The sequence below is a fragment of the Mobula birostris genome, chromosome 8, assembly GCF_030028105.1.
Source record: "Mobula birostris isolate sMobBir1 chromosome 8, sMobBir1.hap1, whole genome shotgun sequence".
In the NCBI taxonomy this organism is placed as follows: domain Eukaryota; kingdom Metazoa; phylum Chordata; class Chondrichthyes; order Myliobatiformes; family Myliobatidae; genus Mobula; species Mobula birostris.
Window position 1 is genome coordinate 140,772,934 of NC_092377.1, and position 288,358 is coordinate 141,061,291.

The following is a 288,358-nucleotide window of genomic DNA, read 5'->3' on the forward strand; positions in this document are numbered from 1 at the left end:
CTTTGCCCTAAGTACTCATTCCCTCTACCAGCAGCACACAGTGCTTCCGTCTATAAAATACATTGCACTTTTTGCTGAAATTACCCTAACTGCACCTTCCATACCTAAGAAGACAGCTCACACCACTGCTGCTGGCCAGCTAAATAGAAGGAAGGAACACTACCAGTGATGCCAATATCCTTGATGTGAGCAAGATGAAATGCAAATAGCAATATAGTGAGCTTTGCAATGATTGGCTAAAATTGCTCTTCTGGAGGTAGAAGATAGAACAGTACAGCACAGGAACTGCTCCTTTGGCCCACACTGTTATACTGAACCAAATAAATTAATCAACAGATGGCCAACTAATCCCTTCTGCCTATACATAGAACATAGAACATAGAATAATACAACACGGTACAGGCCCTTTGGCCCACATTGTTGTACCAACCCTCAAACCCTGACTCCCATAACCCCCCCACCTTAAATTCCTCCATATACCTGTCTAGTAGTCTCTTAAATTTCACTAGTGTATCTGCCGCCACCACTGACTCAGGCAGTGCATTCCATGCACCAACCACTCTCTGAGTAAAAAACCTACCTCTAATATCCCCCTTGAACTTCCCACCCCTTAACTTAAAGCCATGTCCCTTTGTATTGAGTAGTGGTGCCCTGGGGAAGAGGTGCTGGCTATCCGCTCTATCTATTCCTCTTAATATCTTGTACACCTCTATCATGTCTCCTCTCATCCTCCTTCTCTCCACAGAGTAAAGCCCTAGCTCCCTTAATCTCTGGTCATAATGCGTACTCTCTAACAGGCAGCATCATGGTAAATCTCCTCTGTACCATTTCCAATACTTCCACATCCTTCCTATAGTGAGGTGACCAGAACTGGACACAGTACTCCAAGTGTGGCCTAACCAGAGTTTTATAGAGCTGCATCATTACATCGCGACTCTTAAACTCTATCCCTCGACTTATGAAAGCTAACACCCCATAAGCTTTCTTAACTACCCTATCTACCTGTGAGGCAATTTTCAGGGATCTGTGGACACGTTCCCCCAGATCCCTCTGTTCCTCCACACTACCAAGTATCCTGCCATTTACTTTGTACTCTGCCTTGGAATTTGTCCTTCCAAAGTGTACCACTTCACACTTCTCCGGGTTGAACTCCATCTGCCACTTCTCAGCCCACTTCTGCATCCTATCAATGTCTCTCTGCAATCTTTGACAATCCTCTACACTATCTACAACACCACCAACCTTTGTGTCATCTGCAAACTTGTCAACCCCCCCTTCTACCCCCACATCCAAGTCGTTAATAAAAATCATGAAAAGTAGAAGTACGTGTCCATATCCTTCCATTTCCTCACATTCTTGTGTCTATCTAAATGTCCCTAACGTACCTGCCTCTACCACCACCCGAGGCAGTGCATTCCAGGCACTCATCAGTCTGATTAAAAACGCTTGCCCCTCACATCTCCTTTGAAAGTATTTCCTCACACCTTATATGCATGCCCTCTTGTATTAGACACTTCAACCCTGGCGGGGTGGGGTGGGGGGAGTAAATGATACTGTCTGTCTACTTTATCTAGGCTTGTCGTAATCTTCTATCAGATCTTCCCTCAACCTCCGTCGTTCCAGAGAAAACAATTCAAATTTGTCCAGCCTCTCATTATAGTACTGGATCTGTGAAGTTTGCTGAAGACTTTTCAGCTTTCTTGATTAGGCATTTTCAGACTATGTTAACCATGAGGTGATCATCTTGTAAAGTCAGAGAGAGATAGAGCATGGAAACCAGTCACCGATCCTTCAACTCACTTAGTCCGCAGTGACCATCAATCACCTATTTGCTCCAGCCTTGAATTAATCCCACTTTATATTGTGTCACATTCCTGTCAACTCCCACACAGATTCTGCCACTTAGCTACACATTAAAGGCAATTTACTATGCTTAATGTACCTACCAACTGGTAAATTGATTTATTATTGTCACATGCACTGAGGTACAGTGAAAAACTTCTCTTGCATGACTTCCATACAGATTGTCTCATTACAATAGTGCATTGGGGTAGTACGAGGGAAACCAGTAACAAGATGTAGAGTGTCTGCAGATGCTGGAAATCAAAAGCAACACAGTCAAAATACTGGAGGAACCCAACAGGTCAGACAGCATCTGTAGAGAAGAATAAACAGTTGATGTTTCAGGCTGAGATCCTTCATCAGGACGAGAAAAGAAGAGGAGATTATCAACAATAAAGGCAGGCATTGGTTCTAATTCCTTTTCCAAATTAACAATTGCACCCACTCCTGGGACACCATGTTGATTCATCTGTCCACACCGCTGATGAGGGTTATTCTCCTCCCCACCTGACCCCTCCCACTCCCACAGGTGATGAATCTTAAACTGTGGTCCTTCCCCACCGGGCCTTCGCGGTGGCCGCACCAAGCTTGAGTGCGTCCATCAGCACGTACTACCGCAGGTGAGAGTGAGCCAGTCGGCAGCCTTCAGTCACGGACATCTCCATGTGCTGGTGGACCACCAAGTTTCGGGCAGACCAAAGCGTGTCTTTCACCGAATTGATGATCTGCCAGCAGCACCGGATGTTAGGAGATAAACCAAAATATGTTGGTGTAAAGAGGGGAAGTAATAAAGTCGAATAAAGTGTTTCAGTTACAGTGAAAGCAGGTAGACAATAAGGTGTGAGGTCATGACAAGGTAGATTATGAGGTCAAGAGTCTATTTTATTGTAGTAGAGGACCATTCAATATTCATATAACCATGGGTTAATTACTGCTCAATAAGGCTAGAGCAACCACAGGAAAGTCAAGTGCCACAGGGACAGTGTGCTAACACGACACAGGTGGTAGCAGAGGTCGGGATTGAACCTATGGTTCCAGCACTGAGAGGCAGCAGCTCTACTAGCTGCACCTGTACTACCCATTTGATTATAGAGCGGTGCCAACACTAACCCATCTCAAAATTATTGTTACTCTGTGGGGCCAATAGGAGATAAAACCAATCTTGTTTTCTACTCTGTGATGGTACATTCTTTCCTTATATATACATAGACAGATAATTCCAAGACAATTTTATACTGCACCCCTCCCTACAATATTGGGTGGTATCTGCCACTCCGCTTAATAGCTCATGAAATTATGAAATCAAAGGTTGCACTGAAGTTAAGCAGAAGCCACGAGAACATTTTTTCTAAATGCTAAATCAAAGAGCAGTATTTGACAAAGCTTTAAAGGGAGTGACAGAGATGGAGAACAAAGAGATTCAGGGAAAAGAATTCCAGAGATTAGGATTCGGGCACCTAGTGCCATCCTTTATGATTGGATAAAAGAAGTGAGGGGATGAAAAGAAGACAGTTAGGATTCTAGAGCTGAGGGAGGTCATAAGGAAATAGGATGTGGGAGGTGGGGCAACCTGAAAAGGGGCTTTGTGCAGAAAATTTTGTCAGAACAAAATTAATGATTTTTTTCTGATCCCTACACCACTCGCAGGAGCAGGAGTAATGGAGCTGTCTGTTCAATGATTAATTAACCAACTAAGTGACCACTAAGTGATCTTGTCAAAGTTGCTGGTGAACGCAGCAGGCCAGGCAGCATCTATAGGAAGAGGTACCGTCGACGTTTCAGGCCGAGACCCTTCGTCAGGACTAACTGAAAGAAGAGGTAGTAAGAGATTTGAAAGTGGGAGGGGGAGGGGGAGATCCAAAATGATAGGAGAAGATGGGAGGCGGGAGGGATGGAGCCAAGAGCTGGACAGGTGATTGGCAAATGGGATATGAGAGGATCATGGGACAGGAGGCCCGGGGAGAAGGAAAGGGGGGGGAGAAAACCCAGAGGATGGGCAAGGGGTATAGTCAGAGGGACAGAGGGAGAAAAAGGAGAGAGAGAAAAAGAATGTGTGTACAGTATATAAATAAATAACGGATGGGGTACGAGGGGGAGGTGGGGCGTTAGCGGAAGTTAGAGAATTCAATGTTCATGCCATCAGGTTGGAGGCTACCCAGACGGAATATAAGGTGTTGTTCCTCCAACCTGAGTGTGGCTTCATCTACTAACCTCATGTCTTTGTGATACAGGAGGAAACCAGATTTCCTGGACGAAACCCTTATGGTCATAGGGAGAATGTGCAAACTAGTCAGCAACTGAGGTCAGGCTCAAGCCCGGCTCTCTGGAGTGGTGAAACAGAAGCTCTATAGTTCAAATCAAATTCAGATTCAAATTTAATTATCATTCAACCATACACAAATACAGCTGAACGAAACAGTGTCTGTCTCAGGCTAAGGTGCAAAACACACACAGCACATGAATCAAGATAGTGAGCAAAGGAAGAAACAGTCACACGAAATAAAAACACACATATCTGCCAAGAAGTGTTGAAGACCTAAATCATGCAATACGTAAAAGAGTGATTTGTATAGAAAAAGATAGGGTAACTGCTGGCTTGAGCAGTCTGGAAAATTCACTAACACACACAAAAATGCAGGAGAAACTCAGCAGGTCAGACAGCATCTATAGGGACGAATAAGCATTCAATGTTTTGGGCCAAATCCTTTCATGAGTCCTGATGAATGGTCTTGGCACGAAACATTGACTGCTTAATCCTCTCCATAGATGGTGCCTGACCTGCTGAGTTCGTCCAACATTTGTACGTGTTACTGCAGATTTCCAGCACCTGCTAAATCTCCTGTGTTTATGATATGACACCTGCCTGGGTTATTGAGAAAAGCCACAAAATCTGAAATCGGAAACAGAAATTCTGGGAGTTTATGACCGTCAGAGTACCTAGAGGGGGTCCAGTAATTGAAAAGGAAAGAGTGAAATATAAGTTTTCTTTCACAGTCGGAGTAACTCTGCATAGAATGGTACAGCACAGAAGAAGGCCCTTTCAGCCCATCTCTTCCAAGCCAACCATAAAACCTACCTGCATTAAGCACATATCTCTCCACACCTTTCTCTCTAAGTACTTATCCAAATACTTTTTAATGTAACTGTATCCTCCCACTACTAATACTTTTGGCAGCTCTTTTCAGATAACCACCCCCACTCCCCGCCCTTCTGTGTAAAACATGTACGTCTCAGATCTCTTTTAAATTTCTCCCTTCTCATCTTAAGCCTGTGTCCTCTCCTTCAAGACTCCCCTGCCCTGGAAAATAAGACTCTGACTAGTTATCCTGTCCGTGTTTCTCACAATTTTGTAAAACTCTATTAAGTTACCCCTCAGCCTCCTGTATTCCAGGGAGTATAAACCCAGCCGGTCTAGTTTCTCTATGGCTACAGCTCTCCATTCCAGGCCGCATACTGACAGTTCTCTTCTCATTCTCTCTATTGCTACAACATTCTTGCTATAATGCGGTGACTAAAACTGTACACAATACTCTGAGAGTGGTATAACTAATGTTTTGTACAGCTTCAATATGACAACTCACTCCTATACTGAATGCCTCACCCAATGAAAGCAAGGATGCAAAATGCCTTTTCATTTGGTTTGCCACTTCCAGCAAAATTTGGACATGCACCCCAATGTCTCCCTCCACATCAATGCTCCTATGATCCCTGTTATTTACTCTATGTGTGTTACTAACATTCGTCCACCATGAGAATGATGACCTACCCCCAGGAATCAATATTGTCTACGGAACAGATGGCAGACTTTTCAACCTTGCCCGTCTCAAGTCCAAAATGAAGACATCCATGAGTTCCCTTATCGAGTTCCAATACTCAGGTGACAACAGTGTTGCAGTTTTTTCAGAAAACCACCTACAACAGATTCTGACTGCCTTCAACTGTGTATACACGAAACTTGGACTTACCATCAATTCCAAGAAGACTCGGATCGTCTATCAACCATCACCAATTGAGACAAATCGGATAGAACCATCAATCCAACTTGGTGAAACAACCCTGGAAAACATGGACCACTTTCCGTATCTTGGAAGTCATCTCTCCTCCAATGTCGACCTTAATGACGAGATCCAGTATCATCTTAAATACGCTGGAACAGCTTTTGGACGTCTCTGAACAAGAGTCTTTCATGATCGTGACATCCGAACAGACACCAAAATGTTAGTGTACAAAGTAGTGGTAATCCCAACGCTCCTGTATGCATCAGAAACCTGGACAATATACCAACGACATCTGAAGGCACTTGAAAAGTTCCATCAACGCTGTCTTCGAAACATCTTAAATACCAGTTGGGAAGATAGAAGAACCAACGTCAGTGCGCTAAATGAAGCAAAAACAGCAAGCATTGAAGCCTACGTCATCAGGAACCAACTAAGATGGAACGATCATGTTGTTCGGATGAAAGATGAACAACTACAGAAACAAATCTTCTACTCCCAGCTTAAAGAAGGCAAACGTAAAAGAGGCGGACAACAGAAGAGATTCGAAGACGTCTTAAAAGCCAACATGAAGAAATGTAACATCGACATCAACAATTGGGAAATCAATGCCAAGGACAGGAAACTCTGGCAAGCCATCATCCGAGAAGGAACAGCAACTTTCGAAGCCAACAGATGTGCAGAATTAGAAGAAAAGAGAAGAAAATGGAAAGAGAGGCAGCAACAACCAAAGCCCGATCTGCCATCTGGAACTACCCGTCCTGAATGCGGAAGAACTTTCAAAACCAAGATTGGACTCATAAGCCACTTGAGAGCCCATAAGTAGATCAACAGAACGAAGATCGTCATCCTTGACCTTGAGGGATAGCCATGACAACAACGACGACGTTACTAACATTGGACTTCACAAAGTGCATTTCCTCACTCTTGTCTGGATTAAATTCCATCTGCCACTGGTCCATCCCACCTTCTCACTAATCTGTGTCTGATTGTGTTCTCAGATAATCTTTATCTTTAGATTCTTGATTGGTCAAGGCATGAAGGGATAGGGGAAGAAGGCAGAAGACTGGGGCTGAGAGGAGAATTGGATCAGCCATGATAAAATGGCGGACCAGATTCGATGGGCCAAATAGCCTAATCTGCTCCTGTACCTTATGGTCTTTTTCACTATCGATGACTTCACCAAGTTTTGTGTTATCTGAGGACCTCCATTGGTTGGGATCGACATTGAATATTGTGGCCTAGCTGCCTATGTGATATACAAGCCAGGGCAGTACAATATGGAGAACAGTCTGTTGCCATGCAACAAGCTCCCCCTCGCCGTGCAGCCAATGAATACAAAGGAACGCAGAGACCGATAAAATTTGGCACCAGTGGCATGGGAGGAGTTGCCAGTCAGCATTAACATTGAGCTCAATGTAGGACTGCCTTAGGAACTCCAGCTCCGGATTTTTCTTCAGAGTTTACTCCTGAAACCTTCCCCATGATTGGGTAGAGCTGCAAGGCAGCAGAGGTTTGAGATCATATATTTCCTTCTCCGAGATGAGCTGCCAACCACAGCTGATGAGCCCCATCAGCCCAAAGTGACCAGTTTTAAGGTGCTCTTGCCCCGTTCCTGTTAGCAGGTCTTTGTAGGGAAGCCACATGTGAAGGCTAGGAGTTGGGCTTTGTTAGTAGAGGCCATTTGAGATGCATGCCATTGGAAGCATTTAACAGGTAGTGGGAACCTGTCCCCACTACTACCACCAGCTATGGCAACCTTAAAGAAAGGGTCATCTACAATCTTACTAATCAGACCACCTGACCTGCATTTGCATCCATGTCACTTATATACTACACACAACAAAATCCCAACACCAGTCCCTGCAGTACACCGTTTGTTCCCGACTTCCAGCCAGACGAATATCCATCCACCTCTACCCTCTTTCCTCTATTCTCATGCCAATGCTGGATCCAGTTTACCAACTACCTCGGATCTCTTGTGCCTTAACCCTCTGGACCAGCCCACCATGTGGAACCTTTTCAAAAATATTATGAAAGTCCTTGTCTCCCACACCTACCACTCTGCCTTCATAAATATCCCAAGGCCCCTCTTCAAAAATCCTGATCCAATTTGTGATACATGATCACCTGAGCACGAAACCATGCTGACTCCTTTTAATCAGTCCCTGATCCCGAGAATCTTCTCCAACACCTTCCCTCTCACTAATGTAAGGCTCACTGGCCCATAATTTCTGGCCTTCTTTCTACCACCCTTTCTGAAGAAATGAATAATATGAGCCATTCTCCTATCCTCTGATACCTCACCCATGACTATCAAAGATATAAGAATCTCCACCAGAGCTCTAGCAATCTCTTCCCATGTTTCCTTTAGCACCTAGGTTAGATCTACCCACAAGAGCTTTCAAAAATATTTCAAACTCTTCTTCCTTCCCAACATGCTCCAGAATTCTCCTGAACTCTCCTGACCTTACATCCTTCTCCTTGGTGAATATCGATGAGAAGTGTGCAAAAGTCCCCTCGCTAGGGATTGCATAGGATCCTGATGTGACATTATTCTGAAAGATTTTGCAGAGGAATGCTGGCGCTTTACCTGTCCTCCTACATAATTGCTTTTAAGTTCATTTCAAACGTCTGCATAAGTGGGAGCCCAATACCTGCTGATAGTTTCTCTTTGATGTTGGACATCTTACAACATAGGCAGTCAAAACTGCAGTAACTCCACAACACTTAAGTGGGGGATTTGTCTGAACAACAGACTCCAGGTTGGAATGGCTACACAGTGGTGTTGTTTTGATTAATGTCGAATACATCTGGTTTTATGAGGACTAAGGTAATTGTCTCAAAGCTCAAAATTGAAAGTAAATTTATTATCAAAGTACACATATGTCGCCATATACAACCCCGAGGTTCATTTTAGGGATCCATAATAGAATAATAACCATAATAGAACCAACAAAAGACTGCACCAATTTTAGGCATTCAACCAGCGTGCAAAAGACAGCAAACAATTCAAATATAAAAAGACAGAAATAACAATAATAAATAAATAATAAATATTGAGAACATAAGATGTAGAGTCCTTAAAAGTCAGACCATAGGTTGTGGGAACATTTCAATGATGGGGCAAGTGAAGTTATCCCCTTTGGTTCAAGAGCTTGATGGTTGAGGGGTAGTAACTGTTCCTGAACCTGGTGGTCTGACCCCTGAGGCTCCTGAACCTTCTTCCTGATGGCAGCAGGTAGAAGGAAGTATGACCTGGGTGGTGGGCATCCCTGACAATGGATGCTGACTTCCTGCTATAATGTTCCATGTAGATGTGCTCATTGGTAGGGAGGGTTTTATCTGTGATGGATTGGGCCGTATCAACTAGTTTTGGTAGGATTTTCCAGTCAGGGTCATGGGTGTTTCCATGCCAATAGTTTTATTATTGTCACATGTACCAAGATACTATGAAAACTTTTATTTGCTTACCATCTTGTTGGATCATTCCATACATGAGCATAATGCAGGAGTACAAAAGGGAAAAAAATAAATCAGAACACAATTATGGAGAAAGTGCAATGCAGATAGACAAATAAAGTGCAAAGGCCATGATGAGGTAGATTGAGAGATTAAGAGTCCATATTTAGTGTATAAGAAGTTTGTTGTAGAGTCTGATAACAGGGGAATTGAAACTGTCCTTGAGACATGTTTCATGCTTTCTCAAGCTTTTGTATCTTCTGGCTGCTTGCAGGGGGTGGCGGGGAATGAAAAAATACACAGGGGTGGATAGGGTCTTTGATTACTTTGGCTGTCTTTTCAAGACATCAAGGAGTGTAGACAGAGTCAATGGGGGTGAGACTAGTTTACATGATGTGCTGGACTGTGTTCATAACTCTGAAAAATCTTGCAGTCATGGGCAGAGCATTTGCCTTCCCAAGAGTCGATGCATCAGATAGGAAGCTCTCTTTGGTGCATGTGTAAAAATTGAATTTGATCATTTTTAATTGCTTTTGGTTAATAAAATTATTTTCTTCCATAACAATTCTGATATTTGTTTCCTTGTTTAAGTAGTTTTAGAAAACCTTTTGGAGACAACAAGGGGGTCTCCTGCATCACTCACAGCTCCAGCGACTTCAGTTAGATCCTGACTTGGGTGCTGTCTATGTGAAATTTGATGGCAAGGACTTCCTCAGTCATTTTCATTTAATTCAAGTGTAATTGTCATTTAACCACACATGAGTACTCATGAATACAGCCAGACCAGACAGCGTTACTATGGAGTCAGGGTGCAAAGACAAAGGTTTATTCCTTCCGCTACCATAAACATGTAATGCTGTATAACAATGGTGATATGTGGCAAATTATCCTCAGCAGAATATTCACATCCAAAGTCTTAACAGGACAAAATCACGAGACAGGTAGCCTACCAGTGACACCTAATGGTGGCATTGGTGGCTCATGTTTCACACCTTTCCTGTTCCAAAACTCCAGAACGGCATTAAGGATTGGGACTAATCTAGAAACAGAAGAGCCAGGTTGAGGATTTCTGCTGTCACTTTCATTGGGAAGAAGGTATTGAGAAACATAGCGTAACACGGAGATATACTCGTTTCCTCTCCACATCATTTAATATGCCAAACAGAAAGTAAAACTGACTTGCAAGCTTATGCTATATTGTTTATTAGGTACAACATAATGGCCTGGATATTTAGTATTGCAAGTCCACAGGAACAATGCCTCCATTGAACACATTGTCTCACTATGTTGTTCCAGACGAAAATGAAACCCTTGAAGTTTTTTTAAAAAGATTAAATCCAAAATGTGTTAAGTATTTGTGTGCTTTGTAATAGTTATTTGTCAAATTTTCATTTGAAAAGTTGTGTAAATTTGTTACATCAGTGAAGGGGTTGGTTGAAGTTAGTGGGAGACCAATTGCAGTAGAACCGAAACTTGCCCCATGCAATGCAACTCTGAGGGGAACAACGGGTTTGTAAGTTTGCAAGACTTTTTGGCTTGAATTTTTTATCTTGCTGATGCAATGGAATTGTCTTCTCGTCCCCATGGAAGCACCAGGCACCAGCAGTAGCTATTCACCAGAAGTTTTGTGGATGTTTTGTGAACAACTTAATCGTCTCTTGAGATGGAGGAAAATTTGGAAACTTGTCCAGGAACCAGATCCATTTCAGGTGACTGTCGGCATAAGACCCACTAGAATTCCAACTCGACAGTTGAAGGATTGAACTAGAAAACTTTATATCTTAGTATATAATTCAGTTGAGCTGGAGAGGTCCATAGATACACATTCTCCTTAATAGGCTGCATTGGCTTTATTTTTTATTAATGTGTTGGGTGCTCTTATTCATTATACAGTGAGTGTGTGGCTTATCAACTGCCTTATGCAAATTGTAGGTTTTTCTGTGAAAATTGAATGGTCACCCTAACTTGTGTCATCAAAGGGGAGTGTAAACTTGTATAATTAGTATCGCGCATGCCCTGTGAGCAACAACCTCACCCTGAGTCATAAGATGTAGGTTTAAGGCTCCACTCAGATACTGCAGCATTTAATTCAGGCTGATACATTTGTGAGGGAATGGTGGAGTACTGTGCTGTCGGAATTGGTTTCCTTTGAACAAATACTCAGCCAAGACACATCCTGCCGTCTCCAGTGGAAACAGAAGATCCAGGGGTCATGAGTTTAAAGAAGAACAGGGGGTTTCTTCCTAGCGCCCAAGTCAACATACCATATGTCCCTCATCCAACACATAAACCAGATCATCTTATCATTGTTTTAGTACCATCTGTGAGAGCTTGTTGTGCACAGAAAGACCTTGCTCCCTGTTTACAATGTTGACTTTGGAGCAGCCTCAGCTGGTGAATAGAGCACAATGCATTTATTTAATGCCATTCATCATTTCCCATTGATTTTACTTAAGGAACAGAACACATGTCTCACCATTTGGTATTGTGACCAGCGTGCACTCAGTTCAGAACAGTCATTTTCAAATCTGCAGTTGCCAGCAATTTTTTTTTGGGTTGCATAGCAGAATTGATCAAGCTAGTTACTGCAGGTCATGAACTAAAGGAAAGAAAATTCTTTCTAGTGAGTAATTCCAACTAAAATCACCATGCTTAACAAGCTCTTTATGTTTAATAATTACTAAAATGTGAGAAATCTGCCATGCAGACTTAGTATGGAGCAATCTGTGGCATAAAAAATGTTTTACTGATGAATATTTCATTAAAAACAGAAGAGTCTATCATTTATTTGTCTCTCCCCCTACATCATCAAAAGCAACACAAAAGGCGTTAGACTCCAAGGGAGTCAATGCTGCTTTGACATTCCCATTAACTGCATCAATGCGACTGTGATAATTCAGTCCAGTACGTTTATGTGTAGACTAGGAGCAAGGTGTTGGGCACCTGAAATATGGCTGAAGGAGGTAAAACTTTGACAAACCGCTATCGATGCGCAGTAGAGCATGTACTGACTGCTTGCATCATGACCCGGTATGGAAATGCCGATGCCCTTGAACAGAAAAACCTACAAAAATTAGTGGATACAGCCAAGTCCATCACACGTAAAGCCCTTCCCACCATGAAGCACATCTACAAGGAACCTTGTTGCAGAAAAGCAGAATGCATCATCAAGGTTCTCCCACATCCCAGGCCATGCTCTCAGGAAGGAGATATAGCAGCCTCAGGACCTCCAGGTTCAGGATCGGCTATTACTTCTGAACCAATGGGCTCTTGAACCAGAGAGGATAATGTCGCTCTACTTCACTCACCTCAACACTGAACTGTTACCACATCCCATGGACTCACATTCGAGAACCCTTTGTCTCATATTCATTGCTAACTTATTTATCATTACTATGTTGTTTGGCTTCTTCTTTTTGTATTTGCACAGTTTGTTGTCTTATGCACATTGGTTGTTTGTCTGTCCTTTTTTTTGCAGTTTTTCATTGATTCTATTGTTTATTTGTACTTACTGTGAATCCCTGCAAAAAAAAAGAATCTCAGGGTTGTATATGGTGACATATATGTACTTTGATAATAAATTTACTTTGCAATTTTTGACCTTTAAACTTTAGTTTTATTTCATGCTCACAGTTATGAATGTGGGCTAAGCACGCGTTCTTGAGGTGCACCTGTGCTGATTGTCAGCAAGGTGGAGATGTTATTTCCCGTCTGCACTGACGGTGGTCTCCTGATGAGGAAGTCAAGGATCCAGTCGCTTGGAGGGATTCTTCTCTCCTGGGATCCTCTAAATCCATGAGACCAGTGGCGGCGTACACAGCCACTTTGCTGAGTATCGCCAGTCTGTCAACCATAGCCTCCTTGATGTCCTGGTTGTTATCCATTTCAATTATCTTCCCCATTCCCTCACTGACCTATCTGACACTGGCCACCTCCATTTTCTGGATGAGGTTAGGCACAATCAAGAGGAACAGCGTCTCATATTCCCACTGGGCAGTCTGTAAGCTTTGAGCATAAACACTGAATTCTCCAATTTCAGGTAATCTAATCCCCTCCATCCCTTCTCTTTCCCTCTGATATTCCCACTTTGTTCTAACTCCACCCGCACCCTGAGCCTTCCATCACCCGGCTTCTTTCCCATTCTTTCCCCTCCTCCACCCTCTCCATCTGCCCAACACTCAGATCTTCCTCCCACTCTCCCATTCCCTAACTTTTCTGATCTGCCCACCTCACCTACTCTGTTGTGCTCCATGCTTCACCATCCTCTCCTATCAAATTCCATCATTGCAGCCCGTTTTTGCCTCCACCGACACTTATGATCTGCAAACATGCACAGATCCTCACCTTAGGGCTACAAAGCTTAAATTAAGCGAATCAATTTGAAATAACGAATTTCTCATCCATCGAGGTTGTTGTGATGTCTTTGGTTTGTCAAAAAATATCTGTGTGCTTCATTAATGCCCTTTGGGGATGGAATTTTGTTGTCCCCAATAACCATCTATAATGGCTTACATTGCCAATGAATTTTATTGAAGTTTCACTGCAAGAGCAATAAGAATAAATTATTATAGAACCATCTATTGTCATCAAGGGCTCTAAATACTCCATTTCACAACAGCTAAGGATTTACCTAGATTGAGAGATTTGTCCACTGAGTAATTACCATTCTCAACAGATTCAAACCTTTCTGACAACATTCAACAGCCTATAAACATGAACACCAGATGAGGCCAACATGATTTTGGGCCCGTTGACATCTGTTCAAGCGTGGGCAGCTGATGACCACTCATTGTCCTCCCTCAGTTGGTGAATAATTGAACAGCAGTTGAAAAGAGCAAGGAAAAGAGCAGAATGTATTCAGGGACTATTTCTCATCATTAATGGATATACTGGTCTGACTGTACTCATCTATCAAGAGCTGGAATGGATTCAGTGAGCTGAATAATCTTCTATTCTTTGATCCTAGAATTGTGTGAGTGGCAGGTTTCATTCCCTTGCAGGATGTCCTTCAACCAGTTTGACAGTTATGTTCATCTCCATTGTTAATATGTCTGAAATCCAGCTTCTCCTGGTCTAATCATTGGTTATCTAACTACAAGGTACTCCATGTACCAGTGAGGGAGATTCAGCCCTTGTCCTGATGAAGGGTCTCAGCCCAAAACGTCGACTGTACTTCTTCCTATAGATGCTGTCTGACCTGCTGCGTTGCACCAGCATGTTGTGTGTGTTGCTTGAATTTCCAGCATCTGCAGATTTCCTCGTGTTTGAGTTTGCTTATTTACTTCTTTTGGTTAACTTTGTCCATACAGGCTACCAGCTGGGCTATCCCATTGGTGCTGTTCCTCTCCATATTTCTCTGCATCCTTCCAGCATATTCTCTTTTCTGTGCCTATCAGCACCCCTTTTGCTACTTACTTACACGAAGTTAAGATTTACAGTAGCCAATTCATCAAGTTGTACAGAAAGAAAGCATGCCTTTCAGCCAATCACAACCAAACATCTGATTGCAGGCTGTTCCTCTGGTTACAAACACTCAGCTTATGCTCACCACTGCATATGAGCAAGCTCCCATAATGTTATTATAGGAGCCTCCAGCCTGATGGATTGAGCGTTGATTGTCCCATCTTCTAGTAATTTCTCCTCCCTCTCTCTTTTTCTATTCCCCACTCTGGTTCCTCTCTTACCCCTTCTCTTCTCCTCACCTGTCCATCACTCCCCTCTGGTTTCTCTCTTTGTTCACTTTCTTCTACAGTCCACTGCCCTCTCCAGCCAGATTCCTTCTTCCACCTATCATCCACCAGCTTCTCATCTCATCTATCCCTCCCTCACCCACTGCCTTCACTCTCAGCCGGTCTCACCTATCATCTGTCAGCTTGTACTCCTTTCCCTCCCCCTACTTTCTTATTCTGGCTTCTGTCCCCTTCTTTCCAAGACCTGATCATGGGTCTCAGCTAGACACGTCAACTGCCGATTCCCCTCCATAGACGCTGCCTGACTTACAGAGTTTCTCCATTACTTTGTGTGTGTTGCTTAAGATTTCTAGCATCTGCAGAATCTCTAGTGTTTATTAGTAAATTCATATGGACAGTGAAACTAGTTCTCTCTCCCTCTACTTCAGTAATTGTTCTTTCTTATCAGTTTTCTATGCTTTTGATGCCATTTGTTACAATATCATGGAGGCATGGTTGCTAGAGTGAGTGACTGTCTCCCTGATGAACAAAATCAACTGATGAAAGTCTGGAGAAAAGGAACTTGTTCATTACCCGAGAATGAACTGTACACACACCCTGCATTAATGTTCCCACATTCAACTCTGTTTCTCCTAGATTCCATCACTCACAAACACACCAGAGGCAATTTACAACAGCAACAAACACAAAATAGTGTTGGACCTCAGCAAATCTGGCAGCAGCTATGGCGGGGAATTAAACCGTTGATGTTTCAGGCCAAGAAGCTGTGTCTGCAATTTGCAGCAGCCGGTTAACCCACTAGCCCATTCTTCTTGGACAAATATAGGAGAATACCATCTAGGGAAACCCTCATGGTGAGAGGGAGAACATGCAAATTCCGCACAGAGAGCATACCGGGTCAGGACTGCACATATGCCAGTTGCATCACCTTGCCACCCAGTCAATAAAGCACATTAACCCACTGCCACATCCATGGGGTATAGTTTGTCACTTTTTGTAAATTCCGTCAGGCTTGCTTCTGAACGTAGTTATCTGATCTCTCAGTTATCAGTGACTTTCCATGTTTCAATCAATAGGTCTGAAAATCAAAAGAGCAAGCAACAAGTTCTGCACAGAACCATTGGGTGCAAGTGACTACAATTAGATTAAGTGTAAAATTTGCATCATCTCCCTAGAATGCATTGGAACCTCTGGCCATGTGGGAAGTGCAGATGCTGGAAATCTGAAAGCAAAACAGAAAATTCTGGAAATACCCAATTATTCCTTCATTAGTTTCATTTCTGTTCTGTGTACAATCATTAACTTGGAGATACCCATAATAGTATCAGGGTAGATGAGAATATTGGTGATAGTCCAATGCAGGTAATTTGCTCAGAAAAACAGCTTAGAAAATTGGTAGGCAACAGGGAATTCACATTATTTGTCAATGCTTGCTTTAGTGGAAAAGTACGATTGTGTTCAATATCACATTGTGCAGTTGGAAGAATTTTCTTGCAGATTTTGATCACACTCCCCTCCCCCGCCCCGCTAATGCAAACCTGCTGTCTGACACTTTAAATAACCACACTATGCTGGCAGTCAGCATTTATATTTGAAGTGTGCCTGTTGCAGTTTTAACTTAAAAAAAAATTCTCAATAAAATCTTCAATGATATGCTGCTGAGATTTAATTGTTGTGTCAATGATGATCCAAATTTTCAGTGCCAACTGTGGAGAGAATGGTTGAAGGTCAAGATCATTGCAACTCCAATTAAAGGGTCCCAGTGTGAAGATGCAAGACACTGCAGAAGATATAGAAGATAACGTCTGGAGCGAAAAACAAATTGCTGGAATAATCTAGCAGGACTAACAGCATTTGATGAGGAAAATGGGCAGTTGTTGTTTCAGGCTGAGACCTTTTATGTGGTCTGATAGTCAACATTTCATGAAGGGTCTTGCCTCGAAAATTGGGTCTAGTGCATAATCTCCAAAACCAATGTGGGACAAAAGACCAGTTGGGATGAAGGATCTGTATCTGTGATGTATGACTATATGATGCTAATTATTAGACAAACTCAGCGAGTCAGGCAGCATCCAGAGAGGGAAGTGTACAGTTGTACACGTAAAGGCCCTTCTTGAAATGTTGACCATCCAGAGCAGATGAAGTGTCAGCCTGAAGCATCAATTGTCCAGATGTTTTTGGTTTCTTATTCTCTACTATGCTGTGATTGTGTCTTTTGGAGCTAGGTCCTCTGATTATAACAGCTGATCGAGTACCTGTCACCTACCTCCCTTTGCTTATTCCCAACTCTGGTTCATGAGGTTCAGGAGGGGGTCTGTGGGCTGTTTCTTTCTCAGCATTAAAAGGGAGCGACAAACAAGAGAAAATCTACAGATGCTTGAAATGCAAGCAACACACACAAAATGTTGGAGGAACTCATCAGGCTAGGCAGCATTTATGAAAAAGAGTAAACAGTTGACCTATTAGGCCAAGATCCTTCATCAGGACTTGAAAAAGAGAGGGAGGGTAGAAGGGAAGCAAAAATATAGCTGAAATGTTTGCTTAACTGTGCCATTTTCATAGGTGCAGAACAGCAGAGAAACTGAGCCTCCAGGTTTTGGGCATAGTTCATTCTCACATCGTTTAGACTGTAATTTTCATTCCATAAATTTTGCAATAGAAGAGGACTGGAATATATTTTGGCCCATAGTAGCTATTAATCTTTGCACCTAACTCTCCTCTTTGCAATGATATTTGAGTTGGTCTAGCACAGCTTGTTTCTAAGAGACCAGTATGAGACAAGGAAGCATTTTGTGTCTCATTTCTAATTCTGTAGTTTTATCAGTCTTGGGATATTTTATTGGACTAACATCCAGAGGTCTGGGTTGTCATTGCAGGGAGACGAGATGGGATCCCTATTGGCCAGCTGCAGAGTTTACAAAGTACTGGAAACATACAGCAGGCCAATTCTGAGACCCTTCAACAGAACTGGCAAAATTCAATCTGATCCCAGTCCACCCTCGACCAATAACCAGATCGTCATTAATCCAAAGGTAACTTGAACATGAATATTCATAATTTTTTTTCCCATTCCCTGTCCATAAAGAATCCGTAAACCTTGGCTGAAAAACTCATGCCTTGCTATTGAGCAAGAGCAAAAAGGCATGGGGTTATGCTCAGAAAATCATTCTGGTCAGGATAGTTCAGAGCTGGACCTGACCCAAACCCATTAAATATCCACTACTATGGACTTCCATCTAGCACATCAAGATTCAGGCTATGTAGACCAACTCCAGCACAATGATTCCATGCAGCTGGAATATTTAAAGATGAGTGAACTTTCTAGATCTTCAAATATGTGCGTGCTATATTCTAGTTTGATTTTGTCCTCCACTGAACCAGTTATCTGCTGATGTAATGCTCTTACACAGCACATTATAGTTCTTTTGCAGCATCTCAGGGCTGAATAGAAAGGCTGATGGTGGATATGTGAATATGTCCAAAACACCTGCCTTATCTTGAGTTGCTGGGTCATTCCACCTTGCTAGAATCACTGAAGGTTGCAGCTTTCATGTTACGCTGTACCAATTCTGAACACTTTCAGCTTGTTTCATTGTAATCCTGGATAGGTACTGCTACCTGGTGCTGACTAGGGCAGCCGTCCTCGCAAACACCCCCTGCAATGCATTTCTTGATTCAACCATTAACTCTGACATTGGTGGCAAGTTTTCCCCACTGCTTTTTGCTATGCATATATACCTACCTTGTAGTCAAAGAATGATTATTGCCTTTTGCAATGCAGAATACATTATAATCAGAGGTACTCATGAGATGAGCAGGGTCAGCTGACTGGAGCAGATCTCGAGCTGAACCAAAAGTGCATGAAGAACTGAAAGTCTGATCTTAAATTTTATTCACTGGGGTTTTCAGGGTCTGTGAATGTGACACATTCTGCCAAATGTGAAGGACAGAATGATGAATTTCTCAACTTTTCTTCTAAGAGTAAAGACCATTCAATCAAAGGAGCCAGCATTCTTACAGCATTTCCATTACTCATGTCCCCATTTGTTTCACTGTAACATATTCTCTCTCACATTTCCTCAGATATCCCGACTCTCCTGCCATGCACTGAAACCAATGGTAGTATACAGAGGCTAATTAGCCTACCAACCAGGTACGTGGTAAGAAATTAAAGCATCTGGAGAAACCCAGGTGATCACCGAGAGAATATGTCACCTCCACAATGTAACATCTGTGGTCACAATCGAACCTCGGCTTCTAGAGCTACAAGGCAGGAGAACTATCAGGACATAGTGATGTAGGAATTTGGAGAAGATATGAGCTATCTGGCCCTTCAGACTTGCTTTACCATTCATCAAGATCATAGCTGATGATCACAACCACTTAAGCTACCAGCTCATAGGGTCTGCAGATGCTGTAATCTGGAGCAACAAAAATAACTATTGGAGGAACTCAGTGAGTCCTTCAGCATCTAGAGGGAAATGGACAGTTGACACTTTGGGTCGAGACCTTTCAAGTGAACTCATGATTGAGAGACTTGACCAGAAGTGTCAACTGTCCCTTTCCCTCCATGGATGCTGACTGATCCAGTGGGTCCATCCAGCAGCTGTGCTTCGCCATACATTGTCGAGATATGGAAAGAGTGAAAGATATGTAGATGCTGTGAGAAAATGGTTTTCCCTGCAGAGGGTGGTATTGATCTGGACTCACTGCTTGGAAAGCAAAAGAGTCAATGGGGTTTTCAAAATGGATTGATAGAGGTAATGAAGGAAAACAATTCCAGTTGGGAAGAACTGAGAACTGAGAATGAATAAATTCCTCTGTGAAGTACTGACATAGATGATGGGCTAACGGCCTCCTTCTGTGCCATGATCATCTTATCATGACTAAGCTGTATGATGTTCTCAACGATCCTTACTGTAGATGGAGTTATAGGGTTCTACAGCATGGACACTGGCCCTTCAGTCCAACTGGTTCATTCCAACCAAGATGCCCTTTTAAACTAGCCCCATTTGCCTATGTTTGGCCCATGTCCTTATCAATTTCCTATCGACGTACCCATCCAAATTTTTTTTTTAAATGTTGTTATTTCACTTCTCCGAATGCTTTTCCCACATTTGCACCTCCAGTGTGAAAAAGTTGCCCTTTAGGTTCCTATTACATTTGTTAAACCTATACTTTCTTGTATTTGATTCTGCAACCCTGGGGAAAAGGTTGTGTTCACCTTATCTATACCCCAATGGTTATGTACACCTTCATAAAATCATTCCTCAGTTTTCTGCACTCTGAGGAATAAAGTCCTAGCCTGTCTACCCTCTCCTGTATACCCCAATCCCCCAAATGCTGGCAATATCCTTTCTGCACTCTTTCTAGTTTAATGACATCTTTCTTATAGGAGGGTGACAAAAACTGATAATAATAATCCAAGTGCGGCCACAGCAGTAACTAATACAACTGCAATGTAACATGCCAACTTCTGTACCCGGTGCCTTGACTGATGAGTGCCAGTGTGGCATAAGCATTTTTCACCATCCTCTCTACCTGTGATTCCAGTTTCCGGGAAAGTTGCTGCATAATATTGCATCAGCACAGTCCACAGTGCACCTATTGTTGAAGATATTCATACATTGAGCCTGATACTTTCAGCCTAGACGCAGGTTTATTTTCTTTAAAGAGAGGTACAGTGTGAAGCTGGGTGATGGGGTGGAGATAAGACTCTACCAGAGGAGGTGCAAGGTGCTCCTTCCCTCCACTAGCCTGCAGGTCAGCCTTGGACAAGATACAGCACCTGCTTAACCCCTGCCCCCTCCACCCCCCGATCAGGGTCATATGAAGCCGTGGGAGCAGGTGGTGAATATCACAAGTCCTGGTTATACAACCACAATCGCCTGGCGGACAATCCTTGATGGGTATTGTTAACTTCTGGGGTCACCCATTTTGTAAAGACACTGCCCAGAAGAAGGCGATGGCAAACCACTTCTGTAGAATTTACCAAGAACAGTTGTGGTCGCCCACGTCATGCAACACCGCACATAATGACTGTGTCGGTGATGGTGTAAAAGATTATCCAGTAAGAATGATAGCATATCAGCAGATGCTGAAAATCTAAAATATAAACACAAAATGCTGGAAATACTTAGCAGCTGAGGCAGCATCTGTGGAAAACAGAGTGTGCAAGGAATTCTAGTCAACGCTTGCCAATGGCATGGTGTAAATGTGCAGCTAATTTCCCTATCTTCTTTGCAGCTCATTAGAGCCTGGCAATGCAACTCCGTACAAACAATTCTGAAGTGAATTTCCTCTTTGGGTGCAGGTGAGATGAGTATAAAACTGCCCACCTGTGTTGGGGTGCAGCAGTATCACTCCTACCTCCCATTTTATGTTGCGTGTATTTTTGTTTCCTCCTCAGCTGTGTTGAATTGAACAGACTAAAATGAATATGTCCTTTCCTTCAAATGTCAGACAGAGGATTAAACAACTCTTAACATTTTGGTTCGATACATATGCCATTAATTATTATAGAATTACCTGGAAAACTAGTTGGGCTTTAAAATATGGATCCACTTTAGTTCAACATCACTCGATATAGCAACTGCTTCCATCTGTATGAAGACTGGCTTTCAGTTGTGAGGCTGCAGTTGTAAAATTACTTGGTTTCATCTTTGAATTTTGCTTTACTCTTTTCTTAATGGAATGATAAACTCTCAGTTTATAACTTTCTCCCTGAAGTGGTATTTTATAAAGATAATCCCTGCTTTCTCCTTTAAAGTTTTCTCCTGGTCTTGTAAGCTTGTAGTGATTGGCACATGGACATGAGCCCAAAATGTAGGCCTATTGATGCAGGGAATCTCCTTTGTATTCAGCTGTGGTAAGTACATGTGTACTTTCCAAGATGTACCTCAGCACCAAATCTTTCTGTAAGTTGCCAACTGAACTCATTACATTGATGTGTGAGCTTTCTCTTCCTTGTACTTTGGTTCGCTTTGCTGGATTGCCTTTCATGTCAAAAAAGAGCCTGACGTCATTTGGCGACCCCTACCCTTCCCCTGTCTCCTATTTCCTTTTGACACAGAGAGGGGAAACTTGGCCCACCAGGGCCATGGCAGCTCTCACTTATTGCCCAGTAACCTTTTCTCTGCTATTTTTTCTCTCCCTGCTCACATACACTCGGAGTAATATTGATGGTTGTCCATTGTGCCTGACAATGACCGGAAACCTGTGTGGGAACGTTCTTAAAGTGGGAAAGCCATTGCACTGGGGCAGTTCCACTCTCTTGACATCCAGGACCAGTGGTATGAACAAGCATCACAAACGGGGGTCTTCCTTGGTTGCAGAGGATGACCATGACATCTTCTGTGCCTTGTCATGCCATTCGCTCTCCATGAAGCATTGCAGTACCGCCTTCCTGGTCATTGAACCTCATTGTAGATCTCATCTGCCCAGTCCACCGGAGCTGATATTACATGCTAGAACAGCCATGTCACTATCTCACCAGAGTATGAGGCTGCTGGCTACCCTCACCTGCAGGGGTACAGCAAACTGTTTAATCTATCAGTATGTCTTTGGAAGGTAGGAGGAAACAGGAGCAACAGGGGAGAACCAACACAGTCAAAATGGAATTCAAGGTCAGGAATGAACCCACATCTCAGGAGCCCTGAGTCAACAGCACTACCTGTTGCACTGTTTAATCTATGCTGCAACGATACATCAGAAGCTATTCTCAAAGTGATCTAAATAAATACCTACCAATATTTTGTTGGTTCTGCCTATGAGACCAAGGAGCTAAATGATTGAAAGTTAGGGAGTGGTGGGTATGTGGAATAGTTTGTAAGAACCAAGGTGCATCTTCCCAAGCAGCAAAGTAGTTTTAAAAGATTAGGAAACAAAATTCAATTTTCAAACCAATTTATTTTTAAAAAGCAGGTCTACTTACAAGGAACTACAAATGAAGCAGCTCTTTAATTGAACAATTATCCAAAACCGTGTGACATAAGACCAGTTGAAAGCAATAGTTATCCAGATTCCTTTTCATGGCAGAATGATATATATTCACTGTGCACTTAGATCAAGAATGCAACATGTACGTATTTAGCTATGTGTCTATGACCTTAATTCTTATGACTTTGAGTAAATGAGCTGATAGCAAATTGAACCAAAATTAAAAGAGTTCAGTGTGATATTGAAACACTGCATACCATTACTTTGCTGAGAAAACATAAATCTGGAAGAAAATAAATGATTATAAAGCAAAAAAAACAGAAACAAAACACAAAAAAAGAAGCTGCTGATAGCTAATTAAAATTTACAAGGCTTCATTTTCAGTACGTAAAAGATTTCTTGAGAAGAACCAACAGCAGTGAAGCTCAATGTCAAAATGTTTTGCCTATCGTTGTGTCTTCAAAGCTACATTAACAAAAGTCATTTCTAACTGAAGCTTCTCCTAAGTTCCTTAATTTGTTCATTACACAGGATTCATTCCCCAAATTACTCATAAATGCTAGGTGAACATTCAAGAGGTTCAAAGCTGTCAGCCGTAATAAATGAACATAGCAGTCTTTGGACGCTGCCCAATTTCCACAGCACATGAATTTTGATGAATATTTTAACTTCAAAAAATATTTTGCCATTGTGCAGAGGAAGAAAGTGATGATTAGCTATTAAGTCCAAACTGCAACAGTGAGCATTAGAAGTTTGGAATTTTGGCAAGGTGCCAAGTGGTTTTGCTGACTACTCTGTGCATACCCAGAGTCCCTGAGCAAGTCTGACATCTCCAGGGGGGGGATTGCAGCACACTGTAATCTTGGCTGACTGCTCACGGTCCAGGCAGGACTGTATAACTCAATAAAGTTTCCGAGCCTGTTCTTGTTTGCATTTTGTGATTCTCAGGGGGTTGCCCAAAGTACTGGGTGGTGATATGTTGGTGGGGGAGAAACTGCAACAGCTCTTGTGATATTCCAAACATTATCCCTTTTTTTCCAACCGTTCTTCTGGCAGATGTTAGTTCTGACACCCTGCCCCTCCCCCAATTTTTTTTTGTACAGCCTCAAACTTGGTTAAAAGCCTCAGAATTCATCGTGGTACCTTTTCCTCTCAGCTTGCCCCTCCTTGCTGGCGTATTAGTCTATGCTATCATACTTATCAACAGAAAGAAACATACAAAGAATCATGTTTATTATACACAGCAAATCTAAAAAGAGGAGGAAAGAAACATAGTTCAAAGAAAAAAATCCATCCTATTTTATTGAGGAAAAAGACATTTAATTTGTTTTTTTAATGAAAGCATGTGCAAGTTCAGATGTTTGATTTAAAGAACAGGCAGATAATCATTTGAAGACCCCTTGGTATGTGGGACACACATGAGTCTTCATTTTCTTCACAGCTTTTCTCACCTCCTTACTCTTTTTATCCCACCTATGAATAACCGTCAGGAGGTTCTGTTTGTTCACCTTGCGGCCCATGATGAGGAAGTTACTGTTCAGGTTATCCAGCTGGTGGCAAGGGCAGTCTGCGCCATTCTTAATGTACAAGATAAGCTTCTTCAGGTCTTTTTTCTTCAGTGGCCCCAGCTTCAGAGGCTTTTTCTTCTTCTGCGGTATGATCTTTCGATCACCGTTCTCCTTCTTAACTTCCTTGATCTTCATTTTAAGAGCTGTAAAAGAGTGATACAGTTATTAGCTACAAGCGGTCTTTCTGGGAGAGCTCAGTGAGTTGAATAACATCTGTATAGTACAATTATTAACTGAGGTAGAGGGAGAGAAGAATGGAATAGAAATGGTGAAGATTTTTTTAAATTGATCTTTCAGTGGAAGATTAGATGGCGTTCACCTCCAAATGTCCTCTCAATTTACATAGAATGGGAACTTTAAATCATAGGTGGCTATTTGGAACATCTTGTCCATGCTAGGAAAACAGGTTATTCCAGCTTTTCCATATTAGATTGTAATTTATAGGTTATGGCACATCAGTTGTTAGAGATCCTCCCTAGGGTACAATTCTGTTCTATTATTTGCAACTGGAACAAAGCACAAGTCAAAACTGCAGCTGCGATCTCAGCTCTTGCATGACAAAGATATCTGCAGCCTCCCAAAGACCAGTAAATCCATCTGTCCGGTCTCCCAAATACGAGGTAATTTACATGGGTTTTGTACATAATTCAGGTCTTCCTAAGCTAGCAAGGACCTGTCCATATAAATGTGCTGAACATTTTTGCCTCCTCTGCTCTTCTGGGCAATCAGTTCAACATTACCAAAATGGTTTGGTAGAAAACTTCTTCCTTGATTTCTCTTTACTCCTTCTACCAATTTCCCAAGCCTCCACCACTGAGTTATTGACCTCTCTGCTAAGGAAAATATGCCTTTCCTGTCTAGGCTTTTCATATACCATTGGTTAATCTTGCCTCAGCCTCCATTAATTCAAAGAAAGCAACACCAGCTCACATCTTATTTATGTAAAAGTCTCCAGGACTGGCAAAGTCCTTGTGATTCTCATCTGCACCGTCTCCAGTGCTCTAGTAGCCACACCCTGATGAATTAATTGAATATTTAATCAGTTGCCAAGGACTTTTTTTCTTGTGAAATTCCAGTTTGGCTACTAACTATAATAGAGACGCTTTGGATCTTAGGCAAATTATTCTATTCAGCTAGGGTTTCAAAATAATTTATTTTCAGGGGATGGACTCAGGCCGGTTTTGAAGAAACTTAAATACACAGTCTACAAAGAGCTTTACGTGGCCATATCTTCATCCATCTTCAACAGCTCCAATCAGGCCTGATAGTAGTGTCAGTCCATTGGACTTAGTCTCTAAAATTCATTTCTTGGAAACTCCAGGTGTACTGCAGCATACAGTCGCTATCCTGTAATGTTATTTTTTTAGGTCAAAACTGGGAAAGTGGGAAAGCAAGATAGCTTTAAATTGCTGCAAGTTGCTGTGATTGGTAGAAATAGATAGAACAGTGGAAATATCTCTGAGGAGGGAAGTGCTTATGGTTATTCTGCCTGTTTAAGAGCCATTTGGTTGATTGATTGATAAGAGCAGTTACACAGAGAGAGAGAGAGAGAGGGAGAGAGGGAGAAAGAGAGAGTGTATAAAGAGAGGGAGAACGAAAGAAAGAGGGGAGAGAGGGTGAGAGAGAGAAAGTGAGGGAGCAGAGACAAGAGCGATAAGGAGATCGGGAAAATGAAAGAGTGAGAGAGAGAGGAAGGAAAGAAGGAGAAAGAGTCAGAGAGAAAGAGACAAAGATGGAGATATAAAGAGAGAGAAGGGAAAAATAGTGAGTAAGTGGCAGAAAACAAAGGGCCACTTGAAAGGTGAGAAAGGTAGGTCAAAAATGTTGCTGGAAATTGAAAGCAAAAGAAGAAGGCAGGTCAGTCGGGTACCGGAGAGAGAAAAACTGAGTATTACAGATACATAAACTTCAACACAAATGGTGAGTACTCATGCAAACAGAAGAAAAAAATGTTGAATTCTGTTTTCATTTTAGATTTTTGTCATCTGCAGTTTTTGATCTTCATCATCTGCTAATAATGACACTGTGATTATGAAATGCAGAAATTGGAAATAAAGAAGATGGATTGAAAGGTTTTAATTAAGAATAGAATAAAACCACAGTCTACAAAACCACATGGAAAGTGGTTTCTATTAAGTAAATAAGACAAACAAGTTGGATAAATAGATGTCTTCTTGCACAATGCGCTTAGAACTGAGACTGGATTTTCATTCCATAACATATGTGACAGGGACATAGATACATAGCTGCTGTAACAATAACAGATTGGCATTACATGGGATCTTATTAATTAAAATTTAACTCCAAGCCAAGTTAGAAGGTTTTATTTTAGAAAAGATGCCTTCTTCTTGTTACTACTATCAGAGAGGAGGTACACTATGGGAGCTTAGTCACAATTAATATCTGAACGGTATATAAATCCATGAATACAACCTCATAATTCCTTTTTTTCACTGTTTATTTATTTTGTAATTTATTGTGATTTTATGTCTTTGCACTGTACTGCTGCTGCAAAACAACAACTTCACATCATATACAATTGTGATAATGAACCTACTCTAATTCTGATTCTGAGATGGGAAAACAGAATTTGGGATTTGCCGCGTGGACGCTGTTCCCTTTAAGCTGCACGAGTGCGTGGCCACGCAGTAATTGAAATGCTCCCGTGCACGTAGCCTTTGGTGCATGCAGCTGGAATTTTCTTTCATAAAATATATAATTTAGAAATTATGCTAATATGATTTTGAAATCCATGTTAATATAATTGTGAAGTTATAATTGTGAAGTACCCTGTAATTAATCATGTTAATCAATATAATCCATAAATTTTCTGTAATTAATGTACCACAGCCTTTACTTTGAAGCATTTTAGGGCTTCAATGTAATTACATTCTTAATATTTCAGGTTACAACATTGTTAGAATTTGTAAGAATATACACAGGATGGAAGTCAATAGCTCATTGTTAATAAGTTGCCCGCCCTGCTGAATGCTGATGCTGTCTAGTCAGTATATTCATACAATGCACATTACAAAAAAAAATCCGCACAGTTTTCAGCCCTTATAAAAATTTCCTTCTCAGTGCAATGGCTGGTCCACACAGCTATATAAAAAAATTAGAGAGGCACACGTTGTGCTTCAAGGCATAACTGCTACAGAGGAGCAATCAAAATTAGAGGTGGAAGGTTATGCCCAAGGAGTGAGAGTGTTATAATGCTAGGGGGGATCTAGGCAGATGAGACCATGTAAAGAGGTAGCAATGGACTCGGTGGCGTTGCTAGTGGAGCACTGGAAGACCCAGGTTTAATCCTGAACTGGGATACAGTCCGTGAAGGGTTTCCATCTTCTCCCTGTGACCACATAGGTTCCCCTGGGTACTGTGGTTTCCTCGCACATTCCAATTGCGTGCGGATTAGTAAGTTAATTGGCCACTGTAAATTTCCCACAGTGTGGAAGCAAGTGGTAGAATCTGGGTGGGGAGTAGATGAGAATGTTGGAAGGATAAAAATTGGGATTCATGTAGAATTAGTGCTTTGATGGGCAGGGGGGCAGTTCTTCCAGCATTATGTGCGTGTTTCTGATGGTCAGTGCGGACTCAGCTGTCTGAAGGTGTTGTCTTTGTGCTGTATGACTCCATGATCCTGTATAACAAACACCCAATGATCAGGCCTGAGCTATGACATGGGCAGTAAAACTTAATGTGACCTTTGAGGAGATGAAACATTGGGCAGCGTTAAGAGTTGAGGATTCTTGCAGTTTACACACGAGTGACGCCAACAATCCACAGCAGTAAGCTCAACAATCTCTTCGCAAAATATGCTTTTTCTTCAAAGTATTGGAAAGCTTATAGTTACATTGCTGGATAACATTTTGATTCCTTACCACTCGTGCTAAAATGTTATTAGGGTTCTTTCCTTTAATATTTTTCCTATTTCCTGAATATTATGGAGTTATAAAGCATGGTTTTGGTTGTTCTGGTCTCTGTGTTCCCTATTTAAATTCTCTATTTATTAACAAACCAAATTAATGATATTTATATACTTGTACATTAAAATAATGAAACGTTTCTGAAGGAGAAGGGTAATGTTCCACAGTGTAGTATTGGAGTGCCACAAGAAAGACTGGTACAAGTACCGGCAAAGAGTCACAGCAGTGTACTGGCCCACTGTGCCCATGCCAACTCCCAAGAAAGTAATCTGGAGTATTGCACCTTATCTCTCTTTCACCTATCAGCTTCCCTTTGATTCCTGTCCCCATTACCTTACACTAAGGGGTAATTTACCTTTACATGCCATCAAGATGTGGGGGGACATGAGCACTATTGGAAGCTCTCCTGGTCACAGGAGAAACTATAAACCCCACAAAGACTGCAGCTGGGTTCAGGACCAACTCTTGATCGCTAGAGCAATGAAGCAGCAACATTTCCTGCTAGACCATGAAAACTAATTGCAAACTTTATTGCTATATTGCTGGAATTCAACTTGGAAAAGTGTGAAGTGATTCACTTTGGAAAGTTGAATTTGAAGGCAGAATACAGGGTTAATGGCAGGATTCTTGGCAGTGTGGAGGAACAGAGGGATCTTGAGATAGATAGATTCATAGATCCCTCAAAGTTACAGTGCAAGTTGAATGGGTGTGGAGTATCGTGTGTTGGCCATCATTCATTGGGGGACTGAGTTCAAGAACCACAAGGTAATGTAACTTTTTGTAACCCTTGTTAGACTGCACTTGGAATATTTTGTTCAATTCTGCTTATCTCATTACAGAAAGAATGTAAAAGATTTAGAGAGGGTGCAGAGGAGATTTACCAGGACACTGCCTAGATTAGAGAGCATGTCCCAGACCTAGAGGATAGGTTGAACGAGCGAGGGCATTTCTCTTTGGAGTGAAGAAGAATGAGATGTGACTTGACAGAGATGTACAAGAGGATACGAGGCATAGATCAAGTGGACAGCCAAGAGACTTTTCCCAGAATGGAAATTGTTAACAGTGGGCATAATTTAAGATAATTGGAGGAAAGTGTAGAGAAATGTTAGAGGTAAGTTTAAATACAGAGAGTTGTGTGCATGTGATATGTCCTGACGAAGGTGGTGGTAGAGGGAGATACATTAGAGACATTTAAGAAACTCTTAGACAGACACATGGATGATAGAAATCCGAGGAAAGGGTTAGATTGATCTTAAAGCAGGTTTAAAGGTTAGTACAACATTGTGGGCTGAAGGACCTGTACTGTGCTCTGGTGTACAATGTTCTATCTCTTGTACAACTGAACCTAACATTCCATTCTGCATTCAATGCTCTGATGACAGCTGGTGGCAGGGGGGTGTGGGTGAGAATGGGAATGGGGCCAAGTTCGTGGAAATGGTCTCTTTGATCAGTCATGGGATAACATCTCGGACCATCTGGGCCTGGGGATGAGCTATGGCTGGGGGGAGAGTGGCGGTATCAATGGAGGGGCACTAGGAAAGACTTTCCTATGTTCCCATCTGGTGCTGCACTATGAAGGAGAAATTGAGCTTGTCGCACCAACACATAACGTAGATTCTTTTCCCGTGCATTGAAGATTGATATTACTTGGTGGACGCCTGATGGTGAAACCCTTTCAGAGATGCACAAAGGACTTAGAATCATAGAAACAGGCCGTTCAACTCAACTCATATGGTGCCTACCGAGCAAGTCACATTTGCCCTCATTTGGTCTATACCCCGCTAAGCTCTTCCAATCATTTTACTTAACCTTTTAAATGTTGTTATTGTATCTGCCTCAACCACTTCCTGCTGCATCTCACTGCATATGTGCACCATGCTCTGTGTGAACTTCCCCCTCAGGTCACTTTCAAATATTTCACCTCTCACCTTAGACCTATCCCCTCTAGTTTTTACTTCCCTTCCTTCGGGACAGGGGTCTGTGCATTCATCCTATCTAGATCCCTCATGATTCTATCCATCACGAAGCTCCAAGTTTAATTTTTGGATTTACAGGTAAGAACTCAATAACAGTGGTTAGATCGTTTCACTATGGCTTAAATGCCTTTTCCCGTGTGTGACACGAAGACAAACAGTGACCCAAATTTCTTGATCGTGAGCCGATCACTTTCACACTGTTGTCCTGTGGGACCATACTTCCTTTCAGTACAAATAATTTCATTCATGATGCCATGAAAAAATAATGGCTATAGTGGGTTTAATTTTCATACATGTTGGTTCCATATTATTCCATTGCTTTCTCCTATGATTTGCATGTTAACCTGTTAATTATTGAACTGAATAAGTGGAGGAATTGAATGCTGCGTCCTATTTGTAAAGTAAAGTTTATATTCCTAGTGTGAATAATTAACTGAGTTTAAATTCAGCAGTGGCAGTGTTAGGATTTGAACTCAAGTTTCTGCAACAATCATTCAAGATTCTGGATTCTAGGCCCTAGAGTTTATGCTGTTAGCTTCCTTCAATCAAACAAGGAAGTTTGATATCCTTGGGGCCTGACAGTAGGAAGACTGTCGCTGCCCACAGAGTACCAGCCCTTGCATGGAAGTAATTAATGGTCTGGAGCACAGTAGAGCCATTAGAGCGTGAGAAGGTGGGTTGCAAATGCAGGACAGAAGTTCTTTAATTGATCCTATTGTTTTTTGTTCAATTCTTTGTGTTCCACCCCACACAACTGAAACCTCAGTGCAGTTGTTACATGTTAGTGGATTTCAATTGCTACTGTGCACTAATTAAGTAGTGTCATTATCCACAGCTGATTTTGTAAAATCGTCCTCCTGGGAGAGAGACTGTCTTGCGGGGAGTCCATATCTGGAAAAACTTAAATGCACAAAATAAAGGAAGGTTTTTCAGTGTATATGCTGTTGTAAGCAAAGAGGACTCCCTACCAGGAACACAACTCCATAAAACCAGATTTTCAGGCTTATAAAAATTAGTAGCTTATGTCTGGAAGGCTTGCTTCAGGACAGTTTTTGAGGAATAGTGAGGTTTTTTGCATTGTAGCACTGCTAAAATCAATCCAAAAACTTTAGCTTTATAAATTATTTTTTGCTGGGTGCTGTTAAAAAAGAGAAGCATAGAGGTTATGTCCTACTGTGCTGAGTTATGTCTTCAAGAGGTACATCCTTGAAACCAGCCCTTCAGTCTACCAAGTCAATGCTGAACATCAACCATCTACTTACACTCTTTCTACACTGATTCTACTTTTTCTGTTCTCCCCACATTCTTATCAACTCCTCCCAGAATTAATCCCATTTAGTGTAGCACACAATGGCCAAAGCTTCCTCTTCCCCAACACTGGACCATCAGCACTATCTTTACACTGTGCAAGAGGAGTGGAGCTCACTAAAGTTGGGGCTTGGTATAATTGTCTGATGAATGGTAAGGTAGGTGACTGTGTCATTGCCACCACCAACCAATGAGGTATCCAGCTGCAGTTCAGTTCACGACATCACACTTTTGGAAAGAGATCAAGGCTTTTGAGAGGTTTCAGAGGAGATCGAAAAGGAGCAGAACAGGGATGTCAGTAATGACTGGGTATATTGGCGCTAAGTGGGTGACCATAAAACATAGGAGGAGAATTGGGACATTCAGCCCATTATGTTGAGGCCCTATAAGGCACGCATGAGACCACACTTGGAGTATTGTGTGCCATTTTGGGCTCCTTATTTTAGAAAGGATATACTGACATTGGAGAAAGTTCAGAGAAGATTCATGAGAATGATTCCAGGCATGAGAGAGTTACCATATGAGGAACATCCGGCAGCTCTTGGGCTGTATTCCCTGGGGTTCAGGAGAATGACGGGGGATCTCATAGAAACATACCAAATGTTAAAAGGCCTGATCAGATTTGATATGGCAAAGTTATATCCCATGGTAGGAGATTCTAGGACAAGAGGGCATGACTTCATGATTGAAGGATGTCCCTTTAGAACTGAGATGTGGCGAAATTACTTTAGTCAGAGGGTGGTAAATCCGTGGAATTTGTTGCCATGAGCGGCTTTGGAGGCCAAGTCACTGGGTGTATTTAAGGCAAAGATAGACAGGTTCTTGATTAGCCAGGGCATCAGAGTGTATGGAGAGAAAGCAGGGGGAGTGGGATGACTGGATGAAGTGGATCAGCCCATGATTGAATGGTGGAGCAGATTTGATGGGCCAAATGGCCTACATCTGCTCCTAAATCTTATGGTCTTATGGTCTTATGTCTATTCTGCCAGTCTATAATGGCTGATTTATTATCCCTCTGAACCTCAGGGCAGATTACTCAGAGGCATGAAGTGCTTTGCTTGGCTGACGTTAGAGGAAATGCCTTCCATGACATGGAGGCTAGAAAGAAGATCTTGGCAAAACAAAATGATATGAGGTGAGAAGACTATAGTTTTTTTTATTGTGTTGCTTTATCCTGCAATTCACTGGCAGAAAGGATGGTAGAAACTTACTCATATTTCTCCTATTTTCTTGTCGCTTGGACAGTAAGATGGACTCTTATCATTATGATTTTATTGTTTACCTGCACCAAACGTTTTCCATGGCTGTTCTACTTTATTCTGCATTCTGTTATTGTTTTATGTTGTTCTACTTCAAAGTACTGGGTAATGGTTTGATCTGTTTGAAGTGAATGCAAGGCAAGATTATCACTATATCTCGGTACATGTGACAATGATAAACCAATACCAATTCCAATAACAAGGTAAGGTAAGGTCTGAAGTGAGGGTGCTTTTGTGTGGAATGGAAGACATGGAATTAAACAAAAGAATGACTGCATTCACTAACTTTACATCTCTGTAGTTAACGGTGAGCTTAAAACCAAAGATACATAAGGCAATGTTGCAAGAGCTGGTAAGTGGGAATAATATAGATAGGTAGCTGGTGGCTGACATAGAGTCATAGAACACTTCAGCCCAGAAACAGGACATGTTAAGAGCACATGACATGGACATATTAAACCAGAAGAGCTGCTATCCTCTTTTATGACTCCATACGTCTTTGTATGCCATTTGGCCTTTTGAGTTCATGCTGGTGTGGCAGTTGTGATAAGGCAAGGGTTAAAAACAATATCCAGTCAAAGATGGCAGTGTATAGTCAACTGAGACAAGGGAGATCTTTGACATGAAACTGCTGAATCTACCCTTGCTTACTACAGACAAGGTAGGCGAGGATGACTGCGGCTGTGTATATTCAAACTCTGTGAGTGGAGCCCCCGAAATGAGACCCTTTCTAGAAATAATTTTGAAGTACATAGCTGTGAGACTCTTATAGAAAGATCTTTGAAGTACATAGCTTCCCTTTACACAGTGGGGGAGGGGGATACAGAGACAGATGAGATAAAAATATACAGAAGGATGTGAAACACATCCAACCACTAAGGGCTAGTTCCTTTGCTAACTTCAAAGTGACATCGGTTGTCACCTTGTAGTTTCTATTGACTTTTAACACCTCTAACGTGAAAGACGATTGATCTTGCAAGTAAGGATAGCTTACATATGTAAACATACACAATTTACCCAGATGGTCAATATCTATAACTGATAAAGACAATTCTATATAAACATCGCATTTTTATTTTCAGACTTCAGAACAGTGTGGCGACAGGGGCCATGGCGTTCTCCTCGTGCACAAGTTAAATAAAGTATGGTTGGGTCATAAGAGTGCGTGTGTTCAGGGTCCAGTTATTAATTTAATTTTATTATCAGTGACGGCACAGGCTCTCGGAATATCTACAGCAGTCCCATTCCTCCGCTTATTTCTCTGTAGCCTTTCTCACTCACATGCCCTTCAACTCCCATCTGTTCATTCTGCCCCAAACACGTAACAGGGGAAATAAAAGGAGCTGTCAGAGCAAGACCTTGTGGCAACAGGGAAAATTTGCAAACTCTGCACCAGTGCCAGGTGAAATCAGGATCCAAGCTAACTTTCTGGAGCTGTGATGCGGCAGCAAAATGATATTTGATAAATGTTTGACAGGAAAAAGTGGAAGAAGGGAGAATGAATGGGCTGAGCACTTTGCACCATGTTGTGTGGCCTTATAATTATTATCCTCGCCACTTCTTTCTCTTCGCAGTATCAATTAGTTCATTGAGGAAGAAGACAAACAAATTTCACACAGCAGGAACAGTAGCATAAGAAGCAATTGTTCCTTTAAGTCTGCTCTATCATTACTAATTTTCAGCACCATTTTCCAGCACTGACCCCATATCCCTTGATTCTCTTAATGCCCAGAAATCTTAAATTTAAATGAACTCCATGACTAAGCGTCCAAGGCCACCAGTAGAGGGAATTCCAAAGATTCATGATTAACTGAAGTAAGTGATTTTTACTCATCTCGGTCCTAAATAATCAAATTCTTATTTCCAGTCTGTGTTCCCTGGTCATAGATGGAGTGGCACAGTAGTGTAGTGGTTTGACCCAGTTTCAGTTCCCATCACTGCCTGTAAAGTGTTTGCACATTCTCCCCGTGAATGTTTGGGTTTCCTCCGGATGCTACGGTTTCCTCCAACAGCCCAAAGATGTATCAGCTGGTGGATTAATTGATCATTAGACTGGGATTAAATCGGGGGATTACTGGATGGTGTGGCCTGAGGGAAGGGCCTATTCCGTGCTGTATCTCAATAAATAAATAATTTGATTCCTCAGCTTTGGGAAACCTTTGCCTTTCACTCAATCTGTCACAATTTTGCAAGTCTTAGGGAGGCCTCCTCTGAATTTTTTTCCAAACTCTAAGACACCTACCATGTCTGAAACCAGTCTAATGATCCTTTGCCTACCAGCTCTCTATGACAAGTGCATCCATCCTTTGGTAAGGAGACCATAAGACCTTACGATATCGGAGCAGAAATAGGCCATTCAGCCCATTGAGTCTGCTTGACCACTGCAGTGATGACTGGTTTATTTCCCCTCTCAACCCCATTCTCCTGCCTTCTTCACATATTTGAAGCCACTACTAATCAGGAATCCACAACTGACTGCAGTAATGAATTCCACACATTCACCCTGTGCTGGCTGAAGAAATGTATCCTGATTTCTGTTCCAAAGGGATGTCCTTCTGGGGTTCCACCCAAGCATGGAGGTGAAGACTAAAAGGAACGGCCACATGCAATTGCAGAATAAGACTTCCTTACTCCTGTAATCTTACCCTCTAGTAATAAAGGCCAACAACTCATTTTACTTTTTAAATTCCTGCTGCATTACTGTTGGTCTTCAACAACTTGAGTACAAAGACCCTCTGAACATTAACCCCGTCAGGAAGAATGGCAGCAGTACCCACATTAATGGAGCTGCAAGCTGTTATTAGCACTGCATCAGTAAACCAGCCAGCATAATCAAAGACTGTACCCATCGTGAGCATGCTCTCTTCCCCTCTTCCATTGAGCGGAAGATACAAAAGCCTGATAGTTTGTACCACCAAGGTAACTCTGCAGAACTGCAGTTGCCAACTATGTAGGTTATTGCAAACTTTATTCATGTCTGTGAGGGTGTCATGTTCACCTGAAAATATTGGGGTTGCTTTCTTCAATTTTTTTCTTCAAAACTCTGAGTATATAGTCCATGCTATCTCTTCAATGCAGTCCATGATCCTGAGAGGACCTGGCTCGGTGGGTCAGGTTCAATGCAGGGTGGATGTATGATCAGATGGGATGCCTAGATATTCAGAAGGGCTGGTAGAGTTTCCTCCACTCTGACAGAACAGCTTAGTAGTTCCTCCAGTTCAGGATGATTTACTGCATGTTTCTTCTTTCTTCATTCGTGATGACATGCATGAAGCATAGCATGTCTTTTGTTCCAGTTTTCTGAAAATGCCTTCCTGTCAGATCAGCCACAGAATAACCTGGAAGACCTTGTGCTCAATGTGGATTGGTTGTAATCAGATGTAGCTTTTAATTTTATACCTAGAAACACATTTTTATAGAACTTTTGAAGATTTAATTAAATGCTGTTTGGAGATATTGATAAATTGGCTGATATATTTACAACGTAATAAAACTTGAGCACACATCAAAAATTCTTCATTGGCTGTGAAGCTCTTTGGGACATCTCAGTGTTAGGAAAGGCACTACATCAATGACAACCTGTCCTTTCCCTTCTCATTAAGCATGTTCTCTTCAGGATTGACTGATTAAATGTTCTAAATGTAACTTACTTAAGCCAAGGGCATCTGCTGTCAGGTCTTTCTCTTAAAATGCGTGACGTTACTGTGGCAAATCAAATCTACAGTTGGTTTTTGTACAACACACTTTTCAGACTGCACACTGGAGAAAAGAAACAAAATTATATTTGGCAGATACTGGAAAGCCACTACAAAGTCTCATTATTATATTTTTTTCTTTCTGGGCTTTGTTTGCTTCCTAATTGCAAAGCAAAAGGTACTTGCAATGTCTCTGGAGGCATCTGATGAAAGAATCACTAAAGCTTTGAATGAGATGCAGACATTGACCAGTGTAACATTTAACTACACAATAGTGTAGTAGTGCCTCCAGAAAGCAACAAAAGAAGCAAAGACAGGTGTAAACCATTCAGTCCGTCGTGCCCGCCCTACTTACAAGTTCAGATCTGCTCTTTTACCTCAATACTACTTTGCTGCTCAAACCCCTATCTCCCAATCCCCTTGGTATTAAACAGTCTGCTCTTGAGCAACTGAGTATCCACAATTCTCTTGGGCCCAGAATTCCAAATATTCACCAATCTCTGCTTGAAGAAACTTCATTTCATCTCCATCCGGAGTGGCTGACCCCTTAGTATGTGACCCTGACACTGGCCAGGGGGAAATGTCAACTCCACATCTACTGTGCTGAATCTCTTTTGAATTTTGTACATTGCAGTAAGACCCCTCTCAATTTCCTAAAATTAAGAGAGTATAAGCTCAGGCTGCTTAATTTCTCCTTACCCAACAAACTTCCTATCCCTGGAATTAATCTGCTCAAACTTCATTGCACGCCTTACGTTGAAAGCATATCTTTCCCTCGTTAGCAAGACCAGGCCATGCACAATACTCCAGATGTAGTCTTACCAGGGCCCAATATAGCTGGAACAAGGCATCTATTGCACTCAAACCCTCTTGCAATAAAGGCCAGTGAATAATTCCATTCCCAATTGCTTGATGTACCTGGGTGTTAACTTTCAATAAATTGAGTACAAGGATACCAATGCCTCTCTAAAGTCCACCGGGTTAGAAACTTTCAGCATTTAAAATAACACCCACTTTCAGCTTTCTGGTGTCCTTTGGGCCAGTGTAATGCACTCTACCTACTGAACCGTGTCTACGCCCAGCTGGACAAGCCAGCAAGCACTGTGAGGGTCATGTTTTTTGACTTCTCCAGTGCGTTCAACACCATCCACCCTGCTCTTCTGGGGGAGAAGCTGACAGCGATGCAGGTGGATGCTTCCCTGGTGTCATGGATTCTTGATTACCTGACTGGCAGACCACAGTACGTGTGCTTGCAACACTGTGTGTCCGACAGAGTGATCAGCAGCACTGGGGCTCCACAGGAACTATCTTGGCTCCCTTTCTCTTCACCATTTACGCCTCAGGTTTCAACTACTGCACAGAGTCTTGTCATCTTCAGAAGTTTTTGGATGACTCTGCCATAGTTGGATGCATCAGCAAGGGAGATGAGGCTGAGTACAGGGCTACAGTAGGAAACTTTGTCACATGGTGTGAGCAGAATTATCTGCAGCTTAATGTGAAAAAGACTAAGGAGCTGGTGGTAGACCTGAGGAGAGCTAAGGTACCAGTGACCCTTGTTTCCATCCAGGGGGTCAGTGTGGACATGGTGGAAGATTACAAATACCTGGGGATACGAATTGACAATAAACTGGACTGGTCAAAGAGCACTGAGGCTGTCTACAAGAAGGTTCAGAGCCGTCTCTATTTCCTGAGGAGACTGAGGTCCTTTAACATCTGTCGGATGATGCTGAGGATGTTCTACGAGTCTGTGGTGGCCAGTGCTATCATGTTTGCTGTTGTGTGCTGGGGCAGCAGGCTGAGGGTAGCAGACACCAACAGAATCAACAAACTTATCCGTAAGGCCAGTGATGTTGTGGGGTTGGAACTGGACTCTCTCACGGTGGTGGCTGAAAAGAGGATGCTGTCTAAGTTGCATGCCATCTTGGTCAATGTCTCCCATCCACTACATCATGTACTGGGTGGGCACAGGAGTACATTCAGCCAGAGACTCATTCCACCGCGATGCAGCACAGAGCGTCATAGGAAGTCATTCCTACCTGTGGCCATCAAACTTTACAACTCCTCCCTTGGAGAGTCAGACACCCTGAGGCAATAGGCTGGTCCTGGACTTATTTCATAATTTACCGGCATAATTTACATATTACTATTTAACTATTTATGTTTCTATTGCTGTTTATTATTTGTGGTGCAACTGTAACGAAAACCAATTTCCCCCGGGATTACTAAAGTATGACTATGACTATGACCAACAAGAAAGGCTATATAAGGACTAAACAGAATGAGAGAGAGTGCAGCACATTGGAGGCTGCTTAGAAGAAAAACTTGTAGAACTTGCAAAGGATGACCTTATAGCACTGTTTAAAATTATGAGTGGCATAAATAAAGTGGATGCCAACAACCTTTTCCCCAGGGTAAGGGAAGCCAAAATTAGGGGGCATGGGTTTTGGGTGAGAGGGGAAAGATCTTAACGGGACCTGATGGCTAACCAAAATCTCAAGGTTGTATAGTGTATACATACTTTGAATCATCGGACAGTTCGGAAACTCCTGCTGTCATGAGAACATGTTATTATGCAGCTGCCGTTCTGTAGGGATTGGGCTTGGGAAGCGCTTGTTGCTGATTGGTCTGGGTTGACCATGTGCTATTATTGTGTGGTCAGCCCAATCCAATCACATCTGGAAAACGTCATGGTGCCGTGCACACAAATTGCTGTCTACAAGTAGCTTATTCTGTGGTCGGCACATAGCCTAGCTAGTTATCAAATCACCCACAGCTGACCCCACGCAGAACTCACCACCCAGTCTCCACACGCATGTGTTCCAACTGCCTCCTCTATCGCTGCTCTCCATTTGAACTGAAATCCAAGTTCACATCCATTCCTAACTCCCTGCTCTTGGGCAATATAGGGGATCCATTGTAACCATTAATTTTTCTCACTACATGAATGAGTTTACTTAGTAGTGGAATGACATACCCTTGAGATAAATTCAATACAGAAGTGAACTGATTTGATAAACCCAGCCATTTTCTTTCCAGTCTCAGTGTCATAATTCAAGACAAACCTGAGTTCTGAAGTTTTGCTGAAATGCATAACGATGAAAATAATCTTTGATTACTGGCTATTACTTCAAGCTGGGCAAAGAGCATCTTGCAAACTAAGTGGCAAACTCATCACTCTTCTGCAGGATTCAGTAGTCTTTGGAGTGTTTACAAATGTCAATACAATTCAGATAAAATTCTGCATGCATTTTCTCATACTAATTTTTTAAAATACAGGGAATGATATAGATTCATGTAGTCTAACAGCCCTTTTCATCCCACCGTTCCATGCTGATCAAGTGACCATCTGAGCTAATCCCATCTGCCCATATCTCTCGAAACCTTCACTATCCATAGCACCATCCAAGCCCCTTTATAATGGAGTTAATATATCTGCCTTAACCACTTCCTCTGGTGGCTCATTCCATGTATGGACCACCGTCTGGTTAAAAATTTTGCCCTTATGTTTCTATTGAAAATCTCCCCCCTCAATTTAAATCTATGCCCTCTAGTTCTTGATTCCGAACCCTGAAAATAGAGTATGTGCATTCACACTATGTGTGCTCCTCATAATTATGTGCAACTCTGTAAGGTTACCCCTCATCTTCCTGCACTCCAAGGAGTAAAGTCCCAGTGGCTCAGCCTCGCCGTAGAACCAAATTTCCTGTATCCTGGAACACCTTTATAAACCTTAACTGTTCCACTCCATGATGGAGTTAACTTGCCACAATTATGCTGTGTTCTGATAATGTATTTCCCCTACAAGGCAGAAACTGTTGGGAAAGGGCAATTATATACACTGCTATCCAACACTAGCTTTGATATCTTACAAAGGAGCGCCACTCACGAAGTTCCATACAAACCAGCCCAAAGGAGGGAGGGAACGTCGACTCAGACCCTGAGAGGCCTGCATCGGGCAATTTCTTGCCTTACAAGGTGCAGATTGGAGATCTGTGTGGGGCGCCACTCCTTGCACAGACACTAGAGCAATGTGTGGTTAAGTGCCTTTCTCAAGGACACAAACACGCTGCCACAGCTGAGGCTTGAACTAGTGACCTTCAGATCACTAGACAAACGCCTTAACCACTTGGCCACGTGCCCAATCACCATCCTAAACATCCACTCCCTCCATCTGTGGCTGTGGAGTGTGCTTTCTAGAAATGCAGTGCACTCACTTGAGCTACACTTCATATACCTACATCCTCCACCACTAAGAGCTAAGATTGCTGATGGATGAAATCACCTACCTCCTCAGGTCTCTGCCAAGTTGCAGCTTCAAAACTTATTGCTGGTCTTGGTCAGGTATAAGTGCTGGAACCCAAAGCATTGTGAGAACTCCTTTACCAGAAGGGCCACAACTGTACAGGAAGGTGATCCACCAACACCTTCTCTTTGCCTATGAAGAACAGGCGATATGAACAGTGTAAGCCCTAGGCACTGAAGCAAGCCCAAACCAGAGTGTTGAGACTGGCATCAGGTTCCCAATCTCATTTGACGTATGAGTAGGCCATTGTGCCCAATTAGCCCATGTGGCACTTATGCTCCATTTGAACTTCACCCTGTCTCCGCTCATCTACTTCTACAAACATATTCGTGATAGGGAAGCGAAGAGGTGAAATATGCATCAAAGGGGGCAAGGAGTTTATGTAATCATTTGAACCCCTTTGGGGCCAACAACATCGATGTGAAGCTTTTTGCTGTGCAAGTATGTGCAATGGTCCAAATTGTGCTTCAAACAGCACTCCTGATCATGAATACTTTTCGTAGGCTTTTCCATCCTGGGCCAATGCTCCTTGCATTTACTTCATATTGAACCCTGGAACACATGCCACCCAACTTAACGATGGAAGATCTGTGTAGTTTATTATGTTGATGATGTATGACAGCCCAAGTGCCCAGAGATTATTGTTTCATCATGTGGATTGTTGACTCGGCAGATCGCTGCCCAAAGGATACTGCAATTTCCGATACAAAGCAATTTCACCCTTGCACAGGAAAATAACAACACCGACTTGTATTTATGTAGCAACTTTAATATATTGAAATACCCCAGGCATTTTGCAGATGTACATTCAGACTAAAGTATATCGGCGGTAAGCCAGAGAAGGCACTATTCCAGCAAAGAGCAACAGTTAGTCAAAAGACAAAAGTTTCTTACAGGAGAGGCACTGGTGTGCATTGTACTTGTCTGCACTCTGCGTTCTAAAGGCCTGTTTTGATGTGCACTCTGTACCACCTATGTTCATGTAAGCATGTGCTAACATTTGCTGTGCAGGAACGTAAAAACCTCTTGACCCTCTGTCTGCAACCACTTACAATGTCTCTTGTGCTTTGGTGTCTGCCTTTTATAATAAAACACAGCTGTACTCCTCAACACAGATTTCAAAATCTCCAAGTTGTTTAAAATATATCTGCAGAAGAAGAATTTGTGGTTACATTGAGGGTTTACTGAATTCAAGAGAGGAAAGGAAACAAGGCATTTTTTGCAATGCAACTTATATTACAACTATTTGGCAACATCATTTGTTTGCAATTAAGCAACAGTGATGTAACATGCGGCTTGTGTGTGAGTTTGTAGTACTAATACAGAACTCTTGCACAGATCCAAAGGTAGTTTTGCAAATTGTTTTACGAACACAATGACGTTCCTTAATTTTCAGTGTCTCAAGCATAAGTGTTGTCTTTGGAATTAGGAATTAATTGTGATTATTGAGTTATTTTACTTCCAATGAGAAATAAGGTACCACAGCATTTGTGCTCAACAATGAGAAAATGGCACTTTTCTCTAACATTTGTAAAATGAATTGCAGAATTTCCTGTGCAATGCCTACTGCTCTCAAATTTCGGTTCATCGGGATCTTTATACCCCAGCAACTGTGAGGTCATCAGGTTGACTGCGCAGCCAGTCGCACAAAAGAATCCCCATGGGCAATAAACTGGGAAGCCATAAGCACAATTTTAACTAAATTATGAAGTGTTTTACAGAGACCGAAATCAAATTTTGATCACAAACGCATGATGAAAGTGGGTGAAGAATGAGATAAAAATTTAAATATCTGAAAAACAGAACTTTAAATCTCAAAGTTCAAAGTAAATTTATTATCGAGATTCAAAATTCAAGATTCATTTATTATCAAAAAATGTATAAATTATACAACATTGAGATTTGCTTGCTCACAGGTAGCCACAAAGCAAGAAAAGTGAAAGAACTCAATTTAAAAAAAAAATAGACCATAAGATCATAAGACATGGGAACAGAGTTGTGGTATTTGGCCCATCTAGTCTGCTCTACCATTCAATCATGGCTGATCATTTTTTCCCCTCCTCAATCCATTCCCTGGCCTTCCCTCTGTAACCTTTGAATCCATGTGCAATCAAGAATCTATCAATCTTTGCCTTACATACACCCAACAACCTGGCCTCTACAACTGCCTGTGGTAACAAATTCCACAAATTCACCACCCTCTGGCTCAAGAAATTTCTCAGCATCTCTGTTTTCAATGAACGCTTCTCTATTCTGAGGCTGTGCTCTCTTGTCCTAGACCGCCCCCATGCTTTCCAGATCAGCTTTGTCTAGGCCTTTCAGCATTCAAAAGATTTCAATGAGAACCCCCCTGCCCTTCTAAATTCCAGCAAGTACAGATCCAGAGCCATCAAAAGTTCCTCGTATGTGAACCCTTTCATTCCCAGATTCATCCTTGTGAACCTCTCTGGACTCTCTCCAATGCCAGCACATCTTTTTTTGGATAAGGAGCCCCAAAACTGTACACAATACTCAAGGTGAGACCTTATAAAGCCTCAGCATCACATCCCTGCTCTTGTATTCCAGACCTCTTGAAATGAATGCTGACATTGCATTTGCCTTCCTCACCACCGACTCAATCTGCAAGTTAATCTTTAGGGTGTTCTGCACAAGGACTCCCAAGTTCCCTTGCATCTCAGATTTTTGGATTTTCTCCCCGTTTAGAAAATAGTCTGCATAATGGAAGAACTTGATATGCAAGAGAAAGAAAAAAAAACAAATCATGCAAACAATTGAAGCAAACAACAGCATTCCTAATCAAAGTGGGTCCTCAGGTGCGAACCCTGGCACAAGTCAGAGTTGGTCCAAAGCCTCAGTTATCTGTTCTCCTGCTAGTGGACATGGAGCACAGCAGTTAGATAGTTTGGAATCCCATGAAAATCTTAATTGTAATAAAAGTTAATGTATCCAGATCCTAGAATACAGAACTTAGAACTGTACAGTACAAGAACTGGCCCTTCAGGCCATGAAATCCGTGCCAACCATGATGCCAGTTTAAACTAATTCCATCTGCCTGCATATGTCAATTTCCCTTCATTTTCTTTCTTTGTTCATGTACCTTTGAACACTGCTGTTGTATCTGCTTTCAGCACTTAACTAGCGCCTACTATTAACTGATTAAATATATAGTTGTCCTGCACACCTCCTTTAAACGTCCCCCCTCAGCACAAATCTACTGTATGTCTCTTAGCATTGGACATTTCTACTCTGGCAAAAAGACGCTATCGGTCTATACCTCTCATAATTTTATAAGCAGATATTTGGTTGACCTGCAGCCTCCTAATGCTATCTGTGAGAACAGTTTGCGTATAGGAATTTTCACCAATTCACTAATCATGCCAGAGAGCCACTGTAGCCTCTGTGACTGCAAGCCATTTGAAAAGTGAGGAAGAATAATAAATGTATTTATTTATTGAGACACAGTGTGGAATGGGCCCTTCCAGCCCTTCAAACCGCAGTGCCCAGCAACCCCTGATTTAGCCCCAGCCTAATCACGGGACAATTTACAATGACCAATTAAACTACCAACCGGTACGTCTTTGGGAGGAAACCAGAGCAACGGGAGAAAATCCATGCAGTTATGGGGAGAACGTACAAACTCCTTAAAGGCAGCGGTGGGAATTGAACTCAGGTCACTGGTACTGTAAAGCGTACTAAACCACTGTGGTACAAAATGTTTTTAAAATCTTTCTGTCAGAACAAACTAATTGTGCTTCACTGGGGCCTCATGCTTGATATTGTTGTGTTTTAAACTACATCTTCAAGGAAAAGATTTTTAAGGTATTACTCCAGATGGTGGAATTAGTTTCATTGCATTCAATTCCCAGATCACTTGGAGTAAGTAAATCTGTGCTAACACTGTAATAGAGAAATGTGGATATCATTGGGTTAGATAAAGGAAACTAAAGGAAGCTCCTGCTGTTACTATGCATCCCTCCCCTGCTGAATATTACTGGTGTGTGGTAAACTGGATGGAGATGATTCTGAGATCTTTACATCCACCACCAACAAGTTAAGGAGATTCACGTATGGCCTTTGGGACAAAGGAACAAAACAAATACAAGGAACATGCATTCAAATGAAACAACATCCAGCAGAAGTGAGAAGCGCTGGGAACCATATTTATTTATTCAGCTACGTGATTGACAGTACAGGATAAGGCTCCACCGACTGCAACAGATCAGCGTCTGGAAAGAGAAAACTGTGATGTTTCAGGTGTTGCCCTGAAGAGTCTCAGAAGCCTCCGCCCCCGACAGATGTGATTGGTATTTGATTGACGCAGTAAGATTCAAAAAACAGCTTTCCACAAAAATGAGCAGTAAAGGGGATAAAGGATACAAGAGCGTGAAAGTGTTTCATCCCACTCCATCTACTGCAGCTTTCTTTATGTATTGTACTTTGATTCAGACAATTTGAGCTCATTCAACAGCTTTATGATGCCAAATGGAAATGCTCGTTGGAATTAACCGTAACACAAGATGAAACCTAATTCCACCGCAGCACATCACTTGGAAGTTTTAAGATCCAACACATGCTGCTGGATCTACTGGGTTTTCTGTCATTTTCTGTTATATTTCAGATTTCCAACACATTTGGCTTCAGAACTTGCAGTACAGAGCATTCCATCTCTGCGAATATCTGTGCTTCACATAAGCCTCACCTCACTAATACATCATCTTCCTCTGCAATATATCCTTATGCTTCTTCATATATTTTTCTGCTTTCCCCGTTATTGGCATATGCAATTTCCTTCACTCGATGTATGATGTTAAGATGAAGAATGAATTGATTTAAACATAATGAGATTTGGGGTGCTTTAAAAGTAAGGCAATTGTTATACTTGGAAAACAGACAAGATTATTTTAACTCCACAACATTTAAAGGTTTTAGGAGCCTGTTGCTTTTTTGTTGTATACAGACTGTCTCTGGGTAATGAACATGTTCCATTTTTACAGATGTCCATAAGTCAATTTTGTCCATCAGTCATAAAATACACAAAATCGTTTGATATGTCAATCATAGCAGCACAGTTCTGCAGTGAATGGCATCAAAAGCACTTAAAGTTGATGGAAAAGAAAGAAAATTAGTTCTATTGCTCGTAGAAATGAATATACAGTATGTTAGACATTTGAATTTAATAATATTACAGGAGCTCAACTAAACATGGTATTGTCTGTAAATTGGAGTTGCACCCGGGGATGACCTGGATATTTAAAACTTGTCTCTGAGAAACCTTGAGTGCAATAAATCTTCTTTCCATCTTTCATGGAACTTTCTCCATTGTAGTCACTCTCACTGAGATAGTATTTGCTATCTCAATTTCAAAGATTAACTTCTTTGCCCACTAACTTGCTACATAGACTGGGTCTGTTGTCGAGGCATCACAGTTGCCGGACATGTATCTTTTGAATCCTAGTGTGTAACTTCCACTCAGTAATCCTTGTGCAGGTGGGTGGCCCATGGGCTGTCAAGGAAAGCATTTCATAAGCGGGGCTTTATGAGATGGAACGCACAAAACATTTTATGGGAGTTATCGGATATGAAACCTGTGCAATGCAATTAATAGCCTGAAACAGTCTTCTTGCATTTTTTTCTTTTAATATTCTGAAGAGCGATGTTGGCTTCAGAGGTTTACGGGGGAGTGTTAAGAATAGCTAAGTGCTGGTACTGTTCGTTCTAAGATTGTGGGTACATATCTCATTCTAGCAAAGTACTGTGCAGTGCTAATAAAGTGCTGTTTTATTTAATCCATACAGGATATTGGATAAGAACACTGACTGATAATCTATTTAATTATTTATTTAGAAGTACAACATTGACCAGGCCTATCTGGCCTAGAAACCCACCTACTTACCGCTAGCCTAGTTACTGAAAAATTTACAACCACAAACACGGGGAATTCTGCAGAAGCTGGAAATTCAAGCAACACACATCAAAGTTGCTGGTGAACGCAGCACGCCAGGCAACATCTCTAGGAAGAGGTACTTTAAATGACAATATCAAGCCTGCCTCTACCACTTCTACTGGAAGCTTGTTCCACACAGCTACCACTCTCTGAGTAAAAAAGTTCCCCCTCGTGTTACCCCTAAACTTTTGCCCTCTAACTCTCAACTCATGTCCTCTTGTTTGAATCTCCCCTACTCTCAATGTAGATTGAAGATATGAAGATATGAAGTTATCTCCCCTACTCTCAATGGTATTGGGGATATGAAGGGAACAGGAATATAGAATTGGATTAGGAATTAACCATGATCATGCTGAACAAATTGAAGGGCCAAAAGACATACTTGAGAAAGGTCAAGGAGTTCTTCCCTGGACTGAAGCAACTTTCATTGACAAGCAATTGGGGGCATGGTGGAGAAATAGAAATGACAATATTGCAATATTAGAAGTAACACACAAAATGCTGGAGGAATTCAACAGGTCAGGCAGCATCTATGGAAGGAAAAGGAAGGCGGATGTTTCCGGTCAAGACCCTTCATCTGGAATCAGGAAATGGAGCTGGTAGATATGTTGGACAATATGGAGGTGGAGACAAGTACCATGAAGTACCGATGGCCGTGGTAACAAGTCTGGCTGTGGGTGTTGTTGTGTATTTATTATTTCAGTAATAATTGAGTAATATTCTTTGATTGAGTACCCTTTGTTTGTTTAAATAATTCATTACGGATTATATATAAAAGTACGTAAATGGCATACATCATCAAGCCACCACGTCATATACGTGCGCGTCTTGCCTAAAGTAAAAAATTAAGCTATACTCACATTGCTGGCTCCCTTGCTTTCCTTTCAATTAATTTTGTTTTAGCATTACAAAAAAATTGTAAAGTGTGGTTGAAGAGCAGGAGAGCAACAGCGATCACAGAGGGTGAGCAATGAGAATGAGTATCACAAAACTGCCGTCATCAAGATGAGGAAAACATTTTCAAATATGGCATCACTTGGAGAGACTTTGCAGTGGAGTAGCAAAATGGAGATCCAAGAGATTCTGGAATCTGGAGAAACAAACAAAACACTGGGGGAACTCAGCAGGTCAGGCGGCATCTATGGAAGGGAATAAACAGTCAATGTTTCAGTTTAACTGAAGGCTCGACAGAAAACTTTGACTATTTTTCTCCCATGGATGCTGCATGATCTGCTGAGTTCTCCCAGCACTTTGTGTTCGGTTTTGTGTGATTAGAAACTTGCATGGTCTCAATGGGCTGAATGGCACCCCCATGACTTTTTGAAAATCTGATGAAAACTGTTGTTCACCTTTTGTTTGTGGCACTTTGATTCGGGCATACTGATTGCCGAAATTAATGCCAACTGAACCTTGCAGAATGTTCTTGGGTATCCTGAGAATGGGAAAATTGTGAGAAAAGTACAAATTGTGTTGCTTTAGTCATTTTTTTCACTGCCCCAGTAAATGTTCTATAAAAATACAAAACATTAGTCCTAGAACATTGAAAAAATTAACACTCACAGTCTTAAACTTACTTCTTGCATCACAGCATATACTCAAAATGACACAATCCCATTCAGCTTTAATTAATTTCTCAAAAGTTTAATTAGACCAAGGATAATTGAGACTGAACAGCATATGAATGTGTCCCTTCCAGTCAAAGTGAAACAATAAAAGTGTGCTGTTTTAAAAAATCATGCGTAAATGAATAGAAAAGATTCTTCCAATTTTAGTTGTGATGGGTATGTGATTAATACAAATGCACATTTGAATCTTCGGCATACGTTGGTGAAAATGATCAAAAATATGGTGGTTATTATTTAGGCTAGTGTACTAAGGCAGGACCTGTACAATTCCTGACAGGTGCTGCAAGAGAAGATTCTGACTGTTGTTTATCACTGAAGATTGACCACGGAACGTAGAACGGCATGGCACAAGAACAGGCCCTTTGTCCCACCGAGTCTGCCCCTCGATTCCCTGCCTGTTCATTTCTCTGTCTAAGTGTCTCCTAAACATTGCAGGTGCATCCTCTTCCACCAAGAGCAATGCAGGGAACCAGCCTGAGTCAAGTATCCTTTTAAGAGACTCACCACATAACCTCCGCAGATAGCGATGTCAGGAGACAAGGCAGGTGAGGAGGGAGGAAGCCATATTACAGGCTCTTTGCTGTTATCATCAACATGATCTCAATTTTTCTTTCTTTGAGCAGTGAGTCATCAGGAGTATGCAAAAGCAAAGTTAGGGAAGGGCATAGGTGAGCTGAGCTGAGGGGATTGATTTTATTTTATTTAGAGATGCAGCACTGTACCAGGCCCTTCAGACCAAATGAACCCAGGTCACTCAATGACACCCAATGGTGAATTAACCTACTAATGCATACATCTTCAGAATGTAGAGGAAACCTTCACGGTCACCTGAAAACATACAAACTCCTCACAGATAATGCTGGAAGTGAACCTGAGTCATTAGTGGCGTACTATCGTTAGGCTAACCACTACGTTAGTCACCTCGCATCTGAAGGCACACTTCACATCTGGCCCCTCGAGTTTATGTCAAAAAGTAAGTGTGGAGTCACCAGGAAGTTGCAACAAGGCAGATAATTACATTTACCATATTTCACTGCACCTAGAATTTTAGTTGTTTTAATCAAATCCAGTTATAAAAAAAATTAAACAAAACAGTTTTAAGATATCTTGCTTCATCACGTGAGCTTCAAAAGGCCATCAGGATACTCCGAGCAAAACCTCAGGATCTGCCAAATGAAGTCTAGTCTAGTGACTGGCTTTTCCTTACAGAGGAGCTTCTTTACAGAGGAGGCACAGTTCAGTTGGCCCTCGCCATTCAAATCAAGAAAGTGCAGTGTACAAATGCCAGGAAGTACATGCTTGAGTAATTATAAATACAGAATAAATGGGTTAGCATTTCTTATCGATCCCTGAAAAAAATTGCAATACTTTTCTCACCATAAATGCTGCCTGGCATTGTGGATAGTTCTGATTTTATTAATTGAAATGTATGGTATCACAACATATCTTAAACTTAAATGCCAAAGATCAGACAACTTTTTTTTAAGAGAGTTTAAAAAGATCTTTATCAAACAGCAGAATTTGTACAAAAAGGTTCTGCACTTTCTTACACTATTGCTAAATCAATACGGTCACAGACTAAATGTATTCCTGAGTCCCGACTCCAAAAACGCCAAAAAGAGAATGTGTGTGGGGACTCAGTTAATATATCTTCAAATGTGCAACAGCTGCACAGCCTTGGCGATTGCTCAGAAAACAGGACTCTTTTGTGTTTCTTACAAAATGGAAGAAAATTGATGGAAAATAATTTGCAACATGTTGTCTATCCCCACAACAGGAATGGTAAAATCCTTATAAGAAAGCACACTGAATGATCGTCATCCATAAAAGAACTAACTTTAACAAGGTGACAGGTATTAGAGTGCTGCGTGTTATAAACTGGTTTTAAATTACATTTTGTTTTTCCATCTGCTTGGTAAATTGTTGTTTTTAGTTAACTTAGAAATCGTTTTAAAGATGTAAAACAGACTCCGGTGTGCAAAAGGAAAACACTGACATAAACATACAAATGAAAAATGGTTGTGCATTTGCGGGTTTGGTGCCTAGTTAGTGAATATAAAAAAAAAGATTCTGCTTTCAATCAATCAGAGTTGTACACTAAGGCGTCACATGCACTTATTTCCAAAGATACACATCTGAGTTATGTGTTAGCCTGGTTTCCATCTTGTGTCAGCACACAATTCCAAGTTACTTTCAGATGGAAGTGAAAAATGTCCATGATAAATTACATAGACTGCTTTGTCTCTATTAAGCACACCAACTTCAACACATAGATGCCTCTTATTTGATAGAAATTGTCAACATTAAGCATCATCAATTTAGACCCCGATGGAAATGTCATACTAATTTATTTTTATTAATTGGCTCCATTGCAGAAATGCAGTTGCAAAGTGCCTCTCTGCTTTAGTAGCTAGTGTGTTAATCCCATGCATCCTGATTCATATAATAACAATATAAGTGATTATTTCACTCAGGATAGGCAGAGGATGTAAGTGAGGTTTGCTTTGGTAGCCCTCTCAGCTCTGGGACTCACTCCAGAGGTGTCTAACACGTTGGAGGAGTGCAGCCATGTTAGAGGTGCCTTTAGGATAACATGGGATACCCACACAGAATTGGCCTCAATTTCAAAGAGCAGGGGTGCTGGCCAGTAGCTCTCACTAACCAGTTTATATAGTCAACATACCTTGTACAAACTTTTGCGAAATAATATTTTATCCATTTAAGACACTGGTGAGCTAAAGACTGATTTTTTTTCTCTCTCACATGGTTGTGAGCCTCCCATCCTCAAAGATATATGTGGTCAAGGAGGTGAAAGGTTACAGGGTAGCAGGAGTAATGGATTGAGGTTTCAATCACATCATCTATAGTTTTACTGAATTACAGGCTTTTCCTTCCGCTTATTTTCATATTCATATGTAAATACACCAGCACCTTTTGCCTACACTTTATCTGTTTTTCTGGTAAACCTCACCACAGAAAACCTGTGGGAGAGACTATATCTCATTAGCCCCATGGAGCATGAGAACACATACCCAAGCTGGGAAACTGCCAGAGCTCACATATGAGTTAGACAAGTATACTGGTAAATTATGGGACTCTGTGAAGTCAGGTGAAAAAACCTCAGTGGACATCTTACTGAAGAAGGCCATGTATAGTGAATTTGACAAACATGCCAATGGTTCAGGATTTCTTGTCAACAAGAGCATCAAGAACTCAGTACTCGGGTGCCGTCCAGTATTCAGCTTATTTCCATCCACCTTAGAGCAGCACCTTTCAGCATCACAGAAATACAGGCTGATGCACCCACAAATGGCCATGAAGTTGACCATGTAGAGGAAGTCTACACCCAACTCCAGGGTGTAGAGGTGGACAAAAAGGACATTCTAATCATCCAGGGGACTGGAATGCCAAGGTGGGTGCTGATGCACCAAAAGACTAGAGGGAACTCTGCAAACCCTCCTGTAGAGCAGTAACCAACGAGCGAGGATTACACTTACTGAAGTTTGCCAGCTTCAACAACATGGTGCTGGTGAACACTCTTGGACAGCACAGGCCTTCATGGCGCTGGACCTGGCATGCGCCACGGTCGATTACATACTGGTGCAGAACCGGTTTTGGTCTGTGATCAGGCAAGCCACAGCAAGGACGTTCCCAAGTGATGATATTGGAAGTGACCATGACCTGGTGATAAGGAACTTTAGAATCAGACTAAAGAAAATCAAGAAACCCAAGAACATCAGAATGAAATTCAACTTGGACAAACTGAAGGACTCCTCCGTCGCTGACTCCTTCAAAGCTACAGTTGATGGAAAATTTGCGCCACTGCTGTTGCTTGATGAAGATCTGAAGCATTGACAGCTACGTTCAATGAAGTGATGACAGAAACAGCCAATGAGATACTTGGAAAACACTGCTGGCAAACCCAACCTTGGGAACGGAGGAGATCCTGTAAATGTGTGGCACTAGAAAAGACCTGAAGAAAACTAAGAACAAAACAACAGGAGCTGTAGCATACAGAGAGATCAGCAGGAAGATCAGGAAAAACATGATCTAGGCCAAGGAAAAATGGATTGAGAGACAGTGTACAGAGATAGAAGATGCCCTGTTGATGTTGGGTGTATTTCTTGCATTTCCACGTGTTCAAGAAGGCATTCTATAGGGCATGCCATGATGCACGCTGGGCCACAGTGAAGATTACAACCTGTGCCAGGAGGTGATCTAAACCATCACGCTACCCTACACCACAGCTAGCAGGCGGTACTTGTTCATGGCACTGGAGAGTGGTTCCATACCTCATTAAGAGTCCGACAAGGCTGCCTCCTTTCACCCACGCTGTTTAACATTTTCCGGGGCAAATAATGACAGATGCCCTGGAAGACCATATTGGCACAGTCAGCATCGGAGGACAGATTATAACCAACCTCAGGTTTGCCACTGACACTGATGGGCTGGCAGGAAGTGTGGATGAATTGACCTGCTTTGTGAACCGCCTAGACGATATATCTACCAGATATGGCATGGAGATCAGCACAGAGAAAACCAAGCTGATGAGAAACAGTGACTGCGACAAAAATCACAGTTGGTGATTAGAACTAGGGTCAAATGTTTCAAGTATCTTGGCGCCGTCATCGACCAAGAAAGATCAAGGCCTGAGGTCCTTGCAAGAACAGCCCTATCAACAGCAATGCTGGCTAAACTTAAACCAAACTGGAGAGACAATAACATCGCTCTCAGATCCAAGTTGAAGTTCATGCATGCATGTGTGCTCTCCATCTTCTTGTATGCATGAGAGTCATGGACTTTGAACTGCAATAGAAGATCCAGGCAGTAGAAATGAGAAGGCTCCTCGACACCTCCTATACAGACCATGTCTCAAACGACGAGGTAGGAAGAAACATCACCCAGCACATGAGACACAATCAAGATCTACTATCCACAGTAAAGAAGAGGAAACTGAGATGGTATGGCTACATAATAAGATCAAATGGACTCTCAGAGACCATTCTTCAGGGAACAGAGCAGGGGAAAGTAAAAGGGGCAGACAGAGGAGGAAATGGACAGACAAGATTGCAGAGTGGACCGGGGAGAGCTTTGTCGCAACCCACACACTCACCAACCATGAGAGATGGAGGCAAATGGTGCAGTACTCATCTGTACAGTGCCCCTACGATGCAGGTGGGTTGTGAGATGCGTAAACATAACTGTTATCTAGTTACAATATTTTGGGAATGGTGAGAGCTGCTATATAAATGCATTTTTATCACAAAAGATGCAAACAGAAGTTAAAGGTTATTAATAATTTTAAAGTTGTTAATTGGTGCACCCATACATGATGTTCTGTGTGATGGACTAAACATGTCAGCAGGTGATTTGTTCCTGAACATGAATAAAGACAATCTCAATCATTAAGTCCCCATTAAGGAGAACGGTCAACAAGTTAAGCACTTAGGATTATTACTCCCAGAATGTAATTTCAAGGCTGAGGTGTTCCTTACAGGCAGTTAAAAAGAAAATGGTCTATGACATTGTAAGTTTAAGCTAATTGCTGCTTTGAGGTGGAAGAGCCAATAGCAATGCAATATCACACTTCTGAGAGAAAAATTGGGATGAGAAATTTGCCATGTGGAAAATTGCAGCTGTGAAACCACATCCCAGTGCAGCTTCAGGTATAAATCACAGAAGCCACAGTCTGTAGAGAGATGTGTTATAAAGGGAAGACTTCTAAGATTGCTTCTGAAGTACTTTCAGTTTGAATGGAAAAAATAAATAATTTCTGGTTTTCTTCTAATTATCATGATAGAGCAATGTTGCAAAGTTTTTATTTGTGGTCCTGTTGGTCAGTGTAGAAACCATAGCATGCATAGCTAAACGTGATCAGAGACAAGGATAACTGCTGGCTTCAAAGAAAGACCAATAAAAATATTCAGCACTGTACTGCAGTGAAATAGAAGCTATTATTTCTGTTTTTTTTTTACTGAAGGCCATTTTTAGTGGGTTTACAACCAGACCTGAGGGCCAGCGCCTCAAAATAGGAAGGTTGTTATTCAGGACAGAGATGAGATGAAATTTCTTCATGAAGAGGGTTGTGACTCTGTGGTTCACTGCCCAGGGGCACTGTGGACGTAACTGAAAGATCCGGATTGAATGGACTTGGAAAGGACGTTTCCATTAGTAGGAGAGACAGGACTCTCAGGGCACAGACTCAGAATAAAGGGAACTCCCTGTAGAACTGAGATGAGGAGGGATTTCTTCAGCCAGAGAGTGGTGAATCTGTAGTATTCATTACCAGAGGCAACTCTGAAGGCCAAGTCACAGGGTCAGTTAAGGCAGACACTGATCAGTTCTTAAATAGTGAGGCGGTTGAAAGTTTCAGGGAGAAGGCAGAAGAAAGGAGTTGAAAAAACACAGCCTTGATTGAATGACAGAAGATTCAATTCTGCTCTGATATCTTCTGGTCATATCGTCGGTGAGTTCATTCAAGATAGAGATTAATAGATAAAGTGGATAGAGGGAAGGTGTATAGTTACCAATATAAACATTTTGCTAACGTTACAAGTTTAACTAATTTATGCCATTTGAGTCGGTAACTTTCTTTCTGTCACATTGCTTACTACACTGGCTCGCTTCCACTATCATATTGAGTTAAAGCAAGAAAGTTCCATAACCTCATTGAATGGTGGAGCTGGTGTGAGGGGCCAAATGGCCGATTCCAATTTAATTTCTTCCTCCGGAAAGCTTTCAGTGGATTCCATGTCTCTATGGAGGGCCTGAAGTCTGTCTCTTTGTGTGAGAGAAGGGTTCATGTCAACTCTGCCTCATCGGTTCAAGATTGACTGTCTACCATCCCACTGCCCCACCCCCACCACCTAGATATATTTTCCTGAATGAGTTCTTGATCATTATTCTGATATCCTGAATGGTGATAACAGAGGTAAGGCAGAACTGCTTGGTCTAGTAGTAGTCAGTCAAGATCTGACAAGCGGGGATCTGTTTTTGTCCTTTTCAGTATTTGGGGATTTAGAGTGGATGTGATTTCTTATCGCAAAACGATTAAGTTTAGTTAGACCATAGATCATTGAACTGTACAACACAATACAGGACCTTCGGCCCATGATCTTGTGCCAAACATTTAACTTTCTCCAAGATCAATCTAACCCTTCCCTCCCACATAGACCTCCATTTTCTTTCTTCCAAGTGCCCATCAATGACCTTCAGCTTGTTAGGGAAAGGGAAGAGGTGATAGACAGAAGCTACAGGGAGGTAGTCACCTGAAGACTACAGGAGACAGGTAAATGGATGACTGTCAGGAGAGGGAAGGGAGAAAATCAGATAGGGGAGAGCACCCATCTTTCTGTCCCCCTCAACAATAAGTACTCCATTTTGAATACTGTTAGGGGATAGACCTACCTGGGGGAAGCAACAGCAGCCATGCCTCTGGCACTGAGTCTGGCCCTGTGGCTTGGAAGGGTAGGAAACTTAAGAAGATGGTAGCAGAAATAGGGAACTCTATAGTTGGCAGAACAGAGAGGTGATTTTGTGGACGTGAAAAAGAAACATGAATACCAGGCCCCACAACGTTTCTGAACATATTCACAATATCCTGAAAAGGGAGGGTGAGCAGCCAGAAGTCATGGTACATATTGGTACCAACAACATAGGTAGAAAAATGGAGGAGGTCCTGAAAAAAAGAATACAGGGAGTTAGGAAGGAAGCTGAGAAGCAGGACCTCAAGGGTAGTAATCTTGGGATTGCTGCCTGTGCCACTCAACAGTGACGATAGGAATAGAATGAGGTGGCAGATAAACGTGTGGCTGAAGAATTGGAGCAGAGGACAGGGATTCAGATTGCTGGATAATTGGGACCCCTTCTGGGGCAGGTGTGACCTGTATAAAAGGGACGGGTTGCACTTGAATCCGAAGAGGAGCAGGGGGACAATTCTTGCGGGCAGGTTTACGAGAGCTGTTGGCAGTAGTTTAATCTGATATGGCAAGGGGATAGGAAACAGGAATATAGAGCTGAGGATGAGCCAGCAGGTTTACAAGTAGATGATGGGTGTAACACGTATGTAAGGAAGGACAAACCAATGATTGGGTACAAATGCAGGCAGAGCAAAGAGTTAAGTTGTTCCACAGAGGCAAAATTCAAAAGGGCAAAGAATGCAGGACTGAAGGTGCTGTATTTAAATGTGTGTAGCATTTGGAATAGATTTACTAGGATGTTGCCGGGTCTTCAGGAGTTGAGTTACAGGGAAAGATTGAACAGGTTAGGACTTTATTCCTCGAAGCGTAGAAGAATGAGGGGAGATTTGATAGAGGTTTACAAAATAATGACGGGTATAGACAGAGTAAATGCTAGTAGGCTCTTTCCACTTAGATTAGGAGAGAGAAACACGAGAGGATATGGCTTTAGGGTGAAAGGGGAAAGATTTAGGGGGAACTTCTTCACTCAGAGAGTGGTGGGAGTGTGGAACGAGCTGCCATCTGACGTGGTAAATGCGGGCTCACTCTTAAGTTTTAAGAACAAATTGGATAGATACATGAATGGGAGAGGTCTGGAGGGTTATGGACTGGGTGCGGGTCAATGGGACTAGTGGAATAAAGTTTCGGCACAGACTAGAAAGGCCGAATGGCCTGTTTTCTGTGCTGTAGTTTTCTATAGTTCTATGGTTCTAAGGTGGATAAACTTGAGGCGCAATTAGAGTTTGGTCAGTATGACGTTGTGGGCATCACTGAGTCGTGGCTACAAGAAGGCCATAGTTGGTAGCTTAACATCAAAGGATATACTTTGTAGTATTGAAGCGACAGATGGGAAGGCATAGGTGGTAGCGTGGCTCTATTGGTATGAGATGGAATTACATCTTTAGAAAGAGGTGACATAGGGTCAGAGAATGTCAAATCTTTGTGGGTGGAGCTAAGAAACTGTAAGGGTAAGAAAAACCCTTTAGCCTACTCAGGGAAAGGCTTTCTTAGGTGGGATGTTGTGTAATAACCCAGTGATCATGATATAATTGATTTCATACTGCAGTTTTAGAGGGAGAAGCATGAGTCACATGTATCAGTATTGAAATGGAATAAAGGGAATTACAGAGGGATGAGAGAGGAGCTGGCCCAGGTGGATTGGAGGAAGATACTGGTGGGGATCACGGTAGAGCAGAGATGGCTGAAGTTTCTGGGAATAGTTCACAAGGCACAGGATAGATATGTCCCATAGAAGAGGTTGTTCTCAAATGCCAGGGCTAGGCAACTGTGGCTGACAACAGAAGTTAACAACTGCATAAAAATCAAGGAAGGGACATACAAGGGAGCAAAAGTGAGTGGAAAGTTGGATAATTGGGAAGCTTTTAAAATCCAACAAAAGGCAAGTAAAAAGGGGATAAGAAGGGAGAAGGGCAAACTAGCCAATAATATAAAGTAGGATACTAAAAGTTTTTTCAATTATAGAAGCAGTAAAAGGGAGGTGAGAGTTGATATTGGACCACTGGAAAATGATGCTGGTGAGGTAGTAATGGGGGACAAAGAAATGGCAGATGAGCTTAATAGGAACTTTGCACCAATCTTTACAGTGGAAGACACTAGCAGCTTGCCAGATGTCTGTGAGCATCAAGTCGCAGGAGTGAGTGCCATTGCTATTACAAAGCAAAGAGTGACAAGCAAACTCAAAGGTCTTAAGGTGGGTAAGTCACCTGACCAGACGGACTACATCCCAGAGTCCTGAGAGAGGTGCTGAAGAGCTAATGGATGCATTGGTCATGACTCTTCAAGAATCACTTGATTCTGGCATAGATCCGGAGGACTGGAAGATTGCAAATGTTGCTCCACTCTTTAAAAAGGGAGGAAGGCAAAAGAAAGGAAATTATAGGCCAGTTAGACTAACCACAGTGGCTGGGAAAGTGTTGGAGTCTATTATTAAGGATGAATTTTCGGGGTACTTGAAGACCAATGATAAATTAAGTCAAAGTCAGCATGGGTTCTGTAAAAGGAAATCTTGCCTGACAAATCTGTTAGAGTTCTTCGAGGAAGTAACAAGCAGGGTGGACAAGGGAGAGGCTGTAGATGTCATTTAGTTAGATTTTCAGAGGGCAGTTGATAAGGTGCCTCACATGAGGCTGCTTAACAAGATGAAATCCTGTGGCGTTATAAGCAGCATTATTGTAGACCAATCACACCCTGGACATCACCTGTTCCAACTCCTTCCTTCTGGTAGGTGCTTTAGATCACCGTATGCCAGGACAAATAGGTACAAGAACAGTTGAATTTTAGTGTATTATAGACCAAGTCCACCTGTACATACACAGGTACACCTCATTGTATATAGTTCACGATTATTTGCACTATTGTTATGTTTGCTTTTTGATTCTGTACAGCGAGAACTCAGGGAAACAGGCATCAAATTCCCTGTATGTGTCCACATACTTGGCGATAATAAAGGATTCTGATTCTGATTCTGAAAGATACTGGCATGGATAGAGGAACAGCTGACAGGCAGGAGGCAGTGAGTAGGAATAAAGGGGGCCCTTTTTGGTTGGCTGCTGGTGATTAGTAGTGTTCCTCAGAGGTCAGTACTGGGACCGCTACTTTTCACATTGTTTGTCAATGATTTGGATAATGGAATTGATGGCTTTGTGGCAAAATTTGTTGATGATACGAAGATGGGTGGAGGGGTAGGTAGTGCTGAGGAAGCAATGCGATTGCAACAAGACTTCGACAAATTGGAAAAATGGATAAAAATGTGGCAGATGGAATACAGTGTTGGAAAAGGTATGATAATGCATTTTGATAAAAGGAAAAATAGTGTGGACTATTCTCTAAATGGGGAGAATATTCAAACATCAGAGGCACAGAGGGACTTATCCCAGAAGGTTAATTTACAGGTTGAGTCTGTGGTAAAGAAGCCAAATGCAATGTTGGCATTTATTTCAATTTATATTATTAGAATATAAAAGCAAGGAGATAATGCTGAGGATTTATAGGACACTCATCAGCCACACTTGGAGTATTGTCAACAGTCTTGGGCCCCATATCTCAGAAAAGATGCATTGTAATTGGAGAGAATCCAGAGGAGGTTCACAAGGATGATTCTGGGGATAAAGATGTTAACATATGAAGAGGGTTTGGCAGCTTTGGGTCTGTACTCACTGGAATTTAGAAGAATGTGGGGGAATCTCATTGAATCCTACCAAATGTTAAAGGGACTAGATGGGGTAGATGTCGGGAGGATGTTTCCTATGGTGGGGTTATCCAGAACTAGAGGGCACATCATCAAAATTAAGGAGTGACCTTTTAGAACAGAGGTAAGGAGGATTTTTTTTTTTAGCCAGAGAGTAAAGAATCTGTGAAATGCTCTGCCACAGACTGCAGTGGATGTCGTCCATGGGTATATTTAAAGCAGAGGTTGATAAGTTTCCTGATCGGTCAGGACATCAAAGGATATGGCAAGAAGGCAGGTATATGGGGTTGAGTGGGATCCGGGATCTGCCATGATGGAATGGCGGAGCAGACTCAATTGGCTGAATGGCCTAATTCTGCTCCTCTGCCTTATGGTCTTATGGTCTATCTAAGAGACTCTTAAATGTCCCGGATGTATCTGCCTCTGCCACCACTCTTGACAACAAGATCAACAAGATCCACGAACCTACACTCTGGCATACCACCCCTCCCCCTGCAATTCTTTCCTTCCAACGCCTTAATGTTTGCCATTCCCATGCTGGGTATCAGTCTCTGACTGTCCACTCGATCTGTGCCTCTTATCATCTTGTGCACCTCTATCAAGTCACCTCTTTTCCTCGTTTTCTTCAAAGAGAAAAGCCCCAGCTGGCTTAGACTATCCTCTTAAAACATACTCTGTAATCCAAGCATCCTTCTGGTGATTTGGTACATCGGATAATCCAGCACCCTTGCGATTTACGTAGTGCTGAACTAATAGACCTTCTGGACTTTTGAATGTTGATTGTAGTAGAAACCAAGTACATTGGTTTCACTTTTTCTGCACATTACACATGAATGTAATAAACTCCCTGACAGACCCAGTGAAATTAAAGGGAGCAGGAGATATAGAATAACTCAATACCTTGGCTCCACCAACAAACGCACCCACATTTCTGACCTGTGATGTTCTGCACCCCAAACCCAGACTTGGCCACACACCCAGTAGTCTCAGTACAAACCCATGTTGTCCACTGCAGACAAATAGGTGAGCCAAACACTGGACCATCAAGCTTTCTATACAGTGGGATACCAGATTATTGGACTTCTGCATTACAGGGGCTCTTACACATTTGCTCTCTAATTCAAGGAGAAAATCCCCACTCTCCTGTCTATCTAATGAGCAAGGCTACAGCCTGACCATGGAAGCAGTGTGATGAAAGACGCTAACTCGGTTCCCAGTCTACACAGCAGCGCCTGATCAGAGTGTAAGAAGGGAAGGCTGAGTTACTGTTTTGCTGATAAATAAAGTCCAGTTCACCTGCGTAAAACAAGCAAACCACCACTGTGGCTGCAAGCAGCAGTGATGAACATATTGTATTCATTACACACTTCATCATTGTGTTTGTCTTTTGGAAGATCGTTGCACTCATCAAATAGACTATCAAGTCCCCAACGGATTCATGACAGCATAGCGGAAAAACTAAAAAGAATTATCCTTTGGAACTCCGTAAAATAAGGGACTGAAATGTTGGGAATATTCTGACTTTGACCTGAATGACTGAGATAAGTAATAATGATAATAATTCTGATAAAATTTAATTCTAGAAGCACAGCTGGTCAAATCTGTGACAGACATAGAAAATCCAAGCTTTGATCATAAGACCATTCTGCATGGCCAGGAAAATGAAAATAACTGTAGGTGCTGGAAATCGGAAACTTAAATAAAAAGAGAGAAAATGATGAAAACATTCAGCGAGTCAGGCAGCACCTGTGGAAAGAGAGAGCTAACATTTCATCTGACCAATGTAGTGTCTTTAATCTGTGACTGTAAATCGGTTTCTCTTTCCACAGATACTGCCTGAGCTGCTGAGTATTTCCTAGATTATCTGGCCGTACTCTGAGGCTTTTTTTTGTCATGCTTGCTCGTGAGATGTGGGCGTTGCTGACAATGAAACTATTTATTGTTCATTCCTATTTGCCTTTAAGAAGATCGAGGTGAGATGCATTCTTGAACTGCCACTTCCTTCCTGGTGAAGGAATTCCCAGTCATATTAGCGGGGAGTTCCAAGATTTAGGCCCAATGACAAAATAAAGCTTATACGGGCAGCACAGCAGCGTAATGCTTTACAGAGCCAGTGGCCTGGGTTCAGTTCAGCTGTCGTCTGTAAGGAGTTTGTATGTTCTCCCCATGACCACACGGGTTTCCTCTGAGTGCTATGGTTTCTCTCACATCCCAGAGACGCATGGGTGTAATTTGGGCCTGATGGGCTCGTTGGGCCAGAAGGGCTTGTTACCATCTGACTGACAAGCAAGTTGCAGAGGAACTGGAAGGCAATGATGCTCCCGTATGCATATTGCCCTTGGTCAGTTGGTGGCAGAGGTTGTAATGTTGCACGTGCTATTAGTTGATGGTACAAACAGAGATCATCCTTCGGGTAGTGGATTATGTGCCAGGCTACTTTGCTCTGAATGTCCTTGGGCTTCTTAACTACTGAGGAATGCCCTCAGCTAGAACACTGTGGAGTGAAAGATGGTGGAAGGGTTAAGGACCCTATAATTGACTTCAGGCAGAATGTGGATCAAATTAGTACTGGCGTCTGCTGTAACTTTCCGTCCGCCACACTTGCGTGAAGTGATTGAGGCAAAAGTGATACCACTTGTGGCGAGGTCAAGCAGCTCACTGATATCTTAATATTTCTTTTTTTGCACAATTTTATTTATTTTGTAATTTATAGTAATTTTATATCACTGCACTGTACAGCTATTGCAAAACAACAAATTTCCATTTTCACATCATATAAGACAGTGATTATTCTGGTTTTGATTCTGATATGTCCTGGAATGTTTATGGAATCAGATGACAGGGTGCGCAGAAGGGAAGAAGTCAAAAATTACCTCTTGAAGAAAATGGAACAAAACTCAGGCTTGAGAAAACCACAGTTGTCATGATTAGAATATTTAGTTTCTGAATTCTGTACAATAAGGGATTGAGATTTGAAGAGTATTCTGATTTCTGCCTGGAAGAAGGAGATAGGTAAACTTCACTAAAATTAAGTTCTTAATGAAGGTCAATAATCCCATTCAAATGATTGGACTTAGGGCTAAGACGATAGTCATTGTTGGTATAAGGATGAAGGTTCAGATGTGAAGTTTACTTGGCCCTTCAGCTGCGTCTATTCCAGTGTTACCCCTCAGCGTTCAAAGCAGAAGGTCAAGTGTGCTGGCAGTTTGACCACCAGTGCGTTCATTACTCTGGGCTGCAGAGTTGAGATGAAACCAATTGTGGAGGAAAGGACCAGCAACTGTTCTGTGTAGAACTACCTGGCCATGGTTCAAAGTTTAAAATACAAAGTAACTTTGAATTCAAAGGCCCGGAATCCTTGGCTTTACTTGTTGCTCGGCAGCCGGGGCGGGATCGAAGCACTCGGCAGAGATGGTGCTCGGTGCTCGGTGTCGGAGGGCTGGTCAGAGGCTCGAAGTTTTCGAACGGACTCAGAATTGGACTGTGGTCGGGTGCTTCCAGGGTGCTGCATCAGCAAATTTGTGGCGCTGGAGGCTCATGGCAGGGAGAGTTTCTCCCTTCTACCATCTGCGTGAGATGTGGGGCAATTGGGACTTTGAGACTTTTTTTTACCGTGCCCATGGTCTGCTCTTATCAAATTATGGCATTGCTTTGCACTGTTGTAACTATATGTTATAATTATGTGGTTTTTGTCAGTTTTAGTCTTGGTCTGTCCTGTGATACCATACTGGAGGAAAATTGTATCATTTCTTAATGCATGCATTTCTAAATAACAATAGATGAGGACTGAGTGTCCTCATAATCTAATCTAAAACTTTATTATCAAAGAACATATATGTCACCGTAGACTACCCTGAGATTCACTTTGGGTGCCACGGTAGTGTAGCAGTTAGGGTGATGGTGCTACAGCTTGGGGCTTTGCAGTTCGGAGTTCAATCCTGGTGTCCTCTGTAACGAGTCTCAGTACGTCCTCATCCTAGAATGTGTAGGTTTTCTCCAGGTCCTCCATTTTCCTCCCACAGTCCAAAGGCTTACTCGGTAGGTTAGTTGGTCATTGTAAATTGTCCCACGATTAGATTATGGTTAAATCGGGGTTGTTGTTGTTGGGGGTTGCTGGGTGGCGTAGCTCAATTATAAGGAATAAAATTTTCTTGCAGGCAGACCATACACAGTAGAGCAAAGAAATACAATAGGATCAATGAAAACTACACACAAAGACTGACAAACAACCAATCAGCAAAAGAACACAAAATGGGCAATTACAAAATAAAAAGTCAATAAATAATATCGAGAATGTGAGTTGTAGAGTCCTTGAAAGTGAGACCATAGTTTCTGGAATCAGTCCGGCATTGAGTTTAGGGAAGTGATCTGCACTGGTCCTGGAGCCTGATGGTTGAAGGGTCATTTCTACCCCCAAACTTATTGGTTTGGACCTTATGGCTCCTATAGCTCAAGCCTGGTGGTGACAACAAGGAGAGATCATGGCTTAGATGGTGGGTGTTCTTGATGAATGAGGCTGCTTTATTGTGGCAATGCTCCTTGTGGGTGTCCTCAATTTCCTTTTGACAGACTGGGCTGTGTCCAACATATTCTGTTCAAGGGCATGTCTTGGTGAAAGATATGTTAGAAAGCAATCTCCTGAGATTGCAGAATGAACTCAGTTCCTGCTGTGTGCTCACCTTGATAATTAGAACTCCCTCCCCTAAATCCAGTTCCCCAGAAATGAAATTTGTGACTTGTGATGATACACAGCTATATATTGCCAAAAGTCCCCAAAACCACTCTACTAATTTTGGCATTGCCATTTGGCTGCTAATTTGCTTTCTCCTCTCTTTGCAACAGAGCCTTGAAATTTCTTCTGGTAAGATATGGGATAACTGAATTGCTGCAGAATAAAGGGCGGTCATTCATCCCATTGCTTCTATGCTGCTCCATATAGTGTAATCCTATTAGTTCCATTCCCCTGCTTCACTGAACCTCTACAAGATATTCTCTTTCAGTGCTGACTCAGTTCCTCTCTGAGAGCATAGAATGATTCTGTTTTCACCAGCCTTACAGACAGCAATTTCTACTGATTTTGCTTTATCTACCCAATCCAAACCCATCGCAATCTTCCTTATCTCCGTCAATATTCTCTTCAAACATTCTTGCTCCAAGGAAGACAACCCTAGCTTCTCTGGTTTAACTTCATAGTAGCTGAAAAAAATTGCAAGGGGATTTAAGTCTTTTTCCCAAATAAAACATTCAGGTCATTTAAGTTGATTTCAAACAGTGTTTCGGGTTTTCCTCATGCATTTTTATTTTGCAAAGCCTTTGAATTTTTCTTTAATCTTGCTTTTCAGATATGTGCCCAATCTCACAGTGAGATAGTTGAGTAATTAGGTAGGTGCTTTATATTATGATGATGCCAACAAGAGCAGACATCTGCTTTTGGAAACACAATTAAAAGATCAATAGTGGATTACTTATTGTGTGCAAATGCCATTGAAGGAATTAATCCCCAGTGCAAGGTTCAACTTCTTGCTTTTTGATAAACTTAGATAAAGGTTAGCTCTAGGCAGAGCTTTTATCAATCTAACATTTCATTTCACTATAACAGAATCAAAAACAAATTGTGCATGTTTCAACTAGTCAAGGACTGATCCTTGAACAAAAAATAATCTCTCAGCACACAGTTAAAATAAAATAGTGTGGCACGTTGTCAAAAGCCTCTTGCGTTTAAACTCTGGGGAGCAGCTTAAACAAAGATCAGATTTCTTACCAATGAAGCATTGTTGCAGCCAGAACTGATTGGCCTGTTGTAAATCAAAACAAGCCTCCAACAAGAGGAAGCTTATTTTCATCATATTAATTAATCAGTTGCACATTGACTGCGCTGAATGAGTCGTATTATTGTCTGGTATGAGTTACAACTTGCCTTATCTTATTAGCAAAAGCAAACTGGTGGATCAAAAACAAAACAAAATGCAACTGTTCAGATAGCTTCGCTCCCTCTTGATACAATACTATGCTGTAGGATAGATTTCCTTGACCTTGGCCTGTGCGAATGATGAACCTTTAAGAATCATTGAACCGCTGTGGCCAGATGGCAATGAAGGAAGGAGGTACAGCGGCCTCAAGTCCTGCACAATCAGGCTCAGGAGCAGTATTATCCCTCAACCACAAGACTCTTTAACCGTAATGGATAACTTCATTCATCCCAACACTGAACTGATTCTACAATCTATGGATTCAGCTTTAAGGAATCTACAACTATTTATTTATTGATTATTTATATATATTTTTCTTCTTTTTATTTGCACAGTTTACTGTCTTTGTACTTTGGTTGTTTATCTGTCTTTGTCTTTTGCATTGTTTCCATTGTGTATTTTTGTATGTACTGTGAATGCCTGCAAGAAATAGAATCACAGGACAGCATATGGTGACATATAAGTACTTGATAGTAAGTTTACTTTGAACTTTGAGAGACTTGATAGAGGTGAACATGATTGCTATGGGTAGAGTTTGAGTCTGATGGGTCAGAGGAAGCTGCTCCTGGATGATGAAGGTTCATGGATTGAGGGGAACAAAGTTTAGAGGAAGATAAACATCTTCTGATTGGAGGGAGTTTAGGATATGGGTTTCACTCTCAGCAAGTTGGTGGTGGAAACAGACTCGAACAGTACTCTTGGAGCAGAGTTGGATCTGCACTGAAGGGAGAGTGTGTCAGGGCTACTGGGAAGCAGGGGAATGTGACTGATGGATTACTCTACCAGTAAGCAGTATTAAGTCCATATTGGAACCCAGCAGGCAATCCTAACGTACCTCTGCTTTTTCCCCCAGAGCTCTGCAAATGATTTGCCCTCAAGTGAGATCCAATTCCATTCTGAAGTTGCTGACTGACACACATCGAACCTTAAACATGGGTGGTGATCTCCAAACATCTCCACTCTCTGCATAATAACCCCTCTCCAGCCCATTTACCTTGCTGAAATCATAAACTTATGTTTATTTGTTATTGATGGATTTGCCAATTATATCAGCTTCTTAATGCACTAGCGTAGTGGTTAGCATTATGCTTTATGTGTAAGTGTTCAGAAGATCGGGGCTCAGTTCCTGCTACTGTGTGTAAGGAGTTTGTACGTTTTCCCCGTGACTGTGGGTTTCCACTGGGGACTTTGCTTTCCCCCCAAATTCCAAAAGATATACGGGTTGGGGAAGTGTTATGGGCTTGCTACACTGGTGCTGGAAGCATGGTGACCCTTGCGGGCTGCAACAGCACATCCCTGGACCGTGTAAGTCATTGAAGCAAAGCGACGCATTTCACTGTATGTTCCGATATACATGTAACAAATAAAGCTGATCTTTAGTAAACTTATCTTTCCCCTCTATTTACCCTATTTAAACCAGTCATGATTTGTACATCCCTAACCCTCAAAGAGAAAGGAAATTTTCACGGAATCAATGAATCAGAATTTCAATTTATAAAATATTTAAGCTTAAGAGAAATTCTTTATATGTTTGAGCATTCTTTGCAACAGTCACAGGGTCTGGACTTGTTGCCAGCAGAAAGATGGCACTGTTAGATGGAGTGCTCTACCAATGAAACAGCGAGCAGACAGGCTTAGACAAGTGTCAAACCCATCAAGCACCAGAATTCCAATACAAGCAAACGTTAAAAAACTTGATGAAAGACTGTTTTTAAAAATCAACACTTTTAAAAGGTAAGAAAAAATTGATACACTTTGTAAGTTGTTAAACTAACTCATTTATTTACCTAGGCACCTTGCACCTGCTCCTGTCCATTGAGTTACAGAGTCAAGGAAGAAACAGTGCATAAAACCCACTCTGTGCTGAATGTCAGCCTCTCATTTACCCTTATCCCACTTTATTCTCCCACAATCCCATCACCTCCCTCCAGATTCGCGGTCATGCTCTTGGTATAATTTACAGCAGCCAACTAAGCTACCAACCCACACACCTTTGGAATATGGAAGCACATGGCAGAAACCCAAATGGTCACAGGGACAGAAAGCAAGCTCCACACAGACAACTCCTCAGGTCAGGGTTGAACCTGGATTGCTAGCATGGTAAGGCAGCATCTTGACTAGCTGCACCTCTGCAGTGCACCAATCCATAGCTTTTTAAATGGGCGTAGCGGTAGTAGTAGTGCAATCACTCGAGTTGAGTATGATGTTCTTCTAAGGACTTGTCTATGGTGGGTCCTCAGATGGCTGTAGAAGCTGATCCGGGATGTACATATCCTGGTGCAGTGTGGGCAGGAGTAAGTGGTGCTCTGGTTTTGGGCATAGCCTGGATTTGACAGCCGTTTTATCTCAGGAAACAGGCTAAGGATCTAACTTCCTGAAATCTGCTCACTTTTGGATCCTGATTTGCTCTGCTCAGGGCTGAGTGGACGGAACGGCTGTTCTCAAGTGCTTTCTCTTCCCTGGTCCCTCAATTATGAAAGCAGCTTCATAATTGCTGGTGAAGGGGATAATTGCGAGAGAATGACCTTCTCCTCCTTTGATTGACAAATTCAGGTCTTCAATGCTTTGTGAAGGCTAATGAGAATAAACTGCTGTAAGAACTCAATGGGTCAGGCAGCATCTGTGGAGGCAAAGGGATTTTTATTCCTTGACCTCCACAGATGTTTCTTGACCTACTGAGCTCCCCCAGCACTTTATTGTTTTGCTCCAGTTTCCAGCATCTGCAGTCTTTTGTGTCTCTGCTTTCTAAGGGCTTCTGGTTTGGAAATCAAATACGCCTGAGTATGTGAAACCCCACTCCATCACATGGCAATTGTTATGTTGACTGAGAAAACAGATTCCTTCCTAATTCTGCATATCTATTACAGTCTGGTTTAGCATTTCCATACCAGCCAGCACCAAGGTGAAGGAGCCTGCTTTCACTTGACAGAGTTAAAAACGCATCTTAGATTGCTACCTCAGCAGAACTCCTGAATGAGCTCATTGTCCTTATTCTCTGCCAACCATACATTATCCTGTACACAGTCAATTGTTGCAGCCATTTTGCAAGCAGAAGAAATTTTATATAATCTCCCTTTGAGTAGCCGTCTCCTCTATATATTTAAGCAGCAGAATTACACATCTGTTTGTCATTTTACAAATAAAGCTCTGACCTAACTCAATAAAAGGAAGATGAAACAAATATAGTCAAACATTCAAGCCCTCTTTCACAATTGCTGGAATCTTTGCCATGCAGCATGACTGCTGGTGGAGCCTTCTTAACTTAGATCAATCATTACTTGGTTGCTATGGGAGACCGGTGTGGTTTCTAAGCAGGCCCAGGACAACAAGAGATAAAACAATATCTCCAATGATTTGCCAAGTAAATGTCACCATGTAGAAGGGGTATAAGATCAAGATTAAGCATCATAATTGAGCTGACTTATCAAAAATCACATAGCTGGAATCCGATTAAGGCGCTGGAAAGATACCACCAAAGTTGTCTCTATAATAGCCTCCAAATTGACTGGAAGGATAAGCAAGGCTTCAGCAGTGCACCTTTCCTGATGAATATCCATCACATTGAGACCCCAAGCTGGTTATGTTATACAGACACCATCTTGAGGTCAATCATCCACTGATATTTCACTGATTTCACTAATCCCAGCTCTGGTGGCCCTTTATGCTCTTGCTTATCACCTTCCAGTGTCTGGCTCTGAACTTCATGCCCTCTTCCTCCAATTCGGTCCACCTGCCTTGCACTTTTTTCTGCTTTTTGTCTGTCTCAATCTATCGTCCACCTTTCACTATCACCCGATTCCATTCCTCCCTCCCCCACCTAGTGCAACCTGTCCATCATCTTTCACCCCTCCTCAGTCCACCAATCCCCTTCCAGCCCTTTTCTCACCACTTCCCCCTCTCCTCTCCAACCAGCCATCATGCCTCTCTGCCCTCAGTCCTGATGCAGGCATCTGACACAAAATATTGACAGTCCTTCGCTCCCACCCCTCCACAGATGCTACTTGACGTGCTGAGTTCCTCCAGCAGATTGCTTGTTGCCCCCAGATTCCAGCATCTGCAGTCAACTTTGGACCCACTGAACCATTATATTCTGAACTCTGTCACGGGAAGAGATTTGCACATGGAGAGAGGAAGTGATTCAAGGATTGGTTCAAGGTCTTCTTGAAAACAGACCATCATCCCCATAAATTCCTGGGAATCCCTGAGCCATGACCATTCAAAGAAGGAAAAGAGCTTTCAGGACGGGATTGGCAATCTGGAGTCCATACATCAGGAAAACAAAAAAAAAAAAACAAAACCAGGATAGGACCCTGTTTTTATACATAGAAAAATACAATTTTATGCAGGAACAGGAGAAAATCTGCAGATACTGGAAATCCAAGCAACACGCACAAATACTGGATGAACTCAGCAGACTAGGCAGCATCTATGGAAAAAAGTACAGCTGACACTTCGGGGCTGCTGAGTTCTTCCAATATTTTGTGTCTTATGCAGGAAAATGGGATTAGTGTAGTTGGCAGAAAAAGTTAGTATGCAGATTGCGTGCCAAAGAACCGGATTCTGTTCTCTACAACTCTAAGCATTTATAAAACAATATATATTAGATTATGGAAAAGTAGAGGGGATTTGGATATTCCTGGGACACTAAAGGCAATGACTCAGTTTGATAAGAGGTGAGACGACCATTTTGTCGTGTTGGTAAAGATGAACCTGATTAACAGGACAAAACCTCACTGTGTTCCATTATCATCTCAAATGTTAAACTGCATATCTCTCTCCACAGATGTTCCTGAATAATTCCACCAAACTATGCTCTTACTGCAGGCTTCCAGCTTCCCAGGGTTTTGAGAGAAACAAGAAGCCAAGTTCAGGTTATGCTTAAGTTGAACTCAGTCATTTCGTATGATGAGAAGAGATATGGAAGCAGGTGGAAACCAAAATGTCCCCTCAGGGCTGATCCGCCATTCAGGAAGATGAACATTTTACAACTACATATACAGGCCTTGGTTTCTCTGTGGTCTAGTATATCCAAACCTTCGACTGGGTGGGAAAGCAAACTTTGGTTGAGTGGGTAAGGGTTGTACTCAGACCTTAGTTACAAACTGCATCAATGTGGAACATTATGTTAGAGTACAGACCTTTTTCTCCCACAATGGTTTGCTGACTTTTTAACCTACTCAAAGACCATTACACCTTTCCTTCCTACTTAGCCCTCCATTTTACTGTCATTCATGTGCCTAACTAAGAACTTCTTAAATGCCCCTAACATATCTGCCTGTACCACTACCCCCAGCAGGATATTCCACACACTCACTACTCTCAGTGTAAAAAAACTTACCTCTGATATCACCCCTATACTTTCCTCCAATCACCTTAAAATTATGCCCCTGATATTAGCCATTTCCACGCTGGGAAAAAGTCTCTAGCTGATCATTCAATCTATGCCTCTAATCATATTGTACACCTCTATCAAGTCACCTCTCATCCTCCTTCACTCCAGAGAGAAAAGTCCCAGCTCGCTCAACCTATCCTCCTAAGACATAAGCTTAAGCTTTGATACACTTGGTGACTTTCATTCGCTTGGTAATCTGGAATACTTTTAAATATAAACTCTGGAAAAAAAGGGCAACCTTCCAGATCTAAATTAATAGTGCATCTAATGGAGGCTGAGGCTTTCATGTTATGGTCCTCCTAGTCCATTATGTGTTGTGTTGTCACTAGCACTTCATGAAGAGTAGCAACTAATGTTTGGAGAATTTTCATTTTTGAATCCCCAACAAACAGATGACTTAAGGTTGGGTAAGAACCAGAAATTAATTATTTCACAGATCCGATGCTAACAGACCAATCTCTGGGATTAACAGAGAGAATTGGGGTGGACTGCTAATAATGTTCCAGGACTTGACTCCCAATTACTCATGTAACCTGTCTCCAATATCACACCCTCCTACAGCCATCACTGAAGAGTCAAAGCTGTTGGATGGGACTACCTTGACACTCAAAGACTGGATATTCCAAATCTCTCTTCCAAAGAAGATTCGTTCTCCTTCAGTCCCCTGTGTTCAAGAACAGAAACCTAACAAACCCAAGCTTCCCACCCCTTACGATTCATGCCCTCATGTCTATAATACAAGCAGCTTTTAAAGATTCCTTATCCCACTGGGAATCAAATCCGAAGAATCAGACTGATTTCCAAAGATGATAACGGGAATAAGTACATGCAAGGTCGGACCTACCTGGGAGGCAATGGTTGCCTGTGGCCTGACGTTACCTAACTAATGCTTAGTTAAGGCAAATGGTTTTTGAAGTGCGTTGTAAGCTCAGGATAAGTTTCCACAAATCCATCGTTTGATGAAATTTTATCCTGTGCTAAAATTTCTAAGCCTTTTTTTCCATAACATGTCAGTAAAATAATATAACAGCGGAGGACAGCCAGTGACATGAAAAATAGTCAGGACCATACAAAATGCAGTATATGTGTAAGTACATAAAAGTGCTGTAAACTGGCAGAATTACTGTGGAGTTATGTCCTTTTGAGATACGGCCATGTCAATGTGATGTGCAACCACTTTAGATTGCGAGCATCATGTTTTTTTTACGAGAACATTCAATACTCTATATTATTTTGGCATTTGGCAGTATACTCTTTTGCAGTTTTGTTCTTCTCCTTTCCCTGAAGGCATGCAGCACTATGCAACAAAATTGTTTTAAATTGCCCAAAGATTATGTTGAAGCCTTGAGTTTGGATGTTTAGAAGTCGGCAGTCATTTGTGACTCCAAATTCATGTATAATCACAGTTGAATATTCTTGCTGCTGCTGACTGATGGAGCAGCCCTGTAAGAAATGCGGCTCCTACTGTAACTGTGGCAGAAATAAATCATCAGCAGAAGAGTTGAGCTAACGGTTTCGTATCCAGATATCTGGATGCGGAAGTGAGTTTCAATCACATCATGCAAATGGATAGGTTAAACTGAACATAAAAAGAATTAATCTGGATCTTAAAAATTTGATCTCAGTAATGCTAACAATGGAAATACTAGATTAATGTAAAACCTATCTGGTTGCACTTAGAATAAAGACTTAGCCTCAGTAATATGAGCATGATGCAATCATGAAGAAGGTACACCAGTACTTCATTAGGGGATTGAAAAGATGTGTATATCACTGAAGACTTCAGCAAATTTCCACAGATGTCCAGTGGAGAGCATACTGACTAAGACTCGATACTCCAAGGTACAGGACTGCCAGCTCCATCAAGGGAAGAATCCACTCTACCACTAAAGACATCTTCAAATGGTGGTTCCTCAAAAAGGCAGCATCCATCACTGTGGACCATCGCCATTTTCTGTAGGATATGCCTTCTTCGCATTACTACCTGCAGGGGGAAGGCGCAGGAGACGATCTACACTCAGTGTTTCAGGAACTGCTTCTTCCCCTCTGCCACCAGATTTCTGGACGGTTCAAGAACCTATGAGCACTACCTCGGTGTTCCTCCTTTGCACCTTCTATTTTGCACTTTTGTTTTGCAACTTAAGAGTAGGTTTTATGTCTTATGCTGTACTGATGCAGAAAACAACAATTTTCATGACATATATCAGTGATAGTAAACTGATTCTTATTCTGAAACTACGGGATTGTCAGAAAATCAGATCTAGTTAACCTTGACTTTCAGGGCTGCCCTAGAAAAGTTGAGTCTCTGTGTAATGTCAGTGGTTGGCTCCTAACTCTTCCTTTGGTTTTAGTGCAATGAGAAATATACAATAAATTTGGGCTTTAACTAAAACTGAACATAGAATACTACAACGCAATATGGGCCCTTCAGCCCAGGATGTTGCACCATTCATCTCCTTATTGCTTTTCATCCAGTTACTAATGCTTAGGTTTGATTCTGTGGCCATATTTCAACCTCTAATGCCTAGCAGTTGTCCTCCATGGTGAATAAAGTGTTGCTGAAAATGACATAAGGGCTTCCTAGCTGGGTATTGTCTCACACACACAATCTCTATGCATATGCTGCTTCCGGTACCTGAGATAGTGACCAGAACTGAGAATAGTGCACATGATCAGCTGATGCAACAACCCTGTCCACCTCTAGCCCTGGGCACTGAGACCATCTTGATACCTTTTTTGGTCGCATTGTCTGAGAAAATTTGCTTTTGCAAAGTCACTAAGCGCATTGGAGGAATTTGTCACACAGATTGTAAGGCCTAGAGGGAAATGTCTCTGCTCTCACTCTGATCAAAGGCATCAACCTCTCTGAGTAATGGCAGGTGCAGGAACTTGCATCTGTGTCAATAATACACTGCCAATAGTCAAATGATCAGAACTCACTGAAGCAGACCAACAGAAGTGTCCACAGAGCGAACTAGGTAGGAAATAATTTGCCAAACACTCATAAAGCCTGACTTCTAAAACATGACTGAGAGGAGATAATCATAACTTCTCACAATTGTTTCCACTCTGTGACAGCAAGTTGTTCTATCAAAGGTCTTTATTGATCCTTTCATCTCAAGTGGAACCTAGAGTTACTTTTCAGCTGCTCTGAAAAGATTTTACTTCCTTGAGTCTGTGTCACTTCAGAGACTGCAGGATAATTATTGGAGATACTGTAAAATCTAGTGTACTAACCTATTTTCTGAATGCTTTGGGGTGATAAAGAAAACAAATTACATCTGTGTAAATTGTCTATACAAAAATTAACCTTGATGGAATTTAAATATAATTACAAAGGATTATTTTTATGCTTATTCACATTCTGCTGAAGTTTACCTGAAAACATGAAATTCCTCGAAGTCCCTTAACCATCAGGCTTTTAAGCTGATGGGGATAACTTCAGTCAACTTTACTTGAACTATCACTGAACTGTTCTCACAACCTATGGACTCACTTTCAAGGACTCTTCATCTCATTTTCTTGATATTTATTGCTTAATTTATTTCTCATTTGTATTTGCAGTGTTTGTTGTCTTTTGCACGTTGGTTGTTTGTCTGCCCTGCTGAGTGTGATTTTTCATTGATTCTATATGGTTCTTGGATTTAGAGTACGCCTGCAGGAAAATGAATCTCAAGAGTTGAATATGGTGACATATACTGTATATACCTAAATTTACTTTGAATTTTGTGTTTTAAAGCTATAAAACGTAACTTTGGATGGTATTAACGGAATAAATTGGGATTCAAAATTGAATTAAGAGCTTTTTTCATTATTTATCTAAAATTTATAAACGGAAAGATAAATTTATTTGAAACAAACGCTAAGAAATTCCTGGCCCTCCAACAGTTTGGAGGGCCAGGAATTGTGACTTATGCTTTGCATTTTATGGCTATCATAAGCTTTGGCTATTGTTGTAGAAAAGTGGAGCTATCACTCCAGAGGCTGCGTCTCACTGTTTCTCCGTGCTACCCCACCACAAATGTGTGATCACCACCTCTCTCAGACCTTTGTTTTTTGAACCAGCAAGCTGCAACATTCCAGATTCTGGAAACATCAAGTTTCCTTTGTTCTCGGTGAGGAATGCAGTCCGATCCACATGCAATCTGCAATGATTGACAGCTTCTTGTTTTTTAAACTTTCCAACCCACAGAATTATCCATTGAAGATCTGCTCCTTGCTCCCAAAAGCTTGGCACTACAGGCACATCTGGTAACTCTGCTTGGATATTTCAGCAAATGTACAAAAGAGTCCAACTAGTCCTACTCCTTCTCCCTTTCCCCATTGTGCACAAGTTCCTTCCTTTCAGGGATTCTTTTGAACACCACCATTGAATTGGTCTTCATTACAACCCTTGGCTGTGCATTCCAGATCCCAACCATTGACTATATAAAGATCTCTTCCTTGTGTTAGTTCTTACTTACTCTTGTCTGCCACTCCAGATTTAGTGAGCAATTTGGAAACCTCTTAAGCTCCAAATTTTTATGCAAGGAAATGGGAAAAAACCTCAGCATCCCAGAAGTTGTGCCTATCCCAATTTTTAACTCAATTTCTTTTTAACTTTTGATGTGACCTCTTCTTATTTCATCTGTTTTCCCCTTGAAGTATTCCTCCTTCCTTGGATGGTGACCACACTTTACAGTACTTAGGTTCAATTTCACCTCTAGGTCTTTGCTTAGATGGCATTTCCACAATGTCTGGTCCTATAAACATCTTCCGTTCAAGGTCTTTCAATTGGCATTGTTGGTTCGTTATCAGTTTTATGAGACCTACACTGTTAAACTTCCCATTGTAAAAAGAGAAACAACACAAATTGATTTCTCTTTTTAAGTTAACCAACTCAGTACAGACTGTTCCATTTGGAAACCTCATCACTTTTCAATCTCTGCTCCACAAAACCCATCATTTTGTCTCAATCTTCCAAATCGGAATAGCCAGGATCCTTCACAGTCTCTGCCAAGCTCCATCTGCAATAGGAAATTTCAGATGGAGATCTCACCATCTAATTCAATAGGAGATAGATGGTGAGATCTCTGGAAGGATCCATTTGCTCCAAGGATATTATGAAATGTCAATGGAAGTTACATTTGGAGCAAATGTAACTTCCATTGACATTTCATAATATCCTCGTCTTGTCAACAACCAAGCATATTCTGTACCATCTCAGTTAATCTATCCTACTGGCCTTCGTCATTAGGAATTCTTCAGGTGCTACTCCTCCCACTAGACAAGTGAATCTCCAAGCAAAAAACTTCACCCAGCAAACAACCTACTTAAATTCCTTTCTCCCCACAAATTCCGCACAACCCAGTGAGTTTCTCCAGCAGTTTTTATTTGTCTGTTTATTTATCTTTTGAGATACTGGGCAGAAATAGGCCCTTCTGGCCCTTCAAGCCACACTGTCCAGCAACCCCTGACTTAACCCTAGCCTATCGCAGGACAATTTACAATTACCAATTAATCTACCTACAGATGCGTCTTTGGATTATGGGAAGAGACCGGAGCATCTGGAGAAAACCCAAGCATTTCATGGGAAGGACAAACTCCTTACAAATGATGTTGGAAATGTTACTCTGAGTTCCAGCATCTCCAGTTTCCTGTAGTTCTACAATATTTGAGCAATTAATTCTAACCCTTTAGCTCTTAATCACAGACAAATAACCTCTGCCTTCTATTTCAACTTCTACAAGTTATTTTATAAAAAAAATTTACTTTGTTTGACAATACTGTGTCACAAAATATGTTGAAGGAGAGACATAGGTGATGACATAAAGGTAACAGTCTATTGTAAATCCAAAATCAGTTTATTCAGGGGAAAGATAAGAGGAAACAGAAGCTGCAACGACCTTTCCCAATCAACACAGGATAATTTCTCCAGAAAATCTGAGAATACGGTTATACACAAATTGTCAGCAAAAAAAAAGCACAATCACTGTTAATCACTTATACCAGTGTGAACTCCAAGCATGACTGACAAGAGAATAAATCATTTCCATTCTGCCTACATTGGCAGTACATGCAGTCCTTTAAAAACTGCAACTGAGATGTGGGCCATGAAGTAAAAAATTAAATCTACAAGTATTTCCTTGGAAGAAGAAAATCCTCAAACGGTAAAGCAATGTGCGACATGATTCATCTCTGTGATGAAGGCAAGATGTTTTCCAACTGTGTCACATGTGCAATGTGGCTCAGTGGATATTGTAAAGCTGAATAGCTTCATGGTGTAGTACAATACCCAATCCACCCAGCGATCTCTAACTATAAGAGCTAATAATTTGTCTAATGAATAGAAAGCTGGTATTGCTGAAATGTCTTGCATATTCATGTGTTTATCTAAGAGCTTCTTGAACACCTCTCATTCACCAGCAATTTTGATGTGTGTTGCTTGAATTTCCAGCATCTGCAGAAATCCTGTTGTTTACCTCTCTCATTTCTGCCTTTACCACAACCTGTGGCAGTGCATTCCAGGCACCCTCTGTCCTCTATCCTCCAAGAGGACCACAACTTGGGTTTGGAGGCTTGTGTGCCTCAATGACCAATAGAGTTACGTTGGCCGGAATCAGGGCTTGTGCTTTGGCCCTTGGTAGGATCACCCATGCCAAACAGGTCAAAGGGTAAAGGCCAGACTAAGGGTGGTCCACTAGTCCTCCAGGTTTGGGGATTCAGCTCAGGGTTGATAATCCTGACTGGTTGAAAAACAATAGTTATGGAAACAGCAATGAAGAATCCTTCTGTATAGACAGAGATGGAGGATCTCTACTGCTGCCCTACATGCCAGTGCTGTAACGGGCATTAAGTATTTACAATTCTCTGTGTAAAAAAAATGCCCTGCTCATTTTCTTTGAACTTCACCTCCTCCACCTTAAATGCATGTCCACTAGTCTCAGACATTTTCACCCTGAGAAAAAGATACTGGCGGTCTACCCTACACGGGAAAATCTGTAGACGCTGGAAATCTACAAAATGCTAGAGGAACTCAGTGGGCCTGGTAGCATCTACAAAAAAGAGTACAGCTGATGTTTCGGGCTGAGACCCTTTGGCAGGACTGCTGTTCTCCCTATCTCGGCTTCTCATAATGCCGTAAATCAATTATTTTATCACATTTTGTACTTGGTTATTATTTTATGCACAGTACTTAGAGAATTGTTTCAGAGATAGTATTTAAGGAATTAGTGTTAGGGAACTGAAAAGATGAATATTTAGATTAGGTTGCCACATTAAGAATGCATAATGGATCCCTCAAACATGAGGCCACATGGCCAAACTTTGCAGGACCACACATGTACACAGCTATTCAAGTTGTCTGTGTAAACTCACTACAACGTGTCCAGTGTACATCTATCTTAACAGAAGCAAGAGTCCTGACTTGTCAGCTGTAAGTTTCTTTAATTGACTGTGTACAGTATACTTCTCATACCCATTCTGGCATTGTGTTTAAATCTCCACTACTTCAACCCAGTAAATTCAGTCCCTTGGTGTATGAGAGTTGCCGCTGGGACTTGGGTCAAAAGAGATCACGATCAGTCAGTGAATTCTGGGTCTGCTTGTATCAAGCCACCAGGACAGAATTACGCATACAAACCACCACATATTTCTATGTACTAAGACGTGTGTAAAATGAGATCGCAAAATCATTGTTGAGACTGTGTTGTTCAAGCTTCATACGCTCCACAGCTGGATAAACTAAATATTTCCCCTTTCTTCCCGGTCCTTTTCCAGCTGTTGTGAGTGATAAGCCAAAGGAGCTGAATTTGCATGCACAGTTGAAATGAAATACTGCTTATTCTGGTGCAGGTTAATAGCCGATACCTCTGCTCCTCACTCAGTCCCACACACATTGTTAACATTGCTTTGTTCCTCCTTCAAGCTTATGTTGCCTAGGTTTGCTCGTCACTCCTCATTCATTACAATAAAACCAAGGGAAAAGAAAGAAAAATTGTTGAAATTGCTGATAAATGCAAGCTGACATATAACTTCACACAATCATGTAAAGCAATCATGCACATTGTTACAAATCAAAATCCCTCGAAAGTAGCTCTGCACCTATGAGCTCTAATCATGTTTCTAATGCTATAATTTATCTTATAATGCATGTCAGCTGCCTCCTTTTCCATTGCTTTTGATAACATTCGTGTAGTATACACACAAATTGTCTCTGTATCGACCATAAACCTCAGACCATAGTGGTACTGTACGTAGGAGTAGCTCTCCTGGAACCTGGGTTCCATGAGGCCGTAAGACATCGGAGCAGAATTAGGCCATTTCGACTTGAGTCTGCTCCGCCATTCCATCATGGCTGATTTATTATCCCACTCAACCCCATTCTCAAGCCGTCTCCTCAGAATCCTTTGACACCCTGACTAATCAAGAACCTACCCATCCATGCTTTAAATATACTGAATTACCTGGTCTCTGCAGCTGTCTGTGGCAATGAATTCCGCAGATTCACTACCCTCTGGCCAAAGAAATTCCTCCTTATCTCTGTTCTAAAGCAACATCCTTCTATTCTGAGGCTGTAGCTTCTGGTCCTAGACTCCCCCACTACCGGAAACATCCTCTCCACATCCACTCAATCCATACCTTTATATAGTTGGTAGATTTCGGTGAGATTCCCCCCCTCATTCTCCAAAACTCCAGTGTGTACAGGCCCAGAGCCATCAAATGCTACTCATCTATTAACCCTTTCATTCCTGGGATCATTCCTGTGAGGCTTTTCTGGACCCTCTCCAATGCTGGTACATCCTTTCTTAGATAAGGAGTCCCACACTGCTCACAATACACCAAACCCCGTCTGACCAATACCTTACAAATCTTCAGCATTACCTCCTTGCTAGTCCTCTAGAAATGAGTGCTGACATTGCATTTGCTTTTCTTGTTAGCATCCTGATCTCTGGTGTTGTCTATGTGGAGTGTGCACGTTCTCCCTGTGACTGCCTTGGAGTTCCTTCAGCTGACCTGGTTTCCTTTCATGTTCCAAAGATGTATGTGTGGGTGGATTAATGACCCCTAATATATTGGTGAGTAATAGAATCAGGAGTGTGGAGGAGCTGATGGAAGCCTGCAAGAGAGTAAGTTGTATAGAAATAAGTCCGGAAATGGGATTGCTGAGGACTGGCATAGATATAATGGATTGAGTAGTCCTGTTATGTCAGAAGGAATTCTGAAATATAAAGAATAAATCTTTCCTGCAATCCTGAACAGTCACATGTAAGTATGCATCTTCTCTTGGACAATATTCTCTGCTTAATCCTTCAACCCCTCCTTGTTTTTTCAATTTTCATAGCTGCTGACCGAGTTTCTCAGTCGTCGGTGTAAAATGAGCCCATATTATCCAGCCATTGCTGTTTTTAGGAAGCGGAACTCAGAACACTGCACTAGCAGGAAATCGGAAATAAAACAGCAAATGCTGGAAACACTCAGCAGGTCAGGCAGCAGCTAGGGAGAATGAAGAAGAGTTAACGTTTCAGGTCAATGAGACTTCATTAGACCTTTCTCTGCTTCTGTCTACATAGTGCAGAGTTACAGCATTGATACTGATCCTCAACCCAACTTATCTATGCCGACGCACCTAGTCCTAAATTCCTGATTTATATTTACCTCTAAGACCCACCCCTCCATGTACGTTTGTACTTCTTAAAAAATATTGTACCTGTCTTGACCACTTCCTCTGATAATTTGTTCCATATACTCACCATCCTCTGTGAAAGAATTGTTCCTCAGGTCTTTTCTAAAACTTTCCCCTCCCATCTCATATATTAGCACTTAGTTTTGGAAGTCCCTTCCCTGGGGAAAAAAAATCTTACCATCCCTCTTACCTATTTCCCTCATAATTCTAAACATCTCCATCAGGTTGCCATCATTCTGCTTTGTCCAAGGAGTAAGTTTATCTCTCCCTCTAGCTCAGGCATGCTGGTCACAAGCAACATCCTTATAAATCTTTTCAGCACTCTTTCCAGTTTAACCACATCTTTTCTATACCAGAGTGAACAAAACTGTACATAGTCCTCCAATTGTGACCACTCCAATGACATATGCAACTGCAATATATTGTTTGAACTCCTAGACTTGTCCTGACTGATGAAGGCCAGCATGCTAAATGCCCTTTCACCACTAATAGTTATACTAACAGTAATAGAGAGATACAGAACAGATAACCAGCTCATTCAGCCCACTGAGTCCACAACAGTGATTCATCTACACAACCCTACAGTAATGCACTTTCATGAGGAATTCTGCAGATGCTGGAAATTCAAGCAACACACATCAAAGTTGCTGGTGAACGCAGCAGGCCAGGCAGCATCTCTAGGAAGAGGTACAGTCAACGTTTCGGGCCGACACCCTTCATCAGGACTAACTGAAGGAAGAGATAGTAAGAGGTTTGAAAGTGGGAGGGGGAGGGGGAGATCCAAACTGATAGGAGAAGACAGGAGGGGGAGGGATGGAGCCAAGAGCTGGACAGTTGATTCACCTTCCCGCAGAAACTCCCACTCACTCACACACTGGGAGGCAATTTACAGTGGCCAGTTAACCTATCAATCTTTGGGAAGCAGGATAAATCCAGAGTGAACTCCTGCATGCACAGAGAGAGTGAGGACACACAAACTCTATACAGACAACACCTGAGGTCAGGCTGGAATGCATCAGAAGACCAACCCATCGCTTTTTCAGCCATTTCTGCTGATTAGAGGATATTGCTCTGAAAAAGATGAGCTGAAGTGTTTGCTGTATTCTGACAGTGAACACACTCAGCTGGTTCCTCAGTTTTGAAGCAACAGGGGATAAAATGTTTACATTCCACAGAAGAACAAGAACATTCTGATAACTAATCTTCAGCGCATTGCATCACTTATTTCATGGAAAATAGGGACTAACTGACGTTGTAACATTAACAATGAGATACAATGCCAATTTTTGCAATATGTAATGAATGCCAATTAATATTTTAAAACTTCAGCATGCAAAAAAAAACTCACTTGCCTTGCAAGACTAGTCTTCACTTGATGCTTCGGTATTCCTTTACAGTATTATCCATTCACCAGAGTTCTTCCTTACAATATCATTATTTAGTATGATCAAGTAATTGTCCCCAAGAGACTCCTCTGAAGACACACAACAATGCTCAGGTTATTTTGCTGTCAGTTCTTGTGCTGAAAGAGCATTCCCCCTGATTGCTGTAAGCTGATGTCTTAACATCAAGTCTTTGAACCTTCATTGAAATGCAGCACTGGGCTATCATTCTCTACTCTATGTTCCCTGCATTGGCGAAGAGTGTGTGGAACACGAGACCATTCTTATATTTGAATAACCTCATGTTTCCTTGGGATAAGGCCAGTTGGTCCAGCAATGATATGCTGTCATTCAGAATAATCCTACCAATCCATTCCCTCGGTTATTTTCCTGGTAACCCTTTCCCTTTCACGTTCCAATTAACTTTCTCTGGATTCTCTTATCACCCATGTACACTAGAGACATATCGTTTACTAGTTACCTTACCAACCTTAACACTTTGGGATGTGAGAGAACTGGAAAACCTAGGAAGACCCCCATAGTCACAGCAGCCGATGTCAGGATCAAACCTGGGCCATTGGCGGTGTCAGGAAGAAGCATTACCTGTTGTGCCAATGTGCCACCTTTATCAGGCAGTGGGTTTGCGAAATTATGTTGAGTGACCTCAATACTTAAGCTGTCAATGGAGATACTTTCTTCATTATTGTAGTGGTTCACAAGTTAATTTCTTTTCCCAATGTGAAGAAATTTTGCTTTACTGTTTTATCTTGGGAAGATAAGCAATTTTTTTGTTTTTCATTGGAAGAAAGGTAGAAACATATTCCCAAAATTCCAAAATAATGTTCATATATTTCTGATAGCCTTAGAAATCATTTTCTATTTTGAAACAGATTACTAAAACTAGTAAGCCTGTTTCATCTTGTGTTAATATGCATTGATTTTGGAGGTGATAATGAAGAATAAAATTCTGCAAATTTTATGCACTGAGTAGTATTTGCATCAATTCCCTCTTTCCAGTGAAAATTACTGCTCACAGAGGAGACCAAATGTAAACAGTTGTGGTCTCTGAAAAAGTGATTTAAACAATAGGAGGAAGGTTGCGGGATAGAAAATGCAATTGTGGCACATTTTCCCTGAGCTTGTCATCTAACCACTGGCGTTCAATCATGAAATAAATATTTGTACCAGGGTTTTAAACTAAATAGAAATAGCCCAGAATGAAATCTTAGAGACATGGAGTCAAAGAATACTACAGTACAGAAACGGGCCTTTCAACCCATCTAGTACATGCCGAATTATTACAAACAATAGAAAACATACAAAATGCTGGAAATCCAAGCAACATACACAAAATGCTGGAAGAACTCAGCAGGCCAGGCAGCATCTGTGGAAAACAGTACAGTCAAAATTTCAGTCTGAGACTCTTCACCAGGACTGGAAAAAAAGATGAGGAGTTAGAGTAAGAAAGTTGGGGGGCGGGGGGTGGGTGGGGTGAAAGAACCACAAGGTGATAGGTGAAACCGGGAGGGGAGGAGGAGTGAGTTAAAGAGCTGGGAAGGTGAAAAAGGTATAGGGCTGGAGAAGAGGGAATCTAATAGGTGAGGACAGAAGGCCATGGAAGGAAGTAAAGGGGGAGGAGAGCCAGAGGCAGGTGATTAGCAGGTTAACAGGTAAGGTAAGAGAGGGAAATAGAAATGGGAAATGGCGAAGGAGAGAGAGGTGGGGGGACATTACCGGAAGTTCAAGAAATTGATGTTCATGCCATCAGGTTGGAGGCTTCCCAGGTGGAATATCAGGTGTTGCTTGTCCAACCTGAGTGTGGCCTCATTGCAACATAAGAGAAAGCCATAGACTGACATGTTGGAATGGGTGTGAGAAATGGAACTAAAATGGGTGGCCACCGGGAGATTTAGCTTTTTCTGGTAGGTGCTCGGCAAAGCAGTCTCCCACTACGTTGGGTCTCACCGATATACAGGTGGCCACATCGGGAGCACCAGATACAGTAGATGACCCTAACAGACTTATGGATGCAGTACCGCCTCACCTGGAAGGACTGTTTAGGGCCCGGAATTGTAGTGAGGGAGGAGGGTAGGGGCAGGAGCCTACTCCCATCAATCTGCAGTCGCGTCTAAGAACAGTGTTGGATCTGCATTCTCAAATATTATTCCTTGTTAGCTTTTGCAAAGCGATTAAATAAAGTCTGATTGTGCGTTATTACTGTCACGGCACTCCAAGGTGTTCAAGCTCTGGCATTCTCTAACCTGGAGTGCTGTGGAGGATGAATCACGGGGGGTACAGTACATCTCTGAAAAGTTGGGGAAATGAGAGCTCTGGGGATTGACACGGCCATGATTGAATTGAATAATGAGGCATATTTGAGGGAGCAGAATCCTCTATTTGTTCTCCTGTTTTCTTTTGTTGTTCCTCACCAGTGTGAATGAGACCATCTTACATGTTTCACAAAGTCACTTTCTCCTGTCTTGCTGTCCCTTGAGTTAAATGATCATTTATAAAGAATCATTTAAGGTACTGAGTCAGTTTTATGCTAGAGTTTTGCATTGAAGATCCGCTAATGCCCCACCTCCACCTCGTACCCCATCTGTTACTTATTTTTATACACACATTCTTTCTCTCACTCTCCTTTTTCTCCCTCTGTCCCTCTGACTATACCTCTTGCCCATCCTCTGGGTCCGCCCCCCCCTTGTCTTTCTTCCCGGACCTCCTGTCCCATGATCCTCTCATATCCCTTTTGCCTATCACCTATCCAGCTCTTGGCTCTATCCCTCCCCCTCCTGTCTTCTCCTATCATTTTGGATCTCCCCCTCCCCCTCCAACTTTCAAATCCCTTACTCACTCTTCCTTCAGTTAGTCCTGACGAAGGGTCTCGGCCTGAAACGTCGACTGCACCTCTTCCTGGAGATGCTGCCTGGCCTGCTGCGTTCACCAGCAACTTTTATGTGTGTTGCTTGAATTTCCAGCATCTGCAGAATTCCTGTTGTTGTGAGTTAAGGTTGGGTTTGGTCATAAGACTGGGCTTCAGTTTACTTATTCTTGGGTAAAGGAGATGGAATGCATTTTCAAAGTTCCTCCAGGAGGGTTGTAGTGAATCAATAACTAGGTACTGTATCTCTAATAGACACAGGACTGTACTGGGCCAAATCTTGGGCAATGAGGCTAGGTAAGTGGTGGAAATGTCACTGAGGAGCATCTGAGGGATAATGATTATACAGTAATTCTGTAAGCTTCAAAGTAGATTTGAAAATGGACAAGGATGACTTGGGAGGGGAGACATTGGTGGGCTAGACCCAGTGGCTGGGCAGGACTGCAGAGAAGCTGTCCTACAATTCCTGTCGCACACAGCAATGAACAGGCATTTAACTTCTCCCCTGATTCTGTCCTTACTTCTCCAGTATTAGTACCAAATACTGGTCTTAAGGTGTTATACTTAAATGCACGCAGCATAAGGATGATCTTGTCGTACAGGTACAGATTGGCAGGTATGATATTGTGGCCATCACTGAGACCTGGCTAAAGGATGCATGTCTCTGGGAGCTGAACGTCCAAGGATACATGGTGTATCGGAAGGATAGGAAGGTAAGCAGAGGGGGAGGCGTGGCTTTATTGGTAAGAAATGATATTAAATCATTAGAAAGAGGTGATATAGGATCGGAAGGTGCAGAATCTTTATGGGTTGAGCTAAGAAATCGCAGGGGTAAAAGGACCCGGATGGCAGTTATATACAGGCCTCCAAACAGCTGCAGTGATGTGGACTACAAATTACAACAGGAAATAGAAAAGGCTTGTCAGAAGGGCAGTGTTATGATAATTGTGGGGGATTTTAACATGCGAGTGGATTGGGAAAATCAGGTTGGCACTGGATCTCAAGAGAGAGAATTTGTAGAATGTCTGTGAGATGGCTTTTTAGAACAGCTTGTTGTTGAGCCCACTAGGGGATCAGCTGTACTGGATTGGGTATTGTGTAATGAACCGGAGGTGATTGGAGAGATTGAGGTGAAGGAACCCTTAGGAGGCAGTGATCATAACATGATTGAGTTCACTGTGAAATTTGAAAAAGAGAAGCCGAAATCTGATGTGTCGGTATTTCAGTGGAGTAAAGGAAATTACAGTGGCATGAGAGAGGCACTGGCCAAAGTTGACTGGAAAGGGACGCTGGCGGGAAAGACGGCAGAGCAGCAGTGGCTGGAGTTTATGCGAGAAGTGAGGAAGGTGCAAGACAGGTATATTCCAAAAATAAAGAAATTTTTGAATGAAAAAGGATGCAACTGTGGTTGACAAGAGAAGTCAAAGCCAAAGTTAAAGCAAAGGAGAGGGCATACAAGGAAGCAAAAATTAGTGGGAAGACAGAGGATTGGGAAGTTTTTAACACCTTACAAAAGGAAACTAAGAAGGTCATTAAGAGGGAAAAGATTAACTATGAAAGGAAGCTAGCAAATAATATCAAAGAGGATACTAGATGCTTTTTCAAGTATATAAAGAGTAAAAGACAGGTGACAGTAGATATAGGACTGATAGAAAATGATGCTGGAGAAATTGTAATGGGAGATAAGGAGATGGCAGGGGAACTGAATGAGTATTTTGCATCACTCTTCACTGAGGAAGACATCAGCAGTCTACCGGACACTCAAGGGTGGCAGGGAAGAGAAGTGTGCGCAGTCACAATTACGACAGAGAAAGTACTCAGGAAGCTGAATAGGCTAAAGGTCAATAAATCTCCTGGACCAGATGGAATGCACCCTCGTGTTCTGAAGGAAGTAGCTGTCGAGATTGTGAAGGCATTAGCGATGATCTTTCAAAAGTTGATAGATTCTGGCATGGTTCCGGAGGACTGGAAGATTGCAAATGTCAGTCCACTATTTAAGAAGGGGGCAAGGAAGCAAAAAGAAAATTATAGACCTGTTAGCTTGACATCGGTGGTTGGGAAGTTATTGGAGTCGATTGTCAAGGATGAGGTTACAGAGTACCTGGAGGCATATGACAAGATAGGCAGAACTCAGCATGGATTCCTTAAAGGAAAATCCTGCCTGACAAACCTATTACAATTTTTTGAGGAAATTACAAGTAGGCTAGACAAGGGAGATGCAGTGGATGTTGTATATTTGGATTTTCAGAAGGCCTTTGACAAGGTGCCACACATGAGGCTACTTAACAAGATAAGAGCCCATGGAATTATGGGAAAGTTACTTACACGGATAGAGCATTGGCTGATTGGTAAGAAACAGAGAGTGGGAATAAAGGGATCCTATTCTGGTTGGCTGCCGGTTACCAGTGGTGTTCCACAGGGGTCTGTGTTGGGGCCGCTTCTTTTTACATTGTACATCAATGATTTGGATTATGGAATAGATGGCTTTGTGGCTAAGTTTGCTGATGATACAAAGATAGGTGGATGGGCCGGTAGTGCTGAGGAAACAGAGAGTCTGCAGAGAGATTTGGATAGATTGGAAGAATGGGCAAAGAAGTGGCAAATGAAATACAATGTAGGAAAGTGTATGGTTATGCACTTTGGCAGAAGAAATAAACGGGCAGACTATTATTTAAATGGAGAAAGAATTCAAAGTTCTGAGATGCAACGGGACTTGGGAGTCCTCATACAGGATACCCTTAAGGTTAACCTCCAGGTTGAGTCGGTGGTGAAGAAGGCGAATACAATGTTGGCATTCATTTCTGGAGGAATAGAGTATAGGAGCAGGGATGTGATGTTGAGGCTCTATAAGGTGCTGGTGAGACTTCACTTGGAGTACTGTGGGCAGTTTTGGTCTCCTTATTTAAGAAAGGATGTGCCGACATTGGAGAGGGTACAAAGAAGATTCACTAGAATGATTCCAGGAATGAGAGAATTAACATATGAGGAACGTTTGTCCGCTCTTGGACTGTATTCCTTGGAGTTTAGAAGAATGAGGGGAGAACTCATAGAAATATTTCGAATGTTGAAAGGCATGGACAGAGTGGATGTGTCAAAGTTGTTTCCCATGATGGGGGAGTCTAGTACGAGAGGGCATGATTTAAGGATTGAAGGGCGCCCATTCAGAGCAGAAATGCAAAGAAATTTTTTTAGTCAGAGGGTGGTGAATCTATGGTATTCGTTGCCACGGGCAGCAGAGGAGGCCAAGTTATTGGGTGTATTTAAGGCAGAGATTGATAGGTATCTGAGTAGCCAGGGCAACAAAGGTTATGGTGAGAAGGGGGAGGGGCAGTGGGACTAAATGGGAGAATGGATCAGCTCATGATAAAATGATGGAGCAGACTCGATGGGCCGAATGGCTGACTTCTGCTCCTTTGTCTCATAATCTTGTGGTATTGTCCGAAAGCTCAGAAACCTGTCTGGACAGGGTTAAACCTATCTAACATTTAGAAGTCCAGCTCCCTTCCTATTGGTTACCTGTCCCTGTTAAACACTGAAGTGTATGGGTTAGAGATATATTTGAGATTTGTTTTTAATTTTTATTGGTCACCTGAAGTAAAACAACTCATTAGTGGTTGAGGATACAACACCCATTTCTGTAGTGAGGCATCCTCTCAAATGAACCAAGGCCTGTTAGGATTGGCAGATTGGAGAGAACAATACGTATTAAAACATTTGTAAAAGTCATATTCTTTCTTATATTGCCAGCTATCCCTGAGTATAGAGCTCTAATATCCCTAGTAAGGCCGGGAATGACAACATGAGCAGAGCTGAGGGGCAGGGTGAGGGTAAACGGTTTAACTGCTGCTTGCCTGGAAAGCCCCTAGCTGGGAGATAGCACTGACTGCATAGACTGCTCTGCATACCAAATTATTTTCATGTTAATGGAATCAAACTTCAGTCGTGGAGTGAGATGCAGATTTGCAAATGCATGGAGTGTTTGGGGCTACTAACATACAAGGAATCTCCAGATGATAACACACGTATCTCATTAAACAGGCAACATCCTTACAAGATCTGCCTGGGTAAGTGTAAAATGTGATAAACACTTGAGTGAGAATAAGGTGTAGAGAAGGGAAGGGGAACGGGACTGATAGGAGTCAGCATGGAGTCAGTGGACTGCATGGTTTCTTTCAGTGCTGTAATAGGTGAGGATGTTTCCCTTGCTGAAAGAGCCTGCAGTCTCAAAATAAGGAGATAATTTCAGAGTGAAATGAGTAGGAATTTCTTCCTCCAGAGGGTGGTGAATCTTTGAAATTATGCCCCCAAGTAGGCTGTGGAGGTTCAGTCATAGAATGCATTCAGAAGAGATTTCTAGATATCAGATTAATCAAGTGAAAGGGGGATTAGGAGAACAAAACAGTGCTGAGGCAGATCATCCACTGTCTTGTTAAACACCGTGGTAGGTTGAAGGGGCTGACTAGCTTAATGCTGCTCTCATTTCTTTCGCTCATAGGGTCAGTAACAGTTATGAAGGCAAATAATTATTCGAATCAGCCAAATATGAGGTCAGAGCCTGCTCTTACTTCCCAATGTTTCAATATCTGAAATATGTTACATAATCAGTCCAAGGTCAGTTACTGCCATTATGCAGATAAAGGAACAAGTTATCTGCGCCAGTGCTAATATACAGGAGAAGAGTGATTGATGATCTGTTGTTCTGTTGGTGCTGATTGAAGGAGGAATGCTGCTGCCCATGAGCTTGAGGTCACCCAAAATGTGCAGCCCAGCTCTTAATTAACATCAAATACTGCTTATCTATCACCCTGATTTAGGCCAGTTCCAAGTCATGCCTCGGTTTTAAAATTCTGATCCTTACTTTCAAAGCCCTTTGTGTTTCTGTGAGCTGCTTCAACACCACAATCATCTGTAATATCTGTAGTCCTCTCATTATGGGCTCTTGCACATAACTCCACAACTGATGGTCGTCCTTATTACTGTCAAGTACCTTAAGCACAGGAATTCTCCTTCACCATAATCTCCACCTCCCTGTTCCGCAAATCTCTCTGCCTATTTTTCTGTTCTATGAAGTCCATCTTTTCAGCTCAGCTCCCACTTATGATGCTATGAAGCGCCTTGGGGCATTTCACTACATCAAAGGCACGATAGAAGTACAAGATGTTGGTGTGTCAGCAATGTGTGTTGTTACTTGAAAAATGCCTAGGGTGTTTACAAACTGAAATGTTTCTATAAACTTTGTCCAGTAAAGAGCTTCATTTCTAGTCAGTGTTGCTGCTGAAAAATGGATCTTCTTCGAATTTCGTTGATTGAGAAATGAAATGATCTTACTTTCAACACTGTTGCAATAAGCAGGAATGATAATGGGACTGAACGCGTTAAATTATGAGAGGTTGCTGCACAGATCAAACTTGTGTATAGGATATTGATCTAACTGAAGGATTTAAGATGCCGATCTGAATTTATTTCTCTTTGTCTATCTGTCTAGTTCTATCAGTTTTCTCCCTCTCGCTCTCTCTCAGACAAGCAGTTCAATCTAAGTCTACAATTTTGTAAGACCAGATGAAAGTTTCTGTTAGGCAGAGCTTTTGGTGGAACTGTATCAAATTAAGGTTAGGCCACAGTTCAATTATTATCTAATTGAAGAATGAAATAACCTGCTCCTGTTCATTTCTTAGTTTCTTCTTTCCACATCCTTATCACTGAGTTTCGATATTACTCTACACTTCCTATGGCATTTAGGTCATGGTGCCTATCTCACAATTATATTTTACAGAATCTGCATATCCTCCTGACTCCCACAGAAGGAGATGGGATTTCTTTTCTATATGAACCCTAATACATATTTTCATAATTTTAAAAAATGGCTTCTCAAGATTTTACTGGGGTGGGCAATTCTTTCCCCTTTGTGGTCAAAATTTTTATTACACTTATTTCAAATTTGAGGGACTTTGGCTCCTTTAGGGAAACAGGCATTGTTTTCCTTTGAACAGAGATGATCCGATAGGGGTAGTTAAAATCAAGACAGGTCTACTCAATAGTAGATGAAGAGAAAGTTTTCTCAATAGGCTGGAGACAATAACCAAGAGCATAGAGTTAAGATGACACCAGCAACTAATGGCGACATGCTCCAGACAGCTCACAAAACTACAAGGTACTTTTCTTCTTCGAGATATACTTCTTTTTCTGAACTACAATTGAGTGCAGCCTGGAATTTCCCCTTTAAGGATGCACTTTTGAGCAGAATAAGTGGCCTTTTGGCATTCTTCTGAGGGATTCTGCGAACTAGATTCTCAAGAGTGTGGTTTTGCTGGGGTGCACGCTGTGTTGATGCCTGATGCTGGTAATCAAGCCCATAGTCAGCAGCATTACTCCGCGTCGATTAAAAAGTCGAGCAAGGTTAGAATTAGATTAGATTAGATTATGAGGACACTTCGACCCTGGCCCTGGTCGCCAAGCAACAGGCAAAGCCGAGGATTCCGGACCTTCCCCTCCGGAGATTCTGGATCGCACAGTAGCAGTGGCAGCGAAACAGGCATTTCAGAAGTTTCACCAGATATTCCTCCATGTTTCTCATGTCCGTCTCCATCAAATCAGGATTGTGCACGGCATCCTACTTAACAAATAACAGATATTCATTCCGGAGTGGCCGTTGCACGCTGCATCACTGAAGATGAGAGTGCTGCCTGTCTGTGGTTAGCCAGTCTCCCTCTCTTCTTGCTACTACCGCCACACCTTGCTGCCAAGCTTCGGAGCATTTGTTACCCTGCAGTTATCAGACTCCTGAACTGACTTCATTCACTTCGGTCCTGAACGGGCTCCACAGCTGTGGACTCACTATTGGGGACCCAGCAGTTCATGCTCTGTGTGTTTTTGTTAGGTTTATTTTACTACTTACACAAATTAATCAAGTCTCTTCGGTGCTGAATTGATTCTGCAGCTGTGGATGCCACCATCAGCACCCGTCTCAGTGTTGAAGTAACTTTGTGGCTCTGGACTAATGGCGGGGACTCTGCGGTTAATATTCAGTGCGTTTTTTTTATTGTTTGCACGATTGTTCATGAAACTACTTACTTCTTTTACTTCTCCTTCCAAATATGATTCTACTACTAAGCTGTGTGTGATTGGAACCTGTGATTTACATTTTGATGGAGTGTTTTGGGGCTGATTGATCTCGTGCTTTCCTGTCACCGAGGGATTTTGATATGGTTTGGTGTGGAGTGTGTGGCCTGGAGGCCAGGAAGCCTTGAGACAGGGCACGAGCCCATGATTGACTCTTTCTGATTGAGGCATCAAGGGTGTGAACCCATGATTGACTCCTTTGCTTCCCTCCGATTGAAGCGTAGAGCAAGGTTGAAGTCACCGAGGATGAGAGTGGAGGACGGGCAGGTGATCAGCACCATCTGCCTGCGTTTTACCGGTCTTCTCCCTCTCGCCAGCTGCTGTTTGGAAGAAAGTACAGGAGTCTTGGGATCCACATTACCAGGATTGATCACCGAGGCTGTGGACTGTTTTGGGGAACTTTAAGGTTCATGTTGTACGTGTTCCTGGATTCTGGTTACTCTCTTTTTTGCTGATTTTGAACGATTTGATCAGGGTGATTGATGCAGACTGGGGCGCTTTGGCAAAGAATGTCCCTGCAGCCTGCATTGGCTAGTGGTGTGGGGCGAAAGTGAATTAAACTGAATACTATCGGACTCCTGGTTTGATGTGTGATATCCTCTGTGTGGTGCGCTCGCTTTTTGCTGTTTCCACAGTTTGTTCTTTTATTTCATGCTTTGGGTGTTTGATGTTTTCTTGAATGGATTCCATGGGGTTTATTTGTTTTGTGGCTGCCTGCGGGAGTATGACTCTGAATGTTGTATTCTGCATACACACTTTGATAATCAATTTTGAATCTCTGAATCTTTGTCCTGTTTCTTTTCCACACTTTGGACGGTCTTTGTTGTGTGTTTTTAAAATGGGTTCTATTGTGTTTCTTTGTTTTGTGGCTGCCTGCAAGCAGACAAATCTCAAAATTGTATACAGCATACATATATCGGTAATGAGTGAACTTTGAACTCTGAACTCTGGTTGGCAAAAGAACCTAAACTAATCTATGGGGAAACCTTATTTACCCAGTGAGGGGTTAGGATCTGGATTTTACTGCTGTGTGGCAGCAAAGACTTTTGAAAGGGAACAGAATTAGTACTTGAATTGACCTTGCTTGTGGTGCAGTGTGCCTTTCAGTGTATCGACGCTGTCAAAATGTGGTTGGTTGTTGTTGTTTTTTCTCTGGTTTCTGGCCAATATATTCTCATACTTCCTTGTCACCTATATGGTGCACCCCAGTCAGGCCAAATTCTCGGTCCTTATCATGATGACTGGGAAATGTTTGAGTGATTTAATTGCCTCATCTAGACTTGGAACTGGCTTTGGATGGGGCAAACTGTTGGTTCCAGGCAACGTTCTCTAGAAAACCTACATGGGACGTCTGGAAGCTAATATTTGACTCAAGTTCTAGTTAGATAGAGTGGACATAGAAAATGTGTTTCGTATAGGAGGGGGGTCTAGAACCAGAGGGCACAGCACCAGAATAAAGGGACATCCCTTTAGAACAAATAAGGAGGAACTTCCTTAGCCAGTGGTGAACCTCTGGAATTCATTGCCACAGGTGGCTGTGGAAACCACGTCACTGGGTACACTTAAAGAGGAGGTTTAAGGTTTTTGATTAGTAAGGATGTTAAAAGATAAGGGAAGATGACAGGAGAATGGGGATGAGAAGGATAGGATATCAGCCTTGATGGAATGGTGGAGTAGACTCAGTGAGTCAAATGAATTAATTCCACATCTATATCTTATGGCTTTCTAGGAGCCGAATTAGACCATTTGGCCCATCGAGTCTGCTCCGCCATTTCATCATGGCTGGTCCAATTTTCCTCTCAAGCCCACTCTCCTGCCTTCTCCCCACATCCTTTCATGCCCTGACTCTTAACATGCAAAAATGAGAGGTCATCCACTGGAGGACAAAACGGGAAATCACGGTAAATTTAAAATGGTGAAAGACGGGAATGCTGATGTTCAAAAGGACCTGGATAACTGTATACCCAAATTTATGAAAGGTTAAATTATTTGTGGGCCTTTATTACAAGAAGGTATCTTGCTGCAGTTATGTTGGACCTTGGAGAGGCCACAGCTGGAGTACTGTGTGCTATTATAGTCTCCGTACCTAAGAACATGATGTAGTTACCATAGAAGGAATACAACAAAGATACACGAGTCTGGTTCCCGGTATGGCAGGTTTGCTATATGAGAGGAGAATGAGTCACAGTTAGAGGAAGATGGAGAGCTGATATTAATTAAACTTACAGAGTACACATTGGGCTTTAGAAGCTGGATGCAGGAAGGATGTGAAACTTGGCTGGGGAGTCTAAACCTAGACTCAGAATCTCTGAACAAGGGGTGGGTCACTTAGGACTTAAATGAGAGAAAAGTGAAGTGATGGTATTTCTTTGGAATTCCCTGTCCTGACAGACTGTGGAGTCTCAGTTACTCAATTCATTCACAACAGAGCACGACTGATTTTGGGTGATAAGGGTTATCATGACTGATTTTGGGTTGTCAAAGGTTTCAAGGACAGTGCAGGAAAATGGAGCTGTGGAAGAAGATAAGACCATAATTGGTTGATAGATTCTTGATGAGTCAGGGCATGAAAGGATGTGGGGAGAAGGCAGGAGGGTGGGCTTGAGAGGAAAAATGGACCAGCCTTGATGAAATGGTGGAGCAGACTGGATGGGCCAAATGACCTAATTCTGCTCCTAAAAAGCCAAAAGATATAGATGCAGAATTACTTCATTTGACCCACTGAGTCTGCTCCACCATTCCATCAGGGCTGATATCCTATCCGTCTCATCCTCATTCTGCTGTCATCTTCCCTTATCCTTTAATATCCTTACTAATCGAAAACTTTACACCTCCTCTTTAATCACCTCCTGATTTCATCTCCACAGCCATCTGTGGCAATGAATTCCAGAGATTCACCACCCTCTGGCTAAAGAAGTTCCTCCTCATTTGTTCTAAAGGGATGTCCTTGTATTCTGGCATTGTGCCCCTTATTTCTAGACTCCCCTCCTATAGTAAACGCATTCTCCACGTCCACTCTATCTGAGCCTTTCAATATTCAATAGGTTTCAATGAGATCACCTTTCTCATTCTTCTAAACTGCAGTGAGTACAGACCCAGAGCCATCAAACGCTCCTTATGCATTAACATTTTCATTCCCGGGATTATCCCCGTGGATTTCCTCTGGACCTTCTCCAATGCCAGCACATCCTTTTTTAGATAGGTGGCCAAAACTGCTCACAATACTCCAACTGCGGTCTGACCAATGACTTAAAAAGCCTCAGCATTACATCCTTGATTTTATATTCTATTCCTCTCAAAACAAATGCTAACATAATGCTTGCTTTCTTTACTACTGACTCTGCCTGTAAATTAAATTTTAGGGATTCCTGCACTTCAGATTTTGGAATTTGCTCCCAGTTTAGAAAATAGTCTACACCTTTATTTCTCCTAACAAAGTGCATAATCATACCCTTCTCTACAGTGTATTCCATCTGCCACTTCTTTGTCCATTCTCCTTATCTGCCCAAGTCCTTCTGCAGACTCTCTGCAGATCAGATAAGGCATTAATAAACAGCAGAGCAGGCTCCAAGGACCAGATGTCTTCAGATCCTAATTCTTATAGTTTGCCCTTGTTCTTATCTTTATCTGGATAATTAAGTGCTTCCTGAATTCCATTCATCCATGATTTTTGTTAAGTATGTATGCATATTTCTTTATTCTCCAGTGGAAAGCGGGTCTCTTTGGCATGCCTGTACAGGAGGCATGGTTAAGGCAAGCTTTCTATCATCTTGTGTATTGTCTATATCCTGGCTGCTCAGCATGGCGAGGCTCCTACTCCTGCTGATGAACATTTTGCTGGAGGGCTGGAGCCACTACAGTACAGCATGTGGCGTGGTAGCTGGTCCCAGCAGACCGAGCAGCTTTAATTAATCCCAATCTCACTGGGTCAAGGAAAGGAAAATGTCTCCAGGATTCCCCTCCTGATTACCGCCCAGAGACCTCTGCCGAGGTGTGACTGAGCTGAACTCAGTCGTCAACAGGTTGAGCTCAGTGGCGATGCCTACAGGGATGTTAATTAGTCCTTTCACAATTCAAAATTAAAATCTGGCAAGCTATTAATCACCAGTCACCACCTCCCTTGGTCTCCAATTAGAGGTCCAGGAGTTGCAAAAATTAAATAAACATGAGGGGCAGGGTGCTCGATATGACCTCAGAAATAGTTTGTACTGTATTTAAAAGTAATCTTACCTATCACTTTTGCTGGCTAAGAAATACGTTGATGCAAAATGCATGCTGCAGTGAGCTGGATATTTAGCAAAAACATAGACAGTGTTGCAACCCATTGTCCATTCTTCATATCATCGACCAAGCAAACAAGTTAGTACCTCACTGGTAAAGGAGATCAAGGTAATTAGATGAACAGGATATCCCTGTAAGAGAGTGCAATTTTCAGTTGCAAGTAACTTGGGGAAGATGCAGGTGGTACTGCAGAGGCAATGTTGCAAGAGTGAGCATTATTAAGCTGATACAAGGCTGCCCAGTCACTTAACCATGCAGAATTTCCATCCCATTAATTATAACCTGTAAAAATATTTGGCAGATTTTACTTTTGTTCAACATTCAACATTTCGCCTTGTATTTGGCTCCACTGACTGTAACCCTGGTCACTTTTTGTGCATGTTATTCATTTCTAGACACACTTTCCTTTCAGAAACGTGTTTTGAAACTGCGTAAGTATCACATTTCTGTTTGTTGTGCAGGAATACCTCTGCAGTCCTGGTAGCATTGAGTAAAGACGGTGTACCCCCTTCATTGAGTGTGTCTCTTTTTTTCTGCTGACACGATAGAGGAGCAGTGTTTGACCTCTCTGTACTTCAGTACTTTGCTTATTTTTCCATGTCAAGCACATGGTATGAAGCAAAAGAAAAGCCTCTGTCTCTCTGCTGATTAAATCAGAACTGCCATTTATGTGGACCATGATGTCAATACACAGAAATAATTACTTCCATCCATTTACCAAAACAATTTTATTTTGCTTGACTTTGTCCCCTCCGAGAAAAATGAAGCACGTTTTTAATGAATCATCATTAGGCCAATTTTATTTTAGACTGGAGCAGGTAACTTTGCAACCAAATTCTCTTATAGCTCTGGCATCAGTCTATGCTGGACATATCATTGCCATTGCAGTCTTCAGTCAAACGTGCTCATCAGGTTTCGAGCTTCAAGTCTATTTGTCACATGTGCATCGAAACATGCAGTGAAATGCATCATTTGTGTGCTGGGGGCAGCCTGTAAGTGACCCACATATTCTGGTGCCAATGCCTTCTTCAATGTCTTGAATATTGAATGCTTTTGTTACATGTTCCTGCCCATATGTTACACAAATGACAAACCTCGACTTTCACAGACTGTCTGACAGAAGGTAATCATGTTTTTTCCCCTCAGGGTCTTATATTCCATCTGGTTAGCCTCCAATGGCATAAATATTGATTTCTCCTTCCGGTAGAAAATTCTTCTCTCACTCCCCTTCTATTCTGCACTCTGGCCTCTTAGCTCTTCTCGCATGCCTATCACCTCCCCCTGGTGCCCCTCCTCCTTCTCCTTCCCCTATAGTCCACTCTCCTCTCCAATCAGATTACTTCCTCTCCAGCCCATTACCTTTCCCATCCACAGGCTTCACCTATCACCTTCCAGCTATTCTTCTTCCCTTCCCCCCACCTTTTCATTCTGGCGTATTCCCTCTTTTTCCCATCCTGAAGAAGGATTTCGTCCGGAAACGTTGGCTGTTTATTAATTTCCATGGATGCTGTCTGATCTGCTGATTTCCTCCACCATTTTGTGTACGCTGGTTTGGATTTCCAGCACCTGCAGATTTTCTTGTGTTTATGCTTTTCCCCTGTCTGCTTGATCCCTTTACAAGGTACTGAAGTTTGTGCTATTTTTCTGCAAACTTAGATAGGTCAGTTGGCAACAGGAAGTGTCTAATTACAGTCACAACCATTCAGAAAGTGAAATGCCCCTCCGTGCCTGCATGTGGAAAGACTGAGACAACACTTAGCCCTCTGTTGGTAAGGAGAAGCAACATTGCCCATCATACGTCAGACGGAGATGTACCGTAAAGATTTTTACTCCTCATGTATATGAAGGATGTAAGTAATAAAGTCAATCCAATTCAACTCAATGGAACCAACAACACCTTGCTGAATAAACTTTTCAAGGGCTTCCAGCCAGGTAAAGGTTTCAATTATAACTAGCGTTTTGAAGACAAACTCTGCCATCTTCATTAGGGCTGATGCCCGAGTATGTCTAGTCCAGTGATATTTATACCCCCACAGTCAATCCGTCCTGATATATGAATCCCACCAGACTGGACATGCCCAGGCATCACCCCTAATGAAGATGGCAGAGTTTGTCATCGAAATGTTGGTTATAATCAATACCTGCACCCTGCTGGGAGTCGAAGAAGAGCTTATTCATCAAATATGCTGGGAAAGCACTAGATCATTTTTAACCACATCTTGTCCCCCACCATCACCATTCTGAGGATTAGCACTCAACAATACTTCAGTGTGACCAACCACAGAAACACAATGGTAACAAGATCCTTCCGGGCTTCCAGCTCACTGCCTCACTTTCAGACAACTCAAAGCCTCTCTGCAAGTTTCATAACAGAATGCTTGTGGCTTTCCCAGAAAATACAATACCTGCAGCTGTCATGGAACTCAACACCATCAAGGGCAAATCAGCCCACTTGATTAACACCTTATTGTCTATCCTAAACATATTGTGCTTGCAGTGTGTACTCTTTACAAATTATACTGCATTTACCTAACTAAGTTACTCTGGCAGCATCTACCAAACCTGTTATCAAGAATGAGAACAATGGACACATGAGAACACCTCTTGCAAATCGTACTCCAGCACACAGATGTGGAGGTACATTGCCAGTCCTTCATTATTGTTGAATATGAAACTGACATGGACTGAACAACCGCACGATGTGAGTACAAGATCAAGTCAGAGGCGATTGGTGCAACTCAACTCTTAACTTTCCATAGCCCATCCACCATCTACTAGGCTCAATTCAGGAGTGTGATGAAATACTCTCCACTTCCCTGGATGAATGCAGGTTCCACAACACTCAAGAAGATCGACATCATACAGGAAGTTTATGGTCATGCATTTTGGTAGAAAGAATAAATGCATAGGCTCTTTTCTAAAAGGGGAGAACATCCAAAAATAGAGGTATGAAGGGACTTGGGAGTCCTTGTACAAGTTAACTTGCAGGTTGAATCAGTGGTAAGGAAGACAAATGCAATGTCAGCATTTATTTCAAGAAGACTAGAATATAAAAGCAAGGATGCAATACTGAGGTTTTATAAGATATTGGTCAGACTGCACCTGGAGTATTGTGAGGATGTGCTGGTACTGGAGGGAGCTCAGAGGAGGTTTACAAGAATGATCTTGGAAATGAAAGGGTTAATGAATGAGGAGCATTTGATGCCTCTGGGCCTGCACTCACTGGAGTTCAGAAGAATGATGGAAGATCTCATTGAAATCTACTGAACATTAAAAGGCCCAGATAGAATGGACACAGAGAGAATGCTTTAACGGTGGGAGAGTCATGGACCAGAGAATTGAGAGTCAGAATAGAAGGACATTACTTTAGATCAGAGATGAGAAGGAATTTCTTCAGGTGGTGAATCTATGGAATTCATTTAGCTGTGCAGGCCAAATAATTGGGTAAATTTAATAAGGAGTTTAGTAGATTCTTAATTAGTAAGATTGTCAAAGTTCAGGGGAGAACACAGGAGAAAAGAGTTGAGAAGAAAAATAAATCAGCCATGATTGAATAGTGGAGCAAACTCGATGCGTCAAATGGCATAATTCTGCAACTATGTCTTATGTCTCATGGACATGGCAGCTCATTTGATAGACATCCCATTCCCTACAATTCACGCACTTCACCACCGACACACAGTAGCAGCAGTTTGTATCATCTACACGATGCACAGCAGCAGCACATCCAGAACTCCTTAGACAGTGCCTTCAATACCAGTAGCCTCTACCAGCTAACAGCAAGCAAACCACATCATGTGGAAGTCAGGCTCGCACCATCCTGATTTGGAAATGTGTAACAATTTCTTCACTGTTGCTGGAACCCCCTGCCTAACAGCATTGTGGACAGACTCAGACCTCAAGGACTGCGACGCTTCGAGAAGGCAGCTCATCACCACCTTCACAAGGGCAACGAGGGACAAGTAATTAGGTGCTGGCTCAGCCTGCGGAGCCCATAATCCTTAAATGAATAACAATTGAAAGAAAACCTGGAACTCATCCCAGCGGCCCTGCTGGAGTATGTTCACCTGAGGAACGACAGTGTTTCGAGAAAGAGGCTCATCACCATCTCCTCAATGACAAATAGAATTAGCAATAGATGTCAGCCTTGCTAGAACACCCACATCCCAAAGCTGAATTATAAAAGCTGAAAATTTAAAAACTGCAAGTGCTAGAAAACTTGAAGTGAACCCAGAAAACATTGGCAGACCTCAGCAGCTGAGGCAGCATCTGTTGAGAGAGTTGGGGCTTGCATTCCAGCTTAAACACAGGAATCACAATTTCTGCACTGAATACAATGTTAAATCAAGCTAAATCTCTTCTGCCTGTACACGACGCATATCCCTCCATACCCTGCATATTTATTTCCCTAACACTCTCCACAATTCCACTGTCATATCTGCTTCCACCACCTCCCCTGGCAGCATGCTCAAACTCTTACACTCTCTGTGTGTAAAAAAAAATTGCCTCAGAAATCTCCTTTAAACTTTTTTCCTTTCACCTTAAGTACATGTCCTATAGTACATTGCATTTCTATCCGAGGGAAAAAAAACCTCAAACTCTGTACCGCTATCTATGCTTTGCATAATTTTATAAATTCACCTCAGTCACTGACATTCCAGAGAAAACAAGCAAAATTTGTCCAACCTCTACCTCAGGTTGAAGACCCTTTTCCATAACATTCTGATGAAGGGTCTTTGACAAAATTTATCTGTCTTTCTCTCTCCTGACCTGCTCCCTGATCTCCTGAATATTGCTAACATCCCCTGTTGAATTTGAAAAGGTTCTCATTTCACATTTACACATAAAGAAACAGACTGCATTTATACAGCTCATGCTCAGAGCATTAGAAACATATTTAACTGATAAGATACTCTAATTGGCATAATAGAGAGAAATGAGGCAGTTCATTTGTATACATCTGTATTCTATGCCCATCACTGGAATCAGGCAAAAAGATGCATATCAGCCATTATATTTGTTCTTCTATGAATGCCGTAGTATCTTGTACAGCACCTTGAGGGGGCAGCTGGCTCATCCTACAGACCGTATAATGGCAATGCAGTACTCCCTCAGAACCTACAAGTTTCTGAGAGGAGTTTGAATCCACTACAGTCCAGCAGAGTGTTAGAAGTGCTGAAATGTGCATATGTTCCAGGAGGGGAATGGGAATGCCAGGAGTGCTCACCAGAGAGCAATTAAAGAAAGAGAATTTCGGTTGGTTTTCTTTATTTCCACTACCTAGACTGGGGCTTCTGTTCCTAAATTCATCCCAAATGTTGACTTGAGTGAGATCAGCTGAGGTTTAAAAATATAGCTCCTTAAGCTTTATCCAATGTGTCCTAAGCAAGACCAGCTCATCCTTATCAAAAAATTATACCTCACATACTTTCCCAATTAATCTCTTTTTTTATTCTGTTAATCCTATAGATTTTTTTCCCAAATACTCTTATCTTCTTGGCAATATAAAATTATGAAATACAAATTTTACAAATATTTGTGAAATTAGGAAAAATTGGTGTACAAAATAATAACTTCTTTCACAAACTTCTTTGATGATAATGTACATATTCAGTCTTGCACTAAACATGTTCATAATAGGAAAAGTGGGTACAATGCATGAGTTATTGAGATGACAAGTCATTAATCAATTGGTGTAAACTCTAAAAGCTGCTTGTTTCTGGAGATATTTTCGGAGAGAGTGATTGATGAATGTCAACTCATTAAATTAATTAACAGAATGAAAAATGCATCCAGTCTCAACATTGTTGGGGTGTTCCTGCGTAATCGGAAAACTAAGCTCAGAAAGGTTTAACGGTTGAATCTCAGCTTGAATATCCATCATGACTAATAGAGAGGACAGAAGAGGACAATGAACGGAGCAGGGCGAGAGGTGATTAAATGGGCATTCTAAATTCGAAAGGATTTTGACTGAGGAGGTAAACATTGAAAGAAGTGAAGATCAAGCCGTTCTTTTCCCAATGGACAGAATAAAATTTGTTCTGTGCCCATCTACAGAGTGAGGTTAATTTGTATTAGACTTCAGCAATTAATGCAGTAATATGTTATTTAACAACAAATATGCGCCTGATGTCTCCCCAGGCTGTTGAACAATGGTGATGTTAGCAATTGCAGGATTTCATCATAAATGCAAACAATGTCACAATGCTAATCTCGCAGCAAAACTCCATGTCCCCAAAACTAAACAATATTGATTTATTTTAAACCATCTTTTACCCAGCTGTTCTGCAAGGCAGCCACCAGTGTTGCTCCAAAACAAAATATCTGGATGACCACAACCATAGGCCCCTCATCTTATCTTTGTTTTGAAAAATCTGTTCCTGATGAAGACTGTTTAATGTACAGGAAGTCAAAAATTGCATTAAATTGAATCACAGAGATAAAAGCCAGAGAATATTTTCTTGGCTATGCGAAGCTGAGGAAATGCTACTGAAGCCATAGTGCCCGGTCATAAGCTCAGCTTCCTCTCCATGGGCTACAGCCCCATTCTGGAAGGTTTGCAATAGATCTAGAAGCCAGGCCATGGAAACATGCCACAAGCACTGGAGCTATTTAATCAACTTGACCATTACTTTCCACCTTCAAAGTGGCAAACCCTTAAGAATTAAAAAGATGAAAATCCCATTGAGGTCTGGAAAACTGTGCTTCTGGGAACCAGTAACTAAGCCTATGTTTGTATCTATTGGCACAACAAGTTTCTAATCCAGCTGTATCAGCATAGAGTCAAACATGCTTCAGTAGCAATGGCAGATAGCCAGTATGTTATTAATAAAAATCTGTACCTGCACATATCAAAGGCACATTTACTTTCCAGCTACAGTTGGCCTCCTGTTAAAAAGTAGTTTAGTGAGGGAAAAGACAAAAACAAACATTCCATTTGATTAAGGAAACTCTGCCTGGGGCAGAAAATTCCAAACTGAAAGTCAAAGGCAACTGCAGATGATGGAAATCTGAAATAAAACAAGAAAATGCTGGGGGACAAAAACATCCAGCAGTTCAGGCGGCATCTGTGTAGAGAGAAACTGTTAATGTTTCTTGTCAGTGACACTTCACCGGAACTGCAGTTCCTTCCTTCCTACTGAAAATCCATTTGCATCTCTCTCTCTCTCTCTCTCCCTTTCCCAGTTTTGACGAAGGGCGGAGATCTAATGGTACCACTTTCTTTCATCACTTATGCTGCCTGGCGTTCGTGTTTTTGTTTCAAAACTTCAGAAAACTGACACAGTGAAACTCTGGCTATTCTGCTTTCACCTTCTTAGTCATAAATTCATCAGGCAATATAGCATGGATCCAGGACCTTCATAGAACCATAGAACCATAGAAACTACAGCACAGAAACAGGGCCTTTGGCCCTTCTTGGCTGTGCCGAACCATTTTCTGCCTAGTCCCACTGACCTGCACACGGACCATATCCCTTCATACACCTCCCATCCATGTATCTGTCCAATTTATTCTTAAATGTTAAAAAAGAACCCGCATTTACCACCTCGTCTGGCAGCTCATTCCATACTCCCACCACTCTCTGTGTGAAGAAGCCCCCCCCTAATGTTCCCTTTAAACTTTTCCCCCCTCACCCTTAACCCGTGTCCTCTGGTTTTTTTCTCCCCTTGCCTCAGTGGAAAAAGTCTGCTTGCATTCACTCTATCTATACCCATCATAATTTTATATACCTCTACCAAATCTCCCCTCATTCTTCTACACTCCAGGGAATAAAGTCCTAACCTATTCAACCTTTCTCTGTAACTGAGTTTCTCAAGTCCCGGCAACATCCTTGTAAACCTTCTCTGCACTCTTTCAACCTTATTTATATCCTTCCTGTAATTTGGTGACCAAAACTGAACACAATACTCCAGATTCGGCCTCACCAATGCCTTATACAACCTCATCATAACAATCCAGCTCTTATACTCAATACGTCGATTAATAAAGGCCAATGTACCAAAAGCTCTCTTTACGACCCTATCTACCTGTGACGATACTTTTAGGGAATTTTGTATCTGTATTCCCAGATCCCTCTGTTCCACTGCACTCCTCAGTGCCTTACCATTAACCCTGTTTGTTCTACGTTGGTTTGTCCTTCCAACGTGCAATACCTCACACTTGTCAGTATTAATCTCCATCTGCCATTTTTCAGCCCATTTTTCCAGCTGGTCCAAGTCCCTCTGCAGGCTCTGAAAACCTTCCTCACTGTCTACTACACCTCCAATCTTTGTATCATCAGCAAACTTGCTGATCCAATTTACTACATTATCATCCAGATCATTGATATAGATGACAAATAACAATGGACCCAGCACTGATCCCTGTGGCACACCACTAATCACAGGCCTCCACTCAGAGAAGCAATTCTCTACCACCACTCTCTGGCTTCTTCCATCGAGCCAATGTCTAATCCAATTTACCACCTCTCCATGTATACCTAGCGACTGAATTTTCCTAACTAACCTCCCATGCGGGACCTTGTCAAAGGCCTTACTGAAGTCCATGTAGACAATATCCACCACCTTCCCTTCATCCACTTTCCTGGTAACCTCCTCGAAAAACTCCAACAGATTGGTCAAACATGACCTACCACGCACAAAACCATGTTGACTCTCCCTAATAAGCCCCTGTCTATCCAAATGCTTGTAGATTCTGTCTCTTAGTACTCCCTCCAATAACTTACCTACTACTGACGTTAAACTCACCAGCCTATAATTTCCCGGATTACTTTTCGATCCTTTTTTAAACAACGGAACAACATGAGCCACTCTCCAATCCTCCGGCACCTCACCCGTAGACAGCGACATTTTAAATATTTCTTCCAGGGCCCCCGCAATTTCAACACTAGTCTCCTTCAAGGTCCGAGGGAACACTCTGTCAGGTCCCGGGGATTTATCCACTTTAATTTTCCTCAAGACAGCAAGCACCTCCTCCTTTTCAATCTGTACAGTTTCCATGGTCTCACTACTTGATTCCCTCAATTCCATAGATTTCATGCCAGCTTCCTTAGTAAATACAGACGCAAAAAACCTATTTAAGATCTCCCCCATTTCCTTTGGTTCCGCACAAAGCCGACCACACTGATCTTCAAGAGGACCAATTTTATCCCTTACAATCATTTTGTTCTTAATATACTTGTAAAAGCTCTTTGGATTACCCTTCACTTTGACTGCCAAGGCAACCTCATGTCTTCTTTTAGCCCTCCTGATTTCTTTTTTAAGTATTTTCTTGCACTTTTTATACTCCTCAAGCACCTGATTTACCCCCTGTTTCCTATACATTTCATACAACTCCCTCTTCTTCTTTATCAGAGTTGCAATATCCCTTGAGAACCAAGGTTCCTTATTCCTATTCAATTTGCCTTTAATCCTGACAGGAACATACAAACTCTGCACTCTCAAAATTTCCCCTTTGAAAGCTTCCCACCTACCAATCACATCTTTGCCAGAGAACAACCTGTCCCAATCCACGCTTTTTAGATCCTTTCTCATTTCTTCAAATTTGGCCTTCTTCCAGTTCAGAACCTCAACTCTAGGACCAGATCTATCCTTGTCCATGATCAAATTGAAACTAATGGTGTTATGATCACTGGAACCAAAGTGCTCCCCTACACAGACTTCTGTCACTTGCCCAGGGACCTTCAGTCGAACCAGTCCCTGCCGAACACTGTGCCCACCCAACTGGTCTCAGATTTGTGCTTTTGGCTCATAGCTCTCTAAGCCCTGCTCTTCCAAGTACTGCTTAAATGATTCTATTGTACCTGCATCAACCACCTCCTCCGGCAGCTCATTTCATATACTCACCATCCTTTTCATGAAAAAATGGTCCCTTTTTAAATCTGCCCCCTCACTCTAAATCTAAAGCCCCTAGCTCTGAACGCCTCTACCCTGGAGAAAAGACTGTTTTGGTCTACGTTATCTATGCCTTTCATAATTTCAAGCATTTCTATATGTTTGGCCATCATTCTCCTACATTGCGATGTGTAAAGACCCATCCTGGCCAAGCTCTCCCTGTAACTCTGACCCTCTCATCCTGGCAACAGCCTCATAAAGCTTTTCTGCACACTTTCCAATTTAACCACATCTTTCCTATAACGGGACGGCCAAAACTATACACAGGACTCCAAGAGTAGCCTCATCAGAGACTTACACAACTGCAACACAATGCCCCAAATAGTACTTAGTGCCCTGACTGATGAAGGACAGAGCGCTAAACACCTTTTTCACCATCCTTTCTACCTGTGATGTGAACTAATGCTTGTATCCCCAGGTCCCTCTGTTCTATTACATTCCTAGTGTCCTAATAATATAAGTCCTATGCTGGTTTGATATTCCAAAATGCATCACCTCTCACTTATCGTTTAAAGTTTGTGTCTTAATTTTCCATTGACTCTGAACCTCCTGGTACTTTGTCCCTTCCTCTCTCCTCCATCCCCACAATAACACATTCCAACAACATTTCTGGCCTCCTGGACATCCTGGAATATCTTCACTCTGTTATTAGTAGGTATGGCACCAGTCTGCAGTGTCACAATCCCAGAAGTGCCCATCCTAAATCCTGCCCTCTACCTCTCTTTTAAGATGCTTCCTAAAATTTTTTGATCAGCTGCAAGGATTTATAGTTAGTATAGAGAGTAACACTTATTTGCTTTGGATTCATATTGGCACAGTGTGCAGCTATTAGACATTGCCCTCCGCCCCCTGCCCAACCACCTCACTATCCCAGTTCAATCCTGACCTTGGGCGCTGCCAGTGTGAAGATTGAATGATTTCCCACTGTGTGGGCTTGGTCATGGGAGACCAGTTTATTATTGTCACATTTACTGAGGTACAGTGAAAAGCTTTGTTTTCCATGTAGATTCCAGCAGTGTACTGATGTCATTTCATCACATCGGTACACTGAGGTAGCAAAAGGGAAAACAATAACAGAATGCAGAATATGGAATTATAGTTACAGGGAAAGTGCTGTGCATGCAGGTAATAAGATGTGAGGCCATATTGAGACATCAAGAGTTCATCCCCTGTGTGCTGAAATTTACTATCACATCCAAAAAATATGCAGGCTGGAATTGGCCATTGTACATAGAACTGAGTGAATGATCAAATCTGACAGGAGTTGTTGTGAATGGAGGGGTCAATAGTAGGCAATCATAGGATCACTGTAAACAAGTGGTTGATGATCAGCCCAGACTCAGTGGGCTGAAGGGGTTGTTTCCTTGTAGTGTCTATATCTACAGCTTTGTCTAATGGATGAGGCATCTGACATTAGTGTTTGATGCAATGCTGTTTGAAAATTGCAGGTTCAATTCCTGTCATGGTCATTTTTTTGGGATGGCACGGTAGCACAGTGGTGAGTGTAAAGCTTTATGGTGCCAGTGATCCGGGTTCAATTCCCACTGCTGTCTGTAAGGAGTTTGTATGTTCTCCTTGTGTCTGTGTGAGTTTCCTTCAGATGCCCCATAGTCCAAAGATGTAACAGTTAGTAGATCAAGTGGCCATTATGAATTGTCCTGTGATTAGATTAGCAGTAAATAGGTTACTGGGCAGTGCATCTCATTGAGCCTGTTCCACATTATAACTCCATATAAAAAATATACATTTCTCCACCCACACTGAGAACCTGCTGCAAGGTACTTAGTACCAATGTGTCACTCAATGTTAGAGCAATCCACTCATGCATCCCAGCAAGAAATAGGGATTTCAACAATCCCTGCCCACAAAACTGCCAAAGGAGCTGTCAAAACTCTTTGAATCTTTCTTACATTCAGAACTGTGTAAATCCATCCATGAACTATAAAAATTTCATTAGTCACTTGGAAAATGTGCAATAAAATTGAGACACTATACTAATTGAACCGCATTCAAAACCTATTTAAAACATTTAAATATGCTCAGATAATTAAACAATATTGAACATGCATTAATTCTTTGCAAAATTCCTTTCAGAGATCAATAGGTGCAGGTTCAGTGAGCCTATTCCTGGGCAATCTCTGGCCAGACTCCACGGGGAACTCAGAATTGGAGCACAATTGGCCATGTAACTGCCCCAAAATCTTGAAAGTTTCAGAATTCCATGATCGTTTCTGTGCATGGGAGTCACAAACCAGCTAACATTTCCAGGCAACAACAGGCTAATATTGCCTCATGAAGAACTAAGTTTTGTATGAAGATCTCCTTGGAATACTTTACTTTGTTAGTGCTACCCTACCAAGAAAGGGGAAGCTGGCACTTGAATCTCTCTTCCATATTTCCATGGACGGTTAGATCTGTCACCTTTTGACAATGGATGGGAAGGGGAAGCATGCAGTGATGAACACTCAGTGGCCATTTTATTAGGTACCTCCTGTATCTAATAAAGTTGCCACTGAGTGCATATTCCTGATCTTCTGCTGCTGTAGCCAATTCACCTTAAGGTTTGATGCATTGTGGGTTCAGGGATGCTCATCTGCACACCACAGTTCTAACACATGGTTATTTGGGTTATTGTCACCTTCCTGTCAGCATAACCAGTCTGGCCATTCTCCTTCGATATCCCTCATTAACAAGGCAATTTTGACTATAGAACTGCTGGACACTGGAATTTTTTTTTTTTTTTTGCACCATTCTCTGTAAAATCTGGAGATTGTTGTGTGTGAAAATCTCAGGAACTCAGCAGTTTCTGAGATCTCAAAACATCCCGTCTGGCATCAACAATTATTCCATGGTCTAAGTCGCATCTCTTCCCCTTTCTGATGTTTGGTCTGAACGACTGAATCTCTTGAGCATGTCTGCATTGAATTGCTGCCATATGATTGGCTAATTAGATATTTGCATTAATGAGCACTGTGCAGGTGTACCTAATAAAGTGGCCACAGAGTGTGAGCTCATCGCAGTGAAATTCCACTCTGTTGTCACACCGTTTCGTTTTCCCATAAGGATGCAAAACTAAGATGGATGAACCTCAGCCCAGTCTCACTGAATAAAATCTGTGCACTGCCCAGCAGCAGATCAGTCAGCAAGGAATTGACTGAAGTCATCAAATGTGAAGATGTGAAGTATGCAAAATGTGGCCAAAATTATAGTGGTGTACCCCAATGTAGCCAAACCATCATCTTATATTAATCCAGCTAACTTTGTACTTTATGTTCTTGTCGGTATAATGAGACATTATCCCTTTTCGTGGCACTTTCCACATGCAGTCTGTCAGTGTGCATTGATTTGATTAGACATTTCTGTTGCTTTACTCTGCGGGCAATATTTCCATTCACAGAATTATAGAATGCTGCAACATAGCCCCTGCTGCCCATGCCAAGTCTTTGAAATCCAACCTCCTCCACCGCTGCTTCAGCACGGCCCTGCAAATCATCCCCCTTTAAATATGTATCCAATTCACTTTTAAAAGTTATTACTGAACATGGTTCTACTGCTCTTTCAAGCAGTGTGCTGCAGATCATCATAACTCAATGCATTTAAAAATATTCTCTTCATGTCTTGCCAGGTTCTCTTGAAAATTACCTTAAGCTGGTGTCCTCCATTGCTACCAGGGCAAATAATCCATTTTTAATCATGCTTTCAAAACTCTTCATGTTTTTTGAATGAGAAGATTTAACTCTAAATGCACAAGTTTACCAATGGCCATGATAAACTACTTTGGCTGGCATGTTCAAGCTCCTGAGCTGGATCCTCCAACAATATCTAGCATTATGGCTCACCATTCACTGAGCTGTCATCAAATATTGGAGAAAAATTCATCGACAGATCCTGAAGTTCTGAATCTAGCTTGCATAAGCAATCTAATGTTATCTCTGGTTGTGTGCAGCCCATGGTGTGTATACAGGCAAAGAATTGGTGTTTTGTTTTGTTGTTTAATTCCTAAACAACATCAGTTAGGCATCATGTTATAGTCAATGACAGTTGTAGCATAGCAAAGACCATTCAGCCCATCAGGGCTTACCATCAATTACCTGTTTCAATTGTACATACCGTCAGACTGAAAGACACCTCCTAATTCGCTTTATCAGACCTTTCAACAGACCACTTACACTGAAAGATGAACTCTTGACCTCCCAATCTATCTCGTCATGGCCCTTGGATTCTATTTGTCTACCTGCGCGCACTTTCTGTTTAGCAATAACAATTCATTATGCATCCTGTGTTCTTACGGCATTCGTCTGGATGGCACAGAATCAGTAGCTTTTTATTGTGTCTTGGTACAAGTTACATCGATAAACCAGTATCAGTACTAATACCTAAACAATCCTAAATTAATTCCTTTTTTTATTTTCCCCAAATTCCTGTCATCACTATACAGGTTCCACAAAACACTAGGGTCAACTTACAAAGACCAGTTTACCTAACAGGCTGTACTTTGGGCTGGAGCACCCGAGGGACACCCATAAAGTCACAGGGAAGATGTGCAAGTTCTACACAGAAAACGACGAAACAACTGAGGTCAGGATTGAACCCACGTCTCTGGGGTGATGAGGTAGCAGCACCGTCCGCCGTGTCACCCTGCACGATGGTTCTTACTGCTGCACAGATAAATGGCAAACACAGGAATTGAATCCAATGATTGCTTAGACTAAAGGCTTAATTGCGAAATGTGTTTAAATCTAACATGACTAGGATAAGAGATGTTCTATTGGTAGTGGGATTTATCTAATTCTAGGCTTCTAGAGCCAGCTAGTGGCTTTTAATGTGATATTGCTGGATGTGGTTTAGGCATTGCAGGGGACATATGTGAGATGGTAAAACACAGGAGCAGAACCAGGCCATTCGGCTCATTGATTCTGCTCGCTAAGGAAGTGGTACTGACCCCCTCTCCAGATGGGATTGCAAAGATCCAGCATTGTGGAACATCTTTCCAATAGGAAAACAGGAAATATATTCATCCCAGCACACATAGATACCCCAGATTTTGTTGCAGGCCTGGTTCTATTCCATGAACTGCGTTCATTATTTGAGTGACCCAACCCTATTGAACATACAAAACTTTTCTTGTTATGATAAAGATCCATTCTAGCATGTTTCTGCATTCTGCCTTTGACTTATGTGCCTGCTGATTTTGCCACACCAATGCAGTACAAATTTCATTATATCTTATTGATGTGCAAACAATGAGGCGTCTTCATTCTGTCAGCTGTTTTTGAGCCAAACAAAAGTAATGACGCCCTTACAATGCCATTAGTGGCACTGGGTTAATAGAGTATGAAATGTTTCAAACATTCCTTTGGCATTTCATCAATTTTCTCAATGCACTGTGTGAAATAAAGTAATCCATGCACTTGTTTACTCTTCCAAACTTTTGGGTCAGCACAGTCTCAGTTCAAGGCCTATTTGTCCTTATTTTGTATCTTCATCAAGAAGCATTGACACTCCCTTGTTAACTTAATCAGAAAGATGCAGATCTTAATCAAAAAAAACAGGAATTGTTTATATCGTCCTGTGCTCCTGACAGTACCATACGACCACTTAACATTCAACTTACTGTTTTGATTGTGACTGAGAAAATATTGCGCTTGTTTCCTTTTTGTATACGAGCACTACTGGCAATGCCAGTGACAATTGTGTATGCCTTATTGCTCCTGGGGAAGCAGTAAAAAGTCAATGTGTTGGTGGGGATGAGTCATGGACAAGGATGTTGATGATTCAACTGGCTTTCGTGGCACCATTGTTGACATTTGTTTTTTAATTCTGATCTATTTAATTCTGCCAACTCCTGTGAACATAAAACACAGAAAATATAGCATAAGCCTTTCAGCACATAATGTTGTGCCAAATTCAACTAAACTCCTCCCTTCCACTTTTTTTTTCTATGTTTCCATTGAAGAGTCTTTTAAATGTCCCTAATTTGTCTTCTTGTACCACTAGCCTTCAGCCTATGATGTGGGGCCCATACAATGTCTATAGTGGTGGGACTCGAACACATATCTTTGGATTAATAATCCACGCATCACTGTAGGACCCTAGTAACTTAAACGTCATGCAACAGGAATGGATTAACTGACTCCAAAGCATTTGTTGAAGCATGTTGCTGAGCAAAGTTCACATGACTGAGATGGGAATGGTCAAAAGGTCACAACAGTCCTGGAGCAAAAACAACTCAGCATCTGCTCTCTCTCTGTCCTGTTATCACCAGCATCTCTAATGAAAACCCTGTTAAATTTCAGCTTAGAATGGTGGAGAAAACATTTAGGCTTGTAGTCTTGTTGACCAGAATAAACTAGGGGAATGAAGACACGGCAGTGAAAGGCAAAAATTAATTCCTTCTAATAAATTTCAGTCTTGTCTATTGTATGCTGTCATTCTATCTGACTGTTATTCCTCCGTAACACACCACTACTGACTGACAGATCTGGGACTCCTTGACATGTCCAGCTGGCAGCATTCCTGTGACCAAATATTAATATAAAATTTTTCAAACAATGGATATTTTTGTTATCTATTAAAACTGTCGTGGTATTATTACAAACCTTGTAACCACATACCATTGGGCTTAAATCATAAAAGTCAATAATATCCACTAACCTGCTTCATTTAATTTCCCTTCAATGCAACTGACATTGGAAAATGGCATATCAGACTATTAGGCTGAAATGCAATGATATATATTATTATGTGATAATGTTTAATAGTGGTGGAGCTTGCAAAATTGCTTTTTCATGGTGCCAAAGGTTAGGTTCAATCTTGACCTCTTGTGCTGGGCTTTCTCTCAATGTTCTGCAATCTTTTCACATCTGGAAGATGCCTGGATTTGCTTATTCTTGTCACACGTGTCAAGATACAGTGAAAAGCTAGTCTCACATGCTCTGTATGCAGATCAAATCATTAAGTAGTGTATTGAGCTAGAATAAGGTAAACCAGTAACAATCCAGAATATAATGTAAAAGCTACTGAAAAAATGCACTGCAGGTCAATGATAAAGTGCATTATGAGGCAGATTGTGAGGCCAAGAGACCACTTTATCATACAATAGTTTGGCTAAGAGTCTGATAGCAATGGGATAGAATTTGCTTTTCAGCCTCTTAGAATGTGCTTTTAGGGTTTTGTGTCTTCTGCCCAATGGAAGGGGGGGAGGAAAGAGAATGTCCAGCAAGGGTGGGGTCTTGGAAACTGCCCTGAATGTGGAGGTGAGGGACAGAACCCCCGAGAAGTTGATGCGAATCTAGGGAGACTAAAAAAAATGTGCTTATGTAGGATAAGCATAAGTGGTAGTTGATGGTCAGCAGGGGTCCATATGTGGAACAATCTTTTTCCGTGTTGTATTTGTTTATATGTGTGTCTATAAATCCAATATCATTGAAGGAGTTGACAGTACCAACCAAATTCCAGAATTCCAATGCTCTTCATAAAAGCATTTTTCTATGACCTCCCTTGTTAGTTTCTGGAGACAAAAGAGACTGCAAATGCTGGAATCCGGAGCAATGTACAGTCTAGTGGAGGAACTTAGCAAGTCTAGCAGCTTCCGTCGGATGAAAGGAATTGTCAATGTTTTTGGTTGAGGCCTTGCATCAGAACTTAGTTATATCCTTGCATATGATGATAGATTCCACAACAACAAGAAGATTCAGATTAACTACTTCGCAAAGTTCAGTAGTCACGATGCAGAGAAATGTGCTTCACTTGTAACAAGCTTCTCGGCTAAGGTATTTTTGTGTAGGAACTAAAAAGAACTCAACTCTTTCTGGGGAGCTCGCAGACAGCAATAGAATTGAGACTTCTGCCTCACCCAGATTGAGGAATAATTCTGGGTGAGCAATCACAAAATAGATAACCGTTTCAAATGGGAGATGGATAATACCACATCTCTGGCAAGGATATTAGGAATGGTAAAACTCACATAGGGACAATTGGGGTGGGGGGGAGCTTTATAATTATAGAGTAGCAGGCAGGCTTTATATACTGTGCATCTGGTACTGTGCATCTCCTGGACAATTACAGTGGCCGTTATCTATGGAGCATGCAGTACCCATAACTGAGCAGAAACTTTCAAAGTGCTGCCTAATTGGAGTCAGACTTGAGCTGGGTGAGGAGGAAGATTAAATGACATTGACCTATCTGAGGAGGCATAATGTCTGCTATTTGTTGCTGCTTTTATGGGCTTGCTTGTCTTACTCTTTCTTGATACGGTGACAGGAGATGCATTTATCCGAAGCAGGCTGTCTTGTATTTACAATATTTCCCTCCCGGAAGCAGCCACTCAAGCTGGGCGTTCTCAGTGGTAACGCTGAGATTCATTCAGTTATCCCACGCAGATTCAGTAACAGTACGCTGAATGACACCAGATGAAGATACAAGCAGACATCTGCCCTGTAACGCCCTCGTCCAAGATTTACAAGACAGGGTGTCTTCCATTTTAAGTGCCCCTTCATTCGGGGGCTACCAAAAATCAGAACAAGGACCAGACTGATTATCATTGACATTTGTCGTGAAGTTTGTTATTTTGTGGCAGCAGTACAGTGCAAGACAAAAAAATCAATATAAGTAATCAAAAATAAGCAAGTTGTGCAAAAGAGGAATAGTGAGTTAGCGTTCAGGGGTTCACAGGCCACTCAGAAAGCTGAGCGCAGAGGGGAAGAAGCTTTGGGTGTGGGTATTTAGGCTTTTGCACTTCCTCCCTGGTGGTAGTGATGAGAAGAGGGCGTGTCCTGGATAGTGAGTGTCCTTAGTGCTGATGTCTTGAAGGACCACTTTTCGAACATGTCCTTGACAGCGGGGATGGTTGCGCTGTGATGGGTCTGTAACTTTGTGGAGCCTCTTTTGATCCTGTGAATTGGAGCCTCCATATCAGGCAGTAATGCAATCACTCAGAATGCTCCCCAAGGTGCATCTGCAGAACCTCCTCATGAAGTAGTGTGCATTGGTGTGTCTTCTACGTGATTACATCAAAATGTCTGGCCTGGGATAGATCCTCTGAGATGCTTATGAGATGAACATGAACGTCAAAACCACAGTGTGTACTATACTGATCTACAAGCTATCTTCACAAACATTTCATAGAAGTTCAGGGTTTCACATAATTCTGCACCCAATTTATATCATGCATTCACTTTGATTGCAATCTGTTCATCTGGAACAGCTTTCATGTGAACAATATTGTCTGAAAATATGCCTCAGGCAGGCACGTGGTGCACTAGACTGGCTGTTGATCACAACTTCCCATCCTGCTCATTGAAGCAGTACTGAATATGAGGCGCAACATATTAGAGACGGCTGGTATGATGCCACTCACTTCCCATTCCAACTGGACATGAATTTGTTCCTCTCAAACTCAATCTCACTGTTTTACATGAACTTGAAGGGAAATAATTCAAAATGTTCAGAGAGACTGGAGCATCCATTAAAGTTTTATTTTGGTCTCTTGAATGCATGTTAAAAATATTTATTTTCCTTTTAAAACAATCTTTTCCTTTCAAATGTAATCACTTGTTCCTGCAAACATGGCTCCAGCATTGATTTTGTCTGCAGACTCCCTCCCAGGCACAGTGTCATGCAGATCATACATGTCACCAATACTTCATGCAGGTAGCTCCTGTTCTTTGGTTATATCACGTTTACTGGGTGATAATGCAAGTAAGTCCTGTTTGGGAGAGGGACCAATGCTTCTGCTGGTTTTTCAAGCAACACACATCAAAGCTGCTGGTGAACGCAGTGTTTAGTGGCTGTTAGGACTGGGCCATATCCTCATAGTCACACCTGGGACGAGAAGTCCAATTTTATTTACGCAGTAACACACACAAAATGCTGGAGGAACTCAGTGGACAGGCAGCATCTATGGAAAAGAGTGGATAGTTGACGTTTTGAGCTGAGAAACTTCTTCAGGACTCAGTTACTAATTTCAGTGGGAATTACAGAAACAATATCAGGGTCATAGGAAGATACAGCATAGCAACAGACTCCTTGACCCAACAAGTCTAAATGGCCATCGGAGTCAGAATCAGAATTGGAGTCAGGTTTAATATCACTGGCAGATGTCGTGAAATTCATTATCGTTACAGCAGCAGTGCAATGAAAGACATGATAAATAAAAATAGAGAAAAAATGAATTAAAGAAGTGTATATGTGTCTGTTAAATGGTTAAGTTAAAACAAGTAGTGCAAAAAGAAAAGCAGAGATAAAAAAAAGTAGTGAGGTGGTGTTCACGGGTTGAATGTCCATTTAAGAATCATATAGCAGAGGGGAAGAAGCTATTCCTTAATCGCTGAGTGTGTTCCTTCAGGCTTCTGTACCTCCTTCCAGACATACCTATTTATATACTTATCTTACCTGAACCCATTTTATTGTACCAACATTCTCCTAAACACATGCCCAGCTTCAACCATTCATCTAAGTACCACGGACATTTACCCTCCTGACCGTTACGTTTTTGGAATGTAGGATGAGCCTGGAGCACCCAGATGAAACTCGTGCAGTCACAGGGAGAACATGCAGACTCCTCATACAGAATGCAGCCAAGGTCAGAATAAATCCGTATCTTTGGAGTATGAGGCAATGACTATACCGACCAGAGGACTGGGTCATCCTGAAGACTGCTTTTGTTTATTGTTTCCCATTGAGCCCAGCACTTCTTGTAATTTCTGAAGAGTACCATAGAAGGATATTTAATTCCCATTCTTTAATCTCCTCAGCATGAAATAAAATTATGTTGAAGTGTGATTTGTGAATTTAAATTACAGATGTAGAAGATGACCAGGGGTGAATAGAGGGAACATATTCCCAAACACAGATGAAGAGATATAAAGTGATGGCAAAATGTCACAGGGAGAATATGAAGATACTTTATATTCAAGGCTTACTGCTAGTAAGGGTGCGAGGAAATGGAACTAAAGAGGGCTTTCAGAAAGAAGGGCTCTTGAGAGGGATAACACACAGTGCTAAGAGAAAAGCGCAGGAGAAAGGGACAGAATTACAAACACGATAAAATCTGCAGATGCTGGAAATCCAAAGCAATACACACAAAATACTGGAGGCACTCGCAGGCTAGGCCGCATCTAGGAAAAGAATAAACAGTTGGCGTTTCAGACCAAGACCCTTCATCAGGACTGGTGAAGGATCTTGGCCCAAAATGTCGACTAGGAACTCTTTTCCATAGATATTACCTGGTCTGCTGAGTTCCTCCAGCATTTTGTGTGTGAAAGGGCCTGAATGGTTTGCTTTCCAGTCATGGACCCAAAGGGCTAGTAATTTTATCATATTCCCCGCTAGCAGGTCAGCAGAATGTCTGTGTAACATATAGAGCTAAAATATTTGGAATTAGTGCTCCCTCTATTTCGATCCCTTTCTCGCCCCGGTTCCTGTTTGCTAGCACAGGTGCCTGTACTTTTAATAGTGTCGAGTGTCTCTGCAGAGCTCTCCCTAAATTTCTCATTTTTTTTCCTGCTTGAAGATGCTCCCCAAGGTCTTCCTCTTTCACCAAAATCATGGTAATGCTAAATTGGTGCTTTTATAGAGTCATAGAGAAAGACAGCATAGAAACAGAACCATTGTCTCATTGAGTATGTACCCATTTATATGATCTTACAGTAATTCCAGTCTCTGCATTCTCTTCAACTGGCATGCAGATTCTAGCTTTCATCTATGCCCTAGAGAAAACCTGCAGATGCTGGAAATCTGAGCAACATATACAAAATGCTGGAGAAACTCAGCAGGCCAGGCAGCATCTATGGAAAAAAGCACCGTCGATGTTTTGGGCCAAAACCCTTCAGCAGGACTGACAAATATGACTTTGGGATGTGGGAGGGTACTGGAGCACCCAGAGGAAACTCATGCCAGCACGGCAAGAATGTGCAAACTCTGCACAGACAGCACCCAAGAAGGGATTGAAGCTGGGGTCTCTGGAGCTGTGACGTTGTGGTCCTACCGGCAGAGCCTTTGTGCTGTCTTTGTGCACCACTGCTGTCACGTTGGTGTAGTAAGAGCAGGATCTTTTGCGAAGATTCTTCCATCCAGCCCTTCAGCTGAGACCATTGAATAACAATGATGACCGTACTCTATGGTTTACTGGACATACTGCACCTCAGTACTAATCTACCCACCCTGGCATCAGTCCTTAGATTTTAGCAGTGACCTTGGCCCTGCCAACCCATCAAGAACTTAACATGTCAAAACATTTCAAACAAAACGACTTCCAAAATTGTTGCTTAGGGTCTTAATTGGAGAACAGGTGAGGGAGGATGAGTGGTGGCTGTGAATCAGAGGCCACCATATGGGAACACTCAGTGGAAGCACTAATTAGATATTCCCATTGGTCCTCTAACAAATTCTCACTGACCATCTCACTCAATATAAATCCCTTACCCAAATTTGCATTGACCAGGACAAGGAGTTCCTATCAAAAGGAGAACACTCACAAAAATGAACAACTTAGGAAAACGCAGCCATTCTAATTCGATTTAAGTTTTGAGGTTTTGGCTTGCGTGAGTGCAGAGCCAGACTCTGTGCCACCATGAGCACAATTGCTTCATAGTTGTTACAGGAAGATTATCATAATGTGTAGAGGACTGATTTGAAGACGTGAGCAGGAACCCCACTATGACCAGGAAACATGAGCATGGTTCTTATTAAAATGCATCTGGGTTACTAATGTTCTTCAGGGAAGAATATCTGCTGTTCTTCCTTGATCTGTGTAACACAGCAATGTGGTTTACTAGTGATTCCCCTCTGAAATGGTTCAGAAGCAATAGCAGATGATTAATATATCTTGGCTTTGCTTGCAGTACCCACATAAATAATATGAAAGCATTTTTTATAATGTTAATCAAAACAATAGCAGCTGGTGCTAAAGCCAGCTATCATCTCAGAACTACATCTGAACATATGAATTAGTAGGTAGAGAAAGCCACTTGGATCTTGAAGTCTGCTCCATCATTTACCAATCTCATGGTTGCTTTGAATGGAACCTCAAGTTTTCTTTTTCATCTACCTGTGGTAACGTTTCACCCATTGCTTTATCATGAATTCTGTCCTCAAAAGACTCAAAATGCTGCTTCCACCACTCTTTCAGAGACTGGAGAGTTTCAAAGTCAGAGAGAAAAATGCCTTACCAGCCATAAATAGCAATGACACATTTTAAAGTATTAATCTCCCCCATTTCTCAAATGGCAGTTTGAAAAAGAAATATATCTTGAAATTTATTCAAGGAAATCAATTCTTCATTGCTGGACTGAGATTTAATCCGACAAAGATCCATCTAACAAGATGTTGGTTTGGTGACACAGCAGATACTACCTTTGCCTCACGGTGCCAGAGATCAGGGTTCGATCCTGACCTTAAGAATCTGAAATTTGTTCAGAAATATTGAATCTTATTTGTAGTCTGTATGGAGTTTATGCATTCCTCCTCTGACTACAAGGGTTTACTCAGGGTGCTTTGCTTTCTGCCACATCCCAAATACGTGTGGGTTAATTGGCCAGTAGGTAACTGGCAGGAGAATTGGATGAGAAGGATTTTGATGGGGTCTAAGAATACGCATAAGATTATTGCAGGAAAAATGCAGGTAGATGGGTTGGCATGAGTAACCATGGTAACAAAGGGCCTGTTTCCCTGCTCTATGACTATGTTATGTCATATCCACAAATTTAAAGAAAGGCATTTTGTATAGGGTGCATGAGGGAAAGTGAAGAAGCTGCTTGCTTCCTATGCCTACCGTGAAGAATTTCAAATCTTCTCTTCAACAGGAGTGCAGTGTGACCTTCTCTCACTGCTCCCCCTCTGTGATTTCTGTTGCTCTTCAGCTCTTTGAGCATGTGCTCACCCCGTCTCGCTACCAAGCTCCTTGGAGCTTGTCTCCACTGCAATCTTGTTCCACGTGGCTTACCTTTCCACCTATCATCTCCCAGCTTCTCACTCCATCCTCCCTCCCCCACCCCCACTTTCACCTTCTTGTTCTGGCTTCTTCCCTCTTCCTTTCCAGTCCTGGTGAAGGATCTCGGCCGGAAACTTCAACTTTTTATTCCTCCCTGTAGATGCTACCTGACCTGTTGAATTCCTCCAGCATTTTGTGTGTATAGCACCCATCTCTGCTGCTGACCTCAAGTGCTGACATGGATGAGATGTCTTGTGTATCTGTGCCTCAGGAGGACCATGGAACATGGAGGGGATGAGTTGTGATGATTAATAATAGGTGCATCAAGCAATCTTCATTGAGATTATTCTACTCCCAGTTCTGTTCTTGTTGGAGTATTCTACTTAACTCAGGCACAGAAAAAAAAAGCATAAATTCCTTCCCTATTCAGAATACATGTTGATCTTAAAAAAATCCATGGAAGTATGGTGTATGCCTTGATGATGATACTCCCTGATAGTTAGCTGAAAACGTGGTTTCTCTAGCTCACAGCATTATCACCACCGCTGTCTATTAAACATCATGCCTAGCAATGAAAAGGACACCATGCCTGCAGTCTCTCTCCACTCAGAGTTTGGATGAAAGGTTTTTTCCTTAATAAAACTTCACTTTTTATAACTGTAATTTTGGGGTAGTGGAATCTGTTTCAGCGTTTATTTAAAACACAATTTTCTTGTGGTTTGAATTCATTTTAACTGTTGTGTGGCAAAATTATGCTTGGTGATTAGTTCACTCTGCCTTCAGTTAATCATATGCATCCCAATTAAAATAACTGAAAAGTATTATATTACCAAATTCATGCAGTTGTAGAATAACAGAAGCAAGATCTTCAGCCTACTGTGTCTGAAAAATATGGATCATTTACACTAATCCTACATTTTTTTCATATTCTCATTGACTTCCCCCAGATTCTACCACTCACCTGTACACGAGGGGCAATTAACCCTGCAATCTTCACAATATAGGAAGACTGTTCTCCCGCCAAAGGGGGGAGGCTGCCTTTTGATCGCTGGTGGAATCACTCTGCAGAGAGAGAGGGAAGCCTGTTGCCTGTCGCTGTGCCTGGAGAATGTTACCCAGGTTTTTGCATTTCGACTATGGATATGGACATGCACTTGGACTATGGACTGTAGACTTCCACCCCCTAGTCTTCTGGCTTATATTATATTCTATGTTTTTCGCCTGATCTTTCTCCTATTTTTTATTGTGGGGTAGAGGGATTTGGGGGTTGGTGATCTTGTTCTGAGTTTTGTTCACATTTTTGTTGGAGGAGGGACGAAGGTTTGTGGGATGATGATCATATGCAGTTCTTTCCTTTCGTGGTTTCATGGCTATCTGGAGAAGAAGAATTTCAGAGTTCTATGCTTTGATAATAAATGAACCTTTGAAACAGAGATACAGGAGGAAAATGGAACACCCACCAGAAACCCACATGGTTACATGGAGAAAGTATAAGTTCCACCCAGACAGCATCCAAGGTCAGGACTGGATTTGGATCTGCACTGTGAGGCAGCGTCTCAACTCTCTGTGGCACTGTAAAACCTAATAAGGCTCTAGTAGCTGTTAAACAACAGCACTGCGAAGTGGAATTTCACACCACTTGTATTTGTACATCTTTTTAGAGGAATGTAAACAACCTCAAAAATCAAACCTCATGACTAAAGCTAAAGACTAAAGTTTGGCTTTCAAACTTTAGAAAAGACAGTTTTCAAGGAAAATAGAGACGAGGACAGATTTTGCAGGGAAACTCCCCAGCTTAGAGTCTATGCGGCTAAAGGGATAGGCAAAAATGATGGAGATGATCAGGAGGTCAGAACTCCTCCCTGTGGCAAGGAATGCTGCCACCAGAAAGCAGCATCCATCGTCAAGGCCCCCCATTATTCAAGCCATGCTCTCTTCGTACAGGTCTACATACACAAACTATGGATTTAACAACTAATGTTCTCAGTATTGTTTACTTATTACTATTATATATATTATTTTTATATTTTCACAGTTTGTCTTCTTTTGCACACTGGTTGCTTCTCAGTTTTTGTCTGTAGTTTTTCACTGATACTATTGTATTTCTTTGTTCTACTGCGAATGTCTGCAAGAAAGTGAATCTCAGGGGAGTATATAGTGACCCATAGAAATGTTTTGATAATAAATCTACTTTGAACTGATTGGACAAGAGATGCGTATCTCACAGCATTCTAGGGCAGAAAAATGGGAAGGCACAAACCATCATGGAATTTGAAAGCAAAGACAACAATTGTTAAATTAGGCAACACACATAAAAGTTGCTGGTGAACGCAGCAGGCCAGGCAGCATCTGCGTTCACCAGCAACTTTTATGTGTGTTGCTTGAAATTCCAGCATCTGCAGATTTCCTCGTGTTTGATTGTTAAATTAGGCTTCTATTTGGTTGGGAATCAGCACAAGCGTGAGTTTGATGGGGAACTGGGCACGGTGTAAGGGATTGCAGATGCTGGAACATGAAGCAACTCACAGAATGCCAGAGGAACACAATGGGTCGAGCAGCATCCATTGTGGGAAATAAACAGTCTGTATCTTTGGATGTGACCAGTCCAGATGGAGGGTCTCAATTCTGAAGTTCGACTGCTCATTCCATTCATAGATGTGGCCTCATGACTTTTGAGGGGTTGAATGAGAGAAGATCAGACCTAGAAGTTAAACAGAAGGTGGAGTCAAACCTTCAGTAGCATCTCAGCTGAGACAGGGACAGAGGTTGCTGATGGAGCAGATTATGGATGCAGTCCTAGTAATTCACATGGAGCAAGTTTCTTGGGGACAGCTTTGAGTCCTGTCCTCTGCGTGAAAAATATGTTATTATGTCAGAGGGGGGTGGTTTGAAAGTTTTTGGTTCCAATTCCATTCCTTTGAACACACTTTGTAAGCTAACACTTCTGGTGCTGACACTAAGAGATTGCTGGAAGTTAGAGATGTGGTCTTATGGAGGCCCCTTGTAGGTAAAGGTAAATTATCTCACTGCAGCCTTCTGAAGCAGAGAAAGAGGGTTTCACAGGGATTTTGGCACAGGTATGACCGATTCTCTCCCCATTGTTTATCTGGGATCTAGTTATGCACAACTTGGTTATCTCATTTCCGGTCTTCCAACAGTGATAACACTCCTGAAGTATTTTATTGCCTGCATCTAATCCGTTAGTTCTGTATGTACAGAGGTTGCCATACAAATGCATATTATCCATATTTCATTTTTACACCGATCTATACTTTATCTGTGGCAACTGACACCAGCCTCTATTTGCATTAAGTGAATTCTGGCTTGTAACCAAAGTCAGACAAGCTCCATAAGTCAGTCATAATGAAGCCAGCATAAACATATCTGGTTTCATGCCGATAACGGAAAAATAAATATAGCTCTAAATGAGTTCACCCTCAGCCCCAAAATAAAGCAGAAACAATCCCAGGGTTATTTCAGCTGAAACAAATACATTCAGATGTCAAGCCATCAGCTCCACAAATATGTGGAACCAGTCGTATGTTTCCTAAGCAGTCAATCACGAAGAAGAATGGCAAGTCTTTGTAAAAGTCAGTCCCATGGGATAGTGTAAATCGGAGAAGGGTGAAGATAAATACATCAATGTAGGCAATTCATCTACTGACAAGTTTACGTATTTTTTTATATGCCATCAGATTACTGAATATATACTGGGGGAGAAATGCTTTTGTTGGTTACACTTTCTGCTTTGAACACTCCTACACTTCAATATAAACATCTTTTCCAAAGGAGAATTTTCTGCTGTTCAAAAAGCAAAGTAGCATTATGATCAGTCGAACGTTTGGCAGAAGTCCGTTGAACAAGGTACAAAACAATACATTCTTCGCTGCTTGTCTTATCTCTTCTCTTGTTAATATGGTTTGGACAAAGACAGGCAAAAGGTGACGAGATATGACATTTTCTCCCACCGGAGCTTCGCTTAAAAAACACTGCCCTCCTCAAAAGAGAAGTGTAGAGGAGGTCAAGCTGCCCTTATCGATGAACCACAGAAGAAGAAATGACTACCACTGAAGGACGTACTCCACTGAGAAAGTTAATCTGGGGAAACATCAGAATATGTGGTCAGGTAGGGAAATAGTGATAAAATCATAGAAACCTATGCAAGTGGCCAGGAATGAAGCAGATATGAAAACAATGCTTTGCTCTATTATATTTTCAAAAACTATAGCAAGCACTGCTGCTGAAGTTGTTCTTTTGCTACTTTATATGTGAGTGGGCAACACCACTTCTGCCTCAGAATCCGTGGCCTTGATGGTTAGCAGAGACAAAAAAGGACCTTAGGGCTTGCTTCTGTGCTCTATGACTGTATGACTGAGTGTACAAAAATGAGCTGGCTACGTTGGTTCCTTAAGACTGTTATAGCTGGGGGTGGTAATGGGGACAAGCTCCCTCTACCTATTAAATGCTCCCTAATGGCATGCAACTCAAATAGTCTCTGACAACCAAGTCCAGCTCCTGGCTTTCACATGTGGCTTAGCTACTAAGCCCGGTGGAACCATTTCTACTGACAGGAGAGGCCAAAAAGGTACAAGAACAGTTTATTTCCGTATCCCATCAGTCCTATGAACACTTGAATTTTAGTCTATTATAAACTAAGTTTGCTGACAATACGAAGATAGGTAGTGCTGAGGAAACAGAGAGTCTGCAGAGAGACTTGGATAGATTGGAAGAATGGGCAGAGAAGTGGCAAATGAAGTACAATGTTGGAAAGTGTATGGTTACACACTTTGGCAGAAAAAATAAACCGGCAGACTATTATTTAAAGGGGGAAAGAATTCAAAGTTCGGAGATGCAACGGGACTTGGGAGTCCTCGTACAGGATACCTTTAAAGTTAACCTCCAGGTTGAGTCAATAGTGAAGAAGGCGAATGCAATGTTGGCATTCATTTCTAGAGGAATAGAGTATAGGAGCAGGGATGTGATGTTGAGGCTCTATAAGGCGCTGGTGAGACCTCACTTGGAGTACTGTGGGCAGTTTTGGTCTCCTTATTTAAGAAAGGATGTGCTGACGTTGGAGAGGGTACAGAGAAGATTCATTAGAATGATTCTGGGAATGAGAGGATTAACATATGAGGAACGCTTGTCCGCTCTTGGATTGTATTTCTTGGAGTTTAGAAGAATGAGGGGAGACCTCATAGAAATATTTCGAATGTTGAAAGGCATGGACAGAGTGGATGTGGCAAAGTTGTTTCCCATGATGGGGGAGCCTAGTACAAGAGGGCATGACTTAAGGATTGAAGGGCGCCCATTCAGAACAGAAATGCAAAGAAATTTTTTTAGTCCGAGGGTGGTGAATCTATGGAATTTGTTGCCACAGGCAGCAGTGGAGGCCAAGTCATTGGGTGTATTTAAGGCAGAGATTGATAGGTATCTGAGTAGCCAGGGCATCAAAGGTTTTGGTGAGAAGGCGGGGGAGTGGGACTAAATGGGAGAATGGAACAGCTCATGATACAATGGCGGAGCAGACTCGATGGGCCGAATGGCCGACTTCTGCTCCTTTGTCTTATAGTCTTATGGTCTTATGATCTAAGCCAAGTCCACATGTACATACACAGGTACACCTCATTGTATATAGGTCACGATTATTTGCACTATTGTTTTGTTTGCTTTTTGATTCTGTACAGCGAGATCTCAGGGAAACCGATGTCAAATTCCCTGTATGTGTCCACATACTTGGCAATAATAAAGGATTCTGATTCTGAGAAGGGGCAAAGGCAGGTTACTGGTGTTTTAAAACCAGTTGCATTGAGAAGCTCAACAGCTGTGGCTGGCAGCTCATGTAGAAGGAAACTCTGATCTCAAACCTCTGCTGCCTTGTGGCTATACCCACTCATGGGGAAGGCTTCGGGTTTAAACCTTGAGGTAAAATGTTGGAGCCAGAGTCCCTAAAGCAGTCCTATGTTGAGTTCAATGTTGACTGGCAACACCTGCAACGCTGCTGGTGCCAAACTGTATCGGTCTCTGCCGTTCCTTTGGGTTCATCAGATGCGTGGAAAGAGGGAGCTTGCTGCAAGTGCAACAACAGTCCATGTTGTACTGCCCTGGTCACAATATCCATGGACGACCCTGACCAACAGAGGCATCAAGACATCACTTCCAGTACCTAAGAGACAAATGGCTTTTGGAAGAGATATTTTCTCAGGTGAACACAGAAGAACCCATTACGTCGTTTTGATGAAGAACAGGTAACTGGTGCCTACCTGACTAATACTGATTATCATTGAATACTTCCAAAGAGATTCGGATATCATATTATTATCATTCACTGGTGCTAGTGGCAACGTGGTGGAAGCAAGCTGGCTGTATTATACCCTACATTATGTTCATGAATACAAAGGTACTTTAGCAGCTATAAAACACTTCTGTACAAAGAGAAAGGAATTAGTTAAAAGTAAAGACACAGCAGTTCAGATGCCTGACTATATAACAGAAGAAAACTGCTGGAAGAGCTCATTTTGCTGGGTTAAAACAAGGATTTTTTTAAGCACAGCGAGATGAGTTCATCCAGCAGTGTTTTTTTTTGTTATACTTATTTTTTTTACATATCGCCCTGGGCATCAAATAAAACTGCAAAATCTGGAAAACTCAATATCAAATTTTACGTTTTTGGGTAGTTCACTCTTTCTTTTTCTCTATACCAGAACTGACATTTCTGCCTGTCCACGTTTTTCTGTAAGCGTATTTTGACCTGCTGGGCATGTGATAGTAACACACTCTACAGACAAAGAAATATCATCTGACTCTTGGTGCTTCTCTAACTACTGCATTGCCATTGCATTTCACTTTGTCTGAGATGTTCCTTCTGCTCAATCCATCCCACCCCAACTCCTTTGCTTCTGGAAACTAACTTCTTTTCTCTCTTTCCCAGTTCTGATAAAGGGTCCCATATTTAAAACCATTTTTTTTCTTCTTCGTCAGATGCTGGAGGATGATAACAAAGTGGGATAGATAACAAAGCAGAATGTACAGTCAGTTAAATTATGATAACATTTCAAAGATGGTCAGGTATGAGGGAGCTTTTCATTTGCTTTCCTATTTATGTGCATTAAGCCATTTACAGTAGATTCCATTTCCCAATCCAGTCTTGAGCTAATGCTTTTAGACTATAAGTCGTAGGAGCAGAATTAGGCCATTCGGCTCATTGAGTATGCTCTGGCATTAGATCATAATTTCCCTCTCAAGCCTATTTCTCCTCCCTTCTCCCTGTAACGTTTGACACCCTTCCTAATCAAGACCCAATCAACTTCCATTTTAAATATACCCAATGACTTGGCTTCCACAGGCATCTTGTGGCAATAAATTCCATATATTCACCGCCTTCTGGCTAAAGAAGTTCCGCTTCACCCTTGTTCCGAAGGGAACCCCCTTCTATTCTGAGGCTGTGCTCTTTAAAAGCAATATTTTTTCCAATACTGCAGCATCTCTGTTCCAAAGGGATGTCCTTCTATTCTGAGACGGTGTCACTTTAATGCATCATTTTCCCAATACTACAGAAAATATTTCACAACTCTTTTTGTTTTTTGCATCACCTTATTTTACACTGTCAATGCATTTAATATGTTATTCCCTCTACCTATGGGACCCAGGTGGCATTCTGCAGTAAGGCTTGGGACAAGATGTTTGAAGCAATTGCTTTCTCTCTTGAGGTAGAGGGAATCAGTGTCCTTCAAAATGCTGAGGCAGCAGCAAGCGGTAAATTGAAGACGTGAAATGGCATTGTGGTAAGGTTTGAGCAAGGCAGCATGTTTAGACTCCTGGTCTGTTTGACAGAAAGAGAGTTAGACATGTAATAAACTAGCTGACAGGAACACTCATCACGAATGAGACTGTGGTAGGAACAAAAGTGGTTTTATTATGTTCTTGCCCAGTCTAACTGAGTGCGCTTTCAAAATACACACAAATGCCACCTTCATTCTCACTGCACAATGTTTCACTTTTTCAGACTGGAGTGCTGCTAAATTACCAAAGTTACTGGCATTATCAACCAACTATTCAAAAAATACTGAGCTGCAGACTGAAATCTTGATGAAGTGGAGAAATTCTTTTTTTTTGAAAACCTGTAAAGTGATTCACTTGTAAAAATATTTCATTAGCAGCTGTGAGGCTGGTTGACAAGTTTAGCCAGTCTCTATCCAAGTCGTATCTGCAGTGTGAATGTTAACTCTTAATTGAGTTTGAAGGCTCTGTAAGTATGAAGGGACTGACTCTTTTGCCCACTTTATTTGGGCCTCATTTATTGCCTATTTTCATCTTCTTTTATAGGATGTGGGCATCACTGGGGTGCCCAGCATTTATTTACTCTCCATAATGCTAACAGGAAGGTGCTGCTGAGCTGAAGATGCTTTTACATTGCCTAATTAGTAGGGACTTCCAGGATTTAGTACAGGTGACAATATATTTCCAAGGCTTAGGATGGTGAATGTAGAGTTGGTAAAATTTCCACAAGCCTTACAATAATTAGGCAAAATGAAAATTAATTGTAAATTTCTCCAATTTTATCAAATACAGATTCAATTTTTTCACCTAAGTTAGTAGACAGAGTTACAAACCTTTGTAAAGTCTGACTCAAATGTCATCATCAGAGGGGAAGGAAAAGGAATATGATTGTAATATTGATAGAATTGCTCTGAAGTATCTTGTTCTGATTGTGGCACTGTTAGTGTTAATGATGCTTTAAAATTGATTTGACCTTAAATGGCAGAGTCACCGACATGTATCGAGGAAATCTGGTTCCACCGTCATTTCCTAATGTTGTGGTCTGGTTGATCTCAGATAGTTGCAAGGACAGTACCACAGCACAGCCTACCTAACCCTGTCCCACCAAGCACATCCTGTCCCATCAGTCACCGCAGAACCCTCCTTAAGCACAAAGAGATTGTCTTGTTTTTCCTGTTTTTTTATTGTCTTATCATTCACCACGTCTTAAAAAAATTTATTCAGGATATATAGCGAACCCTGAATGCCCCAGGATTTATTGCCTAACTCTAATGATCCTGAGAACAACTCTTCCTCCATCCTGCGAGACAGTCAATGAATGGAGAAGGTGAAGTCACAATGAATGATTTCCTTAATATCATAGACCACATTCCTGGGCTCATGAAAGGGAGGATCTTGAAGGGAGTGATTAGGTTCATTAGCATGAAGCTAGCACAAGGAAAGTTTTCCAGCTTTAAACCAAGTACAGAACATCATTGGAATATTGTGAAAAGCATCAATGTCTTCATTGGGGGTGGGGGGGGGCAGAACTAATAAAAACATCATGCTGTCAGCAGCTAAATGGACAGCAGGTATTCTGCTACCTCACAAGTCCTGGAACCCAGGTTCTATCATGACGCTTGTTGATGTTACGTTCTCTCTGCAACTCTTTGGGTTTTCGCTGGTGCTCCCACATGCTAAGGATGTTCTGATATGTTAACTGACACCTCTTACCTACCCCTTCATGCTGCTAAGTGGTTGGAACTAAAGAACAAAGGAGCATGCTGGAGGAACTCAGCAGGCTAGGCAGCATCTATGGAAAAAAATACCCAAAGGGTTTCGGCCCGAAACATCAACCGTACTTTTTTCCATTGGCGCTGCCTGGCCTGCTGAGTTCCTCCAGCTTTTTGCGTGTGTTGCGTGGATTTCCAGGATTTGCAGATTTTCTCTTGTTCGCGATTTGAACAAAGGAGCGTGAGTGAACAGGTTCGTCGGAAATAAATGGGAATGGACAGCCAACTTAGATTTGATGAGCCAAATGTTCGCATTCTCTTTCACAGGTGAATTTGGAAGCTCTTCATCAAAGAGAGAAGCTACCAACATAAGAACATATGTATACCAGGGAGCTTGGGTTTTTTTGCCGTCAGAAGACTGTGCATCTAGGGAAAACTAGGAATAGTTGAGATAAATAGAAATGCAAGAGAGAAAGAGTGGTTGGGAGAAAAGAAGAAAGGATGTTCCGAGAAAGGGAGATGAAGAGGGTTGGAGAAGCAGCTCTTGTGGATCATAAAGCCTTTAAGTGCAATCCCTTAGTGTGCACCATTGTCTCTGCAGCACTGCAAAGACGTCTTTGCAATGATTGTGGATAAATTACTGATGATGCACAGAAGCCGCCATGTTAAACAGCTCTTGCGGCTTTTTTCACTGTCTGCATACTGCTTGAATTCCTGAAATGATGTTTGATTGGATTTCATTCCTGTAATCCTGCCACCTCAGGTAATTCTGAACACCTGCTTTACTTTTATTTTCATCTCAAGCAGAACAAAATAAACACTATATAGTTGGATTTATACTTCTTAATATTGAAGTTCGCCGGGAGTTATACTGGTGCATTTGAGCAATGATCCGTGGAAAAGTATACAATTGCAGGGAGAAGGGAGTTTCTGTGTCAGTCCCCCAGTCCTTGTTATGTTAAATAACCATATCTGAAGGGATGGGATCATTGGCTGTGAAGTGACCCACTGAGGCCCCCTTGGCAAGGTGAGACAGCACCAGTCACTGTTGTCAAACCCAGTGGCTTGCCTACCTGTGACAGTGCCTGTGCCAAGGGAAGAAGATGGCAAAGAACTGCCCGTCGATGGTAAGTGACAGCCCAAGGTTCAAGAAAAGGAGAGAGAGGAGATGCCTGATCCATTACTATGCGGAGAGCCACTTGTTCCAAGCTAAATATAGGTTGATGCTGATGTGAAGGATAAGAGTGAGTCATTTAAATGTTATATGAAGTGTCTAAGTGAAACTTTCTGTGGTTTTCATGCTGAATTTTTCTGATTTTCTTTCTGAAACCGAAATGAACAGAAGGAGCAGTGTTCAACCATGTTCTGTCTGAAACAGTTTCTGTGGTCAGGAGCTGAATGCTGAGGGATTGATCCAGACTAATTCATCAAAAGTGCGCCCACTTGCTCGGGTTGTATTACTTCTTTCAACTCCAGAAACCGCTTCTGATTTAACCCTTTCCCAAGCCCCATGGCAAGAAACAAAATGTGGTCTAAAGAGCTCAGAAGGTTGTTCTTATCTGCCTTTCTTGCCTCAGCTTCACTTCCCTCCTGTAGGCAATGTCTGTTCACTGTGGATGAAGCCTACCTGAGGTGAGCAGGGCTGGGAGGTGGTGTAGCAGCCCAGCTAGACTCTGCTCTCAACTGGTTACTTGATGCAAGCCAACCTCAGAAGTCACTGTGAACCTGCAAAAGGATACTTGTCCCTGAAGTGAATCGGAAAGTCACTTTAGCACGAGAAACCACAATATGAACTGAAGCCGGATTCCATTCCAAGGGATAGGGGGCTGATGCTGGGTCTAATATGAATAACACAGCATGGAAACAGGTCCTTCATCCCAACTCATCCATGCCAACATAGATGCCCATCTAAGCTAGCCCCACTTGCCCTCATATAACCCATATTCCTCTAACACCCTTACTGTCCATGTACCCAGGAGTGCAGTGCTGCCAGAGCTCACCGGAGCCCTGCTCCGGCACCTCTATAAAAAGAAGTCAAAATAAACAAGCTGGGAATTTAACAGCGACCGCATATTAAATAGAGGGAATTTTAACGGAAGTGGGGGTTGGGGAGAGGGGGTGGTGGCTGGTGGGGAAAATACCGCTAATAACATTAGGATATTTGATTGTTTTTGGTGAAATCCTGGAGCTGTGACTGTTTTGTGAAATTCCTCCTCGCTCGACCTGTTGTCCCAGCATACCCTGCTGTAGCCTCACGCCATTTCACAGATCCTCAGTCCCTCTCCAGCGCTCGTTGTTTGAGCATTGTTCGCCGAGAAAATAAAAATCTTAGATCTTTGGAAAAGTGGCATGTCGCTTGCCGAAGGGGGCCGTAAGGTCGGTAAGAACGAATCGAGCATTCGCACAATAAAGCAGAAAGAAGCTGAAATTCATGGAAGTGTTAGTGCTACCCCTACAACGGCAAAAATGGTCCTCTGGTTTGTGATAAAGTGCTTGCAAAGACTGAGAAAGCATTAAGTGTGTGGCTAGAGGACATGTCACAGCAGCATATCCCTGCTGTTGGCAAAATTATGCATGAAAAAGCATTTAGCCTCTATGAGCACTACTGTGAGGGGGTTGAGTGGAGCAAGAGGGAGGAGTTTAAGGCTAGTAGGGGATGGCTGGCTTGCTGTATAAAGCGCTACAGCCTCAGGAACTTAAAGATCACGGGAGAATCGGCGTAGCCGTACCAAGTATCCTATTATGGAGCCAATCGAAGTACACGCTTGAAGTATCTCAGAAAAAAAGACTGTTGATTACAAACTATCAAAAGCTCACACTGTTGCTCCAAGTGTTGAAAATATAGCTAGTGAAGATGCTCTTGGAAAATTATGTGACACCATGAATGCTTCACATCTAAAGGCAACTTGTTCAATTTTTCAGTCTGCATATTATTTAGCTCAGAATGACAGACCGTACTCTGATCACTTTGGCTTATTGGAACTTCAAAAAAAATGGTATTGACATTGAAATTGGACTGCATTCCTGCACTAGTGCCACGGAGATAATTAATCACATAGCCATTAATATGAAAAAGAAAATTTGCCAGCATATCAAGCAGATAAATGGCAAATCTTTTGTTCTCGTTGATGAGTCAACAAGCCTGAGCATTAAGACTGCCCTAATAGTTTATTTGAAATGTGAAAGTGATAAGGAAGGTGATCTCCATTTCATGTTTTTAGATCTAATTGAACTGCCTGATCAGAAAGCTGCAACTATTGCTCAGCATCTATTGAACTGTCTCAATAACCAAGGGTTTGATGACTCTTACTTGAAACTGAACCTTGTAGCATTTGCTAGTGATGGGGCGAGCGTAAAATCTGGTGTTGCTACAATTCTCAAGGAATATAACCCTGATGTGATAATTTGGCATTGTCATAATCACAGATTAAACCTGCAGTATGTGATTTGGTGAGAGAAGTTCATGGAATAAATCATTCTCAATCATTTATGGACAAATTGTACTCTGTTTACAGTAGATCACCTCCAAATCAAAAGGAACTGTCTGAATGTGCCTCTCAACTAGAACAACAAATTTGCAAAATAGGCCATGTTCTGGGCATCAGGTGGGTAGCTAACTCGTTTCGAACAGTTTCAGCAGTGTGGCAAAATTATGAAGCACTGTGTTTTCATTTTGAAAAAGCATTGAAGGATGAAACAAGATCCGGGAGTGACAGAAAAACCTATGGAGGTCTGTTGAAAAGATTCTGTTCAGAACAGTTTCTTTTGGACTTAGCTCTAATGTATGACATGTTGCATGAACTTGGTTTACTGTCAGAGTGTTTACAGAAATGCACTACTACAACTGTATATGCAGACATTCTGATCCAACGAAGCACAAGGTCACTGCATGGACTAAAAGAGCAGCCTGGTACAAAAATTCTAGAAGCTCAAGAGGCAGTTGAAAAGGGGAAGTTAGGAGAAATTACCTTAACTAGCAACAACAAAATTGTCTCCATTAATTATCTACAGTTTCTTACTAGTCTTATAAACAATTTGCAGTACCGTATGTTCACGGCAACATCCTTGAAAGGTTCTCAAACTTCTAAACCTCAAAGTATGTATAAATTCCTGCTAAATGAAATGTGTGTCCTTGATAAAGATAACTGGCCTGCTGAAATACCACCTAATTATGGAGAAGCTGCAATATCATCTCTCTGTAACAGGTTTAAGCTTTCTTCTTCCTCTGTATAAATGCCTTCAGAGATTATGTGGAGGATCGTGGATGCTGCATCCCCCAAGATTTACGTCCATTACTGAGCTGTTCAGAAGTTATTCCTATTTGTACTGTTGAGTGTGAGAGAGGATTCAGTCACATGAACTTGATAATAACAACAAAACGCTCAAGAATTCTCATAAATCATGTATCATTACTTATGTTTGTTAAACTACACGGACCTCCTCTAGTTCAGTGGAATCCAGAGTCATATGTCACATCATGGCTGCGGTATCACAAATCAGCAGATGACAGAAGGACAAGAGTTTCTTCAGACCCTCAAACACATATTACGCCTGACTCTTTGTGGAAATTATTGTGAAACTTCTCATTGGTGGCATTTAGTAAGTAGGTAATTACTTTTAAATTGGTAGAATACATGATTACCGTCTTTTTCTTTACTTGCTTGATAATTATATTTTATAATAATTAGTGAGTGCAACCATGCAATACTTTGTCATATTATTAAATTAAGTATTATATGTTTTATTGTACCAGTTATACACGAAATGTAGTGATAGGCTATAATCTTGTTAATGCCTTAACTATCACTATATTTCTGTGGAGCTCTGGAATTCAGATATTTCTTTCATCTTGGTTTAGTGTCTGACATTAGAAGAAGCCCTATTCATATATACATATGTCACAGCCAATTTGTGTACCTGCACTTTACATGAATGGGGCAGGGAAGTTGCCCCGTACATGAAATGAGCAGGTACACAAATTGGGTGTGCCATATATATATATAGAGAGGATATAGGAAATGGCAAGCATTTTGTCAGCTCCGGCACCTAAAAAATTAGTACTGCGCCCCTGCATGTACCTGCCATTTTAAATGTCTTTGCAAAGGGACAGTACATTGTTACTGGAAAGACCCTTAAAGGTATTGATCTACAGAGGGATCTTGAGGTCCATGCCCATAGCTCCATGAGAAGGTATATGGCATGCTTGCCTTCATTCATTGAGTTCAAGAGTCAAGAAGTTTTGTGGCAGCATCATGAATCTCCAGTTAGGCTGCATCTGGAATATTTGATTCAGTTCTTGTCGCCACATTACAGAAAGGATGTGGAAGCTTTGGAGAGGGTGCAGAAGAGATTTATCAGGATGCTGCCTGAATTAGAGGTATATATTGTTCGGAGACATTGGACAAACGTGGATTGTTTTCTCTGAAGTGGCAGAGAATAAGGGGAGACCTGCAGAGGTTTAAGATTATGAGAGGCATAGGTAGAGTATGCAGCTGGTATTTTTTTCCTAGGTTTGAAATGTCTGCTACCAGAGGACATGCATTTAAGGAGAGAAGAAGTAAGTTGAAAGTAGATGTGTGGGGTAAAATTTTTAGTGGTGGGTGCTTAGAGTGTTCTGCCAGGGGTCACAATGAAGGCAAATATGATAGAGGCATTCCAGAAGCTCTTAGATAAACACATGAATTTGCAGGACATAGATACTATGGGGGCAGATGGTACTAGATTCATTGGACATTTTATTAGTTATGCGATTAGTTCAGCACCACAATGTGGGCCGAAGGGCCTGTTCCTATGCTATATTGCTCTTTGTTCTATGTTCCACCTTCCAGATATTGTTGTTATTACACCATCTGGAAGACCTCCCAGCCCAGAATAGACCTCCCAGAATAGACCTCCCAGCCCAGAATCCATGCCACAGGCATCCTAAACTTTTCTGGTCTAAACTGGTTTCCCAAATTGTGATTTAGAAATTAGTGGATTATAAAGCAGATATCTACAGTTCTGATGTGCCAAGCAGCAGTGGACACACAGTGCCAACTGGCTGGCAAATTGAATGGGGTCTCTCCATAGGTGCCCTCAAGGGAGGAAACCTACAGTGGGGTTTTCCAAATGCTCACTTTAGACCCATTGTGACAATGGGCTATATGAGGTAGCCTGCTAGATCAGGTTCTTCATCCTCAGAATCCCCAAAAGGATTGCTGGTGACAGCCACTGTGAATTGTGAATCCTTTCTGTGCATTAGCAGTCTCCATTCTCCATGTAAATGGCCTGTTGAATAGCATACCTGCACTATTCATCAAACAGCCAGGTTCTGAAACAGCATGTTTAACCATACACACCTTCTCACTCAAACTGCAAATGAAGTGTTTTCTATTTGATTGAGTGAATCTGGATGGCATTCACATTAGCTGTCAGCTGAGTCTTTTGTATAGGCAATGGAAGAAGCCTTTCACTTATTTATTGAGATCAGAGCGGAATAGGCACTCTGACCTGCACCACCCCACAACCCCTGATTTAACCCTAGCCTAACCATGGGAAAATTTACAATGACCAATTAGCCTATCGACCGGTACGTCTTTGGACTGTGGGAGGAAACTGGAGACCCCAGAGGAAGCCCACACGGTCACGGGGAGAATGTACAAACTCCTTACAGACAGCAGTGGGAATTAAACCCAGGTTGCTGGTACTGTAAAGTGTTGTGCTAACCACTATGCTATCATGCTGCCATAATGTTACAAACAAGTGTATCAAGTCCCTTCATAGTTATAATCTTTTCCTCAATGGATATCTCCCTCGCTTCAAATATTCCAATTAATGTTAACTGCCCTTCTGATACACCTTCATGACTTGCCCCAAAAATGTCTGTAATCTTGATCATACTCTGGGACTCTCCACCAACTTGTATCCAAACTCTCCAATGACCTCTTTTCTGACCTTCTATTCTTCTGTCCCCCATGGCCCACTGTGTTTCCTTTCATTATTTCCCTGCAAATCCTTGTGGAGCATCTAAAACCACTATGTAAGCCTATGCTGTCACCTTCTTAGCTTATGTGATTAATAGCTTCTTAGGTAATGTTCTAGTGAGTTAGGATATGTGTTCCTGATCTCAGTAAGAAGTCCATCTTTTTCAGAGACAGTGTGGGGAAAGCAGAGAGAAGTAAAAATCAGAAATCAGGCATTCAATTTATCTTCACCTGGTCAAAGTCTTCAGTCAAATTTATATAGTTATTCAACCTTCAAGGGGCATGACGTTTTAAGATTGATGGAATTTTTCAAAGGAAAATCACAACTGTAGAACTCCAGAGACAGTGAAGATTTGCAAACATTGTGTGGGTTTAATGGGTAGGGTCTGCAGACTCCCTGACAGTCAATGAATAAAGTAAAACAGGGCCAAAATAAATGGCAAAATGCCTGACACACTCTGCACTCAAGCTGCTAAAATCACACTTTAATAAGCTTCAGTCTTTGAGAGCCGTCAAACAGAAGTGGTTTATGGTCAGACAGATGTTATTTCTGCTCAAGCATTTTAATTGAAGTTACACATCTGATAGCTGTAAATAAACATAGTCATTCAGCTCTGCTAAATGTCCATTTAAATGTCAGAAATGGTATTTGGTAATCTCTTGACAGCCCATTAATTTTGTTGAGATGTTTAAATTAAAAAATAAAGAAATTCTTTTTCAATCTGACCAATATTAAAATTTGCATTGTTAGCCTTGGTAACATAAGTTGAAAAACCTTGGTTGGAGAATCCAACAGGATAGGTGCAAAACATAACAAAATATTAACAAGTTAGCTAATTGTCTCCATTAGACAATGGTTCTACATAAAGAGGTGTTTAAAAGTGAATGGATAGTGTCAACCGAATACCAGTGCTTCCAATTGTGAAAAGTCTTCATGATTTGGTATTTTTGTTTTCTTTATATCACAATCATCATTTGGAACTAAATTAAAACAGTATGACTGATGAAAGATAGTATTTTCATTGGCTCTGGATGACAGCGTAAAATGGACGATATCCAGTTAGTTGCTTCAACACAAACTATATTGAGGAATGATGTATAATTATCACCCAATGAACTCCACTGTGCTCTAATCTTTGTCCAAATTCGTGAATGTTCCAATGGCAATTCCACAGCCAAGTAAGTTCCACTGCAACATCAGAATCATGTTGCCTCTGGGCAACCTTCCTTACTATGAACTCAGATTTGAAAGACTGGACCTTCAGTGTATTTCAGAGAAATATATGTCTCTTCTCTCTCTCCACTTCCTTCAAAAATAAAAATTTGCACTTGGATTGAGTTCATGTCCATCACAAACATTGGTTAATACTTTTGCTGGCTCAATCTCTGTGTTTTATTTGTTCTTTCTTTATTTTTGTTCTTTCACTTGATATTTACAGAACACATGATGCTCCCTGCCAGGCAAAATAAAACGTTTCCCAGGCACATTGCACAGATATGTAGACATCTCTGCAGGATGCCGGAAGAATGAAAGACCATTCCTGTCTCACCGTTCAGAAAAGTCAGCTATTCCTCATTACATTCTCAATTCTGTCTCTACAGCTAGGGGAAACTCCTCCCAACTTCCATTCTGTCAAGCTTCAATGAAAGGGTTTTGCAACCTTGGATCCTCTTGCTTAAAGGTATTGGTCCATGGCATAAAAGTTGGGAACCTCTGAATGAGATTCATTTGGCCAGAACTTGCCGTCATCAGACAGAGGCTCATAACCAACATCCAACTTGGTGGTGGATTTTTAAGTACCATTGCTGTATCTGCACATATTCACCTTCTTGGAAGTGTTGTCTCCATCCTAAAAGATAAGACTAAATGGAATGGAAGGCTCTGTACAGAATGGAGGCGTGACATCTTAGTTGAGTGGTGTCGCAGCAACATCCTTGCATTAAGTGTCAGCAGGACCAAAGAACTGATTGTGGACTTCAGGAAGGGTAATATGAGGGAACACAAACCAATCCTCATAGAGGGATCAGAAGTAGAGAGAGTGAGCATTTTCAAGTTCCCGGGCGTCAGTATCTCCAAGGACCTAACCTGAATGCAACATATTGATGTAGCTATAAAAAAAAGGCAAGACAGTGGCTATATTTCATTAGGAGTTTGAGGAGATTTGGTTTGCCAACTAAACACTCCACAAATGTACTGTGAAGAGCATTCTAACTGGCTGCATCACCATCTGGTATGTTGGGGGTGGGTTCTACAGCACAAGATCGAAGTAAGTTGCAGAAACTTGAAATATTAGTCAGCTCCATCATAGGTACTAGCCTCCACAGTAACCAAGGCATCTTCAAGGAGCTATGCCTGAGGGAGGTGGCAGTCATCTTTAAGGATCCCCGCCACCCAGGACTTGCCCTCTTCGCTCTGTTACCATCAGGAGGTACGCAAGCCTGAAGGCACACACTCGGTGATTCAGGAACATCTTCTTCCCCTCTGCCATCTGATTTCTAAATGGACATTGAAGCCATGAACACTACCTCACTATGTTTTTGTTTCTGGGGTTTTTTTTGCACTGCTTATTTAATGTAACTCATTTTTCTCTATATTAATTTATATATTTCATTCTACTGCTTCTGTAAAGTTAATAAATTTCACAACATATGCTGGTAATATTAAAGCTGATTCTGATTTTGATGTTGAGGATTGGGGTGCCAATGATAGCTGGGTGTGAGGACAAAATGGTTATGGGCCAGTAAATCAGATTAATATCGATTGATCCTCAATTGTTTCCAATGAGCACGACCTGTTTCTGTGTCATATGATTTTGTGACTCTATAGCAACGAAATACAGCTGAAACAATGCTAGAATCAATAATAAAAGGACATTGGAAATCATTAATGATTCTGGGTTAAGTCAGCATCTCTTCATGAATAGAAAAACATCTTAAACAAATATTTCAGAATTGTGGATGGTCAAATAAATGAACGAGTACATGTGATATATCTGGCCTTTCATAAAGCTTTTAAAGCTTTTAATGAGGAGCCATACATAAGGATAATCAACTAAATTGGAGAACATGGGATTGGGGTAATAAACTGGCATTCCTTGTGGATTGGTTATGGACAGAAAACAGAAAGTAGATATAAACTGGATTTGGAGGATCTGACCAGAGGCTATCACAGATTTCAGTGCTGGGGCCCCAACAGTTCAAATCTGTATTAATGACCTGAATGAGGAAACCACAAATGTCTAGATTTGCTAACGATACAGAGCTGGGGGCACTGTGCGATGCAAAAGGGATACAGAGACTTCAGGAAGTTAAGAACCGGCTCAGTGTAAAGGAAAGGATTCGGCAGGTGGAATATATGGTGAAGAATGTGAGGCAATCCACTTCAGCAGAAAGTGGAATATTCTTGAATGGTAAAAGATTGATATGGTTTAGTGTTCGGAAGATCCTCAAGTCTTAATGAAGCTGGAGAAGTTGAGTATTGGCTATTTCATGCTTATTAGGCAAAACTTCATCCACTGATTGTGGAGTTTAATGTGTAGGGACAGCAAACAGTTAGGAAGACAATTAGTGCATTCATCTTCATGACAAGAGGAATGAAATATAAGAGTAAAGCTATAATAGAAATAGAAAAAGTGTGTCAGAAGGAAAATGTCAAGAAAGTTATGGGGGATTTTAATTTTAATATGAAAGTGGATTGGGAAAGTCGGGAAGGTAATGGATCTCAGGAGAGGGAGCTTGTAGAATGCTTACAGGATGGCTTTTTGGAGCAGCTTGTCCAGAAGCCCACCAGGGGACCAGCTGTTTTGGGTTGGGTGCTGTGTAACGAACCTGAGGCGATTAGGGAGCTGGAGGTAAAGGAAACCCTTGGAAGTAGTGTCATAATATGATTGAGTTCAGTTTCAAATTTGAAAAGGAGAAGCTGGTATCAGGTGTATTGATATTTCAGTGGAACAGAGGAAATTACAGTGGTATGAGAGAGGAACTGGCCCAAGTCGATTGGAAAAGTAAGCTGGATGGACGGCAGAGCAGAATTGGATGAAATTCCTACAAGAAATAAGCAAAATGCAGGAAAAATATATTCCAAGAAAAAAGAAAATCATGAATGGAAAAATGGCACAAATGTGGCTAACGAGAGAGGTTAAGGCAAAAATAAATGCAAAAAAAACGGCGTACAAGGAAGCAAGAATTAGTGGGAAAAATGAGAACTGGAAGACTTTTAAAAACTTACAGAAGGAAACTAAGAAAGTCATTAGGAACGAAAAGATGAAAAGGAAGTTGGCGATTAACATAAAAAAGGATACTAAGAGTTTTTTTAAATAAGAATGGCAAGAGTAGATACGGGACGGATTGAAAATGATGCTGGAGAAATTATAATGGATAACAAAGAGATAGCAGAGGAACTGAATGAGTATTTTGCATCAGTCTTCACAGCGGAAGACATGAACAATATACCTGATAGCCAGAGGTATCAGGGAGTAGAATTAGGTACAGTCAAAAAAGTGCTTGGGAAGCTAAGTGGACTAAGAATAGGTAAGTCTCCTGGTCCGGATGAGGTGCACCCAAGGGTTCTGAAGGAGGTGGCTTTGGAGATTGTGGAAGCATTGGAAATGATCTTCCAGGAATCAATAGACTCTGGCATGGTTCCGGAGGACTGGAAGGTCACAAATGTAGTTCCGTTATTTAAGAAAGGAAGGAGGCAGCAAAAAGAAAATTACAGACCTATTAGTCTGACATCGGCAGTTGGAAAGATATTGGAGTCAATCCTCAAGGACGAGGTTATGAAATACCTCGAGGTGCATGACAAGATAGGCTGAAGCCAGCATGGTTTCCTGAAGGGAAGATCCTGCTTTACCAACCTATTGGAATTTTTTGAGGTAATCTCGAATAAGATTGACAAGGGAGAGGCTGTGGATGTTGTGTATTTAGATTTTCAAAAGGCCTTTGATAAGATGCCGCATATGAGGCTGCTTAATAAGATGAGAGCCCATGGAATTATTGTAAAGATATTGAAATGGGTGGAGCATTGGCTGATAGGCAGAAAGCAAAGGGTGGGAATAAAGGGGTCCTATTCTGATTGGTTGCCGGTTACTAGTGGTGTTCCGCAGGACTCGGTGTTGGGGCCGTTTCTTTTTACGATGTTTATCGATGATTTGGATTATGGATTAAATGGTTTTGTGGCTAAGTTTGTGGATGACACCAAGATAGGTGGAGGAGCAGGAAATGTTGAAGAAGCGGAAAGGTTGCAGAGAGACTTAGTCAGTTTAGGAGAGTAGGCAAAGAAATGGCAGATGAGATACAACGTTGACAAATGTACGGTTGTACATATCGGAAGAAGAAATAATTGGGCAGATTATTATTTAGATGGGGAGAAAATTCAAAAATCGGAAGTGCAAAGGGACTTGGGGGTCCTCGTGCAGGATACCCTAAAGGTTAACCACCAAGTTGGATTGGCGGTAAGGAAAGCGAATGCTATGTTGGCATTCATTTCAAGAGGAATAGTGTATAAGAGTAAGGAGGTGTTGATGAGGCTCTGTGGGGCATTAGTGAGACCTCATTTAGAATACTGTGTGCAGTTTTGGGCCCCCTATCTTAGAAAGGATGTACTGATGTTGGAGAGAGTTCAGAGAAGATTTACGAGGATGATTCCTGGAATGCAGGGGCTAATATATGAGGAGCGTTTGTCGGCTCTTGGATTGTATTCATTAGAGTATAGAAGAATGAGAGGGGATCTCATAGAAACATTTCGAATGTTGAAAGGGTTGGACAGAGTAGATGTGGAAAGGTTGTTTCCCTTGGTGGGTGAATCCAGGACAAGAGGCCATAGTCTTAGAATTAGAGGGTACCCAGTTAAAATAGAGATGAGGAGAAATTTTTTTAGCCAGAGGGTCGTGGATTTGTGGAATTCGTTGCCACATACAGCTGTGGAGGCCCGATCATTGAGGGTGTTTAAGGAGGAGATTGACAGGTATCTAATTAGTCAGGGTATCAAGGGATATGGGAAAAAGCTGGAAACTGGAACTAGATAGGTGAATAGTTTAGCTCATGGGGGAGCTACAGAGCAGACTCAATGGGCCGAATGGCCTACTTCTGCTGCTTTGTCTTTGTCTTGTGATAAAAGTAAAAGTTATCCTATTTTGTTGGACTGTTACCAATACAGCTTAAAAACCATTCAGAAAGGTGCCATAAAAGTGGATACAACTGAATATCACGCATGCATTTAGTCTCCTTGCTGAAGGAAGGATCTGAAAATGCTTGAAGGACTGTATAAAGATTTATGCTAGGATAGAGGATGAGAATGCATTGGACAGACAAGACCTGTTACCTTAGGTTTAGAAGAATTAGAGGAGATCTGATTGAAACTTATAGAGTTGATGTTGGGTTTGATGTTCCTCTGGCTGCAGTGACTAGAAATAGCAAAACAAGAGAGACCACAAGTGCTGCAATCTGAGATAAAGATGGGATGCTGGAGTAACTTAGCTAAGCAGGCAGCTTCTGTGTCAGGAAATGGACCCAAAACACTAACTGTCCACTTCCGTCCATAGATGCTGCCTGACTTGCTGAGAAACTCCTACAGCTCACTTTTTGGCCATTCTAATCTCAGATGAGAAAAATATGAATCATGCAGGGTGTGGAGAATCCTTGCAAAATTCTGTCCAAGAGGGGATGATGCCTCTAATGCTAAGAATATGCAGAGATTGATAGATTGTTTGATACATGGGGCATCTGGACACGTGTAGCTTGTGCAGGAATATATCACTAAGGCAGGGAATCAGAAATAATCTTACTGAATGGCAAAATGGCAAAGAGAATTCCTGCTTCCATTTCAGAAGCTAATGTAACACTCTGGCAGTTGGTGAGAACATTCTTCTCATATTAACATGCTGCCGATCCTGGAAGAGCTACCGATATTCAGTAACTACTGAGAAACAATTTAATAAATTAATGATTATCTTAAAATATTTAACAACATTTTAAAAACAGAGGAACAATTAATCCAACTCAATAACTCAAGAAATTGTGAATTGACAAACGTTTACCCTAATCTCTCATAAGCGTGCTTCACAGTTGAACGGAATGGACTCATTATTCCTACACCAGGTTTAATTTTGGTCCATAAGGTACCAATTGAGGTAGAGATGAGAAATTGTCAGAAGCACATGGTTTATGATTTCAATAAGACAATGTCTCTTTCTCATGAATTTCACATTTCTCTTTTCTCAAATATTCCTCAGATGGCAGTTTCTGTTACCATTCAACACGATCCTATGTCCCTTTCCTGTCTGATTATCTCAAACAAGTCTGGAATCCCAAGAATCACACTGATGAAAGCTTTTTTCACCCCATTTAGCCAAGATTACACTTCATTAGGTGAGTAAACAAAATATCTGGACAATGTGACTTCATAAATGTAAATTGTCATCAATCAGAAACGTTAACTTTGTTTTTCTTCCCTCAGTTGTGGCCTGACCTGCTGAGTATTTCCAGCAATTTTTGTTTTATTTGTGATTTCAAATATATATCAGGCAAAACTTTCTCCTCTGACTATATTGCTCTCTCCCGATGTAAACTAATGCACCACTTACTCACTAATTGCTTTCTTCACTTATGTTCAGACCTGCCCTCAGGGAATGCAGCATTGTCAGAAACATTAATCAAATGCCCTTGTCCATTCATCTCCACATTGTTCGTATTTGTTGTCAATTTCCAGGGCCTTAAACTTTGGAATTTCTTCTCTAAACCTCACTACTTCTTCAGAAAAAGAGCAGGTCATTCAGACCCTCAAGGCTGTGCTGTAATTAAACTAATCCAAGTCTCTTTCCTGCCTGGCTTGAACAGCCTTTGCATGTCTAAATTTACCTCAAGCTCATGTGCAAAAACGCTCAACAACCTAAGCCCTTTGGGTGGGGATTTCCAAGGATGCACAGACCATTGCAAAAGGGAACTTCCCATCAGCGCTCCTTGTGATGCCCAGCCTTTATTTTGAGGTGGAGATAGAAGAGATTGTCGATGATGGAATCTAGAGCAAAATGCAAACTGCTAGAACACAAGATTTGTGACCCAAAATTTTGACAATTTCTTTTCTCCAAGCAGGTGCTACTCAGTCCATTGAGTTCATTCAGCAGTTTTTCTTTTTTCTTTTGCTTTATCCTAAGGATATGCTCTGCAGTTCTAGATGTTTCAAGCAGAGCAACCAGACTCCCAGTATCCACCATACCGACCTCTATGAACCTATTTTCCACCTCTCTCTGTGAGTAAGCTCCTGCTCATCTGCCCTATTATCATTTTATGTGATAGTGTCAGATTTTGTCTGATAATACTCATAGGGACATTTTGCTGCATTGAAATTGCTACATAAACATCAATTTGCTTAAATAGTTCAGGAGGCTGGTAAAAATCTAATGGTGTTCTACAGGAAAGTTCTCCAGGAACGCAATCATATTCCTTTTCTCCAACTCCAGTCAAAGCAAATGTTTAAAATGGCCACCAAAAATATCCCAAAAAACAACGTCATCAGAATAGTAGGGAGACACATGAGACTGAGAAAAGCGCTAGAGCAACAAGCAGACTGCTGGAGAAACTCAACATGTTGAGCAGCATCTGCAGGAGGTGCGGAACTGTCAAAATTTTGAGTCAAGGTCAAGACTGAAGAAAAGTTTTGACCTGAAACGTCGACAGGTGCTTTCCCCCAGAGTGCTGCTGAATTTCTCCAGCAGATTGTTTGCTGTTATCAGAGTAGTAAACTAATTAGCTTTATGTGAAATGCCTTGGAATGTTTGTGAAGTGTAATGAGGTAAATGTCTATATTTCATGCTCTGTGATCACTTCTTCAGGAAATCCAACACCTAAAAGAGAATACCCCTATAGAGTTATGAATTAATTGGGTCATAGAGTCGGGCAGTCATTCAGTTCACCAGTTCCCTGCTGACCCTTTTCCTCATCTCAGCCCATGTTGTCAAGGAACTGCAGTTATGGGCACAGCTCTGCACATCACAAAAACTGGCCTCGCTTACATAGCTTCTGCTTGTACTTCCCCCTGCCTCAGCTAACATAATCAATGACCATCCCACCTCAAACATTTTTGCCTCTCTGCCCTCCCATTGGGCAGAAGTTACAAGAATCTGAAAGCACAGGCTGAAGGACAACTTCTATCAACTTGTTATAGGATTATTAAAAAGATTTTCTCTACAATAAGATGGACTCTGATATTACAATCTATCTTATTATCACCTTGAATTTACTTGTCTACCTGCACTGCACTTTCTCTGTAATTATATTATATTCTGTATTCTGTTACTGTATTTCTTTTTGTATAACCTCAAGTACTAATGTGATGAAATAGATTGTGCTGACGGTATGCAAACAAAGATTTTCACTGGACTTCCTGTCAGATCGCCGGCAGGTGGTAAGAGTGGGCTCCCTCAACTCTGCCCCTCTGACCCTCAACACAGGTGCCCCTCAGGGCTGTGTACGAAGCCCCCTCCTTTACTCTCTGTATACCCATGACTGTGTCATTATCCACAGCTCCAATCTGCTAATTAAGTTTGCTGATGACACTACACTAATTGGCCTGATCTTAAATAATAATGAGGCAGCCTACAGAGAAGAAATCATCACCCTGACACAGTGGTGTCAAGAAAACAACCTCTCCCTCAATGTCGCAAAAACAAATGAGTTGGTTGTGGACTACTGGAAAAATGAAGACAGGCTAACCTTTAATGACATGAATGGATGTGGGGTTGAAAGAGTGAATAGCTTTAAGTTCCTCAGCATACACATCACTGAGGACCTCACATGGTCTGTACATACTGGCTGTGGGGTGAAAAAGGCACAACAGCGCCTTTTTCACCTCAGATGGTTGAACAAGTTTGGTATGGGCCCCCATATTCTAAGAACTTTCTATAGGGGCACAGTTGAGAGCATCCTGACTGGCTGCATCACTGCCTGGTATGGGAACTGTACTTCCCTCAATCGCAGGACTCTGCAGAGAGTGGTGCGGACAGCCCAGTGCATCTGTACATGTGAACTTCCCACTATTCAGGACATGTACAAAGACAGGTGTGTGAAAAGGGCCAGAAGGACCATTGGGGACCCAGGTCACCCCAACCACAAACTGTTCCAGCTGCTACCATCCAGGAAACAGTATCGCAGCTTGAAAAACAGGACCAACAGGCTCCGGGACAGCTTCTTCCACCAGGCCATCAGACTGAGTAATTCATGCTGAATCAACTGTATTTCTATGCTATATTGTCTGTCCTGTTGTACATACTATTTATTATAAATTACTATAAATTGCACATTGCACATTTAGATGGAGACATAGCATAAGGATTTTTACTCCTCATTTATATGAAGGATGTAAATTATAAAGTCAATTCAATTCAATTCAATTCAGTACATGTGACAAGAACCAATTTACCAAATTGGCAACTACTACTTTAATAGTTCCATCTAACATCAGAGAAATATATACAATATACATCCTGGAATTCTTTTTCTTCGCAGACATCCACCAAAACAGAAAAATGCCTCAAAGAATGAGTGACAATTAAAATGTTAGAACCCCAAACCCCCCTACTCCCTTATCCCACGCACAAGCGGCAGCAAAACAAAAACACTCCCCCACCCCCCTCCCCATCCACTTCCACAAAACAGCATCAGCAACCTCCACCCACCAGGCATGCGTTAGCAAGGCTCCCAATAAAGACTGTGATCTGCAGTACAACAAAAACTAGTCACTGACCCAACAATTTGACATACTATTAACATTAATCCCATTTGCTCACGTTCTATGCCATGCTTATTTGCCTGCCTTGAACCTAATAATTGTTTCAGATCTCACTACCTCCTCTGATAGTGTGTTCCAGATGTCCATGGCTGAATTTGTTGAATGGTTACTTGAGTTCCTCAACACATCCAGCACTGGGCTTATGTACCTTCTGAATTCTGACAGCAATGTAAAACCCATTAACACCATTAAGCAGAAATAAAATGCAGCTGGGCCAAGACCCTGAATCCTTTGACATGTACGGGGGGTGATTGATATGTTCCTGGCCTATGGTAGAAGGAGATGAGTTATACAGCTCTCATTACATGCACATGCATTTCAACTTTTTGAGTGAAAATGCAGCAAGTTTGAAGTTAATAACTCATCTCCTTCTACCTTAGGCCACAAACTTATCAATCACCCCTGCTGTGGACCACTTCTGGAGGTCCAAGACGCCAGCTTCTACAAAGAAGGGATCCGTATGCTCCACGACCACTGGACTAAGTGTGTAAATGTAGAAAAAATAAATGTGCTAGGTTTTCTAAAATTGACTCTGTCTACCTTAGGCCACGAACTTATCAATCACTCCTTGTAATTCTCGGTGGGAGTTTGTCAAGCATGGTTTCCCAGAATCAAATCGTTTCATGGCGAAGGCTTCAAGTGGTAGCTATAAGAAGGCAGAGTACTTCTGACCAGGTACTGGAACTACATCAGAGAACTCTGGACTGCAAGTTCACTGATATTCTGTGAGGTTTACAAAAGAAATGGAGAGGAAGTTTTTCACCTTAACTGTTATAAATGTCTGTTGAATCAGATGTGAAGGCTGAGAGGGGGAGACTGAAATTCAGCTGCTTACTATTCAACCAACACCCTCCACAGCCCAACCCCATCCCGACAACAACACAGAAATCACTGTGAAGAGCTCCACCCCACAGCAGCACAGTACAAATGTCCCTGAATAAAGTCAATGGAATTAAAAACAATTGTAGTGAAAGTTGATATGGGTGCAGCAATGACAGACGTTCCTTACCGAATTCACTTGCGCAGAGGTGATCCAGGATAATATCTGTGTTCATCTCGTTGTCGCACGGTGGACACACCGCCGATGCTGCCGGGGGTAAAAACAGACAAAACTTGTGATTAGTGCGTATGGAGGAGGTAAAAAGCTGCACTGATATTTGACTCAACAGCACTAGCAATAACCAGAACTCAGGTACTGTATATGGCTCATTGAAGTTGTGAAAAGCTCTTTACAGCTGGTGAAACAGTTAAATGGTAAAAAAAAATCATGAGAAAAAGTTGTAAGAGTTAGGGTTATAGTTGTTTAAGATTCTGTTTCAAGATACAGTAACATTCCCGAGGTTCAGAGCGAAAAAAAATCCAAATATTTAGAGTCCATAAGAACATCGATACATACGTTGTGCGGTCACTTGGACAAAAGCCCAACCACACCTATTTCACCTCAAACTCGAAGCTGTTCACTTACTCTTGTAGATGACTCTGCCTTGATCGTGTGTTCAAGTGGCCACATGCATTATGGGGCCTTGATGATGTATGCTCAAGGACATGTCAGAGACTGGCCACTTCATTCTTAACAGAATTTCCATTGATCATTAGATTATGCTCATAATCACTGATCGATGGTCTGAGACTCAATGCCGTGGAAGCAAGAATCACTCTAAAGATTTTATCACAACTTCAGTGAATGAACCTCTGAGGGATTATTGTGTCACAGGAGATGGTTTTACCAGGTCCAGACATTGAACCAAGGCTTGCTCAATTAATACTTCCCACGAGTTCTTTCAATTAAGATGGAAGGAGTTATTCTGATTTTTCTGGCCAGTATCTATCACTCAAATAGTAGGGGAAAGTTCAGCAAATTCATTACCATATTTCCTGAAGTTCCATATTTAATTAACAGAGTCTGAAGAATGGAGGTGAGGCGGTTGGAGTGGAGGAAATGGCATGATATCAGAGTGTTTGCGATTTTATTTGCGATTAGGTAGTGAATGGGGAAGTCAGGGGCTTGAATTTAGGCTCACAGAATGGCAGATCCAGAGGTCAGGTCACAGGATTTGAAGGGTGCTGTAATGTAACAAGAGTCCTGAAGAAGGGTCTCAGCTTGAAACATTGATTGTTTATTGATTTCCATAGACCTCACCTGCTGAGTTCCTCCAGCACTTTGTAACGTAAGTTGCCTTGAAGCTGCAGAACGTGAATTATCAATGCCACATCTAATTGTGAATGTTAATGAACAACAGGAGGGCATTGAGGACCCATGAGTCTTTCCACTAGTAATGTTGTTGGAACCCACATATTAGTGAAAGGATGAGGACCAAAAGCATTTTTAACCAAAAGCACAGAGTGGAGGGTCCATTTCTGCATCTTCCTGGGTTCTCTGATACCACAGACCTCTTCATGTGATATCAAGAAATCTCTGTATCTCACAGAACAATCTTATCCTATTAAATGTCTGTCAGGTCACAGGGCAATCTCTTGTTTTTCCTGTAACCTATTCTCATACTTCCATCAATATCTGCTGGATTCTGTCACTCACCTACATGCTGGGCAATTAACCTACTAACCAACCTATCTAAACACTCACTATTTCTCCACCAACATGAAGTGAAGGTCACCTACACTGACTACAAGCTGGACTGCTCCAACTCACCCAGGCCTCTTTAACAAAACCATCCCATCACTGGAAGGAAAGAGGTAAAAAGATTGAAGAATGCACTCATCTGTAACGACCCATGCTCTCCAGGCCAGGTGCTGTCCAGATCAGGAATATATATTTCATTTCAAATTTTTCATGACTGCTGGATCAAAATTGCAGCACCGTGGGAGTATCATTGGCATTAATAAATGCATCTTGAGTCATGCATTGCTGAAACAGGACCTTCTGTCAATCAGAATCATGCCAACCATCAAGTACCTATTTACACAGAAACATTTCAGTGCTGCCTAATTAGAGTCAGACTGGAGCTGGATTAGGAGGCAGATTAAGTGACATTGGTCGATGTGAGTTGGGGTAACGTGTGCCATTTATTACTGCTCTTATAGACTTGTTTGTCATGTTTCCCTTGATACCATGAAATGAGACGAGTTTCTCCGAAGCAACCAGTGTTTTAATTAAAATATTCCCCTCCTGCAAGTGTGCACCAAAGCTAGGTGACCTGGGTGGTAATGCTGAGATTGCTTCTGCTCTCTCACACAAATTATGCAGCCGGCTAGCATGATACCACATAGTTTCCATTACATCTTGTGGTGAGTATATTCCTTTAAAAAAAAATCAATCTCAGGGTTTAGCATGGGGTTGAAAGAAAATAATTCAAAATGTTCAGAGACTAGAGTATGCTTTAAAATGTTCTTGATGGTTAGTGCATCTTAAAGATACTTTTTCTTTCTGAGTGATCTTTTCCTTCTAAATGTAATTACTTGTTCTTGCAAACACCATTGGTTTTAGTGGGCAGATGACCACCTGGAATCGATGCCGTGATGATCACACATCACTATAACTTCATGCAGGTGAGCAGAAGATGGCGGCACGACACAGTGCACACGGCCACTCCGGTGAATGATACCTGTATTTGTGAAGTAGGAAGCCGTGCACAATCCTGATTTGATGGAGACAGACATGAGAAGCACAGAGGAACATCTGGAGAAACTTCTGAAATGCCCGCTTCGCTGCCGCTGCTACTGTACGATCGAGAATCTCTGGAGGGGCAGGCCCCAAATCCTCGGCTTTGCCTATTGCTTGGCGGCCGGGGTCGGAGTTGAAGCGCTCGGCAGAGATGGTGCTCGGTGCGCGGTGTCGGAGGTCTGGTCAGAAGCTCGAAGTTTTCGGACGGACTCAGAATCGGCTGTGGTCGGGTGCTTCCAGGGTGCTGCATCGGCAAGTTTGCAGCACTGGAGGTTCATGGCAGGAAGAGAGTTTTTCTTCCTTCTACCATCTGCGTGAGATGATGGGACTTTTGAGAGATATTGAGACTTTATTTTACCGTGCCCATGGTCTGTTCTTTATCAAATTACAGTATTGGTTTGCACTGTTGTAACTATATGTTATAATTATGTGGTTTTTGTCAGTTTTTCAGTCTTGGTCTGTCTTGTGTTTCTGTGATATACTGGAGGAACATTGTATCATTTCTTAATGCATGTATTACTAAATGACAATAAAAGAGGACTGCATGTCCTCATAATCTAATCTAATCTAAAAAGGTGGCTGTTGTCCATGGGTGTGCTTTAGTAATGAATTCACTGGGTGATAACGCAAGGATACATAATATGCAATTAAGTTCTGTTCAGGGAGGGGCGACCGATGCTCATGCTGTTTAGAGGCTGATAGGACCTAGACAATGCCTTATTACCATACCTGGGTCCTGCAGTACAACTTTATTGACACAGTTGCTATCAGAAGGAATGGTAATGATAACATTAGGATCATAGAGAGCAGTAGCATGGAAACAGTCCCTTGACCTACTGAGTTTGACTGATTATAAATACCTTTTTACCAGATATACTTAATTTACTCTAACCCTTTTATTCTTTTCATTTTCCCATAAACTACTGCCCAGATTCTACCGCATATCTACATAACTAGGCAATTTACAGCGGCCAATTAGCTTCCCAGCACACATGTGTTCAAGATGTGGGAGGAAACTTGAGCACATGGAGAAAACCTGACAGTCACAGGGAGAATGGGTAAACTCCACACAATGTTTCATGCCTGGTTTTAATTGCCATCTTCACAAAGGCCATAAAAAGCAAGCAATAAGCCAGGAGCAAGCACTCATGTTCAGGGGTAAACAAAACCCATGAACGATGAAAGAAGTGATGAAAAATTGGGCTTGGCTTAATGTTCCGTGCATCTCCAGCAATCTAGCACACTGTCACTGGATTTTATTGACTCTTCAGCTTCCGAATTTAAAGGTATGAGTTCTCTCCACTGAAGAGCTGCTTTTATACACTGGGCAAATGGCAACAGGTTGCATTTCTGTAATAGTAGAACATCACTAAGGTGCATTATTAAGCAAAACAAGACACTGAACCACTAAGGAAGATATGAGGGCAAGTTGGTCAGTTTAATGAATTTATGAAAGGGAAAGAGAGTTTGGAAGGTGAGAGATTTTCCAAGGCTGCAGGATGAATGAACAGAGGCCATTATTGGAGCAATGCAGGTACTTGGATGGGCCGCAGGGCTGGAGGAGGTTTCAGACTTAAAAAGAAGGGTTTGAAATCAAGAATAATAACCTTGAAATGAAGGTGCTTTCCAAGCAGGGCTTAGCATGGGAGAGTGTGGACAAGCATGTTAGACAGAAGGGAAAGTGCGAGTTAGCGCACGGGCAAAAGATTGTCAGATGACCAAATTTACAGAGATGGAACTGGGAAATCAATAAGAAGAGCTTTGACATATTCAAGCCCATGATGAAAGACATGAACTGCATGATCAACCATAGAGTCAGAGGATCATAGGAGAGTTACATTCCGGAAACAGGCTCTTCTGTCCAATCAATGCAAACAACATGCTGGAGGAACTCAGTAGGTCAGGCAGCATCCGTGGAAACGAACAGTCAACGCTTCGGGCCGAGACCCTTCCCTCTTCTGTCCAATGATTTCCTATTGACCATCAACCAACATTAATGCCAATCCTACATTAGTCTCTTCTTTTAAATTTTCACTATATTATCATTATCTTTCCCAGATTCGACCATTCACCTGCACACCACAAGCAATTTCCAATGGCCAGTTAACCTACCAATCTGTACACCTTTGAGATGAGAGAGTAATTCGGTGCACCCAGGAGAAATGCCTGCAGTCATGGATTGCTAAGGTCACAAATGAACCCAAGTTTCTGCAGCTGCACAGTGCACCATGGTGCACACTAATCTCACTTTCCCTCTCTATAGCTACTGCCTGACATGCTGTGAATTTGCCCCTTTCTCTGTTTTTATTTGCGATTTCCAGGTTGAGCTGCATTTTGCTTTAAGAAGTAACTGTTAAGCAGCGGAGAATTTCAGCAAGTTGATAAGCTCGGGGCAGGATTCTTGATTTTAGTGCTATACAGCACCAACTGCAGAATCCTGGATCCTGCAGTAACACAAAGTTTGGGAGAATAAAGCGAATTGTATACACAGGTGTTTCATGCAAAGCGTAGTAAGGATTCCATCAGCTGGTGAGTAGTGAAAGATTGATTGTGCTGGTGTGTTGGATTGCAATTTCCCTGACAGACACTGCTCAGAGCTATTTACGTCACACACTGATACAGTGGACCCTAGCCTCTCGCTGCCCACTGCTGTTTGTTTTACTTGTCATGCTTAATTTCACAGTGAAGAAAGTAAAACCTGCTTCAGCATTTTTCCCCCCACTCTACCCTCAGGGAGATTTCAATGCCTTTGTCAAATGATGGAAAAGGCAAGCAGCTTTTATATCGCCTTTTGCTTCACCTGCTTTTTCAAGCAGCTTTGGAATACTTCTCCCAGAATGAGCACCCTTTTTAAATCGCATAAAATGAAGTGGATTTTAAACAAAATTTTTAAAAAACTATGAGACTTTCAGTTGATATTTCTTGGAATTATTGGTTGCTCTGAGAGATAATGTTGCAGTGAATTTCAAGTTAATCCATGCGGTTGCTTAACTCTTCCCACCAAAAATCATAACTGTGTCCTCCCCCCACTACGGATAGTCTAGAGCAGGTATCATGCGAATCTCATCAATTTCACAGGCATGAAAGCAATAAGATGCATCGCAAGTAGATATCGGATAGCTTCTGGTAATAGATAGTTCATTCATTGTATCCATGGGGGGGGGTAGGACAGGAGATCCTTAACTTCTTTTGACTGTCCTTGTCATCAGAAGTGAAGATCGGGTCTCTCTTTCAAAGGCGTGTTACCCCACTTGCGTCTACAAAGAAGGAAGATTCTTGACTAAGTCACCCTCTGCAGTTACTTCCTATTCCCTCAGCGACAGACCAAATAGGACCCGTGTGGCCCTTGACGAACTCAGCAGAGAGGAGGGACCGAATCTGGAGGCCTCTAGCCTGTAGTGAGCATTTCATGCAGATTGTTTTTATTTAACATTGTGTTTTTAGCAGGATTTTAGATTTCAGATTGCAGTTTAGAACATAGTCATGTACACAAGGGTGCATTGAAATCCTGTACTCATGAGAAGCTCGCAAAGTATGCAGTATACCTAGTAATTATTTATTTGTTTGTTTGTTTGTTTATTATTTTATTGAGATACAACACAGAACAGGCCCTTCTGGCCCTTCAAGCTGCACTGTCCATCAGTCCTCCAATTTAATCTTAGCCTGATCACGGAACAACTTACAATGACCAAGTAAGACCATAAGACATAGGAGCAGAATTAGGCCATCCGGCCCATCGAGTTTGCTCCACCATTCAATCGTGGCTGATCATTTTTCTCTATCTCCTCTTCAACTCCAGTTCCCAGCCTTCTCTGTTGCACGGGGCGACTGAGGAGAGCCCAAGTGCAGGACACCGGCACGTTGACAGAGTTGGGGATGCTGGCGTAGACGTAGAACAGCAACCCGGAGGAATCTTGACAAGGAGACGGGATTTACAGGGACTATCTGGAAACTAGAGCTGAACTTGGAACTAAACTTAGAACTGACTGTTCTAAGCCGACGAGAGAACGAAGTATTACATGAGAATGGACCAACAAACTGGCAACCTATGTAGTGACACCATCGTAATTATGTCACAGTCTCTGATGCAAACCAGGTGTACCATAATTAAGTAAACTAGCAGCAACTGGAAATCTAATGGCTGAAATTAGGGCATAATCAGGGAGAAAGGAGCATTAAAGGGGAACAGCCAAATGGAACCATGACATTCTCCTTGTAACCCTTGATGCCATGTCCAATCAAGAGCCTATCTATCTCTGCCTTAAATACACCCAAGGATCTGGCCACCACAGCTAAATGTGGAAACAAATTCACCACCATCTAATTAACCAACCAACAAACCAGTACATCTTTAGACTGTAAGAGGAAACCAGACTACCCGGAGGACACCCATGCAGTCACGGGTAGAACGTACAAACTCCTTACTGGCAGTGGTGTTTTATGAGTGAAAAAGCAGTGAATTAGTGGAGCTTATTGTAGAGCAAACTGAGGTAGTGCAAAAAGAAATGCTGAGGAGACAACAATGGAAGAGATCAGATTAAGGGCTCAAGAACACAACAGTACCTCAGAAGGGGCTTATGAACGAGATACATAATGTTAATGCATCACTAGCTGCAGCTTTCCTGTGGCAAACTTAGATTAGAAGCTTGTTGATTCTTAAGAGGAACTGGATAGGATGATGCCCCTTATTCCCAGCTCAGTGAATGTTCTTGGATGCTTTCCCGCCCTTTCCCAGATCCACCAGAGGACACTTACACCTGTTTCTAATCAGCCATCCAATGATTTCTGCTCCAAACCAATTCAAAAGCAAACCTAAGCCAGGAGACAGACCACCAAAACAAGCACTTAGAAAAGGGAAACCTTTGAATTAAATCACTTCCTGGTGGACTAGCCTAAATGGGCTGGAGACTATTTTATCAAATCTGGATTTCCTTTTTGAATCAAATAATTCAGGGAGGTCTTACAGTATTGCTGGGCAGAATAGAGTTCTGGGAATATCCTGGGATTGGAAGTTAAATTCCTTATGTTGACTGATCCATCATTTTGTTTTATAGAAGAAAAATATCCAGAATTGCAAAATGATTCATGCAGGTTGGGGGAACTGCAGTGTTACTATTTATACTGCATATATGTAGTTATTTCTCAGAACCTGGACATTGCTTGCAAGACCAGCATTTATTGCCCATCCCTGACAGTTCTTGAGAAGATCATGGTGAACTGCCTTCTTGAACTCATACATTCTGTGTGCTGAAGGTGCCCTCAAAGTGCTGCTGGAGAGGGAGCAGCAGGACTTAGGCGCAGGAACTGCAAAGCCATGGTGATATAGGAGGGGTGATTGATAGGTTCGTGGCTTAAGGTAGAAGGACATGAGTTATACAGCTCTCATTACCTGCACATGCAGTTCAATTCTTTGAGTGAAAAGGCAGAAAGTTTGAAGTTAATAATGCATCTCCTTCTACCGTAGGCCACAAACTTATCAATCACCCCTGATGAGTTATTAACTTCAAACTTTCTGCATAATCGCTCAAAGAGTTGAACTGCATGTGCATGTAACGAGAGCCGTATAACTCATCTCCTTCTACCTTAGACCATGAACTTATCAATCACCCCTGCTGTGGACACTTTCTGGAGGTTCAAGATCCATATGCTCCACGACCGCTGGACTAAGTATGTAAATGTAGGAGGGGACTATGTTGAAAAATAAATGTGCTAGGTTTTCTAAAGTTGACTCCTTCTACCTTAGGCCACAAACTTATCGATCACCCCTCGTATTTCTACCACTGGGTGGGGGGTGTATTTTGGAGGAGAATCCATAGCATTCTCCCTACATGAACATCTTGGCTTCATGGTGGTAGAGACCATGAGTTTGGAAGGCACTGTCGGAGTAGCCTGGGCATGTCCATGGCAGATACTGCAGCTACAGTGCACTAGTCATGAGATGAATGTGGATGGAGTAGCAGCACTTTACATTGTAAACTGCACCAGCAAATTGAGGGATGTTATTGCTTCACAGTGATGGTAAGAAATGACTGTTGCTCTCAATTAAGCACTGGTAATTAGCAGGATACATCAGAGAGAATCTGAAACACAGATTTCCACCATAAGGTCGAGAAATATTCAGCCTCTTCCCAATAGGAAGAATCATGACAAACGTGTTGGCTCAACAACCCCCCACCAGATGTTTACGGGAAGCTCCCACAGAGATTCCTAGTGATTATTGGAAATGTTATGAACGAGCAATGGAGCAGTTTCCCCTTTTACAGATGGTAGCTTAATTACATCAACCTTACCAACTTCTACCATATGCCTGAACCACTCTCATATCATGCCATCCTCTACACGATATACAGTACTGTGCAAAGGTCTTAGGCATGTATATATCACTAGGGTGCCTAAGACTTTTGAACAGTACTGTAGTAATTTTATGTATTGCACTGTACATTGCCGCAAAAGAAAAATCAACAAATTTCATGACATATGTGAGTAATGATAAACCTGATTCTGATATGGGTGTCTTTTGTGGACCGAGAGTACGAAGGGGGCAGGGAAAGAGGATTCATTGTTGGGAAAGGGGGAAGGGAGAGGGGAGGGAAGTGGGAATCACCAGACAGACATTCTGTAATTATCAATAAACCAATTGTTTGGAACCAAATGACCTTGTCTAGTGTCTCAGGCTAGGTGAGTCTGAACCCAAGCCACCCCTCGCCCCGTCACTTCCTCACTGCCACCTATCTCGCACCCCTCCTGTGGTGCTCCACCCTCGCCATTCCCAACCTCCTTTGCGCTCCCATAATTACAAACTCACTCTCCGCTCCATGTTGACAAATAGAGTACTGTGCGAATATCTTAGGTACCCTATCTTTATATATGTGCCTATGATTTTTGCGTGCTACTGTATTTACCAACACAGCATGCAGTTTGCACAGCCCCTGATAACCTGAGTGAATTTGCGCCTCTGATGAAGAGCAGATATCAGTTAGTCTCTCTTCTGTTCAATAATACCATGGACATCCTATGTCCGTCTAGTCTAATCCTTAGCTCCCAGAAATCTATGAATCTTGAATGTAACCATATTTAACAACTACAACTGTCTGGGATAGAGCAGTTAGGAATATGGGGTCTGAGCCTGTTTTTTTCACAAATAGATAACTACTGATCTATAATCACTGCAACATGCAAATATACATTGTAAATTTTATGTAGCAAGGTCCCTCAGAGCAAATATAAGATCTAGCAGATAATATGCTGTGCAACCCTTGTTTTAGATCTCATCTTTGAAGGTCTATCTCTCTCATTATGTTACTGGGATATCAGCCAAACCTTTGGAGTGAGATTTACACAGCGGACCTCCTCCAGACCTTGAGAGAGGTGCCACCTGAACTCCAGCTTGTTCAAGATTCAACATTCTTTACTGTGATTTCCAGCACACACAGGAAATGATGAAGTATTGGTGGTTGGGGTTATGGAGGGTTGGGGTAGTGGGTGGAGGTGTTGGTCACTCTTTCTGCTTGGACAAAGAAACTGCCTTGAGTCTGGTGGTCCAGGTGTGAATGCTACATAGCCTCCTCCCTGATGGAAATGAGACAAATAGACCATGAACAGTGTCAGTGGTATCCTTCATGATGTTATTGGCCCTTTTCTGGCACCTTTCTGTATATATGTCCTTGATAGCAGGACGGCTGGTGCTGGTGATGTATTGGGCAGATTTGACTACCCACTGTACAGCTTTCCTGTCTGCTGCTGTGTGGTTTCCGTACCAAGCAATGATACAGCTTGTTAGAATGTCCTCCACTGCGCAACAGTAAAATGATGTGGGTATAGATGTGCATTGTCCAGTCTTCTTTGGCCCCCTCAGAAAGTAAAGGCATTGATAAGTTTTCTAGATTGTGTATTGTATAATATATTCTGGGACCATGAGAGGTTTCGTGAGATGTGCATTCCCAAGAGTTTGAAACTGCTTGCAGTTTCTACTGCTGTACTGCTGATTGAAAGAGGGGTGTGCGTTGTGCAACTTCTCCTGAAGTCAATAACCATCTCTTTTGTCATATTGACATTGAGAAGGAGGTTATTTGCCTGGCACCAGGCTTCGATTTCTTCCACCTCTTCTCTGTAGGCCGTCTCCTCATTGTTGTTGATGAGCCCCAGCACTATCGTGTCATCGGTGAACTTCACAATGTAATCTTACTCGAAGCTGAAAGGCCATCCCATCTACTCTGTGACTGCACTCAAATATAATTCGTCTCTGGGTGGCTGCGGGTGCGTGAAAGATGGAACACAAATATAGTGATATTTCTTTCAGATCACAATTTGTTACATTGCTGAGCAATTTGCATGCATCTGCTGGCCTGCTTACTCTGTTTTCAGTGTTGACTGCTCATTATTCCTGCATGCTTTGGAAATTTTAATGTGCTCCTTTTATTTTCAAATGAAGGAAGAGAGTCTGTCAAAATATTTTTAACAATGAATGTTAGTTTTTGGAGAATGAGACTAGGGAGTTAATAATAAGAAATGAGGGAATGGCAAAAAGCAATCTATCTGACTTGCATCTGACTTCACAGAAGAAGACACTCAAAGCATTCCTATAATCAGTCAGTCAGTGGGTGCCATCCTGAATCCAGGGTTTCGGCTATGCACCTCCATCTTCTTCAATCTTGCGACAGCACCGAGTACAGCTCTCCTACAGTTTGTTCTCGCTGGCCGCCTTGGCACTGCCCCCGCCGAACTCGAGCCCGAGGCCATGTCGGCCTCCAGCCGCGGCCGCTTCTTCGAGCTCAGGCCTTCCTTAGGCGGAAGCCTTGGGCAGGTCCAGGCGCACGGTGCAGCGCCCAAGTTCATCATGTCTCTTCTAACTAGGTGCATAGCATATGATTCATAGATACGTGGTGAGGCTTTAATCTCTTCCACGGAAGATGGCCGTTGGCTCACAAGGAGCTCATCCACCCTTTGTCAGGTCTTGTTTTTTTTTCAGTCCTGCTGGGTGTCCTCACACCGTCCTCACCAGACTAAGTCTGGTGGGGGAGCTAGCTCAAGTCGCCGACCACTCGACCACAGCCCCTGGCTGAGCGCCAGCTCCCCGCCGAACCTCCCCGGGCGTCCGGTGCCCCAACGAAAACTGTGGTCGAGCGGCTGGCAACCAAACTGGAAACCTATAATACGTAGTCAGTAATCCAGGGTTAAAAAGAAAGAGAAACAGAAATCATTATGATTCAAGGAAAGGTAAAGGTTAAACAAATGGGACTGAAAGCAGGCATCTCCTGAAGTGACAGCCTGCAACTTAAGGTCCCACAAGAAATAGATGGAGAGATTTGTTTGTTTGTTTATTTATTTATTTATTTCGAGATACAGCATGGAACAGGCCCTTTTGGCCCAAATGAACCACACCACCCAACAATCCACTTACTTAACCCTAGCATAATCACAGGACAATTTGCAATGGCAAATTAACCTACTAACTGGTACATCTTTGCATTGTGGGAGAAAACTGGGGCACCCTAAGAAAACCCACGCGGTCACAGGAATAATGTAGAAACTCATTACAGACAGTGCCAGAAATAAACTCCAAACTCCGAACGCCCCGAGCTATAATCATGCTAACCACTACACTACCATGGTGCCTTAGATAGCGGATGCTTTGGTCATGGTCGTCAAAAGATCACTGAGATCAGTAGTGATTCCAGCTGACTCTGAAGGGATTAAACACTCCCTTTCAAGAGGGAGTCAGGTAGAATGCAGGAAACTATTGGTCAGTTTGTCAAGCATTTAGCATTAGAGAAAGGATGGAATCCAATTAGTAAAGCAGCAGCAATTACAAGATATGAAACAAATCAGGAAGTGTAAATATGTTTCTGTGAAAGGGATGTTGCATTTGAATTCATCGGATGGAGAGTTGAGAACCAGATTATGTGCTTGGACTATCAAAATATGGTTGATACAACACATTACTGATCCAGATAAAAGTTCATGGCATTGGACTTAACGTATTTGTTTGGGTAGAGAACTGGCAAGCCAACAGGAAAGGGCTTTTGGATGAATGGGTCGTTTTAAGATCGTCAATCTGCAACTAATGAAGTTCCACTTGGCCGTTTGACTCTAACATGAAGAAGCCTGGGGTTATCTAATTTGGTAGAAAGAATAAAAACATCAGATTTTTTTTTAAAGGGAAGAAACTACAGAATGCGGCTGTACAAGAGCCATTACAACTTTGCACGTCGGTACAAGTAATCAGGAGGGCAAAGGGAATATTGGACAGAGGGTGCAGTATACAACCTGGGCAAATGCAAATCTTCTCACAACTGTTCAGTGCCACTTTCAGGACTCTAGTTTCAGTTGTGGCCTTCTTTAAGAAGGGTATACTTGGATTGGAGAAAATTCACTGGTTGATTTCTTGGATAAAGGTGTTATAAAGATTGAACAGTGTGGTCCTGTGCTCCTTGGAGCTGCAAGGATGAAAGGTAACTTTCAACAAACATACAAGATTCTCAGAGGCAACACATACAAAATGCTGGAGGAACTCATCAGATCTGGCAGCATCTATGGAGAGGAATAAAGAGTCAATGTTTTGGGCCCAAGACCATTCATCAGGTCTTCAATATGGATTTCCAGCATCTGCAGAATTTCTTGTGTTTGACGTTTTGAAGGGAATTGATAGGCTAAGTGCTCACAGAATATTCTTCAGCTGACCTAGGCACACAGGCGCATGGTTCCCTGAAAGTGCAACACAGATAGACATAGTGGGAAAGAAGACGTTTGGCAGCTTGCATTCGTCAGACAGAGCACTGTGTACAGGAGGAGGGACATAATCGTACATGCCACTGGTGAGACCACACTTGGAACATTGTTTGCAATTCTGGTTGCCTTCCTATAGGAAATATGTCTCCAAGCTGAAAAAGGTGAAGAAAAGCTACACAAGAACGTTACTGGGACTTGAGAGTTTGAGGTATAAGGAGAGCTTAGATAGACTGGGACTTATTTTATCTGGAGCTTAGGAGGCTGAGATATGACCTTGCAGAGTATTTAAAAAAATGAGGGACAAAGATAAGGTGGTTGGTTATAGTCTTTTCCAAGGGTAACTGAATCTAAAACTAGAGGACATAGATTTAGGGTGTAAAGGAAAGATTTTAAGGCACCGGAGGGGGCGACTTTTTCATGCAAATATCTTGGACAGGTATGTGGTTAGAAAAAGCCAAGAGGGATATAGACCAAATGGAGTAACTTGGTTGGCACAGATGATGGGCTGAAGGGCCTATTTCTGTACTGTTTGACTTTGACTCCTTGTCACTAATCATGCAGTAAAGGTGTTGTTTGTAATACCAGTGACTCTCCCTCCCTGTCACCAACTGTGTAGTAAAGGTGTTGTATGTAATGTTCAGTAAATATCCGCATTTGCCTCACTTGGATTAGTTAGTTAATTTGTTTACAGTTTGGCAGGTGTAGATAAAATGCCTCACCCAGATTCACCCGAAAACCTGTATTGTGGTTACCATGGAGAATGTTCCTTATGATGTAGCTGCAGATAACAAGAAGAAATTTTCCTAAATCAGGTTTTCACTGTCTGTCAAATGCTTTGGCACATTCCAGAGTTATGAATGATGCCACATAACTGCAAACTTTCAAGGCCATTTCATCCGTTGACAAAGTAAGAAGCAAAAATAGTAGATCTAAAAAACTATGCGTTTTTACAAGGCTTTAATCCAACTCAATTATTCACGTGTCATCACTAACCACAAACTTGCAGCTAGAGTAGTTTATAATCATTATCTGAAATGAAAGATTGTGCAGCTGGCTTAATGTGCCTTTTCTGCTATCAGCTATCTTACAAACTAACTTATAAATTCATTGTGAGTTTATTTCCATGAAAGTGTTTGTTAATGGCATAAGCTTCAACAGGGTATACTATAATGCTGGGTGACATTCACAACAAATTACGAGTGGCTGCAACATAGTTGCTATAAATTTATTTAAGGCGAATATGTGCAAAGGCCTAGGCTCTGATTTAATTCTTTGTAGGAAAGGCGTTCTCCTTTAAAAGCACCGTTGAGACTCTCTCCCTCTTTTGATAAGAGTCTGTGATGGTATTCAAAGATTTGTTCTTCTCTTGCTTGCTTATCCTGCTCATTATAATCATTATCCCAAAACTATATCTTGTTATGTCATCCACAAGAGTTTGTTGCATTTATTCCTGTAAAGTTATGACTAGCACTTAAGTACATAGGGACATACTAGAAAGGAAGGAAAGTTGATACCTGTTACAAACTTCCACTGGATTGATTGCTCCCAGTGCACAGAACTACTTGCCCACATGCAAGTGAGGTTGCAGGCCAGGCAGAAGAATGAATATCCAATTGATAAGTGACTCCTTGAAAGTCTTCATCCCAGCTACTGTATATCCACAATACTTCTGATGTCCTTTGAAGTTTCTTTTAACAATTTCCATTTCATTTGTGTCTATATCTAATTTTCATCACGGACATCCAATCCCCCTCTACCTCCATCCTCCGGAAGATACATTTGCTTCTTCCTACAGTGGTTTCCCTCTTTGAACACCTTTTGATTCCTGTCTAAATGATCATGCCCTGAAGAGCTTCTGATCTAACTTCTCTAATTTCCTCCAAGATAGAACAGAGGTCACAGATCTGTCGACTGGTGTCTTAAAAACAACCTTGCACTCAGTGTGAGTAAGAGCAAGGGATTTATTGTGGACTTCAGGAAGGGAAGTCAAGGGAACATACAACGGTCCTCACTGAGGGGTCAGCAATGCAAAAGGCGTGCAGTTTTAAGTTCCTGGATGTCAACATCTCTGGAGATCTGTCCTGGGCCCAGCATACTGATGTGTTGTTCCCTTTCACATCTTGTGGCGCATCGGGCAGCAATTTTGCCGTTCCCCTAGCATTCGACTGTTTTTTGCCAAGCTGCTAGCTCGACACTCAACCCAGCACGGATAGAAAGCATGCAAGGAGCTGGCCAGATTCAAACTCGAACGTATTGATGTAATTACAAAGAAAGAACGCCAGCAGCTATATTTCATTATGAATTTGAAGAGACTTGGTATGCATACAAAGACTCCAAAAATTTCTACAGATGTACTGTGGAAAATATTCTATCTGGTTGAATGATTGTCTGCTATGGAAGAGCCACTGCACAGGACTGGAAGGAGCTACATAAAGTTAAAAACTCATCCAGCTCTGTCATGTGAACTACCCTCCCCAGCACCGAGGACAACTTCAACAGGTGATGCTTCAAGAAGGTGGCATCTATCACTAAGGACCCCCATCACCCAGGACTTGCTCTCTTCTCATTGCTACCATCAGAGAGAAGGTACGGGAGCCTGAAGACACATACTCATTGTTTTAGAAACCATTTCTCCCCTCCACTATCAGATTTCTGAATGGGCAATAAGCCAGTACATGAACACTTACTCACTATTTTTGCTCTCTTTTTGCATGTCTTATTTTATTATTTTTTTAAGTATATTTCTCCTTATAATTTATAATATTGGGTGGATGGGTGGAGCTATGTCTCTACCAAGGGAAGTTTAAGGCACTTCTTCCCTCTGCTAAGCTGCAGGTCACCCTCGGGCAAGGGGTAGCACCTGCTTATCCTCCCCGATCAGGATCACGTGGAAGCTATGGGATGGTTGTATGAGCAGCTGTTGCATATGAGTCCTGGTACGTGACCACTGATGCCAGGCGGGCAATCTCTGAAGAGTATTGATATTGGCTGGGGTCACCCATCTTGTAAAGACACTACCCAGCAGAAGACAATGGCAAACAACTTCTGGAGAAAAATTTGCCAAGAATAATCATGGTCATGAGACCATGATCGCTTACGTCATACGACACAGCATTTAATGATGATATTGAGTATTTTAATGTGTTTTTGTATTTTAAAGTTTTTCTTTTTAATACACTGTACTGCCATCGCAAAGCAACAAATTTCATGACATATCACTGCCAAATGCCAGTGATATTTAACCAGATTCCGATTCTGTTCTCCTGTCCTACTGAACTGTCATGGCAGGATCCCTTTGCTTCACTAAGCCTTGCTGAGCTTGCCACTGAGGAAATGATTTTCTGTGTCAGAACATGTTCTGATGCCAAGATGGGGTGTTTCAAATATGCATGAAAATGATCACTGCTGCATTTAAGGACATTATCCACTTAAGTTCTGGAACTGAATATGGAAAGAAGCTATTTCTCTCTGGATGTTTGAGTGAGTTATTGAAAGATTCCAACTTTCCCAATCTTTCAGGAAAGTTACTTATCCTTTTGAGTCTACAATAACCACACTTCCTGGCAGCAAATTCCTGTCAGAATTTATGGTGGGCGTGGTGGGAGGAGGGACGGGAAATTATTGGTACAATTAGACAATTGATGAAACCAACGAACTTAAAAGTGTGTACCAGACTTAATACAATAGCAGTGCAATCATCACTGCTTTAGAAATTCATTGATTTCCTCTTAAAATTTAGCATCTGATTTAAACTGAACTCACCCAGGCAATGAACCTTGCCACAAAATGTCAATTGTCCATTTCTCTCCACAGATTTTGGCTGATTCATTGAGTTCCTGTAGCAGTCTTATTTATTTATTTTACTCCAGATTCCAACATCTGCATTCTCTAATGTTTCCAAAAGCATTTACATTTAGACATCAAAAGTCAGCATCCCTTGATTTGATCTGACGCCAATGGAGGTGCAACTCTTGAATCTATAAGCTATTTTTGCACCAGTCAGTTCCAACACTAAATACATCGTCTTGAATCGGCAATCAGTGGGCAGTAAACTGTTCTAATTGGCCTTCTCAAGAGTCTGCAGAAAACTCCTAAAAATAATCTGAAACTCCAGGGTGATTATTGTGTTGTCTCCCAGGAACCGTAAGGCAAGGCATAAAGTTTAGCAGAGAATCTCATGCTGGTTTCATGAAGATTAAGAGGAGCATTGGGAACAGGATATGTGTAGAAAATGCCTCTCTGTGTACTTGACTCTGAAGATGTCTTTAGGATATAATTGCAACCACTATTCAAATCAATTTGTCTTCCAGGGCTAACATTGTTTCCAGCAGCAGAAGGTGATATCAGATGAACTAATTTATTTTAAAGTTGATTTAAAATTTCATAAAGATCTGCCAAAAGTGACGCGGAAAATTGCATTGGGGCGAAGGCATTCAGCTTTCCAACTCTCTGTCCTGATGGCTTCAATTCTGACTCTTCAGCACAGGCAGTTCAAGAGACAGGGGCAATCGAAGATTTCCACCACAGACTATTAGTGCCACCTAAGGACTGGTTCGTTCAATTGATGCCTTTTTAAAGAAATTCTGAAAATGCTGCAGCTTGTGTGGTCAAGAAAAGCAACGATATCTCCTACATTCCTTCAACTAACTGATATCCCTCCAAGCTCCCTTTCTCAACCTCTCACCACTTCCTTCTTTTGCACTCTGTAGGAGGGAGGACACTCACAGTGACATTCAGGAAGAAGCAGCCTTTCCACTGTTCACAGTGTCATTCCCTGCAGCACTGGTACACTGTGGTTGCAACCAATGCTACCTACAATGAAATTAGTCCCCAAGAGTAATCTGACTGCATCTCCCAAAGCTGTGATCTCATCCTTCTGGAGAGGGAAGGGCAACAATGGGAGGAGAACACTGCTGCCTGCAGCTTCCCTTCCCAGTCACACAACTTATTGACTCAGAAATACAGAGGGAGTCCTTCATTGCAATTGTGTCCAAGCCTTGGAACTCCATCCCACAAAACCACTGTGGGAGCACCTTCATCCAAAGGATGGCAGCTGTTCAAGAGCATGATGTTCTCAAGAGCAATTAGGAAATGGACAGCAGATGAAGCCTCTGCCACTGCGATACTCCCCCCATTAAGGAACATAAGAAATGAGTTTTGTGATAAACTCTTACAACAAAGTAACAGCCCCTTCTACATAACTGCTCCATGCATGCCTACCAATATTCTTCTCTAATCTACTCCATTTTGTCTACTTTCAGCCCATATCCCTCTAAACATTTCCTATCCATGTACCTATCCAAATACCTTTTCAATTATGTTTATTTACCTGCATCAACCACTTCTACTAACAGTGTGTTCCACTATCTGGTTGAGAAAAAATACCCCCAAGATTTCTCCTGCAACTGAAATCTGCGTCCTCTAGTTCTTGATTTCCCAACTCTGGGAAAAAGACTGTGCACATTGAGATCCCTATAAGATCATCCCTCATTATCCGACATTCCGTCCAAAAGTATTCCGATCTGTCCAACCCCTGTCCGTCAAGTCCCCGGAACATCCTTGTAAATCTGCTCTGCAATCATTCCAGCTTAAAAGCATCGTTTCTATAACAGGGTGATCAAAGGTGAAAGCATCATTCCAAAGGTGACCTCACTGGTGTCTTGTACAACACTGGTGATTGCCCAACATGCTTTTAGAAAAGAGTCTAGTTACCACAGTGATACACTTCAGTGCAATAGAACTTTGTGGTTCTTTTAGATTCTAATGTCTGCCTAATCCTCAATGGAAGAGCTTACATCGTTCTTCCTTGTATACCTCTCTGTCGCTCCCAAGGTCATCTGGACACAGCAACATCAGCACTGGAGGAAGCCAGCCGCTCAATCACTGCTGCTCTGTAATTTTCTTTCCTTTGCACCATATCTCAATATTTTTGGCTAGCATTAATCAACCTATTTTGTCTGGGCAATTCCACTTCTCCTCAGTGTTTGCAACCTTTTGGTGGAGGGGACATCAAATTTCTGCTGGCCTGTGTAGAACATGGTAGCGGATCTATTCATCAAGCATGGTCCGTTTCCCAAAGTTTCCCTGACTACAGGCTGAAAATGCTGCAGTGAAAATACAATCGAATCAACATCTTCTTAAATCTTCCGATCAGAAATTCTTTCATATTCTTATACCGTTGCTCCTTCCACTACAGGCTTTCACGTTTCGACAGCTGTTTTATTCCAAGCTACAGACTATCACTGAGCAATGAGATTGTTTAGTGAACTTCAAAGCAGGTCAGTTGACAAACAGAGCAGTTACTCACTATGCTGTGATTAAAAACAGAGCTTTAATGCCACTGTAACATTGCTGTAAAGCTCTGCTTTCTTAATTAAAAAGAATATAATGACCCTTCCCACCCATTTTATAGATCATTTAGACATTACAAAACAAATACAGCAAATATTTCTTTTAGAGCTTTGAATGTCATGGAAATTATGCATTGAAGATGTGTTTGCGTACATGCGCTTGTTTGACTATGAATGTGAGTGCTTGTCTTCTGTATAAATATAAATATCTCCGTTAATTGTATCTGAGAATGTGTGGTATATTTGAACATTTTTAACCACGTTTGAGGCAAAGTACAATAACTGTTTGAACCAAGTACCATAACAACTTTCAAAAGGCATTTGGATAAGTACATAGGTCAGATGGGTTTAGAGGGATATGGGCCAAATGCGGGCAAATGATGGGCACTGTGGTTAGCATGAAGGTTGAGCCGAAGGGCCTGTTTTTCTTGCTGTATTAATCTATGATCTGTGACTCTATACATGTGTACAAGTCCACGTGATGAACAAGTGTTCATGTGTGTTTGTATGGGTGTGTGATCATACGTGTCTGTATTAGGAGAAAATGTTGCCTACACGTGTGTCTGCCTGCAGTTTGGCACATACACATGCATGCTTCAACTGGTGTGTTGTATCAAAGCTCAAAAGCCAGTAAATACAATAAATTCTTCTTATCTCAGAAGGAAATTGAAGCAAGCAAGCATCTTACATCACTAAGAAGGTGCCAGTGAACAATGCTACAATGGGCGACATTCTTCAGATGGTGCAAGGGACTGTTTCTTTCATTTCTTTTTCTTTTAAACATAGTTCTAGTATTGTTGGAGAATGCAATATACAGTTTAATGCTGTGATTTTGGGCTGATTGAGCGATCTGGAGCTTTGCTGTCTCTGAGAAGGTTCTGGGAGGCGAGCAACCTTGAGGTCAAGAAGCTTAGAGTTGTGGTGTGAGCTCATGATTTACTTCACTTCTCACTGATATCGCCAATGAAAGCTTTGAGGAAGATTGAAACATCAAGGCAAAAGTGCTCAGCACTGTCTACCAGCCTCTCGCTCGGTTCTGTCAGAAGAAGGTGTCTGCATGTGAGGGTTTCGCTCTCTCACTCACTGCTTCCGAATGAAGATCCCTGTGTTCCAAAGCTCTCGCTCTCTCTCTCTCTCTCTCCCTCGCTCGATGCTGTCAGAGGATGGTACCGAAGTTCTGTGTCCGTGGTTTGTGAATTGCACTAATGAAGACTGAGATGAACGAAATATGGATCTTTTAGATTTGAGTTTTGATTTCTGTGTTTTCGTCTTTCTTTGTTGTTGCATTTGCGCGATTTCTTTTTGTGCGCGTGTAGGGGTTGTTGCTCTTTTTTGCTGCTTGTGCAATTTCTTTTTTTTTGCACAGGGGTTTGTTGCCTTTCTTTGAATGGGTTCCATGGTTTTCTTTGTTTTGTGGCTGTCTGTGGAGAAGATGAATCTCAGGGTTGTATACTACATACATACTTCGATAATAATGTACTTTGAATCCTTTAACTTTTGCGTTTAAACATTCAGAAAGCAATATCCAAACTTCTGTAGCTCCCTCCGGTGGAAACTTTAACAAAGCTTAACACAGCAGTTAAACATGTTCTCAATTGTTTGGGACTTGAGCAGGACCATAACTGGCTTTGAATGAGGTTGGTGCCCCATTCTAATTCATTTTGTTCAGGAAGCTGGACGAGCTGGGGCTGTATCCAGTTGGATCAGAGCCGACTCATGTTAGGGAAAGGACAACTGCATCAGGAGCAGGTTGGCTAAGGTCAGTGTGATGAAGAACCAGTAAAATTGGCGTCCGTTGCCTTTTCTTTCCCAGTAAATTTTCGCCAGGGATTATTTTAGGAGTTCACTCTGCTGGCACATATCCCTAGCTTTCACATGGTGCTCAAAGCTCGATGTGAGTTCACTGTCCTTGCAGGGATCTCACTACACATTGAGCCCACTCTCCAGCCAGACACAGAACTCACTGCCCTGGTGTGGAGTTTGCTGCTTGTGGAATTCATTGCTCTGGCATTAAGCCCATTGACCCAATATAATACCCTGGAACAGATCTTACACCATATAAACAAGTTTATTCTATAACAACTGAAGACAGAAAATCCATTGCACTTCAGTATTCAGATGGAAACTGTTCTGTGTGAAACTGCACTGCACAGATCAAAGTAGTTCAAAGTTTTATCATTGGTTTATGCTGAGTTAAATAATTTAAACCAGTAAAGAAGCGCCATTTCTCTCAATGCTCCTAGGATACACAGGGAGGATTTCAAATGTAATCTCCACTTCTGTTGCCTATTTCCTGACCAGGTGAAAATGGGTGAACATTTATTTCATTTCATTTCATTTATTTCTTAGAGACAGAGCATGGAATAGGCCTTTCCAGCCCATTGGGGTACACCACTCTGCAACCCCCGAAACTCCTGATTTAACCCTAAACTAATCACGGGACAATTTGCAATGACCAATTATCCTACCTTTGAACTGTGGGAGGAAACCAGAGGACCTGGAGGAAACCTACGCATTCCATGGGGTGGACGGACAGACACATTACAGATGATGTCAGAATTGAACTCTGAACTCCAACACCCCGAGTTGTATTAGCTACTGTGGTGCCCCGTGTGTCTGTGCCAGTAAGAGACTGTGTGTGTGTATTTTGCATGTCGATACTAACTTGATTCTTATGGTCTAATTGGACTGCCCAGGAATGAGACAGATTAACATACCAGGGCCTGTGCAATTATAATCTGCCACAACATATTTGAGTTTTGTTGAATAGATACATAAATAATGAAAACAAATGTAAAGATTCTCCTCATTTCTTACAGCATGCATAACCAACATATGTAACCACTACAAAAGACTGCCAAATTTCAAGCCTGAATTTGGTTCAGCCCACCTTGACTTTCTGCAATCTTTTGCACCATTTTGTCAAACATGCTACCAGAAGCAGATCTATCCCTCGAAACTGACCTGAGGTGAGCAAAATACCACCAGGAATTTCCTCTGTAATTGCGCTGTTTTGAAAGACTCTGAGAAAGCTACATAAACAAAGGTTGGATTTATAGTTCCAAGGACACTTAAAAATATTTTTAGAAGGTCTTCAGCAAAGTTTGCTTTTGAAAATATCCTAATCCTTTCCAATTAATATGCTTATTTTTTTTAAAAAAGTAAATGCTACTCATATAAATTCGGTTGCACACTGTTAGTGTATTGACACTTTAATTCAAAATAGTTATTGTTTTACATCCATTTTCAGCCACTGAAAGCAAATTTACCACTCCAGCTGTAACAGAAATACTCCCGTGCAAAACGTTTAAAAAATGGTTTGATAAAATGCTGCCCAATTGCATGGCCATGGCATATTTTGCATTTGGTAACTTGGAAATGATTAGTGTGGAAAATTGTGAAAATCCACTTGTCAAAGCATTGCTCAGTTATGGAGACATGTTCTGACTGACTTTGCCCAAAGAGAACCTCTATCCAACAATCCTCTTCTTTCACTCCACCAAGCACATGGCAATAAATAGTTTAATTTTCTGCCTGTTTAATTTATAGCCATTCACACACACAAATGCAAATCTGTTAATAATTATTTATCCATGTTCCAAATCTGGTCAAGATAAACATGATGTACACAAACCATTACAGAAATCAGGCTGTCCGTTCTGATAAATACATACAGCATTCTTCCCATTGCATGAATGTTTGCACCATTGCATACTTAGTCAGGACACTCTGCTTATGATACATATCACCTCCAGAGACAATCTCCTCTGTTGAAATGAGGAGATTTCCTGTTAGTTAAATTTAAATGCTATGTTTAGACTGGCATTAATTCACATGACGAAGTGCAGCTTTTCCAGTGTTCTGCTGCTGAAGCCAAAGAGTCGTTCACAGTTTTAAACAGTGCCACTTGAAAAGCGAGTCTTTCGGCTGTAACACTAACAGATAATGAGACGGATATAGAGTTTCTTCAGTATACCAGCTAATCTGCAAGTTTATGTCATGAGTTGATGACAACTTTAACAACTCACAACACTGCCAGCAATGTCATCAAATAAAGCCACGTGTTATGAGATATTGCCAATGTGTTCGGGTGTTGGATTTAAGGTCATATAGATGACAAAAGAGATGTAGAAAATGAGGGAGGGCAGAAAAATTGACTTCCTCATTTTCAGAGTTTATATGTTAAAGGTACTTGGCCAGATAAAATATGATTAGCACCCAGGGACCTATATCTTTACGAGGTTGTGCCCTTAGGAGAGGGCTAGTGACAAAGCTGGTGCTGGATTTGTAATTGAATACTAACTACAAAACTGTGCTTATTCGACAGTATGTGTTCAGAAGCCAAAAATAACAAGCATTTATTTGTGTATTTTGCAAATGCCCAATAAATTACCCGAGCCTCTTCGTTATATTAGCCAACCAAAAATAAACAACAATTTCCCCTTTAAGACATAACAGGGTCCTATGATTGCTAGAACAAAATGGGAAAATATTAAACAGTTTAACTATTTCCACAACCCAGTAGGGGGACTGAGCTGACGAGCAACAATTCCAGAGCCATTCATGTTGTTAATGAATTTCAATCAAAAATTCATTATTGCAGATAATTTCAAGTTTTTTTCCTCTTTTGACAGTTTTCTGCTTTCTGCAACAAAACCTTTGGACTGTTATGAGACTACGAATTTGCTGCTTTCTGGCAAATCACCTCATGATTAAACTTTTGGGGTGCTCAGAGCTTTTGAGGAGGGAGGGGCATTGGAGATGGTGTAGAGGATGATATGTCCCTTCCTCAAAAAGCAGCAACTGCTGTCAAGATCAAGAACTTTGCCTGTTTCTCTCCCTTGCCATTGATGTGGCCCAACTATCACTCTAACTGAAAATCACACCTCCAGTCATTGTGTCTCAAGAAGTTCATAAAATCCACTCGATGTAATTCCTTTCAGATCTACTTAATGTGTGCCACGTTTCCAGGGAAACGACTACAAGTGACAGGCCAATAAAAAGCTTCAGTAATGATGCTACATAGGAAGCAGTGGGAATATAATCCTGCTTTGATAAAACTGTGATGGACAGCTGCCAATTAAGAACAAGCATAACTCTAACATAGAAATAAAAGCCATGCAATTCACAGAGAATGAACAGAATAATATGGAGAGGTCCTACAGTAATAGTGTAATCAAAAGCTTCAGACTGTGAAAACTTTGATGACATTGCTATCTTGAAATTCCTGCAAATATAGTACCTACAATTGTAGTTAATTACTTCTAGTTTTAATTTGCTTGGGTTAGGTTGAAAGTAGCATTGTAATAACACCCTTAAAGCATCTCTGATGAAATATGGCATTAGCACGAAAGTTGCGAAGTGCAGCACTGAAGAATCTGCATTGACAGCAACATCTGTAGCATGGATCATCTCACTTTGAAGACTGTGGCTTCTATTAAGCAACCAAGGGAAAAAAAGGGCAAACAGGAAAAGTGGCCAGATTTTCTCCTGACCAACATGTGTGACATCTGTTCACAGGCTTTCATTTTGAAGATTGGGCTCATCAGATTCTGTCAGGTATACAAGTTACTCTGAATCCGAATAAGAACAATATGGAATCGAACATCTTTGTTTCCTAAGGGTTTTGTCAAGAAAGAAGGGAGGGGGAGGTGTGGAGGAGCTGGTAACGTACCAGAAAACAATGCTTGATTTCCATCTCACAGCTGAAGTATACAATACTCGGAAGCTGGGAGAGAGGAAGTTTCGTAGCACAAACTATTAAAGAAAACCTAGGGTTAATGTTTTCTTTTAGAACTATAACGCTGCATAAACCATGCGGGGCCAGTATTTGACAGCTCTGTTCTCATTATAACTTTTCCACATCCCATCAAAAATAATAGCTTAACCTCTCACATTGATTTTAGCTGACAGAGATGTACCCTCCCTGACAAGCCAGATGTCTGAAGCAAATTTTTTGAATGAAACAGACAAAATAGAATGGACATTTTGAAAAGTACTAGGATAAAAAGAGAGAAAAAAATTTCTGGCAACACACATCAAAGTTGCTGGTGAACGCAGCAGGCCAGGCAGCATCTCTAGGAAGAGGTACAGTCGACGTTTCGGGCCAAGACTCTGCGTCAGAAAAAAATTCTCTGTGTGTTACAGAAAAGCAGTTAACCATTTCAGGGCAGAACTGGTATCTGGGCAACCACTCCCCCAGCTCTCTCCCTAACCCTTTCAATCTCGGTAAAAGGCAGTGAAAATTTTCCTGCTGAGCTTTCCTCACACTTTGTCTACTGTCTGAAATTTACAGCACATTAGCACAGTTTCAAAATATCTGAATTTAAAGGAGGAAAAAAGAATTGGGAGCACACACTAGACTGTGAGTCTGTCCTGGGTTTACAGCTTCTAGGATATCCTTTTGTATTTGTAAGCAGACCTTAGATCCATAATTTAAAATTGGTAAGCAGGCTACTTGAAAACTTGGCAAAAAAAAAGTTCACCCTGAACTCCTTCTTAAACAAACTTCACCAGTAACAGATGAAACTTTAGAGATCAAAGAGTCATACAGTCATATAGAGATACAGAATAGATGCAGACCCTTTGGCCCATCAGGTCTGTACTGACCATTACCACTCATTTACTCTAATCCTGCATTCATCCCACTTTTCCCTCTCCCCACATCCCATCAACTTCCCTCAGGTTCTACCACTCACCTCCACAATGGGAGCAATTTGCAGTCACCAATCAAGGTACCAACCCGCACATCTTTGGGACATGGCAGAAAGCCTGAGCACCCAGAGGAAACTCACACAGTCGAAGGAAGACCATGCAAACTGCACAGAGACAGCACCAGAAGTCAGGGTTGAATCTGAGTCACTGGTGGTGTAAAGTGGCATCTTTACCAGATACTGTCATTTCTGTGTTTCCACTTAAAAGTTACCCCTTCCCTTACAGGATTTACAAGTAATTTTGTGAAGAGCAAGCATTTCTGCTTTAACATCTGGGACCTGAGACAGATGACAGTGAAAAGATCAAGTGTTACCTTGCGAGCTTGTGGAGAGGGTGGAATTAGGATTTGGGAAGACGATGCACAAGTCATTGTCAAGGGGGAACTTGTCGCACTTTAGCATATCAGGCCACGGGAAGCCAAAGAACTCCATGACAGGTGTGCAGGCGTCTCGGACTGCTGCGCAGAGTGAGCGGCATGGGTAGATGGGTCTGTCCAGGCAGATGGGCGCGTAGAGCGAGCACAGAAAGAGCTGTGTGTTGGGGTGGCAGTTCTTGTTGAGCAGCGGCACCCAGCTGCTGGCCTGCTGCTGCACCTCTTCCATGGTCTCGTGGTCCAGCAGGTTGGGCAAACTCATCTTGTGGTAGCCTACATTGTTGCAGAGCCTCATGGCGAAAGGAATGTCCACACAGTGTGGGGGCTTGATGTAAACGCGGCTGTCGGCTTGCCAACTGGATTCTTCCTCCTCCATCGCAGCACAGAAGGCAAAGAGTCCCATGCTCAGTGTGAGAAGCACAGTGCAAAAGTTCCAGCAAGTTTTGCCTGAAATTCCTCTCTCGCCCATTTTCCTTTGGCTTCTTTGTTACTGGCAGAACCCTGTGCGTAGGTGTCAATATTACTTTTCTCTGCTTTCCACCACTGCTGGACTTTATCTCTGATCTGTGAGAAACAGTCTTTAACAGAAAGCAGCAGTGATTGTTTGATTTTAATACGTCTCTGCTTTAGAAACAGGAAAGCCTTGAAGATATCAGTACCTGTCTCTGCTTTTTCATTATCCAGGCCAGCCAGACACTTTCTTCCACTTTTAATTCACCTTTCAGTCTTCAGTGCTTGAAATGTGCATAAGGAATGCTGATTTATAAAGCTTGCTCCACTGATGTCAGCATCCAGCTTCTAGCCACAGGCTTGCACTGCTTTCAATGTGCAGCCCTCTGTCTTCATCACGGACTATGAGCCTCACAGACCAACCAATCAGCCCGTGGCCGTCCCCTATTACACTCCTCTGGAAGTGTCAATTACAGCTTTTATTTACCAATCAGCTTTTTGTAGGTGAAATGACAGGCACCCCACCTCCCCCACCCCACCACTATTCACCACCCACTCCCCTCTTGTCCACGACCCCAGCTCTCAAGCTTTCATTTCATCCTTCAAAAGAAAAGTGAGCTAGTGTGGAACAATTGTGGTTAAAAAAATATATATATCACAATCCAAGTGCTTTCTGAAAACTCTTGTGTGCCAGCAGTGATTCTTAAATGTGTAGCATTGTTTCTGTGAATTTTAGTTTAACTTGCCTGAAGACCTGTTTGTGTTTGCCCAATGACCTACTTGTCAGCTTTAGATCAATTTCATAAATTTAACAAAAGAGAAACAGCCCACCCCCAGACTCTTGGGCCTGATGTGAGATCCTTTCAAACTACAATTGTTATGCCCATCCCTCTCAGGGAAATTGGGAGAGAGGGATAAGGAATCAGCCCATAAATTTATTGCTGGCAAAACCTCAACAGAACTTTTCAAACTGTTCACAAGTGTGTGCCCAGGCACACACACACACACACACACACACACACCACACATACACACACACACACACACACACACACACACACACACACACACACACACAAACGCACACACACATGCACATGCACACAAACACATGCGCACACACACGCACACACACACACACACACACGCACACACACACACACATACATACACACACACGAGTTGCAGGATTTATTCCAGGAAGGCAATTAGAAAACATAAATCCCTCTTTACTTCACCTTCGCAACTGTCTTGGTAAAGGTTATACATGTAGGTATGGATAGTCTAACCAATCTCTTGGTACAAGGCTAATGAACTTTGGACTTTGTTAATAAAATTGTGCTAATGGTGCTTTATGGTTTGAAAAGCATGTGTTCACTGTTTTGGATGAAACACTATCTATCACATTCAGATCTTAATTGGTTGAAAGAATAGTCACAATTAAATCGTACCACTGCCAGGAATCTGATGAATGGCAACATTCCTCACCTTTATGCTCCTCCTTCTTTGCCGAGGCTGTGTAAATGTGCCTGGTTGTGGAAGGAGGTGGATCAAGGAGAAATCAATTGCTTCATCTCAGAGTGCGCAAGATCTTAGCCACTAAACAGCTTACCGTCAGTTATTCTACTGTTTCAGGAATGTTGGCTGAGGCTCACCAGGTGTCCAAAAATGAAGGGAGAAAGACATGGTCATGGTTGCCATGGAGATGGAGGCATTGACACCAATGATTGGGTGGAGCAGGCTGCTAACATCTTGGTATGGTGCCACATCTCTAACTGGGTCAGATTTCATCACTGGACTTGGTTTATTCTTGTCACATGTACCGAGGTACAGCATTCTGTTCATTCAGATCAAGTCAATACATGGTGAATTACAGCAAAAAAAAAGGTAAAACAACAACAGAATGTAGAATAAAGTATAAGAGCTACAGAGGAAGTACTGTACAGGTAAACAATAGCCTGCAAGATCATAATGAAGTAGATTGTGAGACGAACATGGGAGTGACAAGTACTTCCTTCCCTAACATCAATGAGACCCCACAGCTGAAGAAAATGCACGTCAAGAATTTTGCTTCACAAGCATCTGAAGATTCACTCAGCCGGATGAATGTTATCTGTGACTCTAAGGACAACAGCCATATGTCTACCAACTTAGGTCATCAGAAAATATGACCTGTTTTCCAGCTAATTATATTTCAGAAATAGATGCGCACAGTTACATATAGACCCTAATGTGGCTTTGTCAAGGCAGAGAAGGTGAGGACAGATTGGCACCCAAGTGATTGAATTTGGGGTCAGGGAGAGGAGAGAAAAGAACTTCAGGCTACTCTTAGAGCAAGGATTTAAAAGATTCAAAGGTTCAAAGGTTAATTTTATTGTCAAACAATGCATGTACAATACAACTCTGATATTCGTCTTCTCCAGATAGCCATGAAATACAGAAAGACTATGGTGATGTTGAAAGAAAAGACATCAACTTTACCTCCACCCCGGCATGAAAAAGAAAAAGAAACAAAACTTTTAAACCCCAAAATCCCCTACCTCCACCCCCGCAGAGAAAAGCAGCGACAATTGCATCAAATTCCCCAACCCCTTCCCCGCAGGGAGAAAGCTGACAATGTCAATCCCCCACTCCACCACTCACAGAAAGGAACAGCAACAATAGCACCACCCAGCACCCCTTCTCTGGTCTTTTCCATGAGTCAGCTTATGTTCTCAGTCCTTTTCAAATCCCTGTCTCAGATCTTCTCTTCGGGGCAGTTCTCTGGACACAGCAGTGCACTAGATCATTTCATCGAGTTCCAAGCTGAACGTCACAGGCTCCAACAGCTTCTGTAACACAAACAAAACAAAAAGAACAAGCAGATCACATTATAAAATTATAATAGAAATATACTGAGTAGACAGTCAGTATCCTTTTTTTCCAGGGTCAATATGTCTGAAACTAGAGGGCGTTCATTTAAGGTAATGGGAGATTTCGAGGGAGATGTGCGGGACAAGTTTTTTGCACAAAGAGCAGTGGGTGCATGGAATGTGGTGGTGGAGGCAGGTACAATATATAAGCTTTTAAGAGGCTCTTAGATAGAATGGATGGATATGCACCATGTGCAGGCAGAAGGGATCAGGTGTCATGAACTTAATTACTTCAACAAGACATTGTGGGGCAAAGGGCTTGTTACTGTGCTGTATTGTTCAAAGTTCCCCATTCTGCACCATGGCTACCACCTGTCTGCAAAGGCAGGTATTGATTCTGGAATTCCCCACCACATCCAGCATAGCTTTAGGCTGGCTATGGTGAACAGTTTTCAAAGATCAAAGCCTCGCTCAGGTACAAAGTGCATGCTTTACTGAACAGTGATCACTGCTGACAAACATCTTATCACAACCTGTGGATATTCAAATGTAGGAGCATTCAGGAAGACATTAAATGCCTTCAAGGTTCTGCAATGGAAACGTACAGGTGCTAAGCATAAGCAGTAAAAGCAAACCCCCAAACAGCCGAGAAAACAGCCCTATTATCCACCGGTCCCAGACCCCCATCTGTTGCTGAGTCTGTGGAATCTACACAGAATTTATCATCCACCCAAGAGCCACAGTGGAAGTAATCTTTGAACCCACTAGATTGCCTCGGATTTTGGAAAGTCATCCACCCTTCCCCCTGTCTTCTTATACTGCCTTCTCCCCTTTTCTTTCCAGTTCTGTCAGATCTTGGCCTGAAATGTCAATCATTTATTCCCCTCCATAGATGCCCCCTGACTTACTGAGTTCCTCCAGCACTTTGCGTGTGTTGCTTATGTTAAGCCCCGTTTTCTCTTCTGAGTCAGTGAGTTGGTCAACAACAGACAATAGACAGAAGGAGAAAAATTCAGTGCCAATTGTCTGACTCACCTCTGCTGCATGATATGCTTCTAGGTAATGGATGCCATGAGGATTATCGGTGTGTGACTAGACAGTGAGCGTAAGCTGTTTATATTCACGTATGTTCAGTAAGTTCAAAAGTCATTTGCAAAAGATGTGTCTCTAGTTAGGCCAGGCCTCGCTTCAACCGGAGAAGGTGGTGCTCATCTGTCTCGAATTATTGCTATACTTTACGTGTCATTTTTCCTGCAGTGCTCTTCTAAAATCTTGAATTTGTTGAAGGGATTATGGCAGCTTCCATTGGGATTTGTTGCACAATTCCAAGTCATCACTGGAAAAGTCCTAAGCAGAATAGAAATCAAGGTTGGGAACATTTGATCTATTATAATTACTTGGAATATTCCTACCCTATTGAGTATTGTTGGACTAAATGCTATTTCAAGATATTTGTTTTTTTTCCATCTTTCCAAACTTGTGTTATGCTTGGAGTGCAGAAATTCTTCATTAATGTACAGTATCTGTTTTGAATTTCTTTTTACCATTTTAATGTAAGGTTTCTCCCTAACCTTGAAAGGTATCCCTTCTGTCTCATTTAATATTTTATATACCTTGATGATCTGACTCTGTTATTCGTAAAGTTCTTATCTGTTGCATTCCTTTTATGGTTGGATGGAAATCACCACTGTTGTTAAATGCAAGCTCTTTCTTGTTAAATGTTCACACAACTATTGGTTGGCAGAGTTAGGACAGTTATGCCGTCGATCAACCATGTGCCTGAAACAGATAATTCCGTTGTTTAGTCAAAAAGATAAGAGGTAAAGTGTTTTTTCTTCTGTAGAAGCCATGGAGTGCAACTGAAATTGCAGAAAATTGAGATGAAATACCCCAGAAATATTCAATGTGAGCTAAACTCATGGTAATCACTCTGAAGTTTTCAGGATTATGTGGGAAGTGTCTTTTCCTCTTTTTAACAAAGGGGAAATTGATACCTAGTTATTTATTAAGGGATTGTCCACAAATGGCAAGAAATAGTGTTAATTTCTCCCTCAGCAGAGAGCTGGCTGCTAACTTCAGAAGAGGGCTGGTGGACATACTTCTGTTTACGTCAATGGTGTTGAGGTTGAGAATGTTGAAAGCGCTAAGTTCCTAGGAATGAACATCATTAATCGCCTGTAGTACTCCAACCTCATGGCACCATGGCCAGCAAAGCCTCTTCTTCCTTGGCAGGGTAAAAAAAAATAGGTATGTCTCTATTTGACCCTTACCAATTTTTATCAATGCACGATACAAACCATCCTACTTGGACGCATCAGGTTCGGTAAGGAAGTTCCTCTGCCTGTGGCCGCAAGTAACTACAGAAAGCTGTGGATGCAGTTTACCACATCATGGAAACCAGCCTCTCCTCCATGGGCTTGTTCTAGATGCCTTCCTGCCTCAGTAAAGCAGCCAACATAATCACAGTCCTCACCCACCCTGTACATTGCCTGTTCTTCCCCTCAATCATTGGACAAAAGCCTAAGAGCATGTACCACAAGGGCAGCTTGCCTTCTGCTGTTGTAAGACTATTGAACTTCCCCTAGTATGAGCTTCCTCATTTGCCTAGGACTCTTGAGCTCACAATCTACCTCTTTACGGATTGTACCTTATTATCTACCACCAGTGCAATTCTTGAGAACTGTAACATTTTATTCAGGGTTGTGTTATTGTCTTAGACCATAAGATATAAGAGCAAAATTAAGCCACTTGGTCCATCATGTCTGCCCTCAGTATCCCTCTCTACCTCAATACACCATTGTAATGAAATGATCTGTATGGAGGACACGTGAAACAAAGTTTCTCTCTGTATCTTGGTACATGTGACACTAATAAACCAATTTAATTTATGAATTTAAGCAGATGTAATGGAAGATTGCATTTAATCTCTCACTGTAGCCTGCCAATGAAGACGTGATTGGAAAATTTCCATATCAAAGTTGACGACTGCATTGCTGTAAGTGAAGGGATGGATATGATTCACTCCATGACTTTGCTCCTTCCTATATCTGCAATTTTCTCCTGGTCTGCCTGCATTCAAGGTCATTGCCTGCCTTCAATGCTGGCCTTCGGGGCATCCTCAATTATGTTCACTCCATTACCAGTGACCATGCTGCCAGATGGCAAGGCTGTAGGCTCCAGCATTCACTCCCTGAAGCCCTCTGCTTCTCTCTCGTCATTAATTTCCAGCTTGTCAACTAAACCAATCTGAACTAATTTCTTCATATGTCAATGTCAACCTTTGTTTTAAAATTGCTGCTGCTGAAAGCATTGCACGAGGTGAACTGTCCCAGATAACCAATTTCCCTCGGGATCAATAAAGTATGACAATGACTATGACTATGACTATAAGTGAAAGTTTTTCTCATTTATTTTACCTCAGACAATTTGTTGTTCTATATTTTACCTCAATACTATTTTCTCAAGTATGCCAAGGCTAAATCTATCTGAGCCTAACATCAACATATACAGTAGGCGTTCCGACAGAGAACTGCAAATAGAACCTAGTGTGACTGAAAAATATGAGCAGAGGAATAGGATAATGTCATTCAGTCCCTAGGTTTATTCCCATTCATTGATCTAATTCCAAAATCCATCCACCTGCCCTGCTTCAGTATCCTTTAATGACCTCACTGGACAAGAATACCTTCATTTCAGATTACCTGAGCTCGCATTTTCTTTCTTCTGTTTGTGAGAGAGAATACTCTTCCACAGCACACACAAAGGTAGTTTGCCTAACTTCTCCACTAAGTGACCCAGGTGTGATTTTAACCCTGTGTTTTCTCCGCTTCACGGTCGCGTAGATGTGCTCCTTTACTGCTTCTCTCACTAAGGATTGACTTGATTAATCTGGGATCTTCTTTTCCCTTATAAGGCAGTAACGTATTGCTAGGTGCATTAGCCAAAGGTTGCTATGCATGTTTTACACTAAAATATTTTGACAAGTGTAAGTCAGGGGTATTAAATCTCATTCAGATTCTGACATGTATTAAAATTGTGAAAAAAAAGTAGTTTTGCATGCCATTTAAACAGAACATTTCAAAACATGCATATTGAGGTAGTACAGGGGAAAATCACAAAGTGAAAGCAGAAAGGAGTGTTACAGTTATAGTTACAGAGAATGTGCAGTGCTGGTAGACAATTAAAGCAAGGATCATGACAAGATAGACTATGAGGTCAAGAGTTCCAAAGATTCAATATTCAAATTGCATTTATTATCAAAAAAATACATAAACTATACAACCTTACGATTTGTTTCACAGGCAAAGCAAAGCAAAGAACCCGAAATTGGTTCCTTAGAGAATCAGAGTGGACAGCTATGTGCGGAGCCAAAAGAGATGGGGGAGATTCCGAACAATTTCTTTTCTTCGGTATTCACTAAGGAGAAGGATATTGAATTGTGTAAGATAAAGGAAACAGGTAGGGTAGCTATGGAAACTATGATGATTAAAGAAGAGTAAGTACTGGCGCTTTTAAGGAAAACAAAAGTGGATAAGTCTCCGGGTCCTGACAGGATATTCCCTGGGACCTTGAGGGAAGTTAGTGTGGAAACAGCAGAGGCTCTGACAGAAATATTTCAAATGTTATTAGAAACGGGGATGGTGCCGGAGAATTGGCATATTGCTCATGTTGTTCCATTGTTTAAAAAGGGTTCTAAGAGTAAATTTAGCAATTATCGGCCTGTGAGTTTGAAGTCAGTGGTGGGTAAATTGATTGCAAGTATTCTTAGAGATGGTATATATAATTATCTGGATAGGCAGGGTCTGATTAGGAACAGTCAACATGGATTTGTGCGTGGAAGGTCATGTTTGACAAATCTTATTGAATTTTTTGAAGAGTTACTAGGAAAGTTGACGAGGGTAAAGCAGTGGATGTTGTCTATATGGACTTCAGTAAGGCCTTTGACAAGGTTCCACATGGAAGGTTAGTTAGGAAGGTTCAATCATTAGGTATTAATATTGAAGTCGTAAAATAGATTCAGCAGTGGCTGAATGGGAGATGCCAGAGAGTAGTGGTGGATAACTGTTTGTCAGATTGGAGGCCGGTGACTAGCGGTGTGCCTCAGGGTCTAATGTTGTCTAATGTACTGGGTCTAATGTTGTTTGTCATATGCATTAAGGATCTGGATGATGGGGTGGTAAATTGGATAAGTAAGTATGCAGATGATACCAAGATAGGTGGAGTTGTCGATAATGAAGTAGGTTTTCAAAGCTTGCAGAGAGATTTAGGCCAGTTAGAAAAGTGGGCTGAAAGATGGCAGATAGAGTTTAATGTTGATATATGTGAGGTGCTACATTTTGGTAGGATGAATCAAAATAGGACATACATGGTAAATGGTAGGGCATTGAAGAATGCAGTAGAACAGAGGGATCCAGGAATAATGGTGCATAGTTCCCTGAAAGTAGAATCTCATGTGGATGGGGTGGTGAAGAAAGCTTTTGGTGTGCTGGCCTCTATAAATCAGAGCAATGTGTATAGGAGTTGGGATGTAATGTTGAAATTGTACAAGGCATTGGTAAGGCCAAATTTGGAGTATTGTGTACAGTTCTGGTCACTGAATTACAGGAAAGATGTCAACAAAATAGAAAGAGTACAGAGAAGATTTACTGGAATGTTACCTGGGTTTCATCACCTGAGTTACAGAGAAAGTTTGAACAAGTTGGGTCTTTATTCTCTGGAACGTAGAAGGTTGAGAGTGGACTTGATAGAGGTATTTAAAATTATGAGGGGGATAGATAGAGTTGACGTGGATAGGCTTTTTCCATAGAGAGTGGGGGAGATTCAAACAAGAGGACATGAGTTGAGAGTTAAAGGGCAAAAGTTTAGGGGTAACATGACAGGGAACATCTTTACTCAGAGAGTGGTAGCTGTGTGGAACGAGCTTCCAGCAGAAGTGATTGATGCAGGTTCAATGTTGCCATTTAAAGTTAAATTGGATAGCTTTATGGACAGGAAGGGAATGGAGGGTTATGGGCTGAGTGCAAGTCGGTGGGACTAGGTGAGAGTAAGAGGTCGGCATGGAATAGAAGGGCTGAGATGGCCTGTTTCCAAGCTGTAATTGGTATATGGTTATATAGTTATATGGAAAGAACCCAATTAAAAGAGAAATAAGACCAACGTCCAGTGGTTGGGGGTTGGCATCATGCAAATAATAAAAGTGAGCAACAATAGCATTCTGAACCAAACCTTAGAGTTGCCCAAAGTCTTGGTGTTCAGTTCATCATATTCGTGGGGCAAGTCGCTACAAAGTCCACCGGCACAAAGCACAACAGCCGGGGGCAGTCTCACAGCTGTAGTGCTGTGGAGAGAGGAGCCCCCCAGACTGTTTAAATAGTCCAAAACTTGCACTAGGAGCTGGGCCTCCCGCGACAAATTGTTCTGAGCCTAGAACACACTGCCCATTTGATCTTAAGGTTTTAGTTCATGAATCTTCTAACTGTGGGATCGAAGCTGTCTTTAAGCTTTTGTTTTCAAGCGTTTGTTTCTTTGGAAAGGACCAATAGAGAAGAAGCCCTGGGTTGGATTATGTTGGCTGCTATTCCGAGATAGCAAGAATGCAAACACTATCCAGGGAGGGGAAGCTGGTTTCATGATGGATTGAGCTATGCCCACAGCTCTGCAATTTTTTGTGGTCTTGTCAGAGTAGTTGTCAGATGTCACCTCTGATGAATCTAAGATCGGATGCTTTAAATCAAGTCAAGTCAAGTCAAGTCACTTTTTATTGTCATTTCAACCATAATTGCTGGTACAGTACACAGTTGAAACGAGACAACATTTTTCAGGACCATGGTGCTATATGAACAATACAAAAACTACACTGAACTACGTAAATTAACACAGAACTACACTAGACTACAGACCTACCCAGGACTGCATAAAGTGCTGAAAACAGTGCAGGCATTACAATAAATAATAAACAAGACGATATGCACAGTAGAGGGCAGTAGGTTGGTATCAGTCCAGGTTCTGGGTATTGAGGACTCTGATGAATTGGGGAAAGAAACTGTTATATAGTCTGGTTGTGAGAGTCTGAATGCTTTGGTGCCTTTTGCCAGATGGCAGGAAGGAGAAGAGTTTGTATGAGAGGTGCGTGAGGTCTTTCATAAAGTTGTTTGCTTTACGGATGCAGCATGTGGTGTAAATGTCTCTAATGGTGGGAAGAGAGACCCCGATGATCTTCTCAGCTGACCTCACTATCCGCTGCAAGGTCTTGCGATCCGAGATGGTGAAATTTCCGAACCAGGCAGTGATGCAGCTGCTCAGGATGCTCTCAATACAACCTCTGTAGAATGTGGTGAGGATGGGGGGTGGGAGATGGACTTTTTCCAGCCTTCGCAGAAGGTAGAGATGCTGCTGGGCTTTCTTTGCTATGCAGCTGGTGTTGAGGGACCAGGTGAGATTCTTCACCAGGTGAATACCAAGAAATTTGGTGCTCTTACCGATCTCTATGGAGGAGTCGTCGGTGTTCAGCGGAGAGTGGTCATTCAAAGTGTATCTGTAAAAATTGGTGATGGTCATCAGGACATGCCAAATTTATTTACCCTTCATAAGAAGTAGATGCTCTGCTGTGCTTTCTTGCTCATAGAATCAAATTGGTTGGGCCAGGACAAGCTATAGGTGATGTTTATCTCTGGAAATTTAAATCTTTCTATGGTACAACTTGCAACTTTTGAAAAGAAGTTGGAGAAACCCAAGTTTCTTAATAGCCTAGAAAATGTGCTCTTTTTCAAAGAAGTGTGGATATGCAATAAAAACAACATGCTTTTCTGGTTTTTGAGAAGTAGGCAGAGGAATGAGTTCATTTGGGTGGATCCTACAAGAAACTAACAGAGACAAAGAGACTCTTCGTGACTTCTTTTCAGATGTGTGGTTCCATTATCTAAATCTTGATGGATCCAGCATGTTGAGAGGAATTTCAGCTGTCTCAAACTCAAGAATTAATCGTGCATACTATTTCCTTTAACAGTATTCTGCCTAGCCCAACAAACAGCCATTAAAAATAATGGAAGCAAGTTCACAAAATGAGTCAAACCCGACGTACATAAACTTGGTAAAGTACAACAGAAACCTACTTGTATAAAAGTTGATGATAAGTTGTCATAAGTGGTTTTAGCTGTAGTGTACTGTCAGTATAGTTGCATTGTCCATAGTTAAATTTGTTTAACAGGAACCAGCTACTGAGTGTTCTTAATCTATGGAGGTAAATGTCCTCTGCTTTGTTCATAATCCCTGTTCTCCCACATTATGCCTTGCCTGTGATTAATTGACTGAGCAAATTGCTTGGACTTAAGAGCTTGTGAGTAGACAAGGGTATTTCTGATTATTGTCCTTGCCTCCCTGTTGGGAATAGTTAAGCCTTGGTCAACAGTGAGATGGTAGAGACTGCATTCATTACTCTGGGATTTTAAGTCTAGAGGTTTCTTCTGTGAAGTTATTTTCTTCCAAAAAAAAACTCTGTGACTGCCAAGCAGACAAACTGCCAGCAAACATTAAAAATCTAAAAATTGTGGAATTATTGAGAACATATGTAAATTAACACTAAAGAGAGAATTCAAAAAATGATGGAATGCAGTTAGGAAAGAGAACACTTGATTCAAGAATTTAAAATAGCTATCTTCACTAACCCTTAAGGTGAAAGAAGACAGATTTTCTTTAATCAACATGTTAAGTAACTGGAGTTGATTACATGGGATGCTGTTATGAATCACTTCGAAAAACTTGTGTTAATCAGAGCCATTTGTTACAGGTTTCCAAAGGGCAGCTCATAATTAAACATTCTTATTTAATTCATGAAAGGAAAAACAGGGAGAGTATATATAGAGGAGGTGAAATTGTTTTTGTTTTATCCTGATTTATGAAAAGAAATCTCACATAAGGGTTGGAGAGTTGTTTAAAATGCTGCATAAATTCAAATGTTATAGCAAAGGTGAATGGTGGAAAGATAAATATCAATTATATACAATAGAGTATCAGTGATATTAGAAAACCAAATATGGTTACATTTTAATTGATTTTCCAAATTCTTGTTCCCTCTCCTACATGCAGAACTTTAGTATATGAATCCAGCCATTGAGGAATCTGCACATCCAGGAAACAGAAGGAACTTGCAGCCACTGTTCTGCAAGCAAAGCCAATTGTCCACCGACAGTACAGATTCCACCCAATTTTCCCATGTAAGCAATGATAGTACAGCTTTGCAGGGCAAAAGTTCAGGAGGATCTGTACATCTGCTAATGTTCTTCACTGCTCTACCAACTATTCTGTGCTAGAAGTACAGCTGTGTTATGGAGCTGGTAGGGAAGATAGACTTCTAGATTTGAATAAAGTAATATAAGCAGAAAAAATGTTAATCAAATGTGAGGTGACAGATAACACAAAATTAATTTTTGGTGAATGTTTGGCTGGTGTGGTTGGTTAATCATTGCAAAGTTACTAATTGTCTTGGGACATGGATTGGTAAATGAACTGGAGGACAGAGCAGTGTAAGAAAGGGTTATTTCTTCAGCAGTTTGAACAGGGCATGACTGCACAAGCACGTGGACGACGGCCAGTGAGAGCAGCAGGAAGAGTTTAAAAGGAAGCAGAGTTGAAAAGGTGACGGTTATTTCTTCAGCAGTTTGAATGGGGCATGATTGCGCAAACATGTAGAGGTCGGCCAGTGAGAACGGTGGGAAGAGTTTAAAAGAAGACAGCTTTACAGAGCGGGTGCTGAGTGGTGGGAGTCAGAGTAGGAAGGCTTTGGCTCAACAGGGCTTCTGCGATAATGGGTTGAGGCGAGGTAGGTTATCTGTTTAGTATACAGACAGAAAGAATGTGTGTGAGACTGGTTTTCTGCGCTTGGTGTCAGATGTGGGAGGTCCTGGAGAATCCCAGCCTCCCAGACGGCCACATCTGTACCAGGTTCGTTGAGCTGCAGATCCTTAGGGACCGCGTTAGGGAACTGGAGATGCAGCTCAATGACCTTCGTCTGGTCAGGGAGAGTAAGGAGGTGATAGAGAGGAGCTTTAGGCAGGTAGTCACTCCGGGGCTTGGGGAGACAGATAAGTGGGTAAAAATCAGGAGAGGGAAGGGCAAGAAGCAGGTGCTAGAGAATACCCCAGTGACTGTCCCCTTAATAATAAGCACTCCTGTTTGAGTACCATTGGGGGAGACAGCCTACCTGGGGGGAGTAACAGTGGTGGTGCCTCTGGCACAGAGTCTGGCCCTGTGGCTCAGAAGGGTAGAGAAAGGAAGCGGATGGCAGCAGTGATAGGGACTCTATAGTTAGGGGGTGAGACAGGCGATTCTGTGGACGCAGGAAAGAAATGCGGATGGTAGTTTGCCTCCCAGGTGCCAGGGTCCAGGATGTTTCTGATCGCGTCCATGATGTCTTGAAGTGGGAAGAGGAACAGCCAGAGGTCGTGGTACATATTGGTACCAAAGACATAGGTAGGAAAAGGGAGGAGGTCCTGAAAACAGACTACAGGGAGTTAGGAAGGAAGTTGAGAAGCAGGACCTCAAAGGTAGTAGTCTTGGGATTACTGCCTGTGCCCCGTGACAGTGAGTTTAGGAGTAGACTGAGGTGGAGGATAAATGCGTGGCTGAGGGATTGGAGGAGGGGGCAGGGATTCAGATTTCTGGATCATTGGAACTTCTTCTAGGGCAGGTGTGACCTGTACAAAAAGGATGGGTTGCACTTGAATCTGAGGTGGACCAATATCCTGACGGGAAGTTTTGCAAATGCTGTTGGGGAGAGTTTAAACAAGAATTGCTGGGAGTGGAAACCGAACTGAAGTGACGGAGGAAAGGGAGGTTGGCTCACAAATAGAGAAGGCTTGGAGACAGTGCGAAAGGGAGGATAGGCAGATGATAGAGAAGGGATGCACTCAGACCGCTGGTTTGAGATGTATCTATTTTAATGAGAGGAGTATTATGAATAAAAAGGATGAGCTAAGAGCGTGGATCAGCACTTGGAGCTAAGATATTGTGGTCATTACAGAGACTTGGATGGTGCAGGGGCAGGAATGGTTACTTCAAATGTCTGGCTTTAGATGTTTCAGAAAGGATTGGGAGGAGGCCAAAAGAGGTGGGGGCGTGACACTGTTGATCAGAGATAGTGACATGGCTGCAGAAAAGGAGGAAGTCATGGAGGGGTCATCTATGAAGTCTCTGTGGATGGAAGTTAGGAATAGGAAGGGGTCAATAACTCCTCTGCATGCTTTTTATACACCACCCAGTAGTAACAGCGACATCGAGGAGCAGATAAGGAGACAGATTCTAGAAAGGAGTAGTAAAGCAGAGTTGCTGTGGTGGGAGATTTTAATTTCCCAAATATTGACTGACATTTCCTTTGTGTGAAGGGTTTAGAAGGGGTGGAGTTTTTTAGGTGTGTTCAGGAAGGTTTCTTGACACAATATGTAGAGGAGCCTACAAGAGGAGAGGCTGTACTTGATCTGGTATTGGGAAATGAACCTGGTCAGGTGTCAGGTCTCTCAGTGGGAGATAGTGATCACAATTCTATCTCCCTTACCATGGCATTGGAGAGGGATAGGTACAGACAAGTTACAGAAACGTTTACTAGGAGTAAGGGGAAATATGAGGCTACCAGGCAGGAACTTGGAAGCATAAATTGGAAACAGATGTTCTCAGGGAAACGTATGTAAGAAATATGGCAAATCTTCAGGGCATATTTGCATGGGGTTCTGCGTAGATATGTTCCAATGAAACAGGGAAAGGATGGTAGGATGCAGGAACCGTGGTGTACGAAAGCTGTTGCAAATCTAGTCAAGAAGAAAAGAAGAGCTTATGAAAGGTTCAAAAAACTAGGTAATGATAGAGATCTAGAAGATTATAAGGCTAGCAGGAAGGAGCTTAAGAATGAAATTAGGAGAGCCAGAAGGGGCCATGAAAAGGCCCTGGTGGACAGGATTAAGAAAAACCCCAAGGCTTTCTACAAGTATGTGAAGAGCAAGAGGATAAGACATGAGAGAATAGGACCAATCAAGTGTGACAGTAGAAAAGTGTGTATGAAACCGGAGGAGATGGCAAAGGTACTTAATGAATATTTTGCTTCAGTATTCACTACGGAAAAGAATCTTGGCAATTGTTGGGATGACTTGCAGCGGATTGAAAAGCTTGAGCATGTAGATATTAAGGAAGAAGGTGTGCTGGAGCTTTTGGAAAGCATCAAGTTGGATAAGTCACTGGGACTGGACGGGATATACCCAGGCTACTGTGGGAAGCGAGCAAGGAGATTGCTGAGCCCCTGGCAATGATCTTTGCATCATCATTGAGGACGGGAGAGGTTCCGAAGGATTGGAGGGTTGCGGATGTTGTTTCCTTATTCAAAAAAGGAAGTTGAGATAGCACAGGAAACTATAGACCAGTGCTTCTTACTTTAGTGGTAAGTAAGTTGATGGAGAAGATCCTGAGAGACATGATTTATGAACATTTGGAGAGGCATAATACAATTAGTAATAGTCAGCGTGGCTTTGTCAAGGGCAGGTCATGCCTTACCAGCCTGATTGAATTTTTTGAGAATGTGACTAAACACATTGATGAAGGTAGAGCCATAGATGTAGTGTATATGGATTTCAGCAAGGCACTTGATAAGGTACCCCGTACAAGGCTTATTGAGAAAGTGAGGAGGCATGGGATCCAAGAGGACATTGCTTTGTGGATCCAGAACTGGCTTGCCCACAGAAGGCAAGGAGTGGTTGTAGATGGGTCATATTCTGCATGGAGGCCGGTGTGCCTCAGGGATCTGTTCTGGGACCCCTACTCTTTGTGATTTTTATAAATGACCTGGATGAGGAAGTGGAGGGATGGGTTAGTAAATTTGCTGATGACACAAAGGTTGGGGGTGTTGTGAATAGTGTGGAGGACTGTCAGATGTTACAGCAGGATATTGATAGGATGCAAAACTGGGCTAAGAAGTGGCAGATGGAGATCCACCCAGATAAGCGTGAGGTGGTTCATTTTGGTAGCTGAAATATGATGGCAGAATATTATATTAATGGCAAGACACTTGGCAGTGTGGAGGATCAGGAGGATCTTGGGGTCCGAGTCCAAAGCTGCTACACAAGTTGACTCAGTGGTTAAGATGGCGTACGCTACATTGGCCTTCATCAATCGCGGTATTGAGTTTAAGAGCCAGGAGGTAATGTTGCAGCTGTATAAGACCCTGGTCAGACCCCACTTGGAGTACTGTGCTCAATTGGAAACCATAGAAAGGGTGCAGAGGAGATTTACAATGATGTTGCCTGGATTGGGGACTACGCCTTATGAGAATAGGCTGAGTGAACTCGGCCTTTTCTCCTTGAAGCAACGGAGGATGAAAGGTGACCTGATAGAGGTGTACAAGGAGCAGGATCTCCCAGTGGCCACACATTTTAATTCTATGTCCCATTCCCATTCCAATATGTCGGTCCATGGCCTCCTCTACTGTCAAGATGAAGCCACACTCAGGTTGGAGGAACAACACCTTATATTCCGTCTGGGTAGCCTCCAACCTGATGGCATGGACGTTGATTTCTCTAGCTTCCGTTAATTCCCCTCCCCCCCCTTCTTACCCTATCCCTATTTATTTAGTTAGTTAGTTATTGGTTCTCTCTTTCCCTCTTACAATAACTCCTTGCCTGTTCTCCATCTTCCTCTAGTGTTCCCTTCCCCCTTTCTTTCTTCCAAGGCCTTCCGTCCCATGATACTCCCCCTTCTCCAGCCTTGTATCCCTTTTGCCAATCAACTTCCCAGCTCTTGGCTTCATCCCTCCCCCCCCGTCTTCTCCTATCATTTCGGGTTTCCCCCTCCCCCTCCCACTTTCAAATCTCTTATCAATTTCAAATCTTTTTTCCATTAGTCCTGACGAAGGGTCTCGACCCAAAACGTCGACTGTACTTCTTCCTATAGATGCTGCCTGGCCTGCTGCGTTCCACCAACATTTTGTGTGTGTACAAGATAATGACAGGCTTTGATCATGTGGATAGTTAGAGTTTTTTTCCCAGAGCTGAAATGGCTAGCACAGAAGGGCATAGTTTTAAGGTGCTTGGAAGTAGGTACAGAGGAGATGTCCAGGGTAAGTTTTTTACGCAGAGAGTGGTGAGTGTGTGGAATTGGCTGCTGGCGGCGGTGGTGGAGGCAGAAACGATAGGGTCTTTTAAGAGATTCCTGGATGGATACATGGAGCTTAGAAAAATTGAGGGCTCTAGGTAAGCCTAGGTAGTTTTAAGGTAAGGACATGATTGGCACAGATTTGTGCGCCGAAGGGGCTGTATTGTGCTGTAGGTTTTCTATGTTTCTATGTTTCTGAAGGAGAATCTTGGAGATTTCTTACATGTAGTTGGCAGAGCAAGTTGAGAAGGCCATAAATATGCATCTATGTCCCTTTGATATATGATTTGAAACAGTGAGCACAGAAGGAAGTTTTGATAACCTTTATAAGTCAGCAGTTAGGCATCAGCTGGAGCATTGTGAGAATCTCGGCTGCAGCATATTAAATACTTGAAAGTTGAAACAAAAATGAAAATGACTGGAAAAACTTAGCAGGTCTGGCAGCCTCTGTAAAAGAGAAACACATCAGAACTCACAAAGGATCTCTGCTGTGAGATATGAACTCTGTTTCCCTTTCCACAGATGCTGAGTGTTTCCAATGTTTTGTTTTCATTACCTAACTGATCCCAGGGACTGGGAACTGGAGAAAGTCAGGTTGTTCTCCTGAAGGCAAAAAACACGGGAGGGAGCTGATTAAGAGATTCACAATTATGAAGGATTTTGCAAGTGGAAATAAGAGCAATTTATTTCCATTCACAAGAAGATTGGAATCCAGAGGAGATTTAAGATAACAAACAAGGAACCAGAGAGGAAGATAAGGGGATTTTTAAAAACAGCAATAAAGGTAAATGGCTGAAAGAATGGTGAAGGTCGAATCAGAGTAAGTTGGAAAGCAAATATTTACAGCACAAATGGCAAGGGAGTGGAATTAATTGGATATCTCTTTCAAAGAGCTATGACAAGCAAATGAGCCAAATATCTGCTGCAGAGTAAAGTTTCTTCTTTTGACTCCCTGCCTCAGATATTATTATGTCAAAATAAATAAAGTAATGTAAGTAAAGAATAAAAAGCTCTGTCTTTGGAATCCAGTGAATAAAGTTAAGCATGATCCTATAATCGTAACTCACATCAACACTTCCACAAGTCAATCAGCATTATCACACTGAAAATTAATATTGGTTATTCTGACTCAGTCTGAAACAGTGAAGGTTTTGTAAAAGCAGCAGAGAGAGGCAGCATTGTGTAGAACTGACTTCAGGATGATGCCATCAGTAGATCCATTGATATCAGGAGACTCTATAGAGAAGTGCGGGTGGTATGTTCGAGCAGAGGGATGTGACTCATCTACCTCCCATTATGTCAGGAGCGAAGAGGTTTCATATAAGCCTTAAGATGTGCTTGTGCTTATGAAAAGCAGTGGATTGAAACACTATGAGCGTTGTCCTGGTTTGGAGGTTCAAAAATGGGATATGCTTCCTCGCAGAATGTAAGCCCCCTGTAGAATTCAGAGTCAGATTCAGATTTGTTTATTCTAATGTATCCTAAGTTGCAAGGAATTGTCTTGCTCACCAAATAACCAGTGTACAATGGTAATAATAAAGTCCAGAATCAATACAACTGCAAACATAAATACATCTGAATGCTGCAAGGATGGTAGTGCAGACTGATGCAGTGCAAAAGGTAATGCTAAAGCAACAGCAACAGAATATCTGAGAGTGGTAGAATTAAGGGGTAGAATGCAATTGCGCCATTAGAAAGGGGATGTGAAAGAAGTGATTAGTTGTGGAGTCTGCCAGCAGTGATGACAGGCTTTAAGATGCTGTTCTTAAGTCTAGAAGTCTAGATTTACAAGTTACAGCACCTTCTCCCAGAAGGTAAGAGAAGAGAGAAACGGGAATGTCTAGGGTGGCAGACACCCTTGGCCTCCCTGCAGCAATGCACTGTGAAGACTTAAGGGGGCTGGGTGGAAGGAACCAACGAAGCTGAGACAGACTGAGCAGTCATGTGGCATGGAAATAGGCTCTTCAGCTCAATTGGCCCATGCCAACCAAGATTCCATTCTAAACCTGAACTATTTAAAGGCCCATGTCCCTTTAAATCTTCCCTTTCCAGTTACCTATCCAAATATGTTTTAAATGTTGTTAATGTGCCTGCCTCAACCATTTCCTCTGACGGCTCCTTCCATATACTAAAAAATCTCTAGGTCAAAGTGTTGCCTCTTATGTTCCTATTAAATCTCTTCCCTCACACTTTAAACTATTATGCTATAGTTTTTGATTCCCCAATCTTGGGAAACAGAATATGCACACTCGACCTATCTGTGACCCACATAATTTAATACACTTCTATTAGGTCTCCTATTCCAATAAAAACGTCCCAACCTGCTCAAACTTTCTCCATAAGTTGGTCCTTCAAGTCCTGCCAACATCTCCAAAAATCTCATCTCCACCTTTTCCAGCTTAATGGCAGCGTTCCTGTACAAGGTGACCAAAACTGAGCACAATGCTTCAACTGTTGTCTCATCAACATTTGTAGAACTGGAACATGACATCCCACATTCTATATTCAATGCCCTGAATGATGAAGGCTAGCATACCAAAAGGCTTTTTCACCACTCTGTCCACTACGAAAGCACTTTCAGGGGACCTTGTACTCGTAATCCAAAACAAGAAAAAATGTGCAGATGCCGGAAATCCAAGCAACACACACAAAGTGCTGATGGAACTCAGCAGGCCAAGCGGCATCCATGGAAGAGAGTAAACAGTTGACGTTTCAGACTGAAACCCTTCATCAGAACTTAAGATCCTAGGTGCCTCTGTTCTATAACACAATCCAGGGGCCTATCATTCACAGTGAAAGTTCTACCCGTATTTGCCTTCCAAAAATGCAACACCTTACAGTTCCTAGCATTAAACTCCTCTTACAGAATTATCACATCCGTTTGCTCTCCTTGTAAAGGCTTGCTGAGTGGTGCTGGAGAATTCCTAATGAATAGGATGAGAAGGCTTCCTCAGTGTGTCGATCTTGAACACTGGAAGTATCCAATTTTCTCACACAATAGTAATTGGCTGAAGAGTTTTTATCTGTACCTAGAACTGCCCTGTCACAGCTAAATAAATTTGCTGATGATACTACACTGATTAGCCTACTCTCAAATAATAATGAAGCAGCACAGTGTCAAGAAAACAACATCTCCCTCAATGTTGCAAAAACAAAGAAGCTGGTTGTGTATTACAGGAGGAATGGAGACAGGCTAACCCCTATTGACATCAATGAATCTGGGGCTGAGAAGGTGAACAACTTTAAGTTCCTTGGCATCCACATCACCAAGGACCTCGCATGGTCTATGCCCAGCAGCAGTGTGGTGAAAAAGCCACAACAGCGCCTCTTTCACCTCAGATGGTTGAAGAAGCTTGATATGGTTCTCCAAATCCTAAGAAATTTCTACAGGGAGCATCTTGACTGGCTGCATCACTGTCTGGTATGGGAACTGTACTTCCCTTAATCGCAGGACTCTGCAGAGAGTGGTATGGACAGCTCAACACATCTGGGGATGTGAACTTCCACTGTTTAGGACATTTACAAAGACAGGTGTGTAAAAAGGGCCTGAAGGATTATTGGAAACTCGGATCACCCCAACCACAAACTGTTCCAGCTGCTACCATCTGGGAAATGGTATCAGAACATTAAAGTCAGGACCAACAGGCCCCGGGACAGCTTCTTCGACCAGGCCATCAGACTGATTAATTCTTGCTAATACAATTGTATTTCTACGCTATATTGACAGCCCTGTTGTACGTACTGTTTATTATAAATTACTATAAATAGCACATTACACATTTAGACAGAGACATAATGTAAAGATTTTTACTCCTCATGTATATGAAGGATAGAAAATAATAAAATCAATTCAATTCAATTCACTCCTCATATCCTGCAGTTCAATCCATACAATATTAAGAAATTGTTGGACAATGACTTGATGAATGCTTCCAGCACTTTGTGCAACAAAATTCAGAAGAAATTCAGAAGGTCCAGCAGTGTCTGTGGAGGAATAGTTGACATTTCTGAATGAGACCGTTCATCAGGACTGGAATCAAAGAGGGGAGATGGGAGGAGGAAGAGGAGAATAAGCTGGTGGGTAAGAGGTGAATCCAGATGAAGGGCAAAATAGGTAGATGGGGGGGGAAGGGAAATGGGAATGACGTGAGAAGTTGGGAAGTGGTAGGTGAAAGAGGCAAAGGCTGAAGAAGGAGGAATCTGATAGGAAATGATAGCAGACTACGGAATGACGGGAAGGGGTGGGTGTTGGGCAAATTCTGAAGACGAGAGGGGAAAGAAAATGATGAAGGGGTCAGACAGACAAGGAAAAACAAATGGAGAGGGCAAAGATGAGTGGTTACCAAAAGATAGAGAAATGAAATATGATGCTGTCAGATTGGAGACTACCAAAATGGAATTGGAGCTGTTGTTCCTTTAATCTGCAACTAGCCTCAACGAGGCAGTAGCAGAGGACACGGACTGTACATATCAGAGTGGGAATGGGAAATGGAATTAAAATAGCTGGCCATCAGGAGTTCCTGGTTGTTATGGTAGATGGAAGGTGCTCATTTTGTGTTCTATTTCAGACATACAGCGTCTGCAGTTTTGTGTTTTTTTATATATTGAGGAGCATTTGATGGAGTTGCACACCAGTGCTGCAGGTAATGCTGCTGGCTTCCAGCTCCAATGATTCAGATTCTAATTCTGACTGTGTAAAGATTGTGTATCCTTTCAGTGACCACGTGGATGACACTCTGATTTCTTCCCACTTTGAAAAAACATCCTGGTTGGAGGTTAATTGGCTTTTTTTTTCCCTCAAGTGAATATGTTTCTTTGCTCGAAATTTTGAATTATGTTACTTGCTTTTTCTGAATGTTTTGCACCTTGGCCTCAGAGGAATGCTTCTCTTTCAGCTGTATCTATGTATGGTTTGAGTGATAATTAAACTTGATTTGATTTGATTTGTTGTATATTAACCCTCAGGAGAATGGTGGGGGCGGGGGTGGTGATGGGGCTACTCTGAGAGCTAGCAGAGAATTAATGGAACAAATGGACAAATGGACTTCCACATAATATGGCAATAGAAAATAATATGAGTAATGGTCGCAGGATAGGACAACATACCTTCTGTGCTGTTCGAACACTGGTTGCATCTAACAGCCAAGTTGCTTAAATGCAGCTGGAATGCTGGTAAAACCTGAATAAAAAGTTAAATTATCTGTAAATCCCTTGCAGAAAAATGCAAGGGAAATCATATTAGTTCCTTTCCCAGTAGTCTTCCCCCTTCCCTCATTCGTCAGTGAGTTGACATTGTATCTTAGCCAAATCACAATAAGTTTTACGTGAAACTTACATAATCGTTGATATTCTGCCACCTTTCAGCCATTTAAAAGCAACAACATTATGAAAGAGTTCATTTTCTGGATATTTTCTGCATCACTGACGTGCAAAAGGCATATTATTACATGCTTGTCATGGAATCATGGTATAGTGTGCTTTTATGAATTGTTCCTTTCAGCAAAGACAAATGGCCGGATTTTAATTCAAGATGTGGATACCGAATTGGGATGTGGAGAATGAGACCTGTGCGGTTGAAAGGTATGGCCATCACTACCCCCTGAGTTCCATCTCTACTTTCCAAGAAGTGGATCAGGAAAAATGAGTGGGAGAAGACACTGATTTATGCTCAGCTTACATTAGGCAAAGGTCACTCAAATCCAAATATAATTAGAGGAATTACAGCTGTAAGTTCAAGAAACAGTGAGACTGACATCAAGGCAACATGGGATCATGAGTGGCATTAATGCTCATCTTGGAAACTATCCCCTGCCTGGTTGTCTGATGCCAGTTGACAATACCTTCATCACTATCATTGGCAAATTTTTCCTTGTATCAGCAGGCCGGAAGTGGGCTGTTTGTCAGCAGTTAGATGAAGTCCGTTTGTTTTAGATCATGAAACTGCCCATGCCTAATGCAATTGACAGCTGTGGGCTGGAAAGTGGCAAGTAACATTTGTGCTCCACATACACCTGGCTGTGATCACATCCAACAGGGGAGACTCCAGCAACGTACCCATTCAATGATGGTACTATCACTGAGCCCTCCACTATCAACATCTTTCAGGTCAGGACTGATCATAAGCTTAAATAGGTAAATACAAGAGCAGTCCAGAGATTGGATACACTTCGGTGAGTGACTCACCTTCTTATTCAAAGTCCTTTCCACCATCTTCAAGGTGCCAATCATGAGTATAATGGAATATACTTTTCAATATTCAGGCTGAACACAATTCAAACCATACTCAAGAAACCTGGCACCATCCTGGATTATTAGCCTACTTTAGTGGGTACCCCATCCTTCTATGATAAACATTTATATCCTCCACCACAGGCACAATGTGGTTGCAGTGTGCAGCATCTGTAGAGATGCAAACACTCCTTGATGGTATCTCACAGAGATGCAGTCTCCACTGTCTGGAAGGACACTGGCAATGATGGAAACTTCATCTGTAGGCTTCTCACCAAGAGATACACTTTTCTGTCCTGAAAATAAATCATTTTCTCCTAAGCAACAATTAGTCAAAATCCCTTCGACCAGTATTGTATGTGTACCTTCAGCACACAAGCCGCAGCAGTGCAATGAAATGGCTTGCCCACAGATGGGAGTGGAAAATGAAAATTATCCAGGACCACCAATAACCAGAACACACTTGTTGGCTGAATCACCATACTTGTTCTCTAACCTCTTCATTATTCCTACCTCTTGGAAGCCCATCTTGGACAGTAGTAATGAAAGTGGGTTGAAACACTATGGATTTTTCTCCCATCCCCTTCCTTACTCTTGGTAAGTTGGTAAATTGGTTTATTGTTACACATACCAAGGTATAACGAAAACTTTGATTTGCATGCCATCTGTACAGTGCATTGAGGTAGTATAAGGGCAAACAAAAACTTACTCACACATAACTTCAACAAATTTCTAACACAAGGAAAATCACACTGAGTCATTCCTCTAACTCTGTGAAATTCTGTGATGGAAATGTAACAAACTGTTATTAACCTTTCATACATTTTGAATGTATACTCTCTTTTTAACGCAAACAACAGGAATTCTGCAGATGCTGGAAATTCAAGCAACACACATGAAAGTTGCTGGTGAATGCAGCAGGCCAGGCAGCACCTCTAGGAAGAGGTGCAGTCGACGTTTCAGGCCGAGACCCGAGACTCGAAGGTTCTTGGCCTGAAACGTCGACTGCACCTCTTCGTAGAGATGCTGCCTGGCCTGCTGTGTTCACCAGCAACTTTGATGTATGTAACTCTCTTTTTAAACTAGCTGAAGTATGAGAAAAATCTTCAAATGTGAGTTGGCTGAAAATTCACTTAAATGTAAGCATAATGTTAGTACTAATTTGGCACCTTTACTTGAGCAAAGAACATAACAAATTCACTTTGATCTTATCCGGTGAATTTTTTGATATTCACATTTCAATCTTTTATCATGCTCGCTGTCAATGAAACCAAGGTGTATTTGATTGGATACCATTCTGAGGCAGACAATAAATAAATGGTGTTAGACAGTGGTAACGTTTTACATATAGTTCCTCGTAAAACTGTATCCTGATTCAGGGACCATGAGAGCGCATACAAATATTCACTTTCCCAGGCATCTGAGAAAATCCACGAGGACTCTCTCACATTTCTACAGGTGTGCGATAGAAAGTATTCTGATGGGTTGTATTTCTTCCTGGTGTGACAGCTGCTCGGCTCTTGACCAAATGAACCCACAAGGAGTGGCACACACAACTTATTCCATCACAGGGGCATCATCTCCTTCCATCCAGTCCATCTTCACAGTACCTTGCTTCTCTGGCCATTGCCGTTTCTCTCTTCTAGCTTCCAGAGGTAGAAAGCCCAGACGTCCACACTTAAAGAACAGCTTCATCCCCACCACTGTTAGACTTCTGAACTGATCACATTGCTCATGCCTACTTTCCAATAGTGCCACCACATTCTCAAAATCTTATCTCTACCTGCCTCAGTTAACCCACTAGAGCGGCTTCAGTATTTTTTACACTACTTCAAATTTTATTACAATCTTCACACTATTCCGTAGTTTTGCATTGCTGGTTGCATTTATTGTTATTTTTATAATGCATACTGTTTAACTGCAAGCCTTATAAATACAACAAATTTCATTGCACCCTGGTGTATATTCAAAGTCAAAGTTGAAGTAAATTTATTATTGAAGTACATGTATGTTATCATATGCTACCTTGAGATTTGTTTTCTTGTAGGCATGTACAGGAAAATAATGAAAAGTTATAAACAATCAGTGTGCAAAAGAAGACAAATTGTGCAATAAAAAATAAATAATGTTGAGAACAGGAGTTGTGGAGTCCTTGAAAGTGAGTCTGTAGGTTGAAGAATCAGTTCAGAGTTGTGGTTAGTGAAGATACCCACAGTGTTTCAGGAAGCTGATGGTTGTAGGGTAATAACTGTTCCTTGCACTTTGTAGTGTAGGACCTAAGGTTCCTGTACCTCCTGTCTGATGGTAGTACCGAGAAGAGAGCATTCCCTGGATGGTGAGTTCTTTGATGATGGATGTTATTTTCTTATGGTCGTGCTCCATGTAAATGCGCTCAATGATGAGGAGGACTTTTGCTGTGATCCGCCACTTTCTGAGGACATTTCCATTCCTGGGCATGGGTGTTTCCAAATCAGGTTGTTATGCAACCAGTTTGGATATCTTCCACTGTGCATTATGATGGCACTTACCATAAGACCATAAGATACAGGAGCAGAATCAGACCATTAGGCCCAATGAGTGTGCTCCACCATTTCATTTTGTTTGATTTATTATCCCTCTCAACTCCATTCTTATGTCTTCTCCCTGTAATCTTTTATGTTCTTACTAATCAAGAACCTATCAATCTCCGCTTTAAATATACACAGTGACTTGGTCTCCACAGCAACTGTGGCATTGAATTCCACACGTTCACCACCCTCTAGCCAACAAATTTCCTCCTCTTATGTATGGTTCCCAGGACAGGTCCTCTGATATCATAGTGCCATGGAACTTAAAGGGGCTGACCCTCTCAACCTCCGTTCCACCAATGAAGATTGGCTCATGAATTTTCAATCTTCCTCCTATATGTTAATTGGTCACCACCTTTGATTCGGCCATCAACAGCGGTGTCATCAGCAAACTTAAGTACATCGTTGGAGCTGTACTTAGCCAAACAATTATAGGTATAACTCAAGTAGAACAGGGAACTAAGCATACCTGTCGTGCACCAGTGCTGATGGCGATTGTGTAAGAGATGTTGTTGCCAATCCAAATCGACTGGGGTTTCCAAGTGAGGAAATCAAGGATCCAGTTGCACAGTGAGGTATCAAAGCCTAGGTCTTGGCTCTGGGGGTGATAATGTTGAATGCTGAGCTGTAGTTAATGAAGAGCATCCTTCATTGACCAGGTGTTCCAGAGGTGAGTGAAGGGCCAATGAAATGTCATCTACTGTTATCCATTGTGACGGCAGGCAATTTGGAGCTGATCCAGGCCACTCCTCAGGTAGGAGTCGATAACTTCACAAACCACGTCATTACAGTGGATGTACAGCAAGTGCTACCGTCTGATACTCAATGAATCAGGCTAATATGTTCTGCTTGGGCAATAATAGTAGTTGTGTATCTCAGACTGCCGAAGTGAGAGGTTGAAGATGTTCGTAAACATTCCAGCCAGGTGATTAGCACAGGTCCTCATTACTCAATCAGATTCGCCATCTGGGTCTGATGCTTTCTGTGCATTCACCTTTCTGATTGATGCTCTCACTTTGGCATCAGTGACTGGTTGTCAGGGGGTGTGGAGTGTTGCTTTGTAAGGCGTGGTAGCATTCATACCCTACTACAGCTGTCGAGCAACCTTCTGTGATTCACATTTAGTATGTGAGATTAAGCTAATTGCATCATACTCAAAGGGATATTCCTCTGGTTTAAATAGCTGGACCATCACACTACCGATAACTAACCCAGCCCAAAGAATTTACATGAAATGTTCCTCTCTGGAAACTCAGTACTAGAGATTGTCTTATATTTATGTAGCACTCTATACAGTGAGTTGTCAGTATTCATTTTAACGGGTCCAGTTCATATCTTATTATTTCTTTATGACATAGAAGGCCGGAAGCCATGCAGCCATTGAGTCCATTTTGGCTATCACATCAAATATCACTCCCCCACTTAATTTCCAATCATGTATTTTCACATATGCTCATTACCACCTCCAGTTCTCTCAATCACCTACACCAAGCAGTAAATTGTAGTCACCAGTTAACCCACCAACCGACATGATCGACTATGAGATGGAAGGAAACCGGAGCACCCTTCACAGTGAAGTGGTCACAGCTGAATCCCACTGATTGAAGCTGTGAGACTCTACAACACACATTTGAAAGAATGCAGGTGGTGTCATTTTGGAGTGTTCAAGGACATCTTCAAAGTCTTACTACTCCAATCAGAGGTTTTCGCCTGCCTCGAAAGGGCATTAATCATACCGAAGCCCAAGAAGAGAAGGGCGAGTTTCCTCTATGTCTATTGCCCAGAAGCACTCATATGTTATATGATGTTATACTTTGAGAGGTTGGTCATGGCTAGAATTAACTACTGCCTGAGCAAGAACCTGGACCTACTGCAATTTGCTTACGGCCTCAACAAGTCCGAACAGTTCTGAACATGGTCAGAATATATATAGTACCAAGCATGAGCAGCAAATGTCAGCTATCAGAAATAGGAACCATCTTTGCTATACTGAACAATACTGAGATAAAATAGTTCCAGATAAGGACGAAGTACCACAATATTTATATATCACTGTGCTTGAGCAGAATATATACACTAACATTCACAGAGGGGTTATATGGACTTGGGTGGAATATATTCTCAGGTTAACAGAGATTGATGACTAACATTCCCTGGACTGGAGTGCAGATTGGAGGCCCTGGGCCTCTGACCCACAGACACAGGGCTTGTTTTGCTGTTGTAGGGCAAGTTAACCTGCCATCCTGCATGCCCTTGCAATATGCTGCCCAGTCTAATTCTGTGCATGGTCTGCCATAGATTCAGTCTGTCTTTACAGTTTAGGTATTCTGCCCATGTGAACCAATGAGCCTCTTCTGAGCAAGTGTACAGAAGACAGTGTTGTGGTGACAGTACAGTGCAATAAAGAATAAATAAATTCTATAGGTTGCAGCATATATATAAAATAAATGAACAGTGCAAAAGGAAAGCTAAATAGTAGATCATATTCATGGATTCATGGAGCATTCAGAAATCTGATGGCAGAGGGGAAGCAGCTTTTCCCAAAACATTGAGTGTGTGTTCTCAGGCTCCTGTACCTCCTCCCAGATGGTAGTAATGAGAAGAGGGCATGTCCCAGATGGTGAGGGTCCTTAATGATAGCTACCACCTTCTTGAGGCACCGCTTTTTGAAGAAGTCCTCGGTGGTGGGGAGGATTGTGCTCATGATGGAACTGGCTGAGGTTACAACCCTCAGCAGCTTTTCCCAATCCTCTGCATCATGCTTCTGTACAGAGGGCGATGCAACCAGATAGAGAGCTCTGTAGAAGTTCACTAGAGTCTTTGAGGACACACCAAATCTGCTCAAGCTCCTAATGAAGTAGAATCGCTGGTGTGTTTTCCTCATGATTGCATCAACATATTGGGCCTAGGATAGATTCTCTGAAATATTGATGCCCAGGAACCCAAAGCTACCTACCCTTTCCACTACTTATCCTTCAATGAAGACTGGTGTGTGTTCTCCTAACTTCCCCTTCTTGAAGTCTACAGTCAGTTCCTTGATTTTACTGATGTTGAGTACAAGGTTGTTGTTGCAACACCTCTCAAACAGCCGAACTATCTCATGCCTGTACACCTCCTCATCACCATCTGATATTCTAGCAACAACAATTACGTCATAGGCAAACTTATCATTGGCACTTGAACTGTGCCTAGCCATGTGGTTAGGAGTGTAGAGAGAGTAGAGCAATGGGTTGTCAGCAACCAGGAGGTGTTATTTCCAAGTCGGGGATCCAGTGAAGAGAAAGGTACAGAGGTCAGGGTTTTGAAGCTTGTGGATTAGCACTGAGGGGATGATGGTGTTGAACGCTGAGCTATAATCAATAAACAGCAGCCTGCCGTAGGTATTGCTGTTGCCCAGATAATCCAAGGTCGAGTGGAGAGGCAATGAGTTTCTATCTCCTGTAGACCTGTTTTGCAGTAGGCAAATTGCAGCAGGACTGGGTCCTTGCGAAGGTAGAAGTTAATTCTAGCCATGACCAACCTCTCAGATCATTTCATCATGGTAGATCTGAGTGCTGGGTGATACATTAGGCCAGATTTTTGCATAGATAGAAATCATATCAATATAGTGTCATTGCTCATATAAACAAATAACGTGAATAATGATTATAAATCCACTGCAGGAATAAGACCAATTGTGACATTACAGCAGAACCATATTTGAAGAAATTTTCTAGTTGTATTATAAAGATTGTATTTCTCTTCCAGAGCATTGGAATAGTTCCAATGTTATTTCAGATATTGTATTATTGGTTTTAGATGGGTTAGGTTTTAGATGGGCAGCTGATAATATATAGAATTGTCCTTACCACTGAGGCAAGCTGAAATTTGTCTGGATTCCTTTCTTTCTAATAGGTTATGAATGCATTCCAGTACGGTGTGTGATTAGTAGAATACAGTCTACTGGGCATTGTGTGGGAGGTCATTTCAGAGAATAAATAAATGGACAACAGCTAAATAGTAAAGATAAATGAGAGTGTATGTAAAACTTTGTTTAAAAACTGACGTTCTTTTCTCTCATTTTAACTCAGGGGTCTGGCTATTATAAATAACTTATTTCCTTTGCTACATGTTGCAATTGGGAATTTTCCATTGTGAGCTCCATGGTAACATCGCAGTTAGCTCGATGCTATTGCAGCTCGGGACTTCGAATTTGGAGTTCAATTCTGACGTGGTCTATAAGGAGTCTGTGTGTCCTTCCCGTGATATGCCTGGGTTTCCTCCCACATTCAAGAGACGTACCGGTTTGTAGGTTAATTGAACATTGTAAATTGTAAACAAGAGGAAATCTGCAGGATGCTGGAAACTTAAGCAACACACACAAAATTGCTGGTGAATGCAGCAGGCCAGGCAGCATCTATAGGAAGAGGTACAGCCAATGTTTCGGCTGAGACCCTTCGTCAGGACTAACTGAAAGAAGAGCTAGTAAGAGATTTAAAAGTGGGAGGGGGAGTAGGAGATCCAAAATGCTAGAAGACAGGAGGGGGAGGGATGAAGCTAAGAGTTGGAAAGTTGATTGGCAAAAAGGATACAAGGCTGGAGAAGGGAGTGGATCATGGAATGGGAGGCCTAGGGAGAAAGAAAGGGGGAGGGGAGCACCAGAGGAAGATGGGGAGCAGACAAGGAGTTATTGTGAGAGGGACAGAGAAAGAAGAAAAGAAGGAGAAAAATAATAAATAAGTAAATAAATAAGGGATGGGGTAAGAAGGGGAGGAGGGGCATTAATGGAATTTACAGAAATCAATGTTCATGCCATCAGGTTGGAGGCTACCCAGACGGAATATAATGTGTTGTTCCTCTAACTTGAGTGTGGCTTCATCTTTACAGTAGAGGAGGCCATGGATTAACATATCAGAATGGGAATGGGACGTGGAATTAAAATGTGTGGCCACTGGGAGATCCTGCTTTCTCTGGCGGACAGAGCATAGGTGTTCAGCGAAACGGTCTCCCAGTCTGCGTTGGGACTCACCAATATATAGAAGGCCGCACGGGGAGCACTGAACGCAGTATATCAGCCCAGCCGACTCACAGGTGAAGTGTCGCCTCACCTGGAAGGACTGTTTTGGGGCCCTGAATGGTGGTAAGGGAGGAAGTGTAAAGGCAGGTGTAGCACTTGTTCCGCTTACAAGGATAAGTGCTGGGAGGGAGATCGGTGGGAAGGGATGAGGGGGATGAATGGACAAGGGAGTTGCGTAGGGACTTCTATATATTGGTGAGACCCAACGCAAACTGGGAGACTATTTCGCTGAACACCTACACTCTGTCCACCAGAGAAAGCAGGATCTCCCAGTGGCCACACATATTAGTTCCATGTCCTATTCCCATTCTGATATGTCAATCCATGGCCTCCTCTACTGTCAAGATGAAGCCACACTCAGGTTGGAGGAACAGCACCTTATATTCCGTCTGGGTAGCCTCCAACCTGATGGCATGAACATTGACTTCTCTAACTTCCGTTAATGCCCCTCCTCCCCCTCTTACCCCATCCCTTATTTATTTATGTATTTATGTATGTATGTATGTATTTATTTATTTATTATTTTCCCCCTTTTTTTTCTTCTCTCTCTGTTCCTCTCACAATAACTCCTTGCCTTCTCTCCATCTTCCTCTGGTGCTCCCCTCCCCCTTTCTCTCTCCCTAGGCCTCCCGTCCCATGATCCTCCCCCTTCTCCAGCCTCGCATCCCTTTTGCCAATCAATTTTCCAGCTCTTAGCTCCATCCCTCCCCCTCCTGTCTTCTCCTATCATTTCGGATCTCCCCCTCCGCCTCCCACTTCCAAATCTCTTATTATCTGTTCTTTCATTTAGTCCTGACGAAGGGACTCGGCCTGAAATGTCGTCTCTACCTCTCTCTATTGTAAATTGTCCTGTGGTTAGGCGAGGGTTAAATGGGTGGGTTGCTGGACCGAGCGGCTCGTTGGGCAGGAAGAGCCTGTTCCACCCTGTAACTCTAAATAAAATACGACTGAATGCATTTCCAGGATCACTCACATAATTTCCACACACCAAACTGTCTCATCTACCTCTCTCTTCATCTCTCCTGTCTTTCTACCTCACTCATTCACAGGCACACACACACGCAGTAAAGAGAAGGACACACAAGAAGTCCCACTAATCACTCGACAGGTGAATTCTCAAAGCATGCTATTTCCCCAAACCTCTCATCAACAGCTCTTTGAAGCATTCTTGATTATCCAACAAGCTCTTACCTCATATGCCATGTATTTTTACGAGTACTTATAGAGAAAGTAGGACTAACTGAATGTGTTGGACTTTTTACAACCCCTTGATTCTCTAGGTGCTGTAACTAACCTTCCTGTCCCTTGTTCTCCAATACTGTTCTGTAGACTTTGCAACAAAGTGTTCATTGATGGGAAATCTATCTATGAGCCTAATCTGAAAAAGCTAACTTGGTCCCATGTCACTCATGTCCACACCAGTGAGAACTTTTGGTTAGCAGTAATAAGCAGAGATCCTTTTTTTTAATTTTGCGCTCCATGAAATATCCCTGCTGCTGATTCAGCTTTAACAAAATGGTTAACAGGAATCAGAAGCTGCTCTCATTAATGGAGGCCATCATAAGGATCTCCATCTTTAACAAACAGTCTGATTTTAATGAACACAATTTTAGCATCAATGACAGAAGTTGACATTGACAGAGAAGTATATTCTTATTTCGTGCCTCTGATTTACAGCCCACTGTTCATCAATACAATCAATGTTCCATCACGATCAGAATCAGAGTCAGGCTTATTATCATTGATATGTGCCGTAAAACTTGGCGCTTTGCAACAGGATTGCCATGCAAGACAGAAAAATTAGTATAAGTTGAAAAAAATAAATAAGAGCGAAAGAGGAATTATGAGGCAGTGTTCATTGACCAGTCAGAAATCTGATAGCAGACAGGAAGAAGCTGCTCCTCAAATGTTGACTGTGGACCTTGAGGCTCCTGTACCTGATGGTAGTAAGAAGAAGAGGGCATGACCATGATGAGGGTCCTTAGTGATGAATGCCTGAGTTTTGGACAGAAACTCAGTTTTGAACTTCTCAGACAGAAGTTGAATCAGATGAAATTTCCAGGAAATTTAAAATCAAGTTATTTTATTACTCATGAATGTTAAACTAATCTCAGCAATCATAAGCAGGAAACTACTGCATGTTTATGAAACATATTTGTTTGATTTAGTGAAGGAAATTATCTGCTGTCCTTACCCAGTCTGGCCCTATTGTGACTCATGAGATTAATTCACCTTGTTTCAGGGGGAGTTATAGGTTCCCAGTACTTTCGGGTGCTGCCATTGATTAATTTTTCATATAAAATATGAATTAAATGTCAGGTGCAGAGGGCAAGAGAGAAGTTGTGACAGGATATGATTTTATAGCCTGAACCAGAAACTTAGAAATCCAACCTGTCAATTGAATCAAGCTACATACACAGAATGCTGGAGGGACGCAGCAGGCCAGGCAGCATCCACGGAAAAGCGTACAGTTGACATTTTGAGCTGAGATCCTTCATCAGGACTCTGATATCCCAAAACATCAACTGGACTCTTTTCCATAGATGCTGCCTGGCTGGCTGAGTTCCTCCAGCATTTTGTGTGTGTGGCTTGGATTTCTAGCATCTGCAAACTTTCTCTTGTTTGTAATTGAATCAAGCTGGTGCTTATAATCGAGGGAGCACCCTAACCCATGCATACCCTCCTCTACCTTTCCATCCATGTGATGACTGATGTAACTCAAGTCATCACTCAAATGTAATCGTCGTGGCTATCCCTCGAGGTCGAGGATAATGGTCTTCATTCTGAGAAGTGGCCCACAGAGTGAAGACGCCTGTGTGTGTATTTGTTTGACGTGTACTTGATGTTGCACTCCAAGAAGCACATAATATTTCACAAATCAACCAACTGATTCCAATGGCATGGAAACCATGACGATTGGAGTTGATGCATTTGTTGCAGCCTTCATCTGCCTTCACAGCTGTTGAGTTCGAAGTAACTTCGTCCACCTGTTCCACCGTTGAGGTCTTGGTTGGATTGTTCTTTGTCAGGGACCTCACCCTTGACCTTACCGCCATGGGTGACCCTACCAGGAGCATAGCTCCAGACGGCATTGATCTCGGGATCACAGGACCACACAGGCTTCTCCACCACGACAAGGTGACAATCCACGGAGAAGTCAAATGTAATGACTGGTTTGTGAAAACCCTACTGCTGTGTTGCCAAACAAGCTGACTCGTTTTCATTCATCTATGTAAAGTCAAGATTCTTGTCACATTAACAAGTACACATATGCAGAGACGCAATGAAGAACTCACAGCAGCATCATATGCACAAGATTCACAAGAAAAAATTGAACTTTCTATAAAACGTACAAAGATTGTGCTTGAATGAATACTACAAGTGCACACAAAGCCCGTTCTGAGTAAACCACTGAACTCAGCACTGGGGGAAACCGATGAGGTGCGGTGTTGCTATGCGGTTGTTGCCTTTGCTTGTCTAAGTGATCAAGGGGTCACAGGTTTGTGAAATATGAATGAAGACTGGTGGAGGAGCGAGTGAATATTTAAGATGGGGTCTCAGTTGAAAATAAATGGTCTGAATGATGTTGAGATATTAGGACTCAAGAACATTAGAAACATGAGCTGAATGAGGTCAGTATCTCCATCTTGCACGCTGTTCAATAAGATCATGGCTGATCCACTCTGGACCTCAACACCACTGATTTCCTCCCTTTTACCATTGACTTCTTTACAATTCAAATGTCCGTTGATATCTAGCTTGAATATTCAATGATTCTGACTCCACAGCTCTCTGAAGATAGAATTCCACAGATCTGTGAGCATCAGAGAAGCCACTTCTCCTGATTCCTATCAGAAGTAGTAGCAATGTCTTCGATCAGGTACTGAACTTTCTGAAGGGCGAGAAAGGTATTATTGACAAAGGTCGAAAGAGAGATGAGCTCCTGCAAATGGATTTTAGGTGGGAAAGCGAAGGGTGGAATTTGTTAAGTGCGTCCAAGAAAGATTTTCAGACAATATGTAGTGTTCTCGTAGAGATGGCCCAGTACCTAACCTTATCGTAAAGACTTAAACTGGTGGAAGTTCTGGTGGGTGAACATTTTGAAAATCATAGCCATAATTCTGTAAATTTCAAGTTAGTTGTGGAAATGGATAAGATTAGTCCACAAGTTAAGGTCTTGAAATGGGGGAAGACTTATTTCAATAGCAGAAGAGAGAACTGGTGAAAGTAAATTTGGAGCAGATATTTGAAGACAAAAATAACAGCTGGTAAGTGGGAGACCTTAAAATTACTATAAGAGTTCAGGGGCAGCATGTTATGGTGAAGGTAAAAGGCAAAGAGGACAAGATCGGGGAGGCTTGGATGACAAAGTATACTGAAGGTCTGTTCTGCCAAAAAAAAAAGAAAGCTTATGCCAAGTACAGGCAACTCTGGTCAAGGGTGTTTCTCGAGGAATACAGAATGTGTCAGAGAGGATTTCAGCAAAAATCTGTCATGAAGTATCTTTGGCAAGTAAAATTAAGGATGATTCCCAAGACATTCTATATCAGGAGAAAGAGGGTAGTGAGGAAAACATGTGTTCCATGAAGGACCAAAGGGGTAGCCTAAGTGTGGTGCCAGACAGAATAGATACAGTCATAAATTAATGCCTTTCAGCCCTTTTCATCAAGAGAAACAAAAGGACCTTCAACAGGTTGTGGGGTCTGCTGAGAGAATCATCAGGAAAAGGAAAAGAGTGACTTCAGGGAGGGTTTTATACATAACATGGAGTAGGTCAGTATTAAGAAGGAGTCTTAGATGCCTTAGAAGGCATATGAGTTGATAAATCAACAGGCCCGATGAGATCTATCCCAGACTGCTATGAGAATCATGGGAGAAGATATCCAGGCCTGGCAAAGATGTTTGCATTCTCATCTTCCACAGGTGAGGTGCTAGAATTCTGGAGGATGGCGGGTATGAAGGGCAACAGTGAACGTGACACCAAAACCAAGAAGGCATAGGTTTAAGGTAAGAGGAAGGAGCTTTTAAGGGGGCATAAGGGGAAACGCGGTTGATACCCGGAAGTCAGAGCAAGTGGATGTGATGGAATCAGGTACAATCAGATACACTTAAGAGATATTTGAGAGGCACTTAAATTCAGGCAAGGCGTAGGAAGATATGCGTAACATAAGCAATAGGATTGGTATAGATGAGCTCAAATGGATATTTTGGGATGAAGGGCCTGTTTGTGCTGAACAGTTCTATGGAACTTTATTTTGAAAATACGGCCTGTATTAATAGTCATACAGTTATAGCTCAAGTTCAAATTTATTATCATTCAACTGTACATAAGTATACAGCTAAAACAACGTTCCTCTGGGACCAAGGTGAAAAACACAGTACATATATCACATGCAGCACATAAAATAATACTGATGCAATAATGTTAACAGATAATAAAAAAATGTTCTGTAGATGTATAAGTTGACATATAGCCATATATACAAAAGTATAATGCTCCTAGCGCTGTCATAAATAGTGTGTGCTGGGTGGTTCAGAAGTCTCATAGCCTGGAGGTATAATCTGTTACCCAGCCTAACCATTGCTTTTTTAATACCTGTTGACTGACGGTGTGAGGTCAAAGGGATTGTGCAGCAATGGAAGGGGTCCTTGACAATGCTGAGGGCTCTGAAAACTCGTGCTTCTGGTGTATGGCCTGGATGGGGCAGGGGGGGCAGGAAGAGAAGAAAGATCCCAATGATTATCTCAGTAGACCTCACAATCTGTTGAAGGTTCTTGCGGTCAGATGCCATACAATTCCTGTACCAGATGGTGATACAGCCGGTCAGGACTCTCTCAGTGGAGCTCCAATATAAATGTGGTAAGAATGAGGGGGTGATGCCTCACCCACCTCAATCTCCTCAGTAAGTGGAGTTGCTGCTGTGCTTTCTTGACTAAAGAGGTGATAATGACGATTCATAATGTGCACGCCAAGAAATCTGACTCTCTCCACTGAGGAGCTGTTGATATGCAGCATGTCAGCCTGCACCTTCCTGAAGTCTACAATCATCTCTTTAGAATTATCTACATTGAGACCAGTCCAATTGCCAGTCTAGCTCCTCTCCGTATGCTGGCTCATCGTTGTTGCTGATGGGGCCAACTACTGTTGTGTCACCAGCGAACTATAGAGTTATAAAGTATAGAAACAGACACTTTCAGACAACCCCACACTGAAACATTTTGCCAGCAGTCATCCCGTCAATCTTTCTCAGAACCTTTCTGTTTCAATAAGGTAACCCTCCCCAATTAGACTCTTATATGGTTTAATCATATGTCGGAGCTGTTGTCCTCCAGGTCAAAGCGTGATGTTCCATCACAAACTTAACACGACTTGCAGGTACTTTTTCTATATAATAAGCTTCCATTTTAGATTGTTTACACCCACTTTATCCCATGCTATGGAGAAGCAGGAATACACTGCAGTCCCAGTAATTTCAGGGAGTATTTGTGGCCATTGTGTGATCTTCCCAAATCCTGTTTAGATACACGATAATATTTAAACTGGGTAATTCCTCAAAATTCCTAGTTGGCTTCCATCAGCCAGTATCCTGGAGACAGAAGAAGCAACATACTGTATTTAAGATTTTTTTAGTTCATTTTACCTCTTATTAATCGAATCCCCAAGCTGCAGAATTCTTTGTGTGGTTTGTCAGCAAATTTAGCAGAATTCCAGTTGATTTTTTTTTACGCAATTTCCAGTGCAGACCATTCCTGGATGCGACATTGGAACTTGGGTAGGACTGGTATAGCTCTGCTTGGCCAGGAGCCAGAATTCAGCCTCGCACCTTGCAAATTACAGACATCCTGCAAAACTCACATACATCACAACACAGTGGTTGAAAGGATAGTGGGCCCAGACTCATTAATAACATTTGAAATGGAACTCTATGAATACGGGATGTCGGTAACATTGAGTAAGAACATTAAAAGAAGGAATAAACCTCTTGGGCTGCTCCACCCACCTTTTTGTAAGATTATGATTCATTACTCTCAATCCCTATAATCTCACTACTTCCAAAAAAATCAATTGGTCATAGCTTTGAAAATACTCAACAAGTGAGTCCCTTGAGATGGAAACTTCCCTTGGAGAGAAATAATTTCTTCTCCTCTCAGTCGTAGATAACCGATTCTTAATCCTAATCCAGGGGTTCAGGCTGCAGAGTTACCAATTGCGGGAACAGACGGGAAGGAGAATGGGTGTGGGGTTAACGGGATAGTTGTTAAAGAGCTAGCATGGACACTTTGGTGTTCAGTGATTGTTCTAGTAGCTTCATAGATGTCACGATACATTGAAGCAGACTTTTCAGTCCATCAAGTCCAGGCTAACCATAAAGTGCAATGCTCTGATACTAATCCGCTTTTATTCTCCTTCTCCAACTCCCAGATTCTACCACGCACCTACACGTTGGAAGCAACTTACGGTAGCAATTAACCTTTTTGACGTGGGAGGAAACCAGAGCTCCCGGGGTAAACACGAAGGGCGAATATCCATACTCCACACAGGCAGCACCAGAGGTCAGGATCAAACGCTACTCACTGAACCTGAGGGGCAGCAGCACTAGCACTACACTCTATGTCACAGTGCTGTCCTTAATAATTGATGGTGGCTCTCCCTTTGCTCATGAGCACAAAGATCAGTGATAAAGCTGCTATGACCATCTGACCATGTTAGGACCATAATCCTTACTTACCCTTCAGATCCCCTTTGAAACTTTGTCCCTCACCTTAAACCTATCCCGTTTCATTTTTGATTCACCTACCATGGAAAAAAATTTTGGGTATTTACTCTATTTATGTCTCTCTTAATCATCCATCAGGCCACAACTCAGCCTTTTTTTCTCTAGGGCATCAAAGCCAGCCTATCTGACCTCTCCATATAAGTTCAGCTCTAAAGAGAGGTTGGACAAACTTAGATTGTTTCCTCTGGAGTGTCAGCGGCTGAGGGTCAACCTGATAGATGTAGATAAAGTTGTGAGAAGCATGGATAGTTGAGATGTCGCTGTTTTGTTGTTTGGTTAACTTAAGTGCCGGGCCGGTCCAGGTAGATTGAAAAGGCAGAGTGTTGGGATCCAGGCCAGGAGCCGATTTCACTCAGTCTCCATGATGGTCATTCCTCTCTCTCCAAGACGCCGAGGCTATGAAGACTGCCCTGGCTATTTTTACTCCATGCCTGCTAATATAATGAACTGATAAGTGAGGCTTTGGGCCTACTCTGGGCTGCTCTGTGATTCGGATCTGAGGACTCCATTTTCATTTCGGATTGTTGTTCGCTTAAATTGTTTGCATGATTTGTGTCTTTTTCTTTCTTTTGCATGTCGGGTATTGGTCTTTTATTTTTATTCCCTTCTTTCTTCAGTTGGGTTCTTTCGGGTTTCTTGCTTTGTGGCTTTCTGTGAGCAAGCAAATCTCAAAGTTATATAACTCATACAGAATTTGACAATAATAGTACTTTGATTTTGACATTGAATAGGGTAGATAATAAAGGTCTTTTCCCCAGTGTGGAAATACCAAAAACTAGAGGGCTTAGCTTTAAGGTAAGAGGAGGGGAATTTTAACACAGAGAGTGTTAGGTGCCTGGAACCAGCTGCCAGGGGGAATGGTCAAAGCAGGTATGATTACAGTATTTAAGAAGCATTTAGGCAAGCACATGAACATAAACAGGCTGCTGTTAATTTGGCATTACTGTTAGCACAGGCATAGTGGGTTGGTGGGTCTTTTCGTGTCCTATGTTCTGTAACGAATGTCCTCCAACCCAGACAACACCTGAGTGAATCTCCTCTGCACTCTCTCCAGCACAATCACATCCGTCCTGTAGTGTAGTGACCAGACTGCACACACTAATCTGCAGAAAGGGAGTGATTGCTCTGAGGCTCCATCCCTGGAGTTTATGTTGGGAGGGGGAAGGGGAGGTCGTGGGTGAATGGGGGGTTGTTAAGGAATGTCAGCTAAGCCTCATTCTCCTGCGTTCTCAGCAAACACGAGGCGACTGGGGGGTGGGGAGAGGTTAGAGGGGGAGTGCGAGTTAGCGGGTCAGACACGTCTTCTGACCTCTGACCTTTCATTTCACTGCTCGCCATAATTGGCTAATACTGCCCTACCGGTAAAAGACAATTAAACAATTTGTCACTTCGATTGTCTGTCAGTCAACACTGAGCCCTTTCAGCAAGTCTGCACATGTTTTTCTTTCGGACTGCTTTGCCAGGCTTGTCTGGCCACATTAACACAGAAAATGGCATCATTTATTATCCTCTTCAGAGCACAGAGCACCGGGCCAACCCTATTCACAGGCTTGTTGCACTAATTAAGGAGTCTGTGAGTAGACTGCAGAATAGATTGTCTAATCATTACTGAAAATGGGCTTGGAATGACATCATAAAAAACACTGCGAGTTTATTCTGGATGTGCCTGTGCTAATTCCTGTCATCGTGACGTTATGGCACCTAAGTTATGAAGCATGGAATCAGTAACAAGCGAGATCAACACTCTTTCCATGGTTGTGAAAGTCTGTTTCCTATTTATTATAGCCCTTTGGCACTTTGGCCCATCATTCTCCTGCCAGCTCTTTAAAAGAACAATTTGGATCGCTCTCTGTGGTTTTTCCACATCAGACTTGCAAACTTTTTCCACTCCGAATGTGGAAAGAAATTCACGCTAAATGTTATCTTTGAAGCTACTTCCAGGGTTTATTAAGCAATGGATTCTAAGTCACTCAAGAACATGGACTCCGTCTACACTTTCCGCTGCACTGGTAAAGCAGCTAACATAATCAAAGGCCCCATCCTCTGCAGACACTCTCTTCTCCTCCTTCCTGTCTTTGGGCATAAGGTACAAAAGCGTGTAAGCAACTACCTCCAGGCTCAAGGACAGCTCCTATCCCACTGTTATTTCAATATTCAATGATCCCCAAGGGCAGTTTGTTAGACGCTGTACTTCACAATCTACTTTCACCTTATCGCTTTTGCACACTGTGCATTCTCGGTAACTGTAACACTTTATTCTGCGTTCTGCTGTCGTTTTCCCCTGTGCTACCTCAATGCACTGATGTGATGAAATGATCTGTCTGGATGGCGTGCAAAACAATGTTTGTCATTGTCCCTTAATAGATGTGACAATAATAAACCAATTTATCAACTTACCAAGGAAAATGTGCTCTTCTCTCTCTCTTGTGCTTCTGCCACTTGGTATAAATTTGTCTCCTCTGGTCACTGAACCATTAATTAAAAATGATACATGTTGTAAATACTCAGCAGGTCAGCAGGGTCTGTGAAGACAATTTGAGCTAAATTGCTACTAGCCTTGCAAATGCAACATGTATTCTTATGCAGCTTAGCTCTATTGGGGAAAAAAAAACTTCTTTTGTCCACATTCCCATTACTACATATGTTCTTGAAGACAAGCAACTAACATTAAGATGCCTGCCTCTCTTTCCTTCCCGTTGCCACATATCAGATATCAGACCCTGGTTTGTGTGGTCGCGTTGTTGATGTGTTGAGGAGGAGGGGAGGGAAAGTAGAAATGAGGGAGGAGGAGGGAGGGAAAGGAGAAAAGAGGGAGGAGGAGCGGTGGGAAAGGCAAAATGAGGGAGGAGGAGGGGAGGGAAAGGAGAAACAAGGGAAGGGAGGGGAGGGAAAGGAGAAACGAGGGAGGAGGAGGGAGGGAAAGGAGAAACGATGGAGGAGGAGGGGAGGGAAAGGAGAAATGAGGGAGGAGGAGGGGAGTGAAAGGAGAAAAGAGGGAGGAGGAGGGGAGAGAAAGGGGAAACAAGGGAGGAGAAGGGGAGGGAAAGGGGAAACGAGGGAGGAGGAGGGGAAGGAAAGGAGAAATGAGGGAGAAGGAGGGAGGGAAAGGAGAAAAGAGGGAGGAGAGGGGAAGGAAAGGAGAAATGAGGGAGGGAAAGGAAAAAAGAGGGACAGGGAAGGAGAAACAACGGAGAAGGAGCGGTGGAAAAGGCGAAATGAGGGAGGAGGAGGGGAGGGAAAGGAGAAACGAGGGGCAGAGGGGAAGGAAAGGAGATACGAGGGGGGCAGAGGGGAGGGAAAGGAGAAACGAGGGAGGAAGAGGGGCGGGAAAGGAGAAACAAGGGAGGAGGAGGGGAGGGAAAGGAGAAATGAGGAGGGAGGAGGAGGGGAGGGAAAGGAGAAACAAGGGAGGAGGAGGGGAAGGAAAGGAGAAATGAGGGAGGGAAAGGAAAAAAGAGGGATAGGGAAGGAGAAACGAGGGAGGAGGAGGGGAGGGAAAGGAGAAACAAGGGAGGAGGAGCGGTGGGAAAGGCGAAATGAGGGAGGAGGAGGGGAGGGAAAGGAGAAACGACGGAAGGGAGGGGAGGGAAAGGAGAAACGAGGGAGGAGAAGGGGAGAGAAAGGGGAAACAAGGGAGGAGGAGGGGAGGGAAAGGAGAAACGAGGGAGGAGGAGGGGAAGGAAAGGAGAAACGACGGAAGGGAGGGGAGGGAAAGGAGAAACGAGGGAGGTGAAGGGGAGAGAAAGGGGAAACGAGGGAGGAGGAGGGGAGGGAAAGGAGAAACGAGGGAAGAGGAGGGAAAGGAAAGGAGAAATGAGGGAGGAGGAGGGAGGGAAAGGAGAAAAGAGGGGCGGGGAAGGAGAAACGAGGGAGGAGGAGGGGAGGGAAAGGGGAAACGAGGGAGGAGGAGGGAGGGAAAGGAGAAACGAGGGAGGAGGAGGGAAAGGAAAGGAGAAATAAGGGAAGAAGTTTGTCCCTCATATGTTTGAATAGCACAGCCAGATATTTGGGATTTTAGGATTGTCTATTTTTCCTGTCATGCCAAGGGCTAGTTACTGCGATCCCAGAGAAATCAGCTCAGCATACTGTTACTTGTCACCAATATTCATATGAATAACTGTACAGAGTGGGTGTAGTCAAGCTACCCATCCAAGGAGACTTTTAAAAGGGAGTATCATTGTATCATCACCATGTGACAATACATCAGCTGAAGAGAATGTAGACCATTTGATGCAACTTTCAGAATGCATTACTGTGCTTCTTTGTTGAAAGGAACACAACACATACTAACACTTGCCAAATCCAAGAGTAATTTTTTGGACTTTCAGAGCAAAACCACAGTCATTTTGCAATGGTCTGATAAATCATTGTGTAACTTGTATTTGGGATCTGGACATTGCCAGGAAAGTCGGTATTTATTCTTCATCATCATCATCATCATTATGCACTGTGTCATCTGACGTGGTTGATCATGACTATGATTGTTCTTGGCAAATTTTTCTGCAGAAGTGATTTGCCATTGCCTTCTTCTTGACTTTACAAGAAAGGTCACCCCAGCCCTTATCAATACTCTTCAGAGAATGTCTGCCTGGTGTCAGTAGTTGAATAACCAGGATCTTGCGATATGCAGTAGTAGGTGATACACCTTCCTGAAGGGTGACCTGCAGGCTAGTGGAGGAAAGAGCGCCTTACACTCCTTTGGTAGAGTCATATCTGCACTCTGCCACCAGCAGTATTTATTACTCATTCTTAATTACCCTTAAGGAGATGGTGATATGTCACCTTCTTGAATCATTGCCATTCCTCTGGGGAAGGTATGGGAGGAAGTTCCATGATTTAGACCCACAATGTTGTCGAGGTCTTGCTGCAGGCTCATATGTTCCATTTATCTGCTGAGGAGTTGTGAACAGAACTGAACACTGTGTAACTACCAAAAAACAGCCTGGTCCTGACCTTATCATTGAGTGTAGATCATTAGTGAAGTAGCTGAAAATGACTGGGTCTAGGACACTGTTCTAAGGAACTCCTGCAGTGATTTCCAAAAGCTGGTGATTCCTACCCACATCCACAACCATCACCCTTTGTGCAAGGTATGACTCCAGCCATTGGAGTATTTTCCCTTTGACACTTATTGACATCAGGTTGCTTGAGGACACACTCAGTCAAATACTATGTTGATGTCAAGGCAACTCACTTTTATCTCGTATGCTTATAATAACCTGGCTTATCACTTCTTCAAAAGAGATACAACATTTGCGGCCTTCTGGTCATCTGACCTATCACCTGTGGCCGGCAAAGATTTCAATATCTCTCTCAGGGCCCCAGCAAACTTTTCCTTTGCCTCTCACTGCAGCCTGGGGAACATCTTAATGGTCCAGTTCCATATCCAGTGCACTCAACCTTCTTGCAAAATCATGTGGATTGAATTGTCTGGAGAATGGCTTCTGTGACTGTGGTGAACTCACGAGGAAAATGGTACAAGCAGCACACAAAAAAGTGCTGGTGGAACTCAGCAGACCAGGCAGCATCTGTGAAAAAAAAGTACAGTCAACGTTTCGGACCAAGACCCTTTGGTAGGACTGGAGGAAAAAAGATGAGGAGTAGACTTCAGATACTTATGTATTTAAGCTTGTGAAAAGAAAGAGGGTAAGATGTGAGCCTGACATCGGTGGTGGGGAAAATGCTGGAGTCAGTTATCAAAGATGTGATAACAGCACGTTTGGAAAGCGGTGAAATGATCGGACAAAGTCAGCATGGATTTCTGAAAGGAAAATCATGTCTGACGAATCTCATAGAATTTTTTGAGGATGTAACTAGTAGAGTGGATGGGGAGAACCAGTGGATGTGGTATATTTGGATTTTCAAAAGGCTTTTGACAAGGTCCCACACAGGAGATTAGTGTGCAAACGTAAAGCACATGGTATTGGGGGTAAGGTATTGATGTGGATGGAGAATTGGTTGGCAGACAGGAAGCAAAGAGTGGGAATAAACGGGACCTTTTCAGAATGGCAGGCAGTGACTAGTGGGGTACCACAAGACTCAGTGCTGGGACCCCAGTTGTTTACAATATATATTAATGACTTAGACGAGGGAATTAAATGCAGCATCTCCAAGTTCACGGATGACACAAAGCTGGGCGGTAGTGTTAGCTGTGAGGAGGATACTAACAGGATGCAGGGTGACTTGGATAGGTTAGGTGAGTGGGCAAATTCATGGCAGATGCAATTTAATGTGGGTAAATGAGAGGTTATCCACTTTGGTGGCAAGAACAGGAAAACAGATTATTATCTGAATGGTGGCCGATTAGGAAAAGGGGAGGTGCAATGAGACCTGGGTGTCATTATATACCAGTCATTGAAAGTGGGCATGCAGGTACAGCAGGTGGTGAAAAAGGTGAATGGTATGCTGGCATTCATAACAAGAGGTTTCGAGTACAGGAGCAGGGAGGTACTACTGCAGTCGTACAAGGCCTTGGTGAGACCACACCTGGAGTATTGTGTGCAGTTTTGGTCCCCTAATCTGAGGAAAGATATTCTTGCCATAGAGGGAGTACAAAGAAGGTTCACCAGATTGATTCCTGGGATGGCAGGACTTTCATATGATGAAAGACTGGATCGACTAGGCTTGTACTCTCTGGAATTTAGAAGATTGAGGGGGGATCTGATTGAAACGTATAAAATTACAAAGGGATTGGACAGGCTAGATGCAGGAAGATTGTTTCCGATGTTGGGGAAGTCCAGAACAAGGGGTCACAGTTTGAGGATAAAGTGAAAGCCTTTTAGGACCGAGATGAGGAAAAACTTCTTCACATAGAGAGTGGTGAATCTGTGGAATTCTCTGCCACAGGAAGCAGTTGAGGCCAGTTCATTGGCTATATTTAAGAGGGAGTTAGATATGGCCCTTGTGGCTAAAGGGATCAGGGGGTATGTGGGGAAGGCAGGTACATGGTTCTGAGTTGGATGATCAGCCATGATCATACTGAATGGCGGTGCAGGCTCGAAGGGCTGAATGGCCTACTCCTGCACCTATTTTCTATGTTTCTATGTTTCTACATGAGAGAATAGGAGCAATCAAGTGTGACAGTGGAAAAGTGTGTACGGAACCGGAAGAGATAGCGGAGGTACAAATGAATACTTTGCTTCAGTATTCACTACGGAAAAGGATCTTAGAGATGACTTGCAGCGGACTGAAAAGCTTGAGCATGTAGATATTAAGAAAGAGGATGTGCTGGAGCTTTTGGAAAGCATCAAGTTGGATAAGTCACCGAGAATGAACAAGATGCACCCCAGGCTACTGTGGGAGGCGAGGGAGGAGATTACTGAGCCTCTGGTGTTGATCTTTGCATCCTCAATGAGGACAGGAGAGGTTCCAGAGGATTGGAGGGTTGTGGATGTTGTTCCATTATTCAAGAAAGGGAGTAGAGCTAGCCCAGGAAATTATAGACAAGTGAGTCTTACTTCAGTGGTTGGTAAGTTGATGGAAAAGACCCTGAGAGGCAGGATTTATGAACATTTGGAGAGACATAATATGATTAGGAATAGTCAGCATGGCTTTGTCAAAGTCAGGTCCTGCTTTACGAGCCTGATTTAAGTTTTTGAGGATGTGACTAAACACATTGATGAAGGTAGAGTAGTAGATGTAGTGCATATAGATTTCAGCAAGGCGTTTGACAAGATATTCCATGCAAGGCTTATTGAGAAAGTAAGTAGGCATGGGATCCATGGGGACATTGCTTTGTGGATCCAGAACTAGCTTGCCCCATAGAAGAGTTGTAGACAGGTGATATTCTGCATGGAGGTCGGTCACCAGTGGTGTGCCTCAGGGATCTGTTCTGGGACCCCTATTCTTCGTGATTTTTATAAATGACCTGGATGAGGAAGTGGAGGGATGGGTTAGTAAATTTGCTGATGACACAAAGGTTGGGGGTTTTGTGGATAGCATGGAGGGCTGTCAGGACATTGATGGGATGCAAAACTGGACTGAGAAGTGGCAGATGGAGTTCAACCCAGATAAGTGTGAAGTGGTTCATTTTGGTAGGTCAAGTATGATGGCAGAATATAGTATTAATGGTAAGAATCTTGGTAGTGTGGAGGATCAGAGGGATTTTGGGATCTGAGTCCATAGGACACTCAAAGCTGCTGCGCAAGTTGACTCTGTGGTTAAGAAAGCATACGGTACATTGACCTGCGTCAGTCGTGGGATTGAGTTTAGGAGCCGACAAGTAACGTTTATAGGACCATGGTCAGGCCCCATTTGAAGTACTGTGCTCAGTTCTGGTCACCTCACTATGGGAAGGATGTGGAAACCATAGAAAGTGTACAGAGGAGATTAACAAGGATGTTGCCTGGATCTGGGAGCATGCCTTATGAGAATAGGTTGAGTGAACTCAGCCATTTTTCCTTGGAGCGACGAAGCATGAGAGGTGACCTGATAGAGGTGTATAAGATGATGAGAGGCTTTGATCATGTGGATAGTCAGAGGCTTTTTCCCAAGGCTGAAATAGTAGCACAAGAGGGCACAGTTTTAAGGTGCTTGGATATAGGTACAGAGTAGTTGTCAGAAGTAAGTTTTTTATGCAGAGCGTGGTGAGTGTGTGGAATGGGCTGCTGATTGCAGTGGTGGAGGCTGATATGACAGGGTCTTTTAAGAGACTCCTGGACAGGTACATGGAGCTCAGAGAAATAGAGGGCTATGGGTAACCCCGGATAATTTCTAAGGTAAGGGTATGTTCAGTACAGCTTTCTGGGCCGAAAGGCCTGTATTGTGCTGTTGGTTTTCTATGATCTATGTTCTATTTCAAAGGTGGGGGAGGGCAGAAAGGAACACAAGATGATAGGTGAAACTGAGAGGGGGAGTGATGACGTAAAGAGCTGGGAAGTTGATTGGTGAAAGAGATACAGGGATGGAGAACAGGGAGTCTGATAGGAGAGGACAGAAGACCATGGAAGAAAGAAGAGGGGCGAGGAACACCAGATGGGCAGGAAAAGAGATATGATGATAGAGGCAAAGGGGGATGAGGAATGATTCAGCACGTTTGGTTGAACGGCGGATCCTGTGCCTCATTCATTTTCCTGCTCCCTTGCTATCCCTGTCCCATAACAGATGTTGTGACTCAGAGGTCACTGCTAGGCCCAATGCTGTTTGTCATCTATATCAATGACTTGGATGAGAATATACAAGGCATGGTTAGCAAGTGACTCTAAAGTAGGTGACACAATTGACAGTGAGGATGATTATAAGGAATTGTAGATTGGTGTTGATCAGCTGGGTCAGTGGGCTGAAGGATGGTAAATGGAAGTGTGAAGTGTTGTAAAAAAAATAGATTTGGTAGGACGTTCACAGTGAATGACAGGGCTCTGGGAAGTGATGAGGAACAGAGGGACACAGAAGTACAAGTACATGGTTCCCTCAAAGTGGTCTGGTAAAGAAGGCACTTGGCACAATGTTGCTTCTCAGTCATGATATTGATTGTATGGTGTCATGTTGTGGTTGTACAAGATGCTAGTGATGCCACATTTGGAATTTTGTGTTCAGTTTCAGTTACCTTGCTAAAGGAAAGATGGCATTAAGCAGAAAAGAGTACACAGAAGATTTATGAGGCTGTTGCTAGTACTTAAAGAACTGAGTCAGGTAGAGTAGTTGAGCAGATTAGAACTTCTTCATTAGAGCAGAGGAGAATGAGGGGTGGTATAATAGAGCCGTACTAAGTCACGTTGGGCATAGAAGGGGTGACTGTGCACTATTTTCCCTGAGATTGTGAAGCAAGAGCTAGGGAGTGTGTAGATTTAGGGTAAGAGGATAGATATTTAATAGAAATTTGAGGGGTAACTGTTTCACCCAGAGGATGGTCCATATATGGAATGAGCTGCCAGTGATAGTGGTTGAGGCAGGTATATTAACAATATTCAAATGGCATTTGGAAAAGTTTAGAGGGATACAGGCCAGACCCAGGTAAATGGTACTTGCTTCGACGAGCATCTTGGTCAGCATGGACCAATTAGGCCAAAAGGACCTGTTTTAATGCTGTAAGACTCTAGCTCTCCCTATTTTTGCCACGTCCATGCATTCCACAAGTGTCCCCTCATCAATGAACCAAGGACACTGAGACAAATTTTGCAGTGAATTTTCTCTGGCAACAGGGAACCAGGATACACTCATTGAGTGATGGTGGGAAGGCCACATCATTCAAGGATACCAAAGCAGACACAGCTCTGAACAGCATCATGGGTAGGGACAAATTTTACGACACATGCCGGTGATAATAAACCTCATTCTGAGTCTGATTCTGAGTACCAGAAAAGGTTGAATACAAGAAAAGGTTCAAGGATATCCAGTAGTCAAACCTTCTTGAAAAGTTGCACCATCCTCACTAAGTCTTGGGAATCTCTGGCCCATGACTGCTCATAGTAGAGAAGGAACATTTAAGATCGTGTGAAGATGTCCAAGACCAGGCACGGCGACCATACAGAAAATCTGTGCAGCAAAAGAAGGGGAAAAGCACCTCACAAATATCCACTTACCCCACCAGAAACCTGTCTTATTTGTGAAAGAATTTACCGTTCCTGAACTGTCTCAGTAGCCACCTTGCAACCTTCAAAATCAGAACGTAAGTCATCCTTAATCCTGAAGGACTACTTAAGAAGAAACAATATTAACACTGAGGCTAATGCCTGTGTTTCTCTCCTCACCAGTTCCATTTACTAGTGATGTCCAAACTGAAGCACAGGACTTGTTTGCAAGATAAACAGTTGCAGTTGCACACTAAATAGCCCTAACAGACTCTGCCAATTGTTTATCAGATCCTCTTCCTCCTGTAATCTCTGCTTATTTTTGGAATAAAGAAAATCATTAAACAATCACTTAGCAAACAACATTAGGTACACTTAAGGAACTAAGTTTAACACCAGTTATCCCTGTGTAAATAGGTTCCCAGGATAAGTGTCTTGATGTCATTTCAAACTATGGATTAACCTCTTTACACATAGAACTGATAAGGAAAATTACTTGTGTTTGGAGTATATTGTTTGTATAACTTGAGCATAATAAAACTTTGGATCTGCAATGAGAACTTTGATGTAGAAAGCCAGATTGACCTCAAATCAAATAGGAATACAGTTGCATAATTGAAAAGAGAAATGGAAAACAAAACAAGTAAGAATATGATTCAGTCATCATCTGTGTAGAGTGGAGAATGATAACTGTGCACATCTATTTCTTCCAGACTCAAATTCTATGACTTAATTATGATAATGTGTGAGTATTGAGTGATAACTTGTCACTTGATATTGTAAGTAAATAACTACAAGGAATAGGCAGCCAAAGGGCTGTTTGGTCAGTATCCAAGAAGATGTAATTGCAACTGTTTCCCAAATTTTATTCACAATACTGCTTAAGTTTTGATATTCCATTGATAACACTGTGAAAGGATCCTTAAATTAATGGCACAAATACATGGTAAGATTTTCACCCTATTTTTTTTGCTGAGAACAACGATAAAATACAATGGATTCCGATTAATTGGGCCATCGGTTAATCTGAACAGTTGTTTATGTGGGACATTATGCCAGTTAACTGGGGCAAGAGACTGTTGTGGAACAGTTTTTAACAAGTGTCAGCTTCATGCTCTTGTGTGGCTGTTAGACACAGCACCATGCATAGGGCAAACAGCTTTTAAATTACGTCAATTGCATGTCTTTGTGTCCAAAAAACAGTGATGTTTGTCAGTGATGTTGGTCCTGACGAAGGGTCTCGGCCTGAAACGTCGACTGCACCTCTTCCTACAGATGCTGCCTGGCCTGCTGCGTTCGCCAGCAACTTTGATGTGTGATGTTTGTCAGTGATGGTTGGTGAGAAATAAGCAGTTAAACAATTTACAACTGTTTTGCTCACTGTGGTTTCAAGCATTTAAGCTTGGAGGTGCTAGAAATGACCAAGAGTGAAAATGAAATGATTTCAATGCCTCAACAAGTTAGGATCTATAAAAGATTTGAAGGTTTCTATAATTATCTTGAATGTTACAATGAAATTGAAGATTTGGAGAATGCAGTCATTGAAAGCTTTGTATGAATTCATCCGTTGAACACTATTAGGACCTAATGTACAGTTTTGTGGTACAGTAGTAGTATTGGTAGTGTTCTGATTTGTTCTATAATTCATCTAAATGCAGTACATAATTTATTACTCAGTTAAATGGTAGTTTGCCTTTTTTTATACCTTTTTAACTATTTCCATGGAACTTTGGCTAACTGGGCGGCCACTTAATTGGCCAAAATGCACTGGTCTCATTGAGTCCCAATTAACTGGAATCCACTCTATATATTTATACATTTTTACTCTTGTTTTCCCCATGTGTATCAGACCATGGTTTTGCCATCACGTCGAGGCAGCTGCAAGGGAAAGAATTCTTTGGAGAAGAGAGGGTGTGTGAGACACAGGTGGCTCTGTTATGGATTTCACTAGAGTCAGAGTCACAGAGCAATACATTACAGATACAGACACTTCAGCCAACGAGTCATGCTGACCCATTCTCGGCCAGCTAGCCCAAATTTCCTGCATTCAGCCCATATCCCTCTAAGACCCAGCCCTCCATTGCCTATCCACATACTTCTTTAATGATACTACTGTAACTGCCTCACCCACTTCTTTTGGCAGTTTGTTCCACATAATTACCACCTACTGTATGAGTATGTTGCCTCTCCTGTACCTTTTAAAACTTTTCCCTCTCGCTCGAAATATATGTCCCCTAGTTTTAGTCAGCTTGATCCACAGGAAAATATTGTTAAATATTCCTATAAGATTGCCCCTTGTTCTCATGCTTTTTAAGGAATAAACTCCTAGTCTGGCAAACATTATTTCATAATGCAGGCCCTCTGGTCTTGGCAGCATCCAGTTAAATCATTTCTGCTTTCATTCTGATTTAATATCTTCCTATACATGGTGACCAAAACTGTACACAGTCTCCAAGTGTGGCCTCACCAGTGACTTATACAACTGCAACATAATGTCCCAAGGCTATATTCAATTCCCTGAATGATAATGGACTGCATGCTAAGTGCCTTTTTCACCACTTTATCTACTTGTGTTGCCACTTTCAATGAACTATGTACTTATACCTATAAGTCCCTCTGCTCCATTGGTTCAAAGGTTCAGGTATTATCAAAGTATGTATACACTACGCAACTCTGAGATTGTTCTTCTCCAGAAAGCCACGAAACAGAGAAAATCATGGAAGCCAGTTCAATCGGAATCAGGCAACACACATAATAGTTGCTGGTGAATGCAGCAGGCCAGCATCTCCATGAAGAGGTACAGTCGACATTTCAGGCCAAGACCCTTCGTCAGGACTAACTGAAAGAAGTGCTAGTACGAGATTTGATTCAATCAGAATCAGGTTTATTATCACCAGCATGTGACGTGAAATTTGTTAACTTAGCAGCAGCAGTTTAAAAAAATAAATAAACAAAATAAAAAAAATAAATAAGTTAATCAATTGCGGTATATATACATTGAATAGATTAAAAAATGTGCAAAAACAGAAATGCTGTATATTTTTAAAAAGTGTAGTAGTGTCCAAAGATTCAATGTCCATTTAGGAATCAATTGGCAGAGAGGGAGAAGCTGTTCCTGAATCGCTGAGTGTGTGCCTTCAGGCTTCTGACCTCCTACCTGATGGTAACAGTGAGAAAAGGGCATGCCCTGGGTGCTGGAGGTTCTTAATAATGGATGCTGTCTTTCTGAGACACCGCTCCCTGAAGATGTCCTCGATACTTTGTAAGGTAGTACCCAAGATGGAGCTGACTAGATATACAATCTTCTGCAGCTTCTTTCGGTCCTGTGCAGTAGCCCCTCCATACCAGACAGTGATTCAGCCTGTCAGAATGCTCTCCACGGTACAACTGTAGAAGTCTTTGAGTGTATTTGTTGACATGCCAAATCGCTTCAAACTCCTAATAAAGTATAGTCGCTGTCTTGCCTTCTTTATAACTGCATCAATATGTTGGGACCAGGTTTGATCCTCAGAGCTATTGACACCCAGGAACTTGAAACTGATCACTCTCTCCACTTCTAATCCCTCTATGAGGATTGCTTTGTGTTCCTTCGCCTTACCCTTCCGGAAGTCCACAATCAGCTCTTTCACCTTACTGACGTTGCGTGCCAGGTTGTTGCTGTGGCACCCCTCCACTAGTTGGCATATCTCACTCTTGCAAAGAGAAATAGTAAACCCAAACCCCATATAAAAAAAGAACAGCAAGACGACCATCAACCACCTCCCCCCCCCCAAAATCCTCCCCCCGGCACAAAACACAGTGAGAATATTGGTCTCCAAATGCCTTCCCCTGCACAAAAAGAAACGAGAAAGAATGGGCAGCAACACAGAATATAAAAACAATAAGATTGAAAAGCCTATAGTTCATAATCCAAATCCATAAACGCAGAATCTCGGTAACACCCTCCAACATCATCGAATGAGAGCGATACCAATTGAACGCAAAGGCCTACTCTCCGGGCACAGCGATAGCCCACATTGGCCCCTTCTCTGGCAGCAGAGGGATCACATCAGAGATCAACAGCCAGATAGCTGGTACTGAACCCCTGTTTGTCTTTTGCATTCACCTTGATATTTCAATCTTCCTCATCACTTTAATCAGTGAATAATGGAAGCTTTAATTGGCGAAATGGAGTTGAACATCGGCTTGAGCCCCCTCTCGTAGTTTCTTCACCTCGAGGCTCAAACTTACTTCCCAGAATCTCCATACTGTGATTTACTGGCTCTAACAGTTCTAGAAACACATTTAAAATGAAAAACAGACTTAAAATAAGTGAAATAAACAATTTCATGGTCTATCCAGAAGATGTCGACCAAGCAAACATTGTATGTAGCACCAACATGACTGGAATAAGACAGTCTTACATTGATTTCCCATGCTCAACTCCTATGCTGATTTGACTTTCCAACCTGCATAACTTCACACTTATCTGTACTGAAATCCATTTTCCATATCTTGGCACACTTCCCTAACTGATCAATGTCCCACAATAATCTGCAACAAATGACTTCACTCTCAACAACGCGTAATTTTGTGTCATTCACAACTTACTGATCGAGCCTTGTACATTTACATCCAAATCATTTATACACATTAGGAATAACACAGGTCCCAATAACAACCCTGTGGTACACCACTGTCCATCAGCCTCCATTGCAAGAAATAGCCTTTTACCACCACCCTTTTTTTCCCGTTTTTAATCCACCTAACTAATTCTCCCTGGATTCCATGGGGCTTAACCTTCCAGATCAGCCTACTACATGGGACATTGTTGAAGGCCTTTCTCAAGTCCAAATAGACAACATCGACTGTCTTACCATCGTCTGACTTTTTGGTCACCTCTTGTAAAAACTTCATCAAGAACAAATCCTCCTGCTCAAAGCCATGCTGACTCCTCTTAATCAGACTGTTTATCCAAGTTCTGTCTTTCAGAATTTCCTCCCATAACTGATGTCAGGCTAACTGGTCTGTACTTCCTTGGATTGTCCTTACTACCCTTTTTAAACAATGGAAATACATGGGTCATCTTCTAGTCTTCAGGATATTATCAGCGGCTAATGATGAAGCAATTATCTCCACAAGGGCTTCTGGCCTGTGCAATTTCCTCTCTAGATTACCACAAAGTCCGAGGATGCTCTCTGTCAGATCCTGGAGCTTTATCCACATTAATGCACTGTTAATCTGCAAATACCCCCTCCCTAGGTAAATTAGAATATGAGGACACGCAGTCCTCTTTTATTGTCATTTAGTAATGCTTGTATCAAATGTTCCTCCAGTATATCACAGAAACACAAGACAAACCAAAACTAAAAAAAACTGACAAAAAACACATAATTATAACATATAGTTACAACAGTGCAAAACAATACTGTAATTTGATGAAGAACAGACCATGGGCACAGTAAAAAAAAGTCACAAAGTCTCTCAAAAGTCCCCATCACGCAGACGAATGAAGGGAGAAACTCCCCCTGCCATAAGCTTCCAGCGCTGCAAACTTGCCGATGCAGCATCCTGGAAGCACTCAACCACAGTCCGACTCTCAGTCCGTCCGAAAACTTCGAGCCTCTGACCAGCCCTCCGACACCGAGCACGATCTCTGCCGAGCGCTTCGACCCCGGCCCAGGCAACAGGCAACAGGCAAAGCGGAGGATTTGGGGCCTTCCCCTCTGGAGATTCTCGATCACACAGCAGCAACGGCAGCAAAGCAGGCATTTCAGAAGTTTCTCTAGCTGTTCCTCCATGCTTCTCACGTCCGTCTCCATCAAATCAGGATTGTGCACGGCCCCTATTTAACAAACATGATATCAATTCAGAGCGGCCGTGCACGCCGCGTCGCGCTGCCACCTTCTCCTCCCTATGAATGTCCTCACCAACATTTCCAATTGTTTTCCTCCTCTGGATCAACCAAGATCTCCTCCTAGTAAACACCATGGAGAAACATTCATTGAAAATGCCACCCATCTTCTGCTGGTCAAGACATAAGTGGCTCTGCTGGTCTCTGGTAGCTAATAAAGGAGGTTCCTTAGCATGTCTGGGAGCAAAGTGGATCTGCTTGCTGGGCAAGAATGCTACAGACTTCCGGGATACAGTAACATGTCTTTTTAAAATTTATGTCGCCGTGTTACTGTCATAGCTGGATGCATCAGCAAGGGAGATGAGGTTGAGTACAGGGCTATTGTAGGAAACTTTGTCACATGGTGTGAGCAGAATTATCTGCAGCTTAATGTGAAAAAGACTAAGGAGCTGGTGGTAGACCTGAGGAGAGCTAATGTACTGGTGACCCCTGTTTCCATCCAGGGGGTCAGTGTGGACATGGTGGAGGATTACAAATACCTGGGGATACGAATTGACAATAAACTGGACTGGTCAAAGAACACTGAGGCTGTCTACGTGAAGGGTCAGAGCCGTCTCTACTTCCTGAGGAGACTGAGGTCCTTTAACATCTGCCGGACGATACTGAGGATGTTCTACGAGTCTGTGGTGGCCAGTGCTATCATGTTTGCTGTTGTGTGCTGGGGCAGCAGGCTGAGGGTTGCAAATGCCAACAGAATCAACAAACTTATTCGTAAGGCCAGTGATATTGTGGGGATGGAACTGGACTCTCTCACGGTGGTGTCTGAAAAGAGGATGCTGTCTAAGTTGCATGCCATCTTGGTCAATGTCTCCCATCCACTACATAATGTATTGGGAGGGCACAGGAGTACATTCAGCCAGAGACTCATTCCTCCGAGATGCAGCACAGAGCGTCATAGGAAGTCACTCCAGCCTGTGGCCATCAAACTTTACAACTCCTCCCTTGGAGGGTCAGACACCCCGTGCCGATAGGCTGGTCCTGGACTTATTTCATAGTTTACTGGCATAATTTACATATTACTATTTAACTATTTATGGTTCTGTTGCTGTTTATTATTTATGGTGCAACTGTAACGAAAACCAATTTCCCCCTGGGATCAATAAAGTATGACTATGACTATGACTATGACTACTACAGAGTAATGCTGCACTTAAGCTCATCATAATTAATCCTGTACCAAAGAGACAATTAACAATTCAACCTATTGATGAGTCTGGAGTCACATATAGGCCAAGCCAGGTAGAAATGACTGTTTCCTTTCCAAAAGGACAGAAATAAACAGGATGGGTTTCTAGACAACCCAGTAATTTCACTGTTGGTGTCACTAGGTTTATATTCTAGGTTCCAATTCCTTCGAAGTAGTTGATTACATGTGTCTGGAAATAGGATGCTTATCCAGTAATTTAATCACTGGATTGGTAACTACAACCCCTGACTGGTGTTTTGGGGACATTGACTTCAAGTTGTGCATTGGCAGCAACAAAATTTGATTTGTTTCATAAGTAATCTAGAATTACAAATAAAAGTTGGCATTGGTAATGGTAAGGATGAAGAAGAGAAGAGTCCTTATCTAGTGTGACAGAATCTCAGCAATGCAGTTAACTCTTAAAGACATAGGAGACTGCATGTGCTGGAATTTGCAGGAACAAAAAAATCTGCTGGATGTACTCAACGAGTCAAGCAGCCTCCAGGGGAGGAAGGGAATTGTCGACACTTCAGGATGAAATCCTGTATCAGCATTGAAATCCATAAGCTAACCTTTAACAGCCCTCTGAAAATGGTTCAGAAGCTTTTTGTGGGAAGGTCACTGAGATGAAGTGTAAACAACAGGAATTCTGCAGATGCTGCAAATTCAAGCAACACACATCAAAGTTGCTGGTGAACGCAGCAGGCCAGGCAGCATCTTTAGGGAGAGGTACAGCCGACGTTTCAGGCCAAGATCCTTCATCAGGATCGTCAGATGAAGTGTTAACTCTTTCTCACTCTAAAGATGCTGTCTGGCAGCCCGTCTTTTTCCAGCATTTTCTGGCTTTATTCAGATTTTTGTCTTTCCCAGTATTTTCTTTCTGGTACAGTTGAATAAATGCATAGGAGAGGAACACTTCACCCAGTCTCACTGTTCCAAACAGTGGCTACATTATTTACAGGACAGCATGGCTGTAAATTACTGATAACAAAGATATTGTGTACCATCATTCACGGGGCAGCTCTTTGACATAATATGCCAAAAAACAAAAAACAAACCTAAATGCTTTAGTTCTCCTGTTTTTTTTTGTTTTATAGTACATAATGTTACCACCACATACCATTGCATTTTAAAAGCATGAACAGTTGATACTAATTCTTTAACGTTTAATTTATTTTGGATAGACGTATAACTCAGATAGGCAGTTAACAATCACTGCAGAATAAAGGCAATATTATTCTCCAGTTAGGATGCAGACACACAATATAATAATGACCAAGATGCTGAAACTGTGAATGCCCAACTCAATCACTTAGCTAGGAACAACTGCAGCCAGTTAAAAATTTGCTCTCAAGCAATCATGTCCAAATCACCGTTCAACTGCTGTGTGATGTTTGTTAGTTTCTAGCCACCCTTCAGCTTTTTGCAACAGATTCTCTACCCAGTGACCAAAGTTAAAAAAAGGCAGAAGCTGCTCTGGCAAATTGTTTGTATATTTTATCTGGAGTGGCAAATGCTAGAGTTTGTTTTCGTTTTGTCTCTCCTGTGACTTTCTGTCAAACCCCTTGATCTACTAGACTCTCAAGATGTTGCAGACTTTCTTTTACGCCATATCTTAGCTCAGAAGTCATAATGCAAGATTTTCAATCATGCCATTATACGCTGAGTGCTTCAATGTCATACTGGTTATGCTTGCAGATCTCTTGAAGAAACCTATTTCAAACCATCACAAGTCAGCAGGCAAGTAATGGGTAACAGTATTGTCTGACTAGACGGTTTTTCCTCTTTCCGCATGAGTAAGCTAGTGAGTTATGGGACTTACAAATCAGCTCTGATCTCCAATGAGTTGAAAGGTTAAAGTAAAGCTAACCAATAAAGCACATGAGGTGATAATGTCAAGCTCACAGTGTTGAGAATAACCCATTCCTCTCAACAATGGAATTTCTTCTTTATGATTTTTCACATTTGGTGAAAACAGAAAAAGGTATACTATTTATGAATGAAGTCAGGTTATAGGAGCAGTATATGATAATTACTGATATACTGGCCTCTTTTCTGACATATAAATCCAATTAACCCACTTGTACTACTGAATCCTGCCACTTAAATATTTATTAAATCAAAATCAAATTCTGCCGCAATTCCCATATTTAAACTAGACCAGGTGAATCGAGTGAAAACTTCTCACCCTGTTTAAAATTGCCAGTTTTGAATCAATTCTGTTCAATGACCCAGGTTAATATGTTCCGCCTGTCACTGGAAGAATATGAAGTGTATTTACAATAAGCATAATTTCTTCCAAAACATAAAAGTAAAGGGAAAGCTACTATAGTGAAATAGAACTAATAAAGATCATAGTTAAATTTAAAAGCAGAAAATCTTACATAAAACACAGAAAATGTCTGAAATATCCCATGAATCATGGAGTAGCAAACAATCATTTGCAGGAATTCTTTACGAGCAGCATTTGTGAGAGGAAAGGAACTTTTGCTGCTTTGGGTTGAAAGTCTGCATCAGGACTTGTTTCAAAACAAGGAGTATCAGCATTAAGAGAAAATCAAAAATAACTGCAGATGCTTGAGATTTGCATCAGTTCTGATGAAGGAGCTGCAGAGTTAACTACTTTTCTTTCCACAGATGCTGCAGTTCGGTAATTTGTGTCATTAATACTACTCATTTTGTTTTAACTAGCTGCAGGTACTATTTCAGCTGTTGCCATTTAGACCAAGACAACTGCGCTGCTTTAAAGAGTTCTATATGAGGCCGTTCTTACCCTCAACCATTAGGCTCTATAATGAGTCAACAATGGCTCCATAAGTGATGACCCCCTCCTGTTAGACTGCGTGTGGTAACTTATTTTTATTCATTCTACTTCTCTTCTAATATTTATATCTATGCTCTTGCAATGCTACTGTGACACTGTAATATCCTCTGGGATAAATAAAGTATCTATCTATCTATTTACTTCTCCTTCAATTTTCTTTATTTCTTTTATTGCTGTTTTTGGAACACCAAACATTATGTGGTCACTTCCAACCTATCACCAACGTTCACTTTTGTTCTTTCACCTGCACCCATCCCAGCCCGAACCCAACCTCTATTTAAACCTGCGACTTCAAGTCTCTTAACTTGAGGTCTGAGCTCTCTTTCCCTTTTGCCAATGCTGCCAAAATAGTCTGGATGCAATTGTTTCTGTCTCCTATGTTACAGTCACACTCTTTTCAGTTTTGAGAGAAAAGTTACAGCCATAGGTAAGCAAGGTGAGTACATAAAACAAGAGTGGATGCAAGGCTCCGCAACCCCAAGGAACTTACTAAGAAGAGTAACTTCAGATTCATAATTCAATATGACTTTACATCTGGAAGATGTTCAAATTTGGATTGAAACGCTTAAAAATCAACAGAATATCTCCTAAGTATTGACAATTGGTGGGGAGTGTGTACTTTGACTGTTGTACAACTTCCTGGTTCAAGCCATTCTGCAATATTAACATAGAAATATAGAAACATAGAAAACCTACAGCACAATACAGGCCTTTCAGCCCACAAGGTTGTGCGGAATATGTCCCTACCCTAGAGATTACTAGGGTTACCCATAGCCCTCTATTTTTCTAAGCTCCAAGTACCTATCCAAAAGTCTCTTAAAAGACCCTATTGTATCTGCCTCCACCACGGTTGCCGGCAGCCCATTCCATGCACTCACCACTCACTGCATAAAAATCATATCCCTGACATCTCCTCTGTACCTACTCCCAAGCACCTTAAACCTGTGCCCTCTTGTGCTAGCCATTTCAGCCTTGGGAAAAAGCCTCTGACTATCCACATGATCAATGCCTCTCATCATCTTATACACCTCTATCAGGTCACCTGTCATCTTCCATCACCCCGAGGAGAAAAGGCCAAGTTCACTCAACCTATCCTCATAAGGCATGCTCTCCAATCCAGGCAACATCCTTGTAAATCTCCTCTGCACCCTTTCTATGGTTTCCACATCCTTCCTGTAGTGAGGTGACAGAAGTGAGCACAGTACTCCAAGTGGGGTCTGACCAGGGTCCTACATAGCTGCAACATTACCTCTCGGCTCCTAAATTCAATTCCACGATTGATGAAGGCCAATACACAGTATGCCTTCTTAACCACAGAAAGAACATGAAAAATTGAATAATTAATTTGTACTTTACACATTTTCTTGATGTGTTACATTGCTTTTTAACCCTTACTAATTTTTAATTACATTTTTTTCTGACAGATCCTGCAGCACTCTTTTTGTGAGTCAGAACATTGTGGGTATTAGTTCCTTCTCGGAAATTAGAGCACAGTGTCAAAGCAACCACTTTGGCAATGCACCAGGGGAGTAATATACAATGGATTCTGATTCATCAGGCCATCGGTTAATCGGGGCAGCCACCTATTTGGGACAACTCTTAAAGAACAAAAGCAAATCAAGAAAATAGTGAGGATTCCCTTCGTTTACTTGGAACACAGTGCTGCCTAATTGGGGCAGGAGACTGTTTGCTGAATGTTTTCTCACTAGCGTCAGTCGCTTGCATGTCATGTGACCAGTAGATACTACATCATGTTTGGAGGAAGCAGATTTTAAATAGCGTCGCTTGCATGCTTGTGTTCAAAAAGCAGTGATTTTTGTCACTGATACTTGGCAAGTAATAAACTGGAAGACAATTCCGAACTACTTTGCTGACTGCAAACATTAAAGCTCAGAAATGGCTGGGAGTGAAAATGGAATGATTTCACTATTTCAACAAGTTAGGCACTATGAAAAATTTGAAGGTGTGGACAATCGTCTTGACTGTTACAATTGAAATGAAGATTTGGAGGATGTAATCATTGAAAGCACCATCTGCAGGTAGTCCACTACCCGCACCAGGTGTATGCGCTGATTTTGTTCATTCACAGTCAATCAAAAAAATTCATCAGCGCATACTGAATGAGTTCCTTCATTGATAACTATTCAGAATGAGTACATAGTTTTATAGTACTGTAGTTGCTTTGGCAATGTTCTAATTTATTCTGTATTTCATTTAAATACAGAATTTGTTACTCAGTAAAATGGCAGTTTGTCTTTTCTATACCTTTTCAACTACTTTCATGAAACTTCAGCTAATCAGGGTAGCCACTTAACTGGGCCAAAATGTAAAGGTGCATCCCAATCCACCGGAAAGACAACCTGCTCACTCTTACTTCCCTGTGTGTGGGAACATGCATTGTAACTGCATTCACCATATTGTAACATGAGAAACGTCAGCTCTAAAGCACTTGATCATGTTGACAAGTTTGTGAAAGTCTTACAAATGGAAAATTTTATCCTTGTTGAAATAAAGGAATTTTTGTGGGACGTATTGTCTAAATGGAAGTGCAATTAGGCGCAGAGGTAATTCAAAAAGGAAAATAAGCTTCAAGTTACAAGGGCAGATTGATCACAAAATGAGCCTTGCTCTGAATTATCCAGCATTTGCAGGTACACAGTACCAGGGACAAAACTCAGCACCTCTTTAACCTGAGCTAGCTACAAACTAAGCTGTTTGCATACCAGCCCATGGCTCTTGGAGATTTACAACTTGTACCTGGGGGTGAGTGAAAGGACTCACATACTAGGCTTCACAAATCACCATAATCAGCAGAGAATAGCCTTTGTCTTGCAAAGCTAATCAGTCTGCTTTCTATTCTCCAGATAGAATAGTCTAGGTTTACTTGCAAGCACATGTCCCAATGTCAGTATATTTCTAACCTTGTATCATAAACTTAATTGCTTAAGGGCTGTAAGCAGAAAATATCCCAGTGAAGTTTCTATGAAGTCTAATCACTCCTGTGCACTATCAGCTATCCTAGTCAGTCTATTCCATAATATCCTTGGCCAGCTTATGCAAGAAATCTTAAACCAGGGAATGGATAGTACTGGAATTTCTGTCAATTGAAGGCACAGAAAAAAAACAAAGGCCAAAGAAGTGCTGAAAACTCTATGTCAGAAAGCAGCAGTCATGGAAAGAGAAAGAGCAAGAGACGGCGTGATTGTGTGCAAGTACACAGTGATCAGCTGGCAACGGTGAGAATAGAGGAAGGGTGAAGGAGATGACAATGTGAGAAATTAGAAGAATGAAAGGTGGATACAGAGGAGCTATAAATCTTCATAGCAGTGGAGCAGAAAGGAAAGATCGTACGTGAACTATTTGAAATAGAAGGTTACTGCATCTTCAGGCAATAGCAGTGGAAGAGCAATGAACTCAATTGCACTTCAAGCAGCAATTTTGATCCAAGGGTTAACTCTTTTGCCAGTCTGTTGGGGTCATCTACTATATCTGTTGCTCCCAGCGAGGCATGACGTAGATTGGTAAACTGCTTCGCCGAGCACCTATGCTCCATCTGCCGAAAAAAAGCAGCATCTCCTGGTAGCCACCCATCACACTTCTTCTACTTCCCATTGTCATTCTGACATGACCTCCCTCGATGGCCTCCTCTGCTGCCATGATAAGCCCCACTCAGGTTGGAGAGAAACACCTTATATTCCATTTGGGTAGCCTCCAACCTGATAGCATGAATATCAATTTCTAAAACTTCTGGTAATTGCTTCCGACCCACCACCAGCTCCACACATAGTATTGTTCTATGTGAAGGACCTGCTCCTGTTGCACGTTCTATGCAGGCAGAATGTGCTGCACTGTTGGCAATGCTGTTGCTTGAATGAGATATGAAGATCTGTGTCTTCCCGCATGTGACCATGAAAGATCGCAAGTAACAAAAAGAGAAAATGCTGGAAACATTTTAGGCAGCTCAGGCAATATCTGTGAAAAGAGGAACAGTTAACATTTTATCATGGAAAGAGTGAAACACAAGTTAGTTATCAATAGCTGAGAGGATGGAGGAGGGCTGGGTTGAACAACGGAAACTATTCCAGGTCTTGTAAACATAAAACAGTACAGCACAGTTCAGGCCATTCGGCCCATGATGTTATGTCAATGATTAAACTTTTCCCAAGATCAATCTCATGCTTCCGTCCCACATAGCTCTCTGTTTCTCTTTAATCCTCGTGCTTATCTGATCTGAGAGTCTCTTGAATCTCCCTAATGCCCCATCTCTACCAGCACCTCTTTCCCTCTGAAGGCACTGCTTTGACCAAAGAGTGTTGCAGCATTTCCTCTTTCAGAGTTCCAAGATCTTCAGTATTATAGGGGTGGTAAAAATAAGAAAGATAATGTAAATGAAGATTTAATATTTGCAGGTGACTATGTATGAATATCTGGGAGGAGTGCATATTGTGAAATGGTTAGAATACTAAATCGTATGGTATAGAATGAGGTAATTTGCCCTATTAAGTCCATGTGAACTTCTGGTAGGAAATCTCCATTGGTCCCATAATCTTGCATGTTGTTCACTCCTATGAGTCTCTGCAAATCTCCCCTGAAGTCTTTGGATAATTCTGTTCTTAGCATCCTTGCACACAGTGAGTTTCAGTTCATAATTACTCTGTTAATAAAATACTGTTCCTTAATATCCCCCAGGTACTGCAATTTTGTACAATTTACATCTGTAAACCAGTTGGCACAACTCTAATCACTAATACACAGCAACACTCTGATAACCTGCCACTAAGATGGTCTTTTTGATGGTCTTAACTGATTCTGTGTACCTGTGATGCTGCTGCAAGTTAAGTTTTTCATTGCACCGGTGCATACCCATACTCACTCAAGACATGAATTGGTTGGTTTAGAGGCCACATTGTATTTCCCCTCGTGTAGATGGTTGATGGAATTGAAAGGAAGTGGAAAGTAATGTGGAGAGGATAAAACGCACTTTGTGTAAATGAGTGGATGGTTTCAATGAGACCAGGAGACTTTGTTTCTCTCTGCATGAGTCTTTGACACTTTGCAGCTGGTGTTGTTCATTTTGGTTACCATTGTAGAATTAGAACATTTTGGATGGTTTGGAAAAAGAAGCCCTTTCAACACAGTTCTGTAGATTCAGTGAGAGGCAGGAGATGGCGAAGTCCTCACCTATCAGGGTGTACAAACACAGGTATGATTTCCTTGACCTGCCGTTGCATCATTGCCTCAGAGGAAGAGTTCTTCATGTTAGCTGGTGACAGATCCCTGCAACCTCCTACAAGGAGATCTCTGTAACTTGTTCAATTCTATGAGGGACTCATATGACTGATGCTTGGCATCCTCATTGTGAAACCACGGTTAATGTAGATCAGTAATAACATCTCCTCGTTTCCCACAATCAGCTCAGGTGCACACTAAAGATGCATGCTTATCTCACTGGTCTATATTCATGACTGTGCAGCTGGGCACAGCTCAAATGTCATCTATTGATTGTCCGATGACACCATTGTTATTGGCAGAATCCCAGATGGCAACGAGCTGTACAGGACCGAGATAGATTGGCTGATTGAGTGAAATTGTAACAACAGTGATGCACTCAGTATCAGCAAGACCGAGGAATTGTTTGTGGACTTCAGAGAAGGGGAAGTCGTGAGAACTTAATAACGGGTCAGTGGTGGAAAGGATAGGCAGCTTCAAGTCACTGGGTGTCAAAACCTACAGGATCTATCTTGGGCTCGGTGCATCGATGCCATCACAGCGAAGGCATGCCAGTGGCTCTAGTTCATTTGGAGTTTGAGATTTGATACGTTACCAAAGATTCTAGCAAATTTTGATCTGTGTGTGGTGGAGGACACTTTGACTGCTGTATCACTATCTAGTATGGAGGCTCCAAACTCCAGGTTTGAAAGAGGCTGAAGAGGAACGTAGATTCAGCCAGCTCCATCATGGCCACAACCCTCTCTTTAATCGAGGACATCATTAAGAAGAGGCTCCTCAAGGAGGTGGCATCCAGCACTAAGGACCCTCACTACCCAGGTCAAGCCCATTTCCCATGACTACCATTCGGTAAGAGGTACAGAAGCCTGAACACCCACAGTCAGCATATTAGGAACAGCTCCTTTCCCTCCACCAATGCACAAAGCATACCTTTGTGATCCCTCCTTTCCATTGTTTATTGTAACGGAGTAATCTTTATGTCTTGCACTGTACTGCTACCACAAAACAACAAATTTCATGACATACATCAGTGATAATTAAGCTGATTCTGATTCAGTGAGGTGTGCTACACTGTTGTAGGCACTGTTTTATATGAGATGCCACGCTGAGGGTTTATCTCCCTTTGGGGATGACCCAGAAAAAATCCGCATCTCTGTTTTGTGAGGGATTTTTCCTAATACCTTGGCCAATATATATCCCTCTGTCAATATTATACTCTATGTTTTGATCTATATGTGATGGATAAGTAAATCTAATCTCGTCGAAAACCATAGCATCTGATCACAATGTCGTCTGTGAGGACACACTTGGCACAAGATACACAACAACAACTTTTAAATTGAGCATTTGGGACAGCCAGAGTTTATTTCCATGTCATATAAGAATGAGATCAGGAAGCAATTCTTCACAAAAATTTGCAAAATCTATCTGTCTGTCTCTCTCTCTGTCCTGAGAGGCTGTGTTTCCTGCATTGGCTGGAGTCACAACACTGAAAGCTGTTAGTGAGGAAGGAATCGGGATCAGAATAGTTTTCACTGACCTACATTTGTTGTGAAACTTGTTGTTTTGCAGCAGCAGTACGGTACTAGGACATAACATTTCTATCAATTACAAAAAGAACTATGGTATTGCTTTGCACTACTGTAACTATATGTTATAATTATGTGGTTCTGTCAGTGTTAGGCTTTGGTTTGTCCTGTTTTCTGTACTATCATTCCGGAGAAACATTGTATCATTTCTTAAATGACAATAAAAGAGGACTGAGTGTTCTCATAATCTAAAAAAAACTATGTAGTACAAAAAGATAGAATTCTTGGGTTCATGGACCATCGAACAATCTGTTGGTGGAGGACGAGAAGCTGTTTCTGAATCTTTAAGTGTGGGTCTTCAGGCTCCTGTACCTGCTATGTGATGGCGGTAATGAGAAGAGGGCACGTCAGAGGTTGCAGCAGTCCTTAGTGATTGGATGACACGTTCTGGAGGCACTGCTTCTTGAAGATGTCCTTAATGGTGGGGAGGGTTGTCCCTGTGAAGGTGCTGGCTGCGTCCATGACCCTCCGCAGCCTCTTGTGACTCTCTGCTCCGTAAGCAGGCTGTGATGTAACCAGTCAGGATGCTCTCCACCATGTGCCAATAGAAGCTTGTAAGGATGCTATTCAGCTGGAAAAGGTTCACAAGGAGGTTACTGTGACTGAAAGACTTGAGTAATAAGGAGCGAGCTGATAGGCCAGGACATTTTCCCTGGAGTATAGGAGGCTGAGGGGTGACCTCATAGAAGTAATAAGGTGGAGGGTAACAGACTTAATCCTGTGATGGGGATTCTAAACTTAGAGGATAGATTTAAGGTGAAATAAACTGAAAAGAGACCTGAGGGCTACCTTTTCACACAGGTGATGGTGGATGTATGGAATATGCTGCAAGAGCAAGGAATAAAGGCAGGTACAATTGCAACGTCTAAAAGATGTTTGGATAGTCAGATGGTTTGAAAAAAACCGGGAGGGATTTGTGCTAAATACAGGCAAATAGAACTCTTTCAGAGAGGCATCTTGGTTGCCATGAATGAGCTGTGCCAAAAGGCCCCTTTCTGTGCTGTATATCTCTATGACTCTGACTTTAAGGATTGAATTTGAGAGTTTTGTTTCAGGTAATAGAGATCTTTTAAGGTTTCAAAGTCAAAGAAAGAAGTCAAAATGAATCAAGGTTGAATTAAAGGGTGGAATAGATGGAAAAGGCCGATTGACCAACTCCTGTGTGCTGTGCATTGGTCTCCTAGAATTAGATGCAGTAGAACCAAAAAGTTAAGAGCTCCTTAAAACTTCCATAAAATCTAAAGCTAAACTGGGACCAGTTAAAACGCCTCAGATGATGAAGTCCTTTTGCTGAGCTGTGGGAAAATGGACACTACTGAAGTGCTTTCCCCTGCAGCCTGAAGTCATTAACCTTTCCCAACCTCTAGAAAATTCTAATGAATGATAATTAAAAAAAAAGAAGTAATGTTTGGCTTGGGAAACAAGCTCTGACAGACTTCAGGAATCTAAATGAATAAACAATGTTAAAATAAACAGTGGGTCAAGCACAAACACAGAGCGCTAATTCAGACAATGAATAATGACTTTGAACATATGGTCATTCCCAAGAACCATCTGACAGCACCCTGGGGCTAAGAAAGCACAATCTTGGTGGATACTCTTTAGTAGTGTTTCTTCATCTGCTTATTAAAACGCAAAACTGCCTGCACTGTTTGAACTATTCCTGATAATAAACAGGATATGTGTGGACACCTTCCATGTGAGAATTTGTCTTTCCTCGAATACAAAAAGTTCAAGCCTCTCTGTAAATAATTATTACTCTTCCCGCGACTGTTTCTACAACTTTAAACATATAAAAATCTTTTGCCCTGCTGGGTTTATTTTTTATTTGCTTGCCTTCTTGTATTTCCTTTCTCTGCCAATTCTATTTCTCCACCTCCTTTTTTCTCCGTTTCTTTTAGAGCTAATTACTTTGACTCAATGAAAAACATCATTGAAGACTATCTGTATAAAGCTCTGCGCTCTAATAATTACTGAGGTATGATATTGGAAGGAAGAACTTAACTAAAGAGTCTACTGGGCAACTAAAGTATAAGTCGTCCAAGTATGACTTACTAAAAGCGAAAAAATAATTCCAGTTGAAGTTACAAAAGGAATTCAATGCATGGCAGCTCTGGCAGGGTTTGCAGACCATTACTTCCTACAAGGCAAAATCTAACATCATGAATATCTGTGATGGTTCACTCTCAGATGAGATCAATTCCCTTAATGCACACTTTGAAAGGGAGAATAAAACTACCCCTGTGTGAATCCTTGCAGCATCTGGTCTTGGAGGCCAATGTCAGAACATCTTTGAAGAGGATGAACCCTTGCAAGATGTCAGGCCCTGAAAGTGTACCTGGTAGGGATCTGAAAGCCTATGCCAACCAACAGTGTTCAAAGACATTTTTAGTTTCTAACTGCTGGTTCCCACCTGCTTCAAAAGGGCGACAATCATTACTAGTGCCCAAGAAGAACATGGTGAGCAGCTTTATTGATGATCACCCAGTTATGTGCACACCTGCTGTGATGAAATGCCTTGAGATGTTGGTCATGGTCAGAATCAACTTCTGCCTGAGCAAGGACCTAGACCTGTTGCAATTTGCACATCACCACAATATGTCTATAATGAGAGCATTTCCACTGGCTCTCCACACTGTTTTGGATCACCTGGGCAATAGCAGTACTTACAAGAGGTTGATATTTATTGATTACAGCTCACTGTTCAACACCATCATACCCTCAGTACTAATCAACAAGCTCTGGAGACTGGGCCTCTGTACCTCAGTCTGCAACCAATCCTTGACTTCCTCTTCGAGAGAGCAGAGTCAGGGTTTATCGGAAATAACATCTCCTCCTCACTGACAATCAACACTGGCGCACCTCAAGGATACATGCTTGCCCCACCGCTCTTCTCTCTCAGAAAACACATGACTGTGTGGCTAGGCACATCTCAAACACCATCTAGAAACTTGCCGATTACACCCTATTGTTGGCAGAATTTCAAATGGTGGTGAGGAGGTGTACAGGTGTGAGGTAGATCAGCTGGTTAAGAGGTGTTGCAACAACAACCTTACACTCAATGTCAGTAAAACCAAGGAATTAATTGTGGACTTCAGGAAGGGGAAGTCAAGGGAATATGCACCAGTCCTCACCTCGAGGGATCAGTGGTAGAAAGGGTGAGCATTTTCAAGTTCCCGGATGTCAAAATCTTTGACGATCTATCCTGGGCCCAACATATGGATGCAATTACAAATAAGGCATGATAGTGGCTATATTTCATTAGGAGTTTGGTACGTCTTGGTATGTCACCAAAGACTCTTGCAAATTTCTACGGAAGTACCATGGAGAGCATGTTTATATCACCGTCTGATATGAAGGGTCCATTCCACAGGATTGGAAGAAGCAGCAGGAAGTTGGAGACTTGGCCAGCTCCATCGTGGGCACTGCACTAGTCTCCCCAGCACTGAGGACGTCGTCAAGAGAGCGATGCCTCAAAACGCAGCATCCATCACGAAGAACCCCCATTACCCAGGGCATCCGCCCTTCCTCATTGCTACTACCAAGGGTGAGGTACAGAAATATGAAGACACACACAGAGTGTTTCAGGAACAGCTTGTTCCCCATCCGCCATCAGATTTCTGAATTGACAATGAAACATGTACACAGCATCACTGTATTCACACTCTTTTTGTACTATTTATTTCACTTAATTTTGTTAACATATATTTCTTATTGCAATTTATAGATTTATTTACTATGGATTGCAATGCACTGCTGCTGCAAAAGAAACCAAATTTCACGACACATGCCCATGATATTAAATCTGATTCCGATTCAGATTCTGATGGAGAGCCAACATCAAAGCTTGCAGTTTAAGATGGCGCTACCGAAGATGCGCGACAGCTTACTGGTAGGTCGTAAGACAAGAGATTCAACTGAAAACATTAATTATAACATCTTTTCTGAAGCGAAATGTGGTGAACTATCACCGCAGACAGTGAGGAGGCAGGCGGAAGCGAGGCTGGTTCGAGGGATGAGCCGTGCTGGGGCATTGCAAGGTGCAACATGTTCGAACCGGGGTCGCAGAAATGCTGCTGGAAATGGAATGATCAATTTGGAGAGGAGTCGATGCAGAAGAGTTTCGATGCCCATCCACTTAACCGAGGTGTGAGTTTGGATCACTCCAAGTGCCGAGCCGATTTGGCGCGATCAACAATTGCATCAGACTGGGAGCCTAAGTGTATTGTGGTACCTGGATCCGGGTCCTGAAGCGCGGTGCTACCCTGTGCTTGGACAATTTAAATGTCCGCCCAGATAGACTAGCAGCCTGAGTGTCGGAAGGGAGGCAAGAGTCAGGCCGATTTCATTCGCTCTCTTCCGAATGTTCATTCCCTTCTCCACAGCAACAAGGCTGTGAACTGATCCAGCTATTGTGTGTTTCTACCCCACTGGTGTGATGAAGTGGGGACCGAGGTTAAGGATTACTCTGGCAGTGGATCTGGGACAGTCTGGTTTGGAGCGCTGCTGGTTTGCTTCTATTGTTTGTAAGATGTGTGTTTTTTTTTCTCTCTTTCTTTCTCTGCTCAGTGATTTATGGGCTTTTTTAAATTGAGTTATTTGGGGTTTCTTGCTTTAGTGGCTGCCTGTAAGCCGACAAATTTCAAGGTGTATCGTTTATACATTCTTTGATAATAAATGTGATTTGCTTTTCTAATTTACAACATGCAAAAGCATCTTGCATTTGAGATTAAGTTATTGGGAAATTTTAACCATAAAGCATTTGGATCCCTTGACACTGCTCCGTCAAATGTGGATGGGGGAATCCATGACAGCACTCTCCCAGGCTCTGTTAAGTGCTATTGGTAACTCAATGATACTGTAGGGAGGTGATCAGTTTTCAGCACCAGTTATAGGTGCTAACAGACTGATTTTCCTCTCTATCCAAAATCCCTTATGATGGAATAAATTTGGGCAGAGGGTTCTACTGAGCAGCATTCACCCATTCTATAATTACAACACAAAAACAATTTTACTTATTTTAATTTTTGCCATGAGATCTGTTTGGTCATTTGCTGGGTGAACTGCATGAACATTGACCTTCCCATCAATGGCTCCTCTCTCTGATGGAGTTTAAGATTCATCTGCCTTGATAGCTGCAGTGGGACTATCTGCAGGAAGTCAATATGTCCCGGCAGGGTGAAGAAATGGCGGCACTTGTGTTCAACCACATTGCATTCAAGTGGGCCATTCAGCCCACAGAATCCATGCTGGCCGTCAGCCACCCAACATTAGTCACATTTCCCCTATTCTCCCCAGATTCTACACTCGCCTACACTGGGGACAATTTACAATGGTCAGTTTACCTACAAGCCTGCACACCTTTGGGATGTAGGAGGAAACCGGACCACATGGTCACAGGGAGAACGTGCAAACTCCACGCAGACCGCAGCAGAGACTGGGATTGAACTCTGGCTGCATCGCCATCTGGTACGGGGGTGCTACTGCACAAGATCGAAGTAAGCTGCAGAAAGTTGTACAATTAGTCAGCTCCATCATGGGTACTAGACTCCATAGAATCTAAGACATCTTCAAGGAGTGGTGCCTCAGAAAGGCATTGTTCGTCATTGAGGACCCCCACCACCCAGGACATGCCCTCTTCTCATTGTTACCATCAAAAAAGGAGGTACAGAAGCCTGAAAGCACCCACCCAGCTAACAGGAACAGTTTCTTCCTCTCTGCCATCCGATTTCTAAGTGGACATTAAACCCATCAACACTACCTCTCTACTTTTTTTTACTTCTGCTTTTGCACTACTTTTAACTTAACTATTAAATACTCATTTATAGACTTACAGTAATTCAGTTCTTTTCTATATTTATCATGTATTGTATTGTACTGCTGCCACAAAGTTGACAAGTTTCAAAACGTATCACGGTGATATTAAAGCTGATTCTGATTCTGCTCTATGACACAGCAAGATTCCAGAAATTGCACCACAATAGCGTCCTTAAGAAAAGGCAGAAAATGCTGGAAATGTTCGGTGGATTAATGGCATTTCTGAAACCATCAGCATGTTTCTCCCTCTGCAGATGCTCTCTGATTCGTTAGTGTTTCCAGCTATTTTTGTCCCGTTTTCATATTCGCAACATCTGCGGCAGTGTGCCTTTAGATCACCTGCCCATGCTCCACCTGGGAGCTGTGGCATACACCAGTATTTAACAGGGGCACATATGTTAGAAGATTAAACAGAAGTTACATGAAATAAAATGGGAAAAAACCTTCTGTGGAAGATAAATAGATGGCTCTGTTGATAACTCTGTATAGTTATTATGATGCAGTCATAGTTATACAGCACTGAAACAGGCCCTTTGGTCCAATGTTGACCATTGGCAATATTAATCTTCTTCATAAAAACATAACTAACAAAAGGCTGCCTTTAACACTTCTCATACCGTGCACGATAAATTGCTTTAAGCTTTTATGTGGCATTGGCATTGGATTTCCCTTAGTTTAATTTATTAAGGGAGCAATAATTTTGTCAATGCAAAGTCAGTAGTTGCAAAGCTGTTATACGGATTGCAGGAGAGTCGGTATGGATTGCAATTACTGGGGCTATAACTTTTCTGCTTCATTTCATTCATTTGTTCCCTCCAGCTTGAGCAACTCTGCAATAACATCAGTGTGAACAGTGGGCTCTTGGCCCAATCAACATCAACACTTAATTAAACGTGCCGAAAGTGGATTCAGAGGGAATGATCTTTGACACCCTTAGAGCTTTTGAGTTGAATGCAAGGGCCCATTAGTTTGTTTTGGAACAGCTTTCACGAAATAGCTGAACGCAAGTACCAATGGGAGACACAAGATACTGCAGATGCTGGAGTCTGGAGGAATTCAAAGGGTCAAGAAGCATTTGTGGGAGAAAAGAAATTAACAGCATTTCGGATCAGTTCTGATGAAGGGATTTGACCCGAAGCATTGACAATTAATTTTCTTGCACAGACACTGCTCCACCTGCTGAATTCCTCCATCAGATTGCTTGTTGCTGAAACACTATTAAGGGGAGAACTGCCAAACTGCAGACCTCCACTGCTAAAGAGCCACACAGCCCAAAACCAAAGGAGCAATAGGTTCTCTTGGTGTCTTAGCTGCTGTTCTTCCTCCTGCAACACTACACAGGTTAAATGACCTTTCACCACTGCTGGTGGAACCTTAAGGAACACAGATGTGTGTGCTTGCTTAAAATCACTGATGCATTTCAAAACTAAGTCAATGACTATGGCATGTTTCAGAATATCTATAAGGTATGACGAGGCATGACAAAATTGCAAGACTTTCTGCGAGACAGACTCAGTACTGAATCGGTTAAGCGTCAGTGTACAATTACAGTTTCAACTAACTGCACAACCAAGAGAGGTGGGTTTGATTTGTTATTTACTGAAAATCAAAACCAGACCACATCTATGAGACTCCTTCGGCTTTGCTAGTCCTAAGTGCCAAGGTTATTGGGAATCAGCGGACTCAGTCGTGCTTTGCACAGAGGGCTACTTTCTTGCATCATGTCAGCACCCTAGGAGCTCATCAGTCTCCTCGCGAATACCATGGCGAGGGAAGCAGTGCCCGCGAATCAGGCTGCCTTGAAGGGCAACGCTTGCTGTGCAATAATGATCTAAATAGCAGCCAACTGTAACACAGTCACTACGCTGCCCTGCCAAATGAATGGAGAGCCACACTGAGCCCGGTTCGTATCCTCTACAAACGTTCATTAGGGACAAGGAGTCACGGGGATTCCTCTCTCACAGGATAAGCAGGCCAGTTGGAGAGCCCCTTCCACTGCCCAATGAGAAATCGAACATTACACCTTCCCTGTTCATGTTGTTCAATGGCAATGCCTCTCATCAAGACAGTAAATGACATGGTGACTGCTCAACCCCTACACAGGCTTTGTATTGGCAAGGCTGCTGTACAGTTGATGATTTTTGTGCAGTAACCCCACTAAATCTACTTTTAAGTACATTATGCTTCGTTCCCTTAACAGCCTATCGATATAACTTCTCCCCATTTACTGCAAAGCCCCTGTCACATAGTGGACAGAGCTAATTTGTATCAAATTATTTCCAAAGCACAATATAAAGGCTGTTGTAATTATGAGGAGTGTTATTAACATTCTTCCATTTTGTCACTGTTCGAGAGCAGTTGGTTGCCACCATCTTAACAGGTTAACAGCATGGAAATAATTAGCCGTTCCAGTGTACCTGAATAAGCAGCTAAAATATGATTGGCTGAAGAGTCTTGTCATAGTATCTGACAGGGAATAGTTGGGAGTGATTAAGGGCACCTCTCACTGTAACAACATTTTAATGGATTCTAACAGTCGGGGGCGAAGAAGGTCTGTGTGAGCAGGTCACTGTTGGGGAAGTTCATTAAAAATAAATTAATTGAGCTCCTCTGAGTCATACAACCACCAGCAAAGAGATGCTTATGACATAGGGCACTTGCTGCTCTGTACACGCATATGCTCATTTGCCGGGCTTTCTATTTTGCAATTGATTTTTTATAGCACGTCAGCCATCCTGAAAAGCTGAAATTCCAGTGTGGAGCTGTATTTTGGCAGCAATGATCTACTGCTTTTGAGAAATGCTTTCTGAATGCAGTTTCTCAATCCGTCAAATGTTTATAACTGTTTATTGCTGTTGTTCATTATCATCACAGCTGTGTTTTGCCTTTCTCCATTCCTTTTACACTGAGCACTGGCTAGCAGCCATTATCTAGCAGGGAGTACATTAAAACATTGTAGTTTTTACTTCATTGTCAATGCAGAACAGAGCCTTTAAAGTTTTTAGTACTGCAACACATGATTATTTTTGGAATTTTATGTACCACACAAAATCAATATTAAGCTTTAAAATAGAATTAGGTAAATAATTGAAGGAGGACAGAATTGCAAGGGCATGGGGAAAGCAGAAATGCTCTTTGAAATGGTTGATCCATACTGAATATGGCATGCGACCTGTTTTCCTCGTTCCTGCTTAATTGCAGTGATGGGGGTAAACATAGGATTAAGTTTGTAAACAGCAAAATCCCAAATTTCTGCTTTGCTCATGTTGGAGTAATTAGATGTTGGATGTGCATTCACTTCTTCTCGTACTTGGCTGCGTTGTGGCATTCAAACTTCGCTGCCAGATTCCCTTCCAGCAGTTTAAGCAGATAATATCGGGCAGGCAGCACTGATGAGATAGGGTATAGAACGTAGAACTGGAACTGAGCTGTTGGCCCACTATCTTTGCCAAGCCTATGAAACTGGCAATAAACTGCCCAACTAATCTAATCCCCCTGCACCTAAAAAATGTCCAAATCTTCCATTTTCCTCACGTTCATGCACCTATCTAAACGTCCTCTAAAAGTCTCTAATGTATCTACCACTACCACCACCCCAGACAGCATATCCCAGGCACCCACCACTCTCTGTGTAAAATACTTGCTCTTCAGGTCTCCTTAGAAATTACCCGCTCTCACCTTAAATGACTTCTGTTTCTATTAGAAAGTTAACCTTGGGAAAAAGATATTGTCTGTCCACCCTATCTACACCTCTCATTATCTTAAGTACCTCTATCAGATCTCACCTCATCCTACACCAGTCCAGAGAAAACAACCCAAGTTTAACCGACCTCTCATTATAGCAGATGCACTTTAATTCAGGCAGCATCCTGATAAATTCCTTCTGCACCCTCTCCAAAGCCTCAATATCTCTCCTATAATGGGGCTAACAGAAATATATGCAATGCTATGCAAGACAGCGAGACACTGTTCAGCCCATTTTGGCCTTTCTGACTTGTCAGGCAAAGTGCCCATCCTCCTCCTCAGAGCTCTGCAGAATTTTCAGATGCTTCCACCAAGATAGGTTGAAAATTCTGCAACATGTGAAGAATAGGAATATGAAGAAGCCTGCAGTATGGTCTGATTAACTGCTAAGGTCTTCACTGTTGGAAGGCAGTCACCCAGCTGGTATTGATTCTCATACAATAACTCCACCTAGAGTTAATCCTATTACTCCCGTCTCCCCCTTTCTGCATATTTCTATTACTCAAAATATTATTCTTTTGTTAAAAATACATGGCAGGAATCTTAAATAAGCAAGCACAGGAAAATTGTTCTTTTTAAAGCCTTGTAAACTTTGCAACATTCCCAATCCAGATGGAATCCATAAAGACTCTGTCCTTGTGCCCCAGCAGGCTGTTTACTTAGTCATAGAGTCATGGAGAGATCCAGCACGGAAACAGGCTCTTTGGCTCACTGAGTCCATGACGACCATCAACCACCCATTTAATTCCATTCACCCCCACAATCCACCAACTTTCTCCAGATTCCACCAGCCATCTAAATACTGTAACAGTTTGTAATGGCCAAATAATCTATCAACCCACACATCTATTCTTAATTGGGAGGAAAATGAAGCACCCAAAGGAACCCCATGGCGTTACAGGCAGGTTGTGCAAACTCCGCAGAGACAACCCTGGAGGTCAGGACTGAACACAGCTCTCCGACATTATGATGCGGCAACTCTGCCATTGTGCTTCCCACAAGCTACACTTGCACGTGGGGCCTTGTGCCTTATTTTTTAACAGTGCTGGCTCCTTGTAGAGTGCTCATCCATCAGACCTTGCTGGCCATGGATGATCCATGCAGAGAGGTGTTGTTGTCACACTAAAACTGCTTCAGATATGCAGCTCAGACAGTGAAAGGAAAAGAATCCTTGACCTGCAAAGATGTAAATCAAATCATCTTCGATTACATTCCTGAAGGAACCAGTGAAAATGCTGCCCACTTCCTCCCCCGGACTGCTGTTTTTCCCCAGTGGTAACCTGGAACATTTTGTGTAATTTTTGGGCCCCATAATGAGGGAAAGTTGTACCTTGGCCCTCTGGGGAGGGCCCAGAGGAGATTCAGAATGGATAAATTGGGAGATTGGTTACATACTTTGAGGCACAGTGTAAAACTTGTCTTGCATGTCATCCATATAGACCCATTCATTAGATCGGTACAAAAAAGAACAACAACTGAATGCTGAAATAATGTGTAACACCAGAGAAAGTACAGAACAGGTAGTCAGTAAGGTGCAAGGCCACAACAAGGTAGAGTCTGAGGTCAAGAGTATATCTTATCATTCAATAACCTTATAACAGCAGGGTATGAGCCTGTCGGGATATGCTTTCAGGCTTTTGTATCTTCTCCCTAATGTGAGGGAGTAGAAGAGAGAATTCTGGCGTGGGTGGGATCTTTGACTGTGCTGGCTACTTACTGAGGAAGCGAGAAGTCTCCTCAGAGACCCTAGAGGTGAGCTTGGTTTCTGTGAAGAGCTGAGCTGTGTCCACAACTCTGTGCAGTTTCTTGCAGTCATGGGCAGAGCAGTTGCCGTGCTGAAAATGATCCTTGGAATGAATAGTTTAAACTCTGGGCCTAAATCTAATGGAGTTTAGAAGGATGAGGGAGGATCTCATTGAAACCCACCAGATACTAAAAGGCCTGGTTAGAATTTATAGAATGTATCCATCAAAAGTAGAGTCTAGGATCTAAGAGCATAACCTCAGAATGAAGGGATGTCAGATAAAATGAAGAGTGAATTTCTTCAGCCAGAGGGTAGTAAATCCATGGAGTTCATTGCTGCAAAGGGCTGTCAACTCCAAGTCACTGTGTGTATTTTAGGCAGAGGCAGAGATGGATTTTTTTTTGATGGTGAAGGATTATGGGGAGAAATGAGGAGAAGGGGATGGTAAAAAATTAACAGGCAAGATTGAATGACAGAGAAGATTTGATGGACCAAAATAGCCTAATTACACTCCTACATCTTATGATGTTATGAGTTTATTAACATCTTGCGGCTTATTGCAGTGAGAGATTATATGTTTCATCAGTCAAAATTGCAGAGTACCACGGGGATGATAAGTTGGTAATATACTGAAATACTGAAGGCATAGAAAAGGACTGGTTGCATATTGGTTTATTTCTGGCAGATGGCTGGTATGTTAAATCAGTAACAAACCTGTAACTATTGGTCTGTGACTTTCTGCCTACCCCGGTTTTCACTTTTAAATTCACATCCAATTGCAGTAGAGGGGTCAATGGCAAACCGACTTGATAGATTGGATATGCCGATGTAATGGCAACATTGAACGCCATCGATGTAGAATGCCATTAGTGAATGTATGTAAAAGGAAATTGTCACAGTGATCAGCTGGACATCCAGGGCATGACTTGGTCATCTTCCATCATGTAAGTTTTGTATGAAGCACCAAATAATTTTAAATCCGTGCCTTTGAAATAGATAATCAGCGCTGAGAAGGAGCAATTTTCAAACCTTTCTTTCCCTCTCCCTGCAACCACCCACACCCTCTCACAACACAGCAGCAAGCTTAGAAAATCTGGCATGTTCCTGCACTGTGCAGGATAACATCATTCAGTCTCTTGTTCATTTTCTTTGTTTTACTTACAGCATTCATTCCAATAAATCTCAGCCAACATGTCTCTCATTGATCTTAACACTTGTAAATTCCAGCTAAACTTGTATCACAATTCTGGTGCAATTTAATTTCTGACTATGCTGCTTAGTGTAAAAGCGTAAGACCTGTCACATTCTTTTGATCTTGGAGTAGGTTAAAAGGTCAGCACAGTATCGTGGGTCAAAGAGCCTGTACCAATTCACTAGTACAGCTCTATTTATTACATGTACATCAAAACATACATTGAAATATGTTGCTTGTGTTTACAATCAGCACACCCGAGGATGTGCTGGGGACAGACCACAAGTGTCACCACACCAACAAATCATGCCCACCATGTTCAGCAGAACACAATGAAACAAAACATAGCAAGCGACAAAGCAGCAACCACAACACAAGCCCCACCTCCCTCCCATCCACCTCTAAAACCTTAGGACGGGATTCAGCCTGCAGTGGACACATGGATTTGTAGACATTGGGCCTTTGGCTTCTGCAAGTGGACTCACAGAAAGACTCGGGGCTCCAGCCATCAGTCCTCGACTTCTGAATTTCTGATCCACTTTCGCGCTACAATCTTCAGTATCAACCCAGGACTCACCAATGGTGACGAATCATGACCCTTGATGAGGACCTTAACTCCAGGCATCAAATTCCTGTCTCTCTGTCTCACATACCTAGGAGCCCCCGAAACCTCATACCGGACCGCACCCACAACAGAGATCGCAGCTTGGCGCCACCTCGAAAAAAACTGTTTGCCCCCCTCTCCTTCTCTCCATCACTGAAGACCCCCATACTGCTTGAGTCGCAAAAGCCATTGACTAGTCTTTAGATTATGACCCGTTATACTGCTGAGCTTGACTGTTCTATGTTCTTTCCTGTCTATTTCAGGGACAGCATGGGAACAATGAGGCAAATGGCCGTCTTCTATACTGTTACGTTTTCTGATTATAATTCATTTCTCATTGCGATTGTATCACTAAGGAAACTTCCAGCATTATGGAAGATTCCAAGTTCGTGAGTGAGAGAGAGAGCTGTGAACAGCTCTTTAAGTCTGGCTGTCAATATTGGAATGGTTGGTCAAGAATAGCTGCTTCCCCACTGCTAGTGGAAATCTGAAACAATCACCTCTTTCATATCTTCTTCCCAGTGGTACAGCCACATTCTCTTACTCTTAGTTATGACTCTCTCCTTTATTTCGTCATTGTTACTTCAGAATTTCTTTGTGTTTAACTTCAGTACTGTCTTTGCACCATTCTGCTTCTTTGTGCTCGTCGTTATATTTACTGTTTTATTGATTATTACCATGTATACAGTTTAATCTGTGGTCTTTATACGAGCAAGGGATTTCACTGCACCCAAGCATACATTATAATAAACTAAGCTCATCATTTGTACATAAAATCAAGTGATTTTCCTTCCTTGTCACCAACAGCTTTTTCACGGATGCCAGGCATTGTTTGCAATGTGGGGGAGTTCCACCCATTCGCATTTATTACCAGTCAAGCCAAGGCCCATGCGATCTGAACTCAAGCGTTAAGTTGACATCGGCCAGCATCTACAGTAGCTCATTTGAATAGTGGCCCTCTGCAGCCATGCCTGGTTCATATTTTGAGATCTGATCCCTGGCAAACATCTCAGAAATCCCACAGGCAGGATTGTTCTGCATTTGCTGTCAGCTGTTTGCATGTATCTGTCCCGGTGGAACACTCATAACATGTAGCAAAAACCATAATTGTCATGTATCCTTGCCAATTTACAAGGCAAACATTCTGCTCACTTTGTTTCTGTAATGGAAGGGCGGGAACTAGCTTCTGGAGAAGCAGACATACATGTAATTAATGTTATGAAGGTAATATGGAATTGAGATTGGTTTTCATTTTGCATCATCGCTATGTTTGATGAGGTCTGGTGATACAATGGAAAACATTGTCATAAGATATTGAAGTTTTGATCTTCTGACCACTGTTAGTTTCTGTTGATCACCCAATGGTTTCATCATACAAATGTGTTGGAGAAGAACTTACTTTCAGAAGCACACACAAAATGCTGGTGGAGCTCAGCAGACCAGGCAGCATCTATGGGAAAGAGGAAACGATTGATGTTTCATTAGGACTGGAAAGGAAGAGGAGAAGTCAGAGTAAGAAAGTGTGGGGGGGGGGGGGAGGAAAAAGTAAAGGTGGTAGGTGATAGATGAAGCCGGGGGGGGGGGGGGCATGGTGCAGTAAAGAGCTATACCAAGAGCACCAGATACAGACTCACAGATGAAGTGTCGCCTCACCTGGAAGGACTGTTTGGGGTCCTGAATGGGAGTGAAGGAGGAGGTACGGAACTTGTTCTGCTTTCAAGGATAAGTACCTGGAGGGAGATCAGTTGGGAGTGCTGAATAGACAAGGAAGTTGCATGGGCAGTGATCACTGTGGAAAATGGAAAGTGGAAAGTGGGGGTGGGGAAGGGAAAGATGTGTTGGAGATGGGATCCCATTGAAGATGGCAGAAGTTACAGAGAATTATGTGCTGGACATGGAGGCTAGTGTGATGGTAGATGAGAACAAGCAGAACCCTATCCCTGGTGTGGTAGTGGGAGGATTGTGTGAGGGTGGGTGTGCACGAAATGGAGGAAATGTGGATGAGGATGGTGCTGATGGTGGAAGAAGGGAAGCCCTGTTTTTGAAGGAGGAAGACACCTAAAATTGTAACTACTACATTACTGAGTTTCTAAGAGAAACGATTAGTTGTTATTCAGATTGTGATGACCAAAATTTTCTTACAGTCCACTTCAAAAGGATTTGATCGTCTGATCTAATTGACTTTGACCCTAGATGCCTAGGTGCCAGATGGGGTAGTTTGAGTCTCTCAGAATCTACTGATCCCCTGGGATTTTCATGCACAACAGTATCTAGAGTTTACAAAGAATGCTGCAAAAAACAAAAAAAAACAGTGAGTAGTGGTTCTGTGGTCAAAAATGCCACATTAATGAAAGAGCTCAGAGGAGGATGGCCATAGTGGTTCAAGTTGACAGGAAAGTGACAGTAACCTACATAACCACATGTTAAAAAATGGTGTGCAGAAGAGAATGTCTGAATGCACAACACATCAAACCTTGAACTGGATGGTCTACAGCAGCAGAAGGAAAATGGAACCTACACTCAGTAAGTACAGGAGGTATGTAATAAAGCAGCCACTGAGTATAAATTCTTATTTCTTTTTTTTTGCCACTATTACAAACATTCAGAAATTCCTTGGAATAAATCTTACACCATGGTTTGAGTAACATAAGGGAGCTTCTGAAAATTCCTCCTCTTCGGTGTTTCCACCAGGAACATGCTGAACATATATATATGATTTGGCAGCGGCAGACAAATTCTTGAACGCATATGGTTAGGGCAACAAGAGTGATCCCTGTCTTGTGAGCAATGATTGATTCACTGCCATGAGTTTGCAATCAGTGAAGACGTGGAGTTTTAGTGGCGACCTGATTGAGGCAGTACAGACATTCCAAGCTAAGGATAACACAGAAGTAAATTGTGGCTGAGATATTTTCCTCTCCGGCTTATAATTTATCACTTAATCATTTTAATGGACTGAAAAACGAATCACTGGCTGGAAATAAAGTACACGTACTAACACAGAAATGTGTGGGAGCTGATGGGATGAGCACGTCCAACAGCCATATTGGTTTTGGGAGTCCTCTTTCAGAGGGAAATCAGATTGGGGAAATTCAGAAGTAGTGAAAAATACCTCTTTGCAGCACAAGATAGACAGTAAGCAAAATTTTAGCATTTTTTGTATAGCACTTTTTGGTTACATCAGGATGTCTGCTATTCCTTCACCCAGGCTGAGAAGTAAGATTGTGGAATTCAGAGAATCATAGAGACGGTAGCTATTCATTCATTGCGTACTCTAGAAAATATTTAACTGGGCCTCTGAATGCCAATAAAAGTAAGGACCTCAGGCACCAATAATAATCCTGCCAACTAGGAAAGTAACGAAAGATTTTGATATCTGGAGTCTATGCATGCCTCAGGTGCCAGTGGTGCAATACTCCCATGCATGGAATTATGACGTGGTGTTTCTTGGTCAGAATTCATTATCACTGCTAGGCTGTTTAAACTTTACTCTTCCTACTGGGCACCTGTTTCAATATTGTACACATCTCTCATTCATAACCTCTCAAGGGAATTACTTTTATAGATTCTCAGACTTGTTTTGTGCAAGCAATCAATCACCTCCTCTTCAATTTCAGCAACATCGCTTGTTCTGAAGAACCGCTCCAACCAAGTAAGAGCCAAAGGCATGTCATCACAAATGCCAAGATTCACAATGTAGCTGGGCTGAGTTTGAGCAAGCATCTTGCACTGCTCCCTTTGTAATAGTTACACATTCAAATCTCCCTTTATTCCGGTCTGAATTTGCGTCCCATTGCTTTAACTTTGTTCAATGAGAAATCTGTGAGTAATTCTGAGTGTTCAGTCTCACTGTCTTAGTTAAGTGTATTTGGCAACATTATTACATCAGACAGTGCAAATTATTTTCTATCCCTTCCTTGACATCATTATAAAGTAACATCTAGTGAAGTAATAGAGTCAGAGAGTCATAAAGAATAGAAATGGGCCTTTCAGCTCACTAAAACCATGCTAATCATTTTGCCCAGCTACACTAGCTCATTAGCTGATTAGGAAAGATGAGGCAGTTATAAGTGGAAACTTTATTACATACCTCCTGTATGTAATAAAGAGGCAATTAATTAATGTTCATTGTCTTCTGCTGCTGTAGCCCGTCCACTCCAAGGTTTAACGTGCTATCAGAGATGCTCTCCTACACACCAGTGTTATAACACATAGTTATTTCAGTTACTGTCACATTCCTGTCAGCTTGAACCAGTCTGAACATTCACCTCTGACTTCTCTCATTAACAAGGCATTTTGCCCACTGAACTGCTGCTCACTGCATTTTTTTTTGCACCATTTTCTGTAAACTCTAGAGATAACCATGCGTTAAAACGCCAGGAGATCAGCAGTTTTTGAGATACTCAATCTACTCCAACTGGAACCAACAGTCTTTCCGCTGTCAAAATCACTAAGATCACATTTCATCCCCATTTGGTGTTTGGTCAGAACAACAATTAAACCTCAGGACCATGCTTGGATGCATTGAGTTGCTGCATTGATTGGCTGATTAGATATTTGCATTAATGAGCAGGTGTACAAGTGTACCTTATTAAAGTAGCCCCTGAGTGTAGATTAAAGTGAAATAGTTCAGTACGTGGCAGTCAGTTAATAGCTGATGTATTAAATTGTATTTGGTTTCACAAGGGGTAAATAGAAAGATGCTGCATTTTAGTAAGTTAAACCAGGATGGGGCTTACAAATTTAATTGTAGGGCCCTTGAATGTACATGTACCAAAGGGTACAAATACATAGTTCCCTATGTCACAAAAGTCATGCCACAAATAGATAGGCAAGTTTGTCTTTTCCCCATCTGGGCGCTAGTCTAGCGTTGGGACATCATGTTACCATAGTGCAAGGGAAAGTTGAGACCACGCTTGAAGCATTGTGTGCAGTTGTGGTCATCCAGCTCCAGGAAGGATATCATTAAGCTGGAAAGGATGCAGAAAAGATTCACAAAGTTGTTACAGGGTCTGGAGAACATGAGTTGTAAGGGGAAAGTGGCTAGGCAGGGCTTTTTTTCTGGCATGCAGGAGGCAGTGTGCTGACTTTATCGAAGTATATACAATTATGAGGGATATGGTTAAGGTATCCGTTAGGGGATACCCTCGGCCGGGGGCCGTGGTCAAGTGGTCGGCGACTTGGGCCGGCTCCCCCACCGGACTTAGTAGGTAAGGAGGGTGTGAGGACACCCAGCAGGACTAAAAAAAAACAAGACCTGACAAAGGGCGGATGAGCTCCTTGTGAGCCAACGGCCATCTTCCGTGGAAGAGATTAAAGCCTCACCACGTATCTATGAATCATATGCTATGCACCTAGTTAGAAGAGACATGAGGAACTTGGGCGCTGCACCGTGTCCTGGACCTGCCCAAGGCCTCTGCCTAAGGAAGGGCCGAGCTCGAAGAAGCGGCCGTGGCTGGAGGCCGACACGGCCTCGGGCTCGAGTTTGGTGAGGGCAGCGGTGGGCGGTGCCAAGGCAGCCAGCGAGAACAAACTGGAGGAGAGGCTGGAGATCAAAGAAGATGGAGGTGCATAGCCGCCAACCCCAGATTCGGGACGGTACCCACTGACTGACTGACTGACGGTTAAGGTGAATGGTTAGTATTTTTTCCCTGGGGCAGAATGAACTGTCAACAGAAGTAATAGAGAAGCGTACAACCATTGCGCTTAAAAAATCATTTGACTGGGTACATGGACAGGAAAGATTTAGAGTTGGGGGGAGGATATGAGCCAAACAGAGACAAATTCGATTTTTGCCAGTAGGCAAATTGGTTGGCGTGGGTGAATTGGACCATTGGGCCAGTCTCCATGCCGTATGAATAGCTCTCTGACTCTTTGCCTGTGTTAGGACTGAATCCTTCTGCCCTGACTATTTAAGTGGTTGTCTAAAATGCTTCTTAACCCTGCGAGTGCATATATCTCATTCTATCACCTCCTCTGGCAGCACATTCCAGATTTCCACCACTCTCTGTTGAAAATAATAAAAAAAATACCTCAAACATGAGAAAATCTGCAGATGCTGGAGATCCAAAGCAACACACGCAAAATGCTGCAGGAACTCAGCAGGCCAGGCAGCATCTGTGGACAAGAGTCAACATTTCAGGCCAAGATCCTTCATCAGAACTCGCAATGAAGGGCCTCAGCCTGAAACATCGACCCTTTTACACTGATGCTGCCTGGCCTGTGAGTTCTTCCAGCTGAGTGTGTCGGGTGGGGGGCAAATTATCCCTCCAATTTTTCCCCATTAAAATTTCTTCTCACCTTAAACCTACGCCCTTGTGATTTTGATACGTTGGAAGAGTAATATGCAGGAAACAGAGGGAATTCTATCTAGATTATTCTCAAATTGTGCACAGGTGAACAACATTACAAGTATATCATGCAATGATGTCATACACTACAATACAGATTTGTCTTGCAAGGTCAAAGCACCAACGTCTCCAACCAATGTTTTGTTGAGCATTTTGCTGTCAAATGTAGGTTGAAAAAGAATTGAAGTGATGTTAAGTTATCAGTTCCAGAGCTGGCAGCCTGAAATAGTGTGATTGGAGTGTTAGCCAAGCAACTACAAATGATCACAGTCCAAGGTATTGTTATGTACTGAGTGCAGCAAGCAGCTGCCAGGAGAAAGTGATTACAGATGTGTCTTGGAGACTCTTTCCATCAGGAATCATTGCGTTGGCATTATTGCCAGCCTGTGAGAGGAGCTGTGAGGTACAGAAGACTGCTCTGATTGTTGTTCGAAAGTTTTGGCTTTCCTCAGGGACTTTGAGCATCAGTGAGATGAAGAATGAAGCTGGAGGATTACTACCATTTTTCTGCTCACAAATTCAGCGTATAGCATCCTAGAGTAAAGTGCACCTGTGCAGGATACAGAATAAACTATTTATTTATCACATCGGTGAAGGTAGGATTTCTCTTTCTTCCTGATGTTGAAATCATAGTATTGTGGAGCAGGAGAGAGCTATACAGAATGGAAATAGGCCCTTCAACTCATTTTGGTTTTGGGACTATGATGCCCTTATAAGCTAGTCCAATCTATCTGCATTTAGCCTGCTTCCTTCTAATCCTTTCCTATCCATACACTTGTCTGAATGTCCTCTAAATGTTGTTGCTGTACCTTCCTCAACCATTTCTTCTGGCAGTTTGTTCCACAAACCCACCACCCTCGATGTGAAGAATTTGATCCTCTGTTACTTTTAAGTCTTTCTCATGCTCAACTTCCACCAGGGGTCCCCAACATTTTGTTACGACATGGACCCCTACCATTACCAAGGGGTTCATAGATTCCAGGCTGGGAACCCCTGACCTATGCCCTCTCATTTTTTTATTACACTTCCCCGGTAAAAAGACTGTGTGCTTTTTTCTTATCTATACAACCTATCTGGAGCTGCCATCGTTGCCACTGTATCTCAAGCTGTAGCTATTGCGAAGTTGTTAAAGTTGGAACAGATTTTAGTTCTATTTGTTTAGTATTGAACCCACCATTTCACCAGTGTGACATCTTCACTTGGTCCTTGTTGTTGTCCTCGGTGAGGCTTCCCATCTATGTAGAATTATGAGCAATGAACCGAGTGGTTAGAGAGCTGTCCTGGAGTTAAAGGACTATATGTGTGTGGATGAGAGGGAGGAGTGGAGTTTGCTTTGCTGCTGTTCTTGCTTGTTGTGCCCTGTTTGTTCTGCTGAACATTGTGGGCATGCTACATTGGCACTGAAATGTGTGGTGACACTTGCAGACTGCCCCCAGCACACCCTAGTGTGTTGGCTATTAAAACAAATGGCGCATTTCACTGAGTCTTGACTCTTGGATTTCTGCACAGATCTGGACGCATTGTGTTACCTCACCTGAGACCCCTAGAGCTGGGTGGGTGGGGAGGAGGCATTCCACCCCAAGGTAGCCTGCCACATATCTGCGCCCAAGAGCTAGTAAGATTTTGTGAAATCTTTCTTTTGTTATAGATTCATTTTTGGAAATCATGGAGTTAAGGAGATGTACAGCAGGGAAACAGGCCCTTCTGCCCACTGAGTCCATGCTGACCATCAGCTACCCATGTCATGTACACTTTTTTTTGAGTGCCATACTCTGCCAGAGCCTCGGCGACCACTTTTTCAAGTGGTTGTCTTGGAGGAAAGATGCTGTGAGTGGTCCCCCACGTCCTTCTCACAGCGCAGTTTTTTTTTTACGAGGCCGAGTTGTGAGCTCGACACTCAAACCGGCACAGATGGAAAGCGTGCCTGGAAGCGGCCTGACCGGATTTGAACTCGGGAACCTTCGCTTCGGAGTCCGGCGCTGATGTCACTGCGCCACCAGCCGGCCATTAATCCGATATAAATCCCATTTTTATTTATGCACATTTTTGTCAACTATTGCCAGCTCCTACCACTCACCTGCCCCTGAGAGGCAATAACAGTGGCCAATTAATCTGTGTGGAAGGTTAAGACTTAAAAGTTGTATACTTTCTTTTCATCTTTATTTTGAATGTCTTAACTCTTTACCATTCCAGCAACAGTGATACATGATTAAATATAGATCCACACAGAATGTCCACATACATAGAATGTCCATGCTCAGCAATAATCATCTATCTGTACCATCTCCATTTACCAGCTCTTTCTCCATACAATGTACATGCAAGTGCTTGCGTAGACATTTCTCAAATGTTGTGAGAGAAAGCATTCACTCAGTAAATTCCAAGGTATTTAAGATCCTGGTTGTCCTAAAGCTGAGTATTAGAGGCATTGACCTACTGATGGATGCTACTCATTGCTCTAAGCACACAATTGTTGGGAAGCAGACAATTATAGTATTGGGTACTTTGAACGTATTGTATTCTTGGCAGGCAGGAGCTTTCAACTGCATTCAATAGCTGAACACAAATTCAATTCATTTGATTTAAGAGGTCTTAGGAAGTAATACTGACGAGAAAAGGTAATTTTATATCAACCAGATTGTGAGACATTCTAAATTTCTTTTATTTCACCTAGTCAAATAGTTACTGAAGCTACAAGGAAAAACATTGTAAGGGTGTAATACAACCAATGAAATACATAAGAAGTTAAGTCACTGGCAGCCAATTTGCACACAATTAGATTTCATACACTGCAATGTGATGATGACTGTATCATTTGATTCAGTGAAATTGACTATAAATAATATTTGGAGAAGATACTCTAACAACCTTTGCCTCTGATGAAAGCCATAGTGTGCTGTCAAATTGGCACGACCATTTGGCTCACAGATCCTAACGATAACCTTGTAAAGGACAAAGACAGATGAGGGTCTGGTGAAATGAACAAAAGTAAAAGCCTTGGAAAGCAATCATTTGTATATAATGAAATGTCTACTTTTGAAGATAGTTAGGAGCTTTTAGGATAATGGATCATCTGCAAACATCTTCAACAGTGCAGCACTCCCTCAAATGCTGCACTGGGAAGATCAGCTTCGATTTGAACATAGAGGCCCTCCATTGGTTGAGGTCAACCATGGATATAGTGTTCACATGATTCACAAGCTCGTACAAAAACCATGCCTGTTTTTCTACCATCCATATGCCTATCAAAGAGTTTCTTCCACTGCCAGGGCATTCAAATCTCTGTAATCAAAAAAAATCCCTCTGACTTACCCCTATACTTCCCTCCAAACACTGTAAAATTATGCCCTCTCATATTAGCCACTTCCACCTTGGAAAAATATCTTTAGTTGTCCACACAATCTATGCCTCTTATCCTCTTGTACACTTCTTTCAGGTGATTGCTGATCCTCCTTTGCTCCAAAGAGAAAAGCCCTAGCTCACTCAACCAGTCCTCAAATCCAGAGAGCATTCTGATAAATCTCCTCTGCACCATCTCCAAAACTTCCACATCCTTCCTATAATGAAGAACTGAACACAATATTCCAAGTGTGATCTAGCCAGGGTTTTGCAGCATTACCCTGTAACTGTTTGAATGCACTTAATTATTTGGTGTGGAATTTAAAACACAGAACCTTTCAATTTAAAGCCAAGTGATAGCACTGAACCACTGTCATAACAGTAAATTTCACTCACCCTTTCAACACTGAACTGTTCCCATAATCTACGGGCTCACTTTCAGGGACTCTTCATCTCATGGTCTCACTATTCTTCTCATGCCCTCATTATTTAAGGTCTCATTTTTTTCTTTTTGTATTCGCATCCAGTTTTGGTCTTAGTTCTACATTAGTTGTTCATCTTGTGTGCAGTTTTTCACTGAATCAATTTTGTTTCTTTGTATTTACTGTGAATGCCCACAAGAAATTGAATCTCAAGGTTGTATATGGTAACATAGCTGTACTTGATAATTTACTTCTGAACTTTTATTGAAATTGATATTTTTTGTAATTATTTAGTTTGCTCTTGCATGTCAGCGTGAAGATAGCACAGTGGTAAAGTTATTGGGCTCACCAGAGTCACTGATCAAGATCAAATTCAGCTCCCACTATGGTAGCTGGGGAATTTTTGCAATAAATAAAATCTAGAAATATAGACAAAATGGTTTGTCTCTGTCATGGTAAGCCTGAATCTACTGGAGTTCAGCTAAAAATCCATCAGGTTCTGCAATATCCTTGGGGGTAGCGGTGCATCTACTGTCCTTATTCAGTGTGGCATGCATGTGACTCCTGGTCCATCGATTTGTTTAATGTGTAATTGCTTCTTTAGTTCATGGGCAATAAATGCTGGCATTGCTGGTAATGTACATATCCTGTCAAGAAATAAAATAATTGCAATTGTAAAAACTGCAAGCAGTTCAAGAAAGTTTCAGTTTCCAAGTCATTTGGACATGAGTAATTTGCTGCAGCTCAAAAGCTCACCCAGTGTGTGCATTTTAGCCCCTGAGAAGGGCAAAGACAGATGAGGTATGGGTGAAATAAACAAGAGGAAATAATCGCCAAATGAACACTTAGACACAATGCGCAAAATTGGATCGTTCATTTAGTCTCAATTGGCTGTGACAAAGTACACTGGCTTCTGCCTGCCCTATTCTGCGAATTGCACACAAAATCCTTAAATCCTCGAACTAGCAGCCTGTCAGGAAGCTTAGTAGTGACTCTCTGTCGTTCATTCACAATTGTCTCAGTCAACTTTGGAATGATAGATAAAGATGTTAAAAAATATAGAATATGCAGTGAATTTGTCTTCAAACAACATAATACAAATGTTGTGGAAATAGTTCATTCCTTGGTTCTTATCATTCACACCAGTGCTGTTATCTCATTGATGAGAGTACAAATGAAAAATTAGAGTTCTCACATTGAGTTTCTTTTTTATTTTGCTTGATTAAAACAGCTTAGATCCAAATACATAATAACATAACCTGGATGTGTGAGAACATGATGTAAATAGGGGACATATGTTGAAGTTCTTGTTAGATTTAATGTTCTAATCAGCAGACTCAGCCAAATGACATGCAGATGCTGAAGTCAGTCACAAAGAGGTTTATGAATTTGTATCCACTTGATGCAACTCATTTTTATTTTCCCCTTAAGGTATTCCAGGGAAAAAAAAATGTAGGGAGGCATCTTGTACTGTGAGTCTGTCAGGTCACTTAAATTATACTCAGAGTGGAATGCTCATAGCCTATTTAAGTAACGATTATGCCAATAAAACTCATCCACTGGGCCAGAGAGGCAATCTCAAAATTCACTCCCAATGGAGACTGATTATCATCTAACAATCACAGATTGCGAGTTTTTCAGTAAGGTGACTTCACTCCTATCCATGTGAGCTGAGGCCTGAATGGAATGCTCTATTTTGCTTCTAAAACATCCTTGGAAGCTGTATATCTACCCCAGTGGCCCTGGTATACTTAGACATTAAAGCCTCATTTTATCTGAGTATTAAGGTATAGGGTGTGTGTGTGTGTATGTGCGCGCGCGCGCAGTGTACTATCTGTTAGGAGCATTGCACACCTTTGCATTGACAGGATATGGAGACTCTTAATGCATCAAACTTTTACTGCATATCCTTGATTGCCCCTAGCCCATTTCAAAGAGATAGCAATCACATTACAGTAGTACAGCACCGATTTGGCGATACAGAACTACGGGAAATATTGGAAAATCTTAGCAGGTCAGGCAATGTCTGTGGAAAGAGAAAGAGTTCATGCTTCAAGTCAAAATCGCTTTGGTGATCATGAAGTCACATAAAAATAAAGGCAGTACATGACCTCTCCATTTCAGATAAAGGTCTTCAATTTGAATCTTTAGAACTGTTTACCTCTCTGTAGATGCTGCCTGACCTGCTGAGTACTTCCATCAGTTTCTTGTTTTATTTCAGACATGCAGCACTTGCTGATCTTTTGCTCTTCATTCATCTTGGCGACTGAATACCAGTTCAATAACTAAACCAGTGTACTTTACGGGATCTCAATTATGAATAAATAGAAGGAAGATCAATTGAGTTCTGCCTAAGGGTAACTGCTGAAATGGTTTGTTGTTCAGGAGCCATTGAAGTTTGCTGTGCATAATCTGTGCTGACACACTCAATTCAGATCAGCAGGGGTGACACCTCTCAAATGGGACGTCAGATTTCAAATCGGATCTCAGGTAGGTGTAAACAGAGCGGACGATGTTCAAAGACGAGCAGATGCTTGACCAAAGAAAGCTTTCTCAGTCACACCCACCAGAAAGAGCCTGATTAGACATTTATCTCAGCCATTGTTTGTGTTACCTTAAGTGTTGATTGACTGCACAACAGGTTTTAGGTGTGATTAATTTAGTATTAAAGCACCTTGGGATTTCCTAATAATGTATTAAAGCATTACTTAAAGTTTACCCTTTCAAAAGATGTGTGAGTTCTGGCAGACCAGCTTTTAAATTGGTAAATTTAAGTCACATGTACCAAGGTATAGAGAAAATCTTTGTTTTGTATGCCACTTGTTTAGATCATATTATTATCTCAGTGCATTGAGGTGGTAGAAGGGAAAATAATAAAAGAACAAAGAGTATACTCATACGGTATGGTAACAGGCCCTTTGGCCCATCTGATCCATGGCAATCACTCATCATCCCTGCTGGTCCAAGTTGCCTGCATTCAGCCCACAACCATCCAAGCCCTTCTCTATGTACCTATGCAAAGACCTCTTAAACATCTTGACCAATTACAGTTATGGAGAACGTGAAGCACAGGCAGATAATAAGAAGCAAGGTAGACTATGAAGACAAGAGTCCATTTTAGTATACAAGATGTCCATTGCATCATCACATAAGAGTGGAATAGAAACTGTCCTTGAGCCTCGTGGTTGGGTGTCAGGCGTTTGTATCTTCCTCAATAGGAATGATGAGAAGAGAGAAAGACACAGAAGGGAAGGTCTTTGATTATGTTGGCTGTTATAGCAAGGTAGTGAGAAGTGCAGACAGAGAAAACGGAGGGGAAACCGGTTTTCATGATGTGCTGAGCTGTGTTGACAACTCTCTGCAGTTTCCTGCGGTCTTTGGGCAGAAGGGATACCATAACAGGCTGTGATGCATCCAGATAGGATGCTTTCTGTGGTGCATCAATTAAAATCGGTGAGGATCAACAGGAATGTGCCAAATTTCTTTAGCCCACTGAGGAAGGTTACAGGTAGTGGTGAGCCACCTTGACCATGATGTATACATTATTGGACCAGGACAGCATGTTGGTTATGTTCACTCCTTATTGCCACTGAGAAGATCACATAGTTATAAAGGGTTACGATAAAGAAACAGGCTCTTTGGTTCAAGTGTGATTGGTTTTGGACTCCTTATCTCAGAAAGCATCTGCTGGCATTGGAAAGGGTCCAGAGGTGGTTCGCAAGAATGATCCCTGGAATGAAAGTGTTATATACGAGGAGCATTAGACGGCTCCCTGGAGCTTAGAAGAATAAGGGTTGATCTCACTGAAATCTATTGAAGGGCCTAAATAAAGTGGTCGTTGAGAGAGTGTTTCCAATAGTGCGGGAGTCTAGGGTTTTGAGAGTACAGACTCAGAATAGATGGATGTCCCTCTAGAACAGAGATGAGGAGGAATTCCTTTAGCTGGAAGGTCACAAAACTGTGGAAGTCATAGTCATAGTCATAGTCATACTTTATTGATCCCGGGGGAAATTAGTTTTCGCTACAGTTGCACCATAAATAGTAGATAGTAATAGAACCATAAATAGTTAAATAATAATATGTAAATTATGCCAGTAAATTATGAAATAAGTCCAGGACCAGCCTATTCGCTCAGGGTGTCTGATCCCCCAAGGGAGGAGTTGTAAAGTTTGATGGCCACAGGCAGGAATGACTTCCTATGACGCTCTGTGCTGCATCTCAGTGGAATAACTCTCTGGCTGAATGTACTCCTGTGACCACCCAGTACATTACGTAGTGGATGGGAGACATTGACCAAGATGGCATACAACTTAGACAGCATCCTCTTTTCAGACACCACCGTGAGAGAGTCCAGTTCCATCCCCACAACATCATTGGCCTTACAAATGAGTTCATTGATTCTGTTGGTGTCTGCTACCCTCAGCCTGCTGCCCCAGCACACAACAGCAAATATGATAGCACTGTCCACCACAGTCTCGTAGAACATCCTCAGCATTGTCCGGCAGATGTTAAAGGACCTCAGTCTCCTCAGGAAATAGAGACGGCTCTGACCCTTCTTGTAGATAGCCTCAGTGTTCTTTGACCAGTCCAGTTTATTGTCAATTCGTATCCCCAGGTATTTGTAAACTTCCACCATGTCCACACTGACCCCCTGGATGGAAACAGGGGTGACCGGTACCTTAGCTCTCCTCAGGTCTACCACCAGCTCCTTAGTCTTTTTCACATTAAGCTGCAGATAATTCTGCTCACACCATGTGACAAAGTTTCCTACTGTAGCCCTATATTCAGCCTTATCTCACTTGCTGATGCATCCAACTATGGCAGAGTCATCCAAAAACTTCTGAAGGTGACAAGACTCTGTGCAGTAGTTGAAGTCTGAGTAAAATGGTGAAGAGAAAGGGAGACAAGACAGTCCCCTGTGGAGCCCCAGTGCTGCTGATCACTCTGTCAGACACACAGTGTTGCAAGCACACGTACTGTGGTCTGCCAGTCAGGTAATCAAGAATCCATGACACCAGGGGAACATCCACCTGCATCGCTGTCAGCTTCTCCCCCAGCAGAGCAGAGCAGATGGTGTTGAACGCACTGGAGAAGTCAAAAAACATGACCCTCACAGTGCTCGCTGGCTTGTCCAGGTGGGCGTAGACAAGGTTCAGCAGGTGGACAATGGAATCCTCAGCTCCTAGTAGGGACTGGTAGGCGAACTGGAGGGGACCTAAGTGTGGTCTGACCATAGGCCAGAGCACCTCCAGAACAAGTGTCTCCAGGGTCTTCATGATGTGGGAGGTCAATGCCACCGGTCTGTAGTCATTGAGGCCGCTGGGGCATGGCGTCTTCGGCACAGGGAAGAGGCAGGACGTCTTCCACAGTACAGGAACCCTCCGGAGCCTCAGGCTCAGGTTGAATACATTTTGAAGTACTCCACATAGCTGAGGAGCACAGGCTTTGAGCAGCCTGGTACTGACACCATTCGGTCCTGCAGCCTTGTTGAGACGTTTCAGCTGTCTTCTCACCTGTTCAGCTGTGAAGCCCAACGTGGTGGTTTCGTGTGGGGAAGGGGTATCGTCATGACAGCAGGGTGGGGGACTGTGAGGAAGGGTAGGAGGGGAGAGTGGAATATGTGTTGGTTGGGGGCCGACAACAGATGGTTCATGTGGGGGATGGGCAGGGGCCACAATGTCAAATCTGTTAAAGAACAGGTTAAGTTCATTGCCCTGTCCACACTGCCTTCAGCTCCTCTGTTGCTAGTTGCTACAGGTGGTTGTATTTGGGTTTATTTAAAGCAGAGATTGATAGGTCCTTGATTAGTAATGGCATCAAAGGTTACAGGAGGAAAGCAGAATGGGATTGGGAGAGATAGTGAATCAGCCATGATTGAATGGCAGAGCAGGCTCGATGGACTAAATACAAAATAATCTGCAGATGCTGGGGTCAAAGCAACACTCACAACACGCTGGAGGAACTCAGCAGGTCGGGCAATATCCAAGGAAAAGATCGGTCGACGTTTTGGGCCGGAACCCTTCATCCTGACAAAGGGTTCCCGCCCAAAACGTCGACCGATCTTTTCCACAGATGCTGCCCGACCTGCTGAGTTCCTCCAGCGTGTTGTGAGTGTTTCGATGGACTAAATGGTCTAACTCTGCTCATAATCAGTATTACAGTGGAGTAAAGGGAATTACAGAGGCATGAGAGTAGTTGGCCAGAATTGACTGGTATTGAACACTGGAGGGATGACAACAGAGCATAGTGCTGGAATTTCTGGAGGCAATTCAGAAGGCACAGGACATGTACATCCCCAAGAGGAAGAAGTATTTTAAAGGAAAAATGACACAACTGTGACTAGCAAGAGAAGTCAAAGCCAAAACAAAAGCCCAAGAGAGGGCATACAATAAAGCAAAAATTAGTGGAAAGTTAGAGGATGGGGAAGCTTTGAAAAACCAACAGAAGGCAACTAAAAAAGTCACTAAGAGGATAAAGATGGAATACGAAAGTAAGCTAGCCAATAATATCAGAGAGGATACCAAAAGTTCCTTCAGATATGTGAAGTGCTAAAGAGAGGCAAGAGTGGATATTGGATCACTGGAAAATGATGCTGGAGAGGTAGTAATGGGAGACAATGAAATAGCGAACAAACTGAATAAGTAATTTGTATCAGTCTTCACTGTGGAAAACTGTAGCAGTATGGTGGAAGTTCCAAGTGTCAGGGGTCATGAAGTGGGTGAAGCTACCATAAATAGAGAAAAAGTTCTTGGGAAATGGAACGATCTGATGATGGATAGGTCACTTGGACCAGATGGTATGCACCCCAGAGTTCAGAAAAAAGTGGCTGAAGAGATTGTGGAGGCATTAGTTATGATCTTTCAAGAATTATTAGATTATGGGATGATTCCGGAAGAATGGAAAATTGCAAATGTCACTCCACTCTCCAAGAAGGGACAGAGGTAGAAGAAAGGAAACTATAGGCCAGTTAGTCTGACCTCATTGGTTGGGAAGATGTTGGAGTCGATTATTAAGGATGAGGGCTCAGGATACTTGGAGGCACATGATAAAATAGACCATAGTCAGCATAGTTTCCCCAAGAGAAAATTTTGTCTGACAGATTTGTTGGAATTCTTTGAAGAAATAACAAGCAGAATAGACAAAGAAGAATTGGTTGATGTTGTGTATTTGGATGTCCAGAAGGCCTTTTACAAGCTGTCACTCAAAAGGCTACTTTAAAAGCTACAAGTCCATGTTATTATAGGAAAGATTCTAACATGGATAAAGCAGTGGCTGATTGGCAGGAGGAAAAGAATGGGAATAAAGGGAGTTTTTCTGGCTGACTGCCAGTGGCTAGTGGTGTTCCACAGGGATTGGTGTTGGGACTGATTCTTTTTACATTATATGTTAATGATTTGGATAATTTGGGTAGGTAGAAGCTCAGGTAGTTTTGAGGAAGTAGAGACGTTACAGAAGAATCTGTACAGATTCAGAGAATCGCAGATTAAATAACTGGGAAATGTATGGCCATTCATGTAAGTAGAGGAAATGAAAGGTTTGACTATTTTCTAAATGTTGAGAAAATACAAAAAAGCTGAAGTGCAAAGGGACTTGGGGGTCCTAGTGCAGGATTTCCTAAAGGTTAATTTGCAGGTTGAGTCTGTGTTGGGGAAGGCAAATGCAATGTTAGCAATAATTTCAAGAGGACTAGAATATAAAAGCAAGAATTCAACGTTGAGAGATTATAAAGCACTAGTGAGGCCTCACTTTGAGTACTGTGAGCAGTTTTGGGCCACTGGTCTTAGAAAGGATGTGCTGAAACTGGAAAGGCTTCAAAGAAGGTTCACAAAATGACTCCAGGATTGAATGGCTTGTCATATGAAAGGTGTTTGATGGCTCTGGGCCTGTATCCACTGGAATTCAGAGGAATAAGGGGTGACCTCATTGAAACCTATCGAATGGTGAAAGGCCTTGGTGGGGTGGATGTGCAGAGAATATTTCCTGTGGTGAGAGAGTCTAAGACCAGAGGACGCAGCCTTACAGTAGAGGGGTGTCCTTTTAGAACAGAGATGAGGAGGAATATCTTTAGCTAGGGAGTGGTGAATCAATAGAATTCTTTGCCACAGGCAGCTGTGGAGGCCAAATGTTTATGTATATTTAAGGCAGAGGTTAATAGATTCTTGATTGGTCAGGGCATGAAGGGATACAGGGAGAAGGCAGGAGATTGGGGTTGACAGGAAAATTGGATCAGCCATGATGAAATGGGCCAAATGGCCCAGTTCTGCTCCTATATATTATAGTCTTACATCTTGTAGAATACTGATCACAAAAACTACAAGGCAGTGGCTCTACTAACTGCACGATTGTGCCACAAGTGGTACTAATGCACTGGTGATGGCCCACTTTACAGGGCAATCAGTGTTCAATCAGATTACTGCATATCATGTATTAGACAACAAACAGTCTTCCTTCAGAACATTCAGCAAAGTGAATTTATCTTAATGTGAACCCAGCAATATTTTATTAATTTGCGGACTTAACATTCCAGTTCATGGGTTTGAACTGAAGTCACCAGACTATTACTGCAGCCCTGATTTAATATTGTTCTGTCACAGTTAATTAAGCACAAGTTCCCTTTCATTTCTAAACCCACAGTATCAAGGCACAGCTGATTAGTCCTGATTTGCCTTCTTCAGCCTGCCTGAAATTTTCAGATATTTTGGGGGAGCATTTTTCTGCTTTTTGTTAGTGTAAAACAGCAATTGTTCCCTGGTGAGCCATTATAAACTCTCCCAAATATCATTTTTATTCAAGTCAGTAATAATCAGATTCAGGAAGATTGTGCAATGTTAAATTAGCAACATTGACTTGAGGAACCTAGGTTTGGAGCTGGTCTGGGGGAGGGCTGTGTAGATTTTGGACTCAGCATAATAGATAAGTATTCAATTCTTGACACTGAACACAATTACAGTTCACGGGCCATTGGACTTTGAGTGACAGGATCCTTTTGACACCTCCCCCATAGAGATTGAAATTCTTCTGCTTTACTTGGCATGTTTGCATCAAATTCCTGTCCGTGCTTTTTAATGAAGTCGTTAGCCTATTTAAAATAACTTTGTTGAAACAGGGCACAGAGGAATTGGATTTAAGCAAGTTACCCAGTGAAGTGAAAATGGGACAAAAAGCAGAGGAATTCCAACTGCTAGTTGAATTGACTGGAGGGGTTAAATTCTTTAATGAATAATGGAGAGAATGTCTGATTTCCTTTGTAATTAAAAACCTGTGAAGAAAATCACAGTCTTAGAAATCACGTTTCAAAACAGCACATTCCTGCAACTTCATCACTGAGTCTGTAATTATAAAGACAGACATCCTTATGTTTCCTTTTTATTAAAGAAGTGCATCACACAAACTACCCAGTCATATGGTGTAATGCAGACCCAGAGAACAAAACTGCATACATTTGATAGCCAAAGGTAGTAATGGATTGTAAAACTGGCTGGAAGATTTTTTGTAAGGACACAAAGGGATTAACAAGACAAGATACAGCGAGCCTTTGCATTTTATTTAACGGGTAGATCCAAAACCGTGACCCACTTCTGATTTTTAATTTTAATAGCAAAGTCCAGTCTCTCCTCCTTGGAAATGCTTTTTCACAAGAAGGTATGAAATTTCTCTTTCTACTAATTAAAGTTCCACTTGTGAATTTTCATTAAATTTTTAATGACATTTGTCTTCACCGAAGAGAATCAATTTTTTAAATCAATGTTGATTCAGCATAATCTCACAATATCTTGTTCCTTGTATAACTTGTGTGTTTGGACGCATGCTGCAGACATCTGCAAAAGCCATTCTCTTCCTTCAGAGGACAGCTAGGATGCTTCATTTTATGCCTTCCTCCACCTATACCCAGGAGTGGAGATGTCTCCTGATATCGCAAGCTTAGAGTTCAACGCCATTATTCCCTTAGTACTAATAAATATGCTTCAAATGCAGGGTGCTTCCCTCTGCAATTGGATACTCAACTTCCTTAGTGGGAGACCACAGTTGGCGCAGATGGGTAATAACATCTTCTCTTTGCGATCAGCACAAGCACAAGGACCATTGCTTAGTCCACTGCTCTACTCTCTCTCTCTCTCTCTCTCTCTCTCTCTCTCTCTCTCTCCCTCTATAGTCGTGACTGTTCGGCTGCGTACAGCTCAGAGCCCAGCTATTTATTCAGCATTGACATCACTGTTGTTGGCAGAATCCCAGTCGGTAATTAGGAGGTGTACAGGAATGAGATATATTGGCTGCTTGAGTGCCACCTAGCAACAACCCCATACTCAGCATCAGTAAAGATGAAGGAACTTCAGGAAGGGGAAGTTGGGAGAGCACACACCTGATTTATTGAAGGGTCGGTGGTGAAAAGCGTAAGCAGTTTGAAGTTCCTGGGTGTCAAAATCTCAGAGGATCATTCCTGGCCCAACATACTGAGGCAGTTATGAAAAAGGCAAGCCAGGGGCTCTATTTCAATAGGAATTTGAAAAGATTTGTGTCACCAAATTTCAATAGATCAACAGTGGAAAGAGTTCTGATTGGTTGCCTGGTATAGAACTTCCAATACGCAGGATCACAAGAGGTTGCACTGGGTTGTAGACACAGCAAGCTCCAACACAGGCATAACTCTTCCTTCCATCGAGGATATCTTCAAGAGATGGAGCCACAAGGAGGCGACATCAATCATTAAGGATCTACACCATCTGGGATATTGTTGTTCCTTTCCGTAAATTCTTAATTTCTTCTCATTACTCCCATCAGGAAGATGGTACAGGAACCTAAAGACCTATACTCAATGCTTTAGGAACAGCTTATTCCTCTCTGTCTTTAAATATTTTAAAAATTCAGGAACCCACAAGCACTATCATTTTTTGCACTATTTATTTTCGGAATTTATAGATTTCTCTGTGTTTGTACTGTACTTTTACTGCAAAAGACACATTTTCTGTCATATGTCATTGATAATATATCTGATTCTGATTCTAGGTTCCTGATCATTTTGTGGTTCCATTCTATTCATCTCCAATAATCAAAAAGATCATTTTAGACTGCAGCATGAAGTGGATAACGTCCAGGTTTGCACTGACAAAATAACACTCATGTTTCATACATGGCTAGCATATAATCACCACGAACAAAGCAAAACCCAATTACTTCCTTTAACCTTCCAGCAGTTCTTCAGCCTTGACAAGTGCCTCATGATCAACGTCTGGGTAATATTCACCAACGATCAAAAACTCCGTTAAATAGTTGTGCTGATATTACTACTATAAGAGAGGCAGAAGCTTTCAGTGTCTCACCTCTATGTTCCTCAAAGCCACTTCTTTCCGTAGGGTCAAATAAAGCACAGAAGTGCTGTGGCAGGAGACCGAAATTCAGTCCATTGTGACAATGCCTGCTCAGTTAAACATGTAGGTTTTTGCAAATAAAAATGGAGGAGACATTTTATGTTTAAGAAAAACTGTAGCAACTCATTTATTGTACTCCAAACACTGGAGACAAAGCACGGTAAAAGTACTTTACATACAGTAATTACGTCATCACATCCAACCAGCCTCTTAAAGTGAGACCTCCAACTCGGTGTCGGTAGCTATGAATTATGTACATTTCCACCAGTAGGTTACCCTACAAACATCTCGTCACTCCTATCCCTCTACTTTTTCCCCATGACCTTGCTGGTTCTTCTACCTTCTGCCCATTCAATGCCCTTCCAAAGGTACTGATTCATAGGTATTCATATTCAGAAATCTTTGTCACATTAAAACATACAGTGAAATGTTTCATTGTGCTGGGGCGCAGCCCGTGGGTGTCACTACACATTCTCACTCCAACATAGCATGATCACAACACAAACAGTAATCACAACAAAAGAACAATGGCAAAACAAGACCTTTTCCCACCCCCGCACATACACAGATAGGCTTCCAACCCCAGGATGGCCAATTTCAGGCCTGCCCTCGGACTCTCTTATCATCAAAGCTGAGGAGAGAAGGAAGAAATGAGACATGTCCGGCTGGGGTTGAATTGGTGTTGAGTCATGGGTCAGGAAATTCCTGCATGTGTACAGAAGGACAGGCCAAGGAGATTTACATCACTGGGACACTGGAACAAATAAGTTCAGGTGGGGGACTGCGTGGCTGCTCAATGTCAGGCATTGAGATGCTGAGGAGCAGCAGTCAAAGCAGAATTTGTAGATCTTTGCAGAAACAGGTTGGGAGAGGTTGAGCAAACTGTCACAGAGGTGAGAAAATGACTTCTTCTCAGAATGTGGTTCCTTGCATTCTGACGAGGATATGAGAAGTTCTAAAAGAGTCCTATGGAGAACATCAGAAAGGACTGCCTACTAGCTGCGCCATCTTCAGCAAAATTTCAAAATCCAGCCATTTCTTATTCATTGTTCAGGAGTGTCAATGAACACTCTAGCCTGCAAACTGGTGCTTCATCTTAGAGTTCCCATTAACTCTGGAACCATGTTCATACTTCTGCTGTGCTGAAGTTTCTCTCTCCACAACAGGACAGCAGACTCACTCTCATCTCATTGTCCAAATTTTCCTAACTCCCGGTGACACTTGCATGGAAGGATGGGGTTCTTGAATCTCCGATTCCATCCATCCACTCAATTGGTGAGGGCACTTCAGCTGCACTACTGACTGGGTGGAAACAGGATTTTATATCACACCACCCTGTAAGTTGGTGATTTTAGATCACAACTATTCATTGACCAAAGCTATTTTCCTTCAACGTCCATTGTATCTAAGCAGTTCATAGTTTGATACAATGCTTATCTCTTCTCTGATTGGATGCTGCCCAGCAACACTTCAGAAGGGTTAAGACTGAAAGGCAGACTAGATTGGCCATTGTACAATGAGACATAACATGCAAGCTTTCCATTAATATATATTCTCCTCAGTGCTCTCAAGCAACTCAATTAAGTTGGCTTATTATGGAATTGCAATTTCTCCAGTTCTGCTGAAAGGTCTCGGCCCGAAACATCGACTGTACTTTTTTCCATAGATGCTGCCTGGTGTGATGAGTCCCTCCAGCATTTTGTGTGTGTTGCTTGGCTTTTCCAGCATCTGCAGATTTTCTCGTTTGAAAAATGAATGTCACTGACATGACGAGAAATGTGTTCTGCGGCAGTGGTACAGTGCAAACACAGAAAAATAAATTTTAGTGAATAAGAAAGGATTAACAAGATAGTTATCATGGACTGTTCAGAAATTTGATGGTGGAGGGGAAGAAGCTGTTCATTATTCATTCAGGATTCTGTGCCACCTCCCTGATGATAATAATGCAAAGAGGCTTGACTCGGATGGTGAGGGTCATGAGTGACAGACCCCACCATCTTGAGACACTGCCTGTTGAAGATGTCCTTGAAAATCGGGAGGATTGTTCCTGTGACAGAGGAGCCTCTTGCGATCTTATGCATTTGAGCCTCCATAGCAGGCTGTGGTGCAAGCAGTCAGAAATTTCTCCACCGTACATCTATAGAAATTTGTAAGTATCTTCGGGAATAGTTAGTCTCATTCAGCTTCCAACAAATTGGAACTGCAGATATGAGCTTACATCAACATGTTGGGCTCAGGATCAGGTGCTCTGAAATGTTGACTCCCAGGCGTATGAAGCTGCTCATCCTTTCCACAGCAGGCCCCTCAGTGAGCAAGAATGTGTATTCTCAGTGCCTCTGCTGATGCAATAACTGCACTGTATAAGGTTCAATTTTCCGTGCTGTTGTTACAGGCTGTGGCCGTGACATTGGGTGAGTGCCGCAGATGGTCCTTTTGCTCGGGGCAACACTGAAGGAAGGGCCTAATTCTCATTGCTTTATGTGGAGCAAGGTTGCATTTGGGATTGATCAAACCGGGCTGATGATTCACCAGCAAAGGAATAATAACATGAGGGAAGTTCAGAGGTTTCCTGGCCCTTTTGGAATCCAGCAAAAATTGGAGTGGGGAGTGGGGGTTACATTGAAATTTGAGAGTGGGGGGGGAGAGAAACACACAAGGAGAGTGAAAAACAAACCACCTGTTATACATGGTCAGACTTTTCCTTTCTGTCCATCTCAAAGAAAGAACAATAGTTCAATGTCTGTATAAAGGAACTTAACTAGCAGCAGCCTATTCTATACACCCCAGCCCAAGTCAGAATTTAACTGCAGTGTTTTTGACATAGAACATAGAGCATAGAATAGGTCCTTTGGCTCACAATGTTGTGCTGAGCAAATAAATTTAGTAATAAAATGGCCAACTAAGCTAATCCCTTATGCCATACTCTTCCATTTTCTTCACCTTCATGTGCCTATCTAAACGTCTCTTAAAGATCCCTGTGGTATCTTCCTCTGCCACCTCCCCAGGCAGTGCATTCCGGGCACCCACCACTCTGTGTCTAAAACAAGTTTGGGCTCCAACAGGGACTTGCAATCATAATAGAATGTCAAAGCTAATCATTTGCATCGTTTGTTGGATCACATAGAACCCTGCAGAAAGCAACTAATATCAGACCTCCAGCTAGAATAATACACTTTGATGACTACCCTCTGTCTTTTATGGGCATTGTCAGTTCTGAATACAAATGGCCAATTCATCATTCATCCCATGTATCTTTATCTTCTGCATGAGCTTCGAATGAAGGACCTTGTCAAATGCCTCATGAAAATCCATACAGACGACATCCACAGCTCTACCTTCATCAATCAGCCATGTCACCTTGTCAAAAAACTCAATCAAATTAGAAAGACATGACTTGCCCTTCATTAAGCCAACTTGTTTTCTAATTAGGCCATGGATTTCCAAATGCTCAGAAATTCGATCATAAGAATTTGCTCCAGTAACTTCCATACCACTGACATGAGAATCATTGGTCTACAGTTCCAGGATATCCCTGGATCCATTCTTGAATAATGGAACACCATTAACTACTCACCAGTTCTCAAGGAACTCACCTGTGGCTAGGGGAGTGCACAAACATTTTGGTTAAGACCCCAGCAATCTCTTTACTTGCCTCTCTCAATAACTTGTGGTAAATCCCATCTGGCCTTATGGACATATCCAATGTAATGCTCTTTAAGAGACCCTATACTACCATTTCCCTTACGTTGAAATGCTCTCAACTGATTTCCCTGAGCTTCATGTCCTTCCCTTTGGTGAATACTGGTGTAAAGTACTCATTAGAAACCTCACCCACATCCTTCACATACAAGCCAATATTCCCCCCCCCCCCTTTATCCTTGAGTAGTCCCACTCCCTCCCTAGTTATCCTTCTGTCTCTGATGCACGTATAGAATGCTTTGGGATTCTCTCTAATCCTACTTGCCAAGGACATTTCATGGCCCCTTCTGGCTTTCCTAATTCCCTTCTTGAGCTCTTTTCTGGCTTCTTTATAATCCTTAAGGGCTCTGTTTGATTTTAGCTTCCTAAGCTTTACATAATTTTCCTTTTTCTTCTTGACTAAAGTCAGTAAATTATGGTAAAATGACGGTAAATCAGAAATCCAGAAAGAAAAATTACATACTATGCTCTGGAATTTGCACAAAATGTTGCATCCTCAAAACAGCAAGGTTAAACATTTCCATATTAAAGACCGCGGTGCTGTAAAAAATCTCTGGGAATAATTTTATAAGAGCGTGCCATTTCCTTAATATATGATGTGTGCTCCAAAAAGAATCCGGGGACCTTAAAAATATGTGCTGTAATTATGTACTAAATGTGAAAGTGCAGTTGAATCCAAGCAAAATATTAGAACCATATAAAAATAACAGTAAATCCCTTGATTGATCCCAGAATAGTGTAATGTTAATACAAATATTATAATAGTATATATATGTTAATAATTGCCCTGCAGTGATATCCCTTCTGTTAACCATATAACAGACTACATGTTCGGCTTTCAATTTATAGTTTGAGAATTACTGAAGTTATCTTTTGTTCACTGTTACTTTCATTTCTCGTTCTCTGCATTTCAGAGCTGCCCTCAGCTCTGGCTTGTTAGTCTGCATCTCTACCTGTCTTTTATTCTTTTGCAAGTGTAGCTGCCTTAATACCTCTCTATGTAGATGAAAACAAACAAGAGTAGGGTCAACAGCTGCTTGAGGCTGCTCTACCATTGAATAAAATCAGGACTGTTCTGATCATGAGTGTTGATTTTCCTGACTGTTCTCCAAAACCCAAAAGTCAAATGACGTCCTCCATGACTCTCTTGGGAGAAAACAATCCGAGTATCCACAGTACTTGGAGAGAAGAGATTCCTCCTCATCTCCAGTCTACATGTGAAGCCCTTATTCTATGATGATGCCCCCTGGTTCTTGAATCCTCGACAAAGGAATAGTCTCTCAGCACATAACCTGTCAAGCCTCTGCCGTGTCTTTAAATTGGATCACATCACGTTCACTCAATGGGAAAATCACTCCTCATAAACAACTTCCTTATGCCAGGACTCAATCACTTGATCCTTCACTGAGTTACCCCCTTCATTGAATCAGGGGACCGACAACTTTATTCCAGGCAGAATTCCACCAAAGGCCCATGCATTTGTAGCAGGTTTTCCTAACCTTCACACTCCTTCAACCTTGTAATAAATAGACCAGTATTCCATTTACTTCCTAACTAATTGCTGTATTTGCAGACTAGTTATCTGTGCCTTTTATCATGCAAAGCACCAAGATCTCATGAAGGCCAATATACTCTTGCAACAAATTAAATGATGGAGAAACTCATTTGATCAAGCAGCAGCTCTGGAGGGAAACAGGCAATCGACATTTAGGGATCAAAACCCTTCATCTGGACTGCGGGCAGAGACAGGTGGCAAGAATGGCCGCGTAACTCTGGTAGTGAGTCGGGGTGAAAGTGAGGTAGAGGAGCAGATGAGCAAGTGAGAGAGAGTTTCACAGAACTCCCATCAAGGAGAACAGGAAAACCTCTTCAAAATAGGTACACTTTACCTGAAGAGTAGAGCAGCAAAATGGAGACACGTGAGAAACTGCTGATGCTGGAACCATGAGCAAGAAAATCCCGGAGGAACCTCATGGGTCAGGCAGCATCTGTGGAGGGAAATAGACAGTTGGCATTTCAGTTCAAGATTCTTCATGTGGACTCATTCCTTTCCCTCATAAATAATATTCTGCTTCTCTGTTCTTTTGTACAAAGTGGCTAACTGCAAGTTTCTCCACTTTGTTATCTGTTACCTTACCTGTTACCTTTCTGCCCAGTTAACTGGCCCACGTCCCCTTGCAGCCATTTTGCACTATCTGCACCGTTTACCTTTCCCACCCAACAGCAAGCTTGGATGCATTACATTTCGGCCCTTTCATCTAATTGATTAATGTTGATTGTAAATAGCTGAGGCACAACCATTGGTCTTTGAGGTGCCGTCTTTGTAACAACATGTCAACCTGAAATGACCCCTTTATTTCTAATCTTTGGTTTCGGTCTGTTAATTAATTCTTTAGGCACAGTAATAATTTATCCTCAGGACATGTCCTTCTTTTACAGAGTAATATTTTATCAAATAACTTTTGAAAATCTAAATACACAGCATCCCATGACTCTCTTTCATCCAATCTGAAACTTATATCCTCAGAGAATACTATTACATTAGTTAAACATGATATCCCTTCACAAAACCATTTTGATTTTGTCTAATCACGTTATGCCTTCTAAAGTGCTCTGTAATCATTTCCCTAATAATGGATTCCAGGATTTTCCCAACGACTGATGTTTAGGCAGCATGCTTTTGAACCCTGCTATTTTCTAGATGCTTTTACTGTCTTCTGTTATATAGAAAGACACAAAATAGTTGGTTAAAGTTCATGCTGTTTCCTTATTCCCTAGTCTGAGCCTCCAAACAACCAGCATTTATTTTTACTATGTTCTTTCCCTTTTTACATACTTGCAGAAGCTTTTGCAATCTATTTTTATATTTTGTGCCAGTTTGTACTTGTATTCTATTCTTTACCAGAATATCGTAGATTTATAGTGTACAGTGTGGAATCAGATCTTTCTGCCCAAAGTTTTCAGGCTAACCCAGTTGTCAACTAAGCCTGACCCATTTCTCCACTTTTTGGCCAAAATCGCTCTAAGCCTCCTCTATCCATGGACCTTTACATGTTGTGCTTCTACCCAACTCTACAGCTTCCCCTGTTGGCTCGTTCTACATACCAACCATTGTCTGTGTGAAAAAAATGTTGCTCTCAGATCCCCTTTAAGTCTTTCCCATCTTAAATCTGTGTTGTCTAGTTTTACACTCCCTTACCACAGTGTGGCGCGTGGCCAAGTGGTTAGGGCGTCGGGCTCACGATCTGAAGGTCATGGGTTCGAGTCTTGACCAAGGCAGCATGTTGTGTCTTTGAGCAAGGCACTTAACCACACATTGCTGCAGTCTGCCCAGCTAAAAATGGTTAACCTCGTGATAGACTGGCATCCTATCGGGGCGAGTCTCATACTCTCAGTCGCTTCACGCCTCAGAAACCCGCATAAACACCGGCCTGATGGGCCACAAGGCTCAGGACAGACTTTGACTTTGACCACAGGGAAAAGACCATTTAGCACATCTATGCCCCTCATTATTTTGCAGTCCTCTGCCTCTTACGCTCCAGGGAAGAAGGTCCAAGTCTATTTAATCTCTCCCACTCATAGCTCGAGCCCTCTAGTCCCAGTAGCATTCTTGTGAATCTTTTCTGTACCCTTTCCAGCTTAATAACATCATCCCTACAGCTAGGCAAGCAGAATTGCATATAGTAATCTAAGTGTGGTTTCACCAAAGTCTTGTACTGCTGTAACATGTTGGTATATTTTTGCCGGTTTCTAAAATTCTCCCAAACATCTGCATTTCTTTGCAATTTTATAATTTTTCTCTTTCATTCTACATTCTAACATCCTTAACTTTTAAAGACAAGAGTTTCTGCAAATGCTGGAAATCCAAAACAACACATAGAAATTGCTGGAGGAATTTAGATGATCAGGCAGCATCTATGGAAATGAATAAACAGTCAACATTTCAGGCCGAGACCCTTCTTCAGGTCTGGAAAGAAGGGGGGGATGATGCCAGAATAAAAAGGTAGAGGGAAGGGAAGGATGATAGCTAGAAGGTGACAGATGAAGCCAGGTGCATGGGAAAGGTACAGTTCTGGAGAGGAAGGAATCTGATAGGAAAGAATAGTGGACCATGGGAAAAAAGGAGGAGGGAAGTGATAAAGAGGTGGGAAGAGCTAAGAGGCCAAAATAGGGAATAGAAAGGGGAGGGCATGTGGCCAAGTGGTTAAGGCATTCGTCTAGTGATATGAAGGTCACTAGTTCGAGCCTCAGCTGTGGCAGCGTGTTTGTGTCCTTGAGCAAAGCACTTAACTACACATTGCTCTAGTGTCTGTGCAAGGAGTGGTGCCCACACAGACTTCCAAACTGCGCCTTGTAAGGCAAGAAAATGCCTGACACAGGCCTCTCAAGGTCTGAGTTGACATTCCCTCCCCCCTCCCCCCCTCAAAGGGGAAGGAAAAATACAGAAAAGGGAAATCGATGTCATCAGGTTGGAGGCTACTAGTGAGTTGGAATATGAGGTTTTGGTCCTTCACCCTGAGAGTGGCCTCTTCAAGGCATAAGAGGAGACTATGGACCATAATGTGGGAATGGGAATAGAAATGAAAATGGTTGACCACCAGGAAATTCCGCTTTAGGCGGATGGAGTAGAAGTCCCCGACAAAGTGGTCACCCAGTTTACAACAGGTCTCTTCTGTGCAGAGAAGCCTGCTTTGGGGGCACCGGATACGATAGAGGACACCAACAGATTAACAGGTGATTTGCAGGCAGTTGCCTCACCTGGAAGGACTGTTTGGCACACTGAATGGAGGTGAGGGAGGAAGTGAATGGGCAGGTGTAGCACTTTGGTCACTTGCATGGATAAGTGCCGAGAGAGAGATTGGTAGGGAGGGACGAATGGACAAAAGAATCATGGAGGGAGTGATCCCTGTGGAAAGCGGAGAGTGTGGGGAGGAAGGAAAGATGAGTTTTGTGGTAGGATCACTTCGAAGATGCCAGAAGTTGCAGACAATAATGTGTTGGATGTGGAGCCTCATGGGGTGGTAGGGTGAGGTGGCTGGCTCACAGATAGAGAAAGCTTGGAGACAGTGAGAGAGGGAGGACAGGCAAGCGATAGAGAAGGGACAAACTCAGACCGATGGTTTGAAATGTGCCTATTTTAATACAAGGAGTATTATGAAAAAAGCAGATGAGCTTAGAGCATGGATCAGTACTTGGAGCTATGATGTTGTGGCCATCACAGAGACTTGGCTGGCTCGGGGCAGGAGTGATTACTTCGAGTGCCAGGCTTTAATTGTTTCAGAAAGGACAGGGAGTGAGGCAAAAGAGGTGGGGGTGTGACACTGTTGATCAGAGATAGTCACAGCTGCAGAGGGATTATTTACAGTGTCTCTGTGGGTGGAAGTTAGGAACAGGAAGGGGTCAATTACTCTACTGGGTGTTTATAATAGACCACCCAATAGTAACAGGGACATCAAGGAACAGATAGGGAGACAGGTTCTGGAAAGGTGTAATAATAACAGGGTTGTGGTGGTGGGAGATTTTAATTTCCCAAATATAGATTGGCATGTCCCTGGAGTGAGGGGTTTGGATGGGGTGGAGTTTGTTAGGTGTGTTGAAGAAGGTTTCTTGACACAATATGTAGATAAGCCCACAAGAGGTGAGGCTGTACTTGATGTAGTATTGGGAAATGAACCTAGTCAGGTGTCAGCTTTTTCAGTGGGAGAGCATTTTGGAGATAGTGATCACAATTCTATCTCTTTTATCATAGCATTGGAGAGGGATAGGAACTGACAAGTTAGGGAAATGTTTAATTGGAGTAAGGGGAAATATGAGGATATCAGACAGGAACTTGGAAGCATAAATTGGGAACAGATGTTCTCAGGGAAATGTAGAGAAGAAATGTGGCAAATGTTTAGGGCATATTTGCGTGGAGTTCTGCATAGGTACATTCCAATGAGCTAGGGAAAGGATGGTAGGGTACAAGAACCATAGGGTATAAAGGCTGTTGTAAATCTAGTAAAGAAGAAAAGAAGAGCTTACCAAAGGTTCAAAAAACTAGATAATGATAGAGATCTAGAAGGTTATAAGGCTAGCAGGAAGGAGCTTAAGAAAGAAAGAAAGGAGAACTAGAAGGGACCATGAGAAGGCCTTGGCGGACAGGATGAAGGAAAACACCAAGGCATTCTACAAGTATGTGAAGAGTAGAATAGGACCAATCATGTGTGACAGTGGTAAAATGTGTATGGAACCAGAGGAGATAGCAGAGATACTTAATGAATACTTTGCTTCAGTATTCACTACGGAAGAGGAATCAAGGGTTATGGGGACAAGGCAGGAACCGGGTATTGATAGTAGATGATCAGCCATGATGTCAGAATGGCGGTGCAGGCTCGAAGGGCCGAATGGTCTACTTCTGCACCTGTTGTCTATTGTCTATTGTCTATTGATTGTAGGGATGACTTACAGCAGAGCATGTAGATATTAAGAAAGAGGATCTGCTGGAGATTTTGGAAAGTATCAAGTGAAATAGATCACCGAGACAGGACAAGGTGTACCCCAGGCTGCTGTGGGAATTGAGGGAGGAGATTGCTGAGCCTCTGGTGATGATCTTTACATCCTCAATGGGGACGGGAGAGGTTCCAGAGGATTGGAGGGTTGAAGATGTTGTTCCATTATTAAGCAAAGGGAGTAGAGATAGCCCAGGAAATTATAGAACAGTGAGTCTTACCTCAGTGGTTGTAAATTGATGGAGAGAATCCTGAGAAGCAGGATTTATGAACATTAGGAGAGACATAATATGATTAGGAATAGTCAGCATGGCTTTGTCAAAGGTAGGTTGTGCCTTATGAGCCTGATTGAATTTTTTGAGGATGTGACTAACCATATTGAGGAGGTAGAGCAGTAGATGTAGTGTATATGGATTTCAGCAAGGCATTTGACAAGGTACCCCATGTAAGGCTTATTGAGAATGTAAGGAGGCATGGGATCCAAGGGGACATTGCTTTGTGGATCCAGAACTGGCTTGCCCACAGAAGGCAAAGAGTGATTGTAGAAAGGTCATATTTTGTATGGAGGTCGGTCAGCAATGGTGTGCCTCAAGGATCTGTTCTGGGTCCCCTACTCTTCGTGATTTTTATAAATGACCTGGCTGAACAAATGGAGGGATGGGTTAGTATATTTGCTGATGACACAAAGGTTGGAGGTGTTGTGGACAGTGTGGAGGGCTGTCAGAGGTTACAGAAGGAAATTGATAGGATGCAAAACTGGGCTGAGAAGTGGCAGATGGAGTTTAACCCAAATAAGTGTGAGATGGTTCATTTTGCTAGGTCAAATATGATGGCAAAATATAATATTAATGATAAGACTCTTGGCAGTGTGGAGGATGACAGGGATCTTGGGGATGGAGTCCATAGGATTGCTCAGTTCTGGTTGCCTCACTATAGGAAGGATGTGGAAACCATAGAAAGGGTGCAGAGATTTACAAGGACGTTGCCTGTATTGGGGAGCATGCCTCATGAGAATAGGTTGAGTGAACTCGGCCTTTTTTCCTTGGAGAGATTGAGGATGAGAGGTGGCCTTGTAAAGGTGTATAAGATGACAAGAGGCATTGATCGTGTGGATAGTCAGAGGCTTTTTCCCAGGGCTGAAATTGGCTAGCGCAAGAGGGCACAGTTTTAAGATGCTTGGCAGTAGATACAGAGGAGATGTCAGGGGTAAGTTTTTTACGCAGAGAATGGTGAGTGCGTGGAATGGGCTGCCGGCGATGGAGGTGGAGGCAGATACGAAAGGGTCTTTTAAGAGACTCCTGGACAGGTACATGGAGCTTAGAAAAATAGAGGGCTATGGGTAACCCTCAGTAATTTCTAAGATAAGGACATGTTCGGAACACCTTTATGGGCCAAAGGGCCTGTATTGTGCTGTAGGTTTTCTATGTTTCTGTGTTACTATGTTAGGACAGGAGGAAACCTATCCCTGTTAAGGTGGCAGGAAGATGGGGAGGATGTTTGGGAAATGGAGGAAATGCAGGTGAGGGCAACATCAATAGTGGAGGAAGAGAAACTGTATGGTTTTGAGGCCTGAAGCATCAGCTGTTTATCAATTTCCATAGATCCTACCTGACCTGTTGAGTTCCTCCAGCATTTGTGTGTGATTCATAGCTTTGTCTTTCGCTGCAGATGAATCTCTTTTATAGTGGAATCTTAAAATTTCAATAAACTATACTGAGAATTACTTAAATAATTTTAAAATATTGCTTATCTACAATCACAACTTTTAATTCAATTCCACAATCCACATTGGTCAACTAGCACCCCCAACACTTTGTCTCGACTTTATTTAAGTTTAGGATTCTAATTTTAGACTTGTCATTCTGAAGCAGTATTTGAGATCTCCTAATGTCATGATCACTCTTCTCCAGAGGAAGCTTTACTCTGAGATTAGTAATTAATACTATCTCATTATACGTGAGACTATTTAAGGTAGTGTGCTTCCTGACTGGATGCACAATGCTCCAGGAAACTGCATGAACTTGTCCTAAAGACTGCCTTTTACATTTTGATTTGCCCATCCTTAGAAAGATTAA

General features: G+C 42.1%; 1 protein-coding gene and 1 long non-coding RNA gene across 3 annotated transcripts; one reads left to right on the top strand and one right to left on the bottom strand.

The window, feature by feature from the left end:
* Nucleotides 1–22,877: 22,877 nt before the first annotated feature.
* On the bottom strand, nucleotides 22,878–176,080 carry LOC140201790 (secreted frizzled-related protein 1-like). Its single transcript, XM_072266480.1, has 3 exons — nucleotides 175,172–176,080; nucleotides 148,454–148,531; nucleotides 22,878–24,638 (listed from the first exon to the last, which is right to left on the bottom strand). Exons 1-3 carry the CDS (start codon nucleotides 175,698–175,700, stop codon nucleotides 24,313–24,315), a joined length of 933 nt encoding a protein of 310 aa, XP_072122581.1. The 5' UTR covers nucleotides 175,701–176,080; the 3' UTR covers nucleotides 22,878–24,312.
* On the top strand, nucleotides 131,985–151,547 carry LOC140201791 (uncharacterized). 2 transcript variants are annotated; one of them, XR_011886960.1, is made up of 5 exons: nucleotides 131,995–132,072; nucleotides 133,215–133,301; nucleotides 143,891–144,026; nucleotides 147,990–148,119; nucleotides 150,890–151,547. It is a non-coding gene; the product is annotated as an uncharacterized lncRNA (long non-coding RNA). The 2 variants fall into 2 exon arrangements; XR_011886961.1 differs by lacking the exon at nucleotides 133,215–133,301 and having other exon boundaries at nucleotides 131,985–132,072.
* Nucleotides 176,081–288,358: the final 112,278 nt, after the last annotated feature.

Bases quoted from the DNA above. Each gene is read 5' to 3' on its own strand.
- LOC140201790 (XM_072266480.1), bottom strand. From the start codon at position 175,700: ATGGGCGAGAGAGGAATTTCAGGCAAAACTTGCTGGAACTTTTGCACT. The intron at 148,532-175,171 runs GTAACACTTGAT...TACCCCCGGCAG, and splicing joins CCTCTCCACAAGCTCGCAAG to CATCGGCGGTGTGTCCACCG. The intron at 24,639-148,453 runs GTAAGGAACGTC...ACTCTTTTACAG, and splicing joins CCTCTGCGCAAGTGAATTCG to CTCTTAAAATGAAGATCAAG.